Source organism: Callithrix jacchus, chromosome 22 (assembly GCF_049354715.1).
Source record: "Callithrix jacchus isolate 240 chromosome 22, calJac240_pri, whole genome shotgun sequence".
NCBI lineage: Eukaryota > Metazoa > Chordata > Mammalia > Primates > Cebidae > Callithrix > Callithrix jacchus.
In genome coordinates, this window is record NC_133523.1 from 14,919,573 (window position 1) to 15,202,226 (window position 282,654).

General features: G+C 51.1%; 7 protein-coding genes, 1 long non-coding RNA gene and 1 pseudogene across 41 annotated transcripts in view; 4 read left to right on the top strand and 5 right to left on the bottom strand.

The window, feature by feature from the left end:
- Positions 1–9,816: 9,816 nt before the first annotated feature.
- Positions 9,817–12,458, top strand: LOC144580932 (keratin, type II cytoskeletal 8 pseudogene; annotated as a pseudogene). Its single transcript, XR_013531272.1, has one exon. The product of XR_013531272.1 is annotated as a keratin, type II cytoskeletal 8 pseudogene (transcript).
- Positions 12,459–20,975: 8,517 nt separating this feature from the next.
- Positions 20,976–23,683, top strand: KLF2 (KLF transcription factor 2). Its single transcript, XM_035284923.3, has 3 exons — positions 20,976–21,149; positions 21,366–22,176; positions 23,009–23,683. The coding sequence occupies exons 1-3, from the start codon at positions 21,075–21,077 to the stop codon at positions 23,182–23,184; spliced, it is 1,062 nt and encodes a 353-aa protein (XP_035140814.1). The 5' UTR covers positions 20,976–21,074; the 3' UTR covers positions 23,185–23,683.
- A 27,198-nt stretch (positions 23,684–50,881) lies between these two features.
- On the bottom strand, positions 50,882–171,853 carry EPS15L1 (epidermal growth factor receptor pathway substrate 15 like 1). 19 transcript variants are annotated; one of them, XM_035286438.3, is made up of 25 exons: positions 171,793–171,853; positions 138,597–138,638; positions 138,311–138,400; positions 137,766–137,790; positions 134,386–134,481; positions 133,590–133,652; positions 129,807–129,932; positions 126,687–126,746; positions 123,507–123,740; positions 118,081–118,238; positions 114,765–114,921; positions 114,368–114,453; positions 110,109–110,181; positions 102,251–102,412; positions 98,969–99,166; positions 97,553–97,717; positions 90,386–90,509; positions 89,032–89,082; positions 87,436–87,572; positions 81,686–81,746; positions 80,644–80,726; positions 73,329–73,461; positions 70,184–70,231; positions 58,057–58,262; positions 50,882–51,539 (listed from the first exon to the last, which is right to left on the bottom strand). In XM_035286438.3, the coding sequence occupies exons 5-25, from the start codon at positions 134,401–134,403 to the stop codon at positions 51,393–51,395; spliced, it is 2,490 nt and encodes an 829-aa protein (XP_035142329.1). In that variant the 5' UTR covers positions 134,404–134,481; positions 137,766–137,790; positions 138,311–138,400; positions 138,597–138,638; positions 171,793–171,853; the 3' UTR covers positions 50,882–51,392. The 19 variants fall into 19 exon arrangements, 17 of the variants coding, with proteins under 17 accessions (XP_035142329.1, XP_035142327.1, XP_035142325.1 ...); XM_035286436.3 differs by having other exon boundaries at positions 97,646–97,717; positions 137,743–137,790; XM_035286434.3 differs by having other exon boundaries at positions 137,743–137,790.
- A 6,170-nt stretch (positions 171,854–178,023) lies between these two features.
- On the bottom strand, positions 178,024–199,303 carry CALR3 (calreticulin 3). Its single transcript, XM_035287135.3, has 9 exons — positions 199,158–199,303; positions 198,870–198,971; positions 193,971–194,174; positions 186,407–186,501; positions 184,581–184,766; positions 183,536–183,643; positions 183,321–183,452; positions 180,179–180,271; positions 178,024–179,336 (listed from the first exon to the last, which is right to left on the bottom strand). The coding sequence occupies exons 1-9, from the start codon at positions 199,246–199,248 to the stop codon at positions 179,193–179,195; spliced, it is 1,155 nt and encodes a 384-aa protein (XP_035143026.1). The 5' UTR covers positions 199,249–199,303; the 3' UTR covers positions 178,024–179,192.
- A 203-nt stretch (positions 199,304–199,506) lies between these two features.
- On the top strand, positions 199,507–223,602 carry C22H19orf44 (chromosome 22 C19orf44 homolog). 9 transcript variants are annotated; one of them, XR_013531275.1, is made up of 11 exons: positions 199,507–199,662; positions 204,456–204,574; positions 204,745–205,504; positions 208,338–208,653; positions 211,000–211,073; positions 211,848–212,337; positions 212,779–212,935; positions 215,418–215,513; positions 218,260–218,426; positions 219,694–219,804; positions 222,358–223,602. XR_013531275.1 is itself a non-coding variant. In XM_054250233.2 (10 exons), the coding sequence occupies exons 2-9, from the start codon at positions 204,483–204,485 to the stop codon at positions 219,763–219,765; spliced, it is 2,067 nt and encodes a 688-aa protein (XP_054106208.2). In that variant the 5' UTR covers positions 199,507–199,662; positions 204,456–204,482; the 3' UTR covers positions 219,766–219,804; positions 222,358–223,602. The 9 variants fall into 9 exon arrangements, 7 of the variants coding, with proteins under 7 accessions (XP_054106208.2, XP_054106209.2, XP_054106210.2 ...); XR_013531276.1 differs by lacking the exon at positions 204,456–204,574; XM_054250233.2 differs by lacking the exon at positions 212,779–212,935.
- On the bottom strand, positions 220,274–242,987 carry CHERP (calcium homeostasis endoplasmic reticulum protein). 2 transcript variants are annotated; one of them, XM_035287123.3, is made up of 17 exons: positions 242,897–242,987; positions 242,412–242,585; positions 237,024–237,208; positions 234,739–234,876; positions 234,330–234,481; positions 232,507–232,618; positions 232,321–232,410; positions 231,406–231,661; positions 230,042–230,217; positions 227,052–227,487; positions 224,858–225,096; positions 223,772–223,905; positions 223,089–223,175; positions 222,629–222,772; positions 222,411–222,527; positions 221,903–221,997; positions 220,274–221,658 (listed from the first exon to the last, which is right to left on the bottom strand). In XM_035287123.3, exons 1-17 carry the CDS (start codon positions 242,919–242,921, stop codon positions 221,465–221,467), a joined length of 2,754 nt encoding a protein of 917 aa, XP_035143014.2. In that variant the 5' UTR covers positions 242,922–242,987; the 3' UTR covers positions 220,274–221,464. The 2 variants fall into 2 exon arrangements, with proteins under 2 accessions (XP_035143014.2, XP_035143013.2); XM_035287122.3 differs by having other exon boundaries at positions 232,507–232,651.
- Positions 242,988–243,171: 184 nt separating this feature from the next.
- LOC118150302 (uncharacterized) lies at positions 243,172–253,021 on the top strand. Its single transcript, XR_004738394.3, has 2 exons — positions 243,172–243,328; positions 249,844–253,021. It is a non-coding gene; the product is annotated as an uncharacterized LOC118150302 (long non-coding RNA).
- SLC35E1 (solute carrier family 35 member E1) lies at positions 248,451–269,813 on the bottom strand. The gene is made up of 6 exons (XM_002761864.6): positions 269,336–269,813; positions 268,942–269,012; positions 264,681–264,818; positions 263,561–263,686; positions 253,613–253,858; positions 248,451–252,380 (listed from the first exon to the last, which is right to left on the bottom strand). The coding sequence occupies exons 1-6, from the start codon at positions 269,754–269,756 to the stop codon at positions 252,150–252,152; spliced, it is 1,233 nt and encodes a 410-aa protein (XP_002761910.1). The 5' UTR covers positions 269,757–269,813; the 3' UTR covers positions 248,451–252,149.
- Positions 269,814–272,230: 2,417 nt separating this feature from the next.
- MED26 (mediator complex subunit 26) overlaps positions 272,231–282,654 on the bottom strand; it is a 56,145-nt gene continuing 45,721 nt past the window's right edge. For all 6 annotated transcript variants that reach the window (XM_002761865.7, XM_035287134.3, XM_035287132.3 and 3 more), the window contains 2 exons: positions 275,605–275,679; positions 272,231–274,985 (listed from right to left, as the gene is read on the bottom strand). In XM_002761865.7, the coding sequence (XP_002761911.1) occupies positions 273,330–274,985; positions 275,605–275,679 (1,731 nt within the window). In that variant the 3' untranslated portion in view covers positions 272,231–273,329. The remainder of the gene's footprint in view (positions 274,986–275,604; positions 275,680–282,654) is intronic.

A 282,654-nucleotide genomic window follows, 5' to 3' on the forward strand; every position in this document is an offset into this window, starting at 1 on the left:
GAGACAAGAGAATTGCTTGAACCCGGGAGGTGGAGGTTGCAGTGAGCCAAGATCGCACCACTGTACTCTAGCCTGGGTGACAGAGCAAGATTCCATCTCAAAAAAAAAAAAAAAAAAAAAGGAAGCCTCAGAAACTCCCCTTCTCCAGGGGTCTCTCGAGGCCTCCATACTCCTCGCTGAGTCGGCCTTCCTCCAGCAAACAGCCCGAGGCTCACCGAGTGTACAAAGCTGTCATGGTGTCATGGGCCCCCCACCCCACCACCCCAAAAGCACAGGGTCGCCCCAGCCTGACTGCCAGGGGTTTAGCCTTCTCACTGCGGTGCCCTTCCCGGGACGCAGGCACAGGTGTCACATCGTGGGCTATGAGTCAGGCCTTGGCCCGCTCCTTGTACGGCTGGCCAGCATGAGTCAGGCTGGGCTTGCCCACTGCTCCTGTGTTTTCTCTTGTTCTGAACACCACGGCTTGTGACGGGGCCTCCTGTGGCTCATCAGTCACTGTTTTGGGTAAACACTGCAGATCACTCAGTGACAGACTACCCGAGTCAGGGGAGCTGGGACTTTACTTACCAAATTGCAAATGTCCGACATATCCCAAGCGGAACCAGTGACGAAGAGGTTTTCATCCCAGGGCTGGGGGTGGGGGGACTGTCGAACACCCAGTAGAGCCCCCAGCGTTTCCTGGAAATGCAAATCTCAGCTCTGAAGTGCAGACTGGCCGCTTACGGTTAGACAGAGGTTCACACCTGAGGAAGCCTGGCAATGTCTAGAGACTGTTTTGGTGCTCAGGACTCAGGAAGTGGGTGTGCTACTAATGGGGGGAGGCTGCTAATTGCAGGTTTTGCCATTAAAAGTAATGGCAAGGGCCGGGCACGGTTCACACCTGTAATCCCAACACTGGGAGGCCGAGGCAGGCGGATCACTTGAGGTCAGGAATTAGAGACCAGCCTGGCCAACATGGAGAAACCCCGTCCATGCTAAAAATACAAAAATCAGCCAAGCCTGATGGGGTGTGCCTGTAGTCCCAGCCACTGGCGAGGCTGAGGCAGGAGAATCACTTGACCCCGTGAGGCAGGGGTTGCAGTGAGCCGAGACTGTACCACTGCACTCCAGCCTGGGCGACAGAGTGAGGCTCCATCTCAAAATAAATAAATAAATAGGGCCGGGCCCAGGGGCTCACACCTGTAATCCCAGCACTTTGGGAGGCCGAGGCAGGCAGATCACCTGAGGTCAGGAGTTCGAGACCAGCCTGACCAACATGGAGAAACCCCATCTCTACTAAAATTACAAAATTAGGCATGATGGCCCATGTCTATAATCCCAGCTACTCAGATGGCTGAGGCAGGAGGATCGCTTGAACCCAGGAGGCAGAGGTTTTGGTGAGCCGAGTTCATACCACTGCACTCCAGCCTGGGCAACTAGAGTGAAACTCCATCTCAAAAGAACAAAAGTAATGGCAAGAACGGCAATGACTTTTGCACCAACCTAACAGCACCTGGTGGGCGCAGGCCAGGATGCTACAATGCACAGGGCAGCCCCTGCCACAGAGATGATCCAGCCTCCAGTGCTGCAGCTGACAAATCCCGCTAACCCACCCTTGATAGTTCTCATGCTAGCTTGCCTCTGCTATTATTTTTATTTTTTTGAGAGGGAGTCTCACTCTGTCACCCAGGCTGGAGTGCGGTAGCATGATCGACAGCTCTCGGCTCACTGCATCCTCCGCCTCCTGGGTTCAAGCAATTCGCCTGCCTCAACCTCCCGAGTAGCTGGGATTACAGGTGCGCGCCACCACACCTAGCTAATTTTTTTGTATTTTTAGTAGAGACAGGGTTTCACCATGTTGGCCAGGTTGGTCTCAAACTCCTGACCTCGTGATCAGCCCACCACGGCCTCCCAAAGTACCCGGATTACAGGTGTGAGCCACCATGCCCAGCTACATAATTTTAAATTAAAATAGGTCAGCTGACATTCTTTAGGCGGCAAGTTAGAGAAACACACACAGGCATATGCCTGTTTTTTGTTTTTGAGATGAAGTTTCGTTCGTTGCCCAGGTTGGCGTGCAATTACGAAATCTCAGCTCACTGCAACCTCGGCCTCCCGTGCTCAAGCGATTCTCCTGCCTCAGCCTCTCGAGTAGGCTGGGATTACAGGCATGCACCACCTCGCCTAGCTAATTTTTGTAATTTTAGTAGAGATGGAGTTTCCCCATGATGGTCTCAATCTCTTGACCTCGTGATCCACCCACCTCGGCCTCCCGAAGTGTTGGGATTACAGGCGTGAGCCATGCACCCGGCCAACTCCTTCCAGTTCTTAAAGATACTTGGGACGAGTTTGTTTGGCACCCCAGCCATAATGCACAGGATTGGCATGACTGGGACATGAATGTGAACACTGGGCAACCTGATACAATGTGATGAAAAGGGCATGCCTCCGTCTCCTTCCCCAAACCCCACAACCCCCATCTAACCACAAGAAAATGTCAAACACAGAGTGGGGGACACTTGATCCGGTGAGGGACACTGGCTAGCACTCAAGACTACCCAAGTCCGCCAGGCACAGTGGCTCATGCCTGTAATCCCAGCACTTCGGGATGCTAAGGTGGGTCGATCACCTGAGGTCAGGAGTTCAAGACCAGCCTGACCAATGTGATGAAATCTGTCTCTATTAAAAACACATAAAAAATTAGCTGGGTATGGTGGTAGGCACCTATAATCCCAGCTACTTGGGAGGCTGAGGCAGGAGAATCACTTGAACCTGGGAGGCAGAGGTTGCAGTGAGCAAAGATGGTGACATTACACTCCAGCCTGGGCAACAAGAGTGAAACTCTATCTCGAGAAAAAAAAAAACCTGCCAAAATCGCTCACCTATAAATCCCAGCACTTCAGGAGGCTGAGGCAGGAGGATCACTTGAATCCACAAATTCAAGACCAACCCGACAACACAGCAAGGTCCCATCTCCACACAGTTTAAAAAAAATACCCAAGCATAGTGGCACACACCTACGGTCCCTGCTACTCAGGAGGCTGAGGTGGGAGAATCACTTGAGCCCAGGATTTTGAGGCTGTAGTCCGTCACCGCCCTCCAGCCTGAGCAACAAAGTGAGACTATGTCAAAAAAAAAAAAAAAAAAAAACCAGGCTGGGAGCGATGGCTCATGCCTGTAATCCCAGCACTTTGGGAGGCTGAGGCAGGCAGATCACTGGAGGTCAAGCGTTCTAGACCAGCCTGACCAACATGGTGAAACCCTGTTTCTACTAAATATACAAAAATTAGCTGGACTACAGGTGGCAGGCACCTGTAATCACAGCTACTCAGGAGGCTGAGGCAGGAGAATCACTTGAACCCGGGAGGCGGAGGTTGCAGTGAGCCGAGATCATGTCATTGCACACCACCCTGGGCAATGAGAGCAAAACTTCGTTCTGAAAAAAAAAAAAGAAAAGAAAAAAGAAAATCAGGAAAGACTGAGAAACCATCACAGACCAGAGGAGACCAATGAGACATGAGGGCTAAATAAGGTGTACGATCCTGGAAGAGAAAGGACATTTGTGGGGACACTGGCGACATCCACACAGAACGTCTGGAGTTCAGCTGATGGCATCATTGCCCCAATGTTAATTTCTTAGTTTCACCAAGTGTACAGAGGTCAGGAAACACGTTAATATCAGGGAAGTGGTGGACGGGGATACAGGAGGAGTGCTACATAACCTCACTGCAACTTTCCTGCCATTAAATTTATTCCAAAATAAACATTTATAAGACGTTTATTTTACAACTCAGGCTGGGTGCAGTGGCTCACGCAAGTAAATCCCAACGCTTTGGGAGGCCGAGGCAGGATTCATTGAGCCCAGGAGTTTGAGACCAGCCTGGGCAACACAGCAAAAATTAGCCAACATTGATGGCATGCGCCTGCAGTCCCAGGCATGAGCCACTGCACCTGGCCTCTATCTGAAATTTACCTTTAAGTGGGGAAGTCCTGTGTTTCAGTCCGAAACTCTAGTCTAGGAGGTTAGGAACCCAGTGGGTGGAAGGTGGGGTTCAGGATCAGCACCCAGTTCTAGATCTGGCATCTGGGTGGCAGGGGCTCCATTAACTGGGTGAGAAACAGAGGCTGGAGTGGAGGGGGGATAGTGATCTCATTTTACGGAAACCGCTAATGGGTCTTAATGATAATGGTGATGATGATAATTGTACCTCCCACACAGCATAAATCTTGCTCCACCCAGGCTGGTTTTAGGCGAGCCTGGTTCCCTGCCGGGACTGGCTGATGGGCATCAGGCCAGGCTCATGCCTGAGCCCCCCACCACACCCAGCCCTGGTGTGGAACTGCACAGATGCCCCCACTGTCTTCCCCCCACCCCTGCCAACCAGCAAGCTCCTTTGGGAGGCAAAGGCAGGAGGATCTCTTGAGCCCAGGAATTTGAGACCAGCCTGGGCAACATGGTGAGACCCATCTCTACAAAACGTTAAAAATTAGCCAGGCATGGTGGCACACACCTGTAGTCCCAGCCACTTAGAAGGCGGAGGTGGGAGGATCGCTTGAGCCCGGGAGGTCAAGGCTGCAGTGAGCTATGATCACAACACTGCGCATTCCAGTCTGGGCAAGAAGCAAGATCCCCTATCTCTAAAAAAATAAAATAAAATAGGCTGGTGCACTGGCTAACTCCTGTAATCCCAACACTGGGAGTCCGAGGCAACCAGATTGCCTGAGGTCAGGAGTTCAAGACCGTCCTGGCCAACATGGTGAAGCCCCATCTCTATTAAAAATGCAAAAATTAGCTGGGCATGGTGGCAGGCGCCTATAATCCCAGTTACTCCAGAGGCTGAGGCAGGAGAATTGCTTGAACCTGGGAGGTGGAGGTTGCAGTGAGCTGAGATTGTGCCACTGTACTGCAGCCTGGAGACGGAGTGAGACTCTGTCTCCAAAAATAAATAACATTTTTAAATGGCTAACTTTATGCTATGTGAATTCCACTTCAATTTAAAAAAAAAAATGAAAGTGACAATCAAATGGAAAGCCAAGATATTCACACTCGCTTTTCCAGGGAAATTGTCCCAGGCACCCAGAAACACCCAGTCACCTGTCCTCAAAGATGTGGAATTTTACAAATAAACTTCAAGCATGTTAAATGGAGTCCTTCTGTAATGCTCCCCTTCCCTGTAAGATTCACCTCTTACATGAAGGGTTCCTCTTCATGACAGCCGTCATTATCAATCATATGTAAGTAATGACATAATTGCTTAATAATGTCATTATGTGTAATCCCAGCACTTTGGGAGGCCGAGGTGGGTGGATCACGAGGTCAAGAGCTCGAGACCATCCTGGTCAACATGGTGAAACCCCGTCTCTACTAAAAATACAAAAAATTAGCTGGGCATGGTGGCGCATGCCTGTAATCCCAGCTACTCAGGAGGCTGAGACAGGAGAATTGCCTGAACCCAGGAGGCGGAGGTTGTGGTGAGCTGAGATCACGCCATTGCACTCTAGCCTGGGTAACAAGAGCAAAACTCCGTCTCAATAATAATAATAATAATAATAATAATAATGTCATTATGATTTTCTACCCTGATTGTGAGGCTGCAGGTCATCAGGTTGAAGCACTAAAATCAGAAGGCAAGTCAGAGAACGGCACCCACGAAAAGGGCTCCCCAGGACCCCAGAATGTGGGGCTCAAACTCAGCCACTATTCCCCTGGCCCTGGGCCTCCCTACTCTCCCCATCAAACTGGACCCATTCCTTCTCCAGGCACCAATTCTGCTGAACACAGAAGGTACTGGTTATGGGGAGGAGAGGGTGCTGGCCTCTGGTGGGCAGAGCATGTCAGGAGGTCCAACAGGGCTGATCCAAGAGATGGCTTTGCCTGACACAGCGGCTCATGCCTATAGCCCAAGCACTGTGGAGTCTGGGGCGAGAGAACTGCTTGAGGCCAGGAGGTCAAGGCTACAATAAGCTGTGACTGTGCCACTGTATTCCAGCCGGGGTGACAGAGCAAGACGCTGTCTCTAAACAAACAAGTAAATAATAAATTACACTTGGTGGCTCACGCCTGTATTCCCAGCAGTTTGGGAGGCTGAGGTGGGCAGATCACTTGAGGTCAGGAGTTCGAGACCAGCCTGGTCAACATGGTGAAACCCCTTCTCTACTAAAAATACAAAAAAAAATTAGCCAGGCGGGGTGGTGGGCACCTGTAATCCCAGCTACTCGGGAGGCTGAGGCAGGAGAATCGCTTGAACCCGGGAGACAGAGGGTGCAGTGAACTGAGATTGCACTATTGCATTCTGCCCTAGGCAGCAGAGAGAGACTCCACCTGAAAGAAAAATTAATAATAATAAATACAGTTTATGATGTGTAAATGATATCTCAGTAAGTCTGTAAGAACAAAATGAAACACAGTAGAAAAAGGAGTCCCTAGCCCAGATATGTAAGCAACAGATAGCAGAGAAAATAAAAAGGCCAGGTACAGTGGCTCTTGCCTGTAATCTCAGCACTTTGGAAGGTGGAGGCGGGTAAACCACTTGAGCCCAGGAGTTCCAGACCAGCCTGGGCAACATGGAAAAGCCCTGTCTCTACTAACAAGACGAAAAAATAGGCAGGCATGGTGGCCCCACCTGCAGTCCCAGCCACTTGGGAGACTGAAGTGGGAGGATTGGGCCTGGAAAATCGAGGCCACAGTGAGCTGAGATCAAACCATAGCACTCCAGTCTGGGCAGCAGAGCGAGATCCTGTCTCAAAAGAAAAAAAAAAATCACTCTGAGGTCAGCACTCGTAATTGGGAAATTTACAACCAGGGTCTTAAAACGTCCCGGATGCTGGTGATGTTCAGACTGCTGAGATTCGCCGCTCTCCCAAACGTGACCCCTCGGCCTTCAAGTTTCTGCTTAAAAGGTTTTTTCCGCCTGCCTTCCTTCCAGTCCAAGCCAGAGCCCTGTTATCCTGCCCTGTTTCCTCAGCCTTCCCATCAGTCTGTGACTCTGCGTTGCGTTAATAGATCCCCACTTAATCCTTAGTCTCCTCCCTGCCTGGGAGCTCCCCAGGGGCAGAGACTGGCCCACTCTGGTAGATAGCTCACACTCCAGCACCTGCCCAGTAAGAAGTATTCCATGGCCAGGCACGGTGGCTCACACCTGTAACCCAAGCACTTTGAAAGGCCAAGGCAGGAGGATCATTTTGAGACCAGGAGTTGGAGACAAGGCTGGGCCGCATAGGGAGACCCTGTCTCTACAAACAAAATTAAAAATCAGCAGGGTTTGCTGGCATGCACCTGTAGTCCCAGCTACTCAGGAGGCTGAAGCGGGAGGATCAGGCACTTTGGGAGGCCAAGGTGAGTGGATCACCTGAGGTCAGGAGTTTGAGACCAGCCTGACCAACACAGTGAAACCTATCTCTATTAAAAATACAAAAAGCCTGGGCAATAGAACAATACCCTGTCTCCAAAAAAAAAAAGTATTCATCAGTATCTATTAAATGTATACTGAGGCTGGGCACAGTGGTTCACACCTGTAATCCCAGCACTTTGGGAGGCTGAGGTGGGCAGATCCCCTGAGGTCAGGAGTTCGAGACCAGCCTGACCAACATGGAGAAACCCCATGTCTACTAAAAATACAAAATTAGCCGGGTGTGATGGTGCATGCCTGTAATCCCAGCTACTCGGGAGGTTGAGGCAAGAGAATCACTTGAACCCGGGAAGTAGAGGCTGCAGTGAGCCGAAATCATGCCATTGCACTCCAGGCAGGGAGACAGAGTGAGACTCCATCTCAAAAACAAAACAAAACAGTCTAGAACAGGCAAATCCATAGAGACAGGAAGATTGGTGGTTGCCAGGAGCTGGGGAAGGGGAGTGGGGCTAACTGCTGCTGGGGACAGGGTTTTCTTTGAGGGTGGCAGAAATGTTTTGCAACTAGACAGAGGGGCAGCTACAGAGCACCGACTGTACGAAATGCCACTGAACTGTGCACTTTAAAATGGTTCATTTCAGCCAGTCGCAGTGGCTCACGCCTGTAGTCTCATCACTTTGGGAGGCCTGAGGTGGGTGGATCACCTGAGGTACAGAGTTCGAGACCAGCCTGGCCAACACAGGGGTTTTGTGAAACCCCGTCTCTACAAAAAATACAAAAGTTTGCTGGGTGGGGTGGCATGCCCCTGTAATGTCACCTACGTGGGAGGCTAAGGCAGAAGAATCACTTGGGCCTGGGAGATAACACTGCAGTGAGCCGAGATCACACCACTGCACTCCAGCCTGGCAGACGGAGCGTCTCAAAATAAATAAATAAAATAAAATGATCAATTTCAGGTTATGTGAGCTTCACCTTGATAAAAATTTATAGACATATATAATTTATATAGAAATATGCATAGAATATAAAGAATTACGCTATTAATATTTAAATTTTTTTTTAAACTGCAAGCCACCTTTTGCTGATCTCCAATTAAAATAAATAAAAATAGCTTCCAGGGATGAAAAGCTTCTTCTAGGAAAAAAACTTTTTTTTTTTTTTTTGAGACAAAGTTTCGCTCTTATTGCCCAGGCTGGAGTGCAATGGCGCGATCTCGGCTCACCGCAACCTCTGCCTCCTCGGTTCAAGCGATTCTCCTGCCTCAGCCTCCAGAGTAGCTGGGATTACAGGTGCCCACCACCATGCCTGGGTAATTTTGTATTTTTAGTAGAGATGCGGTTTCTCCATGTTGATCAGGTTGGTCTCGAACTCCCGACCTCAGGTGATTCCTCCCCTGCCCCCCGCCTCAGCATCCCAAAGTGCTGGGATTACAGGCATTGAGCCACCATGCCCAGCCTAAAAAATCTTTTACATGTGGTATTTGCTATCTTCATAAACATATGATGAGGTAGGCATTCTCATGCCCCTTTGATGAACGAGGGACTGACATTCAAAAAGAGGACATCAGGCTGGGCACAGTGGCCCACACCTGTAAATCCCAACACGTTGGGAGGCTGAGGTGGGCAGATCACTTGAGGTCAGGAGTTTTGAGACCAGCCAGGTCAACATGGTGAAATCCTGGCTCTACTAAAAATACAAAAATTAGCCAGGCTTGGTAGCATATGTCTGTAATCCCAGCTATTTGGGAGGCCAAGGCAAGAGAATCACTTGAACCTGGGAGGTGGAGGTTGCAGTGAGCTGAGATAGCACCAATGCACTCCAGCCTGGGCAACAGAGTGAGACTCCATCTCAAAAAAAGTGGCCCGGTGCAGTGGCTCACGCCTGTAATCCCAGCCCTTTGGGAGGCCAAGGAGGGTGAATCACCAAGTCAGGAGTTCGAGACCAGCCTGGCCAAGATGGTGAAACCCTGTCTTTACTAAAAATACAAAAATTAGCCGGGTGTAATGGCAGGTGCCTATAATCCCAGCTGGTAGGGAGGCTGAGGCAGGAGAATCACTTGAACCCAGGAGGGGGAGGCTGTAGTGAACTGAGATCTCACCATTGCACTCCAGCCTGGGCAGCAACAGTCGTCTCAAAAAAAAAAACATCATTCACTCAAGGTCATTGGGCTACAAGTCCAGGAGCCAGAATCTAAATTCCGGGTTCCAGCTGTTCATCACTCACCTCACTGAACAGACCAACTGGGAGGATTAAATGAGAAAATACATCCAGATCAGCCTCGCCAACAGAGTGAGATCCCTGTCTCTACTTAAAATACAAAAAGTTGGCTGGGCGTGGTGGTGGGTGCCTGTAATCCCAGCTACTCGGGACGCTGACGCAGAATCACTTAAACCTGGGAGTCGGAGGTTGCAGTGAGCCGAGATCACGATACTTCACCCCAGCCTGGGTGACAGAGTGAGACCCTAACTTAAAAAAAAAACAAAAAACGAAGAAGCAGCTTCTCAGCTCCTTCTGGAATCTCTCCCTAGTTCAGCCCGCCTGCCTCCACTCCTGCCTCCACCATGTCCATCAGGGTGACCGAGAAGTCCTACAAGGTGTCCACCTCTGGCCCCAGGGCCTTCAGTAGCCGCTCCTTGACGAGTGGGCCCAGTGCCCGCTTGAGCTTCTCCCGAGTGAGCAGTAGTGGCTTCCGGGGTGGCCTGGGTGCAGGCTATTTTGGGGCCAGCGGCATAGACATGGGAGGCATCACTGCCGTCACCATCAACTAGAGCCTGCTGAACCCCATTAAGGTGGATGTGGACCCCAACATCCAGGCCGTGCGTACCCAGGAGAAGGAGCAGATCAAGACCCTCAACAACAAGTTTGCTTCCTTCATCGACAAGGTGCGGTTCCTGGAGCAGCAGAACAAGATGCTGTAGACCAAGTGGAGCCTCCTGCAGCAGCAGAAAACGGCTCGGAGCAACATGGACAACATGTTTGAGAACTACATCAACAACCTGAGGCGGCAGCTGGAGACTCTGGGCCAGGAGAAGCTGAAGCTGGAGGCGGAGCTTGGCAACATGCAGGGGCTGGTGGAGGACTTCACGAACAAGTATGAGGAAGAGATCAATAAGCGTACAGAGATGAAGAATGAATTTGTCCTCATCAAGAAGGATGTGGATGAAGCTTACATGAACAAGGTAGAGCTGGAGTCTCGCCTGGAAGGACTGACTGACGAGATCAAATTCCTCAGGCAGCTGTATGAAGAGGAGATCCGGGAGCTGCAGTCCCAGATCTCCGACACGACTGTGGTGCTGTCCATGGACAACAGCCGCTCTCTGGACATGGATGGCATCATTGCCGAGGTCAAGGCGCAGTACAAGGAGATCGCCAACCGCAGCCGGGCTGAGGAGGAGAGCATATACCAGATCAAGTATGAGGAACTGCAGAGGCTGGCTGGATGACCTGCGGCCTACGAAGACTGAGATCTCCGAGATGAACCGGAACATCAGCCGGCTCCAGGCTGAGATCGAGGGCCTCAAAGGCCAGAGGGCTTCCCTGGAGGCCGCCATTAGAGATGCTGAGGATCGCAGGGAGCGGGCACTCAAGGAAGCTCATACCAAGCAGCAGGAGCTGGAATCCGCCATGCAGCGGGCAAAGCAGGACATGGCAAAGCAGCTGCGTGAGTACCAGGAGTTGATGAATGTCAAACTGGCCCTGGACGTCGAGATCGCCACCTACCGCAAGCCACTGGAGATCGAGGAGAGCCGGCTGGAGTCCGGGATGTAGAACATGAGTATCCACACGAAGACGACCAGCGGCTATGCAGGTGGTCTGAGCTCTGCCTATGGGGGCCTCACAAACCCCGGCCTCAGCTACGGCCTGGGCTCCAGCTTTGGCTCTGTCGCGGGCTCCAGCTCCGGCTCTGTCGTGGGCTCCAGCTCCATCAGCCGCACCAGCTCCACCAAGGCTGTGGTTGTGAAGAAGACTGAGACCCGCGATGGGAGGCTGGTGTCCGAGTCCTCTGACATCCTGACCAAGTGAACAGCTGCAACAGCCCCTCCCAGCCTGCCCCTCCTGAGGCTGCCCCAGAGCCCAGGAGGGAGGTTGCTGTGCAGGGGAGCGCAGGGAACAGGAGACCCACCTGACGCTCAGCCCTAGCCCTCAGCCCACCGGCGGGGAGTTTACTGCCTGGGGAACCCCTTGCCCATGCCTCCAGTTGCAAAACAATTCAATTGCTTTTTTTTTTTTGGTCCAAAATAAAATCTCAGCTAGCTCAGAAAAAAAAAAAAATAAAGAAAATACATCCAGATTCTCGGCATGGGACCAGGTATACAGTAGATGCTCAATAAGTATTGCTCTCTCCCCGTCTTCTGTCCTGTGTGTCAATAAGACTGAGGCAATCATGGACTGTCTGGCAAGTAGATGATGAGGATGAGAGGTTCTGATGGGAACCTGGAAGTCATCAGCCCAGTGCAATCCCGCATCTTCCCCACATGCTCGTGACCTGATTATTTATAGAGTAATAAGAAAACTCTAGAGGCAGGGCCAGGCACGGTGGCTCAGGCCTGTAATCCCAGTGCTTTGAGAGGTGGAGGTGTAAGGATCTCCTGAGCCTAGGGATTTGAGGCTGCAGTGAGCTACTATCACCCCACGGCACTCCAGCCTGGAAGACAGAGCGAGACCATTTCTCAACACACACACCCCCACTCCAGAGACAACCAGGCAAATCAGAAAGTGACCTTTCTTATCACACCTCAGCTCCAAGCATGGCAGCGACAAGGTGGTGACGCGAGATAAGCAGCTCACTTGCAGGGGGGTGCCTCTGCCCGTATCTCTCCACATCCTCAATAAACACAGAACTATCAAACATTTTTGCAACAAGAGGAGCCAAGTTTTGCAACATACTGAAAAAGGGTTGTGCAAACCTCAGCAGAAACACCCCAATCGCCCCAGCTGGGAGTCATCATCCAGTTGCTGCTGTAATGTGACTGTAATTCCTCCACTGTTCGTCATTTGTCTTGGAAGCTCAGCTGTGTTTTACATGACGTGTTTTCTGTAGAATTTCCGAGTACTTGCTCTTGGGATCCGAGCCAAGTGTACACAATAGCTATTTGGGGCAAAACAGCTGGTAAAGAGAAAGGCAGCTTAGACTCTAGAAGAAAAGTGGAAAGAATTCAAGGTTACTACAAATGTCCAGGGCCCAGTAAAAGATTGTAATCTCTCTATGGGCAGAAACGGGCCATATACTTCATCAGTTTCCTCTCTATGCCCAGCTCAGCAGGGAGCGGAAGCTCAATATTTATTTGTGGCCCAGACGAAAAACTTCTCATTTCCAAGTTTCCTGAGCCCTTGAGGACAGCCTGGCAGGAGATGACAAATGCCAAGGTGCACAGGTACCACTTACCCAATCCCCTGTTGGTGACAGACATCACCAGTCAATCACAGACAGACATAACCAATCCATCATAGCACTGGGCCTGGCTACAACCTCAGAATCTCTGCCAGCACAGTGACTATTACCAACAGATTTGAGGAAAATATTCTGCCTCCTTGGTCTACACTTATAATACTGAGTTGTTAGGGGAGGATAAGGGCCCTCAAGAAAGAGATGACAATAAGATAATCACCATCAAGGCAGGGTGTGGTGGCTCATGCCTATAACCCCAGGACTTTGGGAGGTTCAGACAGGAAGATCGCTTGAGCCCAGGAGTTTGAGACCAGCCTGGGCAACAGAGCAAGACCCTGTCTCTACAAACAAACAAACAAACAAATTAGGCAGTCGATGTAGTGCACACCCATAATTGCCGCTACTCAGGAGGCTGAGGCAGGAGTATTGCTTGAGCGTGGAAGTTGGAGGCTGCAGTGAGCTATGATTGCACCTCTGCACTCAAGCCTGGGCAACCCTGTCTGCAAAAAACAAATCATGATCGGGAGACATAAAGTTCCCAACAGGGGCCGGGCGCCATGGCTCATGCCTGTAATGCCAACACTCTGGGAGGCCGAGGTGGGTGGATCACCTGAAGTGAGGAATTCTAGACCAGCCTGGCCAACATGACAAAACCCATCACTACTAATAATAAAAACAAATTAGCTGGGCATGGTGGCAGGCACCTGTAATCCCAGCTACTTGGGAGGCTGAGGCAGGAGAATCACTTGGACCCGGGAGGCAGAGGGTGCAGTGAGCCGAGATCGTGCCACTGCCCTCCAGCCTGGCAAGACAGCAAGACTCCATCTCAAAAAAATAAAAAAAAATTAAGTTCCCAGCTGGGAAGGAGGACAAGAGCCCACAGACACAGGGACTTCCCAGGGACACTTGCCACCTACTTTGCACTTCGGTCACACCATTTCACTGGTCACTGCAGAACCTTCAGAGATACGCCTCCTACTCCCCAAAGAGCAGCTGGCGGCACAGGCTGCTGACAGCCTGCAGAGCTTTTATTTTGTTTATTTATTTTTTGAGATGGAGGAGTCTCCCTCTATCGCCCAGGCTGGAGCGCAGTGGCGTGACCTCAGCTCCCTGCAACCTCCACCTCCCAGATTCAAGTGATTCTCCTGCCTCAGCCTCCCAAGTAGCTGGGACTACAGATATGTGCCATTATGCCTGGCCAATTTTGGTTCATTTTTGAGAAAGTCTCGCTCTATCACCCAGGCTGGAGTGCAATAGCACAACCTCAGCTCACTGCAACCTCTACCTTGCGGGCTCAAGCGACTCTCCTGCCTCAGCCTCCCAAGTTCCCAAGTATTTGGAATTACAATGTCTGGCTAATTTTTGTATTTTTGGCAGAGATAAAGTTTCACCCTGTTGGTCAGGCTGGTCTCAAACTCCTGACCTCAGGTGATCCACCCACCTCGGCTTCCCAAAGTGCTAGGATTACAGGCATGAGTCACTGTGCCCAGTTAATTTTCGTATTTTTAGTAGAGACAGGGTTTCACCATATGGGCTAGGCTGGTCTCAAACTCCTGACCTCAAATGATCCGCTTGCCTTGGCCTCCCAAAGTGCTGGGATTACAGGCGTGAGCCACCCACCTGGCCAGGGCTTGCAGGGCTTTGAGGGTAAAGTCACCTAATGTTCCAGGGAGGGCTGAGAATGTGACTGCATGCCCAGCACCCTTTCTCCAACATCATCATTAGCTGAGATGTCAGGAGGGCAGATACCTACACAGGCGGGTGTGATCCAGATAGCAGGTTCACAGGACAACAGCGGGACAGGGTCTATGCTCCCAACCCCCTCTCAGAGCCAAGCCTCTCAAGCACAGAGATTCCACAGTGCCTGAGATCCCCTAACAGGTCCATTCACTCAGCCCCACAATCAGCCAGCAAGTACCGCTGAACAATGACATATGCCGTCTCAGATTCTCATAAGGAAACTGAGGCTCAAGAAGTTAAGTGTGACCTTGCTTGCCTAAGGTCACATAACTATCACGGCAATTAAAGTTCATCTAGGTCAGGCGCAGTGGCTTATGCCTGTAATACCAGCACTTTGGGAGGCCAAGGCAGGAGGGTTGCTTGAGGCCAGGAGTTCAAGGCCAGACTGAGCAACAGAGCAAGATCTTTTTTTTTTTTTTTTGAGACAGGGTCTCACTCTGTCACCCAGGCTGGAGTGCAGTGGTGCAATCTAAGCTCACTGCAACCTCTGCCTCCCGGGTTCAAGTGTTTCTCATGCCTCAGACTCCTGAGTAGCTGGGGTCATAAGTACATGCTACCACGCCCGGGTAGTCTTTGTATTTTTAGTAGAGAGTTTGACCACGTTGGCCAGGCTGGTCTCGAACTCCCAACCTCAGGTGACCGGCCCATCTCAGCCTCCCAAAGTGTTAGGGTTACAGGGGTGAGCCACTGCACCCAGCCCAGAAGACCAGCCCAAGAGACCTCATTTCTATAAAATAAAATAAAAAGTTCACGTTCGTCCCATGCACTGGCAAGCCACTCCACTGAAATGCTTCACACTACCTCGGGAGGTCCTCAGGGGGCGGCCACTGACTTTACATCACATTTGTTTCAACAAAGCGGGGACACAGCTGGGCCCAGGGGGACACAGAGATGAGTCAAGGGAAGCCCCTGTCTTGAGGGGTTTGCCGTCTGGAGAGGAAGCCAGGCGGGAAAACAGCTGGTTACCGTGATGTATGAGTTTCCTGTGGTGGCTGCAGCAAAAGACAGACTGTGGCTTCCAACAATAGGAATGTGTTCCCTACAGTTCGGGGGCCAAAAGTCCACAATCAGGGTGTCAGGAGGGTTGGTTCCCTCTGGAAGCTCCAAGGGAGACAGGGTCTGGCTCTGTCACCCAGGCTGGAGTACAGCAGCGTGATCTTGGCTCACTGCAGCCTCCGCCTCAAAGGCTCCAGCAATTCTCCCATCTCAACCTCCCAAGTAACTGGGACCACAGGCATGCACCACCATGCCCAGCTATTATATTTGTATTTTTTGTAGAGACAGGGTCTCACAATGTTGCCCAGGTTGGTCTCAAACTCCTGGGCTCCAGCAATCCTCCTGCCTCGGCCTCCCAAAATGCTGGGATTGCAGACGTGAACCACTGCACCGTCATCTCAGAAAGAATCTGTTCCCTTGGCTGGGTGAGGTGGCTCACGCCTGTAATCCCAGCACTTTGGGAGGCCGAGGCAGGCAGATCCCTCAAGGTCAAGAGTTCAAACCCAGCCTGGCCAACAGGGTAAAACCCTGTCTCTACTAAAAATACAAAAACTGGCCCAGGTGTGGTGGTGCACACTGTAATCTCAGCTACTTGGGAGGCTAAGGCACAAGAATTGTTTGAACCCAAAGGGTGGAGGCTGCAGTGAGCCAAGATTGTGCCACTGAACTCCAGCCTGGGCGACAGAGCAAGACCCCATCTAAAAAAAAAAAAAAAAGCTCTTCTCAGTTTTGCTTCTGGTGGCTCTGGAGACATCCCGGGCCTGTGACTGCTCCACTCCAATCTCTGGCCATCTTCGCATGGCCTTCTTCTCTGTGTATGTATCCCTGTGTCCTTTCTCTCCTAAGGACTCTTGTCACCGGATCAGGATCCACCTTAACCCAGGACAATCTCACCTCAAGACACTTCATGATGTCTGCAAAGGAATTCTCTTTTTTGAGACGGATTCTTGCTCTGTCACCCAGGCTGGAGTGCAGGGGCTCCAGCTCGGCTCACTGCAACCTCCACTTCTGGGTTCAAGCGATTCTCCTGCCTCAGCCTCCTGAGTAGCTGGGACTACAGGCGCCCACCACCACATCTGGCTAATTTTATATTTTTAGTAGAGACGGGGTTTCACCATGTTGGCCAGGCTGGTCTTGAACTCCCGATCTCAGGTGATCCCCTGCTTCGGCCTCCCAAAGTGCTGAAATTACTGGCATGAGCCACCGCACCTGGCCAAAGAAACTCTTTCTAAATAAGGTCATAGTCACAGGTGCCAGAGACTGACACTCAGACATTTCTTTGTGGGGCCACCATTTACGCCATTACTCGAGGACTGACTGACTCATGGCAGGACCCTATCTCTACAAACAAAAATTAGCCAGGCACGGTGCTGCGTATCTGTAGTCTGAGCCACTTGGAAGGCTGAGCTAGGAGGATGGCTGGAGCCTGGGAGTTCGAGGCTACAGTGAGCCATGATCATGTCACTATACTTCCGCCTGGGCGACAGAACGAGATCCTGTCTCAAAATAAATAAATGAACTATGGATTATCATTATTGCTAGTTAACAACAACGTATTCCTCTCTACTCGGTAACTGTCACAAATGCACCATACTAATGACAAATGACAAACTTTTTGTTTGTTTGCTTTTTCTTTTTTTGAAAGAAGTCACCAGGCTATTTTTTTTTTTTTTTTTTTTTTTGAGATGGAGTTTCACTCTGTCGCTCAGGCTGGAGTACAGTAGCGTGATCTTGGCTCACTACAACCTCTGCCTCCCTGGCTCAAGCGATTCTTCTGTTTCAGCCTCCTGAGAAGCTGAGACTGCAGGCGCAGGTGACCACGCCCAGCTAATATTTGTATTTCGGTCAGGCTGGTCTCGAACTCCTGACCTCGTGATCCACCCGCTTCAGCCTCCCAAAGTGCTGGGATTACAGGCGTGAGCCACTGTGCCCAGCCCTCCTTATACTTTCCACTCAATTTTTCTGTAAACCTAAAACTGCGCTAAAAAATAAAGTCCAGGCTGGGTGCAGTGACTCTCGCCTGTAATCCCAGCACTCTGGGAGGCTGAGGCAGATGGATTACCTGAGGTCAGGAGTTTGAGACCAGCCTGATCAACATGGTGAAACCCCATCTCCACTAAAAAAAAAAAAAAAAAAAAACTGGCTAGGCGCGGTGCCTCAAACCTGTAATCCCAGCACTTTGGGAGGCCGAGGCGGATGGATCACGAGGTCAAGAGATCGAGACCATCCTGGTCAACATGGTGAAACCCCGTCTCTACTAAATATACAAAAAATTAGCTGGGCATGGTGGCGCGTGCCTGTAATCCCAGCTACTCAGGAGACTGAGGCAGGAGAATTGCCTGAACCCAGGAGGCGGAGGTTGCGGTGAGCCGAGATTGCGCCATTGCACTCCGGCCTGGGTAACAAGGACAAAACTCCGTCTCAAAAAAAAAAAAAAAAACTACAAAAATTAGCGGGGCATCGTGTTGGGTGCCCATCATCCTAGCTTACCTAGGAGGCTGATGCTGGAGAATCGCTGGAACCAACAGGCAGAGGCTACAGTGAGCAGAGATCTCACCGCTGCTCTCTAGCCTGGGCAACAGAGTGAGACCCTGTCTCAAAAATAAAGAAAGAAATAAAGTCCATTAGTTAAGGGAGGTAAAAAAGGAGCTTTACAAGTGGAAATGGAGAGAAAGGAACGCTGGTGTGGGGGAGGGAGGTGCTGTGAGTAGAGAGGCCTCGGGAATGTGTTTGGTGCGTTTCAGGACCCAAACAGAGACAGCCAGAGAGGCGGAAGGCAGAGAGGTGCCAGACAAGCTGCAGGTCCCAGTGGGCAAGGCTCAGAGGCCCAGGGGACCAAGGTGCTCTCTAAGAAACCAGAGGGAGGTCTTTTTTTTTTTTTTCTTTTTAAGACAGAGTCTTACTCTGTTGCCCAGGCTGGAGTGCAGTGGCACAATCTTGGCTCGCTACCACCTCCACCTCCTGAGTTCAGGTGATTCTAGCCTCCTGAGTAGCTGGGATTACAGGCATGCGCCAGCAAGCCTGACTAATTATTGTATTTCTAGTAGAGACAGGGTTTCACCGTGTTGGCCAGGCTGGTCTCGAACTTCTGACCTCAAGTGATCTGCCCGACTTGGCCTCCCAAAGTGCTGGGATTACAGGTGTGAGCCACCGCACCCGGCCGGAGGTCTTGGCCAAAACAAAGGAATGAACAAACGAAAACCCTCCCTGGCAGTTGCCCAGGCATCCTATATCCTAGGGGAGAAACTTCTGATTCCCTTAATCTTTCCATAATTATCATACAGGGAAACTGAGGCCCAGAGAAAGGCAATTCAATTCGCAAAGCACACAGCAGGCCCATCTCTCAAGCACTGGTAGAAAGTTCAGTGACACACAGGATGTCACCTACTTCCACAACAAAGAAAAGAGCCTGTGTGACCTCACAATAGCCATTTGGGGTCAGGTACAATTCTTATCTGCATTTCACAGATTGAGGAGGCAAGCCCAGAGAGGCAAAGCCACTTGCTCAAGGTCACACAGCACGTGCTCAGTGGCCGAGGCTGACTTGAAACCATTTTGGTGGCAACTGCAGAAAGCAAGTTTGTATGCCACTTGAAGTCTCTGGTGGCTGGGTTTGGTGGGCGCTGCAGAGGGGACCCTGCAGCGTGCATTTCTGCAGGGGCTGAGAGTCCAAGCTTCCAGGGCAAGAACTGCCTGAATCCCTCACCACCTGGCTCCAGGTTCCACCTTGGGATGCCCTTCCTCTGATACCCACATGGCCCCCAATGACTTTCCCATGTTAATCACATTTCATCTCCTGAGTGAGGTTCAAAGTCTCCCCATTTCCTCCCTTCCCCTCCCTCATCACACATTCACTTTCTAGTTCCTTCTACTGCTGCATTTTTCTTTTAACCCCTATGAGTAATGCCAGGCACAATGGCTCACGCCTGTAATCCCAGCACTTAGGGAGGTCAAGGCGGGCACGATTGCCTGAGCCCAGGACTTCAAGACTAGCCTAGGCAACATGGTAAGACCCCATCTCTACAAAAAAGACAAAAAACAAAAAATAGCCAGGCATAGTGGCATGCACCTATAGTCCCAGCTACTTGGGAGGCTGAGGCGGGAGGACCGCTTGAGCCCAGGAGTTCAAGGCTGCAGTGAACTGTGACTGCACCATTACACTCCAGCCTGGGCAACAGCGGGAGACCCTGTGTCAAAAAAACCTCAAATGAATAAACCTCTATCCTTCCCTCCTCCACTAAAGTGGAGGTCCCTAGGACAGGGGTCTTGTCTATCTCTTGGTTACCGGTCCCCAGTGCCCACACAGGGCTGGCACACAGTTATAACAGGAGTGACAGTCCCTGGCCAGCAGGAATATGGTGTTGGGGACAGAGGGAGAGTGCTGCAGGGACCCACTGGGCAGCACCATCCTCTGTCGGCCCCTGATGCTGGAGCTGTGTTGGGGGAATGACTGTCATCATTGTCCTCTGAGTTACTTCATTCACTTATACAAGTCAGTAAAGGAACCCAGCCTGCCTGTGCCTACCCAACCACCAACTTCTCCCAGCCCCCTCTGCCTCAGTTTCCCTGCACTTGACAGGCTTGAGGTTGGGGGTGTGGGGGTGGGTGTCTCAAATGTCAAAGATTTAACATGTCTTGATGTTACCACACGAGAGTTTTGTTTTATTTTTTTGAGACAGAGTCTCCTCTGTCACCCAGGCTGGAGTGCAGTGATGCGATCATATCTCACTGCAGCCTCGACCTCCTGGGCTCAAGCGGTCCTCCAGCCTCAGCCTCCCACTGCACCCAGCTAATTTCTTTTTTATGTTTTAAGATACGGAGGCCACTGTGTTGCACAGGCTGGTCTTGAACTCCTGGCCTTGAGTGACCCTCCTGTCTCGGCCTCCCAAAGCAGTGGGATTACAGGTGTGAGCCACTGCACCTGGTCTGCACAAGTTTTCTTTTTTAATAGGGTGATGTGCACACGGTGGGTCCCTCTGGGTAGTCCCACACAAATGGGGGGCCCAGCCTCCCCCATTCATGAATCCTGGGGACCCCAGGCTTCCCATCCATCTAGGGCTCTGTGGACCCCTCTGAGGCTAGAACCAATCTCCCCTTCCGTCAAGGGATCCGGGCAGGCCGCCAAACCCGCTGCTCCCCTGAGAGACTCCGAGAGGCCCCGACACCGCCCCCGCTCCAGGTCCCCGGGATGCTTCGCAGGCGGGAGCCCGGGGCGCCCGGGATATCCCTGGGCGTCACGCCGCTGTTGTGGAGCGCGTGTTGACAACGTCGCCGGGGAGACCGGCGGGGGCGGGGACGGGCGGGGGGCGCGGCCTGAAGGCGCGCGAGGGGCCGGACCGCCGCGCAGGGCCCGGGCCGCCGCAGTGGCCACGGCCGCCGCCGCCAGCCGGCTTATATACCGCGGCTAAATTTAGGCTGAGCCCGGAGCTCGTCCCCATCCGGGACGCGTTTCCGCCGCCGCTGCTTTGGCCCGGCCCCCGCGCGCCGAGCCTATAAGGCTTGGGCGGTCCTGGCCGCGGCCCGCAGAGCCGTCCCCGCCCGCCCGCGCCCCGACCAGCCCGGCCCCGGGCAGCCACTCACCGGCGTCCCCAGTCCGCGTCCTTCCTCCCCGGGTCCCGGCCATGGCGCTGAGCGAACCCATCCTGCCGTCCTTCTCCACTTTCGCCAGCCCGTGCCGCGAGCGCGGCCTGCAGGAGGTGAGGGCGGCGGGGGCAGCTGGGCTCTGGGTAGTAGAACGTGGGCTGCGGGGTGACAGCGCGCGGAGGCGGGAACCGCAGGCTCAGGAGAGAAGGAGGCGGGCAACGGGGATCGCGGACTCCGGGTGGCAGAAGGCGGGCAGCGGGGGCGGCAGGCAGCAACCCCCGATCCCCGCCGCCCCCTCACACCCGCGCGCATCGCCCTGTCGCCCGCAGCGCTGGCCGCGAGCAGAGCCCGAGACTGGAGGCACGGACGAGGACCTCAACAGCGTGCTGGACTTCATCCTGTCCATGGGGCTGGACGGCCTGGGCGCCGAAGCTGCCCCGGAGCCGCCGCCGCCCCCGCCGCCTGCGTTCTATTACCCCGAACCTGGCGCGCCGCCGCCCTACGGCGCCCCCGCGGGGGGCCTGGTGTCAGAGTTGCTGCGACCCGAGCTGGACGCGCCGCCGGGGCCCGCGCTGCACGGCCGCTTTCTGCTGGCGCCGCCCGGCCGCCTCGTCAAGGCCGAGCCCCCCGAAGCGGACGGCGGCGGCTACGGCTGCGCCCCGGGGCTGACCCGTGGACCGCGCGGTCTCAAGCGGGAGGGCGCCCCGGGCCCAGCGGCTTCGTGCATGCGAGGTCCCGGGGGCCGCCCCCCGCCTCCGCCGGACACCCCGCCGCTCAGCCCCGACGGCCCTGCGCGCCTGCCTGCGCCCGGCCCGCGCGCCTCCTTCCCGCCGCCCTTCGGTGGCCCCGGCTTCGGCGCGCCCGGGCCGGGCCTGCATTACGCGCCCCCTGCGCCCCCCGCCTTCGGTCTCTTCGACGACCCGGCCGCCGCCGCCGCAGCCCTGGGCCTGGCGCCCCCCGCCGCGCGCGGTCTCCTTACGCCGCCCGCATCCCCTCTGGAGCTGCTGGAGACCAAGCCCAAGCGCGGCCGCCGCTCGTGGCCCCGCAAACGCACCGCCACTCACACCTGCAGCTACGCCGGCTGCGGCAAGACTTATACCAAGAGTTCGCACCTGAAGGCGCATCTGCGCACGCATACAGGTGGGCGGCGCGCACGAGCCCGGAGCGCTGGCTGGGGGGCGCGGCAGGAGGGGTGGGATTCCCAGCGCGCGCCAGAAAATGAATTTAGGACCTCCCTTGGGGCGTGGCTCGGGAGGAACGGGCAAGGGGCGCACGCGTAGGATTCCCCGGGAGGCGTGGCTGGGGGTTGGGTTGGGGGCAAACAGGAACCCTTCCTAAGGATGTGTGATCCGAGAAGTTGGGGTGGGGGTGCGCAAGCTGAGGACGAGAGGGGCCTCAGGAGGTTGGGAAGGGCACTTAGAAAATCTCCTGGGGTCGTGGCGAGGGAGACGGTGTCAAAAAGTTGGGGAGGATGAGCAGGCTTAGGGGCCGCTGGGGACGTGGCTTTGAATCCCTCAGGTTGAGGCTCAGGAAGTTGGGAAGTAGGCGTGCGCTTAGGGACCCGGGAGAGATGCCGCGTCTCAGGAAGTTGGGGAGGGGCGCAGGCTTGGGACTCCTCGGGGGACAAGGCTCAGGACCTTGGGGAGGGAAGGTGAGCTTGGGAAACCTAGAGAGATTCCATGTCTTAGAATGCTGGAGAGAGGGTGCACGCTTAGGACCTGTGGGGGGCGTGGCTCCAAACAGTGGAGAGTGGACCGTGAGCTCCTTTGACCTCCTGGGGGTGAGGATCCGGATTGTGGGGAGTTGGGGGTGTAGGGCGATCCCTCAGGGGTGCAACACTTTATCTGGGAGCGCTTCAAGGCACTGGTTTAGGGATAGGTTTCGAAGCGCAGGGGTAGCCAGTACCCATATGTGCCCTGTCCTAGGAGGGAAACTGAGGCTCACTCTTGCCCCCTCCACCCAACCCCTGCAGGTGAGAAGCCCTACCACTGCAACTGGGACGGCTGCGGCTGGAAGTTTGCGCGCTCAGACGAGCTCACGCGCCACTACCGCAAGCATACGGGCCACCGGCCATTCCAGTGCCATCTGTGCGATCGTGCCTTCTCGCGCTCCGACCACCTGGCGCTGCACATGAAGCGGCACATGTAGCCGGGACGTCCCCGCCCGCCTGCGCGCGGCCGTGGCGGGTCCCACGCGCCGGACGCGGCCCCTTCCCAAACTGTGACTGGTATTTATTGGACCCGGAGAACCGGGCCGGGCACAGCGTGGCTACAGAGGGCCTCCCTCGGTGACGACGACGACGCCACCGCCCCAGCCCCCATCTGTGACTGAAGACCCGGTGGGAAAAGACCACCATCCTCCTTGACGAGTTTTGTTTTTCAAAATGGTGCAATAATTAAGTGGCATCTTCCTCCCCCCGGGTCTACACTAGAGGATCGAGGCTTGATGCCTTGTGAGAAATAACGGCCTTAATTTGTACTGTCTGCGGCATTCTTTTTTATAATATTGTACATAGTGACTGTGACGAATAATTGTATTACTGTACATAGAGAGACAGTGGGCATTTTTGGGCTACCTGGTTCGTTTTTATAAGATTTTGCTGTTTTTTTTTTTTAATTAAAACAGTTTTGCATCTTTTAGAAAAAAATCACAGCACTGGTCTGGCTGCTTGCAACTGGGGGCTTGGGGCATGTGGGAGGAGGGGGCAGCAGCTGGTTTGATGGAGGGCAGCCCCGCTAATCGTGTATAGTGGGTCCTGCCTCTGCCAACACCGGGACTGCCAGCTGCTGTGCCCGCCTGCCAGGAACCTGTGGGTTTTTCTGTAAATTTAAACACTGCATTTTAGGACTGAGGGAGGGTTATTTTAAGGTTGTTCTTTGGGCCATAAATTGCCTCTTTGCCCCAGAGCTGGGGAAAGTGCTGGTCCCACTGACGTGGCCGCCTCTATGTTGGAGAAAAAAAAGAAAACCTTACCTCTTCCTGGAAGCCTCTGAGGTTTTAGTCAAATTTTTGGAGTTCAGCTTTTTCTTTTTTTAAACAGGGTTAACATGCTGAGTTTTGGGTATGTTCTACCCCTTACTCCTCCCCACATTTAGCAAGTCTTTTCCTAAGGGGTGAGTTTGCCATCTGCTAGGAGAAAACAGTAAAGCCTGCATTTGAGGGCCATTCACGAAGGTCTTTTCCAGATGAGGAAATGGAGGCCCAGAGAGGTAGCTGCAGGGCAGTGGAGTTAAAATGTGTTAGCCTGCTCTGTCTGCCTCCAGGGGTCCCTGAACCCCACTGGAAGGGAGCGGTGGCTTTCTGCAATGACCCACCGGTTGTGTATATTAGGCTGGAGGACCCTCCCCTGTAAGTCTCTCCTGGTGCAAAAAATTCACAACACAGCAGAGTCCCTGCCTCGATGGTTGGAGGTGACCAGTCGGGAAACCCACCTAGAGAGCAGAGGACACTCCTGAATCCCACAGCCCTGACAGACTCGGTCAGGCAAGGAGATACTTCTCCCCCCAGATTTCCCCTGCCACCCCTCATCTTCCCCATTCTTGGGGGCCCCGGGTAACCATGACCAGCAGCCATTGCACAAGTTTCCAGAAAGTGAAAATAGCTTGTAAGCAGCGCCTGCTTTAAAACACTCTCACCCCGTTGCGACAGAGGCTGGGATTTCCTCCCTCCCTCCATCCTTCCTCCTGAGCAGCCCTGAAAACAGCTGAGAGGTGTTTGGTAATCCATGAAAAGCAGAAATGCGAGATGACAATCTGATTCATTTTTTGAGAGTAAATAGCCTGGCCTCACTTCCGCTGGTGATGAAGGGTGTGAATGTCTAAAGCCTACGCTACCCTCCATGTGTAGCTTCTGCAAAAACCATCTCAAGACAGAATGTTGGCCCCTCAACCTGGGGAGATGATCCTCCTTCTTAAAAGCTGGCCTTTGCAGCGTGGGGGGGCGGGGGGCAAAAGAAAGACTCGAGAGTGGTTTGAAACAGTATTTTTTTAAGGGTCTCCAGGCTTCCCTGTTCAGCTTAAACTTGGCGATCAAGCTACTTTTCTTGCATATTTGAAAACGTCTTCCAGGTTTCTCCTGGGACCTTCTGAGTCCAGTGAGAGGCAGGTCGTCAACAGGGCTGAAGCTGTTGAGTTTCTGTTTCTTGCCTGCCTCCAACAGAGAATAGAAAGTGTGATCCTTGAACACATAGTTGTATGTTTCAGTAAGAGACACCAACTCAGGCAGCGCTAGGGCATACCGACTAATCCAGAAATATCCCCTCAGGGCCGGGCGTGGTGGTCACGCCTGTAATCCCAGCACTTTGGGAAGCCAAGGTGGGCAGATCATGAGGTCAGGAGATTGAGAACATCCTGAATAACACAGAGAAACTCCATCTCTACTAAAAATACAAAAAAATTAGCTAAGCGTGGTAGCTAATGTTATCCCAGCTACTCAGGAGGCTGAGGCAGGAGAATCACTTGAACCCGGGAGGCAGAGGTTGCAGTGAGCCGAGATTGTGCCACTGCACTCCAGCCTGACACAGCAAGACTCTGTCTCAAAAAAAAAAAAAAAAAAAAAAAAGAAGAAATGTTCCCTCATTGGTTTTTTTTGCTCCTTTCTAACACCCAAATGCCAATTTTCATCAAATATCTTCTGGATCTGCAATTCTCAATGAATGGAGACCGATCCAGTCTGGGCACATTTTTTGGTTGTCACAACTTGAGGGTGCTGCTGGCATCTGGTGGACAGAGATCGGGATGTTGCTAGGCATTCTGCGGTGCACAGACAGCCTCCGCCGCAGAGAACGGCCCAGCCTCGAAAGTCAGCAGTGCTGAGGTTGACACATCTCCCCCGCTTCCTAAAAGATCATTGCTCTTGTCAGTAGGAAGGTGATTCTCTGCAAAGAAGCAAGCCTTGGTGGCAAATGCCACCTAGGAAAAGCTACCAGGAAACCTTACCACGGGGCCATCTTCACTGGGTACTCTACAACCCAGTGCCAGTGCAAGTTTTTTCTTTCTCTTTTTTTTTTTTTTGAGATGGAGTTTCACTCTGTCACCCAGGCTCGAGTACAGTGGCACAATCTCAGCTCACTGCAACCTCCACCTCCTGGATTCAAGCAATTCTCCTGCCTCAGCACCCCCAGTGGCTGGGATTACAGGCGTGCACCATCACATCTGGCTAATTTTTGTATTTTTAGCAGAGACAGGGTTTCGCCATGTTAGCCAAGCTGGTCTCAAACTCCTGACCTCAGGTGATCCACCCACCTCGGCCTCCCAAAGCGCCGGAATTAAAGGTGTGAGCCACCGCATCCAGTCTCTCTCTCTCCCCTTTCTTTCTCTCTTTCTTTCCTTTCTTCCTTCTTTCCTTCTCACTCTGATGTCTTTTTCTCTCTTTCTTTCTTCTTAGAGTAGGGGATTTGTGGTCACTGGCTGAGTTACTTTTTCATGGCTGTGATTTTCGATATGCTCTTTCTCTTCCCCAGCCAAAGTTATAATCATTTGTCCATGATGTTTTTCCCCAGTGATACATTTGTATTGTTGCTTTTCGTGGCTGCATAATATTCCTTTTAGATATGGCAGGAGTTGTTTATGCAAACAAGCACTGTGGGTAAAAGGGTTGGAAGGGGTGAGGGTTTTGTTTTGTGTGGTTTGAGGCAGGGTCTCATCTGTACACAGGCTGGAGTGCAGTGGCACGATCACTACAATCATGCCCTCCTGGGCTCCAGTGATCCTCCTGCCTCAGCCTCTTGAGTAGCTGGGATCACAGGCATGCATCACCAGGCCCAGCTAATTTTTAAATTTTTTGTGCAGATGGGGTCTCACTATGTTGCCCAGGCTGGGCTCAAACTCCTGAGCTCAAGCAGTCCTCCCACCTCAGCCTCCCAAAATACTGTGATTGTAAGTGCCTACCACCAAGCCCAGCTACACCGGGGGTCGAGGGAGAGGTGATGGTTTTGAGGGGCTTATTGGCATGGTGCTGGGAGGAGATGTAGGAGCTATTTTTCTGCTAGGTATTTCCTGTCATTCTGGGGGCCCCCGGCACCCAGGCAGGCTGCAGAATGATGTGGTGTGAAGTGGGAGGAGGAAGGGGGACTTGTCAGAGGGTAAGATGTTTAGAGCCTCACCCCTGACTCAGCGCCCAGACCTGTCAACACGGCTGAGTCAGCACTGATGCCTCCCAGCACAGGTGGAGTCCCAGGACGACCAAGCTGGCTTGTCAGGCGCCAGGGCTGAGTGGCTCCGCTTCTCTGGCCTGAGCTGTGTCAGCTGTGCTAGACCAGCAAGCATCAGCCTCGAAGCCGGGCACAGTGGTGGCTCATGCCTATAATCCCAGCACTGGGAGGCTGAGGGGATCTAATTCCAGCACTTTGTGGGGGAGGCGGGGGCAAGGCAGGCAGATCGCTTGAGGTCAGGAGTTCAAGACCAGCTTGGCCAACATGGTGAAAACCCATCTTTACCAAAAAATACACACACAGACACACACACACACACACACACACTAGCCAGGTGCGGTGCAGCCATCTTTAATCCCAGCTACTTGGGAGGCTGAGGCAGGAGAATTGCTTGAACCCAAGAGGTAAAGGTTGCAGTGAGCAGATGTGGCTCCACTGCACTCTATCCTGGGCGACAGAGGGAGAGTCCATCTCAAAAAAACAGAAACCCTCAGACTGGCCGCCCCGCTTTGACAGCCTGCACATCAGTTTCCTTGTGTGGAAAATGGGTTTGCTGCTGTGAAGATGAAATGAGAGACTAAAGCTCAGAGCCCAGCCCTGGGCTGCATAGTGAATGTCCCCTGATGACGTCGATGTGCTTGAATTTTCAGGCCCCTTCCTCCCTTTCTCTCCCCACAACCCTTTTTCACTCATCCAGCCATCGATCCATTCATTCATTCATTTATTCAGTCACTCATTCAGCAGATGCTCTAGATGCCTCAGCCTCTCGCCAAGTCCTGGCAAGCAGAGGTGACTCGGAATTTCAGAAGTGACTCTGGCCAGGCTCACTGGTTCATGCCTGTAATCCCAGCACTTTGGGATGCTGAGGCAGGAGGATCACCTGAGGTCGGGAGTTCGAGACCAGCCTGGCCTGCCTGGCAAAACCCTATCTCTCCTAAAAATACAAAAATTAGCTGGGCATGGTGGTGGGCACCTATAATCCCAGCTACTCAGGAGGCTGAGGCAGGAGAATTGCTTGAACCTGGGAGGCGGAGGTTTCAGTGAGCTGAGATCACGCCACTGCACTCAAGCCTGAGAGACAGAGCAAGACTCTGTCTCAAAAAGAGGAAAAAAAAAAGAAAGAAGTGACTCAGCCTCCAGGCCTTGGAGTCAATGCCAAAACATTTGTCGCATGACCTAACTTCGTGCTAACCCTGGCCCCTGTGACTTCAGCTTGGGGGCTTTCTTTTGGGCACCTGCAACAAATTAGCTCTTTCAACCCTCCCCACAAGCCAGAGGGTAGCCTAAGCACCCCCACTTTCTAGAGGTGGAAAGTAGGTTTCAGAGATGGGAAACTTAGCTGGGGGGGCTCAATGCAGGGGGCCAAGCTGCGGCTTCAACCCAGATCTGCCTGGCCTAGCCCCCGCAATTCCTTCTGTGCCTAGAAACATCAGAATACACCAATGCATCAGGTTCGCCCTGTTTCTCTCCACACACAGGATCTGGGGTTCCTGAAAGCACTACTGAGTTCCTTCTAGGCCTCTATCTACAGGGAACTGGGAAGCCTGTTTTCCAGAAATATCCCAGAAAGGGAGGGATAAGGAGCCAGGGAGAGGCTGGGTGAATAGGGTTCCCTGAGGTGTCCCCTGAGGTTAAGAGGAGGGCGGATGCAGTGGCTCACGCCTGTAATCCCAGCACTTAGGGAGGCCGAGGCAAGTGGATCATTTGAGGTCAGGAGTTCAAGACTAGTCTGGCCAATGTGGTGAAACTCGTTGGTTAATGTTGCATAATTTTTAAAAATGCAAAAATTAGCCAGGTGTTGTGGAGGGCACTTAAAAAAAATACACACACACACACACAAATTGTATGAAAATATACAAAACGTATGAAAAAAATATACAAAGTGGTATGAGCCCAGCTACCTGGGAAGCTGAGAGGCAGAAGAATCTCATGAACCCGGGAGACGGAGGTTTCAGTGAGCCGAGATTGTGCCACTGCACTCCAGTCTGGGCAACGGAGGAAGACTCCATCTCAAAAAAGTTAAGAGGAGTGTGGGGGTCGGGTGCAGTGGCTCACGCCTGTAATCCCAGCACTTTGGGAGGCTAAGGCGAGTGGATCACCTGAGGTCAGGAGTTCAAAACCAGCCTGGCCACCATGGTGAAACCCTGTCTCTACCAAGAAAAAAATTTAAAAATTTATCCAGGCATGGTGGTGTGTGCCTGTAATCCCAGCTACTCGGGAGGCTGAGGGAGGAGAATCACTTGAACCTGGAGGCGGAGGTTGCAGTGAGCTAAGATTGTACCATCACACTGCAGCCTGGGCAAAAACAGTGAAACTCCGTCTCAAAAAAAAAAAAGAGCCTGGGGGACAATTCCTTAAAAAGCTAAACATCGGGCCAGGCATGGTGGCTCATGCCTGTAATCCTAGCACTTTGGGAGACCAAGGTGGGTAGATTACATGAGGCCAAGAGTTTGAGACCAGCCTGGCCAACATGGCAAAACCCTGTCTCTACTAAAAATACAGAAATTAGCCAGGCCCGGTGGCAGGTCCGTAATCCCAGCTGTAGTCCCAGCTATTCAGGAGAACCAGCCCAAGAGGATGAGGCAGAATCGCTTGAATCCGGGAGGCGGTTGCAGTGAGTTGAGATTGCGACACTACACTCCAGCCTGGGCGACAGAGTGAGACTCTGTCTCAAAAAAAAAAAAAGCTAAACATGGAATTGCCACAGAATCCAAATTCCATTCCTAGGTACGGTCTCAAGAGAAATAAATACAGGGACACAAACAGATATTTGCACATATGGTTCAAGGCAGCACCATTTACAGGCTCCAAACGGTGGAAATAGCCCAAATGCCCATCGACTCATGAATGAATAAACGTGTGGTATATCCATATGACTGAATGGTTTTTGTGTTTGTTTTTTGGGATGGGTCTCACTCTGTTGCCCAGGCTGGGGTGCAGTGGTGCGATCACAGCTCACTGCAACCTCGAACCCCTGGGTTCAAGCGATCCTCCTGCCTCATCCTCTTGGGCTGGTTCTCACTGGAGTCTCCCTGGGTTCAGAGGCCAGGCCCAAGCTGGTGCCAGTTAGGGGAGCCATCCCCACAGTTCTAGAAGGGATACTGAACTGAGGTTGGAGACAAGGGCCTCACCAACTCTCTGAGGTTGAGCTCTTTAGCCTGAGCTCCTTCTCCAGCGTGATTTGATCAGCTGTGATCTCTCATCCTATGTTTTCTTTTCTTTCTCATCCCGTTTTCTTTCATTCTTTCTTTATTGTGGTTAAATATGCATAATATAAACTGACTGTTTTTGTTTTCTTTTGTTTGAGACAGGGTCTCACTCGGTCGCCCAGGCTTGGGTGCAGTGGTACAATTACGGCTGATCACAGCTCACTCAGCCTCGACCTCCTCAGGCTCACATGATCCTCCTGCCTCAGCCTCCTGAGCAGCTGGGACTACAGGAGTATGCTACTATGCCTGGCTAATTTTTCTATTTTTTTCTTTTTTTTTTTGGAGACTGAGTCTTGCTCTGTCACCCCGGCTGGAGTGCAGTCGCACGATCTCGGCTCACTGCAACCTCCACCTCCTGGGTTCAAACAATTCTCCTGCTTTAGCCTCTTAGGTAGCTGGGATTACAGGTGCACACCACCATGCCTGGCTAATTTTGGTAATTTTAGTAGAGACGGGGTTTCACCATATTGATCAGATTGGTCTTGAACTCCGCCTCTGCCTCCCAAAGTGCTGGGATTACAGGCGTGAGCCACCGTGCCAAGTCAATTTTTCTATATTTTGTAGAGACTGAGTCTCACTGTGTTACCCAGGCTGGCCACAACCTCTGGGCTCAAGCAATCTGTCCACCTTGGCCTCCCTAAATGCTGGGATTACAAGAGTGAGACATTGTGCCTGGCCAAAATTAACTTTTTTTTTTTTTTTGACAGAATCTCGCTCTGTCACCCAGGCTGGAGTACAATGGCACCATCTAGGCTCACCGCAGTCTCCGCCTCCCGGTTTCAAGCGATTCTCCTGCCTCAGCCTCCTGAGTAGCTGGGAATACAAGCACCCACCACTATGCCCAGCTAATTTTTTGTATTTTTTAGTAGACACAGGGTTTCACCACGTTGGCCAGGCTGGTCTCGACTGCCTGACCTCAGGATCTGCCCACCTCAGCCTCCCAAAGTGCTGGGATTACAGGCAGGAGCCGCTGCGCCCAGCCCCAGATTGCTTCTTTTGAAGTGTTCAGTCGAATAGCTGTAAGTACATTCACTGTGTTATGCAGCCGTCGGCACGACCCATCTCCAGAACTTTTCCCTTCATTCCAAACTGAAACTGTGTCCTCATTAAACACCCACTTCCCATCCTGCCTCCCCAGCCCCTGGCACCCACCCGTTTTCCTCCCACCGCTATGAGTTCGAGCACTCTGAGGACCTCCCAGGAGTGGAATCATACAGTATCTCTCCTTTCGAGTCTAGTTTATTTCACTCAGCATAATGTCTTCACCACTCATCCACGTGGTAGCACGTGTCAGAATTTCCTTCCTTTTTATGACCCAGTAATACTCCATTGTGTGGAAGGACCACATTTTGTTCTTTCATTCATTCTTTGATGAACGCTTCGACGTTTCCATTCTTTGGCTGCTATGAATATGGGTGTGCAAATACTCATTCCATATCATGAGGTCAGGAGTTCGAGATCAGCCTGGCCAACATGTTGATACCCCCGTCTCTACTAAAAATACAAAAATTAGCCAGGTGTGGTGACACATGCCTGTAGTCCCAGCTACTCAGGAAGCGGAGGCAGGAGAATTGCTGGAACCCAGGAGGTGACAAGCTCAGAAGAGTTTTCCTTTCCTGAGCAGCCTGCATAAGAGCCACCGACCCAGGCCGAGAATCTCATACAAGCATCCCTGAGGGCTCAGATTCAAACCAGCCGGCACCTGTCGTTTCGGCCTGCCACATGCTGGGCCTTGGTTTCCTCTTTGAAATGGGGTGACAGCACAGAGTAGTGGGAGCATGGCCTGTGCTCTGGCCTTGGGGGCCACCCGGAAATCGGGGTTTTGCAGTAGCCTGGGTTGTGCAGAGAAGCAGAGGCTGTCGGGGAGATGGACGGGCCTGCGGTGGAGGTGCCGCTCACACCCGGCACACCCTCGCACCGCGTGCTCAGCCCATAGCCTGCTTTGCACAGCCTGCTCCCCTCCCCACCCAGGCCCCGGCCATCCCAAGACAGCCTCCTCTAGAGGGGACACAGACCCCTGGATACCAGACCCAGACACCCTTAGACAGGCCAGAGCCTGAGCTGAAAAGCCCTCACTCTGCAGGGTGGGGAAACTGAGGCCCAGGTACTAAAAGCCTCCAGCAGGTAGACGCCAGGCAACCCTCTTGGGTCTTGGGGTCTTCCTGAGCCACAAATGCAAATCCCACGGGAAGAGTTGGTCCCGCAGGCAGGGTTCCTGCCAGGGATGTGGCTTGCCAGGATTTGACCCTGTTTTAACCCAGAGCAGCCTGGTGTGGTGGCTCAGACCTGTAATCCCAGCATTTTGGGAGGCTGAGGTGGGAGGATCGCTTGAGGCTGGGAGTTTGAGACCTGCAGGGAACATAGCAAAATCCCATCTCTTTTTTTTTTTTTTTTTCTTTTTTTTGAGACCGAGTTTCGCTCTTGTTACCCAGGCTGGAGTGCAATGGTGCGATCTCGGCTCACCGCAACCTCGGTCTCCTGGGTTCAAGCAATTCTCCTGCCTCGCCCTCCCGAGTAGCTGGGATTACAGGCATGCGCCACCATGCCCAGCTAATTTTTGTATTTTTAGTAGAGACGGGGTTTCACCATTTTGACCAGGATGGTCTTGATCTCTTGATCTTGTGATCCACCCACCCGGCCAGCAAAATCCCATCTCTTAAAAAAAAAAAAAGGCCAGCGAGGTGGCTCACGCCTGTAATCCCAGCACTTTGGGAGTCTGAGGCGGGTGGATCACCTGAGGTCAGCAGTTCGAGACGAGCCTGGCCAACATGGTGAAACCCTGTCTCTGCTAAAAATACAAAAATTAGCTGGATGTAGTGGTGCGTGCCTGTAATCCCAGCTACTCAGGAGGTTGAGGCAGGAGAATCGTTTGAACCCAGGAGTCAGAGGTTGCAGTGAGCCGAGATCATGCCACTGCACTCTAGCCTGGGCAACAGAGTGAGACTCCATCTCAAAAAGAAAAGAAAAAGGCCAGGCGTGGTGGCATGCATCTCTAGTCCCAGCTACCCAGGAGGCTGAGGTTGGAAGATCACTTGGGCCCAGGAGTTTGAGGCTACAGTGAGATATGATTGCACCACTGCACTCTGGCCTGGGTGACAGAGAAAGGTCCTATTTCTAATAAATAAATAATTTTTATAATTTAAATTATAAATTTCATTAAAATTTTATAAAAATTTAATTTGGCTGGGTGCAGTGGCTCACAGCTATAGTCCCAGCACTTTGGGAGGCTGAGGTGGGCAGATCATGAGGTCAGGAGTCCAAGACCAGCCTGACCAACATGTTGAAACCCCATCTCTACTAAAAATACAAAAATTAGCTGGGTGTGGTGGCGCATGCCTGTAATCCCAGCTACTCAGGAGGCTGAGGCAGGAGAATCACTTGAACCCGAGAGGCAGAGGTTGCAGTGAGCCAAGATCTCACCACTGCATGCCAGCCTGGGCGACAGAGAGACTCTGTCTCCAAAATAATAATAATATTAATAATAATAATGTAATTTAATAAAAATAGGCTGGACAAGTTTGCTCATGCCTGTAATTCTAGCACTTTGGGAGGCCAAGATGGGCAGATCACTTGAGGCCAGGAGTTCAAGACCAGCCTGGCCAATATAGTGAAGCCCTGTCTCTACTAAAAATGCAAAAGAAAAAAAAAATAGCCAGTGTGGTGGTGTGCGCCTATAGTCTCAGCTACTCAGCTGAGGGATGGGAATCACTTGAACCCAGAAGGTGGAGGTTGCAGTGAGTCAAGATTACACCACTGCACCCCCGCCCGGGCGACAGAGTGAGACCCTGTCTCTAAATAAATAATATCTAATCTAGAACTATGTAAACGGAACATTTCATTGGCAAGCTATTTTGTTTTTCCCTCCCTTCCCACTACTACCTCCCCACTTTCTTTTTTAAACACAAGGAGTCTATAAACCCGTGAGACCTATCAGGCAGCTGCAGGACACTCCACCCAGCAGCAGACACACTTTCTTCTCGAGAGTGCAAGGAACATTCCCTGGGAGAGGCCACAAAAGAAATCCAGTTCATTGAAAAGGATCACAATTCTACAAAGTATGTTCTCCGACCACAATGGAATGAAATGAGAAATCAGAAACAGAGAGAAATTTGGCAAACTCAAGAATCATTTCACCATGTGGAAATTCAAGAATGCACTTGTAAAGACAAGGAGAACCTATCCAAGATTCATCAGAAAATCGTAGTGTTCGAAACCAGCCTGGGCCACATGGTGAAACCCCATCTGCAGAAAAAATACAAAAAATCAGCCGGGCGTGGTGTCGTGTGCCTATAATCCCAGGTACTTGGGAGGCTGAAGTGGGAGGATTGCTTAAGCCAAGATGGAGGCTGCAGTGAACCGAGATCACATCACCGCACTCCAGTCTGGGCGACAAAGTGAGACCCTATCTCCAAAAAAAGGGGGGGGTCACTTGTGGTGGCTCACACCTGTAATCCCAGCACTTGGGAGGCTAAGGCAGGTGGATTGCCTGAGGTCAGGAGTTCGAGAGAAGCCTGGCTAACATGGTGAAACCGTGTTTCTACTAAAAACACAAAAATTAGCCGGGCGTGGTGGCGGACACCTGTAATCCCAGCTACTCGGGAGGCTGAGGCAGGAGAATCGCCTGAACCCGGGAGGTGGAGGTTGCAGTGAGATGAGATCGTGCCATCGCACTCCAGCCTGGGTGACAAGCGAAACTCCACTTTGAAAACAAAAAAAAGACAAAAAGAAAATCCTGGCAGGGGATTGAGCTCCTGAGTGGGACGGTTCCGGCTCTGTGCAAGGGTTCCGTGCCCCTGAGACTCCCTCTGCAGATAGGGGGTGTGCATGAGCTCTTCTGGATGTGGCCCTAGTGAGTTCTGAGGGATCCCGTGGGCTCGTGGTTTCTAGAGAGGATGATTCCCCCAAGCCCGCTGTGGGGAACATGAGCCCACTGTGCTCCCCACAGCTTTAAGACTGCCAACAAGGACTCCACTGGAGGTCTGCTTCTAGGGGGCGGCCATGTGTCCCCAGCTTTACTCAGGCCCCTCCCACAACAGCCTCCCCTGTTCCCTTCCAATTCTCCAGATCCTCCAACTCCTGTGGCCCTTCCCCAATCCCACATCTTTGCACAGGCTTTTCCTTATGGCAAAAAGCCCTTCCTATGTGTCTGTAGGGCAAATGCTAGTCTGCCCTCCAAGACCTGGCTCTGGCATTGCCTCCACCAGGAAGCCTGCTCTGATTCCCATAGAGGAACCCCAGCCTACCCTGTGCCAACTCAGACCTCACAGGGTGGGAGCGCCAGATCTGTGGCTGACTCCTCTGTCCCACTAGGCCGGGCAGCAGCAGGGAGGGTGCTGAATGATGGGGGGATCTAGCTGACAAGGGGCCAGGACCGTGAAGGGGGCAGTGGTTTTCCTCCCCTGTCATAGTCACACAGCATCCAAGGCTTCCTGGGATGACAGAATTTCTGGCCCCAAGGCCAGGATGATGCTGGGCAGAGTGTACAGTGTGTGGTATAGACGGGACTTGGATCCTCTGGCCCTGACTCTCTGGAGATGCCAGGTAGTGTGTGTCATGTGTGGTGTAGACGGGACTTGGATCCGTTATCCCTGGCTGCCTGGAGATGCGGGTAGACACACAGTGTGCAGTGTAGACAGGATTCAGAGTCCCTTGGCCCTGGCTGCCCCTACCTCTGCCACCTGCCTCCTGGCCATGGCCCTGGGTGCATGCCTGGCCCTCTCTGAGCCAGAGCTCCCTCCCCGGGGCTGGTGAGGACAGTAAACCAGAAAGCATTGTTTCCTCCCACCCTGCTGGGCCCCATCCTCTGAGTGGCTAGAATCCCATCTGGGGGCCATCTGGCAGGGGCCAGGAGCTGGCATGAGAGCCGGCACGCTGGCTCAGCCGTCCATCCATCCACGGGCCACTCTCTGAGACATGCGGCTCTAAATGGTCACAGTCATTCAAGAAAGAGCACCTCACCCACCGAATGCCAGGCGCCACTCCGTAGGCTGCCGCCGGAAGCCCTGCTTTCTACATCCCAAATTGCCCTCCACGTTCAACCTTGACCCCAGGTTGGCCTTTCTGGGGACTGTCCCAAGATCGAGAGACACACTTCACAGCCAAGCCCTCGTCTGCAGCCTCGGAGCTGTGAGATGTTCCAGCTCGAGGGAAAAAACTCAGGAATCAGGAGCCTGGACAGCCCCACCCGCTCCTCTTGGCTTTAATGTAACTCAGGGCACCGATCCTGGCCCTTGGGACAGAATTCTCCACATTCCCAGTGTGTTTCCGTTGAACCCCAAACCGCAAACACGTCCTGACATCTCATTTCCTCAACGTGCCCCCGGGCTGACTCGGGCCGCCTTGCCGGGGGCTCGTTTTGAGTCACACAGAGGTTTATCGAAGGAAGGGTTTCTCATCTCAGAAGCTGGAGGCCGTTCCCACCAACCTCTCTTGCTGCATCTGTGCAATTGCTGGTGGGGTTCGCTCTTCCCTGATGCTGGGATATGAGCTCTCCATGGCTCGGGAGGCACAGGCTGGGAGCCCTGGGCAAATCCAAGCTCAGTTCCTCATGTCACCACTGTCAATCTCAGGCACGGGAAGGCGGCTGTCACCCTCTTTCCTCCTCTGTAGAGCTGGGCTTTTAGCAGCGATCCTGGCCAGGCTCTGTCGGTGGATGGAACCTGTGCTGTGGTGCTCAGTGAAGGCACGGCGGCCTTTAGCAGGAGAGAGGGCTGCACATGGTGGTGTGGGTCTGTCCTCCCAGCTACTTAGGAGGCTGAGGCAGAAAGATCCCTAGAGGCCAGGAGGTTGCAACTGCAATGAGCTGTGATTGCACCCCTGCACTCCAGCCTGGGCAACAGAGTAAGAGCCTGTCTCTAAAATAATCCTTTATTGAACCCTTGACCTCAGGTGATCTACCCGCCTCAGCATCCCAAAGTGCTGAGATTATAGGCATGAGCCACTGTGCCCGGCCTCATAATAATTTCTAAAAAATTATCCTAAACATAATTTCTAAACTGGGTGTGGTGGCTCGTGCCTATAATTCCAGCATTTTGGGAGGCCAAGGCAGGCAGGTCACTTGAGGTCAGGAGTTCAAAACCAGCCTGGCCAACATGGTGAAACCCCATCTCTACTAAAAATACAAAAATTAGTCAGGCCTGGTGGTACATGCCTGTAGTCCCAGCTACATGGGAGGCTGAGGCAGGAGAATTTCTTGAATCCAGGTGGTGGGCATTGCAGCGAGCTGAGATCGTTCCCCTGCACTTCAGCCTGGGCAACACAACAAGACCCTATCTCTAAATAATTACATAAATAAAAAGGCAAGACATGGTGGCTCACATCTGTAATCCCAGCACTTTGGGAGGCTGAGGCAGGTGGTTCACGAGGTCAGGAGTTCGAGACCATCCTGGCTAACATGGCAAAACCCCGTCTCTACTAAAAATACCAAAAATTAGCCAGGCATAGTGGCACTCGCCTGTAGTCCCAGCTACTCAGAGGGCTGAGGCAGGAGAATCGCTTGAACCCAGGAGGTGGAGGTTGCAGTGAGCCGAGATCATGCCACTGCACTCCAGCCTGGGCGACAGAGCGAAACGCCGTCACACACACAAAAAAAATAAATAAATAGTAAGTAAGAGAGAGTGAGAGTGAGAGAAACAGAGAGACAGTGAAAATCCCAGGAAACAAGTCCACTCATTCTACTTAATTCCGCTTGCCTCTGGGAGGCAGGTTGGGGTGGAGAAATTCCATGTTTTGGGAGAATCCTGATGTGACCAGCAGCTGCCCCACCGGGAGCTAACTTGCGCACAGGCAGATGGAAGCACATAGGGATGGTGTCCGCACACAGCCTGACCTTGAACCTGGCCTTTCTCAAATGTCAATGTGCATCCCTTTGGGTGCTTTTTTTAAGGGGGAGAGGTCCCTGAAATATTGTTGCCTAGAGAAAGCTTTGGCAACCAACTTTTATTGTCATTTGCCTGCTTAAGAAACAACTGGGTCCCAGAGCAGTGGCTCACGCCTGTGTTCCCAGCACTTTGGGAGGCCGAGGCGAGTGGATCACTTGAGCCCAGGACTTCCAGACCAGCCTGGCCAACATGGAGAAACACCATCTCTACAAAAAAATATAAAAATTAGCCAGGCATGGTGGAGTGCGCCTGTAATCCCAGTTACTCAGGAGGCTGAGGTGGGAGGATCACTTGAACCCAGGAGGCAGAGTCTATAGTGAGCCAAGATTGCTCCACTGTACTCCAGCCTGCTGAGCAACAGAGTGAGACTGTCTCAAAAAAAAAAAAAAAAAAAAAGGGGCTGGGCACAGTATCAGGGCGAGGTGGCTCACACCTGTAATCCTAGCACTTTGGGAGGCTGAGGTGGGGAGATCACCTGAGGTCCAGAGTTCAAGACCAGCCTGACCAACATGGAGAAACCCCTTCTCTACTAAAAGTACAAAAAAAGTCACCAGGCATGGTGGCTCATGCCTGTAATCCCAGCTACTTGGGAGGCTGAGGCAGGAGAATCGCTTGAACCCAGAAGGCGGAGGTTGCAATGAGTCGAGATCGCACCATTGCAATCCAGCCTGGGCAACAAGAGTGAAACTCCATCTCAAAAAAAAAAAAAAAAAAAGGAAAAAGGAAAAAAAGAGTCTGACACATGCTCCAGTAGGAATTATGGTAAGTGAAATATGCCAGAAAGATAAATACTGTGAGTCCACTCACAGGCGGTCCCTAGAGTCATCAGGTTCATAGGGACACAAAGTAGAATGGTGGGTGCAAGGGGCTGGGGGAGGAGGGAAAGAGGAGCAAGTGTTTAGTAGGGGTAGAGTTTCAGTTTTACAAGATGAAAAGCGCTCTGGTGCGTAACATGAATGGACCGGGGTGAGCCAGGAGGGCTGAGGGCCCTGAGACAAGAGAAAGGATGACCGTTCCAAGGCTTTGCACAGATGCTCTGACAGAACCAGGCCTCCAAAAGGCTGAGAATCCCTGGAAGTTTTCCAGGGCTGGAAGGGATCAGCTCTAAGGAACAGTCTTGGCCAAGGGCCTGGAGAACCGCCCGTCTCCCCAGGCTCAAGCACTCCGACTCCCAAATTTAAATGCAGGCGCTTTGTACACATGAGCGCCAAATCATTTCCAGTAAGTCTCATTGTCAGCTATAAAAAGAACCACTGTCGAAGCAGAGGCAAGCTCGTGATGCACCCAGGCAGTGCCACAGAGCGGCAATGGCATCTGTCCCCGTCAAATGGAAAGTCCTCTGGCCAAGCCTCTGAATTCAAGTGAGCATCTTGGTCTTGCATGTGACCACCTATCCCTTCATACCATCGCATGGAATGGGGACACAAGGCTGGGACCTCCCCTCCACCACACTGATTTCCTTTACAACGAGATTCCATACTTATAATAAGGAAGAATGTAGCAGCTTAGTTAATAGAGACAGAGCACCTATTGGTAGGTTCTTGGATAGGAGAGATAGAATATATGGGCCCTGCTCTAAAACCCCAAAGTAATTCCTGGATACAAAATTAGCCAGGCATGGTGGCACGCACCTGTAGTCCCAGCTACTCGGGAGGCTGAGGCAGGAGAATAACTTGAACCCAGGAGGTGGAGGTTACCGTGAACCAAGACTGCAGGAGGCCGAGGCGGGTGGATCACCTGAGGTTGGGAGTTCTAGACCAGCCTGACCAACGTGGAGAAACCCCATCTCTACTAAAAATACAAAATTAGCTGGGTGTGGTGCACGCCTGTAATCCCAGCTACTCGAGAGGCTGAGACAGGAGAATCACTTGAACCCAGGAGGTGGAGGTTACAGTGAACCAAGATTGCATCACTGCACTCCAGCCTAGCAACAGAGTAAGACTCCGTCTCAAAAAAAAAATACCGAGTGCAAGTGGCTCATGCCTGTAATCCCAGCACTTTGGGAGGTCGAGGTGGGCGGATCACCTGAGGTCGGGAGTTCAACCCCAGCCCGACCAACACGGTGAAACCCTGTCTCTACTAAAAATACAAAATTAGCTGGGCACGGTGCAAGCCTGTAATCCCAGGTACTCAGCAGGCTGGGCAGGACACTCACTTGAACCTGGCAAGCAGAGGTTGCAGTGAGCTGAGATCGTGCCATTGCACTCCAGCCTGGGCAACAATTGCGAAACTCCATCTAAAAAAAAATAAAGTGGTTTATAAAAATAATGTTGTTAAAATGGAGTTGGACATGATGGCACATACCTGTAGTCCCAGTTACTCGGGAGGCCAAGGTGGGAGGGAGCTTCACTTGAGCTGAGGAGTTTGAATCCAGCCCGGGCAACATAGCAAGACCCTGCCTCTAAAAAAATTAAAATGAATAAAAATTTTATAGAAAAAAAATAAATTTAGGCCAGTGGCTAAACAGGCTCACATCTGTAACCCTAACACTTTGGGAGGCTCCCTTGAGCTCAGGAGTTTGCAACCAGCCTGGGCAAGGTAGTGAAACCCTATCTGTAGAAAACATCCAAAACTAGCCAGGTGTGGTGTTGCATGCCTGTAGCCCCAGCTATTCAGAAGGCTGAAATGGGAGGATCACTCAAGCCCGGGAGGTGAAGGCTGCAGTGAGCCAAGAGTGGGTTACTGCACTCCAGCCTGGGCGACAGAGTGAGACCCTGTATCAACAAATAAATACATAAAATAAAATAAATGGATACATTTTAAAATGGCTAAAATGGTAGGTTTCATGTTTTTTTGTTGTTTTTTTTGAGATGGGAGTTTCGCTCTTGTTACCCAGGCTGGAGTGCAATGGCGCGATCTCGGCGCACCACAACCTCCGCCTCCTGGGTTCAGGCAATTCTCCTGCCTCAGCCTCCTGAGTAGCTGGGATTACAGGCACGCGCCACCATGCCCAGCTAATTTTTTGTATTTTTAGTAGAGACGGGGTTTCACCATGTTGACCAGGATGGTCTCGATCTCTTGACCTCGTGATCCACCCGCCTCGGCCTCCCAAAGTGCTGGGATTACAGGCGTGAGCCACCGCGCCCGGCCAAAGTTTCATGTGTTTTATCATAATGAAAATGTTATTTTTGAGACGGAGTCTCGCTCTGTCACCCAGGCTGGAGTGCAGTGGCGCAATCTTTGCTCATTGCAACTTCTACTTTCCAGCTTCAAACAATTTTTGTGCCTCAGCCTCCCAAGCAGCTGGGATTACAGATGCGCATCCCCACATCCCACTAACTCTTGTATTTTCAGTAGAGACAGGTTTTTCCCTCTTGGCAGGCTGGTCTCGAACTCCTGGCCTCAAGTGATCCTCCTGCCTAGGCCTCCCAAAGTGCTGGGATTACAGGTGTGAGTCACCGACCTTGGCCATGATTTAAAAAAAAAAAAAAAGCCAGGCACAGTGGTCCTAACCTTAACCCTAACCCTAAAAAAAAAATACAAAAGTTAGCCAGGTGTGGTGGCACACACCTGTAGTCCCAGATACTCAGGAGGCTGAGGCAGAAGAATCGCTTGAACCCGGGAGGCAGAGGTTGCAGTGAGCTGAGATCATGTCACTGCACTGGGCAACAGAGCTAGAATTAATTAAAAAAATATATATTCACTACCACTCTTCCTACTACGTTAGTTGAGCATCTAGAATATGGCCTGAGGGATAGCTGTTATGACCTCTCTGGTTTTTTGTTGTTTTTTTTTTCTGAGGTAGAGTCTCTGTCTTCCCCAGGCTGGAGTGCAGTGGCACGATCTTGGCTCACTGCAGCCTCCGCCTCCCAGGTTCAAGCGATTCTCCCGCCTCAGCCTCCCAAGTAGCTGGGATTACAGGCATGCGCCCCCATGCCCAGCTAATTTTGTATTTTTAGTAGACACAGGGTTTCACCATGTTGGTCAGGCTGGTCTCGAATTCCTGACCTTGTGATCTGCCCCCCTCGGCCTCCCAAAGTGCTGGGATTACAGGTGTGAGCCACCGCGCCTGGCCAATGACCTCTATTTTATAGATGAAGAAAAATGGGGACTCCAAGTAGTGATTTGAGGTCCCCAAGGTCATGCTCCCCAGAGGTGAAGCTATCTTCACACCAACTCTGACTCCAGGCTGTGCTTTTTCCAAGATGCCTGTCGCCTCTCCATGGCTTCAGCATCTTCTCTGGTCCACCTCAGGGGAAGAGAAACCACAGGTATCTTGCTCCAGGATCTAGAACCGGAAAAGAAACCAGGGTCCTGGGCCACCATATTGTTCTCTTAGAACAAGGATCCTCATTTCCTTCACAAAGTGTGTTTATAGTTGAACAATTGCTACATCTTGTCTTGGGTCTTTTTTTGGCTCTTGGAGTGGAAATTCTGCCCTTTGTCCTTAGTACAAAGAAATAATGTTCATTGCAGACAAGTCCTTATGTTTCTGGCCTCAGAAAGGGCTCTCGCTCTCCCAGGTGAAGGTTAATATGGGAAAACCAATGCAAAGTCACAGAACTGCTCATTTATTAGACTAGTATTTTTTGCAATGGTGTTTTAAAAGCTTATGAGATATATTATTGATATATAACATATTGATCTAATTACACATTGTTGATATACTATTGAGACATATAGCAGTTTTTTGTTGTTTTATTTTTAGAGCTGGGGTCTTGCTCTGTCGGCCAGGCTGGAGAGCAGTGGTGCCAGCATAGCTCACCCCAGCCTCTAACTCCTGGCCTCAACTGATCCTTCTGCCTCAGCCTCCCAAAGCGCTGGGATTACAGGCATGAGCCACCATGCCCAGCCTGTATATTAGTGTTATTTGAACTAGCATTTTCCCCCTATGAAATTAAGGTTATCAAGAGTGAGCAAAATATTTTAAATAAAGATGAGGTTACAAAATAATGTTCATTCAATTTTTCTTTTTTTTATTATGTGAGATCCTAAAATATGTGTCTTTTTAGAGACTTGAATGGTCATCTTAAGGAATTTTACAGTTAGAAAGGTCTTCACTGGGCCAGGTGTGGCGGCTCACACCTGTAATCCCAGCACTTTGGGAAGTCAAGGTGGGCGGATCACTTGAGGTCAGGAGTTCAAGACCAACCTGGCCAACATGGTGAAACCCCGTCTCTACTAAAAATACAAAAATGAGCCGGGTGTGGTGGTGCCCGCCTGTATTCCCAGCTACTTGGGAGACTGAGGCAGGAGAATCACTTGAACCCAGGAGGCAGAGGTTGCAGTGAGCCAAGACTGTGCCACTGCACTCCAGCCTGGGTGACAGAGTGAGATTGTCTCAAAAAAAAAAAAAGGAAAAAAGAAAGGTCTTCACTGGTTGTCTGGTCCAACCTCCTTGGCCAAATGAGAAAACACAGACATTAAGTCCAAGATCATAAATAGAGAGCACCCCTGCACGTCAGTCAGAAAGCAAATCAGTCTGGGTGTGGTGGCTCATGCCTATAACCTCAGCACCTTGAGAGGCTGAGGCAGGAGGGCTGCTTGAGGCCAGGAGTTCCGGACCAGCCTGGGCAACCTAGAAAGACCACATCTCCATGAATAATTTCTTTTTTTTTTTTTTGAGACAGAGTCTTACCCTGTTCCTCCAGGTGGGAGGGCAGTGGCACGATATCGGGTCACTGTAACCTCCACCTCCTGGGTTCAAGCGATTCTTCTGCCTCAGCCTCCCGAGTAGCTGGGATTACAGCTGCCTGCCACCATGCCTGGCTAATTTTTTGTAATTTTAGTACAGACAGGGTTTTACCATGTTGGCCATGCTGGTCTCGAACTCCTGACCTCAGGTGATCCACCCATCTCAGCCTCCCAAAGTACTGGGATTACAGGCATGAGACACCACTCCTGGCCAATTTTTAAAAAGTAGCTGGGCCTGGTGGCACATGCCTGTGGTTCCAGCAACTCAGGAGGCTGAGGTGGGAGGATGGCCTGAGCCCAGGACGTGGAGGCTGCAGTGAGCTATGTTCGCACCACTGCACTCCAGCCTGGGCAACAGAGCAAGACCCTGTCCCCAAAACAAAACAAAAAACCAGAAAGCAAATCAAGGAATGATATTTAAAGAGCCTGACAGCTGGGCACGGTGGCTAACGCCTGCAATCCCGGCACTTTGGGAGGTGGAGGCGGGTGGATCACCCGAGGTCAGGAGTTTGAGACCAACCTGGCCAACACAACGAAATCCCATCTCTACTAAAAAGACAAAAATTAGCCGGGCATGGTGGCGGGCACTTATAATTCCAGGTACTCAGGAGGCTGAGGCAGGAGAATGGCTTGAACCCGGGAGGTGGAAGTTGCAGTGAGCCAAGATTATGCTACTGCACTCCAGCCTGGGCACCAAGAGCAAAACTCCATCTCAAAAATAATAATAATAATAATAATACAATAAAAATAAATACCCACTCAGCGTAAACATGACTCTACCCAGGCAAGCCCACGTCACGTCATCTCTTTGGAATAAGCTCGCGATAACCATCGGATTTCCATTTCCCTTTAGGTTTTTCCAAAAACAGCTCATGATACAATTTGTACAGGTCCTAGTAACTTTGACTGGGGAAAATTTTGGAGAAAAAAAACAAAACAAAGTAGCACGTTTCAAAGGAACCCTATCTGATAAGGGGGAGAAATATTTAGTCCATATTTCAAGAGGCGGTTTGTTTCCCAGACGCTTCCTGGACAGGTTTAAAAATAGCCTTCCACAGCTGTTCCAGAACAAGAATGTACTTTTACATAAAACTGGCTTTGAAGATGTGATTTCATTTACTCAGAGGAGGCTGGCGATCACCCGTCATCCTTTTTCCGAAACACAGCTTGGACCGGACAATGTGGGCCCTTGAATTCCAGGCGAACAGGAGTCCAAACTGGGCTGCTGGATGGGGAGAAGGTGGAGGGTTCCCATGAGCTCTCTACAGTCTGGAGGCGAAACGCGGCGGGGTTGCAGTGAAAAGTTGCTTCTTTTGGCCGGGCGCATACACCTGTAATCCTAGCGTATTTGGGAGGCCGAGGCGGGTGGATCACCTAAGGTCAGGAGTTCGAGACCAGCCTTGGCAACACGGCAAAACTCCATCTCTACTAAAAAATGCAAAACATTAGCCGGGCGTGGTGGCAACACCTATAGTTCCAGCTCGGGAGGCTGAGGCAGGAGAATCGCTTGTACCCGGGAGGCAAAGGCTACAGTGAGCTGAGATTGAGCCACTGCACTCCAGACTGGGTGACAGAGCAAGAGTCTGTCTCAAAAAAAAAAAAAAAAAAAAGGCCAGGCACAGTGGCTCAGGCTTGGAATCCCAGCACTTTGGGAGGCTGAAGTGGGTGGATCACAGGGTCAGGAGTTCAAGACCAGCCTGACCAACATGTCTCTACTAATAACAAAAATTAGCCAGGCATAGTGGCGAATGCCTGTAATCCCAGCTACTCAGAAAGCTGAGGCAGGAGAATCACTTGAACCCAGGAGGCGGAGGTTGCAGTGAGCCGAGATCACGCTACTGCACTCCAGCCTGGGCAACAGAGGGAGACTCTGTCTCTAAAAAAAAAAAAGTTCCCTCTTGCAGCCTGGTGCAGCAGCACATGCCTGTAATCCCAGCACTTTGGGAGGCCAAGGTGGGAGGATTCCTTGAGGCCAGGAATTTGAGACCAGCCTGGGCAACACAGCGAGACCCCGTCTGTAAAAGTAAAAAAAAATTTTTTAATTAGCCAGGCGTGGTTGTGCACACCTCTAGTCCCAGCCACTTGGGAGGCTGATGTGGGAGGATCACTTGAGCCCAGGAAGTCGAAGCTGCAGTGAGCTAGGATCGCACCACTGCACTCCAGCCTGAGCGACAGAGTGAGCCCTTTCTCTAAAGATAAATAAATAAAAATAAAATAAAAGTTGCCTCTTGCTTGCTGTATTGGAAGTTTCTGTATTTGCTGATTCAACCAACCCTAGATCAAAACTATTTGAAAAAGGACTGGGCGCGATGGGTCATGCCTATAATCCTAGTACTATGGAAGGCCAAGCTGGGGGATCACCTGAGGCTGAGAGTTCGAGATCAGCCAACATAGTGAAACCCTGTCTCTACTAAAAATACAAAAATTAGCTGGGTATGGTGGCTTGTGCCTGTAATTCCAGCTACTCTGGAGAATCGCTTGAACCTAGGAGGTGGAGGTTGCAGTGATCCAAGGTTACGCCACTGCAGTCCAGCCTGGATGACAAGAGGGAGACTCTGTCTCAAAAAAAAAAAAAAAACTATTTGAAAAAAAAGTTGCCTCTTAAATGAAAGATCTGATGGACAGAAGGAGGGGTCATTGTTCATTTTCTCAGGCGTGACCTTGGCATGGAGTATATGTAGCGTGTCAGTCACCACACAGAGTGGCGCGTGCTTCGGTGCATGTGGGTGAAACGGCATCCCGACTCCAGCTGGCCCTCAAGCACTTCTCCAGAGCAAAGGAAGGCAGCCGTGAGGCAAATGTGGAAAATCTGGATGAGGTGACGCTGGGCAGAAGGGTGACGGGGCGGGGGTGTTTACTATCCTGGTCAACTATTATGTTTGGAAATTTTCATTCTACATTTGTTCCAACTGGATACTCTGTTCTTCAGGAAAGGGCATGAGTGTCCTCTGCCACGGAAGAGACAGAGCCAATGGGAAAGGAATGGATTCATGGATTTGATGTTGATTATTTACACAGTAGGGGAGTGTGTGTGCGTGCATGTGTGTGTGTGTGTGTGTGTAGCAGGGAAGGAAAAAAACAGGATTTAAAACTGGCTTCTAACATTTTAGGGGGTCTGAGGACCTCTTTAAAAATCAGATGGGGGCTGGTCGTGGTGGCTCACGCCTATAATCCCAGAATTTTGGGAGGCTCAGGTGGTTGGATCACCCGAGGTCGAGAGTTTGAGACCAGCCTGACCAACATGGAGAAACCCCGTCTCTACTAAAAATACAAAATTAGCCAGGCATGGTGGTGGGTGCCCCTGTAATCCCAGCTACTTGGAAGACTGAGGCAGAAGAACTGCTTGAACCTGGGAGGCAGAGATTGCGGTGAGCCAAGATCACGCCATTGCACTCCAGTCTGGGCAACAAGAGCAAAACTCTGTCTCAAAAAATAATAATAAAATAAAAATCAGATGGGCGCCGGGTGCAGTGGTTCACACCCATAATGCCAACAGCACTTTGGGAGGCCGAGGCGGGAGGGTCACTTGGGGTCAGGAGTTGGAGATAAGCCTGGCCAACATAGTGAGACCCTGTTTCTATTTAAAAAAAAAAAAAATTAGCTGGATGTGGTGGCACACACACCCGTAGTCCTGGCTGCTCAGGAGGCTAAGGCAGGAGGATCGCTTGAGCGCAGGAGTTCAAGGCTGCAGAGGGCTATGACTGCACCACTGCACTCCAGCCTGGGTGACAGAGCGAGACCCCCATCTCTAAAAAAGGGGGGTGGGGGGAGAAAAAATGATAAAAAGTTATAACACTCTGCAAACCCACCTACAAGAAAAAACCCACAAATGTACATTAAGGGATTCACTGATTTCCCTAAAAAGCCCCATCCCCTGGGTAAGAGCTCCTAATTCAGTACCTGGTTTTCCATTTCTAAGATATCAAGAGCCATTGCCTGCCTCTTCTGGGTACGGTGAATATGCAAATAAGCAGAAGACAACAAGAAACTAGAAACCCTCGAGTTTTCTAAGAAACCCTCAATTATTTTCTCAAATAAGCAAAATGGGCCTCCGCCCCTGGCTGGCTTTGGAGTTCTGGGCAAATGACTGCAGGAAATGAGTCTCAGTTTTCCCATCAGGAAAATGGGTTCACATCCACCCTCTTCATCTACAAGGTTGCTCTGAGTTTCCAACAAGATGATGGAAGTTGAATTGCTGTGAAAACTGTGGCGTCCAAAACCTAATACAGAGTGTGGGCCTCACATTCCTTCAAATGCCAGGGCTGTGACCACCCTGGGGAGAGGTGACTCGGCACCTTCCCCAAAGGGATCTGTCACGGCAGAAGCACGTGGTGTGGGGCCTTTAGATGCACTCTGGGGTTTTCCTCCAGGAGGAAGGAAGTCTTGGGGATGGCCTCCAGCCACAACCACTTTCAGGAAGCTGTTCACTTTTGTAGGGACGGCTAGGGACCCCTCAGAGGTTGCAAAGCCCATGAGGCCCCACCAGGCCCCAGATCCACAAAACAAGGCTATTCCATGGGTGCCAGGGAAACGTCCCCTCCCAGCACCCTCGTCTCCAGGACCGCAGGGATCCTCCAGGGTCTATAACCTGGAAGACGGGCTTGGAATCTCTACATTCCCCAAAATCTGCCATGAACTTCAGCTGATGGTTTACAGATGACCCTTGAACAACACAGGTTTGAACTGAGTGGGTTCAGTCTTATACGTGGATTTTCTTTCTTTTTTTTTTTTGAGCCTGAGTCTCACTCTGTCGCCCAGGCTGGAGTGCAATGGTGTAATCTCAGCTCACTGCAAACTCCACTTGCCAGGTTCAAGCAATTCTCCTGACTCAGCCTCCTGAGTAGCTGGGATTACAGGTGCCTGCTATGATGCCCAGCTAATTTTTGTATGTTTAGTAGAGACAGGGTTTCACTATGTTGGCCAGGCTGGTCTCAAGCTCCTGACCTCAGGTGATCCCTCCACCTCAGCCTCCCAAAGTGCTGGGATTAGAGGCATGAGCCACCACACTTAGCTGATTTTGTAATTTTAGTAAAGACAGAGTTTCTCCATGTTGGTCAGTCTGGTCTCAAACTCCTGACCTTAGGTGATCCACCCACCTTAGCCTCCCAAAGTGTTGGGATTACAGGCATGAGCCACTGAGCCAGGCCTGTATTTTCAATCTCACGAATTATTGCCCTGAGATGAGTCTATGTAACAGAATATCTGAGCTTGAAAAGCTGCTTTTTGAAACTGAATCTACCTTAGGCCAGGAGTTCCAAACCAGCCTGGTCAACATGGTGAAACCCTATCTCTACTAAAAATACGAAGAATTACCCAGACGTGGCGGCAGGTGCCTGTAATATACCAGCTACTCAGGAGGCTGAGGCAGAACTGCTTGAACTTGGGAGGTGGAGGCTGCGGCAAGCCGAGATTGTGCCATGGCACTCCAGCCTGGGTGACAAAGGTGAAACTCCATCTCAAAATAAAATAAAATAATAAACAAAAACAATTCTATGTCCAGTGGGTCAGTGTCAGCACCAGCACTGTAAGTCATGTTGATGACATTGATCTTTGACGTCATTAAATAATGTCAAGGCACTTCATCTCTGTGGTCCTCCTCCCCCAAGCCCACCTCCCCATCTAGTCATGGGAAAAACATCAGACAAATCCCAGTGGAGGGACATTCTACAGAGCACCTGACCAGTTCTTCTTGTAACTATCAAGAGCATCAAAAACACAGAATTTTTGAGAAACTCACACAGCCCAGAGCAGCCTAAAGAGATGTGATGGCTGAATGCCAGGGGGTATCCTGGGACAGAAAAAGGATGTTAGGGGAGAAACAGAACCTTTTTTTTTTTTAGACAGGGCCTTACTCTGTCGCTCAGACTGGAGGGCAGAGGTGTGATCTTGGCTCACCACAACCTCCACCTCCCAGGCTTAAGTGATTCTCCTGCCTTAGTCTCCTGAGTAGCTGGGATTACAGGCACAAGCCACCACGCCTGGCTAATTTTTTAGTATTTTTAGTAGACATGGGGTTTCACCGTGTTGGCCAGACTGGTCTTGAACTCATGACCTCAAATGATCCATCTGCCTCAGCCTCCCAAAGTGCTGGGATTACAGGCATGAGCCACACTGCACCTGGCCTGCAATTCTATTTTTTGAGACAGTGTCTTTCTTGTTGCTGGAGTGCGACGGTGAGATCTCGGCTCACTGCAACCTCCACCTTCCGGGTTCAAGCAATTCTCCTGCCTCAGCCTCCTGAGTAGCTGGGACTACAGGCATGTACCACCATGCCCAGCCAATTTTTGTATTTTTAGTAGAGATGAGGTTTCACCATGTTGGCCAGGATGGTCTTGATCTCTTGACCTTGTGATCCGCCTGCCTTGGCTTCCCAAAGTGCCAAACTACAGGCTTGAGCCACTGTGCCCAGCCACCCTTTGTTTTTTATTTATTTTTATTTTTGCAATCTTTCTGCAACTTTAAAACTGGCCAGGCACGGTGGCACACGTCTGTAATCCCAGCCCTTTCAGAGGCTGAGGTGGGAGGATGGCTTGAGCCCAGGGGACGGAGGTTGCAGTGAGCTGAGATCATGCCACTGCACTTCACCCTGGGTGACAGAGCTCAGACCCTGTCCCAAAAAATTTTTTAAAGGGTAAATTGTCTGAGGGGCTTATGCTCTATCCTCTTGCAATTTTTCTGCAAATTTAAAACTGTCCTAAAAGCCAAAGGTGGTGAAAACACAAAGATGGGCGGGGCTTGGTGGCTCACGCCTGTAATACCAACACTTTGGGAGGCTGAGACAGGAGGACTGTTTTGAGTCTAGGCAGCCTGGGCAACATGAGAAGATCCTGTCTCTTAAAGAAAATACCAAAGAAACAAAAAGGTAAAAATTTAAGATTTAAAGAGCAACATTCCACCTATTTTTGCAAGGTTGATCTTCCTGATATGAACGCAGGAGAAAGTGTTTACAGAGATTAAAGAAGCTTCTCTTCTTTTGTATTAAAATATTTATATTAATCATTCAAACTTCATTTTATACAACGAATGCATACACCGCTGGGGGAGTGTCTGACTGATACGCGGACGGGCGGGCGGGGATGTCTGCAGCTATGAGTGGGGAGGCGGCAGGGAGGCCGTGGGTGCTTCCTCACCTGGGCTGACCACCATGTGTTCATTCCCAGAGAAGAGCTGGACACAGTCAGACCTGGGGGGATGGCACATTGGAGAGAGGGACCTGCAGACATGGCGCACGGCCCCTGTAAGGGCCTCCCCAGGAGATGAGGCCTCTCTAGGCCTTACAGCCGAGTTTGCTCACCCTGAACGAGCCTTCCAGTCCTGGCTGTTGGTGTACAGTGGCTACAGTGTATATGGTGTGTGCGTGTGTGTGTATGCGCACACGTGTGTAGACATGGTGTGTGTGTGTGCGTGTGTGTGTGTTGACATCCGCACTGTCCCCTCTCTGGAACCCGCCCATGCCCTGTCCCACCCGCGCACAGCCCGCGCCTAGGCAGCGGGCATGTCAGCCTTGCTAAGCGCGATGGCCAGTTCCAGGTCCTCCTGCTCCTGCCGCCGCAGCCGAGCCAGCCTCTCCTGTTCCGCCTTCTCGCTCTCCCGCTTGGCCCACGCCAGCTGCTGCTCCTCATTGCCAAACTGCAAAGGAAAAACGGAGAGTGGGTGATGTGGTCCTGGGGCTAGGACCTGTAGGCTGGAGGGAGGCAGGGAATGTGTGGGAAGGGACAAGGAATGTGTGGGAGGGGGCAGGGGCCTGCCCACCGCCCCACGGAGGATCCGATGTGCAAGGGGAAAGTGTCTTGGCTGGGTCCAGTGGGTGTGAGAGCCTGGCTCAGGCCCCCATCTGGAAGGCAGAGCGGACAGGGTGCATGTGATTAAGTGTGACCTTAACCGTGACCTCTGGGCCTCAGAGAAATCAGCCACCCAGCCCCACGCAGAGAAGTGAGGGTGAACCCTTGATGTTGGTGGCCAAGTGGTGCAAAGATGGGGAAGTTCGAACACGCACAGCTCTAAAGCCCCGCAGTGCAGACTAATTCTGCAGTCTGGGAACGCAGCTCTTCGGAGCACTCCGAGACCCTCTGAGGGTCATTTTCTACCAGAACATTGAGAAAAGCCATGGCAGTCACACTGCCAGTTAGTCAAATCTTTATTCTTGGGGTATTTTTCTAAAATGTTCAGTTAAAATAAAAACTTAACAAAGGGAGAAAAGCATCTTGATGCTAAGACAGGTGATTCCAGACGATCCAAAATACGTTAGCTATGAAAAGAAAAGCCACATCCCACAGGCTCCTCCCCTAGGGTGGGTCCCTGCGTCCTGGACTTCCTTGGGAGGTCGCTGGCATCATTGGGCCCCCGCGTCCTGGACTTCCTTGGGAGGTTGCTGGCATCATTGGGTCCCCCCCAGGAAAGCTGCTGCCACTTAGAGACTAAAAGGATTCCCTTATGAACATCTCACTGCGACGCACTGCCTCTCACCAGCTCTCTGCTCAACGCTGGAGTAACACCAATGATAACACGTGTGGTGGCTCTTCCCAAGGCGCCCTTGGGAGCAGAAATATACAAACAATCCCAGTACAGTCTGGAACCCAGGCTCTCGAGGAGGCCCCTGCTGGCTCCCCGGAGTGCAGGGAAGGAGGCACACAGAAACACTCACGGCTGTCCGCCACACATAGCACTAGGTTTGCGTGACAACTGGGAGGTGGGCCTGCTGTCATCTCATCCCTCTGACAGCCAGGGACACTCAGGCCAGGGAAGGGGTGGCTCACACTCTACAGACTTTTCCCCCCAGGCTGTGGCAGGTCCAGGGGCATGGCTAGCAGCTGAAGCTGACAGGGAGGATATGTCCTTGTGGGGTCAGGCACTGTCGCCAGGATGAAGCATGGAGTGGGAGAAGCCAGACTGAGGGTCTTGTGGGCCTCAAAGGAGCTGGAATTTTCCCATGGAGGCTCCATGGGCAAGTGAGTTGGGTGATTGGGTTGGCAGTGTCTGGATGTTTCACGGCTTGATGGTGGCATGAGCAAGGGGCAGGAGAGACGAGGGCCAGATGGCAGGGCGGGAGGGACTGGGCTGGGTGCAGGAGTGGGGATGCAAGGAACCTGGTTGGGAGGAGGATGCAGAGCCCTGGAGGCCTCCCTCTAGGCGGCCTCAGGACCCCGATGGGGTAGGCAGAGTGTCGGTATCAAGAAAAGATGTCTCTGGGAGGAAGGGCTGAGTCTTGACTTCTTAGAGGCGCTGCCCAGCTAAACTTAGGGGTCTGACGAGTCTCCAGGTCGATCTCCCTCCTGCCATTGTGTCACTGCCATGGGCACAGATAATCATTTCCCCCACCTCCCGCCCCACTTTGGGGAATTTTCCAACACCTCATGGGGAGAAAAACAAGGAAAAAACAACAAGTGCAGGCGGAGATTATTCCATGGTGCTGCTGACAACAGTGGGAGGGAGATGGCGCCGCTGACTCGGACCTCACCCTCCACCAGTCTTGAGGGCGGGGTGGGCGGGAGCTCACGGTAATGTTCGCCCCGATCCAAATCAAAGCCGGGAGCGTCCACGTAACCGGCCTGCTGGATCTGAACCATAGCCTCCACCCCCGCTGCCTTCTCTGGCCCCGCTGAGCCCCCATGTCGCAGAGTGTCACTGAAGCGCCTTCTGCTTTCGGGGTCTGTGTTTCCAAATGAAAGATATCGGTAGGAAAGTTTCCAATGTCTTCAGAGTCCACTGGTTCAAGGCCAGCTCACAAACCGACGCTGGAAACTTGCATTGGAGAGGTCTGCGGGCACTTAGGAGGCAGGATGGGCTGTGAGGTCAGAGAGAGCTCTCCAGAAAGGGAGCTCCGAAGCAGATCCCTCTGTGTCTGCTGTCTTAGCCCTGGGTGGGGCTACCTTCCAGTTCTTGGATCTGGGTAGGTCATGTGGGCCACAGTCTGGATGCCTGTGCGTGTGGCCACTGCAAAACCAATAGCAGCTGGGATTCAAACCAGCTCTGATTTTTGATTCCCTCTGGCACTATTATGGAACTGAGACACCGCAGGGGCGGGACACTGCCCTTTCGAGATACGGCCCTCATGAGGCCTGACTGCTCAGGGTGCATGGTAAGTGGTTCATCTCAGCAGCCTCTTGGAAATCCACAGTTCAGACAGCTTGGCACGCTGGGTGACAGGACAGCCCGGGAGGCACCTGGCACCTGTCCTCACTAGGAACAGACACCTGCACTCCAAGGCGTCTGATGGCACTTCCACCGCACCATGCACAGGACACTTCTAGCCACCTCCCATTCATTCACTTGTTCTGACATTGAAATTGCATCCAACTCCTTCAATAATTCAAAGCACGGCTTAGCTGATCTGATATCTGCACTGCTCTTAATGCGAACTTCCAAAAGAACCATTCTGCTCACCTAGAAATGCCACTTCCTAATGAACACATTTGCCTGCGACAGGCCTGCTTTTAAAGAAATACGAGAGAGGGAAGAAGTTTCCCAGGAACCGCCACAAGCACAAATAATCCACTGATGGAAATTCGGGGCTTGTAAATAAGAGGGTTCTGGAGAGGCACAGCCAGGGCACCACCTCCCCAAGTGAGGTTCGGGTGATCTGGGCCCCCCTGACTGCCATCGTGGATGGGGCTGCCCCTGCACAGGTGAAAACGCAGCCTGGACATCAGTCTCAGAACGTCCACGCTGAAAGTCATACTGCCAGTCTGCCGGGCAGTCAGAGCCCTCTCGGCATGTGCTCAGGGAAGTGGAAGTATTTGAACCAGAGGAAGCAGCTGTACCCTCTACTAAGTTAGCACAAATATTCCGGACCCAGTGAACCCAGAAACCACCGGCCGATCGGCGGAGCCCCCTGAATGCCCAGAAACATGGAGAGACATCTCGAGTACCCAGAGGAGGGCTGGTCATGGATGATTTTAAACAATGATTCGACCCAGAGACAAACAAAAACAATGAAGGGTCCTGTCCTCACCCCATTCCTTCAGAGTGGCTGAAGTGCACTATCTAACAATTTCCTCTGGAAAAAAACAGGTATTTGCAGTGGGAAAAGTGATTTTAAACAGAAAACAGGCTGGGCACAGGGGCTCATGCCTGTAATCCTAACACTTTGGGAGGCCAAGGCAGGAGGATTGTTTGAGCCCATAGTTCAAAGCCCACCCTGGGTAATAAAGTGAGATCTTGTCTCTACAAGAACATTTTAAAATTAGCCAGATGCAGCTGGGCACAGTGGTGGGCGCCTGTAGTCCCAGCTACTCGGGAGGCTGAGGTGGGAGGATCGCTTGAGCCCAGGAGTTCTGGGCTGTAGTGTGCTATGCCGATCGGGTGTCCGCACTAAGTTCGGCATCAATAATATGGTGACCTCCTGGGAGCAGGGGACCATCAGGTTGCCTAAGGAGGGGTGAACTGGCCTAGGTCAAAACTCCCGTGCTGATCAGTCGTAGCCACTGTACTCCAGCCTGGGCAAGAACCCATCTCTTAAAAAAATAAAATGAATAAAGTAAAATAAAATTAGCCAGATGCAGTGGTGTGCACCTGAGGCCCCAGCTACATGGGAGGCTGAGGTGGGATGATTGCTTGAGCCTGGGAGGTCAAGGCTGCAGTGAAGCCGTGATGGCACCACTGCACTCCAGCCTGGGTGACAGAGCGAGACCCACCTCTGAAAATGTAAAAACCAGGCCGGGCACAGTGGCTCATGCCTGAAATCCCAGCACTTTGGGAGGCCGAGGCGTACGGATCATGAGGTCAGGAGTTCGAGGCCAGCCTGGCCAACATGGTGAAGCCCCATCTCTACTAAAAATACAAAAATTAGCTGGGTGTGGTGGCGGGCACATGTAGTCCCAGCTACTCGGGAGGCTGAGGCAGGAGAATCGCTTGAACCCAGAAAGTGGAGGTTGCAGTGAGCCGCCATCGTGCCACTGCACTCCAGCCTGGACGACAAGAACAAGACTCTGTCTCAAAAAAGAAAAAGAAAATGTAAAAACCAAAAAAAAATAGGGGGGAAAGAAGAAAACCAGAAAACAGCAGGGCTGCACCCAGGCCTGGGTGGAATTTGATTCCCTACCTGGAGATGAGGGTGAGAAAATGGCTGGCACTGCTTCAAAACTGAAGTTAACAATTGTTCTGGAACACCAGAAAGGTTAAGCCAAATGACACCTTGAAACCCTGCGTGGTTTTCTTTTTATGTTTCAGAAAAAACGAGCCCTTTGGGGGTTAGGATCACAGGAAACAGAACTATGAATTTCAGAAAGAGAACAGTCATTTCTTCAAGCTGCCGTTCACCCCTCTTACCTAACAATTCTCTACCCAAGACAGAGTACCTGAGTCATGTGTGAAGAGTTCTGTTTTTTTCTTTTTTTAATCAGCATTTAATATTTTTCCACCAGAAAATAAATGAAGGGCTATTCAAGAAACTCTAGATAAAGCAGGTTTTGTTTCTGGCTTTTATTAACAACGTCACCATTTTCATACATCCCCAATGCGCATCTAGGGTCAATAAAAATCAAACTTGCTGCAGCTGTAAAATATTTATGGGTCACCCAGAGCCAGAAACAGGTCAGGGTTGGCCGGGCCTAGTGGCTGTAATCCCAGTATTATGGGAGGCCGAGATCAGCAGATCATCTGAGGTCAAGACATTGAGACCATCCCGGCCAACATGATGAAACCCCATCTCTACTAAAATTTAAAAAATTAGCTGGGCGTGGTGGCACATGCCTATAGTCCCAGCTACTCGGGAGGCTGAGGCAAGAGGATCGCTTGAACCCGGGAGGCGGAGGTTACAGTGAGCTGAGATCGTGCCGCTGCACTCCAGCCTGGGTGACAGAGCGAGACTCCGTTTCGAAAAAAAAACAAAACAAGTCAGGGTCTTGGTAGACTGAAATAAGATACACGAGCCAGTCATGTGTAATACCAGCACTTTGGGAGGCCAAGGTGGGGGGATCACTTGAGGCCAGAGGTTCCAGACCAGCCCAGGCAACAAAGCAAGACCCCATCTCTACAAAAAAAAAATTAAAAATTACTCTGGCATGGCATTGCCCACGTGTAGCCCCAGCTACTCAGGAGGCTGAGACGGGAGGATCGCTTGAGGTTACAAGTGAGCTATGATCGTGCCATTGCAGTCCAGCCTGGGCAAAACAGAGAGACCCTGTGACTGAAATAAATAAATTGATAAGCCACAGGATAGCTGTACACGGTAGAGGTCATCTAGATGGCTCAGAAACAAATCGGGTGCTTTCTGTGCATTGATATGGCAGGGCTTGTGTTCAAAGAGACATCCCAGGAGTTAGGGCATCTATAAATAACATGTCTCACACCTAATGGTGAAGGAACTCACAAGCTGGAAGGAAGAAAGTGGGTGCGTAACACACAGTAAAACCAATCTGGGAAGATGACACCTGAAGCTCATAGAGAACGAGATTTTGTATATTAAGGAAGCTACAGAAAACTCCTCGAAGCCGCTTACAATCTGGAATATTTTTCACCGGGAGAAAAACAAAGCTAGGCTTTCAAAATCCCGGGATTTGCTTCTCAAAAGGCACTTAACTTTGCTAAATGGCTTTTCGGAGCTCTTTTTGCCTTAGCTTTCAGAGTGGTTGTTCTAGACTGCATTGCTTTTTTCACTGGAGCTGAACTGAAATTAACAAGCTTAAAAAAAAATCAAATTGCTCTTCCCTGCTGCGATCTGCCTGAAGTCCTTCAATTTATATTTGTGGCACAAAACGCATTGAGCGGGACTGTGACAACTTGTGCACAAAGGACTTTTTTGGGGGACGGCAGAACCCTAATGTAACTTTTGCAATCTTCTTTTCGTACTTCGGAAGTGTTTGACATCTTGGCTTCCAAAAATCAGTGAACACAACAGCCTCGGTGCGACAGAAATAATACAAAGAATCTACCATGAAGGACAGACACGTTCCGCCTCCCTGCTGGAAGAATACCGTGCCTCTATGATCGAGCATCCAAACTGCGGCTGTTTTTCCTTTTTTTTTATTGAGAAACTGTTCTTCTTACAGAAGCGGCAGTGTGGAATAAATAACGAGGGACAGAGAGTATGAGGTACCAAGAGGCTAGAGAAGCTGGGAGGTCTGCCTTTAAAAGAAGACAAAAACCCCAGGAAAGCTGCAAGCGGAGGGTTGGAGGGTTGGCCCGGTGGGGAGAGAACTCAACTTACAGAGGTGAAGTCTGCAAAGCCCGAGGCAGAGGCCTTAGAAGGTTTAGCTGCAGAGGAGGGGACAAATGGGTCTTTTCCACTAAACGGGTCCCCAAACCCCTTTTTACTTTGGAACGGGTCGCCGCTGTCAGCCCCAAGTGGCTGGAATGGATCAGGGGCCTCGGGAAAGTCTGCGGAACCAAGCTGGCTTACAGGTGTACTTTTACCTGGAAAGTTCAGGAGAAAAAAAGGAGAAAGAAAGAAATATGAGTTACTCACCCGGACAGAGCAGAATGCTGGTAGGCGCAGCCTCTCTGGGAAGAGCTTGGAACGCAGCTAACAGATGGGATGGGGGTACCCTGGGGAATCCCAGTTTTAATCAGCTTTATCCCAGGGGCTTAACAGCTTGTGAACGACACAGGAAAAACAATTCAGATGACTCCCAAGCACAACACACACAGAGCAGCTCAAACTTGAGTTGTCCCAAACAGTTTGCATGCAGGTACATTTCGAACAGATTCATTGTAGCATGGAGACACATTTATTAACATACTGTTTTTCAAAATCATGGCTGAGCAGAAAAATACACTGCAAACTTCTAACAGTTAAAAAAAAGGGAGGGGGGAGTTACGTGCAAATGAAAAGGAGAGATTAGTTTCATAACATGGTATGGTTACGAGGTGCATTAGTTATGAAGGTCTGCATACAGCTCTGCCACACTGGGGTTTAAGTTCCTTTTTTTGAGACAGAGTCTCTCTCTGTCGCCTAGGCTGGAGTGCAATGGTGCAATCATGGTTCACTGTGGCCTTGGCCCCCAGGGCTCAAGCAGTCCTCCCACCTCGGCCTCCTACAGGCATGAGCCACCATGCCTAATTGTTATATATTTTTTTTGTAGAGACGGGGTTTTGCCATGTTGCCCAGGCTAGCCTCGAACTCCTGGCCTCAAGCAATCTGCCTGCCTCAGTCTCCCAAAGTGCTTGAGCCACTGCACCTAGCCTTAAGTTCTTTTTTAGCCCCCACTTCTGCCCCTCTGGTGACGGTGGCTCCAAGGGGCAGGGTTTGTCTGGGCCTTTCTGGGCTTCTGCCAAGCAGGGAACTCCAGGATGCCCGGTCCCAGCAAGGCATATCTTGATAGGGAGGTGAGAGAGAAGTGTTCAGAAGTGGAGGAAAAGGAAAAGGCATGAGGGATGTGGCCTGAGGACGCATGGCTTTTCCCGATGCATCCTGCCAATGTACCAGAACATTCCACCAAGCAGCAGAGGCCTATCGAGATCTGCTTGGCAATGGGAGGTCCCACCTGAGGGGCCTTCCAGCATCTGCAGTTTTGCAGGCCAGCCGGGCTGACTCCATGCTCCTGTCTGATACCCCTCTATTGTCCCAACGGGGGCCCTGGGTGGTCATGGCAGACATTCACTGTGGTCCATGCAGCACCCCAGACTGGAGGCTCAATAATACATAACACGATTCCAATGTATTAACTCAGGAAGTTTCAAAGCTAATGTTCAGAAAGAAACCAAGAACCATCTGCCCCTCCAGGGTTGACCCTGGACCTCTGGCTGCACCTCCAGAGAGCACTCTGGCCCCCAGCGGAACCTGCCCCACGCACCACCTGAGCCCAGGACAACTGCCTTCCTCCTCCGGCAGGATGAGTTCACACAAGCCAGCCTCAGTCCGTCTCCACGCCCAGATCTAAAGCCGTTCCCTCTGCTCCCCCAGCAGATCAACCACCCCAGGCCTCATTTTTGAGGCTCCAGGTGTCCCTGTGGGCTCCGGGGCCATAGCCCGCATCTGCCACCTTTAGCTCTGGGCCTTGGCAAGGGTAACTGCCTCCTCCCAGCTGGCCTTGGTGTCCTTATCTGTGAAGCGGAAGTGAGGAGAAGGGCGCCAAACAAGGGACATTCCTGAGACCCCAGGGGTCTGCTCCCACCCAGTGTCCTGCACATACCCAGTGTGGCCCGGCGAGAACCTGGCCTGTCGCCCTGCTGGCCTGTAGCCCTGCTTCTGGAAACAGAAGCTCACTTGTCTCTCAACTGGCAGTTCTGCGTCAGCTGAAGCTGGTGGGCCAGCATAAGGACTGCTGCTTTCTCTTTGCGTATTCAAGGAAAAACAGCCTTCCTTCCCAAGGTTTGCACACACAAGCCCCTGCAGCCTGCCTGCCTGCCTGCCTGCCTCCGCCTGTCCCCACGAGGTTCCACCAGGGTCGCTGTGGCATCCTTGGCTGACCTCCGGCCACCAGCTGTGGGAGACTTTTCCAGACTCTCTGTCTGTGCGTGTCCATCTAAGAGGCTCCTCCTCGGGGTGGGAGGGTGAGCTGTCCTGGGCTCTATTAGGACTCTCATTCTCACTTTCTATGAGAAAGGTGGGAGGGGGACGCCTGGCATCAGTCTCCCCCTGTGGCCTCAAATCAATTCACAGTCAGCCCCAAGGTCCAGTTAGCAAAAGGGGCCCTGGGGTCTGGAAGAGGCGCACACAGACCACTTTTGCCAAAAGCTGTGGATAAGCCATGCTCGAGACCCTTCCCCAGAGGGCCAGTGCCTGCCCTCTCAGGGCAGTCCCCACGCCCGAGCTTTCTAGGTGTCTCGATTCTCTATCGCCAGGTGCCCCTCCCACCCTCAGCTCTACTGCAGCCTTCTCATCCCTGACCCCCACCTCCCTGAGGCTGTAGAGAGCAGGGTGATCTGGCCCAGGCCGCAGCCTCTGGGCTGGTTCCGCTGGCCTTGAAGAACTACCTCCCACCCTAACCTCGAGGCCACCTCCCCCACAGGGCCATTCCTGAGGCATGAGCCAAGGGGAAGCCAAGGCCTCACTGCAGGGTCTCCTGGAGGTGCCCGACCCGTTTCCTCTCTAAAGGGAGGGGCGGGCAGCTGTGGTGGGAGGGGTCAAGTGAGGCCTGCCTGTGAATCCCAGGCTGTCTACCAGGGAGCAGAAGGGGCTCCCTGGGACTCCTGAGCAGGATGGAGGGTGGGCGAGGGCCCCTCACCTCCACCCTCCTGCCCCTCAAAGCCTCATATTCCTACTGGCTACCCACCAGCTCGGCTCCCTTCCCTGTGAGCCAAACCCACTCAGCGAAGTGGCCTCTTAGCACAGACGGGTCCCAGCACCCTGCCCAGACTTCCTGAAAGCTTCCCCTGCTTGGGGATGACACCCCAGCCTGGTCTAGGTGGAATCTCCTTCCCCAGGAACCCCCAAACCCAGAGCTTCTTTCCTGGCTATGGCTGGTCCATCTGCCAGGAAGGCACTCCCAGCTGGAAGGCCGTCACAGGCAGTGGCCTCCTCAGGGAAGAAACTGCAGCCTCTTCCCCAGCATGCCTGCGTTCAGCTCTGCAGCCCAGACCTGGCGCTGGGAGTGGCCCTGGAAGACTGTGGGAGGCATGGCAGCCACCGCCCCAGCCTTGCACTAGCTGTTCGCAGCCTCAGTTTCCTAATCTAAGCAAAGGGCTGTGTCCCAACGATAGCCCATATATATGTTCAAGTCTTAATCCCTGTGCCTTAGAATATGACTGTACTTGAAGATAGAATATTTAAGTGGGTAATGGAGTTAAAATGAAGTCAAAGGGTCAATGACTGTCCTCACCAAAAGAGCTCAGGACACAGACCTACACACACAGAAACAGACATGTGAAGACGCGCCAAGCCAAGGAGAGGCCTCAGAAGAAACCAACCCCCCCACCGACGCCTTGATCTTAGCCTTTGAGCCTCTAGAACTGCGAGATAATCCGTGTCTGCTGTTAGGCTGAGACAGAGCAGGTGTGAGCAGGGAGCCACCAAGGCCACAGGCAGGGGCGCCCTGGGGAACAGTGAGACAGTGTCGGGTGGGTTTGCAGGGGGTAGCGACAGTGACCTCTGCCAGTCTCTCGAGCCCCTGCCTGCCTCTGCCCAGCCTCTCCCTCCATGGGGAAGTCCTCCCTCCCTCAGGGTCCCCCACCACTCTGTCTGCTTCACGTGGCAATGGCCTCTGCCACGGCTGAAGCTCAGCTCTGTGAATGCTGGGCCCAGCACACCACAAACACCAGCCAATACGTCCCATGTCCCTGGTGCTCTCCAGCCCAGAGCTCGGCGGCACACAGTGGGCTTCAGGAGGTCCTGGTGAACCAGGTGTCGCCCATTACAGATTCCACGGGTCTCCAGGGACCTGGGGCCCTTTGGAGAAACACCTTGGGGAGCAGAAAGGAAATAAAGGCATCTGCCTTCCTGGTTTGCAAGAAAGAGCAATGTTACTGTACGTGCCTGGGTATTTCAGTTTTTCCTCGGATACCTACATGATACATGATATGAACAAATGGCCAGAGTCTAGCAGAGGACGCAGGAAGTGTTTCCAGGGCAGCTCAAAGTCCCGGGACCCAGTGTAGCCCCCAGGACCCGCAGCAAGTCCAGGGTGGGCTCTGCTTGCTTTCTCGAAGCAGTTCCTACAGGAATGATCACCTGAGGCAGACCTGCAAGTATCTGGGGGGGACGTGGGAGTGTAAGGGAAGGACGCCCCAGCCAGGCCCCCAAGAGCGACCGCCACAGTACAGAAGGTTCAAATAAATCAGTCACTTTTGAGCGGCTTTTCTTCTTCGGCTCAATAAAGATCTTCCTCCTTTGGTTTGGGGGGTTTAAAAAAATGGTTTTTGGGAGGAGTGGTTAAGAATCCCGCCTGCTACCATTTCAAGCTGAGGTTTCTGACGCGCAAAGAGATGATCGGAGAGATGAAAAGCTTCGTTCACACCAAGAAATGCCTGTGCCTGGTTTTGCTCTGTTGCCGAAACCGGTGTTATTTAGAAGTCATGACTATGGTAATATGAAACCAGGGCACATCAACTGCTGGCTTCTTGTTTTCAGAGGGAAAAAAAAAACGACAACGGTTTTTTTCTTGGTTGTCAGTGTTTGTGCTTTGGGTTGAGGCGATTTTGGACCTGACACGTTCGGGGCCAGCCAGTGCCCCGTCCGGCTTTTGACCTCGCTGGTGACTGGAGGCTTTGGGCAAAGAAAGGCACGGGCATCACTGCGGGGCCACGGCCCTCGGCCCAAACTTCCCACTTTTGCACAGCGATTTATTTTTAGTGGCTATTTTTCAAACTTTGTAGGTCTAGTTCCTGCTTTTATGTAACCACTTCTGCTAACTCCTTAATCGTTTTTTCCGATTTTCTGAGGTGTAGCTTATCGCAAACGTGACAAAGTAACTTTAATCTGCCTTCAGGCCCTGAAGCAAACCCTGCTGCAACGCACCCACGCCAGGGTTTTACACTTTTTCGTGGCTCCAGAAAACATGAGTAAGGAGAGAGCTTTACTGATGCGTGTTTCAGAAAAGGAGTAGGCAATCATGAAAACAAAACCCAAAAAAGTTGGTATAGAAATGTCTGAAAATGATGCCATCATTCCTAGATATCTGTGATGGGAACTGGGGCCACAGCAGATGAGAGTGAATAAAAGACCCTCTTGGGGATGCTGACTGCCTACCGCAGGGAGACTTTATTAACAGGGGGCAAGGGATACAAGATTGAAGAAAAGGCAAAATAGAACTTATTTTCAAACCACAGCAGTTTCAACAGTTACCCAAGCGGTATACCGAAACCACACACAGGACTGACTTTAGCAAAAACAATATGAACCAAATGGTTTACCACAGTGTGTGCTGTTAAAAAAAAAAAAACACTTGGTGGCCGGCTCCACCCTGATAGAAATTTCTTTAATTCTCTTATTTCTCAAGCTTCTTCTCGAAGCGGCGCACGTCCCTAGCAACCGGGATCGGGGCTGTGACGGGGCCGGCTCTGCTGCACTATCGTTCTTGGTCAGCAAAGTTTTGAAGATTCTGACTTTTCTATCTCGCTTTGCAGGAAGCCCTCCGCTTAAAGCATCCTCAAGAGCTGGGTAATGGGATAGAAATATACACCCTTGCAAACCCTAAAATGGTGAATGCTAATAAAAACCTTGGGAGGGAAACTCTCTTGGTTTAAATTTTTTGCTTAGGAAGAGAATAAGAAGTTCAGATAATATAGGGTTTCAATCAGTCTGATTAGGAAAAATATTAGAAATAAACATGAGAGAGAGTGTGAGTGTGTGTGTCATCCTGACTAGGTTCTATTTATACAGTTCAGTAGTTCAGTGCTGTACTTGGAAAACGCAGTTCTGTAGATGAGAGGTAAACAAAAACAAAAAATACAAAACAAGAGTTTGTGGTCAGGGCAGCTGCCCACCTTTGCTATTATCCTATGCAACACCAAACGCTCACACAACTGTCACTCATCCTACACAACAGTGGACACAATCACACAACCATCATTGATCCTACACAACAGGACACACACACACACACCACGGATCCTACACAACAGTGGACACACAACCACACAACCATCATTGATCCTACACAACAGGACACACACACACACACCACGGATCCTACACAACAGTGGACACACATACACACAACCATCATTGATCCTACACAACAGGGGACACACACACACACACACACAACTATCATGGATCCTACACAACAGGGGACACACATACACAAGCATCATTGATTCTACACAACGGGAGATGCCCACACAACTGTCATTCATCCTGCACAACATGGACACCCACACAACTCTCATCATCCTATACGAGAGGCCCACACAACTGTCATTCATCCTATACGAGAGGCCCACACAACTGTCATTCATCCTGCATAGCATGAACACTCACACAACTCTCATCAATCTACTCAACAGGAGAGGCCCACACAACTCTTTCACCCTATACAACAGAGGATGCCCACACAACTGTCATTTATCCTGCAGAACACAGACACCCACACAACTGTCATTCACCCTACACAACAGGTGATCCCACACATTTCCTGTTCATCCTGCAAAACATGCACACCCACATAACTGTCATTCACCCTACACAACAGGTGATCCCACACAACCATCATTCACCCTACATAACACTGATGCCCACACAACCGTCATTCACCCTATACAACAGAGACCCACACAACTTCATTCACCCTACACAACAGGTGATCCCACACAACTGCCATTCATCCTACACAACACAGATGCCCATAAAACTGTCAGGCTTCTGAGAGTCACATTGCATAGGAGAGCAGTAGCCTGGGAGGACACCACTCCAGCCGAGCTCATCCAAGGCCACTGACATACGTTTGTTCCTCCTTCCCCATCCTGCCAGCAAGAAAGCTTAGCTGCGGGGAGAGGGGAGAAAGAGAGAAAACAGCATAGGTTCTAAAATTCATCATCGCTCGGGGACTCGTCTTGAAAAAGAGTGCTTTTCGCCACCACACATCAGCGTCTTTCTCTGGCTCCCATCTAAGTCGTGTGAAGGAGGTTCGTTTTTCTACAATGTGATACATGGCACCACATAAGGGACCTGCAGCTGGGAATCCTGCAGGCGCCAGCCCCACGCATGCTCTGCCTCAGATCAAAGGTGTGTCGAGCAGCACAGCCCCGGGGAGATAAGAATCTGAGGTCCCCGCGATCGCAGCGTTGAGATTTTCCACTAAAAATATTTACCGAATTTTAAGAAAATCTGCTTCATGTATTGAAGGGAACAGGATGAGGTTTGGTTCTGCATTGTTGAGAAAAGCTGAACAAATATTTACTAAGAGCCACTGCTGGCCGATGTGTTTTCCTGCCCTGTGAGGTGTGTGAGGTGGGCAGGGGGCTGCCGAGCCTGATGGCTGTGGCCTCATCTTGCCATTAAATGAAAAAGAAGAAAGGGGGGTAAAGGTGCTGTGCTTTGGGGGTCCTCAAAAAGCAAATATCATTTGAAGTGAGAAATAACCATTTTCTAGACGTTACCACAAAATGCGCCCATGACATTTACATAAAACCTGCCAGGCTTGGGCTGTACCAGCCCTGGAAGAAAATAAAAGGTGTGTGCGTAGGGTGGGGTACATGATTTGACAATGAATTTACAAATCACAAGCCAGTCTTCATGACAAAAATAATACAGACTGGTAGGTGTCACAATTCTGGTTTTTTTGAAAAACTGAATTTGTTTTCTGGCAGACAGACACCTTTGACATACTCTGCATGAACACCCTGGGTGTCAGCCCCGTCCTCTGGGAGGATTTCTAGGGGAGATGCTATCGATACCTGAGCCAGGCATGCATGAGCCTGACAGGGCAAGGGGGCCCAGCATTGTTCCTCCCTACAGAGTGCCAACGTCGCAGATGCCACCTCTGCAAAGGGCAGGGTGGCGCCTTGCCCACATTTAACAAAATCCCTGAGAATGCCGTACAGGAGTCTGAGAGCTGGTTAGGGGTCATATGTGCACCAGAGCAGAAGGACCCAAAAGAGCCCCTGGGAGGGGAGGAAGTGAGGCGCAGAGCCCACCAGGAGCCCCTGTGGTGGGGTACACTTCGGAAGGTGTCAGGTTTGGGGAGGGGCTGCCACTCTTGCTCTCTTTATGGCCAGATCCCCCATCATCTGCCTCCGTGTGCTGTTTTGCAGTTAGCAGTGGCAGGTTCGGGGAGCTGACTCAGGGCTTTGAATGGGGGAGATGAAAGACAGGGGCCATATCCACCCCACCAGCAAAGCAGGGAGGAGGTACTTGGAACTGCAGCCGGAGCCCCCTTCTGAGGCATCTGCACTGGCCCTCACCTCCCTTAGGTGGAGCCTCCGCTAAGCGAGGGGTTGGGGCACTCTGGAGGCAGGTATACCCGACATCCCCAGGGCAGCAGCTCCTGTCCGTTCATACCTATACTCAGATATTGGGGTGGGAGCCCAGCCCCTCTGCCCCTTCACCCCACCCTGCAGCCCCCCCAGGCCCCCTACTGGGACCCCAGGCTCCAGCATTTGTACCCCACTGAACGCCAGTGATAACCGAGTCACACGACACCCACTCTATCCGCCTCTTCGGGTATAGAAGGGTGGGTGTATGCCCAGGTAGGCAAATGCTTCTATTTTCAAACTCAGTGGTCTTTACAGAACAGAAAGTGCTCCAAACGGCAATCTGCCTGCGTCAGTTTAAACATACGAGGCTGACATTCCTCCCTCTCAGAGTGGGACCCTTCCTTGGCACTGTCAGCAGGTCCCACCCAGCCTTATGACAGGCCATCCAGAGGGCTCAGACGGAAGCCCTGAAGCTTCCTTGACCACAACAGTGCTGGGGGCTGGAGGCTGGAGGCGTGGGCAGGAAAGAGGGACTCCACCAGGTTGGGCGTTTCAACTGGTCCTAAGGTTGGGCTCCTTAGGACCCCCCCCAATCCTGGCTGGCAGGCAAGTGCCGGAATTTTCCAGGCCCCTTGAGATGGTGGAACCACTTGTCCCATTCTAGAACCTCACATGTACCCAGCGGATTATCTCTCTGAGATCATCGTGGGAACGGAATTAAAGTAAAGTTCAAGGCTGAGGTGCTAACCGCATGGTTCAAATGGAGATGCCATTTTTAAAGTGGATCTTGTGCAATCAACAAAAAGTTTTGGGAGCCACATGGGCACATGACAGGGCGAGGTCACTGACCACCCTGGTTTCGATATTGGCCTGGCATTTCAGAGGAACGGGGGAGCTGGCGGCACTTAGGACCTCAGAGCTTCCTCAGAGGCTGCATCCTGTGTGGCATCCTCTGCAGGGCAATCAAGAACCCATGGCCACCCTGGGTGGACGCCACACACGGGTGCGGGAGGGGCTTGTTTGCAAGGGGAAGAATGACTTTTGTCTTCTTTTGATGACAGAGCTGTTTGAATCAAACAGGACAGCCACTGGTTAAACTGGATCTCACGTCATTTAGGGAAAAGCCGCTGTCAGTGTGACTGTGGGGAGTGGGCGAAAAGACATCATGCTCAGCCCCATCACCCAGGTGGCTTTGTTTAGGAGGTGAAAAGGTCATTAGCAGTAATAAAATGATCATTAAATTGGGGAGAGGTTAAAGGTGACTGGCTGGTTAGCGGTGGAGGTGTGCTGGCTGGTGTCACCGGGTGCTGCAGGCAGGAACCGCAACGCAGGGGTGCACTGGCAGGAAGTGGCAAGGGTGGGGCCGGTCGCAGGATCCCACTATCACAGCGGGGCTGAGGCCCAATCACTGACACCCACACAGCTATTTCCTGCACTTAAAAAAAAAATCTGTTTCTCTCTTTGCAAATCAACAACTTTTACCTAGAAACTCTTCAGCGGTGAGCTCTGACTGATCTTGATCTCCGGTCCGTTGCAGAAAATACACCATTGTTTACCTGGGGGAGGTGTGTGCGGCGGCTAACTTTAACCTAACTCTAACTGACAGGTTTCGGCGGCCTGCCGGGTCTGTGCTGCATCTGCCTGAAAGAAACCAGTTTCTTCTGCCCCAAACAGACACCTGCTGGTTATTTAACACGTTGATGGTACACCTCTCTAGACCTCCAGGCAAGGAGAAGTCAGTGCCCACACCAAAGCTCCATGCGTGTCCCAGGGAATGACCCTTGGTGGTCCCCCAGAGTACGCTTTCTGGCTTAGATGGGGAGAGAACTGAATATGTGGCCTTGAGAGACGGCCATCTGTGGGCTGCTCGGGTGTATGCCATGACCGGAACTCTCCCTCGAGGAACCGCTGCAGGTTCCCAGGCAGAGGAGTCCACCTGTGACTGCCGGGTCAACATCTGTCTGCCCGTGCACCAAATGTCAATTTCACCTCACTCGAGCTTTAAACAAAGCAAAACAAGCAGCTCCCATGGAATTTGAAAACTGCAGCCTCTAGGAGACAAGAGAGCACCGAAACCCACACATGACTCAGATCCAAACTCGCATTTGGTCCCACACAAGCGACGACCCACAGAGGACCCTGGAGCCCTCTTTGAAGTTCAACTCCCTGCACAGTGACTTTTTTTAACGGAAAAGATTTCCATTAAACTGTGACCTCACTGGGAGAAAAGGACATCATGAATGACTCCCTGAATGTGTGCAGCCACCTCAGGCCCAGCCTCTGTCTTTCCTGGAAAAGGTGCCCTTGGCAGAATCCTATGTCCTGGTCCCTGTGTCCCAGGGTGGGGAAGGGGGCTACAGACCACACACAGCACATTGCTGTGCAAGGCGCTTCACCCACACGCCCACCTGCCAGGCCCGGCTGGGTCCATGGTCAGGCAGGGAAACAGGCTCAGGGAGGTTAAGTGACCCACCCAGGGCCTCCCTTTCCTCCAACGTCCAGAAACCAGCCTAATCGAGCGGTCCCCTGGATTCTAGCCGCACTAGTTGCCCAGAGGACAGAAGGAAGTGGCCTCAGGTTCTCCTGTCCTGGCCTCACATGTCACAGCCACTTCTTGGCACAGAGGCCTAGCAGGGTCCTAGAAACCTCTGGGAGCCCTGGGACAGACAAGTCCTGGATGGGAGTATGGGGTATCAGAATGTACCATGTGCCAGGTGGAGAGATGACAGAAAAGCTTGTTCCTTCATCGTGATTTCCACGAGTGCAGGCGTCACGCTGTGTGCACGGTTTGTAAGAAAACCCTGATCGCTGGACAGTCTATTGGTCCTTCAGTCTGTTAGTCAGTCTATCTCTACCAGCCCACTCAACCGCCAGGCCCACAGGGGAACCCACCCACCTCATCTTCCTTCTCACTCAGCCACCCTGGGACCCACGTCTCGAGCAAAGCCCCAGCATCAGGAAGGCCCTGGAGTGACCAGGGTAAGGCAGCCATCAGTGTGGGCCGGCCACATGGTCTCCCTGTGTGGAAAAAGGCTGGGGTGGCAAGAAAGGCAGAAAGATTTTGTTTTGTTTTAAGAAAACAAAGTCCAGCAGTTTGAAAATGTTGGACTTTAAGCTTTCTTTAAAAAATAATTCAGATTAGCTTCACTATTTCCTGTCTTAAAGAAGCCAAGAAAACATGGGATCTGCCCTGTGTCTTCCTAGCCAACTTTCTGAGCAGATCCGACACTCATCTGCTGACCACTCTTGCTGATAACCAGAGGCCTCCTGGGCTGCAGGTGGGTCTGTGCTGTGTGGCCAGGAACTGGGAAGGGAATTGCGTAGAGCTGGGCTCTGATTCCCTTGACTAGAGAACCAGGGTAGGGCGGGCAGCTTCCTTTGTAATCCCCCAAAGAGCCAAACGCTTCTCCCCAACATGTGACTCGTCAAAAGGTCAACTGCTGGGTCAACTGCGATGTGCGGATTGTTAGAGGTTAGTACGAAATCACAGCACAAATGCTGCTACAAGCTCAAACAGCAATCACCACACAGTCTGTACCTACCACCCAGCAGTGTGTACAATGCAGAATTTTTCTGTTCAGCCATTGCTTCTGGGTAAAAGAATCAAACGAGAAATATTTAGACCTCCACACAGATGTGCAGCTGCTCTGGATTTAAGATGTTGTGCATGCAATGGCTGTTTTAGAGAATGCTCTGGAACTCATGGCTTGGTTCTCCTTACTCCTGTCTTGGGGCAGGAGGCAGGTCACTGGGTATAGACCTGGCCCTGCTGCCACCTTGCTGCGTGACCTTGGGGAGCCCCCATGACCTCCCCCCTCCCTTTCCTCTTCCAGGAAATAGGCATGGCCTGGCCTGTCTCTTTCATGGGTCTTGCTGGGAGCTGGTGAGATAAGAACTGTGTAAGCGCTTCCTAAGTGCCCATCGATGTTAATACAGTTCTGCAGAGCACCAAGGGCCACAGCAACCATCGACCACAGCAGAACAAAGATGCGGTGGCCTATGCTATGAGCAAAGGAGCCCAGGACCCCCTGAGTCTCCAACTGTGCAACAGCTCCCTAAAAAGCCTCAACCCTGAAGCCAGGCCCAAAGAAGCCACTCAAACCCCTGTTATCAAACGTTCCACTTTTAGCAAGCATCCTTCTCTGCTTTTGAAGCCCACAGTACACTAAGACCAGAAGCCAGGTGGGGTGGGTAGGCTTGCAGAGGGAGACACAACGGGAGGTGACGGCTGAGGGAAAGTTCAAAAGCAAACCCAGCATCAGGTTTAGGTACGTGGGGAGGCGGCGGTGACAGTTTCCATGAAACACTGAAAATGAAGCTTTGCACCTGTGAGCTGTGAGTGGGATGGCTCCCCCTCAGGACCCAGCAAATACGGCACTGCTCGGGAATCATGTGCACCCATATGCGAATATGTGCACGTGTGTATGAATGCGTGTACACATGCACGTAAGCACAGCGTGCATGCCTGGGTGTGTATAAGCGCACATGCACACGTGTGTGTGCACATTTGCATGCATGTCTGATGCAATATCCGTTTACTGCTCACCTGTATGCATGTATGTGCATACAAGAATATGTGCATGTGTCCATGAATGAATGCACACAGGTAAGCATGGAGAGCATGCCCAGCTGTATCTGAGTGTGTCTGTGCAGACATGCACAATGCAGCATGTGAATGCAGCCTGCTCATCTCTGTGCATGTGTGTTCACATGTGAATATGCACACATGTATATAGATGCATGCATGCATATAAGCATGGAGAGTGTGCCTGGAGGGGTACATGGTAGAGTGAGTGCATGCATACCTGCATACATACATGAGAACACACAAGTGATGTAGTATGTATGTGAATGTGTGCTCACCTGTATGCATGTGTGTTCACATGCAAACAGGTGCACGGCATGCTTGTGTAAGTGTGGAGGATGTGTGAGTACATGGGGTACATGTGCATGGAAGAGTGTACATGTGTGCATGCATGTTATATGCATAAAAACAGCCGCAGGTGTGAATGTGCACGTGTGTGTGCCAGCTGTGTGCATGCACCGTTATTATGCATATATGTTTGCATATGTGCTTCTGCTCCCATCTTTTAAGCAGAGTGAAGAGGCCCGCTGCTGGTCCATCAGGAGGGCATTGGGGGTCCCTGAAGAGCCACTGCCTCTGAGTAAGGCACAGGCGCCCTCCTGCAGATGGCCTGAAGGGAGCCCCTTTGTTGTTCTGTTTTTCCTCCTCTTGATGGTAAGTGTCTTTGATGTCTGGCTTACAGAGATGATCTCTTTACCCATCGGCATCTGCTCAAGAGTTCACAGAAAATCTGCTCTAAATCCACACGGCCCTGCTCACACTTCTTCTCACGACTCACCCACAAGGAAGCCAACCCGGGCCCTGGAGGCTGGGTCCCCATCCTCCTGAGAGAAGGGCCTGGCCAGCAGAGGGGACATGAGGACAGATGTGCTGTTTTAAAAACAACTTCCCCTATGTTCACCTCTACTGACTAGTGGTCCATGTGCAGGACCAAGGGTCACTTGTAACTAGTGAGCTAGGGGCAGGTGGAGCCTGCTAGGTCTATTCCAGAACCTGCAATGACACCGGGGCTGCAAAGTGAGGCCAGTGGTGGATTCCAGGGGAGAAGCAAGTGCAAGCAGGAGGGTGAGTACCGCTTCCCTCGCTGCAGCTGGTGGAAAGGGCTGCGGGGCATGCCCTGTCTAGGGAAGGCAGGTAACAGAAGGTGTGACCATGGAAGTGTGTGAGTCTCTTGTGGCTGCCCACAGTCCAGGGACAGTGTGGGGAACACTCTGCCTGGAGGCTAGAGAATAGGAGACATCCCCGACCAGGGCATGGATGGAACAGGCAATAACGGATCAGGGAGCTGCAGCGACTCCTTCTGCCGCTTGAAGCCACAGCTTTCTGTTTGAGAATCTGGTCAACTGGCTGCCGGCCTATCTCTGTCATACGAGAGAAATTCCACAAATGAGTTAAAAGGCTCCAGAATCCTCAGGGGACCCTCAAGGGCCAAGGCTAGGAGACATGAGCAGCACCAGCCATAGGGAAGAGGGGCAGAGCCTGCAGGAAAGCCCTGCTCAGAGTCGTGCGCTAAGATGCCTAGGCAAGCTGGGGCGGAGGGGAGCCCCAAGCCATCCTGCTTCCTCACATCAGACACCGCCAAGGAGAATCTCTCGCTCCCTCCACTCTCAGTCCTGAAGCACCTAGGGAAGGACTGGACCGAGCAGTAACGCCTGCTGCCCTCACCCCCCACAGGCCCTCCCTAAGCATGGAAGGGGAGAAGGACGGAGGAGAAGAGACCAGAGTGGCCACAGGGCTGCTGGCCACAAGTGGCTCCTGAAGCATAGCTAGGATGTCGGGGTGGCAATGACAAGCTCGGGCGGAGGCCACACAAGGTGCCCCTGGCCACAAGGGGAGCTCTAAGGCCCAGGCTTTGTGCACCCCAATGCAGAGCCAGAAGCCCAGGGGACCACAGGACGAGGCAAGGGCCGGCAGGCGGGAGGCACACACCACGCACACACGGCGCTCGCATGAACCCGGGTGGCTGAACCAGGGCGCCATCTTGCTCCCCACGCAGGGTCCCGCGGCATCTGCTGCTACTCTGGGCTGGTGAGCAGGGTGATCCTGGCCCCCACCATCCTGCACCGGCAGGCGGCAGCTGCGAGAGAAGAAAGCGTACTGACCGCTGGGCGGTTTAGGCCGTGGAGGAGCGGGTTTCTTCGGAGGCAGAGCAGGAGTGTCCTGTTTACTTTTAAAGGGGTCATCTGAGAATCCTGCCCCTCCCAAGGAGGAGGTGAAAGGGCCAGAAGGTGGGGGCTGTAAGAGAGGACACGAAAGAGAGGCAAAAATAGGTGTTAAAACAAAGGTGATGGATGTCCACTGAGCAGATGCTCGCGCTCCAAGGGCCCTGGCGAGGCCTCCTACACATGACTGCACAAGATGGCCCTGCTCGGACCTGGGGTCTCTCTCAAGCCCTCTGCTTTCCTCCACCCTCAAGATCAGGGGCTCTCTGGCCTGTGGGTAATGAGCTGCCTGACACAGGGTGGGAGAGAGCAGTCCCGTCCCTCCATGGGCTCCCAGCACAGAGGGCATTTCCAGCCCCACGCCACATGGGGCATGACTGAGTCCTTCCTGACTCCAGGACTTCGCACACAGGGTCCCTTGGGCCTCCTGCTTAGACTTCAGAGACGCACCCACCTTCACCCCACGCTTGGCGCATGCCCCGGTGTCTCACCTCCCCACTGAGCTGGCTGGTGTGGTCACTACCTTCAGTTAGTGACAGGCAGCTCCAGGCACTGGGTCAGCTGGCACCAGACCTTCCCCCTCCACACCCCTGGGCTGCGCATGCAGCACCTCAGGCGGGAGCGCACCCTTACACGCCCAGCCCACCCCTGCTGGTCAGCATGGCCACGCCGCATCCATCGGGCTCTGACCACCTCTGGCCTGGACCCTCGGCCAGCCTCCACCACACCCATCCACATCCTCCAGCCCACACCTGCTATCTCAAACCCAAATCGGACCACATCCTCCAGCCTGAAGAGTAAGACAGTCAGACAGTTATAAACTGGATAGATGAATGGATGGTGGGTAGGCAGATGGATGGAATGGTGGCTGAGTGGATGAATGGACAGACATATATGTGGATTAATAGATGAATGAATGGCAGGTGGATGGATGGATGGATGCATGGGCAGGTAGAGACAGGAAGGCGGATGGGCGGTAGACAGGGAGGCAGACACGGGGTGACGTCTCACAGGTACGTAGCTAGGTGCTTCCTACAGGGATGCTCCAAGCTCTCATCAAGGAATGCAGGGACTTCATCACTGCCCCAGCTGCCCAATTTTTCAGGCTCACCCGTGAAGTCAGCCCTCCCCTCACGATGCCTCCTTCGTCCCCAGAATCCACTGCACCCCAGCTACTGACTCAGCCTCTTGTTTCCACGCCCTGCACACTCAAGTCTCCTGCTGGGGAGCCCGGCCCACCTCGTCCACTGGGAGCTTCTTTCCTTCCTCAGAGCGTGGCTGGACCCCACTGCCGTCCCCAGAGTTCTCCCAGGGTCTCCCTGGAGCCCTTTCCTGCCACCCAAGCCTGCACTGCTCACTGAGCCACAGAAATGCGCTTCCAGCCTCTCCCACCTGGAGGGCAAGCACAGCCCCCTTCCTGGCACCTGCTGCCACCAGGCCTGTGATGAGTGAGTACTAAGCACTGCTGCCTGGGGGACACTTGTGTCTCACTCGGAGCGCCGGTGCGGCACAGGGGAGCCAGGGCCTCCACCAGCTGCAGAAGGGCTGGTGCATCTCAGGCATCTGAGGGAACGGGCTGGGGTCTCTCAGAAGGAGAAAATCACTTTCCACAGGAAGAAGAGGAATGAGGAACCACTCTTACTAAACACAAAATAACCAAGTGTATAATACAATAGAAAATAACGGCATTTTTACTAATGGAGGAAACACACTGCTACAAAAATGCAAAATAACGAGGAAATTATAGGACAAAGAGATCACTGTGATAGGAAACAGAAGGAATGGGCAGAAACTGGGGTAGAAATGATCCTGCGTTCCTCCAAGAGCACAGAAAGGAAAGATCAGAACGGGGTAGAGACGGAAAGAGGGGCCGGGGTCTCCAACTTTCTCCCCAGCAGGGCAGGCCTAGAGACAGAGAACAGCTCAAGAGCACAAAGGCACACTCCTGGGGTTTCCCTTGAGAGTCTGGACCCAACAGGTTGCAGATGCAGGGGAAAGGGTCTAATGCCACCTCCAGCAGACAGTTTTGAAGGTATGCCCACCTCCACCTCCAGCATCTAGTCACACCAACACAGCCTCTAAGGTGCCAGCGTCCAGTCACACAGAAGCGGCTGTCTAAGCCTCCAGCATCTCGTCACACAGATGCGAATGTCTAAAACTCTAGTGTCTACTCACGCGGACCATCTAGGCTTCCAGAGTCTTGTCACACCAACGCAGCCATCTAAGGCTCTAGTGTCTAGTCACACAGACACAGCCACCTAAAACTCGAGCATCTAGTCTCACAGACTTGGGCATCTAAGGCCACATATACACGGCCGTCTAAGGCCACAGAGACATGGCCGTCTAAGGCTCTAGTGTCTATTCACATAGGCATGGGCATCTAAGGCCACACAGCCACGGCCACCCAGGGCTCTAGCTTCTAGTCACACAGATGTGGCCATCTGAGGCTCTAGCATCCAGTCACACAAACGTGGCCCTCTGAAGCTCCAGGGTCTAGTCACACAGGCGCAGCTATCTAAGGCTCTTGTGTCCAGTCACACCAATGCAGCTGTCTGAGGCTCTAGCTTCCAGAGCTGGTCACACAGGCGCAGCTATCTAAGGCTCTTGTGTCCAGTCACACCAATGCAGCAGTCTGAAGCTCCAGCGTCTAGTCACACAGATGTGGCTGTCGAGGTCCCTGGCATTTAGTCACAGAGACATGGCCGTTTAGGCCTCTGGAGTCTAGTCAGAGACTTGGCCAGCTCTGTCTCTGGCAGCCAGTTTAGAGATGCAGGTCATCAGGCCTCCAGCATCTAGTTACAGAGACGCAGCCATGTGGGCCGCTTGCATCCCAACACAGAGACACAGCTGCCTTGGCCTCTACCGTGTGTAGTCCTAGAGTCGAGGCTGCTCAGCCTAGTCAGAGCCATATCAGAGACAGAACAGGGAGGTGGCCCCTCTGAGAGGCAGCCTGCCCATTCCAGGTCCTCCCAACAAGGACAATGGTGAGCATCCCCAGGGAGGGGAAAGGGCCCCAAAGGCTCCCACTTAGATGAGCCCATCAGATCCCTTCCCTGGGCTTCACGCAGCTCCCAGAGCTGCCCAGGCAGGAGACCTCACTCTGTGCTCATCTTCTCACCTAATACGCCCGGTGACCTGGCAGGGGGTCCCACGGTCAGCACCTCTGCCTTACACACAAGGAAACTGAAGCACACAAAGGCGGCACAGCCTGCCAAAATCACACAGCACGTCCAAGGCGGATCTGAAGCTGGACTTTGCATCATCAGCTCCCAGGCTGGGGCCTCCAGATGCTGCCCTTGGCTGCTGAGGGCCACCCCAGTGGTGGGTCCAGGGCCTCGTCCTGGGCAGACCGTCCCGTCCAGGCTGGAACCCCCACCCTGCCACCTACTGAAAGCCCTGTGCCTCAGTTTCTTCATCTGTAAAATGGCGAGAGTGACAGAGCTTGGAGGGCTCTGGCAAGAAAGAAAAGAGCCGACACATGATAGGCATCCGGCCACTCACTGGCACCCGGACCACATGACAATGACCATACCAAGTATGAAGCTGCGATTGCAATCTGGGATCGCCCTGTCTGCTGCCCTAGTCTTTCCCAAGCCTATCTGAGAGATGAGAGGCAGCATCAGCTTGCAGCTTAGCTTTAAAATGAACCGTTTAGGGTTGGCTGTTTGGAAGAGAATGAGGGGAAAGAACGCTGGCCTCTCCACAGGAGCTTCTGCTGTTCATGGAACATATCCCCAGGCCTAGGGCCCATGTGAGTCCCCCACAGCCTGGGATGGGCAGGCAACGCAGGTCAAGCAGGGAAGTGGTGTGACCGGCCAGGCCTCATCTTCCCTGGGCGTGCGCTGCCTCCTGGGCCGCATCTCCAGACACAGAGTGGGGTCCTGGTCCCAGTGGCTGTGTGAGCCTTTCCACCCTCTGCATAGCGCGATAGGACCCGGGCACATAAAACCACACTCAGCCTGGATGTGCAAAGTTGTGAGACCTGGTGACATGCTCAAATCAGAGCCGCCTGAACCCCCAGGCTGATGGTGCAAAGCCGGTTCAGCACCTCCCATGTGTGTTTAAATCCACAAGGCCAATTGGCTCCTTGTGAGGTGACAGGCTTCCAATAAACGCCTCACACCGCCTCTGCAGTGAATCAGATCACTCCTGGCACCAGAATGCCCACGTCATTTCCAAATCCCAACTTTCATGACTTCAAGTTTCCCAAGAAGCCTCCTTGGGGACTCAGCTCTTTCCTACTCCGGTAGCGGCTTCAAGGAAAGTTGCTATTTTTAGAAAGGTTTCAGTAAAGCTGTCAGGGCTCTCTGGGCTCTCGGCAAGACTGAAGTGTGCTTAAAATAAAAGGAAGACGGAAAAGGCTACTATGAAAACCAGCTCTAAGAGAAACAGGTTTGAGCTCACCAGTGGAAGAACTGGCTCAAAACAAAAGACTGAATTTTTAAACAGCAGCCCTAAGTATCAATGCACAGCTTTAAACGATTGAGAAGTTGGGGTGACAACTAACCCAGTATTCCACAGAGGGCTTTTTTTGGGGGGCAGGCAGGGGAGAGGGAAGTAAGTTGGACTCTTGTTCTTATTCTCAAATGCTCCCTGGAAACATACTTCGGGGAATCTTTTTGTTTGTTTTTGAGACAGAGTCACTCTCTTGCACAGGCTGGAGTGCAGTGGCATAACCCCGGCTCACTGCAACCTCTGCCTCCCTGGTTCAAGCAGTTCTCCTGCCTCTGCCTCCCAAGTAGCTGGAATTACAGGTGCGCACCACGCCCAGCTAATTTTTTGTATTTTTGGTAGGGGTGGGGTTTCACTGTGTTAGCCGGTATGGTCTTGATCTCCTGACCTCATGATCCACCTGCCTTGGCCTTCCAAAGTGCTGGGATTACAGGCATGAACCACAAACTTGGCCAAGAATCTGTTTTTAAAGTGAGCTGATGCCATGTAGGTTCGATACTGTCTAGAAAAGAATCTCTTCAGGTGCGGGTGAGGACCTCAACTAAGAGTGCAGGCCCGAAGAGCCTCCCAGAAGAAACTTCCAGAAGCAGACTGCAGGCTGTGACTCTCCTCAGCAAAGCCACGCAGAGGGAAGGTGCTTCAACTTAGGGACTTACAAAAAGGGCCTCCCCACCCGGCTCAGATGGGGAAAAGTTGACTTTTTTTTTTAAAAAACACCTTCTTGCCACTTTCATTTCCCTTAGCATTTTATTTATATCCACAGTGTTGTTCTTGAAAAACAGAAGGTAACCAAAAAGGAAAAACAGAGCTGCAAGGTCAGGGTTGAGCTCAGCATGGGGCTGTACAAATGTCACGAAGGCAGGAGCTGATGGAACGCTGGAATCAAAACAATATAGTACTGGAGACCAATTTTCCACGGCTCCGTCCAACTCTGTCCTGGCCCGGCGCCGCCAGTAGGAAGTGAGACCAGCTCTGAAATCACAGCTGCATGTGTGTGAAGAGCCCCTGGTTTCAGGGCCTAAGGACAGGCAGAGGACGTCATTAGATACCGGCCCTGCACAGGCTCTGCTAGCTCTCACTCCCTGTGCACAGTGAGAGGAGGAAGACGGATCCAGCCTTCCAAAGGAAGAGTCCACATGCGAAAACCAGAAATGACCAGGACCCCTGCCTTAGGGACTGCTGCCACCGTGTGGCCAACGTTTTCTGCTTTCGGGAGATGGTTTCCCGCCTGCCCATGAGCCTGTGCCAGTCCCAAACCGTGTCACAGTGTGGCATACGAGGGATGGAGGCCTTCTCCATGTGCTGGAAGGAGAGGGCACCATGCCAGGGCCTCTGGGCTCCCTCTACCCAGGCTCATCTGTGTTAACACATACCCTGCCTCAGCCAGAAGTGGGATTCGCTTCTCCACCAGGGCATGCACACACCCTTCTTTGAAAACTTGAACAGAATCTCAAGTGCTTCTCGGAATCTGTGTTCTGTGATCACAAATTGTGACGGCTGCCAAGCACAAGATGCCCAGAGACTTGTCTGCGCCACCGGCTGAGTGAATGCAGGGCAGGCGAGGGAGGCACCTGGGCATAGCGCCGGTGGGGTGAGGAGGCCAAGGGGACTCCATGCCTGGGGCATGCGTCTTCCGGGTACTCCCAGGGTTCCCTCACCTCAACACCTTCAGGCCAATGGCAGCGCCCACAGAAACTGAGCCCAGCTGCTCCAGGGGACCCCCCCCACAGGCCACCCCTCACTCCCTGGGCCATGGGCTCCAGGAGAGAGCTGCATTCTGCTTGTGGCCACTGTCTTTCCCTGCCTGGGTCTCTGCAGGTGGAACACATGAGGAAAGCAGGCCCCTTGGCTCCTGGAGGACAGAGCCCACCTGCCCCTGCCTGGGGGCTGCCGAGAAGGGACAGAGTGGATGCGGGTGCAGAGACAGGGCACACCTCACCTGCTTTCCTTCATTCCTGCCAAAGAAACGTGCTCCTCGCTCAAACAGGGAGACACACAACTCACAGGAAGCACAGCAGTGCCTCGGCCCGGCTTCCTTCCCATGCACCATGGCCCCCATTTCCAAGATTCCAGCACTTTCTTCCAGGAGAAACCCCACTGGTAAGGGGCTCCTGCTGTTATTTCTTGACTGTCCATTCTGAACGTTCCCTGTTGACTTCTCTATGCTACCTTAAGGACTGAGCTCCAGCCACACTGCCAGCCTCTGGAGAAGCCCAACGGCCATCTGGGCCCAGAGCCACAGTCTGTTCAGGTCACTGTCTGGTAAGGGCCGGACACAGATGTGTCCAGTCCAGTAACCAGCCTCACTGCTGTCCTTCAACTGTTCACTCCTCACCTGCAGGTCTGTCTATGTTTATTCATGGAGCCTGGCCCTCACTTTTCAACATCCCTCGAGAGTTTTGTCGCACAGGCAGCTCTGGACACTCACTGGCCTACTCTCCTCGGATGCCTCGCACCTGCAGGCCTGCTGCCCGTGGCCCTTTTGAGACGCCTGTGCCCAAAGCCTTCTTGGTTTCTACTCGGCCATGGCAATGACTTCCCCGCCTGAGACCTGATGGTCGTCAGACACCAGTGGGAGCTGGGGAAGCCCGGGGCAGCTATGCCCCTGGGAGGGGTCAGGGCCATCCAGAGGGAGTGAAGTGCATCAGATCACAGCCATAGGTGCTTTCCAGACCCAACCCTGTGTTTGAAAGGTGCCGGGAGATACATACACCACATGAACAATTACGTCTGGCAGCCCATACCACGACAAGAGGCACAAAGACACTAGCAGAGGCGCAGGGGCTGCATGGAGGGGCTTTACCTTGGACATCTGGCTGAAGTCGGCAAAGCCCTCAGAACTATTGAAGGACCCACTTCCGAAGGGATCTAAGGTTCCAAAGGGATCTGTAATTGGCACCAACAAAGTCAGAGTTACAGGTCTTTAAGAGAACACGCCTTCTTGTGGGGAGGGAAAATGCTAGATGGCCCCTGAACCAGGACACTCAGGAAGGCTGCATTTATTCACTAAACACGTGCATCTGCATGAAGGCCCCTTGGCAAGGCCTCCCTGCCCGCTCTGGCGTGGCAAGATGGTTTCTCACTGTGACGACCACTCTGGGAGGGCTGGCATCTTTCACGGTCATCAGAGGAGTGACAAGTTGCTGCAAGGGCATGGCCTGCTGTCCCATTGGGCTAGGAGGGGAAATGAGAGGGAGGGGAGGAGCAACTCCAGGATGACCTGCCACACACACAATGTATGCAGGGCAGTGTCTGTGGCTGGAGGTTTTTGCTGTGTTTTCTCCTCTGACCTGGAAGGGATTTGCCTAGAGTAGTAGATGCCCCTGTCCATGATACCAAACCCTGCTACCTGCTATGCACAAGCTGCAGGACCAAGCGGGGCCTGTTCCCAAAAAAAGGGAGTGTCCACAGATGCTCCCATGGCATAAACTCGAGCGTGCCTCTGTGAGTTCTACACTGCGAGATGAGCTTCCTTCAAAGACAGAACCCACAGCACAGGCCAGTTCTTGGGGTCCAATTTTGGATTTCTTTTAGGGAGAAAACCCAAAGATACAAACCACAGATTTTGAAGGAGGAGTGAGTAAACAGCAGTTACTGTCACTGGGGCTGTTACGGAATTCCTACTGCCAAAATTCCTTTCCGGAAAGATGCCAGCGTGTGCCCGGGAAGAGGAGCAGCAAGAGGTGCTCATTTTGGCCTGACAGGCTCAGGCCAGGGGTGCCACTGACTAATGACACAAACACAGAGGCCATGCTGGCTTTGGGAGTGAAGGCGTTAACTGGGGGGGGGGGGGGTGCTCTGCTACTGCCCGACTAATAGAAAGGAAAATAAGCCATGGGTCTCACCTGATCCTTTTGAGGAGACACTGGAGGATGAAAAGGGATCACTGGATTCAAAGGGGTCGAGCTGAGTGAAAGGAGAGAGGAAAGAGTAAAAAGCAGTTCGTTTGTTCCACCACCCATTCATTCAACCAGACTTTCCAACATGGATGTACAACATCCAGGGCCAGGCCGGAGGGAGAGTGTAATGACTGAAACTCAACCCAGGCAGAGTAAAACCCCAGCACATCAACCCTGCTGCAGACAGCACCTATTAACCTGGGCAAAATACCCCCCAAAATTACAAATACAAAAAGCAGTGGCCTGAAGGCTGGGAAGTGAAGCAACCAGGCAGGGACTCTGGAGAATTTGAATGCGGCAGAACACAGCAGGAGGTTGAGTTTCCATCCCACCAGCTACAGCAGGAGGGCACAGTGCGCTAAGATTCTGGTAGAATCTGAACACATGAGGATGGAGCCCAGAGACAACCGCTCCTAGGGGAAACAGATGGGAATTGGGACGCAGGGGCAGAGCCGCAAGCCCTGAACTGCGTGGTCCGCTCTGCCTCAGTCTCAAGCTGCGCCCTGCTCACTCATGCCTATGGGAGACTCAGGGCAGCCCGGAGCTGAAGCCACAAGAACTAAGCCAGGATTGGAGCTTCCGCCATCTGCTGGCGAGCGTCTACAGTGTGAGTGGCACCAAGTTAACTGCCTGCTGAAACAAATCCATCCCTGCTCTTTGGAGAAAACAGTCTACAGTCTCTACACACAACGCTCACGATGTATCACAATGCATCAGATACATTTCTAAACATACAAAGAACTGGAAAAATGTGACCAACTCTCACTGGAAAAGACAATCAATATAGCCAATCTCAAAATAACCCAGATGGTGGAACTCTGAGACAGAGACAAGGAAAAACAGTGATTATAAGTCTGCTGAATGAGGAAAAGGTAAATACACTTAAAATGAATGAAAAGACAGGCAACCTAAGCAGAGAAATTGAAAGTATACAAAAGAAACAAATCAAAGTTCCGGAAATGAAAAAGTGTATCTACAATAAATATTTCATCCCAGGCACAGTGGATCACCTAAGTCAGAAGTTTAAGACCAGCATGAACAACATGGTAAAACCCCATCTTTACTAAAAATACAAAAATTAGCCAGGTGGGCCAGGTGAGGTGGCTCACACCTGTAATCCCAGCACTTTGGGAGGCCGAGGCAGATGGATCACCTGAGGTCAGGAGTTCGAGACCATCCTGGCCAATATGGTAAAACAAAAATACAAAAATACAAAAAATTAGCCAGGCATAGTTGTGGACACCTGTAGTCCCAGCTACTTGGAAGGCTGAGGCAGGAGAATTGCTTGAACCCAGGAGGCGGAGGATGAAGTGAGTTGAGATCACACCATTGCACTCCAGCCTGGGCAACAAGAGTGAAACTCCATCTCAGAAATAAACAAGCCAGGCTTGGTGGCGCATGCCTGTAATCCCAACTACTCAGGAGGCTCAGGCAGAAAAGCGGCTTGAACCCGGGAGGCAGAGGTTGCAGTGAGCTGAGATTGCGCCACTGCACTTCAGCCTGGGCAACAGAGCAAGACTGTTTCAAAAAAACAAACAAAAAAACCCCACTTCATTAAGTTAGCTAAACAACCAAAAACAAAAGAAAGAGTAAGTGAAGTCAAAGAAAGATGGGTAAAAATTACTCAATCTGAAGAAAAAGAAAAAAAACAGAATGAAAAGAAACAGAACCTCAGGAATCTGTGGTACAATAACAAAAGGTCTCACATTCATGTAACTGGAATGCCAGAAAGAGAGGAGAGAGAAAATGGGGCAGGAAAAACAAATGGGGAGAACTGATGGCTGAAAAGACACCAAATCTGTTTTGTTGTTGTTATTTTGAGATGGAATCTCGCCGTCACCCAGGCTGGAGGGCAGTGGCACAATCTCAGCTCAATGTAACCTCCACCTCCTGGGTTCAAGCGATTCTCCTGCCTCAGTCTCCTGAGTAGCTGGGATTACAGGTGTGCAGCACCACACCTGGCTAATTTTTGTATTTTTAGTAGAGATAGGATTTCACCATGTTGGCCAGGCTGGTCTTGAACTCCTGGCCTCAAGTGATCCCCCCACCTCAGCCTCCCAAGGTGCTGGGATTACAGGCATGAGCCACCAAACCAGGCCATGAAAACTTACCAAATTTGTTGAAAAGCATCATTTATAAATTCAAGAACCTAAGCAAAGCTTAAACAGTATAAACACCAAGAAAACCACATCCAGAAACTTCAAAAACTACCAAAAACCAAAGATAAAGAGAGAATCTTGAAAAGTATCCAAAGAAAAACAATCCTTACATATAGGGCAACAATGACCTGAAAGAATACTCCTCTCATTCAATGGAAGCTGGAAGGCAGTGGAAAAACACCCTAAAAGTGCTGAAAACCAAACCAACCCCCAACAACCTAGATCAAACACAAATGTCCTTCAAGAATGCCAAGGGCCTGTAACTGTAGCACCTTGGGAGGATGAGGCTGGCAGATCACTTGAGTTCAGGTCGAGATCAGCCTGACCAATGTGGTGAAACTCCATCTCTACTAAAATTACAAACATTAGCCAGAAATCGCTTGAACCTGGGAGGCAGAGGTTGGGGGGGGGAGATTGACAACAGCTGGGTGCAGTGACTCAAGCCTGTGATCCCAGCACTTTGGAGAAGCTGAGGCAGGTGGCTTGCTTGAGCCTGGGAGTTTGAGACCAGCCTGGGCAACATATGGAGATCCCATCTCTACAAAAAAACAAAAAAATCAGCTTGGTGTGGAGGTACACACCTGTGGTCCCAGCAACCTGGGAGGTTCAAGTGAGAAAATTACTTGAGCCTGGGAGGCTGAGGCTGCAGTGAGCCCAAGATCGCACCACTGCTCTTCAGCCTGGGCAACAGAGTGAGACTCTATTTCAGAAATAAAAAATAAACACATGACAACACAGTTGAGCTGCACTATAAGAAGTGCTAAAGAAAGTTCTTTAGGCTGAGGAAAATGATAACAGAGGGAAAACTAATCTTGAGAAAGAAATGAAGAGTATCAGAAATGGTAAATATCTGGGTAAAACTAAATGATTATTTTTTTCCTCTTTCGTCCTAAAAAAATACCTACAATGGATGAGTGCAAAAATTATAGCAGTCATAGGGAGTTTATAATATATTTAGATAAATGATATTCATATGATGGCTGTAACGTAAGAAGACATGCTGGCTGCAAGGGTAGGTGGACAAATGGACCTACATAGTTGCAAATTTTCTACATTTTACATGAGGTAATACAATATTAACCTCAAGTAGGCTATGAAAAATTAAAACCGTAAAAGGTAATTCCTAAAGCAACCTCTAAAAATATCATTAAAAGAAGTATGATTAAAATAATAAAAGGCCAATAGACAGAATTCCAGAAAACATTCAAACAATCCAAAAAAAGGCAGGGAAAAAAAATGGGATAAACAGCAAGCAAATAATAAAACAGTAGATGTAAACCATATCAATAATTACATTAAATGTTAATGGACTAAACATTCCACTTACAAGGCTGGGACTTCCGATTAGATAAAAAAAGCAAGCCCCAACACTATGCTAGTTACAAAAGACAACTATCAGTTTTAAAGACTCAGGTAAGTTGAAAGTAAATGGTTGAAAAATGATATTTCATGTAGTAAATACCATGAGGGGAATGAAGCAGTAAAATAGACTTCAAGACAAAGAACATCACCAGAGATCAAATGGAACCTTTTATAATGACAGAAAGGTTGCTGTGTCAGGAAGACACAACAATCATAAACAACTATGCACCTGACAAAGCTTCAAAGTACACAAAGCAAAACTTGATCAAAGTAAAGCGCAGTATGAACAATTCCACAATCACAGGAGGATGTTTAACTCCTCTCTTTCAGCCATTGGTAGAACTAAAAAACAAACAAAGAAACAAACAATGAAGACACAGATGAATACTATCAGGAAGCTCAACCTCACCGGCATTTATAGAACAGTGCACCCAACAACTGCAGACGCACATTCTTCTCAAGCCTACGTGGTTTGTTCATCAACACAGGCCGTAAACAACAACCCTTGATAAATGTGAAGGTACCGAAAACATACAGAATAAATTCTCTAAGAGATTTAATTAAAAATCAATATTCAATATTATTATAAGATACATAGGAGAAGACGGCAAGTGTCTGGAAATGAAACAACACACTTTTAAGTAATCCGTGGGTAAACAGAATTCATAAGGGAAACTGGAAAATATCTCAAAACTGAATGGCAATGAAGAGACAAGGTATTAAAATATATGACATACAGGTAAAGCACTGCTTAAGGGAAATACATTGCTTTAAACTTATACAGATGCTCCTTGACTTACCATGGGGTTACGTCTTGATAAACCCATTGTAAGTTGAAAATATCGTTAAGTCGAAAATGCACTTAATATTCCAATAAACCCATCATAAAGCAAAAAATCGTAAGTTGAACCAATGTAAATCCAGACACTCCTTGACTTACGATGAGTCTGTATCTTGATAAAACTATTGTAAAGTCAAAAAAACTGTAGGTTGAGCCATCGTACGTCAGGGTCCGCCTGTACTAGAAAATGAAGTCTAAAATCAATGAACGAAGGTAGGACCTTAAGACATGAGAAGAACAAAGTAAACCCAACATAAATAGGTGTAAGGAAACAGAGAAACACAGAAATAGAAAAGAGAAGAAATCAATGAAAACAGAAAACAAGCAGTAGAGAAAATGAAGCCAAAAGCTGGTTATGGAAAAGGTCAATGAAATTGGTGAACAGATCACCAGCACCAGGAATGCCAGGGAAATTTCACTACAGGTCTTCAGGACACTAAAAGGGGGCCATTAAGAAAACATGGCAAGTGAATCTTTGCCTTCACGGAGCTCCAAGCACTAAAGACCACGGGGAGTGAGCGAGGTGGGCACCGGGGCAGCAGGAGCCCTGAGGAGGAGGGATGAGTGCCCGCCTAAGCAGGCCCTGGGCCTGGGTTGCAGCCTAGAAAATGGAAGGAGGCTATGAAGCAGGCTTACTCCATCATGAAAATCCTCTCCTCCATCACCAGAGCTGGCTTTTTTTTGGTTTTGAAATCCAAGTTGACACCAATTTAACCCAATCTCTTGGGCATAATGTGTAAAACACCCATTGTCTGCCACTCCTGGGGATGGGGCACAGGTGTGCTGGGGCTGGAGACTGGAAGGTCAGAGTCGGCTGATGCTCGCAGGAGATGACACCAGGCAAGGAGGCTGGCTGAGATGCCTGCACTCACTCCTGCTGCCGTGATGGGGGCATCCACTGAGGCAATGTGACTCTAAGGTCCCCACCAGTGCTGTGTTACAAGGACTGTGCAGGGTGGCTGGGTCCATGCGAGAACATGGTACTCATTTGATTTCATCTTTTTTGGGAGATGAAGTGGCAGTGGGGACTGACTCGAGTAGGGAGTGGGGATAGGGACACAGGAATAAGAACTGTGGGCAACGGCCTCCTTACCCTGACTTGGGGTCACTGGACCGCTGGCTGCACCCTTGGGGCTCACAGGATGAGCCACCACATTGACTAGGCCAGACAACCCCTCACTCAGCAGGAATGAGACCAGACTGGGATACTAGCTCCTGGAGAACAGGCACCATGGCTCACACTCCACAAAGGGGAGGAGGGCTTTGGGAAGCACCGCCCTCACACGCACGGAGCAGACACCCGGGTCTCCCAGGCAACGTCCCACCCCACTCACCTTTGAAGGTAAGGAAGGGTTTTTTGTGAATGGGTCTGAGGTAAATGGGTCATTCTTTGTCTGTTTCTTGAAGAAGTCCTCAGTGGCAGAGCCGCGGAATGGGTCACTTTCTTTGAAAGGGTCCCCTCCAAATGGATCTGAAAGAGAAAATGCCCCGTGAGTAAAGCACATTATAGCAAGCGAAAGAACCCAGGCAGCAAAGAACACACCACAGAATGATGCTGTCCACGTGAAATTCGAGAGCGGTAAGAACACCAGGCAGGGCAGCGGTGGCCAGGGGACCCTGGGGAGAGGGCGGGGGGTGACAGCAAAGGGGCCCCAGGAATGATGGAAGTGTTCTCAAATCTCACACAACTGTGCATATTTGTTGAAACTCATCTTATTACACAGTAAAACCGGTGAATTTTGTTCTATGTAAATTATATCTCTCAATAAAACTGACTTTAAAAATAATATCCAGGCCAGGCATGGAGGCTCGTGTCTGCAATCATGACATGAGCACTTTGGGAGGCTGAGATAGGAGGATCTTTTGAGGCCAAGAGTTCAAGACCAGCATGGGCAACATAGAGAGACCCTGCTTGTACAAAAAATAAAAAATTAGCCAAGTGTGGTGGTGCACACCTGTAGTCCCAGCTATTCAGGAGGCAGAGGCAGAAAGACAGCTTGAGCCCAGGAGGTCAAGGCTGCAGTGAGTTATAATTGCGCCACTGCACTCCAGTCTGGGCAACAGAGTAAAACCCCATGTCTAAATAAATAAATAAAAATGACATATCCTGCAGGAGCTGTATATAATATGAATAATAATAATAGTAAACAACACAGAGACAGAAAATAGATTGGTGGGTGCCAGGGGTTGCGGGAGGAAACGGGGAGCGACTGCTGATGGGGATGGGGTTTCTTTTTGGGAGAATGAGCATGTTGTGGAACTAGGTGAAGGTGACCACTGCACAGCACTGAGCGTGCGCAATACCACTGAATTCGACTCTGTAAAACGGTAACTTTTATGTTATATAAATTTCACCTTAAAAAAAAACAAAGTAAATCAGTTGGGCTCAGGGGCTCACACTAGTCATCCCAGCACTTTGGGAGACCAAGCCCAAGGCAGGCAGACCACCTGAGGTCAAGAGTTCGGGACCAGCATGGCCAACATGGTGAAACCCTGTCTCTACTAAAAATACAAAAATTAGCTGGGAGGGTGGCTCATGCCTGTGGTCCTAGCTACTCAGGAGGCTGATGCAAGACAATCACTTGAACTCAGGAGGCAGAGGTTGCAGTGAGCTGAGATCACACCACTGTACTCCAGCCTGGGTGGCAGAGCAAGACTCTGTCTCAAAAACTAAACTAAACTAAATAAATAAATTAGCAGGCAATGTGATCCCACCACACTCCAGGGTGGGGTGCACGCAGTGAATGGACCAGGGGAGGGGAAGCCATCTCTAGAAGGGAACAGGAGTGATGGTGTGCGCAACATGGATGGCTGTCCTTCCCAACATGGCTGCCATCCCCAGGTGTGTAGACAGAAGTCCCACCATGTGAGACTTCTCAACTAGGACCGGAAACAGTCTAGACAGTGGCCCAGGAAACACTGAACTTTACCTGTTGAAGCTGTCTGCTGTTCTGCAAAGGGGTCATTCTGGAACGGGTCACCTGCGTAGGAGAGGAGAGAAACACTTATTAGCTCTAGGGCACAGGATGTAGGCTGAGCCCCTGGACACAGCCATCCACCTGCCCGGACTTCCATTGTCTTCTAACCCTAATTTAGGGACAGAACGTTATTTCCTTCTCTACTATCCAACTGCCCTCGAAACCTTGGCAAATCAAAGAGGGGGACCTGGAGGAGGCAGCTATTTCTGGCTCGAACATTTAAGATGAGAAGGAAGGTACTCCTGGCTGCCCAACGAAGACTGGAGTTGCGGAAGACAGAGTGGGCCAGAATCCACTCCTCTCTTCCCTGGAAGAGGACACGGGACCCTGGGCTGTCCCATACTTCACTGCCAGCCTGGCAGCCATGATGAGGCAGCACCCTGGGTGCTCAGATTCTTCCCTCAGACCCGGCAGACTTCAACCCCAAACTGAAGCTCAAACTCCCACTGACCTCTCCCTACCTCAGCATTTTTCTCAGAAATGTACAGAGAGCCTTCCTCCTGGAAATACCGTTTTGCTCTGAAACATGGAGAGAAATTAGGAAATCTTGTTTCTGGAATTCTTAGTTATTCTTGACTCACACGTGGCTCTGGCTGGACTCCTAAAATTACCTAGATCTTACGTTTAGGTAGAAATCCATGGTTGGCCAGACACTTGCATAATCATTACCAGATCTGATTATTTTATCAGCACTGTGAGGTGAGCAAGGAGGAATTTATTAACCTCCTGAGGGATTAGGAAACTGAAAAGTTGAAGGGGGCTGGCCAAGCTGCCCTCAAATGTGGGAGCCTTGGGGTGAGCTTGGAATACTTCTCACTGTATTGTGATGCATTAGTTTTCTAGTTAACAGGGTGAGATTAGAAGCTTCAAAGGCATTCCTGCCAGGCACGGTGGCTCACACCTGTAATCCCAGCACGTTGGGAGGCAGAGGTGGGTGCATCACCTGAGGTCAGGATTCAAGACCAGCCTGGCCAACGTGGTGAAACCCCGTCTCTACTCTAATTTTGTAAAAATACAAAATTAGCCAGGTGCAGTGGTGGGTACCTGTAATCCCAGCTGTTCAAGAGGCTAAGGCAGGAGAATTGCCTGAACCCAGGAGGAGGAAGTTGCAGTGAGTAGAGATCGTGCCATGGCACTCCAGCCTGGGTGACAGGGCAAGACTCTGTCTCAAAAAAAAAAAAAAAGGTATTCCTTTGCCTCTCTGTTTCAGACTGTGGCCTGTCCTTACTCTTCTAGACCTTCAACAACTCTAAATGAAATAAAATACACAGTCTCTCAATGAGAAAGTGGGTAGCAAGTGAGATACCTTTGAAGGGGTCAGCTCCTTTAAATGGGTCAGATTTGAAGGGGTCTTCTGTCTGGAAAGGATCCGGATGCAACTCTTGCGTGTTGTTGCTAAATAACAAGGCTTTATTTTTGAAAGGATCATCCTATAATTTTGTGAAGAAACGGGACAGGGATTTTATTATTTCTGAGTTAAAGCAAAGTACAGAATTCCATACTTAACTCATATTTCCACTTTAAGTAACATGACCCTAAAAGTAATGGTTTAGCCAGGAGTTCGAGACCGGCCTGGGGAACATAGAAAAGTCCCATCTCTATAAAAATAAAAATTAAAAAGTGAGGCCAGGCACGGTGGCTCATGTCTGTAATCCCAGCACTCTGGAAGGCCAAAGTGGGCAGATCACCTGAGGCCAGGAGTTCAAGAACAGCCTGGCCAACATGATGAAACCCCATCTCTCCTAAAAATACAAAAAATTAGCTGGGCATGGTGGCAGGTACCTGTAAACCCAGCTACTCAGGAGGCTAAGGCAGGAGAATTGCTTGAACCCAGGAGGCAGAGGTTGCAGTGAGCTGAGATTACACCATTACACTCCAGCCTGGGCAACAGAATGAGTGAGACTCTGTCACAAAGGCAAAAAAAAGGCCAGGCATGGTGGCTCATATCTGCACTGTGGGAGGCAGAGATGGGCGGATTGCCTAAGGTCAGGAGTTGGAGACCAGCCTGGCCAGCATAGAGAAACCCCGCCTCTACTAAAAATACAGAAATTAGCTGGACATGGTGACAGGCATCTGTAATCCCAGCTACTCCGAAAGCTGAGACAGAAGAATTGCTTCAACCCAGGAGGTAGACATTGCAGTGAGCTGAGATCGTGCCATTGCACTCCAGTCTGGGTAAGAGCAAGACTCTGTCTCAAAAAATAATAAATAAATAAATAAATAAATAAATAAATAAAAATTTTTAAAAGCCACGTGTGGTGGCATGTACCGATAATCCCAGCTACTTGGGAGGCTGACTCAGGAGACTGCCTGAACCCAGGAGGTGGAGGTTACAGTGAGCTATGACTGTGCCACTGCGCTCCAGCCACAACAGAGCAAGACCCTGCATCTTTAAAAAATCAATTAAAGATCACTGAAGAAGTATGAACTTGAGTGAATAATAATGTTCAGTACTGGTTCATTAGTTGTGGCAAATGTGCTGTAGAAGATGTGAATAACAGGGGTGGCTGGGTGTGGGAAACAGAGGAACTATGCACTATCTGCAATTTTTCTTTTTCTGAGATGGTCTCACTCTGTTGCCCAGGTGAGAGTACAGTTGCGCGCTCATGGCTCACTCCAGCCTCGACCATCTGGGCTTGAGTGATCCTCCCACCTCAGTCTCCTAAGCAGCTGGGACTACAGGCGTGCATCACCAAGCCTGGCTAATTTTTATGACTTTTGTAGAAGTCAGGTCTCTCACTATGTTGCCAGGGCTGGTCTTGAACTCCAGAGCTCAAGTGATCCTCCCACCTCAGCCTCCCAACGTACTGGGATTACAGGCGTGAGCCACTGCACCTGGCCTATCCTTGCAACTTCTTCATAAATCTAAAAACTATTCTAAAATAAAAGTTCATGAAAAAATATCGTTGAGTGGAAGCAATTCAAATGTCCATCAATGAACGAATGGATAAGCAAAATGTGGTCCATCCATACAACAGAATCAGATTCAGCCTTAAAAAGGAACAAAATCCTGAAACATGCTCTGACATGGAAGAATCCTGAGGATAGGAGGCTAAGTGAAATCAGCCAGTCACAAAAGGATGCACTCGGGATGCTTTCACTTCTTGGAGGCCTCTAGAGTCATCACATTCTCAGTGACAAAGTAGAACGGTGGCTGCCAGGGGGTGTGGGTGGGAAATGGGGTATGAGTATTTCATGGAGATGGAAATGTTCTAGAGCTTGGTTGCACAACAACATGAATATACCTAACGCTACTGAACTGTACACGTAAAGGCAGTGAAGATGGTAACATATACATATTTTTTGAGACGGAGTTTCGCTCTTGTCGCCCAGGCTGGAGTGCAGTGGTGCAATCTTGGCTTGCTGCAACCTCCACCTCCTGGGTTCAAGGGATTCTCCTGCCTCAGCCTCCCATATAGCCAGGATTACAGGTGCCCACTACCACGCCCAGCTAATTTTTGTATTTGTAGTAGAGATGGGGTTTCACCCTGTTTATTGGCCAGGCCAGTCTTGAACTCCTGACCTCAAGTGATCCATCTGCCTTGCAAAGTGTGGGTTTACAGGCATGAGCCACCATGCCCAGCCATTTATGTCTGTTTTACCTGAAATTTAAACCAAATTTTTTTAAATCACTGAGTCAGAAAAAAGTAATGAATTTGGAAACATCGTCAAGCAAATTGTAAAAAGCCACTCCACAACAGCGGTACAGGCCTCATCTCACAGGGGCGACCCTTCCCAATCAGCTCTTTCTCGGTGAGTGTACACCTACGTGGGCATTTTCATACCAAGAAACATCCTGCTTGTTTACGTCCCAGGAGGAAATGAGCACGAACGCAGTTAGAATTACTAGAGCATACACAACGCTTTGCATTTTTTAAAAAAAGGTGTGTATTTCTAGAAACAAACAGGTTCATTTAAACCAGAAGAAAAAAATATTTACTTTTGAAGAACACATTTTTGCAGTGGGACGTAGACTGAAAAGGGTGGGTTTGTCATATCCATGGGAACAAGGCAGTTGGTTTAGAAATAAGGACTATGTTTTGGTTAATAAAGACACACCCTCCGTGAAAACATGTATGTTTCACTGTGATATTAAAAAAAATAGCACAACACCCACACTGATTTGGCAGACACACTGGCACCCCTGCGTGGGGCTCACAAACCAGTCCAGTATTCCAACCGACCAAAACGAAATCATTAAAAAGCTGGGGCTTCCACGAAAATAGGGACCATGGTTTGGGGCAATGACATCAAAGGTCAAAAAGAAAGTTCCCTAGCGAGGGTGCCACCGCCCTGGGGCAGCCAACTTAGGGGTGCGGGACAGTTCTGAGAGGTACGAAGTTATGACGTGCCTCCGGTCTGGGCTGTGAATAGTGTGAATCAGCTGAGTGCCTCTTCCACAGCCCCAGCTTCGGGAGAATGCACCCACACCCCTGCCATCTGATAAACATGTAACAGTTTTTCTTACCTGGGAAAGATTAGCTGGAGCCTCCGACTCAGGGCTTCCCAAGGTGGGGAAACCAAACCAGGTTCTTAGACAAGTTAATACAGATGTCCGCAAGCACCACAGCTGGAGACAGTGCTGAGTGGACGTCAGGTGCTGACGACCACAAGACACACACAGGCCCAGCGAGTGTCTGATGGGGTTCTCGGACGCAGTTAAAGATGGAGAAGTCCTACTCTAAGGAAACCAGGAGGCCCACGTGGAAAATCCACATCTCACGCTGCCTCAGGGGAGAAGGAATATATTTGTTCCAGAAGAAAGAGAGGCATCATGACCTGGGTAAAGCAGGGAGTTAAGAATGCCAGCTTGACCTCCGAATGAAAGCTTCTATTTAATTTGTTGGCTTGTTTTTAAAGTAGGATCTCACTATGCTGCTCAGGCTGGAGGGCAACAGCTATTCAGGGGTACAATCTCACGACTGATCAGCATGGGAGTTTTGACTTGCTCTGTTTCTGACCACCGCAGCTTTTCCTCTCCTGAGGCAACTGGTGGTCCCCTGATCCCAGAAGGTACCATACTGATGACTAACTTAGTATAGATACCCAATCAGCATAGCACACTAAAGCCCAGAACTCCTGGGCTCAAGCGGTCCTCCTGCCTCAGCCTCCTGAGTAGCTGGGACTACAGGAACCCGCCACCACACCTGGTTCCATTTAGTTTTTAATTGGCATTTATTTACAAGATTTTTTTTTTTAAAAAATTCAGTGTTTTCACTTGTCACTTGGAAGACTGCCAAATAACAGTAAACAATGGCAGAGAAGAGACCGAGGTTCTGGGAATGCCGGCTGCAGGCCCCCTGCACTGACAGTAGGCCTGCAAACACTTTCTCAGGAGTTACTGACCTGAAGCCACAATTACTCCTTCCCCTTCCAAGGGGAAGCCTAAGACCCCAGCAGGATTCAGGAGGTCAGGGTCACTAACGGTGGTTTTAATTCCATTGCACTAATGGTGGTTTTAATTCCATTCCCTGTTACAAAGACACCATCAACTCTAGCCCCTGCAGACCACCTACCAAGGAGAAGAGACCCATCTGCCAACTTGGGGGACACGAGTACAGCAGACAAGGGCCAGGATGAATGAATGACACAGCCCTTCGCAGAGGTGAAATATCTTGAGCAAGTACAGCAATCAGTGTGAAGTTGTGCCCTTCTTAGGAAATACGTGTGGCAACTCTGAAAGGGGGCTGAAGAAGCTTCTGTGACATTCCTGCCCTTTAGAGGAGTGCTGGGCAGCCGGGGAGGGCTGGAGAATCAGTTCTCTCAGAAAAAGTTCTGGTTTAGAGCTTCTGCCAATTCCTGTGGTGTAAACAGTTTCACCATGGTTGATAACCAGCTCACAAGTTCCTGTTTTTTGTTTTTGGGGTTTTTTTAAGAGATGGACTCTCACTGTGTGGATCATCCAGGCTGGAGTGTAGTGGCACACACCTGGCCTCAAGCAATCCTCCCACCTCAGCCTCCCAAAGCACTGGATTACAGGTGTGAAGCACTGTGCCTGGCCAGTTTCTGTTTAATAATTCGTTCTGGAAAGTCAATAAGAAGTGGCTCCAGCATGCTACTGGGGCTGGATGTAACAGATGATCCAACCTTTCTGAATCTGTCCTCAGTGAGGCTTATGTCTGGGATGGGTTATTAGCTTCTCTCTACAAGCTGACTGGATGGTGAGCAAGAGGCCAATATTCTCATCATCAGATGAGAGACAAAAAATAAATATGGCTTTAAGAACCCTGACTTTGGGTGGGTGCAGTAGCTCACACCTGTAATCCCTGCACTTTGGGAGGCAGAGGGGAATGGATCGCCTGAGGTCCAGAATTCAAAACCAGCCTGGGCAACACTGCAAAACCTCATCTGTACTAAAAATACAAAAATCAGCTGGGTGTGGTGGCACATGCCTGTGATCCCAGCTACTCAGGAGGCTGAGGCAGGAGAATCACTTGGACTGGGAGGTGGAGGTTGCAGTGAGCTGAGGTCGTGCCACTACACTCCAGCCCAGGAGACAGAGCGAGACTGTTTCAAAAAAAAAAAAAAGAACCCTGACTTTTGAGATAAAGTCACACTGTGTGAGCTTCACATGGAATTTAGTAACTTGAGTAGAACTGTCCGGATATGGGAAGTTCCAGATGCATCACTGTGGATTCCCTTTTCTCAGGAACCTAAACCCCCCAACTTCACCCCACAAGGAGAACCAAGACAGCTCTCTCTTGGCTCTGAAGCAGTCTTGAAGTGTTCAGAAGTAAACCAAAATCTCTCTTCAAAGTATTTATTAAGAAATGGAAAACAGCCAGAAAAATGCTTTGAAAACTGTATTTGTACAACAAGATAAAGATGGTTTTCTTTCAGACACCGGTTGCAAGTTTCCATGTAACATGTCTGATATCTACGTTCTCAGAGTAATCGACTCTCATGTAACCTTTGTCCTGCCCAAAAGATGAACAAAAATAACAAGGTAAAAATCTGTCTTTGGAGTTGGGGGGGATCACTGGCCACTTGCAAACTGCCCCTTCACTACCAACTCTTATCCAAGAAAACTGATTTCTAAAAACTTGCAAAAGGGACATTTAAGAGGAAGCTGTTCTCTGAACAAAGACTGAACAGGACAAGCAAAAGCGGTGCCAGGGAGACAATGCCAGATGGGGAAAGTAGGAGCCGGGTTGTGAGGTGGAAACACACACGCCAAGAACAGTCAGGGAGAAAAGCGAGGAGTTCTGGCTTCTCGTAATTCATGAAGAATGAATGCTCGTTGTTTAAATTTAGACGATCAAGCTGATGATGAAGGGCCCGGGGGTGGATATGGAAGCCACCTCATTACGAGACCAAAGAAAAGAGTCTGGGAGGAAAGAGGGAGGCAGTGTACCCAGCGGGGGCCAGACACAAGAGGCAGATGAGCTCGCCAGCAGTACCTTCCTAGCAGCCCAGGGGAGTCATGAGCTTCCCCATAAATCCTTGGGACTGAGGACTTGGCTGCCGAGAAAAGAAACACGTCAAGCACTGAACATAAAGAGGCAAGTCTGGTGTCTGGAGAGCATGAGTGCTTACTCGTATTCCAGGGAGGAAGAGGAATCCATGATGTACACAGGCCCAGGAGCAGAAAGACTCCAGGGAGGAACCCTGGGAGAGAGGGTCGCAGCATGGAGAGGGCTGCTGAAGGCAGCAGAGCACCAAGGAAACATCCAGACCCGCGAGGCCCAGCCTGTCCGCTCCCACAACAGCACGAAGACGAAATGGGAAACCGTGTGACCCGGGTTCAAGGCTGCAGGGGCAGGCTCTGGCGGGAACAAGGAGGATGTGACCATCTAAGAAAAAGGTCACACCTGTCTGGGCATCAGGGGCTCCAGAGCCCTCAAAAATGTAAGGGGCCGACGGTCCGCTGCCCCGGGCCTGATCACAACTCCAGCATCATGCGGTCAGAGTAAAGTGCAGAGGTTTTTACACATAACCAAGATTGCAGGAGAGGCCAATCCTTAGTTGAAACAGCAATGCCCTGGGGGGGCTGCTTGCCATTATTTCCTGATCTTTAGGGACACATTTGCTTTTCGAGGTGCTCCTTGTGGAAACACACATGCACATATACACACATCCCTCAGATACCCCCCTGCTCCCCGATTAGTAGAATGTGGGGTTTCCACAATGAGCAGCAACGGATCCAATTTTGGTTAAGTTTCAGAAGCCCTGCGAATTTGGGCGGTTGGCCCAATGTAAACGCTTCCGCAGAGATGGACGACTTTCAAAACAGGTTTTGAAAGGATCCAGGCCTATCTTGGGCTTTGTTCTGGAGGCCAGGATTCAGCATGGCCACCTGTGCCAGGCTGTGGGGCCTGCTGTGAATGTGCAAAGTGGCAGCAAAAACAAGAGACAGCTGCCTGAGCTTGGATGGAACCAGCGCTGGCCATGAACAAGTCTGGCAGGTGGGACGTTCTGCTGTCACACCAGGGGACCAGAGCCCCACACTGTAATATGTTTATTCAACCTTTACCATGGCTCCAAAACCGCCCCTCTCTGCCAGGGAGACGCCCTCGCTCAGGTCAGACAGGTCAGTCAGGCTAGTGGCGTGGGCTCCGTCCAGCACCTGGTCACACTGCTCCAGGCTCCTGTGGGCCTCCTGGCGGCTTTCATGCAGCTGGGAAAGTTTGCTCCTTGCCTGTGCGACAAACACATCATCAACATCAAGCAGGGTCAGAAAAACATGTCAGGAAAGATATTTTGTTTTTTAAGACACAGGGTCTCACTCCATCACCCAGGATGGAGTGCAGTGGAGTGATCATAGCTCACTGTAGCCTCGAGCTCCTGGGCTCAGGAGCTCCTCCTGCCTCAGCCTCCTGAGTAGCTGGGACTATAGGCACAAGCCGCCACCTGTATTTTTGGGCAACATAGCGAGACCCCATCGCTACAGAAAATAAAAAAAAATTCTGTATTTTTGTGTAGAGATGGGGTCTCGCTATGTTGCCCAGTCTGGTCTTGAACTCCTGGCTTCAAGTGATCCTCCTGCCTCAGCCTCCCAAAGTGCTGGGAGGGCAGGTGTAAGGCACTGCACTGAGCCAAGGGAGATATCTCTGCTCCTGACACCCATCTACAAACTCTAAGGACTGGAAGAGAAAACACTGAAGGTAATTCTATAGATATTAACCAAAAAGCACAAGAACGGGTGGTAAATCTCTGAGTGGTCCATGTTTGCAATCAACTGTGGCCGGTAAACTGGCTAACACAGTACAGACAGAGACCAGTTCAGTTGGGAAAGGAAGTGTGCCTGGCCAGTCCGACACAGGCCGAGGAGGGGCCAGTGCCACAGCCCCTCTGCGCCACAGCCCCTCTGCAGACTGGATGCCCAGGGCCAGGACAGAGGCCTTCGACCACTGCCCACAGGAGAGCAGGGAAGGGCAGTGGCTGCAGGCCACGAGAGTCAGCACCACCCTGGATTGGGAAGAGGGTGGGGGCGCCCCAGGCAGCTTAGCAGCAGGGTCTTGCATGGTGCGACGCTCTAGGGTGGTGCCTCCTACATACACCAGTGGCCACAGAGGACAAATCTGTTCTCTTGCCCAGAGACAAGGAAGTCATCCTCTGACTTTGTCCCTCCTGTCTGTGTGAGGGCCAGGCTGGAAGGAACCCAAGCTCTCTCCGAATGAGCCATTAATGGAACCTGCCCTGAGTACCCCCTGAAGACGCTGTGTGCGCAGCAGAGGAAAGTGCACCCCTCCAGGCCAACACCAACACCCTCTGGAATGTGCCCTGGAGAGTCCTCCGCCCTGCGCCTCCAGGCCAGCACCACAGCCTCCCAAAAGAGACCCTCATGTAAGTAACAAGGGTGAGAGCAAAGGAGTCCAGCTGTGGCAGTCCACGCCCTGGGGCTTGCTGGTCCCTGGCACGTGGCAGGGACCCAACTCCAGGGAAGTACCTGGTTGATTTCGTCTTGAGTTGACTTCAGGGACTTGATGATGGTCTCCAGCTGGACTCGGCCGGCCTGAATGCTCTGCTCTAGCTGGGTTTCTTCCTGCTGCAATCGATTCAGCTCTGACTTGGCTCGGTTCAGATCATCTTCCTGGGACTTTAAGTCAGATTCCTGAGACTGGATTTGCGTTTTCAGTGATGAAATCTGAAAGGAGATGTTAAAAGATTTTATTTTATTTTTTTTATTTATTTTTATTTTTTATTTTTTATTTTTTGGGGGGGAGGAAGGCAGGAAGGCAGGGAAGAAGGACGGTAGGGAGGAAGGAGGGGATGAAGGAAGGAAGGAAGGGAGGAAATGGGGAGGGAGGGAGGGAGGGAAGAGAAGGAAGGAAATCAAGTAATGAGAGAGACATTGCCAACCTGGATCTAGAGGTTTACAAGTTGATTTCTTTTTTTTGAGAGAAGGAAAGAAAAAAAAAAATAAGTAAAGGAGAGGAAGAAAGAGGAAGAAAAAGAGGGAGAGTAAATGGAAATATTGCTTTATTTTGAAAAAAATTGGGTATTAATAATGGCCAATCAATGTTTCATTGAAACTTATGGGTAGGTGTGATGTGGTATTGACAAGAATGTATATTTTGTGTATTTGAAGTGGAGAGCTCTATAAATATTTATTAAGTTTACTTGTTCCGGATCTGAGTTCGAGTCCTTGATATCCTTATTAATTTTCTGTCTCATTGAATCTAAGTCTCGTATCTGGGTGTTAGGATCGTTAGCTCTTATTGTTGCATTGATCCTTTTATCACTATATATTTGTTGCTTTAAAATCTATTTTATCTGATACGAGAATTGCAACTCCTGCTTTTTATTTATTTATTATTTATTTTTGCTCTCCATTTGGTTGGTAAATCTTTCTCCATCCCTTTGTTTTGAGTCTTTGTGTATCCTTGCATGTGAAACAGGTCTGGATGTAACATGCCATTGGGTTTTGGCTGTGTCTTTTGATTGGGGGATTTAGTCAATTTAAATTTAGGGTTACTGCCATTTGATGTTGACTGGCTGTTTTATCCATTCGTTGGTGTAAATTCTTCTTTATGTTGGTGCTCTTTATTTTTTGGTATATTTTTAGAAAGGCTAATACTGGTTGTTTCTTTCTGTGTGTAATGCTTCTTTCAGAAGCTCTTGTAAAGCAGGCCTGGTGGTAATAAAATCTCTGAGTTCTTGCTTGTTCATAAAAGATTTTATTTTTCCTTCAGTTGTGAAGCTTAGTTTGGCTGGATATGAAATTCTGGGCTGAAGGTTCTGTTCTTTGAGGATGTTGAATATTGGTCCCCACTCTCTTCTGGCTTGCAGAGTTTCTGCTGAGAGATCTGCTGTAAGTCTGATAGGCTTGCCTTTGTGGGTAACCTGACCTTTCTCTCTCGCTGCCCTTAGTATTTTCTCCTTCGTTTCAACCCTGGTGAATCTAGCGATTATGTGCCTTGGGGTTGCTCTTCTTGAGGAATATCTTTGCGGTGTTCTCTTTATTACCTGGGGTTGAATGTTGACCTGCTTTGCTAGTTTAGGAAAATTTTCCCGAATAATATCCTGAAGGGTATTTTCCAGCTTGGATTCATTCTCTCCGTCGCATTCAGGTACACCTATCAAACGTAAATTTGGTCTTTTCACATAGTCCCACATTTCTTGGAGACTTTGCTCATTCCTTTTTATCCTTTTTTCTCTAATCTTTTCTTCACGTTTTATTTCATTAAGTTGGACTTTGACCTCTGATATCCCTTCTTCTGCTTGAACAATTCGAGTGTTTAAACCTGTGCATACTTCTCCGAGTTCCTGTATTGTATTCTTCAGTTCCATTAATTCACTCATACTCCTCTCTAAGTTGTCTATTCTCAATAGGATTTCATCAAACCTTTTTTCAAAGTTCCTAGTTTCTTTACGTTGGTCTACAACATGTTCTTTTAACTCACCGAAGTTTGTTATTATCCATTCCTTGAAGAGTGATTCTGTCATCAGGAGGCGCTCGTTCTCCATCAAGCCTTGTTCCATTGTTGATGTGGAACTGTGATCATCTTTAGAGGGAGAGGCGTTCTGACTTTGAGTATTCTCAGCTTTTTTACGCTGGTTTCTTCCCGTCATTGTAAATTTATCCTCCTGTCGTCTTTGAAATTACCAACTTTCAGATTAGGTCTCTTGAGTGGACGTCCAGGTTGTTAGTTCCCAGGGCCAGAGCAGCGGCGCTAAAACTGATGGTGCTTTTCTGCCCAGGATTCTCCTGTCTGGCTTCCTTCTTGTGTCCGTAGTAGGTGACTCTGCCTTCCCAGGACTCCAAACCTCGGTCAGAAGGGGAACCGGTCCCGTTTACTCTATGCCGAGCGCTGCCACGCCGAGGTGCCGTCACAGCCACTGCGCCAGGCTCTGGTGTCATGCTGGGGGCCCGTGCAGGTCCTCTGAACCTGTTTACTCTGCTCCGAGAGCTGCCGCGCTGAGATGCCGGCGGAACCGCTGCACCGGCCACGAGAGTCGCGCTGGCCACCCATGCGTTTCCTCCACTAGGGGATCTTCTGCTCCGTGAGCGACCAGAATTTGTCTGAAAGTGTGGCGTCCTCTAGTTCTCCGCACCTTCCCTGAGAGCTGCAATCTCGGGATGTTAGCGATCGGCCATCTTGGATCGTCCCCAAAAGATTTTAAAGGGATTCGCAGTGTGGGTATTCCGAGGAAGAATTCTTAGCCCCATCCCTGAAACAAACAACCCAGGGAGGCAGGCACCTAACCCAACCCCGGACACCTGGCTTCCGTACAGGCCTCTTTCTACACCCAAAACAGAGACACAAACAAAAAGGCAGATGGGCTCATCCCGCTGTGGCTAACAGAAGAGGGGTGTGACCAAGCATGAGTAATCTGTGTCCGTCCCCCCAAGGCTGAGTGTACCCATAGAATTTTCTGAGGTTGCAACCTCCAGGATCTGTGTGGAGCCTCAGAGACACCTGAGGTGGGGAGACAGGGACCCTGGAACTCCCTGTGTTGTGGGGCACAGCCAGGGAGGGGTGTGTTCAGGGCACAGGTTCACAGGAACCAAGGCCATTCACTTACACAACCTGACCTCTAGGAGCACAGCGGGTGGCCAGGAAGCCAAGCCACAGGTGCTCAGACACTTATCCACATAGTGCTTGGGCAACTCTATGGGCACGGAGGAATGTCTGAGTGCTGCGTTCCCAGGCAACATGAGCTCAGGGCAGCCCTGAGGAGGCCCCGCCCGTGTGCAGGACACCACCCAGAGGTGGCCAGGACCCACCATCTGCGTCTCGTCCTGGCACTTCTGCCGCACGTCGCTCAGCATGTCTCGGAGCTTGGCCTTCTGCTGGTCCATCTCGTCCAGGCGGTCTTGAGCATCTTGTTTCTGAGCCTCAAGCTCCTGCAAACTGCTTGTTTCCCGGTCCAGGTCATTTTGTAATTCCTGGGGAGGAGTTGCAGAGAATTACGTGAGGATAGTAAAAATGAAGTGTGTCCAAGATAACACAGGGGCAGCCTGGGCCAGATGCCCGAGGGAAGCCTCCAAAGCCACCCACCAGGACTGTGCTCAGAGCCAGCATTCTGTGCACACCCACGGCCAATGTGTGCCTCTTGGGCTGGAGGCCCAGGTCCAGTCTCTCACCAGCTCCCTCAGCAGGTATCCTGATGGCCCAACAGAGGCCAGGTACCACAGAAGGGGCTGGATCCCTGTGAGAAAAAGGCCCCAGCTCCCAGATGACGAGCAGATGTGGCTGCGGAGGGGAACATCACCAAAATGCAAATAAATGGGGACAAGTGGCATCAAGGGGTCAAAGAGAAATTGCAGTCACACCTCGTGGGTAGGGAAGATGCCCACAAAAGCAGCATTTAGGGTGGTGGCAACAGGTGAGCAGGTGCCAGGCAGGTGAAGAGCCAGGGGCAGAGCCTGGTGGAGGAAACCATAGAGGCCCCAGGATCGGGGGCTGTTGCACTCCAGCTAGAGCAAAAGGGAGTGGGCGGAGGCATTGAGGCTGTACCCTGCAGGCCACGCCAAGGAGACTGTGCTGGGGAGCCCAGTAGGATGTGCGTGCATGGGAGGCGGGACACCATGATTCTATTTCTGAAGCTCCCTCCAACCCTGTGGAATGGATCCAGATGGTCAGCCCAAGGCTCCAGCGCCCCATGATTCCACCTCTAGGAAAAGCATCCTGGAGACATATGACGTGTGCAGAGGCACACAATGCCTATGACAGCAAAATCCGTAAATAATGCAGATGTCTAAGGTGCTGGCTGGAAGGTCCCAGCACAGCCCACACTGTGGGATGCTCCTTGGCTATGGAATGGGATGGCGCCATGCACTCTGCCTTACAGTGGGACATGAGCACATCGCATCTGTGCAGTCAGGAAGGGGAGGGGATGTGTGGTGTGCACACCGATCTTTCTGGAAGGCCCCTGCCAGGAGCTCATGAACAGAACCTCTGGGGAAGGAGGAACACCCAAGGAGAGGACAGAGACTTCTCACCTCCTGATTTTCAACCATGCAAATGCATCATCTGTCTTTAAGATAAATAATTAAAGCTGAAATAGCTCAACAGGCATTGTGAGAAGCCCCCTCCCTCCAGCTGCCATGTGGAGCGTGGTGCAAGGGGCCATCAGGACACAAGGACTACAGGGGCCTCGGGTGGGGTCCAGGGAGCAACAGTGGCAGCCGGAGCCTGAGAGAGGTGGTGGTCATGAGAATGGAGAGGAGGGGTGGGTATGCGGGGAGCCATGGCTGGGGCGGTAGGGCTGAGTCCCAAGGCCAGCCTGGGCTGCTGGGGTGGCTGGTGCCATAAGATGAGAAAACCAGAGGTGGCCAAGGGTCTCCCCTGTCCTCACTATGGGGACAAAACGTCATGGCACGTCCCCACCTTGACAGCCAAACCATGCCTTGGGAAGCTGGGGTCTCTGCTCCCCTGTCTCCCTGCCCCTGGCCTTGCACGTGCGGGCTAGATCTGGAGGGGACAATCAGAGTCACTTCTAAACGTGTTCAATGGGAAACTCAGGAGAAAGACTCCAGCAAGTATACCAAGAAGAGAAGACACTGGAAACATAGAGTCAGGCGCGTCAGCACTGAGATGGTGTTTCAACATGTGAGAATGGCTGAGGTGTTCCAGTGGGGGGCACGGGGAGAGCCTGAGGTAGCCCAATGCTCCAAGCGAAGCTCCACCAGGGACGGAAGCCTCTAGAGTCTCCTAAGTCTAACCCTGACCCCCACCACTGAGTAACCGGGGGCTTCAATGCCTTTGGCCTCCCCAGAGAAGGTCCCTCCTTTACATCCCCCCCAATACAAACCAAAGATGACAAAATGTGTACACTGCATACTTCATGCAGAGAGCACAGAGAATATTTGCCCAGAAGAGGCATGACAGGATGAGAGGGAGCTCACTGGCCACATGCCGGGTACTGAACATCAGCTGTTGAAATTCTCACCCTCAAGATGACGGTATGAGGTATGGGGCCTCTAGGAGGTGATTAGGTCGTAAGGGTACAGCCCTTGTGAGTGGGATCCATGGCCTTATAAAAGAGTCCCCAGGCTGGGCTCGGTGGCTCATGCCTGTAATCCCAGCACTTTGGGAGGCCGAGGTAGGGGATCACCTGTGGTCAGGAGTTCAAGACCAGCCTGGCCAACATGGTGAAACCCCATCTCTACTAAAAATACAAAAAATTACCTGGGTGCAGTCATGCATGCCTGTAGTCTCAGCTACTCAGGACAATGAGGCAGGAGAATCGCTTGAACCTGGGAAGCAGAGGTAGCAGTGAGCCAAGATTGAGCCACTGCACTCCAGCCTGGGTGACAGAGTGAGACTCTACCTCAAAAAAAAAGAGGTCTCAGAGAGCTGCCTCGATCTTTCCATTGAGTGAGGACACAACAAGAAAGCGCTGTCTATGAAGCAGGACACTGAAGCTGCAGGCACCTTGATCTTAGACTTCCTAGCCTCCTGAACTGTGAGCAGTAAACCTGTGTTGTTTAGAAGCCACCCAGTGCATGGTACGCTGTGACAGCAAGCTGAATGGACTAAGATGCACAGACCGGGTCAGTGTCTGCAGTGACAAAGGTGCTCAGGGTACCTTGCCACTTCTGTAAGAGGGTTCTCACAGTCTAAGCCCCCTCCTCAGAAGCTCCTGCCCTACTCACTCTTAACTTTCCCTTCCCTCTCTTTTCCCATTCCCCAGCAATTTTTTTTCTGGAGACGGAATCTCACTCTATCACCCAGGCTGGAGTATAGTCTCAGCTCACTGCAACTTCCACCTCCTGGGTTCAAGGGATTCTCAGGCCTCAGTCTCCCGAGTAGCTGGGAATACAGGTGCACACCATAGCACACAGTTGGGGTTGTTTTTTTGTTCTTTGTATTTTTAGTATAGACTGGGTTTCACCATGTTGGCCAAGCTGGTTTCGAACTCTGGGCCTCAAGTGATCCGCCCACTGCAGCCTCCCAAAGTGCAAGAATTACAGGCATGAGCCACCACACTCAGCCTCTTTTTTCCTTCTTGATTCTTGCTTTCTCTCTCCCTAATATAGAAATCCATAAAACTGAAATACACAATTGTTTAACCCTTGCTGGGTAATTTTTGGCACGTAGTTTCTCAGCCATTTAGGGAACTGAGCTGCAATTCCCCTCACGGCAGTCTCCGTCTTCCCCTTCACAGAAAAAGGTCATTGCTCAGACAGGCCACAGCACAGTCAACCCCCCAGCCATCAATATGACCACTCCCGGATTCCCTTAGACACTAGTGGAGACCCTGGGCCAGAAGGGGTGGCTGCTGATGGGAAGGGAACTGTGTCTCTGAACCCCTGAATCCCTGAACCAAGGCATAAGTCTAACAAGTTTTGGGGGTGATAACAGAATAACTGAAACAGAGTTAGCTGTGGGAGTCAGGGATGTGGGGTGGCCGCATCTAAGAAAAGTGATGGATAAGGCAGGGAAAGGCGGGAAGAGGGTTAGGTCCAGTGGGGTAGCTCTGGACACCAAGTGACAACAGTGTGGAACTGAAGGAATCTGGACCTCATGCCACAATGGAGAAGAAGCCATCAGAAAGTCCCAAAGAGACAAAGACCCACCAACTTGAGGTTAGGAAAGGGAGCTCCAAGCAAAGAGAAGACAAAAATAACCCTGACAGTCCCCGGAATCCACGCAATCCCTATCAGAATCCCAGCTGACTTCTTTGCAGAAACAGACAAGCCAATTCCAAAATTGACACGGGGCTGGGCACAGTGGCTCACGCCTATAATCCTAGCACTTTGGTAGACCAAGGCAGGTGTATCACCTGAGGTCAGGAGTTTGAGACCAGCCTGGCCAACATGGTGAAACCCCATCTCTATTAAAAATACAAAAAAATCGGCCAGGTGGGATGGCAGGTGCCTGTAGTCCCAGCTACTGAGGAGGCTGAGGCAGGAGAATTGCTTGAACCCAGGAAGCAGAGGTTGCAGTGAGTCGAGATTGCACCACTGCACTCCATCTAGCCTGGGCAACAGGGCAAGACTCTGTCTCAAAAAAAAAAAAAAAAAAATCATTTGGAAATGCATGGGACTCGGAATAGCCACAACAACCTTGACAGAGAAAAAAACAGTTGGAGGATGCGTACTTCCTGATTTCAAAACTTCTACAGAGCTGCAGTAATGAAGCCAGTGATGGACTGGCATGAGGAGAGGCAGATAGGTCAATGGGATAGAGCTGAGGGTCCAGATATAAATGCACACAGCTACAGTCAACCCATCCTTGACAAGGATGCCAGGGCCATTCAATGGGCAAAAGAAGAGTCTCTTCAACAAATGGCACTGCCCCAGCATGGTGGCTTACACCTATAATCCCAACACTTTGAGAGGCCGAAGTGAGAAGATCATTTGAGGCCAGCCAGGTGTTTGAGATGAGCCTGAGCAACAGAGCAAGACCCTGTTTCTTAAAAAAAATGTTTTTTAATTAGCGAGGTGTGGTGGTGTACACCCTGTAGTCCGAGCTGCTCAGGAAGCTGATGCAGGAAGATCCCTTGAGCCAGGAGTTTGAGGCTGCAGTGAACTCGAATCGCATCACTGCACTCCAGTCTGGGCAACAGAGCAAGACCCTGTCTCTAAAAACAATATTTTCTAAGTAACATAATCAAAACAATGCTGCCAGGACAACTGGATGTCCACATGCAAAAGAATGACATTGCATCCCTGCCTTATACCATATACAAAAATTAACTAGAAACGGGTCAAAGACCTGCATGCAAAAGTGAAAACTATAAAAGTCTTAGAAGAAAACACAGGGGTACATCATGTGACCTGAGATTTCGCAATGGGTCCTCAGCTATGACACCAAATCCAACAGCAGCAAAAAAAGAACAAACTGAACTTTACCAACATTAAAAACTTGTGCTTCCAAAGACACCATCAAGAATGTGTAAAGACAGCTGGGCGCGGTGGCTCACACCTGTAATCCCAGCACTTTGGAAGGCTGAGGCAGGCATTATCACCTGAGGTCAGGAGTTCGAGACCAGCCTGACCAACATGGAGAAACTCCATCTCTACTAAAAGTACAAAATTAGCCATGGTAGCATATGTCTGTAATTCCAGCTACGCGGGAGGCTGAGGCAGGAAAATTGCTTGAACCTGGGAGGCAGAGGTTGCTGTGAGCCAAGATTGTGCCATTGCACTCCAGCCTGGGCAGCAAGAGCGAAACTCCATCTCAAAAAAAAAAAAAAAAAGAATGTAGAAAGACAATCCACAGAGTGGACTCTCAGTGGATACTGAGAAGGTATTTGCAAGTCATGTATCTGAAAAAGACGTCTACCTAGAAATGATAAAGAACTCTTCAAAATCGGCTATAGGCCTGGCAAGGTGGCTCCTGGCAAGGTGGCATCCCAGCACTTTGGGAGGCCAAGGTGGGAGGATCACCCGAGGTCAGGAGTTTGAGACCATCCTGGCCAACATGGTGAAACCCTGTCTCTGCTAAAAACACAAAAATTAGCTGGGTATGGTGGTGCACATCTGTAATCCCAGCTACTTGGGAGGCTAAGGCAGGAGAATCAGTTGAATCAGTTGTCCAGAATGGGCGACAGAGTGAGACTCCATCTCAAAAAAAAAAAAGAAAAGAAAATTCCACTATAGAAAGAACCCAATTAGCCAGGTGTGGTGGCACATGCCTGTAAGCCTAGCTACTCTGGAGGCCGAGGCCCAAAAATCATTTGAACCTGGGAGGCGGAGGCTGCAATGAGCTAAGATCACACACTTGTGCTCCAGCCTAGGCAACAGAGTAAGACTCTGTCTCAAAAAGAAAAAAAAAAAGCAATTTAAAGATGGGCAAAAAAAAATTTTTTTCAATATATAGAGGGCAAGGAATCAGAATTGATTTTTCTCCAAAGACTACATACAGATGGCCAATAAGCACACAGAAAGATATTCGACGTCACTAAGGAAGCATGAGGGACATGGCAATGAAACCTACAATGAGGCAGTGCTCCACACCCACCAGGACGGCCAAAAGGAAAAATGGAAAATCGGTAAGTGTTGCTGAGATGTGCAGAAGCTGGCACCCTCATATGCTGCTTATGGGAAAGTCAAATGGTGCAGCCACTTTCAAAAACAGTCTGGCAGCCCCTCATCAGATTGAACTGTATACGGTTACGATGTGGCCTCATGAATTCACTCTCAGGTATACACTTGAGATACAGGCAAACAGGTGTTCACACAAAAACTTGCAGACAAATGTTCCTAGCAACATTCTTCACAACAGCCAAACAGTGGGAAAACCCAAACATTCACCAATGGGAGGACTGGATGAATAAAATGTGGCATGTGGTGTCTGGGTGCAAACCCATACAGACAGAAAAAAGATGAGTGGCTGATGAGTGGCTGCCAGAGGCTACTGCAAGAGGAGAATGGGAAGTGACTGCTTAATGGGGAGGAGATTTCCTTTAGGGTTAACGGAAAGTTAGTGTCAAACTCTTCCATTGACCGGAAAAGAACAGTTAATCATCTATCTTTCAGAAAGTAACCTTCAGGGTTGGATTTTTTGTTTGGTTTTTTTGAGACGGAGTCTCGCTCTGTCACCCAGGCTGGAGTGCAGTGGTGCGATCTCAGCTCACTGCAACCTCTGTCTCCATGTTCAAGAAATTCTCCTGCCTCCGCCTCCCAAGTAGCTGGGACTACAGGCGCCCGCCACCATGCCCAGCTAATTTTTGTATTTTTAGTAGAGACAGAGTTTCACCATGTTGGCCAGGCTAGTCAGAGTTTCACCATGTTGGCCAGGCTAGTCTCGAACTCCTGACCTTGTGATCTACCCACCTCAGCCTCCCAAAGTGCTGGGATTACAGGCGTGAGCCACCATGGCCAGCCCCGTATACTTTAAATTGTCTTTAGGTTATTTATAACACCTAATATAATGTAAATGCTATGTAAATAGTTATCATGTTGTATTATCAATTGGATTATTTTTTATTTTTATTTTTTCAATCTGTGGTTGGTTGGATCCAAGGATGCAGAACCCTTGGATACAGAGGGCCAACCTGTCTGAATTTTTATGAAAGAGAAGCCACTGTCTATGTTTATAAGCAACTTAAAAAACTTCTCTCTCACCGGGCACAGTGGCTCACACCTGTACTCCTAACACTTTGGGAGGCCAAGGCAGGAGAATCGCTTGAGCTCAAGAGTTTGAGACTCTGTCTCTATTTGAAAAAAAAAAAAAAGGCCGGGCACAGTGGCTCAAGCCTGTAATCCCAGGACTTTGGGAGGCCAACGCAGGTGGATCACGAGGTCAAGAGATCGAGACCATTCTGGTCAACATGGTGAAACCCCGTCTCTACTAAAAATACAAAAAATTAGCTGGGCACGGTGGTGTGTGCCTGTAACCCCAGCTACTCAGGAGGCTGAGGCAGGAGAATTGCCTGAACCCAGGAGGTGGAGGTTGCAGTGAGCCGAGATCGTGCCATTGCACTCCAGCCTGGGTGAAAAGAGTGAAACTCCATCTCAAAAAAAAAAAAATTATTTAAAAAAAAAAAACTTCATTCTGCAGTCCCCAAGAGCTCATGTTTCTATTCAGTGCAGACCCTCCCACCCCTCCCCACCACCAGCCAGGGAGGGAAGTTTTCCTGAACTACATTTAGCACGAGGTATATGTAACCCAAATGAGCAAGACCCTTACCTGTACCTCGCTGGTCTTCTGTCTTATTGCCTCTTCCTTTTCTCTAATGTCTTGTTCCAGTGAATATTTCTCCCTGAATGTTAAAAATACTTCATGTAAACAAGAGTGAATAGTAAGTCTCCACCCCTTCTCAAGACCTGATTCCATTCATCCCCACAAAAGCCCCTGTGTGCTGGCAGAAGTCTAAGAATGAGACCCAGTGACTGATCGCCCTGTACAGTCTACTGTGGGTAGACTGCGGGTAGGATCTGTGACCACGGGAGGCATCCATCGCTTCCAATGTAACCACAGCGCATTTTCTCCCCCTGGTGGCCCAAGAGAAAGTCAGAAACGTCCCAGGTGTGATAAGGACCCGGCAGGCCCTTGCTGACTTTGAAGGTGGAGGGGCCACGTGAGGAGGGACAGCATCCAGGAGCACAGAGCGGCCCTGGCAGACACTCAGCAAGGAAAAAGAGACCTTGAACCCCCAGCCGCAGGGAACTGGATTCTGCCAACACCTGAAAGAACCTGGAAACAGATTCTTCTCCTAGGGCCTCCAACAAGAGCCCAGCCCAGCCGACATCCTGACCTCAGCCTATGACAGTCCAGGAGAGCCTTTCTGGACTACCACTTTTTTTTTTTTTAAGACAGAGTTTCACTCTTGTTGCCCAGGCTGGAGTGCAGTGGCATGATCTTGGCTCACTTCATCCTCCGCCTCATGGGTTTAAGCAATTCTCCTGCCTCGGCCTCCCGAGTAGCAGGGACTACAGGTGCGTGCCACCATGCCTGGATAATTTTTCGTATGTTTAGTAGAGACAGAGTTTCACCGTGTTAGTCAGGATGGTTTTGATCCTGACCTTGTGATCCATCTGCCTTGGCCTCCTAAAAGTGGTAGAATTACAGGTGTGAGCCACCGAGCCCGGCCTTTTTCTTTTAAGACAGGCTCTTGCTCTGGCTGGACTGCGGTGGTGCGATCATAGCTCACCGCAGTCTTGACCTCCTAGGCTCAAGCAATCCTCCCACCTCAGCCTCCTGAGTAGCTGGGACCACAGTTGTGTGCCACTAGGCCTGGCTAATTTTTATTTTTAGTAGCCTAGGTCTCATTATATGGACCAGGCTGGTCTGGACCTCCTAAGCTCAATCAATCCTTTTGCCTTGGCCTCCCAAAGCACTGGGATTACAGGCATGAGCCAAGGCACCCGGCCGTCCTTTATTTTTAAACTGAGATAGAATTTGTGCATGTATTCCTAGCCCTGCTGTAACAAATCACCAACTGGGTGGCTTGGAACAGGAAAAATTGATTACAGGTGTGAGCCACAAGGCCCGGGGTTTAGTGCCCTTATAAGATGGACCCCAGAGAGCTCCCTTTGCCCCTTTTGCCCCAGGAGGCCATGGCAAGAAAGTGATGGTCCAGGAATCAGCAAATGGGCCCTCAGCAGACCACATCTGCTGGCACCTTGAGCTTGAGCTTTCTAGCCTCCAGAACTGTGAGGAATATCTGATGTTTAAGCCACCCATTCAGAGCGGTTTGTCACAGCAGTCTGAATGGACTCAGACGCTCCTCTTGTGCCCAAAGAGGCTCTCTCAGGGACAGGAACATCATGTGTCTAACAGACCTTGCTTTCTGCCCAGGGACTCAGGACTTGTGCAACAATAAGGCCACCTCATGGACATTTCGCCAGATACGCAACAACTATGATCATTGGAATATCCACTTCCACAAGCCCAGAAACTGACAATACAAAGTGCTCTTTAAACGGAAGGACCTGACACATACTTGGCTGAGGCTGATTCAAGTGGAAGATGTCATTCTTCCAGCCCCTTGAGCAACCATAAGAGCAACGCTCAGCCCACACTCCCCATCTGAAGGATACTCTCAGAGCGGCTGCAGGCCCCAGCCTCCTATGGACAGGTGCTCTGCACACATCAGCCTGTCACCTCCACAGTGGGGAAACAAGGCTCCTGGCTACCTGAGGCCACCCTGGTGTGATTCACGGACCAGCGTCCCTTCCGAGACCCTGACCCTTCCATGACTGGGGCTCCCTCCATCCTTGGCCTGCTGGTCCTGATTCTCAGGCCTGCCCAGGCTCGAGGACACTGGCCCAGCATCCTCAAGACGCCCTCAGCCTTGTCAGGCTGCACATGCTTGCTGATCACCAGTTTGGATAACATGGCCCCCAGGAGCCGGGACAGATAGGAGCTGTCTGCTGCATTGAGCATAAAGTGGGGTGTCTGGCTCAGGCCGCGGCTGAGGTTTTGTAACCAGCCACCCACCTTGGTCCCTTCCAAGACCTAACCTGCCTTTGCTCATCAGGGCTCTGCTAACAGCACAAAACCAAGCTCAGCAGGGCTGGCAGAACGACCTCTGGGGATCCCCCAGCTAGGACCAGGATCCAGCCCTCTCTGGGAAAGTCAAAGCTCTTTCTATTTTCAGGCAAGTAAACAATCTCTTTCCCACTGAGGGCAAAGAGCCTTTGGGCCCTTCTGCTTGGTGTTCCAACATCACAAGAGTCCACCCTGCTAGAATCAACTGGAAAGAGCATGTTGGCTGGCACAATGGCTCACGCCTGTAATCCCAGTGCTTGGGAGGCCAAGGCGGGAGGATCACTTGAGCGCAGGAATTCAAGACCAGCCTGGGCAACATGGCAAAAACCCAGCTCTACAAAAAATACAAAAAAAGTAGCCAGGCATGGTGGCATGTACCTGTACTATCAGCTACCTGGGAGACTAAGTGGGAGGATCACTTGAGCCCAGGAGGCAGAGGGTGCAGTGAGCTGAGATCATACCAGTGCACTCCAGCCTGGGTGACAGAGTGAGACCCTGTTTCCAAAAAAAAAAAAATCTGGCCAGGCATGGTGGTCCTAGCTACTCAGGAAGCTGAGGTGGGAGGATTGCTTAAGGAGCCTCCCAGGAGACAGAGGCTTACAGTGAGCCATGATCACACCACCACTACACTCCAGCCTGGGTGACACAGTGAGACCCTGTCTGAAAAACACATAACGAAAAAGGATGTCATCCTTGAAGAGGATCCAGAGGGGAAGACAGGCAGTGACTGCATATCTTTCTACCAGACTCTAAAAGCGCAGACAGCCACCTAAAGCCCTCATTTATACACGAGGAAACTAAGGCACTAGGCAAGGAAGGAAGCCAGACCTGGAGGCCCCTTCACACCTTCAGCTACAGGGTCCTACAGCTACAGCTCCTAGTCATCTGAGACCCAACTGCTCCAGCTATCAAGGATAACAAGGGCTTCCTGGCACTGGGGAGGGGCTGGTGCCTGGGGCTACTGAGCTGCCATCTGCCTGGAACCACACAGCTGCCACAGGCTCTGCCCATAACCTGCCTGGGACCACACAGCTGCCACAGGCTCTGGCTGAGGCTGTTAGCAGAGCCCTGATGAGCAAAGGCAGGTTAGGTCTTGGAAGGGACCAAGGTGGGTGGCTGGTTACAAAACCTCAGCCGCGGCCTGAGCCAGACACCCCACTTTATGCTCAATGCAGCAGACAGCTCCTATCTGTCCCGGCTCCTGGGGGCCATGTTATCCAAACTGGTGATCAGCAAGCATGTGCAGCCTGACAAGGTTGAGGGCGTCTTGAGGATGCTGGGCCAGTGTCCTCGAGCCTGGGCAGGCCTGAGAATCAGGACCAGCAGGCCAAGGATGGAGGGAGCCCCAGTCATGGAAGGGTCAGGGTCTCGGAAGGGACGCTGGTCCGTGAATCACACCAGGGTGGCCTCAGGTAGCCAGGAGCCTTGTTTCTCCACTGTGGAGGTGACAGGCTGATGTGTGCAGAGCACCTGTCCATAGGAGGCTGGGGCCTGCAGCGGCTCTGAGAGTATCCTTCAGATGGGGAGTGTGGGCTGAGCGTTGCTCTTATGGTTGCTCAAGGGGCTGGAAGGATGACATCTTCCACTTGAATCAGCCTCAGCCAAGTATGTGTCAGGTCCTTCCGTTTAAAGAGCACTTTGTATTGTCAGTTTCTGGGCTTGTGGAAGTGGATATTCCAATGATCATAGTTGTTGCGTATCTGGCGAAATGTCCATGAGGTGGCCTTATTGTTGCACAAGTCCTGAGTCCCTGGGCAGAAAGCAAGGTCTGTTAGACACATGATGTTCCTGTCCCTGAGAGAGCCTCTTTGGGCCAGTTTATGACCTCAGAAGCTGTATCTTTTCCTTTCTTCTGAATAAACCTGTGATGAGCAAACATCCACACAAGTCTCTGATATTTCTGATAACAACCTGGGAGTGTTTGGATGTGGAGGCAAGGCCCATTTCCAACATACCTTTGTAACTGGGCGATCTCTTGACTGATGTCATCGAGCTCCTTCACGCCAGTAAACTCCCCGGAGCCGAGAGAGCCCGAACTGTCCTAGAATCAAATTCAGAGGCAAGATCACGAATTAGCAACCTGCATCACCCGACAGGAGGCACCAGCAGGTCTCAGGCCCAGGGATACAATCATCTCTTTAGTACAGAGGGTGAGGTAGCAAAAGTGACAGCGCCCTGCCTGGGGAAATACCTGGGCAGCCACACCACCCTTCCGGGGCCCCTGTTGGGGAAGGCAGGGACCATAGGGGGCACCCAGCACCAACTGTGGGCTCATGTGTGCCACCAGCGCCACCTGGTGGCAGGCTGTGGGAAGGGACGTGAATTCCCCAGGGTGTGACTAGCACCACTCACCGGGCCGGGTGTGCCTCTCTCCGAGGGCGGGACCATGTCCGGCGAGAGGACTTGAGGGGGGTCGATGCCTTTACTGACCTTCTGCTGAATGAAATACATAGCTAACGCGAATTGGTCTTTGCTTAACTTCCCCGTTTGCCTCGTATCGGCCAGGGCCCTGGGAGAAACGTGGGGATGCTAATTACACATCACAGGCGCTGACTCAGCCTGAACACAAGTCACCGATCCCACGCTTTTCAAAAACGACAGCGACAAAAATGGCAGGGAGCAGTGGCCAGCCCCAGCTCCTTTCCTACTTCACATCTCCTTCCCAGGAAGTGGCCCAGGGTTCCCCACTTCCAGCGTCCTCCACCCTAGGAGGTCTGTCGGGGCTGGAGAACCTGAGCCCCTCCCCGTGGGCTGAGGAGCCCACACCTTGGGAAAACCTCACTAGGGCTGAGAGTTGCATCTGCCTCTTACTTTGGTTTATCTTGTACGTGGGGCAGGCTGTGATGCCGCAGGCATGGAGTAGACCAGCCCTTCTGTGGAAATGGGTGCTGAGGCCAAGCATCCACATGCGTGTTATTACTCAGCCTGTCCCTGCAGCTCTGGGTCATGTGAATGGCCCTGGCCACTGGCCTTCAGTGGGGATGACAGCAGCACTTTGGGGTTTCATCATGAAGGAAGCATCAGCAATCACTCTTTCCTATTTGTGAACACAGTGTTTATGTCCCCCCAGATTTCTGTATCCAAATCCTACCCCTCAATGGGATGGAGTTGGGAGGTGAGGCCTCTGGGAGGCGATGAGGTCATGAGGTAGAGCCTCATGAGTGGGATTAGTGCTCTTATAAAACAGTCTCCAGAATGCTCTCTCTGCTCCTTTAGCCATGTGAGGACACAGGGAGTAGGTGGCTATCTGCAAACTACGCAGTGAGCCCTCACGAAACACGGGATCTGCAGGTGCCTGGATCACAGACTTCCACCCCACAGAGCTGTGAGAAACGTCTGTTTCTAAGCCACTTTCTCTACGGCAGTTTGTCACTGCAGCCCAGTGGAGTAAGACACTCCTCTTGTGCCTATAAGGGGCTGCCACAGGTGCATGGCCACAATGCACAGGACGGTCCCCCACAACTAAGTGTCCCCTACCCACATGGCTTTCAGATGTTCTGAAAGATGGGCCAAGGCAGCACTTAAACAGCGGCACACAGTGCTCCCGTGGAGCTCAGGTAAGAGGCTCTCTGACACTCATAATCAAGGACCAGCCAGGGCCAGGCGTGGTGGCTCTACGCCTGTAATCCCAGCACTTTGGGAGGTCGAGGCGGGTGGATCACCTGAGGTCAGGAGTTCAAGCCCACCGTGGCCAACATGGCAAAATCCTGTCTCTACTAAAAATACAAAAATTAGCCAGGCGTGGTGGCAGGTGCCTATAATCCCAGCTGCTCAGGAGGCTGAGGCAGGAGAATCTCTTGAACTTAGGAGGCAGAGGTTAAAGTGAGCCGAGATTGCACCACTGCACTCCAGCCTGGGCAACAGAGTGAGTCTCTGTCTTTAGGCGGGGGGGAAAAAAAAAAAAGAGCCAGCCAGGAAGGAAAGGTACCCTTGTGGAGTAAGGACTAGGCCTTGGCATCTGTGAAAAATGTCTTTCACCCAGGTCACCCTCTCAACGTGGGACTCATTTCCCACCTCCCATGTCGCCACGGCAGAAGCCATGACAGATTCCCCCTCTGGCAAAAGAGAGCTGGGGCTTGATGCCCAAATGCAGTCTGTTAACACAACTGCGGAGATTGAGCAGACCTCAAGGAACATTGTGGATAAAGGCTGCTTTAAAATGCCTAGTGGCCCCCACAGTTCCAGGCCGTGACGATTTCACACTGCCACTGTCTCTCCCCAGTCTGCCCCCACGGGCCCAAGCCTGCTCAGGAGCAGCGGCTGCCTCTCCACTCCCGCCCCTTCTCTGCTCCTGCCATCTCCTGTGGAGGGTTCCAAGAGAAAGACGAAGAAGCAGGCTTGGGGGTGGCTCAGTCATCAGCCATCCAGCTCTGACACCACATGCTGCTCTGCTGACCCGTACGCTGCCGGCCACTGCAGAGACAAAGCCTCCGTCCTCACGCTCCCGCTCCTTCCAGTCCCCCTGGTATGTCGTGTACAGTGGGCCATGCCCCCGCCCCAGCCACCCGCAGACACATCTAGACTTCTTTCCTCATGGTTGTTTATTCTAGAGCTCGATCATCCTTTCCTTCCCCTTTGCTGGCCGCATGGAATGAGGTCTGAGTTCCTCCTTTTGATCCAGGTGGATTCGTCACTTCCTGTGTCATTTCCATGTCGCTATATCATGCACCAGTTGCAGCATGCATTACAAATTACTTTCCCTGTACTCCCCCCTTGACATCACAGTTGGGGTGTCAGGGCACTAATGGGAATCGTGTGTGTGTTGGATGCAGAGTCATAAAGGGAACACTGTGTTTTGTTGGTTTCTAAAAGGGACAGTGGGTCCAAGGGAGGCGGCTTGGCCATTTGGGTGACACCTCTGGGATGGCAGGTTCTCAGGCTCTCACCTCACAGTGTGGTCATCTGTGAACCACCACTAAGGACAGTCATTTCTCCCAAACCACTAAGCAACACCCTGAATTTTACTGCTCTGCTTGGGAGGATTTGCCTCTTGAGAATTATCTGGCAATTCTCCCAAGTGAAGCCTTCTCTAAGGCCACAAGGCTCTGAGCAACAAGCTCAAAATTGACTTCAGCCCTGGCCAACGGCAAGAGGAGTGCCCTAGCCCTAGGATGCCGGCTGTGTCCAGCCCTGGGGAAGGCAGGGGTGAGGTCGGCTCCTCAACTGGGCCCTGAGGTGCAGACAGGGTCTCCCTATGCTCATCCTCCTGCCGGGAGCCAAGGCACTGACCTTTCCAGAGCAGGGCCTCCCATGGGAGGCAGCAGCAGCCCTGGCTGCCTAGGTCACCCTGCTAGAGGCCCCACGGCCCTGCTGCCCACACTTCCCAAAGGCAGCTGTGGCCAAGACCAGGCCTCCTGCTAGAACCAGCATCATGGCCAGTAAGAAGAAGGCCCAGCTATGTAAGTAGATGGCCTAGGAGCTCTTGAGAGGGGTCAGAGGCCCCTCCTAGCGGAAGACCGTGAACTGACCAGCACGGAGTGCAGGCTTTGAGCTTTGGCACATGCACTTTGCTCAGCCTCTGTCAGGCCAGGGAGAATAAAGGACGCCAGACACAGCAGAAGCCTGCAACAGCTGAAGGGGGGCCCCCTGATCACCACCCCCCACAGGTCTCCACCCACAGGCCCCCTGGAGCCACCCACAGCCACAATGGCCACCTGTCCGGCCTTACCATATGTGTGCTAGAAGGTTCTGGGTGAGGCCCGAGTGCATGAAGATCTCCTTCACCTCCTGGCCACTCACATAGCCGTCCAGGTCCAAGTCGGTCTTCAGGAATATCTCATCAAATCGCATCTTGTCAGCCACGGGCACCACCCAGTTAACTGTTGGCTAAAACAGTTTTTGGCGATTAATCCGGAAGCTTCTGATGACCCACACACACATGATTTTTGATGACAGGTGATTAAAGCATTTCCATGCACATTTGGCATCAAAGTCTCCTCAGTTCCATGAGCTAAGAGGGCAGACAGTATCTTTGTTCTGTAAGTAGTGAAACTGATGCGGAGATAGGCTGAAGCTGGCTCTGAGAAGCTCACCCAGACACCAGTCTGTGCCTCTCTGCACCCCATTACCCACTGTCCTTATCCATCACCCTGCCACCCAGGGCGTGAGGGAGGCTGTGATCTTCATGTGATGGATTCCAGCATGCCAGGAAAGACCCTCTCGAGCACTCTCATTTGGAAGGACCATCCCCTTAGAGCCAGGATGGCCACAGGCCAGCCTCCCTGGACTTCCTGCTCCTCCACCCGCAGAGGCTTCCCTGCAGGCAGCCAAGCAACCCATCCCAGGACTCTCTAGAACACCCTTCTACATCCCTGACCTCAATCCTGAGACAACAAACCCCCCCCCCCAAGATGTCAGGGCACACACATCACTGACAGGTAACAAATAAGATCCCACCATCCAAAAGGGCCACCACCCACAAGGCCCCACCACCATTCACGCAGCCTCAACCCTGCCAGGGCAGACGGAGCCACGAGCCCAGTGCAGCTTGAGGTTCACAGCCCCAGGGCTGGGCCACCTGCTGCACCTGCAGCCCCTCACCACCAGCTCACAGTTAGCCTGAGAGATGCAAACGCCATTGTGGGTCAACCAGGGCCTGGTCACCTCCTGGTTCAGAGGCATCAAGGCCCCTCAGCACTCAGGGTCAGGCCCCTTTTGTGGCCCACTCTGCCTGCATCGCCGCGGGGCCTCCAACATACCCATCACACCACAGTCCACGGAATCTGTGTTCTGAACTCTAGACATGCTTTTCCTCTTCCCGTTTTTTGTTTTTTTTTTTGTCGTATTTATACAAATCACTCCTTTTAAACAATCTCATAATAGCAATGAGAATAAACACCTGAGATGATGAAGGAAAGAAAGGAAGGGCATATACGGCTGGAGGATTCCATCGTTCCTCCTCCAGCGACTGTACAGAAAAGCGCCACCCACACTTCACCTTCAGTGAATGCCATGATGCCTGAAACTGCCACTCAAAGTCATTCCTCTTAGTTATGAAAGGATTTCCTAAGCCAGGTGCAGTAGCTCACACCTATAATCCCAGCACTTTGGGAGGCCAAGGTGGTTGAGGTTGAGGCTGGTTCCGTTCCTGAGGCTAGCTGAGAGCACCTGAGTCCAGGAGTTCAAGACCAGCTTGGACAAAATGGCAAAACTCTGCCTCTCCTAAAAATACAAAAATTAGCCAGGTACGGTGGCGCATGCCTATAGTCCCAGCTACTCGGGAGGCACAGGTTGCAGTGAGCCAAGATCATGCCATTGTACTCCAGCCTGGGCGACAGAGGAAGACTCCATCTCTTAAAGAGTTCTCACAGTGTTGCCAACCCGAAGATGTCCACAGGATTAGGAGGAGAAAGGACTCATGGTCAAGGCTGGGAAACAATGGATAAACTCATTTACTCTTCATGAACAAGTCTCCTGTGATGTCCAGATCTAACAGGCTTCTGATACAAACTCAGGGAATTCAGAAAGCAAACTTGAGAAAGAAGGGATACCATGTGAACCAGACCGGCTTACTTCGGGGGTTTCAGGCAGCAGGCATGTGTGATGAAGCACAGCGAGGACCTGATCAAACAATTTATCAGAATCGATGGAGCTAGGCCAGGCACAGTGCTCATGCCTACAATCCCAGCACTTTGGGAGACCAAGGCAGGAGGATTCCTTGAGCCCAGTTCAAGACCAGCCTGCATAACACAGTAAGACCCCATCTCTACAAATAGATAGATAAATAAATAAATAAATAAAAATTTAAAAAATTAGCTAGGTGTGGTGGCATCCGCCTGTCCCAGCTACCAGGGAGACTGAAGTGGAAAGATCACCTGAGCCCAGGAGGTGGAGACAGCAGTGAGCCATGATTGCACTACTACACTCCAGCCTGTCCAACAGAGCAAGATCCTGCCTCTTACATATTAAAAAAAAAAAAACAAACTATGGCTCTAATTCAAATGATGAGGGTTCAGATGGCAAGAGCAACCTGACTTTTACTTATGACATCGTACTGCGTAAATTTTGTGAGCTGCCTCAAGTCTGGTGGACATAAAGATGCCAATAAAAGAATTCTAATGGGAAATGGGCTTGCTGCCTTTAAGTCAACGGGCTAGAGCAAGCTAACCTCAGAAGCCAGGTATCACAAAAAGGTAACGGGTATCAGACAAGCTGAACTGGGGCGGGACACAGAAACAAGTGGCTTTCCGTGTGTCTTGGGTCCCAAGAAGAAATTACGCATGAAATTACGGCGCTGGGATGACAAGAGTCCTAATAATATTTGCTGGGCAAACAAAAGGAACTCACTGCCTGATTTCTGGGGCCTCAGAGTATGTCAGAAGCAAGATTCTGATGCCAACTTGGCTATAAACCCAACACAGGGCAGCCCTGCTCGTGGAGCTGACCAGCCTGGGCAACATGGGGAGACCTCATCTCTATTGAAAAAATAAGATAAAGGCCAGTTGCGGTGGCTCAAGCCTGTAATCCCAGCACTTTGGGAGACCAAGGCAGGTGGATCACGAGGTCAAGAGATCGAGACCATCCTGGTCAACATGGTGAAACCCCGTCTCTACTAAAAAAATACAAAAAATTAGCTGGGCATGGTGGCGTGTGCCTGTAATCCCAGCTACTCAGGAGGCTGAGGCAAGAGAATTGCCTGAACCCAGGAGGTGGAGGTTGTGGTGAGCCGGGATCACGCCATTGCACTCCAGCCTGGGTAACAAGAGCAAATCTCTGTCTCAAAAAAAAAAAAAAAAAAAAAAAGAAAGAAAAAATAAGATAAATGAATTTTTTCTTTTTTTTGAGACGGAGTTTCACTCTTGTTGCCCAGGCTGGATGGAGTACAGTGGTGCAATCTCAGCTCACTGCAACCTCCATCTCCCCGGTTCAAGTGATTCTCTGGCCTCAGCCTCCTGAGTAGCTGGGATTACAGGTGCCTGCCACCACGACCAGCTAATTTTTTTGTATTTTTAGTAGAGACGGAGTTCCACTGCATTGGCCAGGCTGGTCTCAAACTCCTGACTTCAGGTGATCCGCCCACCTCGGCCTCCCAAAGTGTTGGGATTACAGGTGAGAGCCACCGCACCCGGCCAGATTTTTTAAAAAGCACTCTGCAGAATCAAGGTACTACGCTATCTGGGAAAACAACAGCCCAGCAGGTGCTAAGTGCCCAACCTGGGCCCCCTTTTCCGACCCCACCCCACTGGCCCCCTGGCTCGAGCTGCCCTGGCCTTCTTCTTGTTTCTAGAACACACCACAGGCTCCTGTGCCAGAGGGCAAGGTTACTCCCTTGATAGCTTGTCATTCAGGTTTCAGCCGGGCTGTCACTTCACTGGTTGCCTTCCAGCTGCAGGAGCACACCCCATAACACCCTATATACACTTCCAGACCCAGCTCTATTCTGCTTGCTCAGGCTGTCCAACCTTCCTTAGTTCACTGATTTGCTAATCACCTGTCACCCTGATGGAGGGCAGGAGCTTGTCACATGGTCACTGGGGACCCTCCCAGTGCCCCCAGCATGTGCCAAGGTATGATGAGTGGGTTGGTGAAAATGCCTAGACTGGAGTTCCTGGAAGCCGGGCTTGCTAACAGCCAGCCACGTGAAACTCCCCGAGTGGAGGCTAACACCTGTGGGCCCTGCCTCTCCTCCGGGCTGCAGCAGTGGTAGAAGCTGTGTCAGACCCCATGATGGAGCCTTCCCGGACCCCTCAGATTGCCTCTTTGAAACTCTGTGGCGCAGTGCCATGTTCTAAAGCTCCTTGGAAACGAGCCTCCCAAGTGGAATACTTCACTTTACATTTTCATCCTTCCTGTCCACAGTCTGAAGCTGTGTGGTGATGCTGGCTGGCTCTTGTCACGACCACTCACTCACTGCTGTGCCTCTGAAACCACAAATGAGGCAGGGAATGATGCGTGATTCCAGATATAACTCTGTGTCACTTTTTCGGGTTTTAGACGATCTTAAATGCCTGCATTTGCCAAACCAAGAAGCAATCTTTTTGGATACATAAGATGTGGCCGTGGGGAGGAAGGGAGCCCCCACCTGTCTTCCTCACATGAGAAATGCCTCCCTCGCTCACCAGATCACTCCACACACTTACCACTTACTGAGCATTTTCATTTTCTTTCTTTCTTTTTTTTTGAGATGGAGTTTCACTCTTGCCCAGGCTAGAGTGCAATGGTGCAAACTCAGCTCACTGCAACCTCTGTCTCCCAGGTTCAAGCAACTCTCTTGCCTCAGCCTCCCGTGTAGCTGGGATTACAGGTATGCATCATCACACCCAGCTAATTTTTGTATTTTTAGTACAGATGGGGTTTTACCATGTTGGTCAGGCTGGCCTCGAACTCCTGACCTCAGGTCATCACCCACCTCAGCCTCCCAAAGTGCTGGGATTGCAGGCATAAGCCACCGCACCCGGCCCTTACTAGGCATTTTCTAAGTCCCAGAGAGTGTCCTAGAAGCTGACATTATCACTAAAAATTATTGCTGTTCTCATAAAGCTAACAAGAGCGAGGAGCATGGAGACAGATGACACACAGTTGGCCCTGGAAGAGGCCAGGCCGGGACCACCCAGAGGCCTGCAGCTGCAGCAGAGCAGTGAGGAGGAGATGGGAGGCAGGAGCATGCGGGTGTGTACAGGGTGGTATTTACATGCAAGTGAATAAGAAAGTTCATTGTGAATCCCTGTAGCAAATTTTTTTTTCTTTTCTTTTTGTTTTCAGGCAGAGTCTTGCTCTATCGCCAGGCTAGAGTGCAGTGACGCGATCTCGGCTCACTGCAACCTCCGCCTACCAGGCTGAAATGATTTTCCGGCCTCAGCCTCCCAAGTAGCTGGAATTACAGGCATGTGCCACCACACCCAACTAATTTTTTTGTCTTTTTAGTAGAGACAGGTTTCGCCATGTTGGCCAGAATGGTCTCGATCTCCTGACCTCATGATCTGCCTGCCTCGGCCTCCCAAAGTGCTGGGATTACAAGCAGGAGCCACTGCACCCGGCCGCAAATGATTTTTAAAAACATTTCATCACGAGCTTGACTGTTTTGGGATTATGTTAAGAAATCCCAGGAAACATCCTAATGTGGTCTGAGGGCCGTGTCTGCTGAGGGCTCCATACCTGTGTTTGCTTGAGGCTGTGCTTGGGGGACAGGCTCCCTGTGCTGTTGAGGCTGCTGACGCTGCCATGGGATGGCGTGGAGCGGAGGCTGTCTTTTGGAGGGGGGCTGGCGGGCAGGACAGGGACGGCGCCAGGGAACACAGTCTTCTTTCTCTTGGAGGGTGGGATGAGGGACGGAGGCAGGGCGGAGGGCACGGGCTCCTTCTCGAGGGCTCGGTACACCAAGTGCATGGCCTGTGGGTGCAAATGACAATGGCGCTGAAGGAGTGAGTCTGGGACTGGGGACCACCAGGAGAAGGCAGAGGGCAGCCGTTTCAGGGGCTGTAGTGACAGGACAGACACTCTGTGAGGACGATCCCAAGCTAACCAGAATGAAAATAAATCAATCCTGATGAGTCACCTTTTACGTGTAACTTTCCAAGACGTGTTCGATGATGACACGAGACTGTAGTGCACATGGAAAGAATTCAATCAAGCCAGACTAGAGTACATGTCCCTTCACTACTTAGGGAGGCCACCGGCCAGGCCTGGCAACTTCCCAGCACTGGATTTGGAAGTGTAAAGACACCAGAAGAGAGGCGTGTATGTACTTCAGGAGCAGCCCCTCTACTTGGGAGGCTGAGGTGGGAGGATCACCTTGGCCTAGGAGATGGAGGCTTCAGTGAGCTGTGATCTGTGATCATGCCACTGCACTCCAGCCTGGTTGACAGAGTGAGACCCTGTCTCTATAAAACAAAACAAAACAAAAAACAGTGGAACTGAGGATGCATCCATGAGGCAGGCCACAGCCACAGAAATAAATTCCTTGTGGAAGGCTAATAAAAGTGCAAGGAATGATGGTTTGATAGCCGCCATCATCATAATTAATCTTGCTGGATTAAGGCAAACTCGTCAGCCGTGGCGGAACTCTCAGGGAAGAGTCTGAGGGTCATGGGTGTTGACAGTCTCAAGGCGACCCCCACAAGAGACGAACTGAGCACAGAGGGAAAAAGAGCAACTGCCCGGAGGAACCCAACCTCCACCTTGACCCAGTGATGAACAGCGACATGGCAGTAAGAACACATGTTAACACCATGTTCCCCCAGGTGGGAGGCCCACGTAGGGAGGGTGTGGCCTCCATGGGATTCCTGTCCCATAAGAGTGCACCACCTGGGTCATCAAGAGGATCTGGCAGCCAGGCCCACGCCCAGGGAGACGCCATAACTGCTGGCCTGTGCTCTTCAAAATGTTCACATTGAAGCCAGGCACAGTGGCTCACACCTGTAATCCCAGCACTTTGGGAGACCGAGGTGGGTGGATCACCTGAAGTTAGGAGTTCAAGATCAGCCTGGCCAACATGGCGAAATCTTATCTCTACTAAAAATACAAAAAGAAAAATTAGCCGGGCATGGCAGTAGGGCACCTTTAATCCAAGCTACTCAGGAGACTGAGGCAGGAGAATTGCTTGAATCCAGGACGTAGAGGCTACAGTGAGCTGAAATCGCACCACTGCACTCCAGCCTGGGTGACAGACGAGATCCCCTCTCAAAAACAAAACAATATGAACAAAAAACCAAAAGTCCACGTCGAGAAACACAAAGAGCGATGGAGGAACTGTTCTAGATTCCAGGAAACGAGAGACAAAGGACAACCGGATGTAACACACGGGGCTGGGTTCTCTGTAGACATAAGGGACATTTGTGGGACAACTGATAAAATCTGAGTAATAGCCTTGGCTTAGATAATAACAGATACAGTCATAGAGAATATAAGGTATACATACCGGGTATAATATAGGGTATAATAAAAGTAGCATAAATGTGATGCTATCATGTGAATTTCCTGATTTTGAAGTGGAAAATGGTTATGTGGAAGAAGTCCTTGTTTATAGAAAATACACACTAAAGTATTTGTGGATGAAGAGGCGTCATGTCTGCAACTTAACTCTAAGATGGTTCAAAGGCAAACTTGGTGCAGCGGTAGGGAGGGATAGATAGTTATGGAGGAAGGGAGGAAGAAGAGAGGGAAAGAGAAAACAAATGTAGTAAATCAACAACACTGGGAAATTCAAGTGAAAGGTTTTCAAAAGAATCCTCTGTGGGAGGCCAAAAAAGGAGGTCGCTTGAGTTTGAGGCTGCAGCAAGGGTGTTCACGACACTGCACTCCAGCTGGAGACACAAGACTCTGTCTCAAAAAGAAAAAAATAATTCTCTGTATTACAGGTCGAGTATCCCTTATCCAAACATGCTGGGGACCACAGTGTTTCAGATTCTGCAGTTTTCTGAATTTTTGAATGTGTCTGTTACACTTCTGGTTCAGCTTACTAATTCAAAATTCTAAATCTAAAATCCTCCAGTGAGCACTTCCTTTGAGCCTCATATTGGTGCTCAGAAAGTGGCAGATCTTGAAGCATTCTGGTTTCAGACTTTCAGATTAAGGATACTCAACCTGTACTGAAACTTGTCCACATAGGAAGAACTATGTCAAGATAGACAGTTAAAAAAACGAAAGAAGGAAGGCTGAGCGTGGTGTCTCACGCCTGTAATCCCAGCACTTTGGAAGGCAGAGGTGGGCGGATCACTTGAGGCCAGGAGTTGAGGCCGGCCTGGCCAACATGGCGAAATCCCATTTCTACCAAAAATACAAAAAAAATTTAACTGGCTGTGGTGGAGTGCACCTGTAATTCCAGCTACTTGGGAGACTGAGGCATGGGAATTGCTTGAACCCAGGAGGAAGAGGCTGCAGTGAACAGAATTCACCACTGCACTCCAAGCTGGGCAACAGAGCAACACTCCGTCTCAAATAAAAAGAAAGAAGAGGCTGAGTGCCACAGCTCACGCCTGTAATCCCAGCACTAGGGGAGGTTGCAGTGGGCGCATCACCTGAGATCAGGAGTTCCAGATCAGCCTGACCAACATGGCAAAACGCTGTCTCGACTAAAAATGCAAAAACTAGCCAGGTATGGTGGCAGGTGCCTGTAATCCCAGCTACTGAGGCGGCTGAGAGGGGAGAATAGCTTGAACCCAAGAGGTGGAGGTTGCAGGGAGCCAAGATCACACTACTCTCTACTCCAGCATGGTTGGCAAGAGCGAGACTCTATCGCAAAAAAAAGAAAGAAGAAAAACAAAAAAAAATCCAGCAACCCCCAAGCACTGCAAGTTTCCATCCTCAGCTGGGTAGGAAGGAAGCAGCAGGACCTACCACAGCGAACTCATCTCGGTCCAAGTGCCCATCCTTGTCGATGTCACTGAGGTCCCAGACCTGCAAGGGAGAGACCAACATGGGTTACTGTGGGAGGAAAGGACTGGGTGAGAGTGAGACCACCTGCCAGACCTCAAGACTCTCAGCCATGTGCTCACTGGATTCAAGAGATGGCAGTCAATGGGCAATTCAGAACCAGTCCATGGGTTCTTGGAAAAGCCATCACCTGTGAAATACTGTCAACCAACAGATTCACGTTCTGACAATCGTCATGATTATAATCATGGCCAAAGCTATACTTTAAACTTAGCCCGAGTGTCTTCATTGTCTTGCAGAGACATCTTAGAAAAGACAGCTTTGATTGAGTACAGGTGTTGCCCTAAACATCCACGTGTCCTATGCTCACTCCTGCAAACCCCACCCCTCCCTTGCATTCTCAGCTGGGCAGGGCTGTGGGCTCATGTCTGAGCAGGTCTGTGGGTCTCGCCTCCTCTCCCCAGCAGTGGCTGGTGAGACAGGTGTCAGGCCCACTCAGTGCACTGAAGAGGAGGCAGGAGGGCGTGGGCTCTGGACCGTGCCTAGAACACGTGCAGATCTCAAGCACCACTGCACTGCCAGCTTTCTGGCCCATGCCAGCCTTCCTGGATGGGCACACCTGCCTGCCAGGCCAACACTGGGCAGGCCACCAGTGCCTGGAACTAAGCAGATGCCCGCGGCTCCATCCATGACGCTTCACGTGTCAGCATCACCCCTCCCCAGCCAATCACCAGGGCTTCAGTCTAGGCAAGTTTCTCACACCTGGGTCCTCCTCTCCACCTACACTGCTGCGTCCAAGCTCAGGCCTCACCATCCCAGTCTTGTCCCTCTGGCTACCACAGGGACTGCTCCAGAACACATACCTCACCGTGATCCTCAGCCTGGCAGATGGGGCCCTGTCACCTGGCTGCTGCTGAGCCCCTGAGAGCAGCAGGCCCTGCACCCCAGCCCATCCTCTTCAGATCCCATGGTGACCTGCACATGCTTTGCCAGGGAGTCAGGACTCAACAGGCCTTTCGGGTTCCACAGTCCTCCCTCGGCCACCTTGGCACTGCTGCTGTTAAGGCCAGATCACTTCGGGGCATGGGCCGTGCCATGCACTGTAGGGTGTTGAGCAGCATTCCTGGCCTTAACCCACCAGACGCCAGAAGCACCTGACCCTGGTGTGACAACCAAAAACATCCCCAGACATTGCCCAATGTCCCCGGAGGACCAAAGTGCCCAGAGGGAGCCCTGGCCCTAACTGGCATGCCAGGCTATCTGTGGCCTCTGTGCCTTCGCTCAAGCTATCCACATGCCCAGACTTCCGCCAGAGTTGCCCTCACCCTGGAGGATATGACCAGGGGTACCTCTCCTAGGAAGTCTTCCCTGCCTGCCCTGCTCCTCCTGCTCGGAAGGGTCAGGGACCCTCCCCTCCACCACTGCCCTCACTGGGCCGAGCTATGATTATCAGGGATGCAGTGGGGGGCGTGTCCAATGGACAGGCGAGGCTCTGGGGACAGCTGCTCCAGAATGCACATGGGACTCTGCCCACCCCTGCCTACAACAGGACCTCATCCCTTCTCCTTCCACCCTTCCACGACTGTGCGACCAGAGTGACTTCCCATCCACCCTGAAGATCCGCTTCCCTGTGTGAAAAATGGGGGATGGAGGGGTGTGAGACATGGTCCGTAACAGGTTGGCTCCAAGTACTGGATGTGTGTCTTCATGCAGAGCACTAGGGCCCGGCCTGCACATACTGAGCCCTCGGTAATTAAGTCTTAGCATCTCAGCCATTACTTATTTGACTTCCTTGACGGTACCTAATCATCCCCACCTTCCCACTGCCCAGCACAAGGCATGGTCCACTGCAGGCTCAGAAAAATGCCTACTGAATGACTGACCAGATGCATGACGTGTGGGTGCCTGGATGCACAGATAGATGATGGCACGGAAGCACGTGTGCACGGATGAATGCATAAATATGAGCGCACAGGGCACAGCAGCATAGATGTACAAGTACACAGACACACGCACAGATGCGTGGACAAATACACTGCAGGGGTGTGTGCACACACAAATGAATGGGTCATAGACAGGGATGCAGAGGAACACTGGTGCATAGATGCATGGATACAAAGATGACCGGGCACAGTGGCTCAGCCTGTCATCCATCCCAGCGCTTTGGGAGGCCGAGGCGGGTAGATCACCTGAGGCCAGGAGTTTGAGACCAGCCTGCCAACATGGTGAAACCCCGTCTCTCCTAAAAATGCAAAAATTAGCTGGGTGTGGTGGTGTGCTCCTGTGGTCCCAGCTACTCAGGAGGCTGAGGCAGAAGAATAATTTGAACCCGAGAGGTGAAGGTTGCAGTGAGCTGAGATGGCACCACTGTACTCCAGCCTGGGCAAGAGCCAGACTCCGTCTCAAAAAAAATAACAATGGGCCAGGCGCAGTGGCTCACGCCTGTAAGCCCAGCACTTTGGGAGGCTGAGGCAGGCAGATCACAAGGTCAGGAGTTTAAGACCAGCCTGGCCAACATAGTAAAACCCCATCTCTACTAAAAATACAAAAATTAGCCAGGCATGGTGGCATGCACCTGTAATCCCAGCTATTCAGGAAGCTGAGGCAAGAAAATCACTTGAACCCAGGAGGCAGAGGTTGCAACGAGCCGAGATCGTGACATTGCACTCCAGTCTGGGCAACAGAGCAAGGCTCCATCTCATAACAAATAAAAAGAAATAAAAAGATAAAGACACATGACACACATTCCAACATTCAGCATAATGGAACAGGGAAAAGCCCAGGTTGGGGAGCTTAGGGCTGAGCTCTACTGGTCCCAAAGCCCTAGGTAGCAATTTCAATTTTGAATCCACCTCCTCATCTGTGAAATGGCACCTTCCCCAAGGCTAGGTGAACACTGTGATGTGCACCCTGGAAAGCCCTGAGCCAGCTGGGATGGACCCACAGGAGCCCTGATGAAGCCCCTGAGGGCACAGGGAGAAAACAGAGCAAGAGCCTCATAAGCACCATGGGGAAAGAGAACGGTGGTTCCCATGCATAGCAGGGACACCAAGTGCGGAAGAACCAAGCCCATGGCCCACTCACCCGGCCCAGGACATCAAGAGGCAGTTTTGAGTTCATGAGGACCGGCTTGACCTTGTCTCCGGAGAGCAAACCATTGATGGGTAAGAGGCTTTCAAAAATTCCATCAAATTTGGCCTTTTCCTCCACCTAGTTGAAAAGAAATAGCTCGAGTGAGTAGGAGAGCGCGCCTTGCCTGTGTGAGTGTCCAGACCGAGCTCTGACCCAAAGCCAAGTGAAAATGGTCATGGATCCATCATTGCCCTTGGCTAAAAGCACCAAATGATCTCAGAACAGTCTCAACCCCTTGGTTTCCAAAGTGAACGTACGCCCTGAAGGAAATAGTGTTATAGCAACCTTGGATCTGGGAGCCAAGGTCCTCGTGAGGGAGGTCCTGGCCCTGGGTCTCACCCTTCGTCCTAGCTGATGCCTGAACGGGGCAGGAGTCCCCAACAGTGGGGCAGTGTCTTTGCAGGGAAACAAAGATCACTCACTTGCCTCCGAGGAGCCCACTTGTACCAGAAAGACAGAAGTGTGAGCAGATGTTAGTGCTTGCACAAATAATTATCAAAACCAACTTTAAATAAATACAGGAAGCCATCTGTTTCTTTTGAGACAAGAGTCTTGCTGTGTTTCCCAGGCTAGAGTGTAGTGGCGCAATCTCAGCTCACTGCAACCTCCAACTCCCAGGTTCAAGCAATTGTCATGCCTTAGCCTCCCGAGTAGCTGGGATCACAGGTATGTGCCATCATGCCTGGCTAATTTTTGTATTTTTTGTAGTCAGGGTTTTTCCATGATGGCCAGGTTGGTCTCAAACTCCTGGCCTCAAGTGATCTGCCTGCCTCGGCCGCCCAAGGCGCTGGTATTACAGGTGTGAGCCACCAAGCCTGGCCATATACAGGAAGCCCTCCGTTTCTAATGGTAAATAAATTAGTACATAAATAGGAATAGCTCTTCATGAACAGATGGAAGGTACAGCATTAGGATGCGGAGTCGCAGCTCCTGCTGTTCTGAAAGATACAGTGCAGGTAGCCCGTGAAAGGGGCCATGAGTGAGGCAGTAGCTTCCAGTCTGTTCCACCCTCCAAAGGAAACAAGGCCCATGGTGAATGGGACCCAGAGAGAGCACACGTCTTGCAACCTGCGTGGTCACACACTGGAACTACTGGGAGCACTAAGAAAACACCCTCAACCAGTGTTCATCGACAGATGAATGCATAACAAAACAAGGTAGATCCAGGAAGCAGAACATCCCTAAACCACAAAAAGGAAGTGAGTTCTGACACATAATACAGTGTGGACAAACTCCGAGGACAGCATGCTAAGTAAAATAAGCCAGGCACACACAAAATACAAATGCTGTATGAGCCTGGCACAGTGGCTCGTGCCTGTAGTCCCAGCACTTTAGGAGGCCAAGGCAGGGGGATTGCTTGAGCACAAGAGTTTGAGACCAACCTGGGCAACATGGTGAGACCCCATCTCTAAAAATGAAAAACAAAAGCAAAAACAAACTAGGCCAGGCACAGTGGTTCACGCCTGTAATCCCAGCATTTTGGGAGGCCAAAGTGGGCAGATCACTTGAGGTCAGAAGTTCAAGACCAGCCTGGGCAACATGGTGAACAGCCCTGGTCTCTACTAAAAATACAAAAATTAGCTGGGCGTGGTTTCATGTGCCTGTAGTACCAGCTACTCAGGAGGCTGAGGCAGGAGAATCACCTGAACCCGGGAGGCGGAGGTTACAGTGAGCCGATATAGCGCCACTGCACTCCAGCCTGGGCAACAGAGTAAGACTCCATGTCAAAAACAAAAAAACAAACCCTGCATGATACCATTTATAGGCAAATCCACGGAGATAGAAAGCAGAATGATGGGTGCCAGGGGCTGAGGGAGTGGGAGGTTCAGGTATAGAGTTTCAGTTTGGGAGGACAGAAAGTTCTGGAGCTGGATGGCGGTGATGGCTGCACATTGTGATGTACTTAACATTCCTGAACTGCACTGTTAAAAGTCGTTAAGATGGTAAATTTTATGTGATATGTCTTTCAGCCACAACAAAAACTTTTCATTTCTCTTTCTCTCTTTTTTTTTTTAACCAATCCACTCCAGATGCTGGAAAAAACTTTTAATTTTTAAAAAGAAAAACCGAGACAGCACCCTCAGTCACAGAAGTGAGGTTACCAGCAGCCAGTGCACAGCTGTCGGTGCTGAGAAGCTGAGCGCTGCAGGTCTGTCTCGGGTGCCTGGGATCCTCTCCCAGCCATGGGACTTGCTGACTCAGTGCCTTCAGAAGCCCAGGAATGTTCACAATAGAAACAAACATTTGGTACTTCGGGCTTGTTCTTTCTGACTGTGGCTGTGAACGGAATACAGAATCTCTCTTGACCACAGTCCAGCCCAATTACAGCGCCTGGTCCCGCGCTCCCTGACTCCTCTCTGCAAGGTCCCCAGGCCCCTCAGTCCCAGCTCTTCCAGTGAGGCCCGGACACAACCGCTGCTGGAAAAGAGCCATCACATATTAAGGAGTAAGATCTCTTGGCACTATTTCCCGTGACAAAGTAGCTCTTTTTCTTTTTTTGTGAGAATGAGTCGCTCTTTCACCCAGGCTGGAGTGCAGTGGCGTGATCTTGGCTCACTGCAATCCCCACCTCCCTGGTTCAAGCAATTCCCCTGCCTCAGCAACCCGAGTAGCTGGGATTATAGGTGCATGTTACCACATCCAGCTAATTTTTTTGTATTTTCAGTAGAGATGAGGTTTCACCATACTGGCAAGATTGGTCTCGAACTCCTGACCTCAGGCAATCTGCCTGCCTCGGCCTCCCAAAGTGCTGGGATTACAGGCATGAGCCACCCATGCCTGGCCAAAGGAGCTCTTTTTCAAAGTCTGCACAATGTGTTGGGTGACAGGGAGAAACCCTTCACCACCGTGATCACCACTGGCAAAGTGCTCGATGACAGAGGTGGCTGCATGACTCTCGGCCACATGACACGTCTTCATGTCCTCTCCCTGCACAGATGTCCCCACCCAGCCCAGAACCTCTTCAAGAAGGAAACCAACCAACCGTGTAAACACGGGATGAAAGTGCTTGGGGCAGGGGGAAGGTTTGCCTTTATTTGATAGCAAGAGTGTTGCTGATGTCAGGACCGGAGCCACAAGCACGTGAGGAAATGCAGCAGTCTGAAAGCGAAGGGGAGGTGGGAGGCCTCGCGTTACCTGCAGAACAACCCTCCCTCCTTTAGAAGGAGTTCTGTACTTAGAAGCCAGCCCTCACTTTCTTTTCTTCTTTCTGGAAGCAGTAGCACATCTTTCCAGCCACAACATCCTCTGTTTTAAAAATAACACTTCCAGTGCTGAGGGAAGCTTTTCAGAAAGCAATCAGAACGTCAGGGAGGAAAGAACAGTAGCATGCGGAGTGGCTGGAAAAAAGCGAGAAAGCAAGGAACACATTTGGGGGGTCCACGTGCTTGCAGGCTCTCACCGTTTCCTCTTCTATTCTGAATAAGCAACACAAGCAGCAAAAACCACAGAATGTGACCTAAAGATGCAAGATTTAAACTGCAGCCTTTTAAGAATCCAACTCGACACTTAGCTAGTTGTCCTGGTAGGCGACTCCCAGTTACCGTGAAGGGCCGCAGGCTTTGTAAAACAGGTTCATCTGAAGAGGTGTTGCATCCAAGCGCTGCGGCCACTCAGACGGAGACAGACGAGCTGACGCAATCAGTTCTGCACCACATCAAGCTAGAGCAATTCCAGAACAACTGCTGGGAGAGTTCTATCTGAAGGACAGCCAAGGAGCTGTCCCTGCTCACTTACCCTCACAGCCCAGTGGGCCTCTGCAGAGGGCGGCGTGACCATCAGAGGGCTGCTGGTGTCGTGCTGAGAAGAGACAGAAACATTCCTTTGTGGCTGGCACAGAATTAAATCATAGGAGGGTGGGTTTGCTGAAAAGGATACACGTTTCAAAGTGCTTTCAAAAAAGTAAAGACTTCAAAAAGTTAAACACAGAATCACATGACCCAGCAATTCCACTCCCAGGTATTCACTCGGAAGAATTAAAAGCGAGTGTTCAAACAAATCCTTGAACACGCATGCTTGTAGCAGTCAACAGGGTGGCAATAACCCACATGTCCATAGAGATGAATGGATAAAGTGTGGTCCATCCACACAATGAAGTACAGAAGCACTGATCCATGCCAAGACACAGATGAACCCTGAAGACATGATGCTGAGAGAGAGGCCCCACATGAAGGACCACGTTACGGAACTCCACTGACATGCCATGTCCACAACAGGGAAATCCGTTGACAGAAATCAGATTAATGGCTGCCAGCGACAGGGAGGGAGGAGACAAGGAGTGATTACTGAATGTGGGTGGGGTCCCCTTGAGGGACCAGACGGAGGTAATGACTACACCACACTGTAAATGTACTAAATGCCTCTGAATAGTTCACTTTAAAATGACTGATTTTCTATTACGTGGATTTCACCACAATAAAAAAGGAAGGCTAGAGAAAACATGGAGATACACGTGCACATACACACATGCACATACACACGCACACGCACGTGGTATTAGAAGAACGTGAACTCGAAGGGCTTGGACACTCACAAATTTAGGCGGCGGCATATTCAAATTCAGATTGCTCAAGGTCACCTCATGGCCACTCTGTGCACAGGCCACCAGTCTCAGTGCAACATAGAAACCCTGCAAGACCAAAGAAAGGGAAGAGTGAAGAGCATATCACCAGTGAGGGTAGGGGGAGCTGTCTCTAACGGCAGGCTTCAGGAAAGAAGGCGTCCACTTTAACAATGAAGACTGTCCATGCCACCGGGCATGCTGGCTCACGTCTATAATCCCAGCACTTTGGCAGGCCGAGCCAGGTGGATTGCCTGAGATCAGGAGACCAGCCTGGCCAACATGGTGAAAGCCTGTGTCTACTAAAAATACAAAAACTAGCCGGGCGTGGTGCTGCATGCTTGTAATCCCAGCTACTAGGAAGCTGAGGTGAGAGAATCACTTGAACCCAGGAGGCACAGGTCGTAATAAGCCGAGATTGCACCATTGCACTCCAGCCTGGGGGGCAAGAGTGAGACAAAAAAAAAAAAGACTGTCTATGCAAAAACTCCCTGGAACATTAGGCTAAACTGTACTCACCTTGGGGACATCGCTTAAATTGAATACACTAAAATGGACTTATCCGGCTGGACAAGGCTGCTCATGTCTGTAGGCATAGCACTTTGGGAGGCCGAGGCAGGTAGATCACCTGAGGTCAGGAACTCGAGACCAGCCTGGCCAACATGGCGAAACCCCGTCTCTACTAAAAATACAAAAATCAGCCAGGTGTGGTGGCAGGTGCCTGAAATCCCAGCTATTTGGGAGGCTGAGGCAGGAGAATCGCTTGAACTCAGGGGGCAGAGGTTGCAGTGAGCCAAGCATGCCACCTCACTCCAGCCTGGGTGAAAGAGCAAAACTCCATCTCAAAATAAATTAATTAATTAACTAAAATGGACTTATTCCACTGCATCTGGAACTCTGTAAAATTTCAGATGCATGTATTTTCCAAAAATGATGAGCTCCCAACATTTAGGAAAGGTTAGATTGCATAAAGCAGCAAAGTTAACATGGACAAATGATGGACCAAATATGTGCCACATTTTTGTTTGTTTCAGAGACAGGGTCTCACGCTGTCACCCAGAGTGCAGTGACACAATCACAGTTCACTGCAGCCTCAAACTCCTGGGCTTAAGCGATCCACCTGCCCCAGCCTCCTGAGTAGCTGGGACCACAGGTGTGCACCACTGTGTCTAGCTAAGTTTTTATTTATTTATTTAGAAGTGGGATCTCACTATGTTGCCCCGGCTGATCTCAAATTCCCGTCCTCCTGCCTTAGCTTCCTAAGTAGCTAGGATTACAGGTATGAGCCACTGCACCTGACTATGTGTTGAATTTTTCAAAAAGCAGTCTGAAATACACACGGTTGGTGAGAAATCTGTCTCTGTGGTTCCCCACGATTCCCTCGCCTTGCCGAACAAAGCATCCTCCGCCCACCCCCTGCAGCCTGACATGGACTCCTCCCCCGACACCAGAAGGAAGAAGCTAAAGCAGGCTGTCAGGGGCTTCCCCTCCTAACCCAGGACCCACCACACACAGCTCAGTGGACTTGTAAGGCATCACCTAGTGGTTGCTGTTTTTTTAACTGATTAACGGGCCTAAGAACATGGATATGTTTAAAGGTATCAATACTGTTAGCAGTTTTAAATGGGTCTTCAAATAGATAAGCACTAGGATCGGCCTTTCTCAGCCTGCTGTCCTCAGAAGCCCTTGCAGAGTGCAGAGGATGATACAGGGATGTTAAGAAAAGGGGAGCTTTCATCCCTGCAGGGTCTGAGAATAGAGAAAATTTAATAAATAAATAGTAAAGAAAAAAAATTATCTCCAAAGATCTCTCAACTTCTATTTGAAAAAAAAGAAGAAAATGGGATTAAGTAAGTTTAGGGGAACTGTATTAAATAAAGTCAAATTTCTTTTCCATAGGAATTCTCAGAATCTTTAACCCATGAGGCCGGGCTCACACCTGTAATCCCAGCACTTAGGGAGGCCAAGATGCGAGGACTGCTTGAGCACAGGAGTTCAGACCAACCTGGCCAACACAGTGAGACCTTGTGTCTACCTAAAATAATAGATTAGCCAGGTATGGCAGTGCATGCCTGTAGTCCCAGGTACATGGGAGGCTGAGGCAGAGGATCACTTGAGCCCAAAAGGTTGGGGCTGCAGTAAGCTGTGATTGTACCAATGCACTCCAGCCTGGGAAACAAAGCAAGTCTCAAAAAATAAAAAAACAAAACAAAAAACAACGCAGACGGGCACCATGAACTTCAAAGAAGGGAGGTACAAGTGAAGGGGCCTTACTGATGGACTGGATCACAAGCCATGGCACAGCACAAACAAGATCCCTTCTAACAAAACGGCCATCTATGACTACTTAGAATCACTTATAAGTACAGGCTGCTTATAATGTTTATAATCCCAAATGCTTGGGATCAGAAGAGTTTCCGATTTCAGATTTTTTTTTTTTTTCAGATGGAGTTTTCACTCTGAAGGCTGAGACATGAGAATCTTGTAAATCCAGGGGGCAGAGGTTGCAGTGAGCTGAGATCATGGCACTGCACTCCAGCTGGGGCAAGAGTGAAACTCTGTCTAAAAAAACAAAAGCAAAAACAAAAAACCCTCTTATTAAGGCCTTTAGTTAAAGTTACACCAGTCAGCTTTGTTACATTAATAACACCAGTTATTAATGCATGTGGCTCATGCCCATAATCCCAGCACTTTAGGAGGCTGAGGCAGGCACATCACCCGAGGTCAGGAGTTCAAGACCAGCCTGGCCAATACGATGAAAACTCATCTCTATTAAAAATGCAAAAATTAGCCAGGCATGATGCTGCTTGCCTGTAATCCCAGCTACTCCAGAGACTGAGGCAGGAGAAACACTTGATCCTAGGAGGTGGAGGTTGCAGTGAGCTGAGATTGTGCCACTGCACTGCAGCCTGGGTGAGAGTGAGACTTCATCTCAAAAAAAAAAACCCACCAATGTTACTTTCTGGCTCTGATCACTATGCTGTGGTTATGTAAGATGCCATCACTGGGGAGAGCTGGCAAAAGATACACAGGAACCCTTTAAGCTATTTGTGCAACTTCCACAAGAGATTAAGAACATTTCAAATAAAAAGTCTGGACAACACTTTAATGACATGTAAGGCTACAAAACATTAAAAGATACGCTAGCCATGAAAGATGGCTCCGAGTGTTTTAAAGACCTTTATTTCAAAATGAAAACTTCCCGTCTGACAACTGTGCTCATGCCTAGTAATACTTGACAGTGGAGGAATGTGGAAGGAGGCGAGGAGGTCGCCCAGCTCAGGGGCTCTACTGAGCCCCTCCACTTGCTTTGTGTACATGTGTATATACCTGTTTGTCCAAGAACCCTTTACCTTCTGGGTCGGCCAAGTCCCATATCTGTGGAAACAAAAAACCTCTCATAAGCCTGACTGCTGATCACTGTCCATGCGTTAACAAAAACCAGAGCCGCCACCACCGCACCACCAGCCCCGCACCCATCGGTCTTGTGGGGCAGGAGTGACTGTCCCCAGGTTGCCCTGCAGATGAAAAGGCCAATTCAGAGCAGGTGAATGATCTACCTGCCCAGGGGCGCGCAGCCGCTTGGTGGCGGGGCCTGGAGAACGTCCAGGTGCACCCAGCTCCCAAGCCAAAGTGACAACCTTCTTCCGCCAACAAAAGTCCACAACCTATCAAGACCCCAAAAGTCCTCAGGTCTCTTGTATGCTACTGTAGTAGTGAGGACTGCCACCTGGACATCTGGATCCACCAGCTGCAGCCTGAGAGGTCTGCAGTGACTAAGTCAACTCCCCAGGAGGCACGGCCCCAAGGAAGGGGGCCTGCACAGGCTGGCCCAGACCTGACAGGGGGAGCTGTGAGAGCGGCCACAGAAGAGAAATCAATATTCATCTTCACATACCTTCCCAAGGGTAATGTCCGAGAGGCCAGACTTCTTTAGAAAAAGCGCAGCTTCACTCGCCCCCACCCTCCCTGTGTATGCCGGATCAACCTGAGATGGGAGAGCAAGAGGCGAGATAACTTTTCAGCAAATGCAGCAGCAGGTGAAGCAGCACCCGCCACACTGACTGTCCGCTGACAGTGAACAGAAGAGGACAAAAGGCCGCTCAGCTGGGCTTCTATTCTGTACTGTGCTTTGAGGTCAGGCACGCTCTAGTTCCATCTGAAACGATAGCGGCTAAACTCACCTGCTTGTAATAAGATTCATACAAGGAATTTCCAGTGGGAATCTGTAAACGAAACCATAGATACTGGTCAAAGATGAACACACCCCCTTGGGGGAAAAAAAAAGGGTTGCCCCGTCAATTTTGTCATGACCAAAATATATGATGATAGTAAGAGTCAAAAGGCATGCACTTCAAACATCCTCTGAACACAGAATTCTGTTTATCTTCAGACACAGATGTTATTATGCTTACTGGATTTAGAAAAAGTAAACTTAATGTTCTTTAATAAATCCTAATTCTAGGCAAACAATACAGTCCCTCAGGAAACAGCAGCAGCAGCCCAGTGTCAATTTCCATTCAATGAGCAAAGGGATTTCAGCTCCTGGAGAGCTCAGAGGGAAAAGATACTATATCCTCTGAGACTGTTCTCTGGCTCCAGAACCAGAAGAGGCGTTTCTAAGGTGACATCATGAATCACCAGCCACACAGCTTTTGACTGGTTTCCCTGCCCTGGGTCTGGTTCTCACCCACCCCATCCGTCCTCCTCCAGCTACCTGAGTGCTCATAGATGCGCACTGACCAGCCCCCACCCAGAGAGCACTGGCTAGCGACAGCTCCCACCATGGCAGGAAGGAAGTGCAGTGTCCTCAGCTTGGCGCTGAAGATATTCCACTTCCTGACCCCTCAGAGCCCCAAGACATTGCTGTTCAGAGGTCACTTCCTCATCTAGGGTCACACAGCTAATCCAGGCCACCAGAGGCCACACCTGCATCCAGCCTGGCAGGCGGCCCAGTCCAGACACTTCCTATCGTGTCCTGACCTCAGCCAGACATCTCCCAGGGGACAGGAGGGGCAACCAGGGGAGTGTGCCAACCCAGCAGAGAATTAGGCAGCCCTTGAAATGCTGGTTGTAAAAGTTTACGCCTGTTGATGTTTTATGCCTGTTGACGTTTTACTGAGGTAGAAAAGCAGCACACAAGCCTGCCGCTGATATAATAAGCGATAAAAGTGAAGAATGCACACTGATGCCTAATTATACAGAACTGTTGTAGAAAACAGCTGAAGAAAATATAACTGGGCAGGGAAAAGAGGACTGTCTGGGGGGCAGGATTACAGTGTCTATCCAACAAATTCTCAGACTGCTGCTGTATGGTTTCTCACAATGAATAAAACCAGGGGTCGCAGGTTCCTTCCAGTTATGGTCTTTGGATTTGAACCAATATGCATCCACCAATTCCATACTGTTGGAATACAAAGGGTCATTTCAAGTTAAAAATAATGCCCTGGCCGGGCCGGTGGCTCACGCCTGTAATCCCAGCACTTTGGAAGGCCGAGGCAGGCGGATCATCTGAGGTCAGGAGTTTGACACCAGCCTGGCTAACATGACAGAGTGAGATCCTAGCTCTACAACAAATTCAAAAATAAGCCGGGCATGGTGGTGAGTGCCTGTAAGCCCAGCTACTCAGGAGGCTGAGGCAGGAGAATTGATTGAACCCAGGAGGCAAAGGTTGCAGTGAGCTGAGATTGTGCCATTGCACTCCAGCCTGGGTGACAAAAGCGAGACTCCATCTCAAAAACAAAAAGAAAAAAAATAAAACAATAATGCCCGGGTTACAATCAGCTTCTCTGGGGGACACCAACACCTATGAATGTATAAAGAAGTGAAAGTTTTAATCCTAGCACTTCGGGAAGCTTAGGTGGGCGAATCACGAGGTCAGGAGTTCGAGACCAGTGTAGCCAACATAATGAAACCCCTTCTCTACTAAAAATACTAAAAGTTAGCCAGGTGTGGTGGTGGGCGCCTGTAATCCCAGCTATTCGGGAGAAGAACTGTGTGAATCCAGGAGCGCGGAGGTTGCAGTGAGCTGAGATTGCGCCACTGCACTCCTGCCCGGGCAACAGTGCAAGGCTCCATCTCAAAAAAAAAAAAAAAAAAAAAGAAGTGAAAGTACAGAGAAAAATACCACGACACAATGAAAATAGGAGGAAGATAGCATAAAGATCTGCAAGGGGATAGGAGAAAGTCAAAACGAAAAGAGGAAAAGAAAGGGGGAAACGCTGAAAAGGCAGAAAAAAAACTAGAATAACCTGAAAAAGCAAGAAGACCCAGAGATTTAGGAGCCATTATTTTAAAACAAAGACGCCACAGAAAAGATAGCAACAGCAGCCTCCGACTGACTGCCCTCCTCATGCCTGGAGGCCTTGACACCATCCCCAGGGGAGTGGTACCAGAAGGACCTGGAGTGGCCGTCACGCTTAGCTTCTTACAACCTTGTTAGATGACAGTGTCCAGAGATCACACCTGTGTCGCCTCCTGGGTTCAAACTCCAGCTTGTTTCTAAAATATGTGTCCCCAGAGGAAGAAGACCCACAGAAAGGAGGCCAAGGCAGGCAGGCTGTTTGTCACCTGTCAGTAAAGGTGACAGTGGTCGGGTCCAGGCAGCAAACAGCGCATCACCTGCCATGGGTTCACAGACTCCAGAGGGCCTCACTTCAGATGACAAAGGTGCCCTTCCTGCCAAAGATCAGAGAGGTTCAGATCTGAATGATGTACATTTCCAGTTGAATTTTTGTTTTTTTTTAAGACAAGGTCTTGCTCTGTCACCCAGGTTGGAGTATAGTGGCACAATCTCAGCTCGTTGCAACTTCTGCCTCCTGGATTCAAGCGATTCTCCAGCCTCCCCAGTAGCTGGGACTATCAGCACGCGTCACCATGCCCAGCTAATTTTTGTATTTTTAGTAGAGGTGGGGTTTCATCATGTTGGCCATGCTGGTCTCCCAACTCCTGACCTCAGGTGATACACCTGCTTTGGCCTCTCAAAGTGCTTGGATTATGGGCATGAGGCATCTTATGAGAAGCAAGGGAAAAAAGGTTTCCAAGCTACTGTGATTCCAGTGGGAAAAAAAGAGTTCAGTCTTTGAGGCATGCAGGGTTATTAAATATCTGCTCCAACTTCCCAGGGGCTACTGAGCAACAAGATCCACAACCAAGAGAAACAACGCCTGAACTAATCCAGAAGAGTCGCTGAAGACAGCCTGGATTGGAGCTCCAATCTCTGCCCATCCCTGCTAAGGGCCCATCCGTAAAGACGGCTGGAACACCTGATGACCACCGGATGTCACTCTGAAAAGACCTAAAGCTGAGGGAGTACTACAGTTCAACCACTGCTCATCACTACAGGAGTCCATTTGGGTAACCTAAAGCAAAGACAGTGGCCAGAGGTTTCCATCTAATGCCACATGTCAGGTACTGCAAAAGCAGAGAAGAAAGAAGGAAACACACCAGGCTCCAACTGCCACTTCCTTTTATGCCAGGCTTCTTCCTGGGAATGGTGAAGTCACACCTGCATGCTGCCCTGATATGTCATTGAGACAGAGCTGAAGATGCATGTTGCTAATGACACGAATCCCCAGCCCTGGGCAGTCTGTCACTAGCTCCTGTGCAGATACCTCTTGGCCCCCAAAAGGAAGACTCACAGCTCCTGGGAAAGAGCCCTCTGTGTGCTGATAGCAGCTGCTGGAGCTGCCCCCCCATGTCTGCCCCCAAAGTGAGCGGGGGGCCACGCCCAAGGCTAAGCAGAAAGGGGAACCAGGCCTGCAGCCTAAGAGGCTGCAGGTGGCACCAGGATGGCTGCAGGATTGAAAGGAAATGCGATGGAGCCGACCCAATGGTGTTCTTCCCCAGCCCACTGTGCTAAGACGCCATCTTAGCCTCTGCAGTGTCTGAATTATTGATGATGTTCAATGTAGCTTTCAGCTCGGTCTTTCAGTTGCTCTTGCTGTCTTAAAATGCTAAGAGACATCAGGCAAAGTTCCTGTGGCCTCCTGACTTATCCTTCAGCCCAGAAACAATTTACAAGTGGGATGACAGGGAGAGGGGCAAGTGGAAAAGGACAAGTTCACATCCTCCTGCTGTGAAGGCTTTAAACACCACAATTCACACAGTGCCTGTGATTGTAACCCGGGACAACAGCAGCTGCGATGGAGAAACCCAGCAGAACCACCCGGAGGAGAAACTGTCTCAGGACTGTGTTCTAAGGACTCCTGAGCAGAGTCCAACCAACTCTGACCCCTGCACATGGCCAAGGCCAGGACGCCTCCTACGTCTTCATGCCTGGCTGCCTCCTGCGTCAACTCTCACTCTGCCAGCAAAGTGTGCACTCTTACGCACAACAAAGCAATGGTCATCAGCCTTGTTTCAAAATGACTTTTGGAAAGCAAATCATTTTCACAATCCATTAAAATGTTCAGAGAAGCACCTACAATCCCTTGTTTCATATCCAGTTCCTCTCACCCTCCCAGCAACGCCGAAGGGCAGGTAGTTACTAGTCCCAGTTGCCAGGTGGGGAAACAGTTTGCCCTGCCCGGGACCACAACAGCCAATGAGCAATAGTCCACAAAGCAGCCAAGATGGATGGTCCTGGAGTCAGACCCTCACCTATTGTGCACCCTGCAAGGACAGCCCAGGTGTCACAGAGTTGGGCACCGGGCCACAGGACAGCTTCACGCATGTGCTGGCCTGGGGAAATGCACATCCATGGTGGCGTGATGGTGCATTTCATTAAACAGGAGTGGTCAAAAGGCAACACTCAATTTGAGTATATAAATGGACTTGAAAGCCAGTGTTTTTGACGGACTGCCATTTCCCCGGGAAAGCTGAGACCCCATAATGGCTGTGTTTTTCAACGTCACTGCCAAGTTTTGCAGGAAGTTAGGCATGCAACACTGAAACACATCTCAGTCTGAGTTCCTACTTAGAAAAACACATGGCTGCAAAAACGTAGCCCAGAGTAGAGCTTGCTTAATAATCCTTGCATTTCTGCCTCCACCTGAGAGGCCCCCACAGGCCTTGCACAACCAGCACCCTCCGTGTGACCAGCCCTCCCGGCAGCCCAGCCCACATTCTGTGGGAGAGGTAACCTGGCTCAGTCATGTGGCAAGCACGTGGCAGAACGGGGCTTGACTCAATAGCATTCAAAAGGCATCAGGGAAACACTGGGACATGTCTAACCTTCCTGGACTGGACGCATAGTTCTCTCCAACTGCCCCATCAGAGGTTTCTACACCAGAGCTAAGGTAAATGTTACCAAGAGAAGGAGAATACTTGGCAAGTGAGAAAGAGGGCTTTTCCAAATCAAAAGGGAAAAGACATCTCAATTAAAAATGAGTGAAGAAAAGGCAATTCAGAAAGAAGAGATGTAGCAAAGTCAGAAGAAACATTCCACCTCCCTAGTAATTTAAGTATTACAGAGACAGGCGCAGTGGCTCACACCTGTAATCCCAGCACTTAGTGAGGCCAAGGCCGGCGGATCACCTGAGGTCGGGAGTTCAAAACCAGCCTGGCCAACATGGTAAAATCCTGTCTCTACTAAAAATACAAAAATTAACTGGGCATGGTGGTGCACACCTGTACTCCCACTATTCGGGAGGCTAAGGCAGGAGAATCACTTGAACCTGGAAGGCAGAGGTTGCAGTGAGCCGAGATCATGCCACTGCACTCCAGCCTGGGTGACAGAGCGAGACTCTGTCTTTAAAATAAAAAGGCAGAGAAGCTAAAACAATTATGAAAAAGAAGAATAAAGTGGAAGGAGTCTGTCTACCTGATTTCAAGACTTACTCTATAGCTAGAATAGTTAAGACAGTGGAGAAAAAAAAAAGACAGTGGAGTATTGGCAGAGGGTGGGCACAGACAGCAATGTGCACAGAACAGAATGGAGAATCTGAGAAACAGGCCCACACAGATAGGCCCAGTGCATTTTTTGACAAAGGTGTAAAAGTATTTCAGGAAGAAGGACAGCCTTTCCACAAAGGGTGCTGGAGCAATCGCATCCATAGGCCTCAACATAAAAGTCTTATGCCTCATACAAAATGTAACTTAAAATGGATCACCGGTGGCTCAAGCCTCTAATCCCAGAACTTTGGGAGGCTGAGGCGGGTGGATCACGAGGTCAGGAGATCGAGACCATCCTGGTCAACATGGTGAAACCCCGTCTCTACTAAAAATACAAAAATTAGCTGGGCATGGTGGCGGGTGCCTGTAATCCCAGCTACTCAGGAGGCTGAGGCAGGAGAATTGCCTGAACCCAGGAGGCGGAGGTTGCGGTGAGCCGAGATCACACCATTGCACTCCAGCCTGGGTAACAAGAGCGAAACTCCGTCTGAAAAAAAAAAAGGATCATTAATTCAAATGTAAAACGTAATCCTCAGGTCTAGGGCAAGGCAGAGAGTTCTTAGACTTGATACCAAAAGTTTGATTCATAAAAGCAAAGACTGGCAGACAAACTTTAAGTTGGCACTGTGAAAGAGCCAGATACAAAGATGAAAAGATGGCTGGGGGTGGTGGCTCACGCCTGTAATCCCAACACCCTGGGAGGCAAAGGTGGGCGGATTACCTGAGGTCAGGAGTTCCAGACCAGCCTGGCCAACATGGTGAAACCTGGTCTTTACCAAAAACACAAAAATTAGCTGGGCATGGTGGCAGGCGCCTGTAATCCCAGCTACTCCGGAGGGTGAGGCAGGAGAATCACTTGAACCCAGGAGACAGAGGCTGCAGTAAGCCAAAATCACGCCATTGCACTCCAGTCTGGGTGACAAGAGCAAGACTCCATCTTAAAAAAAAAAGATGAAAAGACAAGCTACAGACTAGAAAGAAAGGTTTGCAAAGCACATATCCAACAAAGGACTATTATCTAAAATATATACTAGCGAGCTCTCTAATTCAACAGCACAAAAAAGGGAACAATCAGATTAGAACATGGGCAAGCCAAGCATGTACATGCCTGTAGTCCCAGCACTTCCAGAGGCCAACGCAGGAGGACTGCTTGAGCCCAGGAGTTCCAGACCAGCCTGGGCAACATAGTGAGACCCCATCTCTATGTAAAATTTTTAAATTAGCCAGGCATGGTCACACACACCTGTAGTCTCAGCTACTTAGGAGGCTGAAGCAAGACAACTGCTTGAGCCCAGGAGTTTGAGACTAGCCTGGGCAACAAAACAAGATCTGATTTCTTAAAAAAAAAAAAAAAAAAAAAGGAAAAGAACATGGGCAAAAGATCTGAAGCCAAAAAGACATTTTAACAAAGAGGAAATATAGATGACATATAAACATATGAAAATATGTTCAACATCATTAGCCAATGGGAAAATGCAAATTAAAACCACAGTGAGATGCGATGACACACCTATCAGAGTGGCTAAAATAACAAATAGTGACGACATCAAATGCTGGTGAGGATGCAGGGAAACTAGGCCACTCACACACTGCTGGTGGGAAGGTAAAAAGGTGCAATGACTCTGGAAACAGATTGGCAGTTTACAAACAAAAACAAACCACTAAACTAAACACAAAACTACCGTATGACCGAGCAGCAACTGTCCTGGGCGTTTACCCGAGAGAAATGACGAGTGATGTTCACACTACATCCTGAATGCAGTGTTGGCTGCAGCTTTATCTGTCACTGCTCCAAACTGCGAACACCCCAGATGTCCTCCAATAACTGAGCGGCTCAACAACTCGTGGGCCAAGCATACCATGGACTACTACTCAGTAATGAAAAGGAACGAACTGCTGATACACGTATGCAATAACCCGGATGGATCTCCAGAGAACGATGCTGAGTGAAGAAGGCCAAACCTCAAAGGTTACATACTGAATAATTCCATTAGATAACATCATTAAAATGATAACATCGTAGAAATGAACAGAGTGGCCAGGCGCAGTGGCTCACGCCTGTAATCCCAGCACTTTGGGAGGACGAGGCAGGTGGATCACCTGAGGTTGGGAGTTTCAGACCAGCCTGACCAACATGGTGAAACCCCATCTTTACTAAAAATGCAAAAAATTAGCCAGCACTGAGGCACATGCCTCTAATCCCAGCTACTTGGCAGGCTGAGGCAGGAGAATCACTTGAACCCAGGAGGAAGAGGTTGCAGTGAGCCAAGATCACACCATTGCACTCCAGCCTGGGCAACAAGAGTGAAACTCTGCCTCAAAAAAAAATAAAAAATAAAAAGAAATAAACAGAGTGGGGCTTGCCAGGAATAAGGAAGAGATGGGCTGGGAAGCAAGTGGGTGTGGCTATAAAAGGGCAACAGGAGAGACATGTTCTGTATCTGGCTATCAATGACATCCTATCTCTACAAAAAAAAATGGAAAAAAAAAAAAAAACAGAACTCAGGAGGCTGAGGCAGGAGGATCACCGGAGCCCAGGAGTCCAAGACTGCAGTGAGCTATGATTGTGCTACTGCACTCCAGCCTGGGCAACAGAGCTGTCTCTTGGGAAAAAAAAAAAAAAGCTTTCAAACCTTGATTCTGTGCTCTCATACCCTCCCTGGTCCATGGCATTCACCTTGCTGCTTCACTTCATGTCCGAACTCTCAGGGGTTGTTCTATTGCTTCTTGGTTCCTCTCCAGGGCAGGGACTGCAGGCCTTATTGCTGTGCAGGGCCCCACTGTAGGCCCTGAGTTCTGTCTGGGCTGGACAGAGGCCCTGAGCCCCAGGCATGTCCATCTTCTTTTTTTTGAGTCAGAGTCTCACTGTGTTGCCCAGGCTAGAGTGCAGTGGCACGATCTCAGCTCACTGCAACCTCCGCCTCCTGGGCTCAAGTGACTCTTCTGCTTAAGCTTCTCAAAAAGCTGAGATTACAGGTACGCACCAACACACCTGGCTAATTTTTGTATTTTTAGTAGAGACAAGGTTTCACCATGTTGGCCAGGCTGGTCTCGCACTCCTGACCTCAGGTGATCCACCCACCTTGGCCTCCCACAGTGCTGGGATTACAGGTGTGAGCCACCATACCCAGCCAGGGCATGTCCAACTTCTACTGGTCTGGCGAGGTGGTCATTTGGGTCCCCAGAGAGAACCCATCATCCTTCCTTCAGATCCTGAACGCAGTCACCACCATCATCAATATCCTGGATACAATACTGTACCACCATTATGCAAATGTGACTTTGGAGGAAATTGGATAAATGGTACAAAGACTCTCTTTTTTTTTTTTTTTTTTTTCTGAGACAGTCTTGCTCGGTCACCCAGGCTGGGATTACAGGTGTGAACCACCGCACCCAGCCAGATTCTCTTACGACTGCATTTGAGTCTACAATAATATCAAAATGAGAAGCTTTGTTTTTTTCTTTAGAGACTTAGGAGACCTAACAACCAAATGCAAGATGACATCTGCAGATGATCAGGGAATGTGAATATGGTACTGGTATCAGGTGACACCAAAGGCGTCATTATTAGTTGTGTGAGGTGTGATAAGGCATTTGTGGTTATGTAAAGAAAAACTGTCTTAACTGTTAGAGGTACATGTTGAAATATAATTTTTTTTTTTTTTTTGAGACAGAGTCTCACTTTATCACCCAGACTGGAGTGCAGTGGCTCAATCTCAGCTCACTGCAGCTTCCACTCTCTGGTTCAAGCAACTTTCCTGCCTCAGCCCCTTGAGTAGCTAGGATTTACAGGTGCCTGCCACTGTGCCTGGCCAATTTTTGTATTTTTAGTAGAGACGGGGTTTCACCATGTTGGTCATGCTGGTCTTGAACTCCTGACCTGTGATCCATCCGCCTCAGCCTCCCAAAGTGCTGGGATTACAGGCGTGAGCCACTGGGCCGGGCTGAAATACAATTTCTAAGATTTATTAGCCAGGTTTGGTGGTGCACACCTGCAATCCCAGCTACTCCGGAGGCTGAGGCAGTGGAATCGCTTGAACCTGAGAAGCAGAGGTTGCAGCGAGCTGAGATCATGCCACTGCACTCCAGTGGAAACAGATCGAGATTCCGATTCAAAAACAAAACAAGGCCAGGCATGGTGGCTCACGTCTGTAATCCCAGTACTCTGGGAGGCTGAGGGTGGCGGATCACAAGGTCAGGAGTTTGAGACCAGCCTGACCAAAATGGTGAAACCCTATCTCTACTAAAAATACAAAAATTAGTTGGGTGTGATGGTGCGTGTCTATAATCCCTGCTACTCAGGAGGCTGAGGCTGGAGAACTGCCTGAACCCGGGAGGCGGAGGTTGCAGTGAGCCAAGATCATACCATTACACTCCAGCCTGGGCAAAAAGAGTGAAACTCCATCCCAAAACAAAATCAAAAACAGGAGCCAGACGTAGTGGCAAACGCCTGTAGTCCTAGCTACTTGAGAAGCAGGAATTCCAGGCTGCAGTGAGCTACGCTCACTGAGCCTGTGAATGGCTACTGCACTCCAGCCTGTAGAACATAGCAAAATGTCACCTTAAAAAAAAAAAAAAAATCTAGGAACTAAAACTATACATGTAGTTGGGGAAAAGATCAAAGGGTGGTGCAAAGAAATCTGCAAAATGTTGGTAACTTGCAAATGGGCAGTGGGTACACGGGAATTCGTTAAACCCTTCCCTCTACATTTATTTTATTATTTTATTTTTTTCATAGAGACAGAGACTTGCTCTGTCACCCAGGCTAGAGTACAGTGGTCCTATCATAGCTCACTGTAGCCTCGACCTCCTGGTCTCAAAGGATCCTCCTCCCTCAGCCTTCCAGGTAGCTGGGACTATAAGTGCATGCCACCACATCCAGCTAATTATTTTGTTATTATTATTATTTTCTGCAGAGACAGGACCTCGCTTTGTTGCCCAGGCCAGTCTCTAAGTCCTGGGCTCAAAAGATCCTCCCACCTTGGCCTCCATGGTGCTGGGATTACAGGCGTGAGCACGCCCAGCCATCGATTTTAATGTGTTTAAAGACCACCATTCGGTGGGCTTCTGCCTTGGCGAGCACCCTAATGGCACAAACTGGGTAAGGTTTAAGTGTGACAAATTAACAGAGCTTGGTCACAGACCGGATCTTGCTTTTGTCAAACAATAAAAACGGACATTCCTTTAAAACACACACAAGTGTGCCCTACCATGGCTACAAGGTCTGCCCCTGGGAGACTGGTAAGTTATGCAGGAGGGCAGGAAGGGCAAGAGGGTTCGCTGTTTTCCCTTCTTGAGGGCACACACGCAGACTCAGAGCACTAGAAACAGGAGAGGACTGGGGAAGCTGCAATCAACTGCTGAGCAGGTCAAACAGAATGTTTACACCTGGGGTACAATCTTCATCAGCCTGCTAAGTGAGAAGGGTGCGATCTAGCCAGTACGGTGTGACCGAGCTTGTAAGCACACGGCGTCTCATCACCCCGACATCAGAACCTGGTGGGACAGGGCCACGCTCAGCAGGATTTCTACGGGTCGTAGTTCGCTTCCTCGCGGCTTCCCAAAACAAAATCAAAAACAGGAGCCAGACGTAATGGCAAACGCCTGTAGTCCCAGCTACTTGAGAAGCTGTGTTCTCTGGTGTTCCTTGTCAGCACAAGCTGCTTTTGTAAATTGGACAGAAATAGAAAGATGAGCAAGGAAAAGCGGGATCCAAAGGAATTTTCATAGATTCTCCCCGGGGACCCAAATGACTGCCTGTGAGACCAGCAGAAGACAGACGTGCCTGGGGCTAAAGGCCTCCATCCACACCAGACAGAACTCGGGGCCTGCAGAGGACCATGGCACAGGGGTAAGGTCTGCAGTCCCTGCCATGGACAGGAACCAGGAACCAAGAGAACCGCCCTGGAGAGCTTAGACACACAGCAAAGCAGCAAGGTGAATGACGTGGACCGGGAAGGCATCAGAGCACAGAATCAAGGACTGAAAGTTTTTTCTTTTTTTTTTTAAGAGACATCTCTGGGCCAGGCATGGTGGCTCACACCTGTAATCCCAGCACATTTGAGAGGCCCAGGTGGGTGGATCACCTGAGGTCAGGAGTTTGAGACCAGTGTGGCCAACATGGAGAAACCTTGTCTCTATTAAAAACACAAAATTAGCCAGGTGTGATGGCACACACCTGTAATCCCAGCTACTACAGGAGAATCGCTTGAACCAGGGAGACACAGATTGCAGTGAGCTGGGATCGCACCATTGCACTCCAACCTGGGCAACAAGAGCAACACAGTATCTCAAGAAAAAGAGAGACAGCTTTGTTGTCCAGGCTGGAGAGCAGCGGCATGATTATAGCTCACTGTAGCCTCAAGCTCCTACGCTTAAGTGATTCTCCTGCCTCAGCCTCCTGAGTAGCTGGGACCACAGGCATGTGCCACCATGTGTGGCTAAGTGTTTTTTCATTTTTTGTAGATATGGGGGGGGGGTCTCATTATTTTGCCCACGCTGACCTTGAGCTCCTAGCCTCAAGCAATCCTCCTGCTTTGGCCTCCCAAAGTGCTCGGTGAGGTACCAAGCACCATTCCAGAAACGGAATTGAGGGAGAAAAAAGGTTGCCTGCAGCAGGCTTCCTGCCCCAGTGCCCTGTGGAGGATGCAGGACTCCGCTGCGCCCCAAAGATCTCCAGGAGACACTGCCTGGCTCCATCTACACCTATGAGCTGTTTCCTCCCATCTTGCTTCTCTAAGAGAAACTGTCCCATGTGAGGTCAACAGCACTGCCAGACAAATGTGGATTTGAGTCCCGTCCCGCTACTGGAATGCTGTGCAACCCTGGGGCAGAGTAAACAGCCTCTCTGTGCCTCAGCATATGCATCTGGAGATGAAGGTGAGCACTCCCACCCCCAGGGACTTGTCAATTGCCAGCTGTTGTGATTCCTGGTATCCTCCTCATCGTCCTCCTTCTACTGGCTCCAGGTAAAAATGTATCCCCTCCCCAGAAATGTCCCCCATCTCCCTTCCACCTCCAGCTACTGACCTCCCTCTTCCATTCACAGAAAACCTCCTGAAAAAGAGTCCAGCCTTGGATTCCCCAGCTTTCTTCTTTGGACCTGGGGATTCATCCGTTCGCTCACTCAATTAATACATGCTGAATTCATGCCAAGAGGCAGCACTGAGGACACGAAAGTGTGTAGGACAGAGTCCTGGGCTTCAGGTTGGGTGTGGTGGCTCACGCCTATAATCCCAGCCCTTTAGGAGGCCAAGGAGGGTGGATCACCTGAGGTCAGGAGTCTCAGATCAGCCTGGCTGACATGGCGAAACCCCATCTCTACTAATAATACAAAAATTAGCCAGGCATGGTGGCAGGCACCTGCAATCCCAACTACTCAGGAAGCTGAGGCAAGGAGAATCACTCAAACCTGGGAAGCAGAGGTTGCAGTGAGCCGAGATGGTGCCATTGCACTCCAGCCTGGGTGACAGAGGGAGACTCTGTCTCAAAAAAAAAAAAAAAATGGGCCGGGCACGGTGGCTCAAGCCTGTAATCCCAGCACTTTGGGAGGCCGAGGCGGGTGGATCACAAGGTTAAGAGATCGAGACCATCCTGGTCAACATGGTGAAACCCTGTCTCTACTAAAAAAAAATACAAAAAATTAGCTGGGTACGATGGCACGTGCCTGTAATCCCAGCTACGCAGGAGGCTGAGGCAGGAGAATTGCCTGAACCCAGGAGGCGGAGGTTGCGGTGAGCTGAGATTGCGCCATTGCACTCCAGCCTGGGTAACAAGAGCTAAACTCCGCCTCAAAAAAAAAATTAGCTGAGTGTGGCGATGGGCACCTGGAATCACAGCTACTTGGGAGGCTGAGGAAGGAGAACTGCTTGAATCCAGGAGGCAGAAGTTGCAGTGAGCCAAGATTGCACCACTGCACTCCAGCCTGGGTGACAAGAGCAAAACTCCATCTCAAAAAATATATATATGAATAAATAAAAAAGAGAGTCCTGGGCTTCAGGAAGGGCAGGCGGGTCAAAGTCAGTCGAGGACTATGGCACAGGGGACCGCACAATATGATAGCAGTGGTAGACACAGTGAGGGGAACTCAGGGCCTGGGGCCAGGAGTCCGGGCTGGGCCAGGTGGGCCCCAGGACAGAGAAGACAGGCAGGCTGTGGGTGATTCAGCACAGTCCCCGCCAGGTGGAAGGGCACACGTGTGGGATGCCAGGGTCTGTGCATGCTGTGCTGAGAAGACGATGTTATCACCAGGGCAAGCAGAGCCCAGGAGGGGGTGCTTGCAGGCCAGTAACCTGGGCGTATATGCACATGAGACGTGAACGGTAGGAATCCACAGCAAGAAGGCGGGGACATGAACAGGGCTGGAAGGAAGTAATCAGACAGACTGCCATGCTCCTCCAGCAGCAGAGGCCTGGGGACTGCAGCCACTCACAGTGCAGACACCCCAGAGAAGGGGGGCATGCCAGTTCCCTAAAAAGGAATGTGTTTCCTTGGGATGTCCCCAGGAGCACTAATTTCCAATTAGAGGTGGAAATCTAATTGCCGTTCCAGCCGCATCTACGGAGCCTTCCACTGGGCGCTGGCCTTGGTGCAGGTGTGGAGGTGAACAACGAGACCCTCCCACCCCCAGCCTCATGGAGCTGTGACAAAGTATACAAGCAGCTGCCAAGAGCTATAGGGAAGAGAGAGGATGGAGGGTCAGTCCACAGCCCGCAGCAGACACACACCCAGGGCATCAGGAGACCTGGGAGGCGCCCCTTCCACAGCTGAGCCTGTCCAAGAAGACTCGGTCAAGCAAGGCTGTGGAGCACCCTCGCCAAAGCAGTGCCAGGAGACAGGCCTGCCATGGGGAGGGAAGGAGGAGACTCCACAAGAGGAAACACCAGGGGAGCTGGGTCCTAGAGTGATGGAAGGGCAGGTGTGTAGGAAAGGGCTCAAGGGTCCTGTGCAGCCACACAGAGGGCATGAGGGATGGAACCGGACAGGGGCCCAGGAAGGAGGGGAGCAGATTTCAGCCCTTCCTCCTGAAAAATGCTGCTTAAGAGCAAAAGCAGATGGAGCTTCTGAGCAGCCCTCCCAGCTGCTGACCTGTGTCCCCTGAACATCGCCCCTCCTGGGCATCTCAAAACAGACCATTCTGTTCCATCTGTTTCCTTCCTCTGACCCATGAGTGATCTCCCTGGAGAGACATGGAAGAGCAGTCACCTGAGACTGGCGGGGGGTGGGGGCGGCCACCAAGAGCAGATAATGACTCAGCAGTGTGGGCGCACCCACTGCCCCCTGAGAGGCCCCACTTCCCAGAGTCTCCCAACTTTCCAAAGTGTACCCCAGGCCTTCCCAACATTCCTTTCCTACATCAGCCACTCCTGGGCTCCAATGTCCCTGCCATCTTCTGTGGCCTGACCTACCATCCCCGAAGTGAGCACACTGCCTGGGCCCCAGTCAGGATGGGTCTGGCCTCCTGCCAGCGTGTTCCTGATGGTGCCGGGTGGCTCCCTGCCGAGGACGCCAAGATACCGGGCACCGTCCAAGTCAGCGCCACGCCACCTTCCTCCTCATCACTGCACATGGCAGCATCAGCCTCCCGGCACACTGTTCTTCTTCTGGCCCCTCGAAACATCAGGCATCCAGGCACCCCTCAAGGCTCCTGGACCCCACAGTGGCAGAAAGATGGCCACTACCACCATGGAGCATCACAGTCTGGTCAGGCATCAAAGCCAGTGAGCTGGCACAGGTGTCAACACAGAAGAACAAATGCACGGCAGGGGTCACAAGGACAAGGACAGGATCTCTGTCCTGATGGGAAGGCTGGCTTCTGCTCAAGGCTCCTGGAACCCCCCACCCCCACCCTGCCAGCCCCGAACATGCCTCTGCAGAGCCTAGCCCAGCCTCCGCACCGAAGACCCTGCCTTCAACCGCTTCCCCATGGCACCAGGCACACAGCCACTCCTCTGCTCAGAAAAGGCTCTTTGGGGTATGCAATGGAGGCTAAGGTCCAAGCCCTCAGCCCAGACCTGAAAGTGCTCCCTGGCCATCTCCTACCTGGCCAGGCTGATTTCACTCCACACACACACACACGCACGCACACACACACACACACGCACGCACACACACACTCAGTGCAGACACATACACACTTACAACCACACATGTTCACTCAGGCTCACCCACATACACTTGCTCAAGCCTCGACTCCTTCCCCTGACTCGCAGAGTTCCGCTGAACATCCGGGCACCTTTCACTCCTTGTCCTGGCACAAGACGCAGTCATGCATCGTTTAACCACCGGGATGCGTCCTGAGAGTTGCATCGTCAGGTAATTTCATCATCGTCAGGGCATCCTGGAGTGAACTTACACAGCACCCACTCCACACCTGGGCTATGTGGTCTAGCCTGTTACTCCCAGGCTACAAACCTGGACAGCATGGCGTGGTACTGAAAACTGCAGGCAACTGTACCACAGTGCTAAGTAGCTGTGTATATAAACATATCTAAACACAGAAAAGGCACAGGAAAAATATAGCCGGAGACTCTCACAGTACTGCTATCATATATGCAGCCCATGGTAGTCATACAGTACATGACTGCATTCCCTGTGCCTGGGGCCTCTGCCTGCTGCAGGCCAGCCACCTGCTCTAAGACGATCCTAGGTTCCCCCAACTAAAACAAGTCCCTCCTGCCTCCACGCTCCCAGAGCTTCGACAAGGGACACTTCCTGAAGTCGATTTGATGGAAAAGCTGCTGTCATGACTGGCCTGTGTCACTACATTCTCAATGCCTGGAGGGTGGAGGGGTCACACTGTGCCCTCCTGGAAGCAGGCCTTCAGTAAATAAGGGCATGGGTGAGATTCAAGTGTTAAGGGAAACAGGTGGTGGGCTGAGCGCAGGGAGGTGCAGTCGGCACGGGGGAGCAGGCAGACACAGCTCCGCAGCTCAGCAGCAGTAAGAACAAGCCACCAAGCCTCCCTGGGCCTCAGTGTCCCCATCTGCAAAGTGGGAATAAAACAGCACCTGGCCTGAGGATGCTGGCAAGTCCTAAATGAGAATATGCAGATGAAATATGCTCTGCAACGGGAAGTCTTTTTTTTTTTTGAGACAGAGTTTCGCTCTTTTTCCCAGGCTGGGGTGCAGTGGCGGGATCTAGGCTCACCGCAACCTCCGCCCACTGGGTTTAAGCCATTCTCCCACCTCAGCCTTCAAAGTAGCTGGGATTACAGGCATATGCCATCACATCTGGCTAATTTTGTATTTAGTAGACCGGGGTTTCTCCATGTTGGTCAAACTGGTCTTGAACTCCCGCCCTCAGGTGATCCACCTGCCTTGGCCTCCCAAAGTGCTGGGATTACAGGCAAGAGCCTACTGGGAAGCCATTATTACATCCCTTATCATGGTTACTATTGCATTATTCCTGAGACGGGGGAGCCAGCTGTATTTACAAAGAATGGCGGTGGGTGGGGAGGGAAGTCAGGCAAGGCTGTGAATCAGTATGTGAATTGCAGGTGTAAAATCACAGTCCTTAGAGCCTGCCCTGCCAACTGATATTTGCCAAGCAATAAAATATTTCAACCAATGTCGGCTACACTATGGTACATATGGTAGCCATTTCTCTCTCAACTCATCAGCTAAGCAGCTCCCACCATCTAGGATAGAACAATATTTCAGTTCAGGAACGGTGGCTCATGCCTGTAATCCCAACACTCTGGAGATTAAGGCAGGAGGATCCCTTAAGGTCAGGAATTTAAGAGCAGCCTGGGCAACACAGTGAGACCCTATCTCCACAGAGATTAAAAATTAGAAAATGACTGGGCGTGGTGATGTGCTGAGTAACACCTGCAGTCCCAGCTACTAAGGAGGCTGAGGCAGGAAGATGGCTTGAACCCAAGAGTTTGAGGCTGCAGTGAGTCATGGTGGCACCACTGCACTCCAGCCTGGGTGACAGAGTCAGACCCTGTCTCTAAAATAAAAAAAAAAAAAACAGGATTTCACCAATTCTTTTAGTCTCAGTTGCCATTTTCTTAAAAAACATACAATTTTGCCAGATATGATGGCTCATACATGTAATTCCAGCACTTTAGGAGGCCAAGACAGGTAGATCATCTGAGGTCAGGAGTTCAAGACCAGCCTGACTTACACGGAGAAACCCCATCTCTACTAAAAATACAAAATTAGCCAGGTAAGGTGGCGCATGCCTATAATCCCAGCTCGCTGGGAGGCTGAGACAGGAGAATTGCTTGAATCCAGCAGGCAGCGGTTGCAATAGGCCGAGATTGTACCATTGCACTCCAGCCTGAGCAACAAGAGCAAAACTCCGTCTCAAAAGAAAAAACAAAACAGACAATTTTACACACAGCAGGTAAGTATACACCTGTAAAAAAACCCACTTAGGTGGCTGTGAATTACAGGACATTTTCTAGTGGCTAAGAGTCAACAATAACAAATTAAATTAATAAAGTCAATAGACTGTGAATGCCAACTCAGAGGCTGGCCTAAAAGAAAATGCCCACTCAGCCAGGCACAGTGGCTCATGCCTGTAATCCCAGCACTTTGGGAGGCTGAGGTGGACGGATCATGAGGGTCAAGACCATGCTGGCTAACACAGTGAAACCCCGTCTCTACTAAAAATACAAAAAAAATTAGCCAGGCACGGTGGCGGGTGCCTCTAGTCCCAGCTACTCGGGAGGCTGAGACAGGAGAATCGCTTGAACCCGGGAGGCGGAGGTTGCAATGAGCAGAGATCGTGCCACTGTACTCCAGCCTGGGTGAAAGAGCAAGACTCTGTCTCAAAAAAAAAAAGGCAAAGAAAATGCCAACTCCATGGCCTGGTGTGAGCGAGCAAAGTAACAGCAACAATCTGCACCCTGGTGATCGACAACCTCGCCCAGCCATTGGCAATTGTGGAGCCTGCTCTTCCACTCCAGAACCCTTGGCTCCACGGAGAAAGTCTCCAAGGCCAGCACAGGGGTGTGCCACAGGCACAGAGCGTTCTAGTTCTTGGCAAAGAAAAGACTCAAAGGAAAGAACTTTTGCAAGAACATGCTCCTGGGTCAATCGTGTCTGGGACCCCCCCTCGACCACAAACAGTGCCATTTGTAGGCCGCGGGGGGAGCTAAAGGGGACAGTCCATTCCTGTAACTACACAGTCCTGGTTAAACACTCTCAGTGTGAGAGCCTCATCATTAAGCTTTTTCCTGTTTCATCTTTCCCCTTTGAAGAGTCTGAAATGAGAAAGGTTTCTCTTCCACTGGAAAATATAAAATTGAAAAGCATATCCACTTCAGATTAAGAAAAGCCAGCTGGGCATGGTAGCTGATACCTGCAATCCCAGCGCTTTGGGAGGCCGAGCAGGTGTTTGGCCAATCCCAGCGCTTTGGGAGGCCGAGCAGGTGTTTGGCCAATCCCAGCGCTTTGGGAGGCCGAGCAGGTGTTTGGCCAATCCCAGCGCTTTGGGAGGCCGAGCAGGTGTTTGGTCAATCCCAGCGCTTTGGGAGGCCGAGCAGGTGTTTGGCCAATCCCAGCGCTTTGGGAGGCCGAGCAGGTGTTTGGCCAATCCCAGCGCTTTGGGAGGCCGAGCAGGTGTTTGGCCAATCCCAGCGCTTTGGGAGGCCGAGCAGGTGTTTGGCCAATCCCAGCGCTTTGGGAGGCCGAGCAGGTGTTTGGCCAATCCCAGCGCTTTGGGAGGCCGAGCAGGTGTTTGGCCAATCCCAGCGCTTTGGGAGGCCGAGCAGGTGTTTGGCCAATCCCAGCGCTTTGGGAGGCCGAGCAGGTGTTTGGCCAATCCCAGCGCTTTGGGAGGCCGAGCAGGTGTTTGGCCAATCCCAGCGCTTTGGGAGGCCGAGCAGGTGTTTGGTCAATCCCAGCGCTTTGGGAGGCCGAGCAGGTGTTTGGCCAATCCCAGCGCTTTGGGAGGCCGAGCAGGTGTTTGGCCAATCCCAGCGCTTTGGGAGGCCGAGCAGGTGTTTGGCCAATCCCAGCGCTTTGGGAGGCTGAACAGGCCGACAGGGCTTCTCCATGTTGCCCAGAACAGTTTCAAACTTTGATTTCAGGAGTTTGAAACTGGCCTGGGCAACATGGAGAAACCCTATCTCTACAAAAAATACAAAAATTAGCAGGGCGTGGTGGCACACTTCTGTGATCCCAGCTACTTGGAAGACTTAGGCTAGAAAATCACTTGAACCCAAGAGGCAGAGGTTGCAGTGAGCCAAGATCACACCACTGTACTCCAGCCTGGATCACAGAGTGAGACCTTGTCAAGAAAAAAAGAAAAGAGAAGAGAAAAGAAAGAGGAAAGAGGAAAGAAAGAAAAGCCAGTTTGCTATGGATCGGCATAATGACAGAGGCATGCTTGTTTATGTCACTCGCACAGGAGGGAGGCCTTTTCCTCCCCCTCTGATGAGCGGAGATGAGGAGGTAGTGGGGGCCCAGCCCTGGTGGGGCCCTGATTGCTGTCACTGGCCAGTGGGGCCTGAGCAGGCGTCTCTGGGCCCTGTGCCTGTTTCTTCACCCAAGAGACAAAATGTTCCCATCTGTCGACCACCCCCAAAGGCAGCTGGAGAGACAGGCTGCGCTCCTGGCTGCTGTTCCAAGTGCCCAGCCTCCAATCGACAGACAGTTATCACCGGCCTACTATGTGCCAGGAGCCTGGATTTCAGGGGTTGGGGACCCAGCAGGAAGCAGGACAGACAGAGCTCCTCAACCCTCCCAGAGCCCACGGTGTGGCATCCATAGGACAAAACTGTGGCTTTGGAGCCTGTGGTTTGACCCAGATGCCTGTTCTCCATGGTGGCCTCACCAGTTGTTTTACCTCTCTGCTTCTCAGTTCCCTTGTCTAGAAACAAGCATAGGGACAATGACACCATTAGTGTTCGGACAACACTCCCTTACTCCTGCATCACACCTGCACCCCAAATCTTGCCCCAGGGCCCCAAGCCACCTGCCTGGGCCCGCTCACTGGTGACAGCAGTCAGGGTACCACCAGGGCTGGGGTCCCGTTGCCACCTGTTCTGGGAGACTAGGTTACCAGAATCAGGGAAGTGGGGGTCAGGGTGCAGTGGCTCACGCCTGTAATCCCAGCACTTTGGGAGGCCAAGGTGGGCAGACCACTCAAGGCCAGTTCAAAACCAGTCTGGCCAACATGGTGAAACACCGCCTCTACTAAAAATACAAAAACTTAGTCAGGCGTGGTGGTGCGCACCTGTAATCCCAGCTACTTGAGAGGCTGCGGCAGGAAAATCGCTTGAGCCCAGGAGGCGGAGGTTGCAGTGAGCCAAGATCACACCACTGCACTCCAGCCTGGGTGACAGAACGAGACTCTGACTCAAATAAAATAAAATAAAGAATCAGGGAAGTGGGGCTCTGAGTGAGCAGAGAGGGGGCCAGGAAGCTGTGAAGATGGTGCTGGGAAAGAGGGCCTGTGCAGAGGGTGGGGGCAGGATGCTGGTCCAAGCAGTGTGCGGCCAGTCTAAGAGGCTGCACCCAGCTGCTTCCTCCAGTCCTGCTGGAACAGAGGAGGGAAAAGACAAAAGGAGGTGCAGGCACCCTCTTCCTTCTGTCCTTTATTCCCAGCCCAGTGGAGGCGATTCATCCCACTGCTGTGGGTGCCACCTGACTTCCACGAGTGTGTCACACTGTGTCCTAATTTTCTGGGTGCCTGGGTGCCCAGCTGCAGCTGAGCTGACCTGGAGGGTGGGGCTCAGTTTTATTTATCTCAGTCCCAAGACAGCATACCATAGCTCAGCAGAGTCTAATGGTGCCCCAGCCCCAGAGCTGGTCTTTTCAACTGTACCTAAATGTGGGGCCTCACACAGCTTGGAGGGTTTCCTGCAAAGTGATGGTTTTTTTTTTTTAATTTGAGATGGAGTTTCACTCTTGTTGCCCAGGCTGGAGTGCAATGGCACAATCTCAGCTCACCGCAACCTCCACCTGACAGATTCAAGCGATTCTCCTGCCTCAGCCTCCCGAGTAGCTGGGACTATAGGCATGGGTCACCACGCCTGGCGAATTTTTTGTATTTTTAGTAAACATGGGGTTTCTCCATATTAGTCAGGCTGGTCTTGAACTCCCAACCCTCAGGTGATCCACCCACCTCAGCCTCCCAAAGTGCTGGGATTACAGACATGAGCTACCGCACCCAGCCCAGTGATAGGTTTTGACTCAACTGACACAGCCACAGCCCACCAGCTCTGCCCACTGGGCACTCCTGCCTCTGCTGTCCTGGCTCCTTGAAGATGGCCTCATCCTGCCGGCTGCAGACACTATGCCTGCTTCTTCCCCCTGCTTCCTCTCCCTACCTAGACCCTCACCTGTCCAAAGAGCTACCCAACATACTCCTTCCACGGCCAGCCCTTTCTACTCTTCCTGAAACAACCTCAGGCCGGGTTCCTCTTGATCACTTCATCCCCATATCACAGAGACCATCTCTGAGCTAGAACCCAGCTCCAAGCACTCCCTGTGCAAGCAGCCAGACCATCTAAAGGTGTCACTCCTCAAGAACCTGCCATAGCTCCCTACCGTCTCTCATAACGTAGACCCAGCCTACTCTTTCTTCAACAGGAGTTACTGAGCACCTAAGTGCCAGCTGCAGCCTAGGGAACAAGGATGAATAAAACAGGCACAGTCTCTGCCCCTGTGGAGCTCGTCTAGGTGGTTGGACAGGTGATCCATCAAATAACCCCATGAAGAGAAAATTACAGACGGCTAAATGAAAAAGGTGTCCATCTCTGCCAGTGGTAACAGAGAAGCTGAACCAGTTTGTCAGGAAAGGCTTCCCTAAGGAAGTGATGCCCCAGCTGAGATATGAAGAGGTGCAGGGATTCACCAGATGAGGGGGTCTGGAAAGAGCATTCTATAGAAAGGGAACAGCAGATGCAAAGGCCCCGAGGCAAGATGAAGGATCGCCTGTGGAGATGACAGAAAGAGGGGCCAAGGGGCCACAGGGCAGAGGGAATGGGAAGTGTAGGCCTGGGAGACTCAGAGGCAGGTGTGCTGTCAGCTGCCAGGAGCAGCGCCTGATCCAGCCCGGCTTCTACTGGTGTGCACAAGAGAAGTGACTTTATGTTAGCCTGACCTACAGCAGTCAGTAAACAGATTCTGCTAACAGGTCTACGTTCCATACTGCAGGCAGTGCAGATGGAAATCTGAGACAAATGTCTGATCATCTGTAACTTCTACTTCCACCTGACAGCTTGTAGTATCAAGAGCTAGGACTCCTCTAAGGGGAAAAGCCCCAAGAAGCTTTAAGAGCTAGGCCGGGTGTAGTGACTCACGCCTGTAATCCCAGCACTTTGGGAGGCCAAGGCAGGCAGATCACAAGGTCAGGAGTTCGAGACCATCCTGACCAACATAGTGAAACCCCATCTCTAACAAAATACAAAAATTAGCTGGGGATGGTGGCACGTACCTGTAGTCTCAGCTACTCAGGAGGCTGAGGCAAGAGAATTGCTTGAAGCCAAGAGGCAGAGGTTGCAGTGAGCCAAGACTGTACCACTGCACTCCAGCCTGGTGCCTGGCAAAAGGCAAGACTGTCACAAAAATATATATATATAAATTAGCAAGACATGGTGGCTGGTGCCTGTAGTCCCAGCTACTCGGAAGACTGAGGCAGAAGAATCACTTGAACCTGGGAGGCGGAGGTTGTGGTGAGCTGAGATCACACCATTGCACTCCAGCCTGGGCAACTGAGTGTGACTCCGTCTCAGAAAAAGAAAAACAGAGCTAATGGTCTGCACTTCAAGCAGCACACTTCAGGGCCACCGCTCTGAGCAGCAGTCATGCCCAGTCCAGTGCAGAGGACCGTGGGCAGGTCTTACCTCCCTGGCCCCTATCAGCCACTGGCCACTCTCTGAACAAGCAAAGGCCAGTCGTCCCTCCATTCCCCATGGTCCCATGGCCTAGATCGGGGTGTCCAATCTTTTGGCTTCCCTGGGTGGTACTAGAATTGTCTTGGGCCACACATAAAATACACTAACATTAACACTAACACTAACAATAGCTGTCAAGCTTAAAAAACAAAATTACCAGGCTTGGCACGGTGGCTCATGCCTGTAATCCCAGCACTTTGGGAGGCCGAGGTGGGCAGATTGCCTGAGGTCAGGAATTTGAGACAAGCCTGGCCAACATGGTGAAACCCCATCTCTACTAAAAATACAAAAAAAAAAAAAAATTAGCCAGTGCATGCCTATAATCTCAGCTACTTGGGAGGCTGAGGCAGGTGAATTGCTTGAACCAGGGAGGTTGAGTTTGCTTCGAGCTGAGATCACGCCACTGCACTCCAGCCTGGGTGACAGAGTAAGACTCCGTCTCAAAAAAAAAAAAAATTCACAAAAAAACCTCATAATGTCTTAAGAAAGTTTATGAATTTGTGTTGGACTGCATTCAAAGCCATGCTGGGCCACAGGCAGGCGTGGGTTGGACAAGCCTGGCCTGCACCAAACACGCCCTCTCCTTCGTACAACCGTGTCCAACAACCAAATGGAAGCGAGTCACCGGCCCCTCCTGTAGCTTGGACCACCCATGACCTGAGCCTCTGCTGTGGGCCAGGCCTAAACACTCTATTCTGGATGGGCCCAGGGGCACTGATCACCACTCTGGATCACTCTGACCACCTCTGGATCCTCCTATAAAGACCATCGGCTGGGAGTGGTGGCTCACACTTGTAATGGCTGCACTTCGGAGGCCAACGCAGAAGGATCACATGAGGTCAGGAGTTCGAGACCAGCCTGGACAATATAGCAAGACACTATCTCTACAAAAAAATTAAAAATTAGCGAGGCCTGGTGTTGCATGCCTGTAATCGGAGGCTGAGGCAGGAGGATCACTTGAGGCCAAGGGTCAAAGCTACAATGAGCTATCATTGCGCCACTGCACTCCAGCACAGGCAACAGAGCAAGATTCTGTCTCTAAAGGAAAAAGAAAGACAATAAGCAGACCTTTCCATGTCCCTCTCTACCTTTCAAAGAAATGAGATTAATGCAATAAAAACTTGCGTAAGTGATATTCTCTCCATTCAGACTACATAATATCCAATAACCAGGTAGCATAATCAATGCTGAATGTATAAAAACAAATGAGGAGATGTCATGCTATCGTAATGCTTGGGACTTACACACACACACACACACACACAGAGGCTGAGTGCAGTGGCTCCTGCCTGTAATCCCAGTACTTTGGGAGGCTGAGGCAGGTGGATCATGAGGTCAAGAGATCAAGACCATCCTGGCCAATGTGGTGAAACCCTGTCTCTACTGAAAATACAAAAATTAGCTGGGTGTGGTAGCGCACACCTATAGTTCCAGCTACTTGGGAGGCTGAGGCAGGAGAATCGCTTGAACCCGGTAGGTAGAAGTTGCAGTGAGACAAAATCGCACCACTTCACTCCAGCCTGGCGACAGAGCGAGACTCTGTCTCAAAAAAATACACACACACACACAAACAAACAAACAAAAAAACTTTCCAAGACAAGAAACTATGGTGCAGTGAAGAGGCTTGGACCTGTGTCAGAAAAGCCACGTCAGCCTGAGCTCAGCGGGTACAAACTTGGGCAAGGGACATGACAATCTCTGGCCTCACTTTACCTATTTTTTTTTTTTTTTTTGAGACAGGATCTTGATCTGTCACCCAGGCTGGAGTGCAATGCTGTGATCTCTGCCCATTGCAACCTCTGCCTCCCAGGTTCAAGCAATTCTCCTGCCTCAGCCTCCCAACTAGCTGGGATTACAGACACGTACCACCACGTCTGGCTAATTTTTGTTTTTTAGTAGAGAAGGGGTTTCACCATGTTGGCCAGGCTGGAACTCCTGACCTTGTGATCTGCCTGCCTTGGCCTCTCAAAGTGCTGGGATTCAAGGCATGAGCCACCGTGCCCAGCCCACTTTACCTCTTTACAGACTGAAGATAATACTGGCCAGAATGACCAGGAGGATGAACTAGGCAATCTAAGATGTGTTCTTTACTCAGTCCTTCCAGCCTGCTGGTGAGCCCCTTCCTGACCTCCACACAGATCAGAACCTACCCTGCTCACAGCATTAGCCCCCTCCAGATACACTACCCATTTTTTTTTTTTGAGACAGAGTTTCACTCTTGTTACCCAGGCTGGAGTGCAATGGCGCGATCTCGGCTCACCGCAACCTCCGCCTCCTGGGTTCAGGCAATTCTCCTGCCTCAGCCTCCTGAGTAGCTGGGATTACAGGCACGCGCCACCACGCCCAGCTAATTTTTTGTATTTTTAGTAGAGACGGAGTCTCACCATGTTGACCAGGATGGTCTCGATCTCTTGACCTCGTGATCCACCCGCCTCGGCCTCCCAAAGTGCTGGGATTACAACGCGCCTGGCCCATTTTTTTTTTTTTTCACCCTGTATTCCTCTATTCAATCTCAGCTGTCACAATTAGACAGACGGAAAGCGCAACGACATGCTTTTCTTGCATCTGTAGTGGTTGATTTCTTTACATCCATGCCCTCTCCCCAGGATGTCAGCCCCGTGAGGCGGTGCTGTCTTCAGATTCACTGTTCCATCCTCTGCCAGAAAGTGTCCGGCAAAGAGAAGATGCCGAATAAATACTCACTGAATGAATAGCGTGATCTACAAAAGGAAGGCACAAGGGCCAGGTGTGGTGGCTCACGCCTGTAAGCTCGGCATTTTGGGAGGCTGAGGTGGGCAGTTCACTTGAGGTCAGGGGTTTGAGACCAGCCTGGCCAACATGGCAAAACCCTGTCTCTACTAAAAATACAAATTTAGGGCCAGGCATGGTGGCTCATGCCTGTAATCCCAGCACTTTGAGAGGCTGAGGCAGGCAGATCATGAGGTCAGGAGATTGAGACCATCCTGGCTAACACAGTGAAACCCCGTCTCTACTAAAAATGCAAATACTTAGCCAGGCGTGATGATGCACGCCTGTAGTCCCAGGTACTCGGGAGGCTGTGGCAGGAGAATTGCTTGAACATGGGAGGTGAAGGTTGTGGTGAGCTAAGATCATGCCACTGCACTCTAGCCTGGGCAACAAGAGCAAAACTCCATCTCAAAAAAAAAAAAAGAAATACAACTTGAGCTCAGCATGGTGGCAGGAGCCTGTAATCCCAGCATTTTGGGAGGCCGAGGTGGGTGGATCACGAGGTCAGGAGTTTGAGAACACCCTGGCCAACATGGTGAAAGCCCATCTCTACTAAAGATACAAAAAATTAGCCAGGCATGATGGCGGGTGCCTGTAATCCCAGCTACTCAGGAGGCTGAGGCAGGAGAATTGCCTGAACCCAGGAGGCAGAGGTTTCAGTGAGCTGAGATCACACCACTGTACTTCAGCCTGGCAACAGGGTTAAGACCCTGTCTCAACAACAACAAAGTAGGTAACCTGAAGGAGCCTCAAATGATACCAAGATCAGAGAGTTGCTGTTGAGAAACAGCACTGAGTAGCTTTCCACATGGATGTACTCTTAGGAGGTGCCTCTCACTGGGGGGTGATCACGCTCGTCTGTCCATCACAGTAATGTGGCACAGCCTGAGGTATCAGAATTGGAAAGTGGACACTCAGCTCTCCAGTACCAGCTGGCCCTAGGACAGGGTCTTGCTCTGTCACACAGGCTGGAGTGCACCCTAGGACAGTCACTCTGCTTCTTGGATCAGCTGACCAGGGTTAAGCCCCAGGCACGGGAAAGTTTAGTTTATTTATTTATTTTTGAAACAGAGTCTCGCTGTATTGTTCAGGCTAGAGTGCTGTGATGCAATCTTGGCTCACTGCAGCCTCGACCTCCTGGGCTCAAGGGGTCCTCCCACCTCAGCCTCCCAATTAGCTGGGACTACAGGTGTGTACCACCATACCCAGCTAATTTTTGTAAATATTTTTTCGAGACGGAGTCTACTCTGTTGCCCAGGCTGGAGTGCAGCAGCACGATCTCAGCTCACCGCAACCTCTGCCTCCTGGGTTCAGGTGATTCTCCTGCCTCAGCCTCCCAAGTAGCTGGGATTACAGGCGTGTGCTGCCTTACCCAGCTAATTTTTCTATTTTTAGTAGAGACAGGGTTTCACCATGTTGGTCAGGCTGATCTCAAGCTCTTGAACTTGTGATCCACCTCCCTCAGCCTCCCAAACTGCTGGATTACAGGCATGAGCCACCATGCCCAGCTAATTTTTGTATTTTTAGTGGAGGTGGGGTTTCACCATGTTGTCCAGCTGGTCTCTAATTCCGGTTTAAGTGATCTAGCCACCTCAGCCTCCAAGGGCTGGGATTATAGGTGTGAGCCACTGCATCTGCTTGGGAAAGTTGTCTTAAAGTTCAGAATTGGTGGAGGGGTCTTGCCCAGTGAGAAGCTATTTAGTCAAAAAAAAAAAAAAATCAACAACAACAAAAGAAAAAACCAGGCCAGTGCAAGTCAATAAGAGACAGTCACGGAATTGTGCATCTTTCAGGAGTGGATTTTACTCTAAAACTTCGCTCTACTCATCAATTTAGACTGCATCACCATTAGCATTCTAGTAAGACAGAGAGACTAGCAATTATTTCAAAGGAAGGAAAAAAACAGGGGACGAGAGGACAAGTAAGTGTCCCGAGCCACTCAGCATTCACTCCAGACATGCTGGCCGGGTGCTGCTCTGGGAGGGGTGCCCAGCAGGCTCTCTGGAACAGCGGGGCTCTGCGGCAGGAGGATGTGGGTGCAACCTCAGCTCCATGCCCACCACTTCAGCAAGTTAATTTATCTCTGGGGTCTTGGTTTCCTCACTTGTGACAGGGGGATAAAAACCTCCTAGAATGCAGACATCGGGGAGCGGGGAGGTTGGGGAGGGATAACACTGAGAGAAATGGCTGATGTAGGTGACGAGGAGATGGAGACAGCAAACCACAATGGCATGTGTGTACGTATGCAACAATCCAGCAAGATCTGCACACGTACCCCAGAACTTAAAGTACAATTAAAAAGAAAGAAAGAGGCCAGGCGCGGTGGCTCACACCTGTAATCCCAGCACTTTGGGAGGCCGAGGCGGGTGGATCACGAGGTCAAGAGATCAAGACCATCTTGGTCAACATGGTGAGACCCCGTCTCTACTAAAGATACAAAAAATTAGCTGGGCATGGTGGCGCATGCCTGTAATCCCAGCTACTCGGGAGGCTGAGGCAGGAGAATTGCCTGAACCCAGGAGGCGGAGGTTGCGGTGAGCCAAGATTGCGCCATTGCACTCCAGCCTGGGTAACAAGAGCGAAACTCCGTTCAAAAAAAAAAGAAAGAAAGAAAGAGAGAGATGAGCACCTGTCAAGGATGAAGACTGGAGACTGAAGCCTGGGTCCAGCCGACACTGTGAGGTGCCATATGTAAGAGCTTCTGCAAATCACTGAGCCCCAGGATCTGTTCCTGGGAAAGAGGAAAGGAATTCCTGCCAAATTCATAGGCGTCCTTTCTTCTTGTTGTAGCGGGGTGTGAAATCAAATAAAATGATGGATTTAAAAAAACAAAAAAAACCTCCTAGAATGGTAGCACCTACCCAAATATAACAACAGCCACTGGATGAAGCACGCGTGATGAGGGGGAGGGGAGGAAGATGTAACTCTCTGCGCCCAAGACAGTGTCTCATCACTGAGCACTTCACTCTCATCACTGAGCACAGTTACTGTCACTTCCTGCACGGGGGCCACAAAAGGGACCCACAGAAGGTACAAGCGAGAGAATTCTCATTCAAGTGGGGCTAAGGGAGGACAACACGGGAGAAGCCCCACAGAGCATCCTTGGGGCAGGCAGCATGCAGTGGGAAGTCACGGTGCTGTTCTAACAAAAAGAGCAACAGGGCTAAGGCTGCTGAGGCTACAGAGCGCTGCGACGAGCCAGGCGTGCAGGAGAGGGACCTAACAAGGGTAGGGGCGTCAGTTCAGGGCTTGCTAGGCTCATCAAAGCTCACTTTTTTTTTTTTTTAATTGGGATGGAGTCTCACTCTTGTTGCCCAGGCTGGAGTGCAGTGGTGCCATCTCAGCTCACCGCAACCTCCGCCTCCCAAATTCAAGCAATTCTCCTGCTTCAGCCTCCCGAGTAGTAGCTGGGATTACAGGCACCCATCACCACACCTGGCTAATTTTTGTACTTTTAGTAGAGACGGGGTTTCGCCATGTCGGCCAGGCTGGTCTGAAACTCCTGACCTCAGGTGACCCACCCACCTCGGCCTCCAAAAGTGCTGGGATTACAGGTGTGAGCCACTGTGGCCGGCCTTTTTTTTCTTTTTGACAGTCTCGCTCTCTTGCCCAGGCTGGGATGCAGTGACACAATCTCAACTCACTGCAACCTCTGCCTCCTGGTTTCAAGCGATTCTAATGCCTCAGCCTCCTGAGTAGCTGGGACTATAGGTGTGTGCCACTATGCCTGGCTAATTTTTGTATTTTTAGTATAGACAGGGTACTAAAAATACAAACACTATGTCGGCCAGGCTGGTCTCGAACTCCTGGCCTCAAGCAATCTGTTCGCCTTGGCCTCCCTAAGTGCTGGGATTATAGGAGTGAGCCACAGTGCCCAGCCATAAACTGACTTCTTTTGGAGGAAGGGAAACGGAAGCTATGAAAGTTTTTTGAAACAAGGAAGTATGTTTTAGCAGATGAATCTCATCCAGATGCAATGGCTCATGCCTGTAATTCTAATACTTTGGGAGGCCAAGATAGAAGGATTGCTTGAGGGTAGGGTTTTAAGACCTGCCTAGCTGGGCACGGTGGCTCGTGCCTGTAATCCCAGCACTTTGGGAGGCCAAGGCAGGTGAATGTTCTGAGGTCAGGAGTTTGATACCAGCCTAGCCAACTTGGTGAAACCCTGTCTCTACTAAAAATACAAAAATTAGCTGGGCATGGTGGCATGTGCCTATAATCCCAGCTACTAGAGAGGCTGAGGCAGAAGAATCACTCGAACCCGGGAGGTGGAGGTTCCATCGAGCTGAAATCACGCCACTGCACTCCAGCCTGGGTGACAGAGTGAGACTCTGTCTCAAAAAAATAAATAAATAAAAGGAGGCAGGAGTGCAGATCTTTCAAATTGACATTGATATTCAGGGTCAGAAAGAGTATATAAGGAAGGAGATTCTGAGATGATGTCGCGAGTACAGGGCAGACTGAAAAGGATGCTGATGGGAAAATCGCAGACGGGAGTTGGGGTAGAAAAGACACATCCCTCCTCCCCGAGGCTAGCCCACTGGTTATCCACTTGGCTCCCTTCACCTGGCTGTCTGCTTGCTAAGTGTGCTCTGTCACCTAAATCCAACCAGATCACAGCCTCCTGCTACAGGAGGCTCCTGCTTCCCTGCTACCCCCAACCAGAAATTCTGGACTCATACCCTTGCTTCCCCCAGAATTATCTGTGAACCCAAGTGATCTCCTGAGCTAGACAGTAAGAGCCTGGGAGGGCCACGCCTCACATCTGGGCCAACAGTAACCCATGGTGCAATTCTTCACTGGAAAGCGAGTGTAGAGAAGTGCTGACATTTCCAAACAAAGAAAACCAGGCCAGCCAGACATGGCGGCTCGCGCCTACAATCCCAGCACTTTGGGAGGCTGAGGCAAGTGGATCACCCGAGGTTGGGAGTTTGAGACCAGCCTGACAAACATGGAGAAACCCCATCTCTACTAAAAATACAAAATTAGCTGGGCATGATGGCACATGCCTGTAATCCCTCCAGCCTGGGCAACAAGAGCGAAACTCCATCTCAAAAAAAACAAAAACAAAAAACAGGCCAAGCCTTCATTCAATAAATGTACAGGGAAAGGAACAGGAAGAGGTTTAGAAGTCAGTGACCTGGCCAGGTGCAGTGGCTCACACCTGTAACCCCAACACTTTGGGAGGCCAAGGTGGGTGGACCACTTGAGGTCAGGAGTTCAAGACCACCCTGGTCAACATGGTGAAACCCCGACTCTACTACAAAAATTAGCTGGGTGTGGTGGCAGGTGTCTGTAATCCCAGCTAATCCCAGGAGGCCAAGGCAGGAGAATCACTTGAACTTGGGAGGCAGAGGTTGCAATGAGCTAAAGTCACACCACTGCACTCTACCCTGGGTAGCAGAGCAAGACTCCATCTCAAAAAAGAAAAAAAAAAAAAAATTAGGAAATTTTAGAAAGATCCACATTTCCCAAACTGCAGAGTGCTTAGTGCTTTCTCATCAAATGATCTTAGGTAAATTTCCCCCCTCCCTACATACTCTTAAACGGTAGCAGTTACCATTAATAATAATACTATCTGTAGGACAATTAACAGTTTACAGAGCACTTTCATGTCTGTAACAAGAACTTGCTAATGAATAATCACCGGGTTTTAGCACTGTTAATTTAGTGACAGTGTTGCAAATAGGCTAGCTGTGCACTCCCCTCTCCTTGGATCAGCTAACCAGTCTCATGCAACCATGCAACCGGCCTATCAACTCTCTCCTTGGGTTTGGAATTCTTACTTGCTGTGGTCTCTACTCCCGAATGTCCAAATCTGGCAGAGATTAAATGACAGTAATTAGAGGATCGCTGAGTGCCTCTCATATACTAGGCACTGTTCTAAGCGCTGTTTCACATGTTTAATTTTCACATAATCCCAACACATTTTTATATCTCCATTTTCCAAAGGAAGCAACCGATGGAGAAGGGCTAAGAGCTTCTACCAAAGACACAGAGAAATCGGGGCTGAAGCCAAGATGTGAACACATGACCTGACCCTGTGTCCTCACTATTAATCACTATGCTGTGCTAGATCATTCTAGCGAAGTGCTTACATGGTGCTTTGCACAACACAGGTATTCAGCAAATAAAGGCAGCTGTGATGAGCAGGACACAGGTAGTTTCTAGTTCTCAGGAGTGTCACCTCCAGGAGAGCAGCGACCTTGTCTGTCTGGATGAATGCAGCACTCCCAGCACCTGACCCAACGCACGTTTCAGGGATGGATAGAAAATGAATGAATGAAAGTCCCTCCCAAATAGCAGAGCTGCCTGAGCATGGCTCTTTTTCGCACGTCCGTGTCGCGCTACCGATACTGTCCCTTCGTAAGCGCATCAGGCGAATTTGAGGACACAGAAAGGCGCCCAAATACGTGCGATCTGCGCCCGGTGCAGGGGTGGCGGAAGCAGCTCCCCAGGGAGGCAGGGATGAGTCTGGGATCGCGCTGCTGCTGACGGGTCCGGGCTCCGGCGAGGCTCTACCCTGCACCCCGCAGGGACCCTGCCCGCCCGGGCGCCGGGACCGGTGGGAGACAAAGACTCGCCGGGCCGCCGTGCCTACAGAAACGCTCGCTCCCCTCGCCCACCTCTCTGGGATGCAGCCCAGCAACCCCGCGGGTCCCCGGCCTGGGAGCTTCGGCAGCCGCAAGGTCCGGACCCTGGGCGGAGAAGACACGCGCCAAGCCCCTCCTCGCGTCGCCGCTGCCCGGGAGGGTCGCTCGGGCACTGGAGGCCCCGGGCCCCGGCCTGTCACCTTCAGGGCCTGCCCGCCCGCCCGTTCGAGCCCTACAGCACGAGTCGCCCCCGCCGCCGCCCGGCTGAGTCTCCTCCCGCCTCAGCCTCGCCGCGGCGCCCGCCTCGCGCCCCGAACCCCGGCACCGCCCCCGGGCCCGCCCGACCAGTACCTGCTGGGAGAGGGGGATAAGCGGCGCCGCCATCTTCCCGCGGACTCGGGCTCCGAGCGCCGGGGGAACGGGGGCGGGGCCGCGGCCACGCGTGCGCACTGGCAAGACAGAGGGGCAGTGCGCACGCAGCCCGTCCCGAGAGAGGGCGGGGCCGTAGGCAGGGCCACACACGCGCAGTCGGGCCGGGTGGGGCAGGGGGCCGGGGCAGGGGCGGGGCTGCAGGCACGCAGCCAGGAGGGGCGGGGCCGGGGAGGGGCAGGACCCGGGGCGTCTGCCTTGCTTTCTCGTCCCCTTCACCTGTCCCTGCTTCTAACGTTGCTCGGGCTCTCGGACCGCTGGCCGCTGGCCGAGTCTGCCATGCTGTCATCCCTCCAGGCCATGCTGAGGCGAGGCCTAGTTCTCCTTTTGGGATGCCATCCCCCTGCCAGTGTGCCTGGGGAGGCGATCGCCCACCCGCGGAGGGTAGGGACCCTCACCCTGCCCCGCCAGGCGCCCTGTCCCTAGGATCGCAGAGAGTATGTGTGTGCGGGGGTGAGGACCCTTACCGTATGTGTGTGTTTGTTTGCGTGTATGTGTCAGGACCCTCACCTTGCCTCGCAAGGCGCCCTGTCTCTAGGATCGCAGAAAGTATGTGTGTGCAGGGTGGGGAGGAACCCTTACCGTGTGTGTGTGTGTGTGTGTGTGTGTGTGTGTGTGTGTGTGTGTGTGTTGGGCCCCTCACCTTGCCCTGATCCTAGGATCAGAGAGAGAGAGAGAGAGAGAGTTTTAGAGAGTCAGAGTTTTATAATCTGGGTCTGCTCCTTAGAGTTTCAGCTAAGCTCAGGCGCAGGCCTTTACCTCTCTGAGCCGTTGCAGCACCCGCAGTGCCTGGCATGGTTCTTCAGCTGCTCTGTCTGCCCTGGCAAGTAGTTGGATTCACCTCTCTGGGCCCCAACAACAGCTGTTGCTGTTGTTATACCTCTATGCCTCTCACTGCCCGGTACCGAGCAGCATTGCTGGAGTATGGTTATTAGAGGAAAAGCCCTACTTTAGAGGACCTTTTTTAAATTTTTTATTTCATTTTTATTTATTTTGTCTCACTCTGTCGTTCAGGCTGGAGTGCAGTGGCGCAATCTTGGCTCACTCCAACCTCCAACTCCCAGGTTCAAGCGATTCTCATACCTCGGCCTCCTGAGTAGCTGGTATTACAGGCATGCGCCACCATGCCTGGCTAATTTTTGTATTTGTATTTTATTTTTGAGGTGGACTCTTGCTCTGTCACCCAGGCTGGAGTGCAGTGGTGTGACCTCCACACATTGCAACCTCTGCCTCCCCGGTTCAAGTGATTCTCCTCTCTCAGCCTACCTAGCAGCTGGGATTACAGGCACCCACCCACATGCCCGGCTAATTTTTGTATTTTTAGTATAGACAAGGTTTCACCATGTTGGCCAGGCTGGTCTCAAGCTCCTGACCTCAGATGATCCACCCAACTCAGCCTCCCAAAGTGCTGGGTTTACAGGTGTGCGCCACTGCACCTGGCAAAATTTTTGTATTTTTAATAGAGATGGGATTTTACCATGTTGGCCAGGCTGGTCTTGAACTCCTGACCTCAAGCAATCCACCTGCCTTGGCCCCCCAAAGTGCTGGGATTACAGGTCATTTATTTATTCAAATGCTCCAGCCTGGGCAACAGAGCGAGACTCTGTCTCAAAAATAAAATAAATAGGGCCAGGCATGGTGGCTCACGCCTGTAATGCCAGCACTTTGGGAGACTGAGGCGAACGGATCACAAGATCAGGAGTTCGAGACCAGCCTGGCCAACGTGGTGAAACCCCGCCTCTACTAAAAATACAAAAATTAGCCCGGCATGGTGGCAGGCCCCTGTAATTCAAGCTACTCAGGAGGCTTTGGCAGAAGAATCGATTGAACCTGGGAGGTGGAGTTTGCAGTGAGCTGAGATCTGCCACTGCACTGTTGCCTGTGCATCAGAGGGAGACTCCATCTCAAAAACATGGTAATAGGCCAGGTGCAGTGGCTCACGCCTGTGATCCTAGCACTTTGGGAGGCCGAGGTGGTTGGATCACCTGAGGTCGGGAGTTCAAGACCAGTCTGATCAACATGGAGAAACCCTGTCTCTACCAAAAACACAAAAAATTGCCAGGCGCGGTGGCTCGCGCCTGTAATCCCAGCACTTTCGGAGGCCAAGGCGGGTGGGTCACGAGGTCAGGAGATCGAGACCAGCCTGACCAACGTGGTGAAACCCCATATCTACTAAAAACATAAAAATTAGCCAGGCATGGTGGCACGTGCCTGTAATCCCAGTTACTCAGGAGGCTGAGGAAGGAGAATTGCTTGAACCCACAAGGCGGAGGTTGCAGTGAACTGAGATCATGCCACTGCACTCCAGCCTGGGCAACAGAGTGAGACTCCACCTAAAAAAAAAAATACAAAAAAATAGCTGGGCATGGTGGTCCATGCCTGTAATCCCAGCTACTTGGGAGGCTGAAGCAGGAGAAATACTTGAACCTGGGAGGCAGAGGTTACGGTGAGTCGAGATCATGCCATTGCACTCTAGCCTGGGCAACAAGAGTGAAACTCTGTCTCAAAATAATAATAATAACAAATAGGCCTCACTCACACCTGTAATCCCAGCACTTTGGGAGGACGAGGCGGGTGGATTATCTGAGGTCAGAAGTTCAAGACCAGCCTGGCCAACATGGTGAAAACCATCTCTACTAAATATACAAAAAGTTAGCCGGGCATGGTGGCGGGCACCTGTAGTCTCCACTACTCGGGAGGCTGAAGCAGGAAAATTGCTTAACCCAGGAGGCGGAGGTTGCAGTAAGCCAAAGTCATGCCACTACACCCCAGCCTCAACGACAAGAACAAAACTCCATCTTAAAAAAAATTAAAAATAAATAAAGTGGGGGAGGACCCATAACCCGTAATCACTGTGCCTCCAGCAGGAACCCAGATGTGTCCACCCTTGCTAGCCACGGCTGCTTCCACCATTACTGCTGAAGTGGCAGCTCTTATCACCAACACCTAAGCCACTGGCAGGAGCCTGAAAAAAATGGCTTCTCCCCTCTTTCTGCCTTCCAACTTTGTTCTGATAAAGCATGACAGGAACATTACCAATTGGCAGCAGCATCCAGGAAATGTAGCCTGCAGGCTTTAAGTCCAGCAGCACAGAGTCTAGAAGGGTGGTAGCCATAGAAACTCTCCAGCATCATCTTGTAAAAATAATCCAACCTTAATCATACATTTTTTTTGAGACAGAGTTTTTGCTCTTGTTACCTAGGCTGGAGTGCAGTGGCATGATCTTGGCACACTGCAACCTCCACTTCCCAGGTTCAAGTGATTCTCCTGCCTCAGCCTCCCAAGTAGCTGGTACTACAGGCACACACCACCACACCTGGCTAATTTTTGCATTTTTAGTACAGACAGGGTTTCGCCATTTTAGTCAGGCTGGTCTCGAACTCCTGACCTCCTGATCGACCCGCCTTGGCCTCCCAAAGTTCTGGGATTACAGGCGTGAGCCACCACATCTGGCCAATCATAAATTTTTGAACCCTAAGAATTATGTTGAGCCTTGAAGGAAACGGGACTGTGTGGAGCCATGCGGCATGTAACTGCAACTTCAGCTTCTCAGATTCTAGATTAACTCTCTTATTAATAAAAATAAACTCGGCCGGGCATGGTGGCTCATGCTTGTAATCCAAGCACTTTGGAGGCCAAGGCGGGTAGATCACCTGAGGTCGGGAGTTCAAGACCAGCCTGACCAACATGGTGAAACTCCGTCTTTGTAAAAAATAAATAAAATAAAAATAAACTCTCCTATTCTTGCTCTGTAACTTGATTTAAAAGGACTAAATGGCACCAGTGTTAAGATCTCCCTTCTTGATCGCTGAACTTTCCTCTATTATTTTGCACCTAAATAAGACCAGATAGTGCAAAAGACCCAATGACTGTCATAGCCTCTCTGTGTATGTTAAATATACCCTTCCCCACCAGGCGCAGTGGCTCACGCCTGTAATTCCAGAACTTCGGGAGGCCAAGGTGGGCGGATCACAAGGTTAAGAGATCAAGACCATCCTAGCCCACATGGTGAAACTCCATCTCTACTAAAAGTAAAAAAAAAAAAAAAGCTGGGTGTGGTGGTGCACACCTGCAGTTCCAGCTACTGGGGAGGCTGAGGCAAAAGAATTGTTTGAACCTGGGAGGTGGAGGTTGTAGTGAGCTGAGATGATGCCACTGTACTCCAACCTAGCAACATAGCGAGACTCTGTCTCAAAAAAAAATAGATAGATAGATAGATATAGATATATGCCCTTCCCAAAAAGACCACTGTCTTGACTAATCATATTACTGTTAAGTATGTGCTTGCCTTGTATGAAATATGTTGAAACTCTATTAAGCTTCCCAAACCTTAACTATATAAATGACCCCCAAACTTTCTCACTTCAGAGCACTGATATCCATTCTTTGGAATCTGTGGCTGTCTTCAAACTTCGTGCTAAAATAAACTCTACTTTTTTTTTTTGAGATAGAGTTTTGCTCTTGTTGCCCAGGCTGGAGTGCAATGGCACAATCTCAGCTCACGACAAGCTTCACCTTCCGGGTTCAAGCGATTCTCCTGCCTCAGCCTCCTGAATAGCTGGGATTACAGGCATAAGCAAGTTTATTAGGAAAGAAAAGGAATAAATGAATGGTTACTCCATAGACAGAGCAGCCCTGAGGGCTGCTGGTTGCTCCCCCTCTTTTATTTTTTCTGAAAAGGAATTTTGCTCCTGTTGCCCAGGCTGGATGGGGTATGATGATCTCTGCTTACCACGACCTCCGTCTCCTGGGTTCAAGAGAGACTCCTGCCTCAGCCTCTGGAGTAGCTGGAATTACAGGCATTCGCCACCACGCCCAGCTAATTTGGTATTTTTAGTAGAAATGGGGTTTCTCCATTGTTGGTCAGGCTGGTCTCGAACTACTGACCTCAAGTGATCTGCCCATCTTGGCCCCCCACAGTGCTGGGATTACAGGCATGACTCAGTGTGTCCGGCCAGGTTGCCCATTTTTTAAGTTATTTCTTGATATGCTAAACAAGAGGTGGATTATTCATGCCTCCCCTTTTTAGACCAAGTAGGGTAACTTCCTTACGTTGTGATGGTCTTTGTAAACTGTCATGGCGCTGATGTGAGTGTAGCAGTGAAGATGACCAGAGGTCACTCTCGTTGCCATCTTGGTTTTGGTGGGTTTTAGCTTCTTTCCTGCAGCCTGTCTTATCAGCACCTCATCCTGTGACTAAGAATACCCTAAGCTCCTGGGAATGCAGCCCAGCAGGTCTCAGCATTGTTTTACCCATCCACTAGCATCTACCTGATGCATGAATCATTCTTTACTCAGTTATACTCCATACATTTTTTTTAATTGCAAAAAATTAAATTAAATAAAATGAAGAAGCCTGCCGCACATCACATGTCTTTTTTAAAAAACAAATTATTATTATTATTTTGAGACGGCGATTCGCTCTTGTTGCCCAGGCTGGAGTGCAATGGCACAATATCGACTCACCTCAACTTCTGCCTCCTGGGTTCAAGCAATTCTCCTGCCTCAGCCTCTTAAGTAGCTGGGATTATAGGCATGCACCACCATGCCTGGCTAATTTTTGTATTTTTATTAGAGACGGGGTTTCTCCATGTTGGTCAGGTTGGTCTCAAACTCCTGACCTCAAGTGATCTGCCTGCCTCTGGCTCCCAAAGTGCTGGGATTACAGGATGAGCCACAGCGCCCGGCCTTATTATTATTTTTTGAGATGGAGTCTCGCTCTGTTGCCCAGTCTGGAGTGCAGTGGTGTGATCTTGGCTCACTGCAACCTCTGCCTCCTGGGTTCAAGTCATTCTCCTGCCTCAGCCTCCCAAGATGTTTGCACTACAGGTACAAACCAGATTTAGGCCAGGAGCGGTGGCTTATGCCTCCTGGGTTCAAGTGATTCTCCTGCCTCAGAGTTCTGAGTAGCTGGGATTACAGGCATGCACCACCACACCTGGCTAATTTTTGTATTTTTAGTAGATGCGATTTTACCATGTTGGTCAGGCTGGTCTCCAATTCCTGACCTCAGTTGATCTGCCTGCCTCGGCCTCCCAAAGTGCTGGGATTAAAGGTGTGAGCCACCGTGTAAAGATTTCATGTTAGAAGAGTTTCTTATTTGTTGTTAACGACTCACCGCCAGAGGAAAGCAAGCATCATTCTTTTTCAAAGTAAGTTTTACCTATATATTTATTTATCTGTTTTTGAGATGGTGTCTCACTCTGTCATCCAGGCTGGAGTGTAGTGGCGCGATCTTGGCTCACTGCAACCTCTTGCCTCCCGTGCTCAAGCAATCCTTCAAGCAATCCTCAGCCTGAAGTACCAGGGACTATAGGTTCACACCACCATACCCAGGTAATTTTTGTATTTTTAGTAGAGACAGTTGTTCACCATGTTAGCTAGGGGAGTCTCGAACTCCTGGGCTCAAGTGATCTGCCCACCTCATCCTCCCAAAGTGATGGGATTATAAGTGTGAGACACACTGCCCAGCCAACTTATACTCTATAAACACTTCGGGAGTTAAGAAAAGGGGATCAGCCTGGCGAGGTGGCTCATGCCTGTAATCCCAGCATTTTCGGAGGGCGATGCAGGTGGATCACGAGGTCAGGAGTTCGAGACCAGGTTGGCCAACATGGTGAAACCCTGTCTCTACTAAAAAATATATACAAAAAATTAGCCATGAGTGGTGGCAGGCTCCTGCAATCCCAGCTACTCAGGAGGCTGAGGCAGGAGAATCTCTTGAACCTCAGAGGCGGAGAACGCAGTGACAGAGTGAGACTCCATCTCAAAAAAAAAAAAAAAAAAAAAGGCCAGGTGCAGTGGCTCATGCCTATAATCCCAGCACTTTGGGAGGCCAAGGCAAGCGGATCACCTGAGGTCAGGAGTTTGAGACCAGCCTGACCAACATGGAGAAACTCTATCTCTCCAAAAAATACAAAATTAGCCAGTGTGGTGGTACACGCCTGTAATCCCAGCTATTCGGGAGACTGAGGCAGGAGAATCACTACCCAGGAGGCAGAGGTTGCTGTGAGTTAAGATCCTGCCATTGCACTCCAGCCTAGGCAACAAGAGCAAAACTCTGTCTCAAAAAAAAACAGAAAAAGAAGAGGGGATTGTGGTTTTAGTCAGACCCTTGCTGGCCTCTGACTTCTAGCACATGGAGTCGGGAAGAGAAAACTCATTGTGAGGGGTCACCAGGGGAGAGGCAACCAGCACCGCTGAAAAGCATAAAACATTCCTCAAAGAAAATTGGACAAAGTACCATGTAGACATTTGAGTTTTAAACACAGATAAAGTGACAATGACGTTTTCCCACACATCCTTATCTCCAATGGGGATGACTAAAGTTCATTCCTTTTGTGAAATCGATTGAAGTAATTTTCGTGACCGTTAATCTCTCCGGACCGCAGCTCTTCCTCCTCTTCCTCGCGGGCCTTCTTCATTTCTTCCTTGGCCTGTATGGCATCCATCTCCCTTTCTGGACCCTGGAGAAAGAAACAGAAAACAAAAGCCACAGAGGCCAGGGGTTATGCTTCCATGTAGCCAAATGCATGTCAGTACTCAGGGGATCCCTGCCTTCCAGAAGCCTCCGCACCACCTGGGATAGGCTGAATAAGAAGAGTCTAAAGATTTCATGTCTTGGATGGGCTCAGTGGTTCACACCTGTAATCCCAGCACTTTAGGAGGCTGAGATGGGCAGATCATGAGGTCAGGAGTTCGAGACCAGCCTGGTCAACAAGGAGAAACCTTGTCTTCACTAAAAATACGAAAATCAGCTGGGCGTGGTGCCGTGCACCTGTAATCCCAGCTACTCAGGAGACTGAGGCAGGAGAATTGCTTGAACCTGGGAGGCAGAGGTCTCGGTGAGCCGAGATCATACTATTGCACTCCAGCCTGGGTGACAGAATGAGAATCCGTCTCAAAAAAAAAAAAAAAAGATTTCATGTCCTAATCCCTGGAATCTTTTAATACTAACCTTACCTGGGGCTGGGTGCAGTGGCTCACGCCTGTAATCCCAACACTTCGGGAGGCTGAGGCAGGTGAATTACCTGAGGTCAGGACTTCAAGACCAGCTTGACCAATATGGTAAAACCCCATCTCTACTAAAAAGACAAAAACTAGCTGGGCATGGTGGCATGTGCCTGTAGTCCCAGCTACTTAGGAGGTTGAGGCAGGAGAATGACTTGAACCCAGGAGGCGGAGGTTGCAGTGAGCAGAGATTGTGCCACTGCACTCCAGCCTGAGTGACAGAGCCAGACTCCATTTGAAAAAAAAAATTACACAACTAAATTAATGACATAGGAAGAATTAATCATGTGCTTCATACCTTGGTTTCGCCCCAGGTGGCCTTGCCAAAATTATCTGCATACTCTTCATCATCTGTGATCAGAAAGTTATCAAAAATGGTTCCAGATCTCACCTGTAGATAAAAAAATAAGGTCTTCATTATTATTTTTTTATTCCCTTTTTTTTTTTGAGACAGAGTTTCACTCTTTTTGCCCAGGCTGGAGTGCAATGGCATAATCTCAGTTCACTGCAACCTCCACCTTCCAGGTTCAAGTGATTCTCCTGCCTCAGCCTCCTGAGTAGCTGGGATTATAGGTGCCCGCCACCACACCCAGCTGATTTTTGTATTTTTAGTAGAGACAGGGTTTCACCATGTTCACCAGGCTGGTCTCAAACTCCCAACCTTAGGTGATCTGCCCACCTTGGCCTCCCAAAGTGCTGGGATTACAGGCGTGAGCCACTGCATCCGGTGCTTTTACTCTTTATTCTTTGTTTTTGTTTTTGAGACGGAGTTTCGCTTTTGTTACCCAGACTGGAGTGCAATGGCACGATCTCGGCTCACCGCAACCTCCGCCTCCTGGGTTCAGGCAGTTCTCCTGCCTCATCCTCCTGAGTAGCTGGGATTAAAGGCACGCGCCACCATGCCCAGCTGATTTTTTGTATTTTTAGTAGAGACGGGGTTTCACCATGTTGACCGGGATGGTCTCGATCTCTTGACCTCATGATCCACCCGCCTCGGCCTCCCAAAGCGCTGGGATTACAGGCTTGAGCCACCTTGCCTGGCTATTGGTCTCGATCTCTTGACCTCGTGATCCACCCGCCTTAGCCTCCCAAAGTGCTGGGATTATAGGCGTGAGCCACTGTGCCCAGCTATTATTTGTTTATTTTTCATTTCTTTTTTCCTTTGGAAGTATATGAAACTTAGGTGAATTTTTTTTTTATTTTTTAAGAGATGGGGTCTTGCTATTTGCCTAGGTTAGATTTGAACTTCTGGACTTGGCTGGGCATGGTGGCTCACACCTGTAATCCCAGCATTTTGGGAGGCTGAGGCGGGTGAATCACTTGAGGTCGGGAGTTCAAAACCAACCTGGCCAACATGGTGAACCCTGTCTCTAAAAATACAAAAAGTATCAGAGGTGGTGGTGCATGCCTATAAGTGCCAGCTACTTGGGAGGCTGAGGTGGGAGGATTGCTTAAGTCTGGGAGGTAGAGGCTGCAGTGATCTGAGACTGTGCCACTGCACTTCCACCTGGGTCACAGAGTGTGACTCTGTCTCAAAAAAAAAAATGAACTTCTGGGCTCACATGAGCCTCCCACCTCAGCCTCTCCAGTAGCTGGGACTACTACAGGCATGAGCCATACTGTCCCTGGGTACTAGGCCTTCATTATTGATGTGACATATATAACAACTTTTCAAATATAAACAGTTGTATTTTGCTCCGTACTGTGCACTGTAACAGCAATTAGAATAGTAGGTGGTGCAAGGCATGGTGGCTCATGCCTGTAATCCCAGCACTTTGGGAGGCCAAAGCCAGCGGATCACCTGAGGTCAGAAGTTCAAGACCAGCCTGACCAACATGGAGAAACCCCATCTCTACTAAAACTACAAAATTAGCCAGGCGTGGTGGCACTTGCCTGTAATCCCAGCTACTTGGGAGGCTGAGGTAGGAGAATCACTTGAACCCAGGAGGAGAAGGTTGCGGTGAGCCGAGATTGTGCCATTGCACTCCAGCCTGGGTGACAAGAGCAAAACTCTGTCTCAAAAAAAGAATAGTAGGTGGTGCTTAAACCAATATCTAGAATATCCTTTCCTCTAGGGCATTGGTTCCTCAAACTTGGCTACACACTGGGTTCACCAAAATCTTTTTTTTTTTTTTTTGAGACAAAGTCTCACTCTGTTTTTTTTTTTTTTCAGACGGAGTTTCGCTGTTGTTACCCAGACTGGAGTGCAATGGCACAATCTCAGCTCACTGCAACCTCCGCCTTCTGGGTTCAAGCAATTCTCCTGCCTCAGCCTCCTGCGTACATGCCACCAAGCCCAGCTAATTTTTGTATTTTTAGTAGAGACGGGGTTTCACCTCGTTGACCAGGATGGTCTCGATCTCTTGACCTCGTGATCCACCCGCCTCAGCCTCCCAAAGTGCTGGGATTATAGGCGTGAGCCACCGCACTGGCCATGTTTTTTTTTTGTTATTGTTTGTTTGTTTTGAGACGGAGTCTTGCATTGTCACCCACGTTGGAGTGCAGCGGCGCAATCTTGGCTCACTGCATTCTCCACTTCTCAGGTTCAACTGATTCCTCCCAGGTTTAAAAGATTTTCCTGCCTCAGCCTCCTGAGTAGCTGGGACTACAAGCATGCACCACCACACCTGGCTGATTTTTGTATTTTTAGTAGAGATGGGGTTTTCCTGTTAATGTTAGCCAGCATGGTCTCCATCTCCTGACTTCATGATCTGCCCCTGTTGGCCTCCCAAAGTGCTGGGATTACAGGCATGAGCCACCTAGCCCACTGGGATCACCAAAACATTAACAAAAAAAAAAAAAAAACTCCCAGCACTTTGGGAGGTTGAGGTGGAAGGATTGCTTGAGCCTGGGAGATCCAAATTCTCCTAGACAACATAGTGAGATCCTCATTTCTCAAAAACAAAATCTGGGTGTGGTGGCTTGTGCCTGTAGTTCTAGCTACTTGGGAGGCTGAGGGGGAAGGATCTTTGGGTCCAGTCTGAGGCTGCAGTGCTAGGATCATGCCACTGCTCTCCAGCCTCGGTGACAGAATGAGATGCAGTCTCAAAACATAAACAGAACATAGCCAGGTGCAGTGGCTCGCACCAGTAATCCCAGCACTTTGGGAGGCTGAGGCGGGTGGATCACGAGGTCAAGAAATCGAGACCATCCTGGTCAACATCGTGAAACCCCATCTCTACTAAAAATACAAAAATTAGCTGGGTATGGTGGTGTGTGCCTGTAATCCCAGCTACTCGGGAGGCTGAGGCAGGAGAATTGCCTCAACCCAGGAGGCAGAGGTTGCGGTGAGCCGAGATCACGCCATTGCACTCTAGCCTGGGTTACAAGAGCGAAACTCCACCTCAAAAAAAAAAAAAAAAAAAGACAACAACAAAAAAATAAACAGAACAAAACACACACACACCAAAAAAACTGAAGCAAATTTAAAACCAAATGACCTGCCAAAGCTCCAGGCCGATGGCACCGATGTTCTCAAATTCCGAGAGGTCGTACTGTGTCAAATAGTTGGTATTCTTCATTTTATGGTGGAGCCAAATGTCTCTATCAATACCTTCTGGTTTCAGGCCATCCTGTATCAAAAAAAAAAAAGGGTGGTCTCAATGACCTGGACAGGGGAGGGGCAGCCCTGGAATCATGAGAAGAGGCCACACACCTGGCACGGGGGCTTCCGGAGCATTGCGGCCTGCCAGTCCCCATCCAGTCCACCATTCCAGTCACTCTGCCTGCTGGCGCTGGCGTCCAGAAAGTGCTTCTCCCAGTCCTTCACAGACATGTAAGGAAAAAGGAAACATCAGTCAGATGCTCATGTAGTTGTTGTTGCTTCTGTTTTTGTTTTCTTTCTTTCTTTATTTTTTTTTGAGACGGAGTCTTGCTCTGTCGCCCAGGCTGGAGTGCTGTGGCACAATCTCGGCTCACTGCAACCTCCTCCTGAGTTCAAGCGATTCTTTTGCCTCAGCCTCCCGAGTAGCTGGGACCACAGGTGTGTGCCACCACACCCGGCTAATTTTTGTATTTTTAGTAGAGACAGGGTTTCACCATGTTGGCACCCATGGAGGCCAAGGCGGGCAGATCACCTGAGTTCAGGAGTTTGAGACCAGCCTGACCAACATGAAGAAACCCTGGGAGATGGAGGTTGCAGTGAGCTGAGATCACACCACTGCACTCCAGCATGGGCGACAGAGCTAAACTCTGTCTCAAAAAAACCCAACTCTTTTATGATACCCAGATGTGTAGAGATGTGGCTGGTCTCCATTGTGTGCTCTGGGGAGGGCATTTGGTGGTACAATATTGCCATCGTGGCTACCAGCCATGCAGCAATTGTCCAGTAACTGGGTACTTACAAACCATATTTGTGCACTTTCTTTTTTTTTTTTTTGAGACCGAGTCTCACTCTGTCACCCAGGCTGGAGTGCAGTGGCACAATCTCAGCTCACTACAACTTCTGCCTCCTGGGTTCCAGTGATTCTCCTGCCTCAGCCTCCCGAGTAGTTGGGCTTACAGGTGTGTGCCACCACACCCGGCTAATTTTTGTATATTTTAGTAGAGACGGGGTTTCACTATATTGGCTATGCTGGTCTCGAACTCCTGACCTCATGATTCGCCCGCCTCAGTCTCCCAAAGTGCTGGGATTACAGGCGTGAGCCACCACGCCGGGCCTATTTGTGCACTTTCTAGAGCTGAGCAGGAAAAATTCACACCTGGGCTTTGTTGTCTTCAGTTAGCTCCGGGTCTTTCAATTCTGCCAGGGACTTTTCCTTCTTGAGTGATGTTAAGTTCCAATCATACTCGATGCTGCCAGATTCAATAGACTGGCCGTCAATCTTCACGTCGTAAGAAAGATCTGGTCTTAAAATTAGAGTGTAGAGGTGTGTAAAGCCATCAACCTGCATATTTTAGGGGGAAAAGTGTTAACAAACCCTCAATTTTTTTTTTTTTTTGAGATGGAGTCTTGCTCTGTTGCCCAGGCTGGAGTGCAGTGGTGCAATCTCAGCTCCTGCAACCTCTGCCTCCTGAGTTCAAGCGATTCTCTTTCCCTCAGCCTCCTGAGAAGCTGGGATTACAGGCACCTGCTACCATGCCTGGCTAAGTTTTTGTATTTAGTAGAGTTTCATCAGGAACTGGTCTGGAACTCCTGAACTCAGGTGATCCACCTGCCTTGGCCTCCCAAAGTCCTGGGATTATAGGCGTGAGCCACCGTGCCTGGCCAACCATTGATTTTTTTTTTTTTTTTTTTTGAGACAGAGTTTTGCTCTTGTTGCCCAGACTAGAGGGAAATAAGGTGATCTTGGCTCACTGCAACCTCCACCTCCCAGGCTCAAGCGATTCTCCTACCTCACCCTCCCAAGTAGCTGACATTACAGGCATTCACCATGACACCTGGCTAATTTTTTTGTATTTTTAGTAGAAACGAGGTTTCTCCATGTTGTTCAAGGTGGTCTCAAACTCCTGACCTAAGGTAATCCACTTGCCTTGGCCTCCCAAAGTGCTGGGACTACAGGCATGAGCCACCACACCCCGCCCCTCAATGTTTTAATGCAGGTCTAACTATGCAGTATGTATGTATGTATTTTAGAGACAAGGTCTCACTCTGTTGCCCAGGCTGGAGTGCAGTGGTGCAATCATAGCTCACTGTAGCCTTGACCTCCCGGGCTCAAGTGATCCTCGCCTCTCAGCCTCCTGAGTAGCTGGGACCACAGGTTCCTAGCATTACACCTGGCTAATTTTTGTATTTTTTGTAGTGACAGGGTTTCTTTTTTTTGGAGACAGAGTTTCACTCTTGTTACCCAGGCTGGAGTGCAATGGCGTGATCTCGGCTCACCGAAACCTCCGCCTCCTGGGTTCAGGCAATTCTCCTGCCTCAGCCTCCTGAGTAGCTGGGATTACAGGCACGCGCCACCCTGCCTAGCTAATTTTTTGTATTTTTAGTAGAGAGGGGCTTTCACCATGTTGACCAGGATGGTCTTGATCTCGTCAAGAGATCTGGCGGTCTGGATCACGTCCACTCGCCTCGGCCTCCCAAAGTACTGGGATTACAGGCTTGAGCCACCACGCCCGGCCGTGACAGGGTTTCATCATGTTGCCCAGGCTGGTCTGGAACTCCTTGGCTCAAGTGATCCTCCTGTCTCAGCCACCCAAAGGGCAGGGATTAGAGGTGTGAGCCACTGCGCCAGGCCATTTCTCCAGAATGTTTTTTCATCCTGAATATTTCATCCATGAATGAGGATGGATGTGGCTGAAATGTGACTGTCCTATTGTAATCCTCCTGGTGCAAATGATATGTCAGAGCTCACAGTAAAAAATGAGAGTGCCCTCCTCTCATTTTGGGGTAAAGACTTCAGGAAACCAGTCAAGAAGACAAGTATCTCTGATGGGCCCCTAAACTGGAAACCGGGAATGGGAGACATGTTTACAAAGACCCATCCCTGGCTCAGTTAAGTACTTTACGATCAAAACTATTTTCTCTAAACTAAGTTATCATCAGGTAAGAGTTAACACTCATTTATTTGTATACAGGAGCACTTACCTTACACCTGATTAATTTTTTGTTTTCATGATACTGATTCTTGAAATGTAAAATAACATGAACTTTCTTGATATCAAATCCACAAATATCGGGTCCTACAAAAAAAATTAGCTGTTCTCATTTTTTTCCCACAATGCATCACCATAGAATAGCCACCCCATAACCATTCTTCTTCTTTTTTTTGAAACAGAGTTTTGCTCTTGTTGCCCAGGCTGGAGTGCAGTGGTGCGATCTCAGCTGACCGCAACCTCCTCCTCCCAGGTTCAAGCAATTCTCCTGCCTCAGCCTCCCAATAGCTGGGATTACAGGCATGGGCCACCGGGCCTGGCTAATTTTGTGTATTTAGTAGAGACGGGTTTCTCCATGTTGGTCAGGCTGGTCTCCAACTCCCTGCCACAGGTGATGCGCCTGCCTTGGCCTCCCAAAGTGTTGGGATTACAGGCGTGAGCCACTGAGCCCAGCCCATTTTTCTTAAATATAATCAGGTATAATCCAATAATCAGATATTCACACTAATTTATTTATTTATTTGTTTATTTTCAAATTTTTTTTATTTTTGAGACAGAGTTTCGCTGTTGTTACCCAGACTGGAGTGCAATGGCACGATCTTGGCTCACCGCAACCTCCACCTTCTGGGTTCAAGCAATTCTCCTGCCTCAGCCTCCCGCGTAGCTGGGACTACAGGCATGCACCACCACGCCCAGCTAATTTTTGTATTTTTAGTAGAAACGGGGTTTCACCTTGTTGACCAGGATGGTCTCAATCTCTTGACCTCATGATCTGCCCACCTCGGCCTCCCAAAGTGCTGGGATTACAGGCGTGAGCCACCCCACCGCGCCTGGCCTATTTATTTGTTTATTTTTGAGACAGAGTCTCTCTGTTGCCCAGGCTGGAGTGAGGTGGTGCAATCTTGGCTCACTGCAATCTCCACCTCCCAGGTTTAAGTGATTCTCCTGTGTCAACCTCCCAAGTAGTTAGCTGTGATTACAAGCATGCACCACCACGCCCAGCTAATTTTTGTATTTTTAGTAGAGATAGGGTTTTGCATTGTAGGCTAGGCTGGTCTCAAACTACTGACCTCAGGTGATTCGCCTGCCTTGGCCTCCCAAAGTTCTGGGATTACAGGTGTGAGCCACTGTACCTGGTCACATGCAAATATCTTATTGCTGTTAAAGGACAATGTCCTGGCTTTCCACTCACTTCTTAGTGTGTTCTGAAGCTCATTTAAATATTCAAAGTGGCCTGTAATCCCAGCACTTTAGGAGGCCAAGGTGGGGGGGATCACTTGAGACCAGGAGTTCAAGACCAGCCTCACCAACATGGTGAAACCCCGTCTCTACTAAAAATACAAAAATTAATGAGAATGGTGGTGTGTACCTGTAGTCCCAGATACACAGGAGGCTGAGGTGAGAGGATCAGTTGAACCCAGGAGGTGGAGGTTGCAGTGAGCTGAGAGCTGGGCCACTGCACTCCAGCCTAGGTAGCAGAGCAAGACTCCATCTCAATTAAAAAAAAATGCTGACTGGGCGCGGTGGCTCACACTGTAATCCCAGCACTTGGGGAGGCCAAGGCAGGTGGATTGCTTGAGGTCAGGAGTTAGAGACCAGCCTGGTCAACATGGAGAAACCCCATCTCTATTAAAAATACAAAAAAATTAGCTGGGCATGGTGGCGCATGCCTGTAGTCCCAGCTACTCAGGAGGCTGAGGCAGGAGAATTGCTTGAACCCAGGAGGTGGAGGTTGCGGTAAGCTGAGATCATGCCATTGCACTCCAGCCTGGATAACAACAACGAAATTCCATCTCAAAAAAAAAACTCTGCTCCTCGAAAGCCCAGGCAGACTGATTTGAGTAATAAAAAAACTCTGGGGCCAGGTGCCATGGCTCCCTCCTGTAATCCCAGTACTTTGGGAGGCTCAGGCAGGCAGATCATGAGGTCAGGAGTTTGAGACCAGCCTGGCCAACATGGTGAAACCCTGTCTCTGCTAAAAATACAGGCTAGGCACGGTGGCTCACGCTTGTAATCCCAGAACATTGAGAGGCTGAGGTGGGCAGATCACGAGGTCAAGAGATTGAGACCATCCTGGCCAACAAGGGGAAAACCCATCTCTACTAAAAAGTACAAAAATGCAGCACTTTGGGAGGCCGAGGCGGGTGGATCATGAGGTCAAGAGATCGAGACCATCCTGGTCAACATGGTGAAACCCCGTCTCTACTAAAAATACAAAAATTAGCTGGGCATGGTGGCATGCACCTGTAGTCCCAGCTACTCAGGAGGCTGAGGCAGGAGAATTGCTTGAACCCAGGAGGCAGAGGTTGTGGTGAGCCAAGATCACACCACTGCACTCCAGCCTGGGTAACAAGAGCAAAACTCCGTCTAAAAAAAAAAAAATGTACAAAAATTAGCTGGACTTGGTGGCTCAAGCCTGTAGTCCCAGCTACTTGGGAGCCTGAGGCAGGACAATTGCTTGAACCTGGGAGACGGAGGTTGTAGTAAGCCGAGATCATGCCATTGTACTCCAGCCTGGGCGACAGAGTGAGACTCCATCTCAAAAAAAAAAAATCATCATCATAATAAAACTCTGGTCTGTTGCACAGCAATCTCTATGTGAATTCTCTCTCTGTTGGAATTCCCATGTCTTGATGAATCTGCTCTGCCTAGGCTATGGGCAAGCTGAACCCCTTGGGTGGTTACACGCAAGCTAATATTAGTTTTATTAAAGTTTTGGGGGTTTTTTTGTTTTTGTTTAAGGTGAAGTTTCACTCTATCTCCCAGGCTAGAGAACAGTGGCACAATCTCAGCTCACTGAAACCTCCACCTCCTGGGTTCAAGTGATTCTCCTGCCTCACCCTCCCAAGTAGTTGGGACCACAGGCATGTACCACCATACCCAGGTACTGTTTTTTTAAGAGATGGGTTTCTCCATGTTGGTCAGGCTGGTCTTGAACTCCCGACCTCAGGTGATCCGCCCACCTTGGCCTCCCAAAGTGCTGGGATTACAGGTGTGAGCCACCACGCCCGGTCGTCATTTTTGTATTTTTAGTAGAGATGGGGTTTCATCATGTTTGCCAGTCTGGTCTCGAACTCCTGATCTCGTGATCCACCTGCCTTGGCCTCCCGAAGTACTGGGATTACGGATGGGAACCACCATGCCCCACCTGTGCATAAGTATTTATGCAAATGTTAAGGCTCTGACAATGACTGTGCTTCTCTTCTCTTCCTCCTTAACACCTCACCCTCAGCAAGCTCCCCTCACACTAATGGCTGGCGCTGACTCATTACAACAAAGTGTTCCAATAGTGACAGAGCGGGTTTGAGTAAAATGGAACTGTTGAGTTAAAAACTGAAATACTAAGAAAAGTTTATTTCAATCTTTTTTTAACCCCAAATTAGGCTACTTGGCCATTCAGATGTAGTAGACATATGCTATATAGAGTATTTTTTTTTCTTCTTTTTAAATACAGAATAAGGTGGGGTCTTATTCTGTCATCCAGGCTGGAGTGCAGTTGTGTGATCATACCTCACTGCGTCCTCAAATTCCTTGGCTCAGCAGATCCTCCTGCTTCAGCCGCCTGAGTAGCTAGAACCACAGGTGCACATCACCACACTGGGTTAATTTTTTTTTTTTTTTGAGTCTTGCTCTGTTGCCCAGGCTGGAGTGCAGTGGCGTGATCTTGACTCACTGCAACCTCCACCTCCTGGGTTCAAGGGATTCTCCTGCCTCAGCCTCCTGAGTAGCTGGATTACAGCCACACACCACCACAACTGTAATTTTAAAAATTTTTTGAGAGATGGGGTCTTGCTGTGTTGCCCAGGCTGGTCTCAAACTCCTGGGCTTATCATCCTCCCTGGGCAGATTTTTCTGGATATCCATTTTTTTCTTCTGTTTTTTTTTTTTTTTGAGATGGAGTTTCGCTCTTATTACCCAGGCTGGAGTGCAATGGCACGATCTCGGCTCACTGCAACCTCCGCCTCCTGGGTTCAGGCAATTCTCCTGCCTTAGCCTCCTGAGTAGCTGGGATTACAGGCACGCGCCACCATGCCCAGCTAATTTTTTGTATTTTTAGTAGAGATGGGGTTTCACCATGTTGACCAGATGGTCTCGATCTCTTGACCTCGTGATCCACCCACCTCGGCCTCCCAAAGTGCTGGGATTACAGGCTTGAGCCACTGCGCCCGGCTATTTTTAAAAAATATTTTGTAGAGACAGGGTCTCACTATGTTGGTCAAGCTAGTCTCAAACTCCTGGACTCAAATAATCCTCCTGCCTTGGCCTCCCAAAGTGCTGAGATTACAGGCATGAGCCACTGTGCCTGGCTAAGGATGATTTTTTTTTTTTTTTAAAGACAGGGTTTCACCATGTTGGCCTGGCTGGTCTTGAACTCCTAACCTCAGGTGATCCACCTGCTTCGGACTCCCAAAGTGCTGAGATTACAGGCATGAGCCACCACGCCTGGCCGATTTTTTTTTTTTTTTTTTTGAGACAGAGTCTTACTCTGTTGCCCTGGCTGGAGTGCAATGGTACTATTTTGGCTCACTGAAACCTCCACTTCCCGGGTTCAAGTGATACTCCCACCTCAGCCTCCTGAGTGGCTGGGATTACAGGCATGTGGCACCATGCCTGGCTAATTTTTGTACTTTTAGTAGAGAAGGGGTTTCACCATGTTCGCCAGGCTGGTCTCAAACTCCTGACCTCAAGTAATCTGCCCACCTCAGCCTCCCAAAGTGCTGAGACTACAGGCATGAGCCACCACATCCAGCCTGAGGTACATTAACTCTTAAAGTTGCAAGTTACACTATATTTATGTCTATTTCCTGTGGCCCAGTGTGACTCCTTCCCAGTTCCAGCATAAATTTTAATCAAGTACCCCTGGTTTTAGGAGACATTTAATATTTTCCAGAGGTTTGCAGGCTTTTTCTATAAATGCCAGAGGGTAGAATGTTTCTGGCTTTGTAAGCCTAATGATTTGTGTCATGACAACTTAACTTTGCCACAGCTACTGGCAAGCAGCCACAGACAACATATAAATGAACAACGTGAGGCTGCATTCCAGTAAGACTTCATTTAGGGACACTGAAATCTAAATTTCATCTAATTGCCTTTTTTTTTTTTTTTTAACGGAGATGGGGTCTCATTGTATTCCCCTAGGCTGGAGTGCAGTGGTGAAATCTCAGCTCCCTGCAACCTCCACCTCCTGGGTTCAAGTGATTCTCCTGTCTCAGCCTCCTGAGTAGCTAGAATTATGCGCATTTGCCACCACACCTGGCTAATTTTTGTATTTTTAGTAGAGATAGGGTTTCACCATCTTGGCCAGGCTGGTCTCGAACTCCAGACTTTGTGATCTGCCTGCCTCAGCCTCCCAAAGTGCTGGGATTACAGGTGTGAGCCACCATGCCTGGCCTTCTTTTTTTTTTTGAGATGAAGTGTTGCTGTTGCCCAGGCTGGAATGTGTACTGTAGTGGTGCAATCTCAGCTCACTGCAACCTCTGTCTCCCAAGCTGAAGCAATTCTCTGCCCAGCCTCCCGAGTAGCTGGGATTATAGGTGCCTGCCACCACCCCCAGCTAATTTTTTTTTTGAGACGGCGTTTCGCTCTTGTTACCCAGGCTGCAGTGCAATGGCGCGATCTCGGCTCACTGCAACCTCCGCCTCCTGGGTTCAGGCAATTCTCCTGCCTCAGCCTCCTGAGTAGCTGGGACTACAGGCACACGCCACCACGCCCAGCTAATTTTTTTGTATTTTTAGTAGAGACGGGGTTTCACCATGTTGACCAGGATGGTCTCAATCTCTTGACCTCGTGATCCACCCACCTCGGCCTCCCAAAGTGCTGGGATTACAGGCTTGAGCCACCATGCCTGGCTAATTTTTGTATATTTAGTAGAGACGGGGTTTCACCATCTTGGCCAGGCTGGGCTTCAATTTCTGACCTCGTTATCCACCCACCTCGGCTTCCCAAAGTGCTGGGATTACAGGTGTGAGACACTGCGCCCAGCCAAATTTCATACAATTTTCATGCATCGCAAAATGTCATCCTTGTATTGATTTTTTTCCAACCAGTTAAAAATGTAACAAAATTTGTAGTTCATGGGTCATAGAAACGCAGATGGTGGGCCGGGCATGGTGGCTCACGCCTGTAATCCCAGCACTTTGGGAGGCCAAGGCGGGTGGATCACGAGGTCAAGAGATCGAGACCATCCTGGTCAACATGGTGAAACCCCGTCTCTACTAAAAATACAAAAAATTAGCTGGGCATGGTGGCGCGTGCCTATAATCCCAGCTACTCAGGAGGCTGAGGCAGGAGAATTGCCTGAACCCAGGTGGAGGGTGCGGTGAGCCGAGATCGCACCATTGCACTCCAGCCTGGGTAACAAGAGCAAAACTCCATCTCAAAAAAAAAAAAAAAAAAAAACGCAGATGGTGGGCCAATTTGGTCCGTGACCAAGGTTTACTGAGTCCTGAAGGATTGAAAACACAGGTTGAGGCCATGTGTGGTGGCTCGGGCTTGTAATCACAGCAGTTTGGAAGGCCAAGGCGGGTGGGTCACCTGAAGCCAGGAGTTCGAGATATGCCAGGAGTTCAAGACCAGCCTGGCCAACATAGTGAAATCCCATCTCTACTAAATACAAAAAAGTTAGCCAGGTATGGTGGTGCATGCCTATAATCCCAGCTACTCAGGAAGCTGAGGCAGGAGAATTGCTTGAACCCTGGAGGTGGAGGTTGTAGTGAGCCAAGACTGTGCCACTGCCATTGCACTCCAGACTAGGCAACAAGAGTGAAAACTCCATCTCAAAAATAAAAAGAGGGCCGGGCGCAGTGGCTCACGCCTATAATCCCAGCACTTTGGGAGGCCAAGGTGGGCAGATCATGAGGTCAAGAGATCAAGACCATCCTGGGCAACATGGTGAAACCCCGTCTCTACTAAAAACACAAAAATTAGCTGGGCATGGTGGCACGTGCCTGTAATCCCAGCTACTCGGGAGGCTGAGGCAGGAGAATTGCTTGAACTCAGGAGGCGGAGGTTACGGTGAGCCGAGATTGCGCCATTGCACTCCAGCCTGGGTAACAAGAGCCAAACTCTGTCTTGAAAAACAAAACAAAACAAAAAAAAAACACCACACAAGTTGAGCATCCCAAATCAAAAAATTCCAAATCTGAAGTGTTCCAAAATCCAAAGCTCTTAGACTCAACGTGATGCTCGAAGGAAATGCTCACTGGAGCACTGTGGATTTCTGTTTTTTCAGATTAACAATGCTCAGCCAGTAAGGATAATGCAAATACTCCAAAATTCCAAAATCCAAAACACTGGTCCCAAACATTTCAGGTAAGGAATCCTTAGCCTGCATGAGGGCTGCACTAATGGTGAATAAATAACTTTTTCAGGAATACAACAGACTGGTACAGTTGCTTTCTATATTAATTCAGTTTAACAGTGCTATAAACCTTGGATCCGATATACTCAATACTACTAACCTTCACTATGTTAGCAAAGTCTAGTCTAAAGATCCTGTGAAGTGGGAGGGTTTTCAAAGTCACTAGAAGTGGTGGTGTTGTACCACCTAAACTCACCAAACATAATATAGTACTGTGATTTTTCATTCAGGTTCTTCTGGTCAACGTCTGCAGGAAAGACTTTAATGTAGCCTCCTCCACAGTCCATCTTCTGCTCATGTTTTACTGTGTACTGAATGACCAGAGTCTTCCCTTTATTGCTGAACGGTTTGAAGCGTGCAGAGATGGCATAGAATCGGCCATTTTGAGTGGTTTGCAGACCTTTGAACAAAAATACTCATGAATGATTAGGAACGATGTTGTGCTCAGTAATGCAGGAAGTTAAATGGATGTCTTTCCCTTACTCCCAACCATAAATGTCCTAGCCATTAACAGTGATCTGGTGCCAACAGAGCACTACACAATCCTGCATAATGGGCACACTACTAGCAGGCACGCTGCTTCCATACAACTTGTATTTTACACACCTGAAAGTATTTGTTTTTAACATACTGCTGTTATTTGTTTATTTATTAGACAGAGTCTCATTCTGTTGCCCAGGCTGGAGTGCAGTGGTGCAATCTCAGCTCACTGCAACCTTTGCCTCTTGACTTCAAGTGATTCTCCTGCCTCAGCCTCCCGTGTAGCTGCTGGGATTATAGGTGTGTGCCACCATGCTCAGCTAATTTTTGTATTTTTAGTAGAGACAGAGTTTCACCACATTGGCCAGGCTGGTCTCGAATTCCTGACCCCATGATCTGCCCGCCTCAGCCTCCCAAAGTGCTGGGATTACAGGCGCGAGACACTGCACCCGGCCAGGTCACCTGTATTTTAAATTTTGTGGGTCATTTGGTCTCTTTCCTAACCACTCTATTCTGCCTTTTCAGCATAAAGCAGCCATAGACAATATAAATGAATGAATGTGGCTGTTTTCTAATAAAACTTTATTTATGAACACTAAACCTCCTTTTTTTTTTTTTTTTTTTTTTTTTTTTGAGACAGAGTCTTGCTCTGTTGCCCACGCTGAATCTTTGCTCACTGCAACTGATGCCTCCCAGGTTCAAGTGATTCTCCTGCCTCAGCCTCCTGAGTAGGTGGGACTACAGGCATTCAACACCACACCTGGCTAATTTTTGCATTTTTAGTAGAGAATGGGTTTCGCCACATTGTCCAGGCTGGTCTTGAACTCCTGGCCTCAGGTGATCCACCCATCTCCCACCTCCCAGAGTGCTAAGATTACAGGCATGAGCCACCACGCCCAGCCTAAACTTTCACATATATAAAAGCAAATACAATTTAAAAGGCTTAAGAGGCCAGTCATGGTGGCTCACATCTGTAATCTCAGTACTTTGGGAGGCTGAGCCGGGTAGATCACTTGAGGTCAGGAGTTTGAGAGCAGCCTGGCTAATGGTGCCAAAACCCCATTTCCACTTAAAATACAAAATTAGTTGGGCATAGTGGCAGGTGCCTGTGGTCCCATCTACTTGGGAAGCTGAGGCAGCCGAATCACTTGAACCTGGGAGGTGGAGGAGCCGAGACTGCCCCACTGCACTCCAGCCTGAGTGGCAGAGTGACACTGTTTTAAAAAAACAAATAAAATAGCTGCTGGGCACGGAGGCTCACGCCTGAAATCTCAGCACTTTGGGAGGCTGAGGCAGGCAGACCATGAGGTCAGGAGATCGAGGCCATCCTGGCTAACACAGTGAAACCCCATCTCTACTAAAAATACAAAAATTAGCCGAGCATGGTGGCACGCACTTGTAGTCCCAGCTACTTGGGAAGCTGAGGCAGGAGAATCGCTTGAAACTGGAAGGTGGAGGTTGCAGTGACCCGAGATCACACCACTGCACTCCAGTCTGGGCAACAGAATCAACAAAATAAATAAAATAAAATAAAATAAAATAAAATAAAAGCCTTGGGTGAGATGTGTGCCCTGAGTCATGCAGCTTGCAGGTGTAACCTCTGCTTCTTAGATCATAGGTTAACCTTCTTCCTCATTGCTCTTGTTCTGTAAATGGCTAGGACAGACCAGAGACTACGCCTCCTCCACTTGTAACCGCTGACCTTTGATTACAGGTTAACTGCCTCCAGGATTGTCCTGTACCTAACTCAGACCAGATGGCACACGAGATGCCAAGACTGTTAACATCTTCAGGATGAAATGTTAAATACGCCTTCTCAGAAGAAAAAGACCACCTTGTCTAATCAGATCATGGCAATTATGTATCAAGCCTTGCATAGAAAGATGTCAAAATTCTGTTAAGCTTCCCTCAACTTTGTCTGTACCAATGATCCCAAACTTCTACACTTCAAAACACTGACTTCTGTTTTTTGGGATCTGCTTTCCGAACAGTTGTCCTCAAACTTTCAGCTTGAATTAGCTCTTCCCCCACTACTCCCAGAGATGGAGTCTCGTGCCCAGGCTGGAGTGCAGTGAAGCAATCTCTGTTCACTGCAACCTCTGCCTCCTGGGTTCAGGCGATTCTCTTGCCTCAGCCTCTCCATTAGCTGGAATTACAGACATGTGCCACCACGCCTGGCTAAGTTTTGTGTTCCTAGTAGAGATGGGGTTTCACTGTGTTGGCCAGGCTGGTCTCAACCTCTTTTTTTTTTTTTTTTTTGAGACGGAGTTTTGCTGTTGTTACCCAGACTGGAGTGCAATGGCGCGATCTCAGCTTACCGCAACCTCCGCCTTCTGGGTTCAAGCAATTCTCCTGCCTCAGCCTCCTGCGTAGCTGGGACTACAGGTGTGCACCACCACGCCCAGCTAATTTTTGTATTTTTAGTAGAGAAGGGGTTTCACCTCATTGATCAGGATGGTCTCAATCTCTTGACCTCATGATCCACCCGCCTCGGCCTCCCAAACTGCTGAGATTATAGGTGTGAGCCACCACACCCGGCCCCATATTTTTCTTTTTCTTTTTTTTTTTTTGTGAGACGGAGTTTCGCTCTTGTTACCCAGGCTGCAGTGCAATGGCACAATCTCAGCTCATCGCAACCTCTGCCTCCTGGGTTCAAGCAATTCTCCTGCCTCAGCCTCCTGAGTAGCTGGGATTACAGGCGCGCACCACCATGCCCAGCTAATTTTTGTATTTTTAGTAGAGACGGGGTTTCACCATGTTGACCAGGATGGTCTCGATCTCTTGACCTCGTGATCCACCCGCCTTGGCCTCCCAAAGTGCTGGGATTACAGGCGTGAGCCACCGCACCCGGCCCCATATTTTTCTTTTTAATGCAAACATTAAAATGAGAGGAGGAGCCCACTTTTCCCTCTGAGGGGAACAGCCCTTGATCCCCATGTGCACTTGACTAGCATCTTTTAAGAGGGGCAATTTTGGTAATGGATACTCATAACACATTTTTTTTTTTTAAGATGGAGTCTTGGCCTGTCACCAGGCTGGAGTGCAGTGGTGCAATCTGGGCTCACTGCAACCTCCACCTCCTGGGTTCAAGCAATTCTCCTGCCTCAGCCTCCCGAGTAGCTGGGACTATAGGTGTGTGCCACCATGCCTTGCTAATTTTTTCTATTTTAGTAGAGACAGGGTTTCACCACATTGGCCAGAATGTTCTCCATTTCCTGACCTTGTGATCCACTCACCTCAGCCTCCCAAAGTGCTGGAATTACAGGCGTGAGCCACCATGTCTGGCCAACACATTTATATAAATATAATCCAAAGGTTAAACACCATTGAATATGTGACAGTGCTTCTTGTATGATTTTATTTATTTATTTTTTTGAGACGGAGTTTCTTTCGTTACCCAGTCTGGAGTGCAATGGCACGATCTTGGCTCACCGCAACCTCCGCCTTCTGGGTTCAAGCAATTCTCCTGCCTCAGCCTCCCGAGTAGCTGGGACTACAGGTGTGCACCACCATGCCCAGCTAATTTTTGTATTTTTAGTAGAGACGGGGTTTCACCTTGTTGACCAGGATGGTCTTGATCTGTTGACCTCATGATCCACCTGCCTCGGCCTCCCAAAGTGCTGGGATTACAGGCGTGAGCCACCGTGCCCGGCCTCTTGTATGATTTTATTATGCCAAATAAGCTGAATATGTCTCCTTGGACTTCAGGGGACCTAATACCAATAAAATAATAGTAATAGTAATAATAATAATAGGCCAAGCACCTTGGCTCACGTTTATAATCCCAGCACTTTGGGAGGCTAAGGGGAGGATCACTTGAGGCCAGGAGTTTGAGAGCAGCCTGGGTAACATGATGAAACCCTGTCTCTAAAAAAATTAGCCTGAAACAGGCATGGTGGTGCATGCCTGTAATCCCAGCTCCTAGGGAGCCTGAAACAGGAGAATTGCTTGAATCCTGCCGGTGGTTTGAGTGAGCCAAAATCGTACCACTGCACTCCAGCCTGGGAAACAGAGACGGACTCCTGCTTTAAAAAAAAAAAAAAAAGGAGCAATCTTCGGCAATAAAGAGAGAGGAGGCCAGGTGTGGTGACTCACACCTGTAATCCCAGCTCTTTGAGAGGCTAAGGCAGGTGGATCACAAGATCAGGAGTTCGAGATTAGCCTGGCCAACATGGTGAAACCCCTTCTGTACTAAAAATACAAAAATTAGCTGGGTGTGCTGGCGTTCGCCTGTAGGCCCAGCTACTCAGGAGGCTGAGACAGGAGAATTGCTCAAACCTGGGAGGCGCAGGTTGCAGTGAGCCAAGATCATGCCACTGCACTCCAGCCTGGGCAACAGAACAAGACTCTGTCTCAAAAAAAAAAAAAAGAAAAAGAAAGAGAAAGAAAGAAAGGAAAAGAAATGAAAAGAAAGAAAGAAAGAAGGAAAAGAAAAGAAAAGAAAGGAGAGAGAAAACAACAACAAAAGATAAGGAAGCCTTGCCTTAAAGTCTATGCCTTAAGGTCTTCATGTGTAAAATGGGAATAAAAGCTTTTGGCTGTGCCGTAACTACCTTGAAAGGTTGCTATGGAAAATGTAACATTAGGCTCGATTTGGTCCTGATTCTACACTAACCTTTATCTTTCTCTTTATGACCATAAAAGTTCCCCGACGAGACTCTAAAATGCCCAAAACGGGAGTCATTGGTGGACTGCACCCATCGGTTTCTCCAGTGCTCTGTGGGGAGGGGAAATAACACCGGTTAGAGCTGATAACAGTTAATTTGCGTCGAGGGAAAGGTGAGGGGGACCCTCGAATAATTGAGGGTTCGCTGCCATCGACCCCGCGGCGACTCTGGCCAGCCCTAGAGGGGAGGAGATAGGGGAGCTTACACCCTTGCCACCACGGGCGTCACCCCTTCACCTCCGTCTAGAAATTCCTCTTGGAAATAAACGGTAGCCAGCGCCACCCGCAGCAAGCAGATGGCCCAGAGTGGGACCGGAGCCCCGGCCATGGGGGCGTGCACTACGCTTCCTGGCGCCACCGCCCCTTCGCTTCCGGCGGTCTCTGCGGCTCTTCAGGCGCGCCCCGAAACTACCACTCCTGTCACGTCTCGTGATTATGACCTGAGGTCTCATAGGTCGCTGCGGCGCGGGGCACGTCGGGCCCGTCCCGGAACTACCACTCCCATGATGCCCCGCGATTGTGATTCGGGGTGCCATTGGTCCCCGGGACGCTGTGCTTCCCGGGAGTTGTAGTCCCTTCTGGCTCTGTTGCTCAGGGCAACTGCTCTCTCAGGCCTGAATGTGGTGGCAGTCTCTGCGAATGGACACACTGGGAGGAGGTCGGCAGGGCTGGTGGGGAGGTGACGCGGCTGAGCGCATGGGCTCGCGAGAGGAGATACGGGGAAGTCGGGCTTGCTCTGGAGGTGAGCTGGTCGGGAGGCTGCAGGGTGGTCCCGCGCCTCAGTTTCCCTGTCTGAGGTCTGTTGAGTTCAGTGCGGGTCGCTTCATAGCAGGGGAGAAGAGCAGGATGGTCTGAGGGGCGCCAGGGTTTTCAAATTTTGGTTTGTTGATTTTTAACAACTTTATTGAGCTACAGTTTGCATACCATAGTGTTTACCACTTTTAAGCTGACGACTCGGTTATTTTTAGTAAGTCTTCAAAGTTGTGAAGCCGTCGCCACCATTCAGCTCATCCAGCTTTAGAACTCTGCAGCAGGCTGGGCGCGGTGGCTCCTGCCTGGAATCCCAGCACTTTGAGAGGCAGAGGCGGAACAGTCACTTGAGGCCAGGAGATTCAGAGTAGCCTAGGCAACATGGCGAGACCCCATCTCTAAAAAAGATAAAAATAAATAATTAGCCAGGTGCAGTGGTACATGCCTGTAGTCCCAGCTACTCGGCATGTGGAGTCGGGAGGGAAGATTGCCTGTGTCTAGGAGGTCGAGGCTGCTGTGAGCTGTGATCAGGCCACTGCCCTCCAGCCTGGGTGGCAGAGCAAGACCCCTACTCAAAACAAAACAAAACAAAAAACAAAACTAAACTTTCTATTACCCAAGGAGATTGCTTCGTTCCTTTGCAATCTGTCCTCACTCACACCCACAGTTCCAGGGAACCGCTCATCTGCCTTCCTTTTTTTTGTTTGTTTGAGGTCTCACTCTGTCGCCCAGGCTAGAGTGCAATGGCACGATCTCAGCTCACTGCAACCTTCGTCTCCCAGTTTCAAGGATTCTCCTGCCTCAGCCTCCCGAATAGCTGGGATTACAGGCGCACACCACCATGCTCAACTAATCTTTGTATTTTTAGTAGAGATGGTGTTTCACCATGTTTGCCAGGCTGGTCTTGAACTCCTGACCCCAGGTGATCTGTCAGCCTCAGCCTCCCAAAGTGATGGGATTACAGCCACCACGCCGGCCCAATCTGCTTTCTGAGTTTATTGGTTTGCCTTTTCTGGACAGTTCTTAAAAATAAAATCATAGGGTGTGCGGAGTTAGTGTCTGGCTGCTTTCCCTTAGTATGACATATTTGAGGTTCGTGCATGCTGTTATATTCGTATTTGTCTTTTTAAAATTGCTGAACAGTATTCCACTGTATGGATGGACCATAGTTTGTAATCCATTTCACTAATTAATGGACATTTACACTGGTTCCCCTTTTAGTCTGCTAGGAGTAGTAGGTATTATGGGGCCAGGTGTGGTGATGTGGGACTGTAATCCCAGCACTTTGGGAGGCTGAGGCTGGCGGATCGCTAGAACTGGGGAACTGGAGAACAGCCTGGGCAACACAGTGAGACGTTGTGTCTGCAAAAAGTTAGCCAGGCATGGCGATGTGTGTTTGTAGTCACAGCTACCCAGGAGGCTGAGGTGGGAGGATCGCGTGACCCTGGGAAGTCAAGGCTGTAGTGAGCCATGATTGCACCACTGCACTGTAGCCTGGGCAACAGAGTGAGAGACTGTCTCAAAAAAACAAAATAAAACTATTATGAACATTTGCATTCATGTTCATTTCTCTTGGGTCATGTAGGAGTGTAATTCCTGGGTCGTATGGTAACTCTGTGTCTAACCTTTTGAGGAACTAACTATTCTCCACATTAGGGACTGTATCATTTTACAATTTCCCAGCAACATCTCTCTCTCTCTCTCTCTCTCTTTTTTTTAGGAACAGGGTTGGCCAGGCATGGTGGCTCATCCCTGTAATGCCAGTACTTTGGGAAGCTGAGGCGGGTAATTCACAAGGTCAAGAGTTCAACCCCAGCCTGGCCAAGATGGTGAAACCCCGTCTTTACTAAAACTACAAAAATTTCCCAGGCACAGTGGCGAGTGACTGTAATCCCAGCTACTCGGGAGGCTGAGGCAGGAGAATCACTTGGGCCCAGGCAGCAGAGGTTGCAGTGAGCCGAGATTTCTATACTCCAGCCTGGGCATCAGAGTGAGATTTGGTCTTAAAAAAAAAAAAAAGAAAAGAAACAGGGTCTTGCCCTGTCATCCAGGCTGGGTGCAGTGGCACAATCAGGGCTCACTGCAGCCTCAAACTCCTGGGCTCAAGCAATCCTCCCACCTCAGCCTCCTGAGTAACTGGGACTAGACGTGTATGACACCAAACCCAGCTAATTTTTAAATTTTTTGTAGAGATGGGGTCCACCTATGTTGCCCAGGCTGATCTTGAACTCTTGGGCACAAGTGATCCTCCCGTCTTGGCCTCCCAAAGTACTGGGATTATGGGCATGAGCCACTGTGGGCTTCAATCTCTTCACTTTCTCACCGACACTTGTTATGTGTATTTTTGATTATAGTCATCCTCGGGAATGTGAAGTAGTAGCTCCTCGTGGTTTTTTCCTTTTTTTTTTTGAGACGGAGTTCCACTCTGTCATCAGGCTAGAGTGCAGTGGTATTGATCCTGGTTCATTGCAACCTCCGCCTCCTGGGTTCAAGCAGTTCTTTTACCTCGCCTCGAGAGTAGCTGGGATTACAGGCATGCGCTCCCCCATGCCCAACTAATTTTTGTATTTTTTTTAGTTGGAGTTTCGCTCTTGTTACCCAGGCAATGGTAACTCTTGTTACCGAGAGTGCAATGACGCGATCTCGGCTCACCGCAACCTCCGCCTCTTGGGTTCAAGCAATTCTCCTGCTTCAGCCTCCCCAGTAACTGGGACTATAGGCGCACGCCACCATGTCCAGCTAATTTTTGTATATTTAGTAGAGATGGGGTTTCACCTTGTTGACCAGGATGGTCTCAATCTCTTGACCTCATGATCCACCCGCCTCGGCCTCCCAAAGTGCTGGGATTATAGGCATGAGTCACCGCGCCTGGCCCAATTTTTGTATTTTTAGTGGAGACAGGGTTTCACCATGTTGGCCAGGCTGGTCTCGAACTCCTGACCTCAGGATGTGCCCACCTCGGCTTCCCAAAGTGCTGGGATTAAGGCGTGAGCCACCATGCCCAGCCAGTCCTTGTGGTTTTGATTTGCATCTCTGTAATGACTAGTGACATTGAACAGCTTTTCATATGCTTATTAGTTTTTTTTTTTAATGAGGTTTCAGGCCCTGTCTTTTTTTTTTTTTTTTTTAAGACGGGGTTTCACCATATTGGTCAGGCTGGTCTTGAACTCCCGACCTCAGGTGATCTGCCTACCTTGGCCTCCAAAGCGCTTGGATTACAGGCATGAGCTACTACTCCCGGCCGCTTATTAGTTATTTATATGTAGTTTTTACGTATTCAGAGTATCTGTTTACATCTTTTGCCCCTTGGTTTATTTTATTTTATTTTGAGACAGAGTTTTGCTGTTGTTGCTCGGGTTGGAGTTCAATGGCGCGATCCTGGTTCACCGCAACTTCTGCCTCTTGGGTTCAAGCAATTCTCCTGCCTCAGCCTCCTGAGTAGCTAGGATTACAGGCATGTGCCACCACATCTGGCTAATTTTATATTTTTAGTAGAGATGGGGTTTCTCCACATTAGCCAGGCTGGTCTTGAACTCCTGACTTTGGGTGATCTGCCCGCCTCGACCTCCTAAAATGCTGGGATTATAGGCATGAGCCACAGTGCCTGACTGCCCACTGGTTTATTATAACTGTTGTGTTTTAAATATACGTATATAATTTTAGTTGTAGTAAAATATATATGGTGTCAAATTTGCCTTTTGAACCATTTTTTCATTGGTTTAATTTGGAACCCAAGGAAACTTCTAGAAGAACTAAATCCAGAAAATTTGGCCTAATAGTCAGGTCTTCCTTCTGACTCATATAGAATGACCCAGGCTGAGCCATCTCCTGAGCTTTGGCTACAGATACTACCAGAGAGTTGTTGACGTTCTCCCGGCACTGTGTGTGTGTGTGAAGCAACGTGCTAGGGACCTTAGTTATCTTGTCCTCTCATCTGAAAGGTAACCCATTATGCAAGTGGTCCAGATACTTCCATTACTGCCTTTTTTTTGAGACAGAGTCTCCCTCTGTTGCCCAGGTAGGCTGGCAGTGGCTCACTGCAGCCTCCACCTCCTGGGTCAAGCAATTCTCCTGCTTCAGCCTCCTAAGTAGCTGGGACTATAGGTGCCTGTCACCATGCCCAGCTAATTGTTTTATTATTGTTATTTTTTAGTAGAGACAGGGTTTTGCTATGTTGGCTAGGCTGGTCTCGAACTCCTGACCTCAAGTGCTCCACCTGCCTTGGCCTCCCAAAATGCTGGGATTATAAGCGTGAGCCGCTGCACCTAGCCCTTACTGCCATTTAAATGTTACTGAGCACTTTTGCACGTCCCACTCGGAATATATAGGAATCCTATGAGAGTAATAGTTACTATTTATTTATTTATTTTGAGATGGCGTCTCACTCTGTCACCAGGCTGGAGTGCAGTGGTGCGATATTGGCTCACTGCAACCTACACCTCCTGGGTTCAAGCGATTCCCCTGCCTCAGCCTCCTGAGTAGCTGGGACTACAGGTGCATGCCACCACGCCTAGCTAATTTTTGTATTTTTATTAGAGATGGGGTTTCTCCATGTTGACCAGGATGGTCTCCATCTCTTGGCTTCTCGATTCGCCCTCTTTGGCCTCCCAAAGTGCTGGGATTACAGACATGAGCCACCGCGCCTGGCCTGGTCATTTTTATTGTCATCCTTGGGCTTGAAGGGAAGGCTGTGGCTGGGTTGCAAAAGACAGTGTGACCTTTAGCCAAGTGGGGGCCATTGAATGCACAATACAAACAGCAGGTAATCTTTTTTTTTTGAGACAGAGTTTCGCTCTTGTTGCCCAGGCTGGAATGCAGTGGCGTCATCTCTGCTCACCGCAACCTCTGCCTCCTGTGTTCAAACCATTCTCCTGCCTCAGCCTTCCAAGCAGCTGGGATTACAGGCATGTATCACCACGCCCGGCTGATTTTGTATTTTTAGTAGAGACAGGGTTTCTCCATGTTGATCAGGCTTGTCTCGAACTCCTGACCTCAGGTGATCCGCCTGCCTTGGCCTCCAAAAGAGCTTTGATTACAAGCCTCTTACTCGAAATTCTCTCCCCTTCTCCTGCAGAATGGATTCTGCAAGAAAAGCCAGCTGTCCCATGCGTGATGTTTCTGGTGACTTCAGCGATAGTTTCCTAGAAGATGCAACAATGGAAGAAATCAGAAACCACCAGATCAGTAGAAATCTTACCAAAATAGCACCTGGGCATAGCAGATTTCTGAAAAGAAACCAAACTCTAGGTGAAAAACACTTACACCTGAAAGAGAACGCTGCGCTGGGGAGTGGACCCAGGCTTGCCTCAAGTAGACTGCCCACTGCGTCCGGGATCCGAGCCAATGCCGCACTCATGAAGCTGGCCCAGCTAGAAACCCGGATCATGAATCGGAAGCTGCAGAGGAATCTGTCTGGTGCAGAGCCTGACTCAGTGAACACTGAAGCCAGTCTTCCAAAGAGAGCTGACAAAATTCCCACCGGGGGCCCAGTTGAACTTTCGTCCCAGAACACAGAAAAAACTTCCCAGAAACAAGCCCATGAACTTCCTGTCACCGAAAATAATGCACAGAACGCGAAGGTCAGTAGGTTTCTAAAGAAGAAACTACCACCTGCTGAAAACGTATCCCCTGAAGCACCAGTTGGGAAAGAGAGGACTTTGCAAACCTCCAAACAGAAGAAAGAAACTGCTAGAACATTTGATTCTCCAGACAGTGACGAAGAGGAAATTAAAGCATTGCTAGGAAGCTTGATGGACTCTTCCAGAGAAAAAGAAACAAAGCAAGGCTCCAGCAGCGCTGAAGTTAGTGAGGAAGAAGAGAGAAAACTGTTTTCGGTAAGGTGTTTTTTCAAAAAATTTATTTTTATTATTTTTTTCAGACAGAGTTTCACTCTTGTCATCCAGGCTGGAGTGCAGTGGTATGATCTTGGCTCACTGCAACCTCCACCTCCCAGGTTCAAGCAATTCTCCTGCCTTGGCCGGGAGTGGTGGCTCGTGCCTGTAATCCAAGCACTTTGGAGGCCAAGGTGGGCGGATCACCTGAGGTCGGGAGTTCAAGACCAGCCTGACCAACATGGTGCAATTCCATCTTTTTAAAAAAAAAAAAAAATTCTCCTGCCTTAGCTTCCCGAGTAGCTGGGACTACAGGTGTGTACCACCTTGCCTGGCTAATTTTTTTTTTTTTGTATTTTTAGTAGAGACGGGGTTTCACCATGTTAGACAGGATGGTCTCGATCTCCTGATCTTGTAATCTGCCTGCTTTGGCCTCCCAAAATGCTGGGATTATAGGCATGAGTCACGGCACCCTGACTGTTTTTTATTTTTTACTTTATTTATTTTTTTTGAGATGGAGTCTTGCTCTGCCTTTCAGGCTAGAGTGCATTGACATGATCTTGGCTCAGTGCAACCTCCATCTTCCAGATTCCAAAGATTCTCATGCCTCAGTCTCCCAAGTAGCTGGGGTTATAGGCACCTGCCACCACATCCCCCTAATTAATTATTTGTTTATTTTATTTTATTTTGAGATGGAGTTTCGCTTTTGTTGCCCAGTCTGGAGTGCAATGGTGTGATCTCAGCACACTGCAACCTCCACCTCCCAGGTTCAAGCAATTCTCCTGCCTCAGCCTCCTGAGTAGCTGGGATTACAGGCACCTGCCACCATGCCTGGCTAATTTTTTGTATTTTGAGTAGAGACGGGGTTTCACCATGTTGGTCAGGCTGGTCTTGAACTGTGACCTCAGGTGATCCATACACCTCGGCCTCCCAAAGTGCTGGGATTACAGGCATGAACCACCCGGCCCAGCTATCTATCTATCTATCTATCTATCTATCTATCTATCTATCTATTTATTGTTTTTGAGGCAGAGTCTCTGTTGCCCAGGCTGGAATGCAGTGGCATGATCTCGGCTTATCCCAAACTCTGCCTCCCGGGTTCAAGCGATTCTCCTGCCTCAGCCTCCCGAGTAGCTGGGACTATAGGCATGTGCCACCATGCTGGGCTAATTTTTTTTTTTTTTTAGTAGAGTTGAGGTTTCACTGTCTTGAGCAGGCTTGTCTCGAACTCCTGACCTTGTGATCCACCTGCCTTGGCCTCCCAAAGTGCTGGGACTACAGGCATGAACTACTGCGCCTGGCCTATTTGTTTATTTTCAACAAACATTTAGTATTTGCTTCTCTTCTTTCCTAAATAGCAGCTGGCACCCATAAACATCTTGAGGGAAGGATTTTGTTGTTGTTGTGTTTTTTTATTTTATTTTTTATTTGTTTTTAGAGATGGGATTTCATCATGTTGGTCAGGCTGGTTTCGAACTCCTGACCTCGTGATCCTGCCACCTTAGCCTCCCAAAGTGCTGGGATTACAGGCATGAGCCACAGTGCCTGGCCTGCTTTTTTTTTTTTTTTTGACACATGGTGTCACTCTGTCACCCAGGCTGGAGTGCAGTGGGTGTAATCATAGCTCACTGCAGCTTCGACCTCCTAGGTACAAGTGAACCTCCTGCCTCAGCCTCCCAAGTAGCTGGTACTACAGGTGTGCACCACCATGCCCAGCTTATGTTTACAATTTTTTTAGAGACAAAGTCTTGCTATGTTGTCCAGGCTGGTTTCGAACTCCTGAGCTCAAGTGATCCTCCCAACTGGGCCTCCTAAAGTGCGGGATTACCACGTGAGCTACAGTGCCCAGCCAGAAGGCTACATTTTATGGGGGAGGATCTCCGTATTCATTTTGATTCTGTTGAAGGTCTAGGCGATCATAGCTTAGTCCTCATAGGGCTAGAAGGGCCTTGATTTAGAAAATGTGTAATTATGCCAGGTGAGGAGGCTCATGCCTTTAATCTCAGCACTTTGGGAGGCCAAGGCAGGAAGATCACTTCAGGTCAGGAGTTCGAGACCAGCCCGGCCAACATGTTGAAATCCTGTCTCTACTAAAAACACAAAAATTAGGCGGAGTGGTGCACACCTGTAGTCCCAGCTACTTTGGGAGGCTTAAGCAGGAGAATCACTTGAGCTTGGGAGGCCGAGGTTGCGGTGAGCCAAGATAGTGCCACCGCATTCCAGCCTCAGGTTGCAGTGAGCCGAGATCACGCCACTGCACTCCAGCTTGGCGACAGAACAAGACTCTGTCTCAAAAAAAAAAAAAAAAAAAAAAAAGAACATAGGTGATGGCCAAGTATGGTGGCTCACACCTATAATCCCAGCCTTTTGGGAGGCTGAGTTGGGTAGATGGCTTCAGCCCAGGAGTTCAAGGCCAGCCTGGGCAACATGGCAAAACCTATTTCTACCAAAATAATAAAATTAGCCAGGTGTGGTGGCATGTGCTTGTAGTCCCAGCTGTTTGGGAGGCTGAGATGGGAGGATTGCTTGAGTCCAGGATGTCGAGGCTGCAGTGAACTGTGACTCTATGACTGTACCACTGCCCTCCAGGATGGGGAACAGAGTGAGACACTGTCTCAGAAAAAAAAAAGAATTTAGTCGTTATAAGTTTGTTAATTTTGCTGGGTGCGGTGGCTCACACCTTTAATCCTAGCACTTTGGGAGGCCGAGGTGGGTGGATCACCTGAGATCAAGAGTTCAAGACCAGCCTGGCCATCATGGTGAAACCCCATCTTTAAAAAAATAATAATAATTAAAAAAATAAATAAATTTGTTAATTTCAAGTATTTTATATCAGGTCGCATCTGAACCGAGAGCATTTACTGTACCCAGCGTGGAACTCTCCAGTGCAAAGCCTTCTCAGACATCATGCCTGCCAACCTCCCTAGCAGCAGACAGGACCTTTCACAGCGCTCGCTCAAGAGCACAGTCCCTGCAGAGTCTCGTTTCTGATGACACCGCCTCCCACATGCCGTCAGTTTCCATCACAGGCGCCTCTTCGAAATCAGTCTCTTTAAAGATGGGGCATGTCAAGCTTGCGTCCTCCCCTGAAGGGAGTGAGGCTGAGTCTGTAGATGAGTCAGTTTCAGAAGGTGCTGATGACAGCCTCGACGGTAATCCCAATCTCAGTGCAAAACCAGTACCTTGGGCAGGAAGGGCGAGGCCACCTTTAGCATCCCCGATGTGGTGGTCACAGCGCATTTCCACAGGCAGGAAATTTTGAGCGACATCACACTCAGCTTTCTTTTTTTTGTTTGTTTTTTAATTCTGAGACGGAGTCTGACTCTATCATGAAGGCTGGAGTGCTGTGGCACGATCTCGGCTCACTGCAACCTCTGCCTCCTGGGTTCAAGCGATTCTTCTGCCTCAGCCTCTCGAGTAGCTGGGACTATAGGCATGCACCACCATGACTGGCTAATTTTTGTATTTTTTTTTTGAGATGGCGTTTCGCTCTTGTTACCCAGGCTGGAGTGCAATGGCGCGATCTTGGCTCACTGCAACCTCCGCCTCCTGGGTTCAGGCAATTCCCCTGCCTCAGCCTCCTGAGTAGCTGAGATTACATGCACGTGCCACCATGCCCAGCTAATTTTTTGCATTTTTAATAGAGACGGGGTTTCACCATGTTGACCAGGATGGTCTTGATCTCTTGACCTCGTGATCCACCTGCCTTGGCCTCCCGAAGTGCTGGGATTACAGGCTTGAGCCACCACGTCCAGCCTAATTTTTGTATTTTTTTAGTAGAAATGGGGTTTTACCATATTAGGCTGGTCTGAAACTCCTGACCTCGTGATCCGATGCCTGCCTCGGCCTCCCAGGAGGTCAAGATATCAAGACCATCCTGGCTAACGTGGTGAAACCCCATCTCTACTAAAAATACAAAAATTAGCTGGGCATGGTAGTGAGGGGGCTGAGGCAGGAGAAATTGCTTGAACCTGGGAGGCGGAGGCTGCAGTGAGCCGAGATCACACCACTGCACACCAGCCTGGGTAACAAGAGCGAAACTCCGTCTCAAAAAAAAAAAAAATTTAAGACCCCAAAACCTGCTAGAGCACTAGAATCTCCAACCCCACACTCCTGGGTCCCGGCACACACTTCGTTCAGGCACCAGCCTCCACCCTAAGGTTCTGCAGTGCCTTTCACTTGCTGCACTGTGTGTTTTGTTTTATTTTATTTTCCAGAACTCACAGTCTATTAACTTGCTGTAAATGACAACATAGGATGCTTTGGGGCCATGTCTCAGGTCTGCCCCTGCCCCGCAGTCTGTCCCCTGCTTCCTCCCCAGCTGGCTGGTGTCCCGCTGCCTCCCACCCCTTACACCACACTTGCACTTCTCACACCTTCCTGCAGTGTGCTTTGATCAGCTGCTAGTCTGTCTAGACCCGGGGCCAGCGGGGCCTGTCTTCTGTCTTTAAAGCTTTCTCGGAAGGCAGCCATGCTTCTTCCTTCACATCTTGTCTATGGCTGCCTTCACACTATGACTGTGGAGCTGAGTAGTCACAACTGACACACTGTCCCCAAAAGCTGGACAGGTGCACACCACCATGCCAGGCTAATGTTTTAATTTTTTTGTAGAGATGGGGTCTCACTATGTTGCCCAGGCTGGTCTCAAACACCTGGGGTCAAGCGATCATCCTGCCTCAACCTCCCAAAGTGCTGGGATTGCAGGTGTGAACCACTATGCCCTGCCTCTCCTAGTCCTGTAGAGAAAAGGTGTGCTAACTCCTGGGCTGGTGTTTTGAGAACTGCATGTCTTCATATCTTTCTAAACGTTTATGGAAGATTAGTCTGGGCGCTGTGGCTCATGCCTGTAATCCCAGTGCTTTGACAGACTGAAGCAGGCAATTCACTTGAGTGTAGGAGTTTGAGACCAGCCTGGCCAAATGGTGAAATTCTGTCTCTGCTAAAAATACAAAACTTAGCAGGGCAAGGTGGCAGGCACCTGTAATCCCAGCTACCCGGGAGGTTGAGGTGGGAGAATCACTTAAACTTGGGAGGCGGAGGTTGTGGTGAGCAAAGATCGTGCCATTGCATTCCAGCCTGGGTGACAGAGTGAAACTCTATCTCAAAAAAAAAAGGGCCGGGCGCGGTGGCTCACGCCTGTAATCACAACACTTTGGGAGGCCGAGACGGGCAGATCACGAGGTCAAGAGATCAAGACCATCCTGGGCAACATAGTGAAACCCTGTCTCTATTACAACGTAAAAATTAGCTGGGCGTGGTGGTGCGCGTCTGTAGTCCCAGCTGCTTGGGAGGCTGAGGCAGGAGAATTGCTTGAACCCGGGAGGCGGAGGTTGCAGTGAGCAGAGATCGCGCCACTGCACTCCAGCCTGGCGCCTGGTGACAGAACGAGACTCTGTCTCAAAAAAAAAAAAAAAAAAAAGAAATATGGAAGATTTTAAAAACATTGTGGAGTAAATAAAGGAGTAAATGTAAATGCTGTACTATTTTTTGAATTACAGCGTTCAGAATAAATGTTTTATCGCTTGACGATCTGGCTCCCATAGTCAGTGAGAACTCAGATCTGGAACGGGAGGTAAGTACAACAAAGTCAGTTTTCATTGTCGATTGTTTTTTGCTTTAAAAAATTTAAGTATAGGCGGGGTCTCACTCTGTTGCCCAGGCTAGCCTCAAACTGGGCCCAAGCAATCCTCCCCACTCGGCCTCCCAAAATGCTGGGATTACAGGTGCGAGCCGCCATTCCCTGCCCAATGTCGATTCTTTTGGATCTGTCTACCTCAGCCTCCCAAAGCACTGGGATGAGCCACTGTGCCTGGCCTAAGTTTTTTTCTTATAGAGATAGGGTCTTGCTGTGTTGCCCAGGCAGGTCTTGAACTCCTGAGCTCCAAGGATTCTACCACTCAGTCTCCTGAAGTCCTTAAGTCCATGATGAAATTTTTTTTTTTGAGATGGAGTTTGGCTCTTGTTGCCCAGGCTGGAGTGCAGTGGTGCAATCTTGGCTCACCACAACCTCCACCTCCTGGGTTCAAGCAATTCTCCTGCCTTAGCCTCCCAACGAGCTGGGATGACAGGCGTGAGCCACCATGCCCGGCCAATGAAATGTTAAATGCCATCCATGCCACCTAAGCATGCATCACACCCTCTGGGTTCCCTGCAGCCCCGTGGACATCCCATGCTGAAGACTCAGGAGTTCTGTTGAGAATACTTCATGCCCACACCTAATGAGGACCCAGTGTGTCCCCTTGCCTGCTGGAGTGCCGGAGGTCCCCAGCTCCTAGGAATGCGGTGATCCTAGCATGTTGATCTTTTCGAAACACTTCTCAGCCACCTCTACCATTCCTCATTTTAGGAGGAAAGTGCTCGCAGGGAAAAAACAGCTGGCACAATCTTCAGAGCCAAGGCATCTGCTGGGCAGGATGCCCCAAGGCCTGCCCAGGCGAGGAGCTGGGCATTGCAGGGAAAGTCTGCCTCTGCAGAGGGGGGTGAGAGCGAGGTCTCAGAGCATCTCAGTGCCAGCTTGGCTCCTGGTGTCCGGCCGGACAGCGCTTCCAGCATGCAGCCGCCATCTGAAGCCCCCATGGTGAACTCAGTCAGCTCAGCCTATTCTGAGGATTTTGAAAACTCTCCAAGTCTGACGGCATCTGAGCCAGCTGCCCATTCCAGGGAGTCTCTTGACAGAACACTGGACATTCTGTCTGAATCTTCTTCCAGTGTGAAGACAGACCTTCCACAAACAGCCGAGTCTAGGAAAATGCCGGGCAGGCACGTGACAAGAGTCCTTGTGAAGGACACAGCTGTGCAGACACCCGATCCCGCCTTCACCTACGAGTGGACCAAGGGTGAGCATGGTGGCCTGCAGGGGCTGGGGTAGCCAGGACAGGAGCTCAGTGTGTGGTTTACAGCATCCCAGGAGACGTGGGAGAGCTCAGGTTCCAGAGATTTGGGCTCTTAATAAAATCACCTGGGAGTGGGGGTAGGCCGGGCGCGGTGGCTCATGCCTGTAATCCCAGCACTTTGGGAGGCCGAGGTGGGCAGATCATTTGAGGTCAGGAGTTCGAGACCAGCCTGGCCAACATGGCGAACCCCCTGTCTCTACTAAAAATACAAAAATTAGCCAGATGTGGTAGTGCATGCCTGTAATCCCAGCTACTCGGGAGGTTGAGGCACGAGAATCGCGTGATCCTGGATGGCAGAGGTTGCAGTGAGCTGAGGTTGTGTCACTGTACTCCAACTTGGGTGACAGAACGGGACTCTGTTTCAAAAAAAAAAAAATCACCCAGGTACTTTGGCCCACCGTTTCCCATTCCATGGACGAGAGGCACCTGCCCTGGTGTGTCCCGATGTCTCCTACCCTGAAGTGTTCAGAAGGATGAGAACCAAGGACTGGGTTAGCAGCTCCCACCCCGGGTGATTCTGTCACGGAGGGACTCCAGCAAGGTGTGGAGACATTATTGTCACGACTGGGGTGGGGATGCTCTCAGCATCTGCTGGGTGGAGGCCGGGCTGCTATTCCATGCCCACGGTGCACCGGACGCCTTTGTCCTACAGCGTGAACGCCCTTCGCTGACTTCCCCACATCTCTCTGTCTCTCTCACTCTGTTTTCAGAGACGAGGTCTTGCTCTGATATCCAAGCTGGAGTGCAGTGACCCAGTCACGGCTCATTGCAGCCCCAGCCTCCCCAGGCTTAGGTGATCTTCCCACCTCAGCCTCCTGAGTACTTAGAATTACAAACATGGGCTCCCATGCCTGGCTGATTGTTATGTATTTTGTAGAGAAGGGGTCTTGCCCGGTGGCTCAAGCCTGTAATCCCAGCACTTTGGGAGGCTGAGGCGGGTGGATCATGAGGTCAACAGATCGAGACCATCCTGGTCAACATGGTGAAACCCCGTCTCAACTAAAAATACAAAAAATTAGCTGGGCATGGTGGCGTGTGCCTGTAATCCCAGCTACTCAGGAGGCTGAGGCAGGAGAATTGTCTGAGCCCAGGAGGCGGAGGTTGCAGTGAGCCGAGATCGCGCCATTGCACTCCAGCCTGGGTAACAAGAGCGAAACTCCATGTCAAAAAAAAAAAAAGGAGCGAAGGGGTCTTGCCATATTGCCCAGGCTGGTCTCGAACTCCTGGGCTCAAGCAATCTGCTGGCCGCAGCCTCCCAAAGTGTTGAGATTACATGCATGAGCCACTGCACCCAGCCCTGGATCATATTTTAATTTTTTTTTTTGTAGAGACAGAGTCTCCCTATGTTGTCTAGCCTGGTCTTAAATTCCAGGGCTCAAGCGATCCTTCCACCTGACCACTTTGGACTCCCAAGGTGCTGGGACTGCAGGACTGAGCCACTATGCCTGGCCTGCGGACACCCCTCTCAGCCCCCGCTTCACTCTCAGCTCTTGCTGGTGGCAAGGCCCCTTTCAACAGTCCGTATTATTATTTTATTTTGTTGTTTATTTTATTTATTATTTTTTTTCGAGACAAGAGTTTTGCTCTTGTTGCCTAGGCAGAGCAGTGGCGCGATCTCGGCTCACTGCAACCTCCACCTCCCAGATTCAAGTGATTCTCCTGCCTCAGCCTCCTGCGTAGCTGGGATTGCAGGCATGTGCTACCATGCCTGGCTAATTTTGTATTTTTAATAGAGATGGGGTTTCTCCATGTTGGTCAGGCTGTTCTCAAATGCCTAGCCTCAGGTGATCCTCCCGCCTCGGCCTCCCAAAGTGCTGGGATTACAGGTATGAGCCACTGAGCCCAGTTTTTTTTTTTTTTTTTTTGAGACAGAGTCTTGCTCTGTCGCCTAGGCTGGAGTGCAGTGGTGCAATCTTGGCTCACTGCAGCCTCCACCTCCCAGGTTCAAGTGATTCTCCTGCCTCAGCCTCCTGAGTAGCTGGGATTACAGGTGCTCACTACTACGCCTGGCTAATTTTTATATTTTTAGTAGAGACGGGGTTTCACCATGTTGGTCAGGTTGGTCACGAACTCCTGACCTTGTGATCTACCCATCTCAGCCTCCCAAAGTGCTGGAATTACAGGCATGAGCCACCACACCCGGCTAAATGGTATTTTCAACCTGGGGTCCAGGCTCAGAATTGTTTGTGTTTGTCTGCATTTCTGTCCATAGTTTTGCCAATTTAGAAATGCTTTGTGAAACACTGGTGAGGCTGTTTTCCTAGACCAGGCCTGACAGGAAAAGGGGCAAGAAAAAATAGCAGCCAATAAACACACTGGCTTCAGAGCCCAGGGAACACACAACACCCCGAGGTCAACAGTGACCCTTCGAAGAAAGGCTGGGAGACACAGGTATGCAGTATAAGAGCAACTACAAAAAAATAAATAAATAAAAAGAAAGGGTGGGAGACCACATTCTCCACGGCTTTCGGTGCAGCCACCATGTCCAGAGCCTCCACTTCACCCAGCTAGGATGCCTGTGCCTTGAGCCAAGAAAACCTAGCAGGAAAATGGAGGCAGCTTTGGGGAATATTTGAAAGGGAAAGAGGTTAAAAAAAGCAAAGAAAGGGCAGGCACAGTGGCTCATACTTGTGATTCCCAGCACTTTTGGAGGCTGAGGCAGGAGGATCACTTGAGCCCAGGAGTTCAAGACCACCCTGGGCAACATAGGGAGGCCATATCTCTACAAAAAAAACTTTAAAAATTACCCGGGTCTGGTGTTGTGCCTGTAGTCCCAGCTACCTGGGGGACAGATGGGAGGATTGCGTGAGCCCAGGAGGCTGCAGTGAGCGGTGATCATGCTGCTTCACTCCAGACTGGGCAGTAAAGCAAGACCTTGTCTCAAAAAAAATGCAAGAGTGGCGATCACCTTCAGAAAGAGGAAGGAACAGGCTCACGTAGTTTATTCTAGGGTCATATCTGTGGACCTGAAAGCCATTTCTCCGTGTCCTGCCTGCTCACTCCTCCTTTCATCCCCGAGACAGTGGCCGGCATGGCAGCCATGGGGCCTGCCCTAGGAGGCGCCTACGTGGACCCGACGCCCATCGCCAATCATGTTATCAGCGCGGACACAATAGAAGGTAACAGCCGGCTTGAGAGATTCCTCCTGTTAAAATTTACAGGACTCATTTCACCTGCAAATTCACACCCACTCTGGAGGTTCGGTGCCCCCTTGATTGCTGGCTGCAAGGGGTCCATTGTGTGGGGATTATTGCAGCCATGGGCACCTGCCACTGCAAGAGGGTGAGGTGTGGATGCCCTAGAACCTTCTGTCTCTTGCAAAGGGACTCCAATGTCACACAAAACAAGAGGGTGAAGAGCAATGCCCATGTGCCCTGCACCCCAACAAGATCACTTTTTTTGTTTGTTTTGAGATGGAGTCTCGCTCTGTTGCCCAGGCTGGAGTGCAGTGGTGTGATCTTCACTCACTGCGACCTCCGCCTCCAGGGTTCAAGTGATTCTCCTGCCTCAGCCTCCCGAGTAGCTGGGATTACAGGCGCCTGCCACCACACCTGGCTAATTTTGTATTTTTAGTAGAGTTGGGGTTTCACCATGTTGGCCAGGGTGGTCTCAAACTCTTGGCCGCAGGTGATCTGCCCACCTCTGCCTCCCAAAGTGCTGGGATCACAGGCCTGAGCCACCACGCCCAGCACAATGAGCCACCACGCCCAGCACAAGGTCACTTTTGTTTGTTCCCTTGGTGGCATTGCATCATTTATTTCCCCTCAGGACACTTATTTCACCCATACTGAGGTGCACGGCCTGGGTGGACATGCCCCTTGCCTCCTGGGCTGAGTCCATGTGGCCTTCAGAAAGGCTCCAGTCCAGCCTGAGGCATGAGGAAGGAGCTGAATGATGAAGCGGTCCCCACAGCCATCTTAGAGAGTTTAGTCTTTGCCAAGTCCAGTGGAGCCACTAAAGGCTTGTGGTACACATAGGAGTCCATCTGATATCAACTATTTATTCCCTTTTGAATTTTTTTTTTTTTGAGATGGAGTCTCACATTTGTCCCCCAGGCTGGAGTGCAGTGGCGTGATCTTGGCTTACCGAAACCTCCACCTCCTAGGTTCAAGTGATTCTCATTTCTCAGCCTCCTGAGCAACTGGGATTACAGGCATGTACCAGCACGCCCAGCTAATTTTTGTATGTTTAGTAGGGATGGGGTTTCACCATGTTGGCCAGGGTGGTCTCAAACTCCTGACCTCAGGTGATCTGCCTACCTCAGCCTCCTAAAGTGCTGGGATTATAGGCATGAGCCACTGCGCCCGGCCAGTTTTTTTTTGAGATGGAGTTTCATTCTTGTTGCCCAGGCCTGGAGTGCAATGGCTCAATATTGGCTCACTGCAACCTCCACCTCCCAGATTCAAGTGATTCTCCTGCCTCAGCCTCCTGAGTAGCTGGGATTACAGGCATGCACCACCACAGCTGGCTAATTTTGTATTTTTAGTAGAGACAGGGTTTCAGCATGTTGGTTAGGCTGGTCTCAAAATCCCAACCTCAGGTGATCCACCTGCCTCGGCCTCCAAAAGTGTTGGGATTATAGGCGTGAGCCACAGCACCTGGTCCCAGCCAATTTTTTAATTAATTAATTTTTTTTTTTGAGACAGAGTCTCTGTCATCCAGGCTGGAGTGCAGTGGCACGATCTCAGCTCATTGCAACTTCCACCACCTGGGTTTAAGTGATTCTCCTGCCTCAGTCTCTGAGTAGCTGGCATTACAGGCATTTGCCACCATGCCTGGCTAAGTTTTGTAATTTTAGTAGACATGGGGTTTTGCCATGTTGACCAGGCTGGTCTTGAAATCCTGACCTCAGATGATCCACTTGCCTTGGCCTCCCAAAGTGCTGGGATTATAGGCATTAACCACTGCGCCTGGCTATTTTTTTTTAATTAAAATTTTTTTTTGTAAAGATAAGTCTCATTATGTTTCCCAGGCTGGTCTTGAACTCCAGGCCTCAAGTGATCCTTTAATCTTGGCCTCCCGAAGCGTTGGGATTTTAGGCATGAACCACCACATCTGGCCTTCAATTTTCTTAATAGGATTTAAAAAAACGTTGTGATGATATTAAAATGTACTGGTTATAACAAGAAAACTTGTTTTTTTTGAAAAACGTAAGTTTTAGTTGGGCATGGTGGCTCACACCTGTAATCTCAGCACTTTGGGAGGCTGAGGCAGGAGAATAGCTCAAAGCCAGTATTTTGAGACCAGCTTGGGCAACATAATAAGATCCCATCTCTAAAAAAAAAAAAAAAAATTAAAAAATGAGCCAGGTGGCCAGGCCTGGTGGCTCATGTCTGTAATCCCAGCGCTTTGGGAGGTCAAGGTGGGCGGATCACCTGAGATCGGGAGTTGGAGACCAGCCTGACCAACAAGGAGAAATCCCGTCTCTACTAAAAATATAAAATCAGCTGGACGTGGTGGCACATGCCTGTAATTTCAGCTACTCGGGAGACTGAGGCAGGAGAATTGCTTGAACCCTGGAGACAGAGGTTGCGGTGAGCTGAGATCACGCCATTGCAGTCCAGCCTGGGCAACAGAGCAAAACTCTGTCTCAGAAAAAAAGAGCCGGGCATAGGGACATGCACTTTTAGAACTAGTTACTCAGGAGACTACGGGCTGGAGTATTGCTTAAAGCCAGGAGTTCGAGACTGCAGTGGGCTGTGATTGTACCACTGCACCCCAGCCTGGGCGACTGAGCAAGACCCTGTCTCCAAAAAAAAATAAGATTTCAGAAGGCAGCCTGGCACCTGAGCGGTGGGGGAAGGGCAGGGTGGTAGAATTTGTGGGGCCCTGGTGAAGCCACTGAGTGACATGGAGCTGGGGCAGCCCTGACCGCCTACAGCCCGGCCGTGCTGGTGCTACACGACATGCTGAAGCAGCAGCTGAGCCTGACGCAGCAGTTCATCCAGGCCAGCCGGCACCTGCATGCCTCCCTCCTGCACTCCCTGGACGCAGACTCCTTCCACTACCACACCCTGGAGGAAGCCAAAGAGGTGAGCACGGCTCCCCACGGGGCAGGGCAGTAGGGGCACAGCAGCTTCCAGATGCCAGCTGAAGGGATGGTGGCCAGGGCTGCAGGGATGCGATGGGGCCATCACTCTCTGTCCTTGTGGAGGGAGCCTGCTTTCTTACCACCCTGTGGCAAGAGCCAGTATGGTGGGGTGCTGAGCTCCTGCACCTTGCAGCCAGTCTGGGCTGTGTGACCTCAGACTAGAGGGACCTACTGTCCATGGCAGTGTCTTCTCCCGTGGGAGGGGTCCTGTCCCTTTCACTGAGCCTCCTGAGAGATGCCTGAGATGGGACTAGGGAAGGCCCAGCTGTTCTCCTTAGTGATCACCCTCACCTCTTTTGTACCCTCTAAGAATTTCTGCCTGATTACCAGCTGGGCACAGTGGCTCACACCTGTATTCCCAGCACTTTGGGAGGCTGTGATGGGCGGATCACTTGAGGTCAGGTGTTTGAGACTAGCCCGGCCAACATGGTGAAACCCCATCTCTACTAAAAATGCAAAAATTTTGCCGGCTATGGTGGAGCGCACCTGTAGGCTCAGCTACTTGGGAAGCTGAGGCAGGAGAATCACTTGAACCCGGGAGGTGGAGGTTGCAGTGTGCTGAGATCATGGCACTGCACTCCAGCCCAGGCGACAGAGCGAGACTCCATCTCAAAAGTGGGAAGGCTCATGAAAGTGATGTTGGGCCCACAAGCAGGCGGGGTGTGCCCAGGGATGCTGGTTTGGAACTACTGCCCTCGGGGCCCCCTGCACCCCAGGCCTCTGGTTTCCTGTGGTTTATCTGCTGAAGAGGGCAGGTTGAGTTCTATGGGTCTCTACATTCTGAAATTTGCTCATCGCACCCCTCTGGGGGCTTTGAACTTGTGCCTCTGTTGGGCGTCCATCAGCCCATGCCGTGCAGGCAGAAGTCACCTGTCCATGGCACCTGCCTGCAGCCCACCATAGCTCCCAGCTGCCTGCTCCAGGCACTTCTCACAGATCCTACCTGCTCCGGGGACACCAGCAGGTGCCCCTCCCTTCCTCCGTTAGGGCTCACCCATTACAGCGCTCACCTGGGTGTCCCTCTACCCTGTGTTCCCACAGCCCCCCGGGCACTCCTGGGTGCTAGCCTGTCACACAGCCTGCTTTATGCTTTAGTCAGCCTGACAGGAGCCTGCTGGGGGGGACAGGTGCTGGCTCCACTCCCTCCTCCAGCACCCTGAATGTGCTGAGGTGGCAGTGGTGACAGTGCGGTCTCTTTTGCCTGACAGTACATTAGACGCCACAGGCCTGCCCCACTGACCATGGAGGACGCCCTGGAGGAGGTGAACAAAGAGCTGTGAGCACCAGCAGGTGGAACTTGATGTGATGTCTAAGGAAAGGTACCTCATCCTCTGTACTCAGTGTGTGCGTGCGTAGTCACACCCTCCCTCCCTCCCTCAGCATCCAGTTCTGTGGTGGGGGCAGGTAGTGCTGGAGTGAGGGTCCCGCCCATATTCCTCTGAGCCAAATCCCAGCTCAGTGACAGTTCTCCCAACAGCATGCCCAGCTCTGACACCACAGGCTAGAGGAAAGGGAGTTTCAGTGGAGCTGTCCTCACTCACAGGAGAGGGGCCACCAGCCTCTGCAGAGCAGTTCCACCCAGGCAGGTCCTGGCTTCCCAGCAAGCCAGAGGGAGGCACGGTGGATGGGAAAAGCCCTGCTCGAGGATAAGGACATGGGACAGGCGAGCATGCTGGGGACGCCATGTGAGCCACCGGGCACAGCCTGACCCCAAGCAGCACAGCTCAAACCAGGACACACGTCTCCTCACTCAGCCTGAGCACACTTCTGACTTACACAAGCGGGGAGGAAGGTCTTTAAAAAAAGGCTTTATTTGAAGGCAAAACAATGAAATCCACAAGAAATTGCTAACAGCACGTATTTACGTTTTATCCTGAATCATAACGTTTTAAGGATTCACAGCTACAGGAAATTTAGAACAGAATCAAATATTGTATCACATTGGGTTGAAAACCTGGAGGATTTTGCATCTTATTGAAAAGAATTCTTCAAAAATGTTTTTGTACAAATGAATGGCATCGCACTAGGCTGCCCACAGACATGAGGTGTGGCTGATTCCCAGTAGCCATTCACCAGCTCCAGCAGGTGCAACTCCCCTCCCTGTGGGGTGTGAAATGGCATAGTGGGAGGCCCTGGCTGGGTGGGGGGGGGGCAGGCTCCACACTCTGGATGGGACTGGGCCGTTGTGTGCACGCCAACCAGTGCAGGGTTCTTCCAAGTGCGAAACTGAAGCAGGGAACGCAACCGGCATGGACTCTGAGGGCAGCACTCGACCTGAAGTGCCTTAAGCTGGTTTCCTGTTAGAATCTTCTGTTTCCCAGACAATAGCACATGGCTAACATTCCAGAAAAAAAGTATCAACTTACACAACTAAAATAACTAAGGGCCAGTATGCCTTCAAGGAATCGGGTTTGAGAATCTCACTGGGCCTCCTCTCAGGTCAATATTCTTCTAAAACTAAACCAAGGGGAATAAAAATGAAAACCCTGCTTGACTTTCCAAGTCAAAGTTTTGTGTTTGTGTTTTTCAGTCTGTGGGCAGTCATGGCACTGGGCCTCGGCATTCTCCCTACGCAGCTGAGGGGAAGGTGGGTCAGGGAAGCTGGGGAGCTGGGGCACCGGCTCTGGCCCAGGCTGACCTCTCCTGCACACACTTCTCCTGGAGCCCGAGAGGAGGCTTTGCTGACTTAGGGCAGATGTGCATCCAACCCTTCGTGGGTGAAGAAGTCTTACTCGGGGAGCGGAGGGTCTTGTGTTTCTTGTTTCACTGTAAAGGAAAACGAGCCTGGGGCCCTGGTGGCTGCCGTGAGCATGGCGCTCCCACTGGGCATGTGCTGGTCTTCCTTCTCTTCCTGTGGGGCTCTCCCCTTCTGGAGACGGTGGGAGAACTGAGCTGTCACTGTGATCTTCCACTGCCACTCCACCAGGAAGGTCCCACAGCCGGCAGTGCTGGCCACCAGCGCGGCAAGTGCAAGTTTATTCACTTGCACTCGTCCCTGGCCTTCATGCGGGCGATGAAGGAGTAGCTCTTGTTCCTGCGGTAGTTCTCGTAGGGGTCGTCCAGGGCCACGCCCACGCCTTTATACTGGTCCCACTTATCCCGGACGTCCCCGCCCTTGATAGGGTCCTGGATCCCTTGCTCCTTTGCACCAAGGCCGCCAGAGCCACTCCAGCCTGGAAAGAGAGATGCACGATCACGACCGCAACAGGATGGCGCAGATGTGGGTGCACATGGGGGGCCGAATATACAGACAGGCAGTGCAGACATGGGAGATGGGTAGAGTGAGAGAATCCCGCAGGCCAGCCCTGTCTAGAGGCTCTGGGCAGAGTCAGAACCGGCCTGACTCCATCCATCCCCACATGCCAGGTCCAGCACATGTGAAGACCCTTCCCAGCCGTCCCCATTCCCCTGCCTTACCCATTTTCACCAGCATCTGATGGCCTTTGTTCTCTTCTCCGAGCCTTGAGTCAGGGATGGGAGGTGCTGAATTAGAACCCAGACCAGCAGAGGAACTAAAATCGAGACAGGTTATTCTTTTAAGGAATAACTGAGACATTTATTGGCGTGACAGTGATGGGGCCTCAGAGCTGTGGCTCGTGTGTGCTCACCATCGCCAGGCGACACCGTACAGAGATTTTGTGCCTACACCCATTTATCCTGCATCAGCCGGATAAGGGGGCTTCAGCCGCTGGTGCCTACCCACCACACACACAGCATCAAGGGTGGGACACAGTGAACCCTGATGGTGGTTAGCAGACCCCAGCTACCGCCTCGGGCATGGCCAAGTGACTGCTGTGGGGGTGGTGAGGGGTGCCCCTGTCCCTAGGCTAACGCTGGCGGGCTCCTAACCACCAATGCTTCCATATTCACAGCAAAGCACCGCAGAGTCCCAGTGTTACCAGCATGGCAGTTAAGACAATCTTACGGCGGGGTAGGGCTCCTGGACCGTGACCGACGTCTCCTTCCCGGGGAGTACGACTTGGACCGGGACCGCGACTGGGACCTGGAACGGCTTCTGGAGGAGCGCGACCTGCTCCGGCTTCTGCAGGGAAGAGTGTCCATGTGTCAGCAGCAGCCAGGCACTGTGGGGAGGCCTCAGGAAGAGGCCTCGGGCACTACCCTCCCAAGGCGGCCTCTGTCTACCTGGATCTGGAGCGGGAGTAGGAGCGGGAGCAGGAGCGCGACCTTGACCTTGAGTATGAGCCTGATGACTTGGAGGATCTTGAGTTGGAGCGGGAGGAAGAACGCCCTCGGCTCTTGGATCTGCTCCGAGACCTTGAGGGTCCGCTGTGGGGAGAGGCCTGATGATTGGGTGCCCAGGTGGCCTGTCTCCCTGTGGGCTGGACCTGGCCCACCCTGGCTCTCAGGTTCCTGGAAGACCCCAGATGCAGGGGGTCTGGCATGGAAATGACGCCACAGCCACAGCAATGGTAAATAGTATGGCTGAACTTGCTGCTGTATTCATTCAGGCCTTGTGGAAAACAGCGCCCCACAGGCACAGGCTGCGTGAGGACAGACGTGGTCAGTGTCTGGGGCCTGCCTACCCATCATCAGAGGCTATGGGCCCTGGCTGCCCGGCCACAGCAGGTGCCTGCACATTTACCTGTTCCTCTTCTCCTGGCCTTTCCTCCGCCGGGCCCGCATTTTTGCTCGGAAGAACTCATAGAGACCGTTCTGCTCCCAGCCTTCACTGCAAGACATGGTATCCCGTGTGACCACACAATGCCTACGCATAGGGCACTTGTGAAAAAGTCATCAGGAGTTAAGCCACAGAACCCTTGAGAGTACATGGCCCTGTGGCCGTGGGCCAGGCCCTCTCCCTCTTGCCTGCAGGACATGCTCACACTGGGGACAGGGCTCTGACCACGGGCGCAGAGGACCTTGGCTCAGCGTTCCCACGGGCCCATCCTCCTGCAGCCCAGTGGCTCCTCTGGTGCCCACGCCCTTGCCACCCAGGTGTTCTGCTGAGGTGGTGGGGACCCATGGTCCGTGGCACTGGGGAACAGGAGCACTGATTCACAGGCGGACATGCCTACTGCTTCTGAGACGTGCCCCGTGCCACACCTGCCATACTTTCTCCTGCTCATGTGTCTCCATTAAAATGACCTTCACTGAGGGCCAGGTGGGTGCTGTACCTGTGACACAAACTTGTCACTCAGGGTTGGGGGTGGTTCTGTCCTGTGGGACAGCCACATTTTTCTAGCCTGGGCAGGAGGTGGCTGGGAGCGGGAGAGGGACAGAGGCCTCCTTCCTCCTCCTCCCTCCCTACCAACCCAGGACCCATACCTGTTCCTGGGTCTGTCATGGGATGGGGGGCTGTAGAAGGCTTCTACCGCGGCCAGCAGCCTCTCGCTGGGCGGCATTGGGGGAGGGAGGCGGATGTCTTTTGGATCCAAAGGCTTGTATTCATGGTCTTCCAGCTGCAGCAGAGAACCCAGCTGTCACCGTGCCTGGGTGGAGCCCCCTCAGGCCCACCCAGGGGTGCGCAAGGAGTGGGTCAGTGTTGGGGTGGCCTGGGCACCAGAGGTTCTTATCCTTCCCTCTTGGGGAACCCCTCTCTCTCTCAGGACTTCAGCCACACCAACCGTGGAAGGTCACAGCTGCTCTGAGGCTGATGACAATCACAGGGTTCTCTTCAGAAAACCACCCACAGGAGACATGGTCTCCAAACTCAGGTGACATGAATAACCCTGGTTTATTCACAGACATGAGGTGGGCCCCTCACGCTGCCCTCTGCTCTCGATGCCTACCCTGTGTTCCTCCATTGGAACACTCTTGGCCCAGCCCTGGAAGCCTGCCAGGACTTCCAGGTGGACGTCTGAGAGGGGGTAGGAAGTGGCAGTGACCAGCATCCCGTTGGAGCCCCACAGCCCCAGCCCCAACCCCGGCCCCTTCTCACCTCACCTCTTTTTGCCCTATGCTCTGGCCACCCCACAGTGGTGCCAGCTGCTGCAAGCCCTGCCCGGCTACTCGAGGGCCACCCCCCCTCCCTGTGTGCCTGACAGCCACAGCTCACAGGTGGCTCCTCCTGAGACATCGCCTCCAGCAGCCCTGGGACAAGGTGGCTTCTGAGGGCCTAGACCAAGTGGGACAAAGGGAGGACTCGTGCCTCCCAGCCCAGCCGACCCCGAGTGGCTGCAGCTCCCTGAGGCAGGAGGAATAGGAGAGGCAGGGCGGACACAGCATCACTCACAGCCACACTGTGCAACTCAGGTTTAGACCCCTCCCACTGACCGATCAGCATCCCCAGTGCGTGGGAGATGAGGAAGAGGTGCCCCAGAAGGCACCTGGTCCCATGTGTTCACTTTTCACGGGGAGAAATGGGACAGCAAGGTGAACGTGCTCGGCTTGGAGCCCACCGAGGGGCATTACCTTCACGAGGGGGGCCATCAGCCCGGCAGGGAGATCGAAGTAGGGCACGTTGGGGACTAGGCTGGGGTCGTCGTGGTTGATGTGGGGCGGGCCCTGTCGCCGCATGTGGGGGGGCTGCCCGTTGAAGCCGTGGGGAGGAGGGCCGAAGTCGGGGTGCTGGGGCCCAGCCCAGGGCGGGTGCTCATTGATGCCAGGATGAGGCATGCGGTGGCCAGGGTGGTGGTGAGGAGGCCCCATTTCTGCAAAACAGAGACTGTCTCAGGAACGCAGGCCAGTTGGATCTCCCAGGTGACACGTGCTAGAGGGGCGGGGCTCAGTGAGGGGCTAGGAGGTCAACCCCTCCTGGGAGCCTGCCCAGCACCTTCTCTCACTGTTCAAGGCCAGGCATCGAGGCAGAGAGGGACCGGGCTGCAACAGGCACAGCCAAGGGAGCTTGAGGTTGAGAGAAGAGAACCACAAAACCTGAAAACTGCAACGTGACGGCTAAGTTGTGACCCTCTGAATTCATACGCCAAAGTCCTAGCCCCCAGTAGCTCAGGATGTGACTGTAGTTGGAGAATGGGACTTTCAAGACACATGAGTTAAAATGAAGTCATGGTGGTGGGGCCTCATCCAATGTGACTAGTGTCCTTATAAGAAGTGATTCAGACACAGACACGTAGAGAAGCCAGTCACGTATAAGCCAAGGAGACAGGCCTCCAAGACACCAACCCGAACCTGCCAAACCACAACTTCGAACCTCCAGCCCCCAGATCCTTAAGGCCATACATTCTAACTGTTTAAGCCACCCAGGCTCCAGGACTTTATGATGTCAGCCCAAGCCAAAAATAACAGCAATAAATGTGCCAAGCAGTCTCCAAACTGCATTTATAATCAGAAATGTATTTAAAGACAGAAGGGCAGGCGCAGTGGCTCACGCCTGTAATCCCAACACTTTGGGAGGCCAAGGTGAGTGGATCACTTGAGGCCGGAGTTTGAGATCAGCCTGACATGAGGAAACCCTGTCTCTACTAAAAACACAAAAATTAGCTGGGCGTGATGGCGGACGCCTGTAATCCCGGCTACTCAGGAGGCTGAGGTGGAAGAATCACTTGAACCCAGGAGGAGGAGGCTGTAGTGAACAGAGATGGCATCATGCACTCCAGCTGGGGTGACAGAGTGAGACTCAATATCAATCGAACAACAAAAAAATGACAAAACAAAGAAGCCCTAAAAGACTACAAATAAAATAAAATTTAAAAAAGATACTGGGCTTGGTGGCTCACACCTGTGGATCCAGCTACTCCAGAGACTGAGACGGGATGACTGCTTGAGCTAGAGCTTGAGATTAGCCTGGCCAACATAGCAAGACCCCATCTCTATTTAAAATAAAATTAAGAAAAAAATAAAAATGTTTTAAAAAGAAACTCAACAAAACTAGTTTTGTTTTTGTTTTTGAGTCAAGGTCTGTCGTCCAGGGTGAAGTACAGTGGCGTGATCATGGCTCACCGCAACCTCAGCCTTCTGAGCAGCTGGGACCATAAGCACCAGACACCACATGACATTTTTTTTTTTTTTGAGACAGAGTCTTGCTCTGTTGCAGGCTGGAGTGCAGTGGTGCGATCTTAGCTCACTGCACCTCTGCCTCCCGGGTTCAAGCAATTCTCCTGCCTCAGCCTCCTGAGTAGCTGGGATTACAGGGGCAGGCTAATTTTTGTATTTTTAGTAGAGACAAGGTTTCGCCACGTTGGTTAGGCTGGTCTCAAACTCCTGACCTCGTGATCCGCCCTCCTTGGCCTCCCAAAGTGCTGGGATTATAGGCGTGAGTCACCGCACCCAGCGGAAAACTGATGCAAAAAGCAAGCAGTAGCAGAAAAAAGAAGCCCTGTCCAGCCCTCGCCACGCCCACCCAGGGCCAGAACCTTTTTCCTGTCAGATCTATCTCATACGCAGAGGGACAGACAGTGCCTGCAGCTCCTGGCGCGGCTGGGAAGAGGGAATGGGAGTTGCACCTCTGCAGCCAGCCCGGCCTAATCAGTGCAGCAAGGCTGAGTCTGTCCCACTTCCTGAGAACCCGGCAGGGCTCCTCCGATGTCCCACGACACTTTGCCTGTCCCCGCGCACTCACACTTGGGAGCATGCCTGGGCCACAAACAGCGCCACCAGCCTGCCTGTGGGCCTCTCCGCCAGGCCCTCCCCGCACCCGTGCACTCACCGGCAGGGAAGTCCCCCTGGGGGTAGTCGAAGCGGTGGGGATAGGGTGGCCGCTCGAAGGGGTGCCGCGGGGGGAAGTCGTCCTGCATGAAGCGGGGCGGGAAGCGGTTGAAGTTGTGGGGGTGTGGAGGCTGGTTGAACTGCGGGTGCTGCTGGTGGGGTGGGAAGGGCCCCCGGAAGTGCGGAGGGCGCTGCATGCGGAAGGGCGGCTCGCGCTGGCCCCCGCCCCAGGGCGGCTGCTCGTGCTGGCTATTCCAGGGGCCCTCGAACTGGCTGTTCCAGGCTGGGTCGGGCTGGTTGTTCCAGGGTGCGTCGCGCTGGCCGTTCCAGCCGGGGTCGCCACGCTGCTCGCCCCACATGCCCTCGTGGCTGTTGTTCCAGGGCGGGCAGTGGGGCGGGCCGCCCTGGTGGTGCGGGTAGGGCGGCTGCTCTGGCGGCTGCAAGGAAAAGCAGGTGCGTGAGCTCTGCACGGTCTAGGCCCCAGCACCGGTGCTTGGCAGCGTCACAGCACTGTCCCAGACATGGAGGCACTGCCCCGGGCAGTTGGGGCACTGCTGAGGCCTGCAGGGATGCCAGGCACCTGTCCTGGGCCAGAGCCACATGCTGCTGCACAATGACCAGACCCCCAACCCCAACCGCTGCACCCCATCTCAGTCCCGGGGCTGCTTCTGGCCACTGGGGCACACTGCACCCGCACACAGGCCGCGCATGCCACGAGGCCCTCCCCGCTCCCACTACCTAATGCCAGCTCCCTCGCCCACTGGGGATGGTACAGAGGCAGAGCTGGTACTGCTTCTCAGAGCACCGAAGGCACTCACAGGGGGACTCACTCTAACACCCTCTGCCCTGCCTCACTCCCCCCTCCCCAAAAGCCATCTCCTAGGGTCACCTCCCAGATACACTGCTGCCCACACGTCCTTGACTTGGGGTCTGCTTCTGAGAAACTTCAAACCAAGCCAGCCTCTTCCTATAGATTTCAGACGAGGCTCTAACCTTACCAGCTCCTGCTCTGCAGATGTAAAGCTGGGAGGGCAAACTCCAGCTGGGGCTGGGGCAGGGAGGAGCGCACAGGCCAAGGAGAAGGCCCTTGTGTATGCTCACAGTGGGGTGGCTGTGCTGACCCCACTAAGGGGAGGCTGCCTAGGCTGCCACTCTCTCCAGGCTTCCAAGAGAAGCCACAGTGCCAGATATCAAACATCAGGGACTAATTGCTTTTCTTTTTCTTAAATTTGAGACAGAGTCTGGCTCTGTTGCCCAGGCTGGAGCTCAGTGGCGCCATCTCAGCTCACTGCAACCTCCACTCCTGGGTTCAAGCAATTCTCCTGCCTCAGCCCCTCCAGTAGCTAGGATTACAGGCACCCACCACCATGCCTGGCTAATTTTTGTATTTTTAGTAGAGGCGTGGTTTTGCCATGTTGGCCAGGATGGTCTCAAACTTCTGACCTCTAATGATCCACCACCTCAGCCTCCCAGAATGCTGGGACTGCATGAGCCACTGTGCCCAGCCTTGTTTTTTCTTTTCTTCGTTTTTTGAGATGGAGTCTCACTCTATTGCCCAGGCTGGAGTGCAGCGGTGCCATCTGGACTCACTGCAACCTTTGCCTCCCAGGTTCGAGCGATTCTTCTGCATCAGCCTCCTGAGTGGCTGGGATTACAAGCATGCACCACCACACCCACCTAATTTTTGTATTTTCAGTAGAGACAGGGTTTCACCATGTTGGTCAAAATGGTCTTTAACTCTCAACTTCAGGTTATCTGCCCGTCTCGGCCTCCCTTTTTTTTAGAGACAGGGTCTCACTCTGTCACCCAGGCTGCAGTGCGGTGGCATGACTACAGCTCAGTGAAGCCTGGAACTCCTGGCTGAATTGATCCTCCTGCCTCAGACGGCACCACCCTGACAGCTTATTTATTTTTATTCTTTGTAGAGATAGAGTCTTGCTTTGTTGCCCAGGATGGTCCCAAACTCCTAGCCTCAAGCAGTCTTCCCACCTCGAGAAATAACTTATAAACATGTAAGATGCCGCAGGGCCAAGTCGAGCACAGCGGGCTGCTCTACAGGACGCACTGGCCCAGTGGGGACCCTCAGTGAGGGGCACGCCCACTGTCCTGAGCCCAACCATCTGGTCTGTGAAAAGAAGAGTGAGCCTGGGGACACTAAGGGCCTCTGTTTCCACATCCACAAACAGGGACAGGAACTGCTCCCCCAGCAGAGGGTACCTGAAAAACGGCTACCACCATCTGGCTCTCAGCCAGCACTCGGAGGTAGAAGCTGTGTTTATGGGGGTGTCCAGTCTTTTGTGAAGTTCAATTTCATGTCCTGAAGCTGGGGGTGGGAAGGCTCAAAGCCACAACCACCAAGTCTCAGTCCAGAGCCAGTCTCCTTGCCGTCCTTACCCCTGTCCCTGTGGACAGGGAGTCCTCCCTCACCGGGAAGGCCACACTGCAAAGCCAACCAGGCCCTACGGTCAAGGGGGAAAGTGGCACTGGGAAGGCCTGGGGCTGTGCCTCAGTGTTCTAAGTGGACTCAGCACGCTCCAGAGCATTTCCCAGCCATGCTGTGCCTCGGCCAAGGGGTATCTGACCCCAAGCAATGCTACATCTGAGGCCTCCCAGGAGCAAGGTACCTGACACTTCTGACCTCCCCTTTCCTTACAAAAGCACCTTGTTCTTTCCAGGATGACAAAACGCTGACACTCAGCTGAACCTGTTCAAGGACAGGAAAGCTAACATCTGCCGTACCTCACTCCCCTGCACTTGCAGGAAAAGAGGGAACCCAAACCCCCAAAGCTCAGGGAAGAGACGTGAAGACCTGCTGCTCCCCCCGTCCCAGAGCTACAGAAGGCAGGGCTATCTGTCACCAACCCAGCATAAGCTCCACCACAGAATGTCCCTTGGGTTCCCCAGAGAGCCACTTAATGGCCACCGATGAGGAGGCCACCCCGTTAGGCCAAGTATGCCCTATCTGCTCCCACCCCAGGTTCCAATCAATACCTGCTGCTGGCCCCAAGGAGCCACAGGATGAGGCTGGTCAAACCAAGGGGGCTTGTTTGGCGGGATCTGGTCGTGTGGCCCAGGGCCCCGGGGGCCGGCGGCTGCAGGATCCTGGACCCCTCCTGCGGCTTCATACTCTGAAGAGCCAGGCATCTGGATGGGAGGCTTGCTGTCATCTAAATCAGGTGATGGGCAGTTAGAGCAGGCCTGGCAGCAGCAGGAGATGCTGTCTTCTCTCCACACTGCCCCAGAGCCAACCAGGCTACGGCCTTCAGTATGCAGTGAATTATCGCTTCAGAACCCCACTAAAACTGTGACCATCACTGGCCTCCAGGAAGGTAATGGGGAGAGGGGAGGTTCTGACCTTAAACATGACACCCATGTGCCTCTTTCACAGCTTTACCATAAACATGCCTCACGTTTGCCTGCTTGTGCGCTAAGAAATTTCTATCCACACTGAATTTGATTAGACATCTTTTCTGTATCTAATGAAAAGGTCATTTCCCCACAATCTGTTACTAGGTTTTCTATCCTATACCATTCTCATATTCCTGGAACAAATCTTCCTTGGTCAGAATTTAATTTGAAAATCAATAGCCAGGTGCAGTGGCTCACACCTGTAATCCCAGCACTTTGGGAGGCCAAAGCAGGCGCATCACAAAGTGGGAAGTTCAAGACCAGCCTGGCCAACATGGTGAACACGACTCTACTAAAAATATAAAAAATTAGCCAGGAGTGCCGGTAGGTGCCTGTAATCCCACCTACTCAGAGGAGGCTGAGGCAGAAGAATCGCTTGAACCTGGGAGGCAGAGGTTGCAGTGAGCTGAGATCGTGTCCAGACTGGATGACAGAGCAAGACTCTATCTCAAAAAAAAAAAAAAAATCCTTTTCTAGATTTGCCAAGATTTTCTTCAGGTGAGCACTATCTTTGTATTTTTAGTAGAGACGGGGGTTTCACCATGTTACCCAGGCTGGTATCAAACTCCTGGCTCAAACAATCTGCCTGCCTCGGCCTCCCAAAGTGCTGGGATTACAAGTGTGAGCCACTGCACCCGGCCGATTATATTTTCAGTCCGTGCACTGTCCCTGCTGTCTGACACAACAGTTACCCTGGTCTTGTGAATGATCTGGGTACCTTTTCTCTATTCTGTGCTCTAGGAACAGGAAACAGATCTTCTGCTGTTCAGGAATGGGGCAGTTGGAGTTTTACTCTAAAGTTTTACTGGCTAGTGCCTGTAAATGGATGAAAGCATCCACCTAGGAACAGGCGGGAATGATGGAGGGTGGCAGGGTGCTTTCTGACTACACTCAGAGCCCAGCCTCTGGGGGCTGCCTCCTGGGGGTGGGGATTGAGAATCCCTTACCAGGCTGGGTGGTAGGCGGGATGGCAGGGGCAGGTGCTGGGGCCGGGGGCGGGGCAGGCGGCGGGGGCGTGGCCTTGACTTCAGCCTCCATCTGCGGCATCTGGAGTTGCTGCTGCTGTTGCTGCTGCTGCTGCTGCTGCTGCTGCGCCAGGCTGGTGACGAACTCCTCGTGCTGCGTCTTCAGGGTCTGGATCTGCTGCTGGAATGCCAGCTGTACCGGCTGGACCACTGACGAATATTCGTTGATGAGGGTGGCCTGGGAGAGAGAAGAGCACCCATTGCTCAGGACGCAGCTTTGGGGCTCGCTGCCTGGCGCCAGAGAAGAAACACCTGGAAGGCAGCAGAGCCTGGGGGACCTGGGGCAGGCAGACAGTGAAATGCTGCATGAAACAACCAACACAGTTGGGACAATCAGAGTGTGCGTTGGGATCTGGCCAGAGATCTGGGGACGAGGATATTCACTGCAGCATGGTTTACGACTCCCTGATAACTGGAACGAGCAACGACAGCTGTGTCCTGGTCACCGCATGGCCGCTCAGCACATGCTACCCACCAACATTCTGGGACACCCTCCTAGGCTCTGCCTCCCACTCGCATTCGGCACTCAGCAAGAGGGGCTTCCTCACGCTTCCATCATTTAGGAACATGCTTATCACCAGAGCAAATAGGCCACGTGCTGTGACTCCGAAAAGTGTGCCAGCAAGTCAGGGAGACACACCTAAGGCATGGGGCTGGGAAATGTCACCTGGGACTCTGGTTACCACCCACTGGCTATCCCCAGCACAGGCAGGGGACACAGGCTTTCTGGCTTCTGGGACCTGCTGGGGTGGCAGCTGCTGTCCCCACACTTCCAAGCCCTCCTGGGGCACCTTCCCCAGCTCTAGGGTAAGGCATGGGTGGGCAGCTGACACTTACCTGGTACTGGCCAAGCCCCAGGGCTGGGCTCTGTAGTTGCTGAATGATGGAGTCGTCGAAGTAGCCATTTTTCTCCCAGAGCTGTAGGAGCTGAGGGTGGGAGGGGGAGAGGTTGGGTCAGTGGGGAAGAGGGAGGCCTGCGTGTGCTGGTCCCATCCATCCACCCCTGGCCCAGGGCCCACGCACCCGGGCTATCTTTTGCTGCTTGTCTTCCTCCACGGCCAGGAAGCTGGTGCAGTAGATGGGTACTACGACCTTCTGCAGGGCGGCCAGCAGCTCCCGGGCCTGCTTGCGCTGGCTGTGAGGGAGAGACTTTCCGCGCGTCAGGGCCCTGGGGCGGGACCCGGCCACGCGCCCGTTACCATCACGGCTCCAGCCTCAGTGCCCTCTGCCTTCTCGGGATATCGGGCCCCCAACCCGGTGGGGGCGATGGCTGGGCTCCCACAAGAGCTGTGCTGGTGCCTGGGCTCAAGGAAGGGACAGACAGAGAAACAGCAAGCAGGGGAGGGGGAAAATGTGGCCTGGGGCCATTGCGAGCAAAGCCTCTCAGTCCTGTCCCCTTGTTAGGAAATAACCTTCCCTCCTTCCCTCATAGGTGGTGTTGTGGATGAAGGGACTTGGGCCCGGAGAGAGCCCCTGCCTGTGTGCAATGGGTGGGACGGGGCTGCTGCAGAGTTGAGATCTTCTCCTTGTATTTGCTAGGAACAAGGAAACCTTGGTCCAGGCCAGGCCTCTGAGGAGGAGGAGGGAGGATGCCCAGTCCCTCCGGTACCTAGAACGCTTTAGAAGAGTGGCTAGATGCCCTACAGGCAAGACACCAGGCCCATGTCCTCTCAGAGCCCCTGTGCAGCGCTGCACAAGACACTATGCATACCCGCCTGTGAGGCCCCTGCAGCTGTGCATGGAGATGGCTGCCCCCGAGGAGGGATGCGGGACAGGAGGGGAGCAGCTGGAAGCCCCACAACCCCCGGCTGGCTGCAGGGAGCTCGTGGAGCAAAGGCATGGGCCGGGCAGCTGGGAGGACGGGTGAGCAGCACTTGGCTTCAGACAGAGTGGAGCTAGAGAAGCACTTGGCTGGAGAATGCAGGAAACTGCGCATCTGTGCAAGGCGCCCGACTCAGAAGCAGGGAGAAGCGGAGGCATGAGAATGGGCGGAAGGAGAGAAATAGGGACCGAGGTGGGGAGTGAAGAGGCACCCAAGCAGTGCTGCATGTGGTAGATGGGGCAAGACGGGTGCTCAGGGAAGACGAAGCTGGGAACCGTGTCGCTAATCAAGCCACCTGGCAGCCTTGCCTAATGCAGAGGCACATGAGGTGCCCAGCCAAGACTGCTCCCCGTTACGCTCACTAGCAATTCTTGTTTCCTCTTGCATGGGCCTTTGGCCTGGGTTTCCTTTTTTTTTTTTTCTTTTTGCTAACCTTTGTGAGAAGGTCCCAGTGGCCCTGCAGAAGGAATCAGCTGCCCAGCCTGGGAGAGAATGGAGACAGCAACAGTAGGAAGGGGTGGGGGCTGGGTGGGGACAGAGGGCCAGTAGAGGTGGCTCCATTGAGGCCTGAGTCAGAGCTGAAGATGGGGACCCCATAGGAGGGTCCCGATGGCTGAGCAAACTCAGGTGACCGTGTGTGTGTGCGTGCAAATCAGTGACGGGGGCCAGAGACAGGCTAAGAAGGCCGTGGCTGAGAAGGCAACAAGCAGATGCCAATAAGCTGCTCCAGGAGAGCAAGGAGCACAGGAACAGTGGCCTTGAGGAGACAGTAATGTGACAAGTGAGGCTGGGGCCTAGGGGAGAGGACAGGGCACGTGGCTAAAGTGCATGGCCTGCCTAGACCAACTGAGTCCTGCAGACAGAAGCCTAGTGGCTCAGAGACCACACCCGGCCTCTCTGGACAAGTGCCTCCAGTCTCGAGACAGGCCAAGCCAAACTACTGATTGGAGCAAGCGGCCACCCAGGCGGGGGCAAGGAGGAGCATGAGGAGGTGGCGCCCTGGGCACGGGGCAGCGGTGCTCACCAGTGGTGCAGCACGTCGTTGATCAGGTAGATGAGGTGCAGCCGCAGCTCGAAGTGTGCCCCGTCAGCTGTGATGCGGTTCCGGAGGTGGCCGGCCATCAGCTCGCAGTGCGGCGGGGACTTGGCATTGCTGAACATCCAGTTCTTCCCAGCCTGCAACAACCGAGCCGACGAGTGAGCAGGGCTACGGCTCCCCCAGGCACCCACTGCACCCAAGTGCATCACCATCAGCCCAGGGAAGGGCATACCATGAAGGTGAGGGGCACAGGGTCCCAAAGCCTCAGGAGGTGCTCAAGGCGGGAGGGAAAGGCACCCATTGGAGCAGCCCTTAGCCAGGACTGGCTTCAGGGTGCCCTGCCTCAGGGCGGGACCATTGGGATGCAGGGCTCTGGAACACCCTGGCCCCTCACCGAGATGGCATCCTTGGTGCATGTGTCGATGATGGGCTGCAGCAGGTTGTCAAACTCGTTCATGTCCAGCTGGGTCTCCTCCAGGAGCTTCTGCATCTGCTGCTCCACCGCGTGGGCCACGGCTGCTGTCACTTGCTCCTGGGGTGGGGGTCAGTAGGGCCAAGAGTGCAAGAGGATGGACCCACAGCCTGAGCCTCCTTGCCTGGCCCAGCAGGGGTGGGACAGGGACATGGTGGGGATGCCTGTACTCTGGGCTGCGCTGGCTAAGGGCTCCCTTGCTTGTCCCCAGCACGAGGAGATTCTCTCTCTCATGCCTGCATGAATCTGTGACAGTCCTTCCTGGAATAGGCAGGGTACTGCCAGGACACACCAGGAGACAATACTTGCTCTCCAGACAACCGAGGAAAACACCGCAGCCCAGAGGAGCAAACCACCTCTGCAAACAAACTCAACAAAAAGCAGAAGGCAGGCGCGTGGCTCATGCCTGGAATCCCAGCATGTTGGGAGGCTGAGTCGGGAGGATCACTTCAGCCCAGGAGTTCCAGACCAGCTGGGCAATGTAGCGAGACCTCAGCTCTATAAAAAATAATAATACAAATTAGTCCAGCATGGTAGTATGCGCCTGTGTTCCCAACTACGTGGGAGGCTGAGGTGGGATCACCGGAGCCCAGGAGTTCAAGGTTACAGTGAGCTGTGATTGTGCTTCTGCACTCCAGCCTGAGTGAGAGCAAGACCTTGTCTCTAACAAAACAAAAACAAAAACAAAAAACAAGAAAAACAAGGGATGGCGTGAACAGGCAGTAGAGAGGACACACTCATGGCCTCTAGTGAAGCAAGAAGGGGCAATCTCATACCTCATCAGGAAATGCAGGTTAAAGTCTAACTGGTAAAAATGGAGTGGCTGTTGAGTACCAGTGGTTAAGTTCAGGGCTGGTCAAGACCAACCTCTCAGTCCATGATGAGCTCTGGGCAGAAGCTGAGAATGAGCATTCCGGAACTTTCTTTTTTTTCTGCTTCTGAGATGCAGTGTCACTCAGGCTGGAGTGCAGGGGCACAATCTTGGCTCTCTGTAACCTCCACCTCCTGGGTTCAAGCAATTCTCCTGACTCAGCCTCCAAAGTAGCTGGGGCTACAGGCATCCACCACTGCACCCGGCTTATTTTTGTACTTTTAGTAGAGATGGGGTTTCACCATATTGGCCAGGCTGGTGTTGAACTCCTGAACTTGTGATTTGCCCCTCAGCCTCCCAAAGTACTGGGATTACAGGTGTGAGCCACTTCGCCCAGCTGGAACTTACTGAGAGCAATATGTCAGTGTGATTTTACGCCCTGAACCTAGTACTAAGTGCGGGGCTGGCACTTTGGAGGTTTGGTATGCTTTTTCCCCCAAGACCGAGTCTTGCTTTGTCACCCAGGCTGGAGTGCAGTGGTGCGATCTCAGCTCACTGCAACCTCTGCCTCTGAGTTCAAGCAATTCTCCAGCCTCAGTGTCCTGAGTAGCTGGGATCACAGGCATGTGTCATCACGCCCAGCTAATTTTTGTATTTTTAGTAGAGATGGGGTTTCGCCATGTTGGCCAAGCTGGTCTCGAACTCCTGACCTCAGGTGATCTGCCTGCCTTGGCCTCTGAAAGTGCTGGGATTAAAGATGTGAGCCACTGTGCCCAGCCAATGCACCTGTATTCTATTTGGCAAAAATTACTGAACTGTTGAACCAGGAGAAAAGGGTCTTTCCGGCTGGGTGGATCACCTGAGGAGTTTGAGACCAGCCTGGCCAACATGGTGAAAACCCACCTCTACTAAAAATAGAAAAATCAGCCAAGTGTGGTGGTGCACACCTGTAATCCCAGCTACTTGGGAGGCTGAGGCAGGAGAACTGCTTGAACCCAGGAGATGGAGGCTGCAGTGAGCTGAGACGGCACCAGTGCATTCCAGCCTGGGCGACAGAACAAGACTCCATCTTAAAAAAAAAAAAAGGGTCCTTCCCCAACCAACAACTCCAGCTGACGATCTGGCTACTGCGTGGTGGGGCCAATGACAGGCACTGGAGGCCATCTGGCCCCAGGGTGATGGGTGCACGCAGGTCCAGTGGCTTCACTGAGATGAGAAATAGCCTCCATGTCTGGTGTCAGGGCTGGGGGTGACAGTGGCTGGCATGCATCTAGCCCTGTGTGGCCAAGTGGGTGCCATCCTCAGTGGTACCTGTTATTCATTCCCATGGGCACACGCAAAAAGAGAGGCACGGGGGAGCGGCAGGTGCCTGGCTGAGTGGGGGGCAGGCCCGTACCTGTCTCAGCGCCAGCAGGTGCTGCTCCTGCTGCTGGAGGTTCCACTGGCTCTGCTGGATGAGCTCGTCCATGGACGGTGCACCCTGGGTGGGCGGGATGGGCGCAGCAGGGGCCAGCGGGGGCTGTGGCAGGGGCGGCATGGTGGCAGCTGGCTCCAGCTCAGGGGTCTGCTGCTTGCAGATGACTGGAGGGAGAGGAGGAGGGGGCCCCCATGAGGACATGGATGGGGGTCCAGGTGTCCCCTTGGCCACTTCTTAGCCACAGGGGCCTCCCCTCCCCAGGGACTCACCATCCATGAGGGCTTGTGCACAGCCAGGTGCCCACGCAGGCCCAGCTCCTCTCTCTTGGGCCCTGCCCCCTCCTCACAGGACCCCAGCCCTGGCTTTCCACCTTTGGGTTGTCCCCTCCTCAGGGAATCTAGGAAGTCCCTTTGCCCCTCTTTTGCCAGCACCGTCCAGTCCGTCCCCAGTGTCCTTCCAGTGCACAAGGCCCCACCTGATGCTGAGCCCCAGCCTCAGCACCTCTCATCCCCGATCACCTTGGCCACTTGCTGACCTCTGCCACTGTCCCCCAGTCCATCCACTGACTGTCACGACATCGCAGCCACCAGGCCTCTGCACATCTGGCCAGAAAGCCACGAAGCTGCACCCCGAGTGCACGTTGGTCCCCACCCCCCACACCTGCCCCGCCCTGCTTCTACTGACCCACACTGGAGTGCAGTAGCTAATCACAGGTGTGATCTTACTACTGTTCAGCACAGACTTTTGACCTGCTCTGGTTCACCCCTCCTTAGGCAACTTGGTGGCCCCCACTCCCGGGAGGTCACCATATTGATGCCGAACTTAGCGCAGACACCCGATCAGCATAGCGCACCACAGCCCCAAACTCCTGGGCTCAAGCGATCCTCCAGCCTCAGCCTCCCAAGTAGCTGCGACTACAGACACGCGCCACCGCGTCCGGCCCTTCTACTGACTCTTTGCTTCTCCAGCCTTTGGGGACAGAGACCCCCAGCATTCAAGGGTGCATCCAGTTGGAGGCAGCAGTGAGAGACACCCATTCTGCCAGCAGGAGCCTGGGTGCAGATCCCAACTCCGGCCAGATGGGGCGGGTGGTGAGGTCTCTAAGGAAAGGACCCTCCTCATAAGGAAGCCCTGGACAAGATGCCCCGCCTCCCTCTCTGTCCTGGGGCTGCCTGGTCTGAACGTGACTATGTACCCCTGGAGCCCTCCTGAGCCTCTTGGACAAAGCCAAAGATAAGGGAGGTGGGGCAAAGGGTGGAAGGTGTCGCCCACAGCCCCTCACTGGACGCTCAAGTCAAGTCCTAGGGCTGTGCCATCCAGTTTGTGCATCCATGGGCACCCTACATGATGACTTGTGACTTCTTCTTTTGTTTTTTTTGAGACAGAGTCTTGCTCTGTCGTGCAGACTGGAGTGCAGTGGCTCAATCTCAGCTCACTGCCACCTCTGCCTAATGTGCTGCCACGCCTGGCTAATTTTTGTATTTTTAGTAGAGATGGGGTTTCCCTATGTTGGCCAGGCTGGTCTCAAACTCCTCCTAACCTCGTAATCCACCCACCTTGGCCTCACAAAGTGCTGGGATTACAGGCGTGACCTATCACACTCGCTGGACCCCTGACTTCTGCACTGAATCCCACCCCACCCATCGCCCAGGGGACACTACTTCCGGACATTTCTTCGCTCTCTCATTTCTGCGACTCCTCGCTCTTTACAGGCCTTTTGCCAGGTATGATGGCTCACGCCTGTAATCCCAGCACTTTGGGAGGCTGAGGCGGGTGGATCACCTGAGATCAGGAGTTCAAGACTAGCTTAGCCAACATGGCGAAACCCTGTCTCTATACTAATAATGCAAAAAATTAGGCAGGCGTGGTGGTGGGTGCCAGTAATCCCAGCTATTTGAGAGGCTGAGGCAAGAGAATCACTTGAGCCCAGGAAGTGGAGGTTGCAGTGAGCTGAGATGGTGCCACTGTACTTCAGCCTGGGTGACTCCCTCTCAAACACACACGTCAGAATATTCTGGGTTGAAACCTCTCCCTTCACCCCACGACCCTCTCTAAACAACTTCTCAGCCAAGACTTACTCTAGATCTTCACTTCCCCTTTATCTCAGCCTGGCAGCTGCCTGCCACTCCCCGCCCCAGGCAGCTGAGGACACCCTCACTCAGCCCCACGGGCCTGTCACCGGGCCTTGTCTCCATTGGCATCCATGTGGCCGCCCCCTCAGTCCCTTCTTCCACCTTTTCCTCCTTTACCAACCTCTCTCCTTTTGGATCCTTAGATGCCAGGGTATACAGCCTGTGTTCCGAGCCCGTCCTCCGCTCTATGCAACCCCGAGGGGAATATGAGCTATTCACTCGCGCGGCTGCAATTGCCACCTGCATGGCATGATTTCTAAATCCATCATCTCCATTCCAGATTCTGCAAACTTTGGCCCACTGGGTTTCCACAGGGCCTGTGCTTCCTCTTGCCCCATGTACCGATGTCCCCTTCTGTGCTCCCCACACCATGGCTGGCACCACCATCCACCCAGAAATCCAGGCCAGAAGGCTCATGTGCTTCCCACTGATGAGCCGAAAGGTATGAAGGCGACCTCCTAGACCATGCTCCAATCAGTCTGTGTCACTGCTGCCACCACCACGGCTCCACTGTCACCCGCGTCACCCCAGAACCAGTCTTCCTGTGTCATATCCCACCCCTCTACCTCTTTTCAACAAGGCATTCACGGTACTGCCACTTAAGGAGTGGTCTCTGGGCTACCCAGAGGTGACAGACGGTTATGGAACCAGTAAGTGAGCGTTTCCAAATCTTTCTAGCAATGTGACGGTTCACGGTCCACATTGTTACTATGCTTTGCAAAAGTTTTGGTCCAGGACAGGTTAGAAACTTAAAAAAAAAAACAAAACCCCCAAACTGGTCCTTCACCGCAGTTCGAAAAGCTCCATTCTAGAAGAGCTGAAGCCCAGTCTTTAAGGAGCGGGGTGCAGGGCTGACTGTGCTGTGGCTAACCCAGCCTCAGAACACGGACTAAAACCCTCCACGCGTCTCCCCCACGCTTCCAGGATATACTCCTAACTCCCTCACAAGCAAGGCCCCCAACTCCTCCCCAAGCCAAGCCCTCTGCACCCTCACCTCTAGCCACTTCAAGAACCCCTCCTACTCTGGGCTTTAGCCACCTTGAGCTCTGGGTCCCTCATTCCCTCCAAGGGCTCCTTCCTCAGCCCAAAACACTTTTCTCCCTTCGCTTTCACCTGGCCAACCCCGACACACCCTTCAGAAGTAGCCAAGATATCATCACCCCCAGAAAGCACTTCCTGGCCTCAATCTTCCTGGGCTATAAGCACCCTCTCCTTCCCTATAATGGCACCAACTTTCAAGTGGCCCTGATTTTTGACCCCCAGTGCGGGAAGGGTGGAAGTGCCCCCCCCCCCCATAAAGGGAAAGCAGCCCTCCACTCATAGTCATCCAAGCCAAAGCATTATCTGATCTGAGGTGTCTTCCTCCACTGTTCATCATGCCATCAGGTCGTCAATATCCACCTGGCGCCCAAGTTCAGGGATTCTACCCCTTCACCTGACCTGTCCGGCACGCTCACTCCCTCAGATTCAACCCTCTGACTTAATTCAGACCCTACCATCTCTCACCTGAGCAACTGCCCTGTTCCTTCCCCTGCAGGCCTCACTGGTCCCCAGGCCCGCCCCTTTAGTCTTTCCTCTACCACCGGCCACACAAACCCAACCCACTCCCTCCCTTGTTTAAAACTCTCTTGTGGCTTCCTGATGCCTTTAGAAATGGTTTTAAACTTGCTGTGCTGGGGCTAAGGAAAGACTGCACTAGGAACACACAGCACAAACAATATTTTGCTTAAGATTTCAGGCAGCTGACGCCATCCAAATCTCAAACCTAAACACGCATCAGAAAAACCCCTGGATTGAGTGAGAAAACCCAAACTTTCCCCTGGCATTTAACACTCCAGATCAAACTCTTCCCCCATACAGTCACATTCTTTTCTGTTTTTTTTTTTTTTTTCCCCTGAGATAGAGTCTCACTCTGTCGCCCAGGCTGGAGCACAGTGGTGCAACCTCAGCTCACTGGAACCTCCGCCTCCCAGCTTCAAGCGATTCTCCTATCTCAGCCTCCCGAGTAGCTAAGACTACAGGCTACACCACCATGCCCAGCTAATTTCTGTATTTTTAGTAGAGACGAGGTTTCACCGTGTTTGTTGAGGACACTGCACCTGTGCAATGTCTTACTTTGTCAGCCTTTCAAGCTTTTTTTTTTGAGACGGAGCCTCCCTCTGTCTCCCAGGCTGGAGTGCTAAGGCACGATGTTGGCTCACTGCAACCTCCGCCTCCCAGGTTCAATCGATTCTCCAGCCTCCCAAGTAGCTGGGACTACAGGTGCCCACAACCACGCCCAACTAATTTTTTTTTTTTTTTTTTTGTATTTTTACTAAAGACAGGGTTTCAGCATGTTGGCCAAGCTGGTATTGAACTCCTGATCTCAAGTAATCTGCCCGCCTCAGCCTCCCAAAGTGCTGAGATTACAGGCATGAGCCACGCACCCGGCCTCCTTTCAAGCTTTTTAATCGAACACCGACTATGTGTTATGTACTAAAGCACAATGACCTAAACAAGGTCTGTTTGGCCTTGGGGAGCATGTAGTTCAGGGGACAACCACCTCTCAATGTTCTTCTACCTGGCAAACTCCTACTATTCATTTAAACAATGTATCTAGAGACTGGTAGTTGGGTACTGAACATAACAGATGTGATGTCTGTCCTGAGCAGCCACAACACCTGGTGACTATCCATTATTCCAAGGCCAGCTCTGCTTCCTAACCTCACCTTAACCTTTTTGAAAGGACTGGAATCCTGTAGCCCAACTGAACGAACATTAATAAACTCTTGCCAAAAACTAAATTATCAGCGGGATAATTCTTTTGGATTTGTGCTGCAGGCATCTGAAATGCACAAAAGCCTTGCTGGACCCACAGAGAGCCCACAAAGGTGGCTGGACAGTGCCTGTCCCATGGGTTCCCATCGGTCTCTATCCTTTCCTCCCTAGAAAAGACTCCAATAGTCACGCTACTCCTGCTGATCGCAGTCCTCAGTCTGCAAAGCGATAGTAACATCCCTGATCCGGAGCCCAGGAGAAGGATCGATAACCTCGTTGTTCTCCATTACAGTCGGACCCGGCAGCCGCTCTATGCAAGGCCATAGAAACAGCGGAACAGGAATCGTGGGGACCGAGCTGCTCCACTTTAGAGACAGTAAGCGACCCGAATGAAAGAAGAGGTTTGTGGCAGAGCCGGGACTGGAATCCGAGAAAGGAAGCGCTCGATGAGGCTGCCTGAATGCCAGAAGAGACTTACGCTGCTGCTGCTCCAGCGCCAGCTTGCACTTGTAGTAACTGTAGAACTCGCCTCCGAACAGAAACGAGAATTTGGGATTGTCCTTCTGCTTCTCCATCGTCATCTTCTCAAACTCGGGCCCATTGCGAGCCACGAACTGGGCGAGCTTGTCGATGACATTTCGAAGCTCCTGGTCTGGAGAACGGAGAAAAGGCCACGCGGGGCGGCGTGAGCGAGAACTGCACAAAGCTAGGGGCCCCAGCGCCCCAGCCCCGGTCCGCCGTGCCTAGGACCCTAAGGGTGGGCCCCGAAAAAGCCGCCCTTGGACGGGTCCCGATAGGGGCCACAAGCTCGCCGGGAATGCGGGGACTCACAGGTGAGGCCGCAGGCGTAGCCGCGAGGCCGAGCCCCGCCCCCTCCCAGACCCGGGGACCCCGGGAGGCGGAACCGGCTAACAGGAGGTTCCGGGGAGAGAGAAACGGTCTCTCGGCCGGTCTGGGTCTCACCATCGGGAGGCAGCGGCATCTCCATGGCTCCGGCCGCGGGGAACGTCCTCCGGCGTCTCACGATCGACCACCAGCGCCGTCTGCGGAAGCCGGCCGGAAGTGGCGCGAGAGAGCCGTTTACAGCGGGCTTCTAGGGCTGCTTCCGCTCTCCACTTACGGCCGTTGCTGGGAAACTCCGGAAGTAAGAGCTGAAGACAGGCGGGAAGATGCCGCGGGAGGCCTGGCGCGCGGGCGGGGCTAGCGAGGCTCATGCGCAGAGGTTTTCTGGCGCATGCGCAGAATAGGCCCCGTCGCGCAAAGCCGCGGCAGGGCTGAAGCGGTTTTAGCCGATACATGGCGGTGAGGGGCCGTTCCCTTATGTACACGTCGCAGTCCGACAGGCTGGCCGGTCGCTACCTCCGGGGAACGCGGGCACAGTGAGGAGCCTACGAGGTGAGGTGCCTCCGGTGAATCCCGGGCTGCGGCGACTGTCACATCCCTACGGCCCCGGAGGTGGAGCAGAACTGGGAGGCGACGAACTGGCAGGCGACGAGCTTGATAAGGATTGCAAGTGGACTTATTTAGGTTCAAAACATTCTCGCTTTCTTGCGCTCCACTCTTTGGTCAGGAAGATTTTGGGGCGGGGTACCCCCAACCCATACCCACAAATTGCTGGCCTAGAGGCCACAGCGCCTTTCTAAAAGATGCAGTTGCGTTGTTTCTAAAATGATGAAGCCAACTCTTGCTAACTCTTTGCTGCTTCTGGAAAAGTAGCCAGAAGCAGCAAACTTCTGCTGTGGGCGTCCGTTATAACTGATCCTTTTGAGATGGTTAATGCTTGGTTGGCTATACCTCCCTTTTTTTTTTCCTCTTTTTTCTTGAGACAAGTTCTCCTCTGGCTCCGGCTGGAGTGCAGTGGCATGATCATAGCTCACTAGCTCTGAACTCTTGTGCTTAAGTAATCCTCCCGCCTCGGCCTCCCAAAGTGCCGGGATTATAGACGTGAGCCACTGTAACAGTGTACCCAGCCTATTTTTTCTGTGCAAATACATAGACGTGTATTTTAGATTCCTTTCATTTTTATTGTTACAGCATTTTTCCACCAGACTCTTAACGGATTGCCTGCTCTACATCAGGTGTTGCTGTAGGTCAAGAATCAACAAACTTTATGTATAAAAAGGATAGAAAGCAAATATTTTAGGCTCTGCAGGCCAGGAGGCAAGATCAAGGATTTTTTTCTTTTTTAAAAAAAAAAGTCCTCTGGTTCATATTTTCTCATGAAGATGGAGGATCTTATTTATTTAGTGTTTTTGAGACAGAGTCTTGCTCTCTTGCCCAAATTGGGAGTGCAGTGGTGTGATCAAGGCTCACTGCAACCTCCACCTCCCATGCTCAAGCAATTCTCCTGCCTCAGCCTCCAGGGAAGACGGGACTACAGGTGCGCACCACCACAGCCGGCTTATTTTTGTATTTTCAGTAGAGACGGAATTTGATGGTGTTGGCCATGCTGGTCTTGAACTCCTGACCTCAGGTGATTTGCCCACCTCAGATCCCAACGTGCTGGGATTACAGGTGTGAGCCACCTGTGTCCAGCTACATCAAAAAGTCTTAATTTTAATTTGGGATCTCTAATAGACAGATTTCAGAGAACCATGAACTAATGAAATTGATAGCTAAATAAATGCCTTTTTTAGGGTTGAAGATACACAGCATTTACAGGATTCTTAATAGGCTCTTCAGCCAGAACAGGTTAATGAATCAGTACTGTCATTCTTTTTCTTTTCTTTTCTTTTTTTTTGAGATGGAGCCTCACTCTGTTGCCAGGCTGGAATGCAGTGGCACGATCCCGGCTCACAGCAACTCCCGCCTTCTGGGTTCAACCGATTCTCCTGCCTCAGCTTCCCAAGTAGCTGGGACTACAGGTATGTGCCACCATGCCCAGCTAATTTTTGTATTTTTTAGTAGAGTGGGGTTTCACTGTGCTGGCCAGGATGGTATTGATCTCTTGACCTTGTGATCTGCCCGCCTCAGCCTCCCAAAGTGCTGGGATTACAGGCGTAAGCCACCTTGCCTAGCCTTTTTTTTTTTTTTTTTTTTTTGAGACAAAGTCTCCTTCTGTTGCCCAGGCTGGAGTGCACTGGCATGATCTTGGCTTACTGCAACCTCTGCTTCCCGGGTTCAAGCAATTCACCTGCCTCAACCTCTCCATTAGCTGGGATTACAGGCGTGTGCCACCATGCTCGGCTCATTTTTGTATTTTTAGTAGAGATGGGGTTTCACCATGTTGGCCAGGCAGGTCTTGAACTCCTGATCTCAAGTGATCAGCCTCCTAAAGTGCTGTGATTACAGGCCTGAGCCACCATGCCCGGCTGTTCCTGTCATTTTTTAGGGTGCATAGGATACTGCATTGTGGATTTACCACAATTTATTGAAGCGAGACTCTTTAGTCTCCTGGCTTGGTTCCATTTTTAGGACGCTATTAAAAGTGTTTTAGTGTATATAGGGTTGGGTGCAGGGGCTCAGACCTGTCATCCCAGCACTTTCGGAGGCCAAGGCGGGCGTATCACTTCAGTCTGGGAGTGCGAGACCAGCCTGGGTAACATGGAGAAACCCTGTCTCTGCTAAAAAAAATACAAAAATTAGCTGGGCATGGTCACTCATGCCTGTAATCCTGGCTACTCGGGCTGAGACACGAAAATTGCTCGAGCCTGGAGGTGGAGGTTGCAGTGAGCCGAGATCTTGCCACTGCACTCCAGTCTGGGCAACAGAACGAGACTTCGTCTCAAAAATAAAAAGCGTCTTAGTAGACATAAATCTAGTGCTGAGTCAAAGGGTGTGCAAATTCAATATTGGTATTGCTCAGCTGCCCTCTATAAAGGTAGTTATACCCAAAGGTCACTACTTTCATACATTCGTTTCAGATTGTTTAAAATGCAGGTTGGCACTGTGGCTCATGCCTGTAATCACAGCATTTTGGGAGGCTCAGCCGGGCGGATCACTTAAGTCAGGAGTTCAAGACCAGCCTGGCCAACGTGGTGAAAATCCTGTCTCTACTAAAAATACAAAAATTAGGCGTGGTGGCAGGCGCCTTTAATTCCAGCTACTCAGGAGGCTGAGGCAGGAGAATCGCTTGAACCTGGAGGGGGAGGTTGCAGCGCCAATGTACTCCAGCCTGGGTGACAGAGCAAGACTTCATCTCAAAAAAAAAGCCATTTATCTGAGACTGAAAATAAAAACATCAGGCATAAGCCACCTTGCCTAGCCATTCTTTTTTTGGGGGCCTCTCCCAAGCTCATTTCAGAGGGCCAAACCAGAATCCATTGGTCAGAAGAAAGCAGTAGAAAGAGCTGGTAGACAGAGGCTGCTGCAGATACTCTCCAGCAAGTAAAGCGGACACCCCGAGTGGGAAGAGTCTGTGAAGGAACTCAACTGAGCAGCAGAGTTGGGGCCCAGGTGCACTGAGGGGGTTCCACGACCCACATGTTTGCTAGTTGTGATTTCTTTTTTTTGTTTTGTTTTTTGAGACGGAGTTTCACTCTTGTTGCCCAGGCTGGAGTGCAATGGCGTGATCTCGGCTCACCGCAGCCTCCGCCTCCTGGGTTCAGGCAATTCTCCTGCCTCAGCCTCCTGAGTAGCTGGGATTACAGGCACGCACCACTATGCCTGGCTAATTTTTTGTATTTTTAGTAGAGACGGGGTTTCACGATGTTAACCAGGATGGTCTCGATCTCTTGACCTCGTGATCCACCCGCCTCGGCCTCCCAAAGTCCTGGGATTATAGGCGTGAGCCACCACTAGTTGTGATTTCTTGACTTCCAGACACCTTAATAAAAATGGCTGCATTCTGGTCAGTGTCAGATGGTAACTAAAGTTTTGTAGGTTTGAGACAGGGTCTTGCTCTGCCGCCCAGGCTGGCATGTAGGGGTGCTGTCTCAGCTCACCGCCTCCCAGGTTCAAGCAATTCTCCTGCCTCAGCTTCCCAAGTAGGCTCATGCCACCATGCCCGGGTAATTTTTGTATTTTTATTGAAGTCGGGGTATTTTGTATTTTTATTTTGCCATGTTGGCCAGCCTGGTCTCGCACTCCTGATCTCAGGAGATCAGCTTGCCTTGGCTTCCCAAACTGCTGGGATTACAGGCGTGAGCCCTGCCGCCTCCCCCAGTCCCCTGGTCCCCCAGTCCTCCGGGTCTTAGTGTTTCTAAGTAGCTCCCATGTGGTACTTCGTTAAACACCTTTCATTTAGGCTGAGTGCTTTGAGGGTAGGAGGCTTACATATCTGTTTCTTGCTGCTTGACACAAGTAAGTGCTTAGTAAATCACTAAGCAAAAGGATTATGAATGGAAAGGACATAGGCAATAGTTTTAGCAGAAACTCAAACCCTTCACTATTTGAATTCTCTGCTGGGAATCATTTGATGGGGAAAAATGGGTTCTGGAGCAGATTTAATCGCTGGAACCTGAAGATCCCTCGTCGCTACTAAAAAATACAAAAATTAGCGTGGTGGCTCACACCTGTAATCACAGCTATTCAGGCTGAGGCAGGAGAATTGCTTGAGCCTGGAAGTGGAGGCTGCAGTGAGCCAAGTCACTGAGCTGTGTCATCCGACGAGTGACTTGACCCCGTTGGGCCTCATTTTCCCCTGAAAAACAAGGCTAAGAAGACTCACAAAGGTATTGTGTGTGAAAAGCTCACCACTGGGCTGTGCTTCTAGCAGGTACTCAGGCTTGGCTGTCAATACTCAAAAAACGCCTTCAGGCTGGGCACGTTGGCTCACACCTGTAATCCCAGCACTTTGGGAGGCCAAGGCAGACAGATCACTTGAGCCCAGGAGTTCCAGAGCAGCCTGGGCAATAGAGACGCCCATCACTGAAATTGTGTTTTTAATTAGCTGGGTGTGGTCGTGCGTACCCGTCTCAGGGCTTGGGAGGCTTTAGTTTAGGAGCTTCATGATGTGGTAAGCTGTGGTTGTGTCCCTGCAGTGCAGCTCGGGTAGTAAAGTGAGACCGTGCTTCTTAAGCCAAAAACAAGACAGGCCAGGAGGGTAGAACGCTTGAGGCTAAAAGTTTAAGACCAGCCTGGGCAACATAGTGAAACTCCATCTTTACAAAAAATACAAACATTAGCCAGGTGTGGTGGCAAGTGCCTGTAGTCCCAGCTATTTGGGAGGCTGAGGCAGGAGGATCCATTGAGCCTCAAAGGCTGTGGCTGCTGAGAGCCTGGATTGCACCTCTGTGCTCAGGCCTGGGTGATAGAATGAGACCCTGTCTCAAAAAACATGAAACAAACATACAAAAAATTTTTCTTCCTGAGCACAGCTGCCACAGCATTCCTGGACTTCCCACGTTACTCTGTTCTGTGAAGTCCTGTCATCAATTTAGCTGTGACCCTCTTTTCACTGTAGGAAATTCACAAATCATACATCCTTATTTTTGGTTCAGAAGAGAAAACAAAGGCTGCAATAAATCCAGATGTGAGAGCCAAGTTGGCTTGCTGTTTCTCCGTCCATGTTTTGTTGCTGGGCACACTCAAGACAAGGTCACTCCAAGAAAGATCCTTGCTGATAAATTGGGACCAATTTTGATTCCCTCGAGACCATCATTTATTTTTGGTAAACGCCATTAATGAATATACACATCATGCCTGCAGAACTGTCTATAGCAGTTAAGTCTTGAAAACAGGTGACAATTGAAAAAAAAATTATAATATTTTCAGGTCCTTTAATAATGTTCTATGTCCTTTAGGCTGTTAGACCTTAAGGTGTTGGGGTCTGGCAATGTTGCAGCTATAGCAAAGGGCCTGTTGGGTGATGGACAGATACACAGCAAAATTCAGAAACTGCCTCACTTGAACGGAGGTGGCTTGTCCCCTTTGTGATGGGGGCTGGATTGTTCCTAGAATGAATGCCTTAAAGTAAGGTGCTTAAAAATTCTGTAGTGTGTCTCACCATAGTGAACAAACATGATTCGGAAATGCCGTGGGAGGCACCAACACCTCCTTTTTTAAAATGAAGGAGTTGGGTTAGAGTCAGTGTTGCCGGCCAGAACATACCCTGGATGGGTAAAGGAAATTCTCTACCACAGAGCCCAGCAGTGAGGGTGAGGGAGGGCTGATGAAAGTGTGGGAGTGGGGCGTCAGGCAAGGGCACTGTCTGGCTGTGAAAAAAAACAGCCTTCAAGAGGCCAATGTTGGGCCGGGCGCGGTGGCTCACGCCTGTAATCCCAGCACTTTGGGAGGCCGAGGCGGGTGGATTGCAAGGTCAAGAGATCGAGACCATCCTGGTCAACATGGTGAAACTCCATCTTTACTAAACATACAAAAAATTAGCTGGGCATGGTGGCGTGTGCCTGTAATCCCAGCTACTCGGGAGGCTGAGGCAGGAGAAGTGCCTGAACCCAGGAGGCGGAGGTTGTGGTGAGCCGAGAACGCGTCATTGCGCTCCAGTCTGGGTGACAAGAGCAAAACTCCGGCTCAAAAAAAAAAGCCCAATATCAGGCCAAGGTGGGCAAATCATTTGAGGCCAGGAGTTTGAGACCAGCCTGGCCAACATGGTGAAACCCTGTCTCTACTAAAAATACAAAAATTAGCCAGGCGTGGTTATGCATGCCTATAGTGCAGGTACTCAGGAGGTTGAGTCATGAGAATAATTTGAACCTGGGGGATGGAGGTTGTAGTGAGCTGACATTGCGCCACTGAACTCAAGCCTGGGGAAGAGAGTAAGACTCCATTTGGGGCGGTGGGGGGGAGGGGGGGAGGGGCAGGAGGAAAGGAAAAAAAAAGAGGCCAATGCCAGCTGTTGACCTCCAGGTCTCAGAACTATGCCTTGTCTTTTGATCTGCTGATTTGGTGTAATGTGATTGTCTCATTCATTCCAGTGTATGTACTTGCTGTAAATGTATATACAGAATTAAATAGCCCATTTATTAATTTATAAACCAGAATAAAACCAGACAGTCATTTCCTCTCACCAGCAGGTCTTGCATTGGAAAAGGAAAATAATACACAACATCAGAGATTTCATTAAGCCTGAATGGAGGTTGAATTCATTTTGGAGTTCAAGGATACGTTCACAGAATCAGGTGCTGTAATCGTATAGACAACTCCATCACCGCAGTGCAAAATCATCCCTGTTTCTTGTCACTCACCAGTGAGAAAAATCCAACTGCAGACTTGACTGCCTTCGGTGAAGGCACACAGCAAGTTCTTCTGAGAACACCCTTCAGGACGCAACGGTCTCAGCCTGGGACCAAAGTATTTACAAAGCAAGCGAACAACAGATGGAGGAACAGGGACACTTCTGAGCCCAGTGGTGCGGAAACCCACCGCCCAGCAGGGTCCATGTCCCATGTGTCAGCTGACACAACATCTTAAATACAGAATTCCAATCGAAAGAAAAACCAACAACAAAAAAATGGAGTCATGTGTAAGCGATGTTACTTCCTGTTTGAACAGGGCAACATCTTCCTCACGGGGAGATAAAGGGTGAATGAACCTCTCCTTTGCTGCTCTCTCCCTGCAAGTGCCAGCAAAAAGCTGGGTGTGGTGATGAAGGAAAAAGGCAGCCATCACCTAGGACCCCATAAGCCAAGCCGTGGTCCCCTCCGTGAGGGTACAGTCCTTTCATGAAGCCATAAAAGACTGAGACCACAGCTCGGACCTGACTGCTCAGGGTTACCTACTGGGATCTTAGAATATTTCTGCTGAAACCTAAACTGATTTTTTTTTTTTTTTTTGAGACAGAATTAGCTGGGCAGGTGGTGCTTGGCTATTGCCAAGGCTGGAGAGCAGTGCCATGATCTCGGCTCACTAAAACCTCTACCTCCTGGGCTCAATTGATTGTCCTGCCTCAGCCTCCCAAGTAGGTGGGATTACAGGCGTGCACCACCACACCTGGCTAATTTTTGCATCTTTTTAGTAGAGATAGGACTTCACCACGTTGGCCAGGTTGGTCTCAAACTCTAGTGATCGCCTGTCTCAGCCTCCCAAAGTGCTGAGATGATAGGCGTGAGCCACCGCGCCTGGCCCCAGACTGACTCTTGACCAAAGAATCTGATTTGGCAAACCAAATCTTAGCGCGGTGTTTGCTCCTTCTCCCCTTAGCCAGAACATGATTGAGATCCTAACATAAACACAAAAACAGGTCAGAATGCTGTGGTCTTGCCTATTATGCAAAGTATTGAGATAATGTTCATGATTTACTCTGTTTTCAGCAATTGTGTCAATCTTAACACTTATTTCCTACTAAGTCCCAAAATGTGTCGCCCAGGCATCACCAGTGGGAACTTTGTTTTGAAACCTTTAGAAACCGGTTTTCAATCCATAAGCCAGTCCTAATGATCCCGTAATGGGGACCACGGCAAAAAAAAAAACCACACACAACTACAAAATCTTCCCTAAAAAAATGCAAGATCCTCAGAAAACCAAGATCTCCCTCCTAAACAACCTATCAAGTCATCAGAGAAGAGGTGAGGACTCCTCTGAAAAGACAAGTGCCACAGAAATAGAGCTTGAAACACTGAACATAATTTCCTGAAGAGCCTTCTTGATACCCTAAGAGAAGTGCCCTGCTCTGGCGAGGGAGGAAGAAGCAGAGAGAGCAGTTTCCTTTCCCTCTGGATCTGGGTGGACGCCAACTGTGATGGGCCGGGCAGAGCACCAGGCTGCAGGAATTAGATGCTAATTGCAATCGCTTTTTTCTTTGGAACATTGCCAGGAACTTTTGAACCGTTAAGAGGATGACCAGGAAACCGGATCCATCCCTGTGGCTGCGGATGTTCTGAATGATTCTCGTGGGCTCCTTGTCTGTTCAGTGACCCTGTTGGTCCTGGGCATATCTGAGCCAGGGAATTAAAGTGGACAGTCTGACATTCTCAAGCACCGTCCTGGATACTCCCACTGCCAGCTCATGGTCTGCAGCCACAGTGATCCTAGCTTTCTAGAGAGACTCCTGGGTGTTATCTGGAATAATTCCACATGGTAAGGTACAACGTGGCCAAGATCTCCGCAGGGGTGTGGCCCTCAGACGACAGACTCCAGGAAGAAAGAGCACAGATACCAGTCTCTGTTTACGTTTGCCCGGAGCCCACGGCTGCCTGCGCTGCAGGCAACGCCTCCTCCTGTGGCTCATGGCAGGGCCGGGAACCCGAGAGCTTCTGATGCAGAGTTATGCACCGTCCCCTCGGCTGGCTTGTACATTCACTGATTGTCAGAAGTTTCTGATACTGCTGTGGGGGCAGGGGAAGGAGTCACAGAACAGTCTGGTCCTGCCCTCTGGACTCTACACATCATAGCGGTTCAAACTGTATGAGTTTGGGTAGCTCTGCCGGCTGTACTGGAAGTGGTCTGTGAGGATGCTGCTGCGGCCGTACTGATAGTCCCCGTGCTGGGGGAAGAGGAGGCCGTTGTGAGGCTTCTCCACTGGGCTCCGGTGGCGCTCCTTGCTGCTCAGGTCGGATGTGGTGATGGGGAGGAGGTGCTTCCTGGCTTGCTGGTTTGCATCGTACTTGGTCTGTGCCAGAAAGAGAGAAATGAGACAGGACATGCCTGGGGCGTAAGGAAGAGCTCAATTCAGAGTCAGTCAACCGGTGGCTGCAGTGGCTCACACCTGTAATCCCAGCAATTCGGGAGGCCGAGGTGGTAGGATCACCTGAGCTCAGGAGTTTGAGACCACCAGCCTGGGCAACATGGTGAAACCCTGTCTACTAAAAATGCAAAAAAACTAACTGGGTGTAGCCGCAGACGCCTGTAATCCCAGCTACTCAAGAAGCTGAGGCAGGAGGATCGCTTGAACCCAGGAGGGGAGGTTGCAGTGTGCTTGGATTACGCCACTGCACTGCAGCCTTGGAGACAGAGCAAGACACTGTCTCTCAAAACAGAATTTAAAAAAGTCAATTAAGCTTTGGGGCTGGTGTAAGTCACAGAACTTGAGCAAGGAAAGCAGATGTAAATGGATCAGACCACAGAGCATGGACAGACTCGAAGGCAAGTCCTTGGCTGGATGCAGTGGCTCATGCCTGTAATCCCAGTGCTTTGGGAGGCCCAAGTGGGAGGATCACTTGAGGCCAGCAGTTTGAGATGAGACTGGGCAAAACAGAGAGACCTCCATCTCTACATGTGTTGAGAACAAATAAAGAGGCTGGGTGTGATGGCTCATGGCTCTGTACTTTGGGAGGCTGAGGCGGGCAGATCACCTGAGGTCAGGAGTTCGAGACCAGCCTGACCAACATGGTGAAACCCTGTCTCTTCCTAAAAATACTAAAATTAGCGGGGTGTGGTGGCACATGCCTGTAATCCCAGCTACTCGGGAGGCTAAGGCAGGAGAATCACTTGAACCCGGGAGGCGGAGGTTGCAGTGAGCTGAGATGGAGAGCCATTGTACTCCAGCCTGTGTCACAAGAGTGAGAGTCCATCTCAAAAAAAGAAAAAAAAGAGAAAGAAAAGGAAGGCAAGCCCTCCCTATGGGCCATCCCATGTACTTAACCCTGAACCAAACAGAGCCTTTGGGAGGAGGGAGGGAAATCCCCAGCTGAGACACAGCCACAGTGATATGAGGACCTGAGATTGTATACGCAGGAAAAAGGAAGCCAGGGTGGGAAGGGGTTGCACCAAGATCATAAACCAGTTGGTGGAACGTGTCGACCTATAGCCCCAGCCTCCAGCTCTGGGGAGGCTCTTCTTCTCCTGACTCCTTGGGTGCTGAGGGCTGACTTTGTTCCCCACCCAGCCTCCCCCAACTCTCACCTTGTTGTAGAGGAAGACCCCCAGGATGGCAGTCATCATGCCCAGGACGTTGGTGCTGGTGACTGGGTTGCGCAGCATGATGAGGGACACCGTGATGACCATGATTCTCTTGGTGGCATTGGCGACCGAGTAGCTCAGGGGGCTGATGAGGTTGAGGATGCTGAAGGCAATGACATTCTGGGCAAAGTTACAGAATCCACTGACAGCGAGGAGCAGGAGTGTCCAGGGCCACTGGGAGACGTAGGTCTACAGAGACCAGGAGGCAAAGACAGCACTTCAGTGGGCGGCAGTGACCTGGCTTCCCTCTATCCACCTGGCAGGGGTAGGGAAGGGATGTGGAGGGCTCGTCTGGAGCCTCATGGTTCACAGGCAGCCAGCCCAGGTATGTCACCAAGAGACACTGGGTGCTAGGTGTGTGACCTCAGAACCTCATGACACCACACGGCACAGGAATCACCCACCATCTCCTGTCAAGGAAAGAGAGGTGAAGCCAGGTCCCCCCCGGGCACCATGAAGACATAAACCAAAGCCTTCCCTTGTCTATGGCAGAGAACAGTCAGGAACTCTGCGTTTAGCAAAGCAAGCGTCTGCTTGTTGGACACAATGCATTCTACAAGATCGGAGGTCCTGGGAAAGTGGCCCCGAGCCTGCAAAGTACCAGGTAATATGAAAGCCACAGGTCTGCACCTATTGCTGTGAGGATGAAACAGAATCATTGCTTTGAAAGTGCTTTACAACAATCGCAAGCCAAACAAACACAAGAGGTGATGTTATCAACAGTTTAGGCCTGGCACGGTGGCTCATGCCTGTAATCCCAGCACTTTGGGAGGCTGAGGCGGGTAGATCACCTGAGGTCATCAGGAGTTCGAGACCAATCTGACCAACATGGTGAAACCCTGTCTCTACTAAAAATACAAAATTAGTTGGGCGTGGTGGTGCATGCCTATAATCCCAGCTACTTGGGAGGCTGAGGGAGGAGAATTGCTTGAATCCGGGAGGTGGAGGCTGCAGTGAGCCAAGATCACACCATTGCACTCCAGCTTGGGCAACAAGAGTGAAGCTCCATCTCAAAAACAAACAAAAAAAGTTTAGGCTGGATGTGCTGGCTCATGCCTGTAATCCCAACACTCTGGGAGGCTAAGGAGGAAAGATCATTCAATGCCAGCCTGGGCAACAGAGTGAGACCCTGTCTCTACAAAAAAAATAAAACATTAGCCAGGCATGGTGGTGCACACCTGTAGTCCAAGCTACCTGGAAGGCTGAGGTGGGAGGATCGCTTGAGCCCAGGAGTTTAAGGCTCCAGTGAGCTGTGATGGCACCACAGGACTCCAGCCTGGGCGACAGAGTATGACATTGTCTCGAAAAACCCCCACAAAACTTTAGTTACCATCTGGTCGGAATGAGGCCATTCTGATTAAGGGGTCCAAAAATCAAAAAAATAGCAACTAGCAAGAGAGCCGGACCACGGAATCCCCAAAGAGCCTAGGCTGGTCCAAGGACAGGCAGACAGGTGAGAACCAGGTACAGCCCTGCAGGCCAACTCCCAGGGGCGCTGACCTTGGCCCTGAGAGGACAGAGCTGGCTCCGCCCAGGGTGACGGTGATTGGCGGCTCTGCCGGAGCTGCAGGATGACTGCCTGACTCCCATCTCCACTGCACTCCAAGAGAGAAGGATTACAGGGTCCTCTCAAAGGCTTAGGCGACCAGCTCAACGCCAACCAAGTCAAGACTCGAACTCCCAAATGCAAGTCTATTTACCTGTGCCATATACCCTGCAGCTTCTGCGGGCAACCTCATTGGAGGAACAGCCCCTGTAATATACACGAGCCCACCAGGATGCTTCATGTTGGGCCAGCCTGTTCTCCCAGGGGTCCCTCCCTAAGGTGATCGGTTAGGACTTCCAAGCTATTGTCTTCCTGCTTGCACAGACATCTATCTTCCAGGAAAGGAACCCATTCAATCTGGCTTAAAACAAAAAAAGATACATAATAAAATGGACTGATTTTTCCACACAAAGCCAGGCATTTTAACAAATACATCAATTCATGGAGCCACCCCGACCATCAGGGCCAGAACACTCCTGGGGGCTTCTCTTTTGTCATAACCCCCTCCTCCTCCAACTGGCAACCATGTGTGTTTTCTTTCATGACCCATGTGTCCTTGGGAGACTGTCATGTGACCGGAATCACTTGGCTCGGAACCTTTGGAGACAGGCTGCTTTCACTCAGTGTAGTGCCTCTGCCACTCATCCAGGTTGTGAGGGACAAGAGCTGGTACCTTTTCATTGCTGAGTAATGCTCCACTGTATGTGTACTGAAGTTTCTTTTTCTTTTTTTGAGATGTAGTTTTGCTCTTGTTATCTAGGCTGGAGTGTAATGGTGTAATCTCAGCTTACTACAACCTCTGCCTCACAGGTGCAAGCGATTCTCCTGTCTCAGCCTCCCGAGTAGCTGGGATTATATAGGTGCCCATCATCACACTTGGCTAATTTTTGTATTTTTAGTAGAAACGAAGTTTCACCATGTTGGCCAGGCTGGTCTTGAACTCCTGACCTCAGGTGATCTGCCCACTTTGGCCTCCCAAAGTGCTGGGATTATAGGTGCGAGCCACTGTGTCCAGGCTTTTTTTTTTTTTTTGGGATGGAGTCTCACTCCATCACGCAGGCTGGAGTGCAGTTGTGCGGACCTGCGCCTCTTGGGTTCCAGTAATTCTCTGGCCTCAGGCTCCCGAGTAGCTGGGACCACATGCCTGGCTAATTTTTGTTTTAGTAGAGGTGAAGTTTCATTATATTGGTGAGGCTGGTCTCAAACTCCTGACCTCAAATGATCCCAAAGTGCTGGGATTCCAGCATGAGCCACTGCGCCCAGCCCTAAAGTTTCTTTATCCACGCAACTACTGAAGGACATCTGGACTGTTTCTAGTTTTTGGTGATCGTGAATACAGTTGCTGTAAACATTTCACATAAAAAGGCTTTTGTGTGAACATCAGTTTCATTTCTGTAAACAACCAGGAGTGGGGTTGCTACATTAGTGTGTATTTAACTTCCTAAGAACCTCCTCAGTGCTTTCCAGAGTGGCTGCATCATTCTGTATTTGCACCAGCAAAATATGAGAGTTCCACATGTGCCCCATCCTCAACGAACTTGGTATCGTATGTTTTGGCTTTTTTCGAGAAGGGGTCTTGGCTCTGTTGACCAGGCTGAAGTGCAGTGATGCAATCTCAGCTCATTGCAACCTCTGCCTACTGGGCTCAAGTGATTCTCCCACCTCGGCCTCTTGAGTAGCTGGAACTACAGGTGTGCGCCACCATACACAACTAACATGGTGAAACCCCGTCTGTACTAAAAATACAAAAATTAGCTGGGAGTGGTGGCGCATGCCTATAATTCCAGCCACTCAGGAAGCTGAGGTGGGAGAATAGCTTGAACCTGGGAGGTGGAGGTTGCAGTGAGCTAAGATAGTGCTACTACTTCAGTCTGGGTGACAAGAGCGAGACTGCATTTCAAAAAAAAAAAAAAAAGTCTAGCAGGCATCCAGGTATGGCTCACACCTGTAATTCTAGCTCTTGGAGAGGTCAAGGTGGGCAGATCACCTTAGGTCAGGAGTTCAAGACCAGTCTGGCCAACAGGATGAAACCCCATCTCTGTTAAAAAGAAAAATACAGAAATTAGCTGGGTGTGGTGGCACGTGCCTGTAATCCCAGCTACATGGGAGGCTGAGGCAGGAGAATCTCTTGAACTTGGGAAGCGGAGGTTGCAGTGAGCCAAGATCACGCCACTGCACTCTAGCCTGGGTGACAGTTCAAGACTCTTGTCTCAAAAAGAAAGAAAAAGAAAAAGCCTAATAGGGGATTTCCTCCATTCTCCCTGAGCATTAGAAATCTCCTTTCCCACTCTCCAAGCTCCAAGCAGAGAACATCTGTGTCTCATTCAGTGCCTTTGTCTACCTACTGAGCTGCCTCATGTCCAGGCTGAAGATACAGGAAGAATGACGAACTCACTGCTGCATCCAGGGCACTTTGAATTCTGCCCTCTCCCCGCAGCCATCTGCCTGCTACCGTTAATTTCTGGTTCTCCAGTAGCTGTTTTGTGCATTCTGTCCAAGTTCTGATGAAGAGGGAGACCCAGGCTTCTCAGATCACCTTTCCCTTTGACTGCCAGGCTGCATTTCAGTAGAAGAAAAGGCTGACCAACTGGTACCTCTGGTTTCACCTTCCTGTAGGTGGCAGGCTGGGTCTTGGGGAAACTCTCCAGAAGGCACTATTTTTACTTAAGATCAAACCAGAAACCTTTTCACATGTGAGTCCTAAAACTATGAACCTAAGAGTCTTCCATGTGTAACATCTGAAGTATAAGCCTATATAAAGGCAGAACCTTCCTTTGTTAGATGAGCTGGGTTTTTGACAAATTACCGCCTGGTCTCCCAGCCGAATAAACTCCTCCCTCCTTTATTTGGTGTTCAAGATCTGTTTCCCGAGGCCGCTCCTGCTACACTGAAACCAGGTCACCTGCTCCAGAGTCTAGGAATCCCCGCCTGTCTTTTGCTAAGCCATTTGGCAACTGGTCCAGGCAGCACTGGGAACTGCCCACTCCGGCCTTTGAATCTTGGTAGAGTGGAGAGCAGCAGACACCAGCTGATGTCCTCCCATCTCATCCTCCTCCGTCCTGTTCTGGAGCCTGGGACTGTGCTAACTAACCTGCCGTCTGGTTAGTCTATGCGGGAGACACAAGACAAAGAGGGGGAACCCCATCTTCAGAGGGCAACATTATTGAATATGGTGTATACCTAGGGCTGCTATTAAAATAGACAAAGGCATGGGCTGGGTGCAGTGACTCATGTCTGTAATCCCAGCACTTTGGGAGGCCGAGGCAGGGAGATCACCTGAGGTTGGGAGTTCAAGACCAACATGGAGAAACCCCATCTCTACTAAAAATACAAAATGAGCCAGGCAGGGTGGCACATGCCTGTAAACCCAGCTACTGAGGAGGCTGAGGCAGGAGAATCGCTTGAACCTGGGAGGTGGACATTGTGGTGAGCCAAAATCGCGCCATTGCAGTCCAGCCTGGGCAAGAAGAAGGAAACTCAGTCTAAAAAACAAATAACAAACAAAAAAACATGGCCACGTGTGGTGGCTCGCAGCTGTAATCTCGGCAAGGCAGGAGGATCGCTTGAGGCCAGGCATTCAAGACCAACCTGGGCAACAATGTGAGACCGTCTCTATGAAAAACAAAAAAAAACCAAAAAACACATGAAACATACACACATAGCCTCAACTAAAAAAAAAGGAGGTTACGTAAGGTATGACAACAACAGATAACCACTAGAACAACAACAACACGAAGTGTCCTAAATGCAAGAAACGCAAAGACAAAAGACCACAGCAAAAGCCTATATATTCCTGTCCATGTGTGGACACATACGTACCCTAATGAGCTGTAACACAGGACAGCAGAGGAACTGACGGGAAACCCACCAACAGTATTACCCAGCCCTAAGACATGAGAAAGGCCTCCTATGCCGCTATGAAGAGCTTGCCAGGGCAATTAGATGAAATGAATGGTGCAGAATAGTTCAGCTCCCCTTCAGTATCCACAGCAGACTGGTTCTAAGGACCCCTGTGGATCCCAAATTCTATGGATGTTCAAGTCTCTTTTAAAAAATGGTATAGTATTTGCATGTAATCCATGCACATCCTCCTGTATACCTGAAATCATCACTAGATTACTTATAATGTAAATGCTATACAAAGAGTTGTTATACTGTATTGTTTAAAAGTATGGATTATTCTTTATTATTGTGCTTCACTTAACTGCTTTTCCACCAGGCATTTTCAATTTACAGTTGGTTGAATCCACTAGTGTAGAACCCACATATATGGAAGGATGAGTGTATTTTTATTTTTGAGACAGTGTCTTGCTCTGTCATGCTCGCTGGAGTGAAGTGGCTCAATCAAGGCTCACTGCAGCCTTGACCTTCCTGGGTTCAAGTGATCTTCCCACCTCAGGCTCCCAAGCAGCTGGGTCTACAGGCATGTAGCACCATGCCGGGTTAATTTTTGGTTTTGTTTTATGTAGAGACATAGCTTCATCAGTTTGCCCAGGCTGGTCTCAAACTCCTGAGGCTCAAGCGACCTGCCTGCCTCTGCCTATCAATGTACTGGGATTACAGGTGTCAGGCACTGTGTGTGACCAAACTGTGTATTTAAAAAGCTACCTTTGGCCAGGCACAGTGGCTTATGCCTGTAATCCCAGCACTTTGGGAGGCCGAGGTGGGTGGATCACGAGGTCAAGGGATTGAGACCATCCTGGTCAACAAGGTGAAACCCTGTCTCTACTAAAAATACAAAAATTAGCTGGGCGTGGTGGTGCGTGCCTGTAATACCACCTAGTCGGGATGCTGAGGCAGGAGAATTGCTTGAACCCAGGAGGCGGAGGTTGCGGTGAACCGAGATCGTGCAATTGCACTCCAGTCTGGGTAACAAGAGTGAAACTCTGTCCAAAAAAAATAAATAAATAAATAAAAAGTTACCTTTTGGGCTGGGTGTGGTGGCTTATGCCTGTAATCCCAGCACTTTGGGAGGCTGAGGTGGGTGGATCACCTAAGGTTGGGAGTTTGAGACCAGCCTGGCCAACATTGTGAAACCCTGTCTCTAATAAAAATACAAAAAGAAAAAAAAAAATTAGCGGGTCGAGGTAGTGGGCTCCTGTAACCTCAGTTACTTGGGAGGCGGAGGCAGGAGAATTGCCTGAATCTGGGAGGTAGAGGTTGCAGTGAGCCGAGATCGCACCATTGCAACTCTAGCCTGGGAAACAGAGCAAAACTCTGTCTCAAAATAAATGAATAAAATAAAATAAAAAGTTACTTTTTGTGTAAGGAGGACAGAGTATGATTATAGATGCAAGTTTGCTTATATTTGTAAAGATAGGAAAAGGTGAATTAGGAGCATAAGAAATGTTATTCATGGGTGGGGAGGGGACAGGATGGAGGTGACAGGAATCATGGCCAGACTTGTACTTTTTAAAAATTTTTATGAGACACAGTCTTGCTGTGTCACCCAGGCTGGAGTGCAGTATTGTGATCTTGGCTCACTGCAACCTCCACCTCCCTAGTAGCTAGGATTATAGGCATATGCCACCACGCCCTGCTAGTTTTTAAATTTTTCTAGAGATGGAGCTTCCCCATGTTGGCCAGGCTGGTTTCAAACTCCTGGCCTCAAGTGATCTACCTATCTCAGTCTCCTAAAGTGCTGGGATTCCAGGTGTGAGCCGTCCCACCCAGCCTGCAAAGATACACTAACCTGCTCTCAGCACCCTGGCTGCAGCTGTGCTGTGAGGACGCTGGCTCTGAAGCGATCGTATGAGTGAGTGTACAGTAGAATAACGTCAGTGAATAACTGGGGTATAATAAGCAACTAGGAAAACAGAAGAACCTACCATACCAGCAATGAGATCTAAATTCGAAAATCAGAGCAGTAAAGATCTGGACTGTCCAATCCAAAGTGAAACGAATAGCTAGGAACTTTTTGCTGCTGTACCAAGTATGTACTTCCTAATTTTTCATAGCAGAGGCCTAACAGCAATGACAACCCAGCAGCAAAAAACACCCATGGCACCTGGATCGTGTCCCTAAATACCGCTCCCCACTAACGGCGCCTGGAGTCCTGAAGGAAGGGCTGACTGCAGCTCTGGGATGGGAAGTACAGAAGACGTGGGCGGGCATCCCGCTGGGTGAAACGCTGACCCACAGCGCTATAAGAGTAGGGAGCCAATCAGAAGGGCTCCAATGGCTAAGACAGGTCATTTTTTTTTTTTTTTTAAAGATGGAGCCTTGCTCTGTTGCCCAGGCTGGAGTGCAGTGGTATGATCTTGGCTCACTACAACCTCCACCTCTCAGGTTCAAGTGATTCTCCTGCCTTAGCCTCCTGAGTAGCTGAGATTACACATGTGCCATCACACCAGGCTAATTTTTGTGTTTTCTGTAGAGATGGGGTTTCACCATGTTGACCAGGCTGGTCTCGAACTCCTGACCTCAAGTGATCTGCACACCTCAACCTCCCAAAGTGCTGGGATTACAGGCATGAGCCACCGTGCCTGGCCGAGACAGGACAATTTGACTAGGAAATAGAATAATTCATGCAACTGACAAACACTAAAGTTCACAATGATGCTGGAGAAAGAAAGAGAACGCCTTCCCCAACCCCAAACAAACCCTCAACTATGGCCAACATGTGGAGGAAGCTCCAACTCTGTCTCCTGAAGATTAGTCATTAAAAGGGACAGTTAGGCATTAAATTGCTTTTTTGTACCATACTTTAAAGTAAGGAACCAGTCCAGGAAGATGGAAGGTTCTTCACAGAGGAATTATAGCTCATCAATGTGGAAAGAAAGTAACAAAGGTTACAAAAGGTTTATTAATCAGGGAAATAGCGGTAATATCCACTACTTCAACAGGTGGAGCGAAAGATTAAAGATGAGAAATGTCACAAATCCAGCTAGACCACATTAAGACTTCAATAAATATTTACTCTTCCTTTCTGTCTGGAAGAATCACACTGGCCTCTCCCTTACCGCAGGCACCTGCGTTTGTCTAGAACACATTTTCTGAAGGCAGACCCTGCAGGTGGCAGAAAGATTCGACATGGAGTACATGGAAATAGAGACCAAGGAGGAAACTGAGCTGTGCAATTTTCTTTTCTCTTTTATGAGACAGAGTTTTGCTCTTGTTGCCCAGGCTGGAGTGCAGTGGTGCCATCTCAGCTCACTGCAGCCTCTGTGTCCCTGGTTCAAGTGATTCTCCCACTCCAGCCTCCCAAGTAGCTGGGATTACAGGCATGCACCACTACACTGGCTAATTTTGTATTTTTAGTAGAGACTGGTTTCACCATATTGGACGAGCTGGTCTTGACCTCCTGACCTGAGGTGATCCACATGCCTCGGCCTCCCAAAGTGCTGGGATTACAGGCTTGAGCCACTGTATCCAGCAAGTGCGGTTTTCAAAAGTTTCAGGGCTGGCCAGACACAGTGGCTCACATCTGTAATCCCAGTACTTTGGGAGGCCACAGCAGATCTTTTAAGGCCAGGAGTTCAGAACTAGCCTGGGCAACACAGTGAGACTCTGTCTCTCCAAAAACAGTTTAAAAAAAAAAAAAAGGCCAAGCGCAGTGGCTCACACCTGTAATCCCAGCACTTTGGGAGGCCGAGGCGGGTGGATTATGAAGTCAAGAGATCAAGACCATCCTGGTCAACATGGTAAAACCCCGCCTCTACTAAAAATACAAAAATTAGTTGGGCATGGTGGTGCAAGCCTGTATTCCCAGCTACTTGGGAGGCTGAGGCAGAAGAATTGCTTGAACCCAGGAAGCGGAGGTTGTGGTGAGCTGAGAGAGTGCCATTGCACTCCAGCCTGGGTAACAAGAGCAAAACTCTGTCTCAAAAAAAAACACCAAAACCCAAATTCGCTAGGTGTTGTGGTGCACGCCTGTAGTCTCAATTACTCAGGAGGCTGAGGCGGGAGGATTGCTTGAGCCCAGGATTGAGGTCCAGGCTGCAGTGAGCCATGATTATGCTATTGCACTCCATCCCTGGCAACAGAGCGAGGTCTAAAAAAACTAAACATTTAAATCAAAAAATGAGTAAAAATAAAAAGTCGAAGTGCCATGTGGACCATGTTGCCAAGACGTGAACGAGTCACCTTCTCTTCCTCGATGCTACTGGCGCACACACAGGGCTATCAGCACCTGGGATCAAGCACAGCAGAGAAGGAAACGCACAGGAAACCCACTTCCTCGATGGGGTGCACGGAGTCATCACAGAGGGCAGACTGCTGAAAGGGCTGGCTGCCAGGAGCCCGAAAAACACCCCAGTGTCAACACGCAGCTGCAGCTCCTCAGCAAAGCACCTATTCTGGAGCTAGCCAAGGAAACGGCCTGTTTTCGGTGCTGTCCAACTCACCAAGTCGCTGCTGACCAGGAAAGCTGAGAGGTCCACCAGAACCCAGGTGGGGATCATAAAGAAGACAGCGTGGCAGCCCAGGATGTTGAGTAGCCGGAGATGGTGGATCCGTGAATCTCTCAAGACCTGGAAAGGGAAAGCCTCTTTAGAGGGCGATTAAAATGATATGTGGCAAAAAGGGCTCCAGTTACTCAGGCCCCAAACACAGTGAGTGGACATTAACCCCGACATCTGAGCTTGAACACCAAACCTGTACGTGCCTCTATGAGAACATACACAGCCCACGTCTGAAACAAGCATCATGTTCCATGCATAAAGGACCGAGAAAAAAACCCCACAAATAAAACAGTAACACTCAGTGCTGGTGATGGTGAAGTAGCCACTCTGAAATTCCACTGGTTTGAGGCTAAATTGGTATAGCCTTTTTAGAATACGACCAGACCAACTATATTAAGAGTCATAAACGTTTCATATCCTGTAAACTGAGAACCTGAGAACTGTAAGCCTATCATCATGAAATAACTGAGACAGGAAAACAGTACACACAGTGACTGTTTCTACCTTATAATGAAAAGTTGGAAATAACTAGTATTTCCCAAGGGAAACTGCATTAACCGCGGAACCTGAAAAGTGTGTGATTATCACAGGAGTAAAGAGCAGTAACTGTTTTGAGATGGGATCTCACTCTGTTGCCCAGGTTGGAGTGCAGTGGTATGATCACAGCTCACTGCAACCTGTGCTTCCTGGGTTCAGGCAATTCTTGTGCCTCAGTGTCTGGAGTAGCTGGGATTACAGGTGCATGCCACAACGCCCGGCTAATTTTGGTATTTTTAGTAGAGATGGGGTTTTGCCATGTTGGCCAGGCTGGTGTTGAACTCCTGACCTCAAGTGAACTGCCTGCCCTGGCCTCCCAAAGTGCTGGGATTATAGGCACCTGGCCAAAAAACATAAACTATTTAAAAAGCAAAATGACCGAAAGAATATCAGCAGAATGTCAATGAAGATTTTTCTGCTCCAATGCCAAAGAAATTTCTACTCAGCCTGTTTTTCCAATGCCACCAGCTTGCCGCCCCGCACACCCCTGACACCCCATACGTGTCCACTGATGGTGCCCAAGTACCTTTTTGGAGAAAATGTTCTGAAGCGAGAAGCACAGCGTGGCGGCGAGGGCGCTGACAAGCCCCCACATGTCGAAAGACAACTCAGTGACGGTGGCCAGCAGGACCCCGCTGATGATGGGGATGAGTGACAGGTACACCTGCAGGAAGAGGTCATCAGGAGGGGCCCATAGGCCAGACTAGAGCTGGGCCGCCTGCCACAGATGCCCAGGGAAAGGCCTCTCTCCTCCCTCAGCAAAGGGAGACCACCTGACCCTTTGCAAATGGTGTTTGCTGTGCCGGTGATGCTCCAGGGGGTGGCTGGGGAGAGTTGGTTATCAGAGCGCCAGGGGCAGGGCTTCTTTGTGGGTGGTCCCATCCCCACACTGCCACCCCCATTAAGAGCCTCTGCTCAGGGCCACAGTTCAGGGTTGTTCCGAATTCCAGAGCTATCCAGTTGCCATGGTCGCACCGGGGTTTGAAGCCCTGATCCTCTACAAGACTTCCTGTTCCATTTTTCAAAAATTAATTATTTTTAAAATTCACCTGGGTGCAGGTGGGCTAAGGTCAAAAAGGGTGTTAGCCCCCTTTTTTTTTTTTAAGTTGTTTGAGATGGAGTCTTGCTCTGTTGCCCAGTGGAGGGCAGTGGCTTAATCTTGGCTCACTGCAACCTCCACCTCCTGAATTCAAGCAATTCTCCTGCCTCAGCCTCCCCAGGAGCTGGGATTACAGGCATGTGCTACCACGCCCGGCTGATTTTTTTGTTTATTTTTAGTAGAGACAGTTTTTGCCATGTTGGCCAGGCTGGTCTCAAACTCTTGACCTCAGGTGATCCATTCACCTTGGCCTCCCAAAGTGCTGGGATTACAGGCGTGAGCCACCGCACACGGCCCTGTTTCCTCTTACTTCAGGCTCTTCTAGCACGGTTACTCCTGGCTGGGACACTCCACTGATGCTTTTTCCTCCTGGTGACCTCCTTTGTCCTTAGACCTCCTGCCTCCACAAGGAGAGCTTTCTACAACCCACCTCCACCTTGGGAGGCTCCTGTGCTGCATTCCCAGGGCCACTGCCTGGGCTTCCCCAGCAGAGAACTCTCCATCCACTCAAACTGCCTGTTATATCACCCAGTCCCGGTAAACTGTACAACCTTAGGGCAGGTCCTTCTTCGCTGCTTTATTCTGGTGCTTGGCACGTAGCAGGCACTCAATGGCTGCTAGCTGAATGAATGAGGAGCAAACATAGTGACAGGAAGCCTTCCTGAAGGTGTGGCATGTGAGGCTAAACAACTCCCAACTTCTAGAATCCACTGGGATCCATTCCCCCATGTCCAGCTCTTCTGACTCTTGGCTCAACCCTGTCCTACAAAGAACAGTCTTCACTTTGGGAGGCCAAGGAGGGCAGATCACTTGAGGTCAGGAGTTCGAGACCAGCCTGGCCAACATGGTGAAACTTTGCATCTATTGAAAATACAAAAATTAAAATAATAATAACAATAAACCTGTCAACAAACTAGGAATAGAAGGGAACTTCTTCAAGATAAGAGAACTTCTTCAAGCTAAATTCACATTCCACAGTGAAGGACTGAAATCTTTCCCCTAAGTATAAGAAGAGGACAAGAGTGCCCCCTCACTATTTCCATTCAGTATTGTACTGCAGTAGGTTCTAGACAGGGCAATAGAGCAAGAAAATAAATAAATAAAAGTTATCCATATTAGAAAGGAAAATGTAAAACTATATTTGCCGATGATACCATTTTCTATAGCGATGATCTTAAAGACTTAATAAATACTGAAACGATTAAAAGGACTCAGTCAAATTTCAGGCTATGCTATGGATTGAATGTTTATGCCCCTGTCCCCCAAATGTACATGTTAAAGCCTTATCTCCAGTGTGATAATATTTGAAGGTGGAGCCTTTGGGAGATAATTAGGTCCTGAGGTTGAGCCCCTATAGATGGGATTAGTGCTCTTAGAAGAGGTGGCCAGAGAGCTAGCTCTCTCTGCTCTCCACCATGTGAGGTTACAATGAGAAGACAGCCATTTGGAACCAGAAAGAGGGCCTATCCCAGGGAACTAAATTGGCCTATACTTTTTATTGTGAACTTTCTAGCCTCCAGAACTGTGAGAAATAAATATTTATTGTTTCAGCCACTCAAAAAAAAGAAAAAGAAAAGACAAAATTAGCTGGGTGTGATGGTGTGCACCTGTAATGCCACCTACTCGGGAGGCTGAGGCAAGAGTCGCTTAAACCCAGTTGGCAGGGGCTGCACTGAGCTAAGATCACACCACTGCACTCCAGCCTGGGCAACAGAGTGAGACTGTGTCTTAGAAAAAGAAAAAACAAAAACAACGGAACTCTCTCTCTTTTTTTTTTTGAGACGGAGTTTCGCTCTTGTTACCCAGGCTGGAGTGCAATGGCTCGATCTTGGCTCACCGCAACCTCCGCCTCCACGGTTCAAGCAATTCTCCCACCTCAGCCCCCCCGAGCAGCTGGGATTACAGCCACGAGCCACTATGCCCAGCTAATTTTTGTATTTTTAGTAGAGACGGGGTTTCACCATGTTGACCAGGATGGTCTCGATCTCTTGACCTTGTGATCCACCCCTCAGAGTGCAGGGATTACAGGTGTCAGCCACCGCACCCGGCCCAGAACACTCTTAAGAAGAGGTAGGAGAGGTGGAGATTTTAGGAGGGAGTGATCACACCTCAGGGAGGGCAGAGCGAAGGCTGTGGACCTGAATTCCAGCTTCCCCACTATCAGGCTGTGGTCCTCAGGCATGTGACTCTCCCCTTTCAGTCCATCTCAGGAAAACCTGAGATCAGGAACGATGACTACCTGCCTTATCTGCCTTTCGGGGTGGCTTCCTAGAAGTTATGATGTCATTATCATTAGTCTGGCTGCCTAACCCGGCCAATTCCCAGTCTTTCCTCACTGTGTAAAGTTTCTGGCTCCTTGCCCAAGCTGGGTACAATGTCCCGTACAACGGGGAAGCCTGATAAACACGATGTGATATCCCGGGATGCAGCTACACACCTCCAGGACAACTCTGATCTCCCAGCAGCCAAGTCCCAGCCTGACATCGCCCTGGGGGAGCGGGGCTGCAGAGCGCACACAGGTCTTGCTAGGGCAAAGACAGGCTGGAATGAAAAAAAAAAAATCAGCCGTAGGTGGCCCAATATCTATAAGCTGATCCAGGGCAATGCCTCTCTGAGTTACATAAAACACAAGATGCCAGAAACCAACCACTTGGAAAAGACGCATGGTGTCCAGCATGAAATGGATTCCAGCTGGGACAACAGGAGCCCGACTTCCACTTAAGGATACGCGGCAAAGCTGTCTCCGGCTACAGCCATGGCTATTCTTGCCCCAAGTCAGGAAATACCCTGGCTTGGCATCTTGAACAGAACTTGGACTGTGCCAAAAGCATCCTCCTTATGCAGCCCTAAGTCCTGTGTGCCGCTTTCACTTCTGTTCCCAGACCGTCACAACTTCTGGCTGTTTTAATTTCTAAGACTTTGCCGAATTTTGCCAAGATCGAACTCCTTTGATTGTGTCTGCCTTCTGACCCCAGAGGTCCCCTGACAGATCTCTCGTAAAGAGCTGAAAACCTAGCCAAGCACAGTGGCTCACACCTGTAATTGAGGCTGAGGCGGGTGGATTACTTGAGGTCAGGAGTTCGAGACCAGTCTGGCAACATGATGAAACCCTGTCTCCACTAAAAATACAAAAAAACTAGCCAGGCGTGGTGGTGCACACCTGTAGTCCCAGCTACTTGGGAGGCTGAGGCAAGAGAATCGCTTAAATCCGGGAGCAGCGGTTGCAGTGAGCCGAGATTGTGCCACTGCACTCCAACCTGGGTGATACAGCGAGACTCCATTTCAAAAAAAAAAAAGGAAGTGAAAACCTATCAGATAGCGTTCCAATCTGCTCCTAGTCCCACTGGAAAGGCCACACATGGGGTGTCTGGCCAAGATGTGACCAAGCCGTTACCTACCAACAAACACAGGTAGGGAATCAAAACGGGGAGGAAAATTGGATCCGAAAGGGACAACAGTTCCTAAGAGAACACAGCAGAGATCGCAGAGGGACACATACTCCACACACCATTGCCCACAGGGTGATTGTAGAACATGAGGAGTAAAAGGCCACTGGAGGCCTCTACACTTCCCTATTTGACAGGAAGCCAAGCAGCCTGCAGACCAGGATTCTGACCACGTCACCAGCTGGCTACAGGGAGGAACCCCCTGGAGCTCCCATCTGCCCAGAGTCCCTGCCCGGGGTTACCTTGGTGCTCTGCTTCTCCTTCATAATGATCCGGGACAGGAGGACCACCCAGATGGGCATGGTGGCCTTGACTGCAAAGAAAGGGAAGGGCACTCAGGGGGCTGTCTGAGTTCCAGGGCCCAGCCTGTTCCACCTCCACGGTGGGATGGGAGGGCTTGGCAGCCCCTGACCTCTTCACCCCTTATCTTTCGGTAGGTAGAGAAAGCTCTATTCTCAGCCCCTTTTCTCCCTGAGAACCCTGTGCGTGTCCCTCCCCTAGCAAAAGCCTTGGCAGCACCTGTGCTGATTACTCAGTCCGGCAGGACGCCCCCGGGCCGGCGCACTCCTGTCCGTGCGCCCAAACCCCAAGCGGTGCGCCCTGGCCGCCGCCCCTCAGGCCGGGCGCGGAACCTACCGGTGTGTGCATAAGACACGGGCACCTTCCAGATGCTGACGTGCGCTGATACAGATGCGAAGTACTTGCCGAAGGCAAGTGGCAGCACGTAGCGCGGGTAGAAGCGCGGCGGCAGGAGCGGGCCGGGAGACGGATGCGGGCTGGGCCCGGGGCCCGAGACGGGTGGTGCGGGGGGCACGCGCCAGGCGCGCAGGAGCGGCGGGAGCCCCGCGCACAGCGCCAGGATGTGGCACAGCGACACGGTCACCGGGAACGGGAAGGCGCTCAGAATCACCTTGTTGACCACGTTGCCGCCCGCGCTCAGCGCGTACCACAGCAGGCACAGCGCCGCCACCCGCGCGCCTTCGCGCGCTCCGCCACCGCTGCTCGCTGCAGCCGGGCCCCCCGCGTCGGGGCCCGCGCCCATCGCAGCAGCCGCCATCCTGTCTGAGCGGCCGCCTCTTCCCGCCCGTCTGACTGCCCGACGCCGGGCGGGGGCGGGGCTGGGCAGGGGCGGGCACTCTGGTCGACGCCGCTTTCCAATGGTCGCTGACTCTTTGCGTCATTCCCCCGCGCCGGCCGACGCACCAGCCATCACGTCTCTAGTGCAGGCCCCGCCCACTGTAGATGCGCTTCCGGTAAGGGCGGAGCCGAGGCCGGAAGCGAAAGAAGGGGACGCAGACCTGGGTCCAAGCTGTGCTACCCGAGACGTGGGCGGTCCCGGTGACCCGGAGCCAGAGCTCGAGCGGATCTGGCGAGCAGGAGTGAGGAGGGCTTCGCATCGTTGGCGTCTGTGCGTGGGCCAAACATCAGGGCCTCGACGAGGGGTACATGGGCACCCCCTAACTAGATTCCTGATTCCTAGTGGCTGGCGGCGGCGGACATCTAAGGTAAAAGACCTTTTGGGGAAAGAAACCAGTTGTGAAAAGCTCTTGGGCTAAACTCGCTCTGCAAAGTGGGGGTGCACGCCCGTGGCCAACTCTGGCAGTGGGACTATCCCGGAGCGCCTGGTCCCTGAAATTGTGTTCTGGAAACCACCGCGACGTGCGCAGTTCTCGGGTCTGGCCCTGGTATCATTCCACTGAATACTAGGAAGGCCGTGCGGTAGGTATCACTATCCCCATTTCACAGACCGAAGACCAGAATGGGGAAGCTACTTGTCTTAGGCTCCCCTGCCACTCGGGACCGTGGCCATGGCAGCGTCCTTGGACACCTGTCTCCAAGGCTCTGCAGAAAGAGGAGGTGCCAAGCCCTGACCCCTGATGCCCAAGGACCAAGAGGGATGGACCAGCCCCTGGCCCCAGTGGAGGAAAACAGTCGAGGTTTTCAGGAAGATGAACTTATACTAATTCAAGGACGATAATTTTGTTCCCCAAATCGTGTGACTCCAACTTTTTCGGGGAGAGTGTGTTAAAATTTCGTTACAGTGTTTTTACTTGTCCAATTAGAAGCAGTAACCTTGGGCAGGGTGATTCAAGCTTGTAATCCCAGCACTTTGGGAGGCCAAGGCGGGCGGATTGCTTGAGCTCAGATGTTGGAGATCAGCCTTGGCAACATGGCAAAACCTCGTCTTTGCAAAAAATACCAAAATTAGCCACGTGTGGTGGTGCATGCCTGTGGTCCCCACTCCTAGGGAGGCTGAGGCTGGCTTGATCCCAGGTCAAGGCTGCAGTGAGCTATAATGGCATCACTGCACTCCAGCCTGGGTGGCAGAGCGAGACCTGGTCTCAAAGAAGAAAGCAGCAACCCAACTTGGTCCCCCAAATGTAGGGTATCTTAGCTTACCCTTGCCTTCTCAAAGGTAGCAACATTAGTACCCCCCTAGGCCCTCCTGGATACATGGAGACAGGTGTGGTAGTCCCTGCAGGCAGGGGCAGGGGGAGCTGCAGCCCATCCCAAAGCTCTAGAGATGCCGGTAGGAAGCCAAGCTCTGCACCCTAATATCCTCCAGCTGTGCCCTGTGTATCAGAGCAATGTCACGTCCTTGGGACACCACATATCAGCAGAGCTGTTAAACACGGGCACAGTGGTATAACTACAGGCACCCTACAGCACAGCTGAGTGTCAGACACTTCCACTGACATACTTTTAGTTCTCTTAACTCTGGGGTATTTTCACCCCCCAAATGGGGACATGTGCATAGGAGTGAAGAGATGGTTCGGACACACAGCTAGTGGGTGGCAGCCTGGGTTCAACCTCATCCTGCCTTCAAAGCCACTCCGCCCATGGCCTTTTCTTGGGGAAGGGGTGTGTCCTGGCACCAAGCTTTTGCCAGAAATCCCTGCTAGCTCTGAAACTGGCTTTGGGCTGAATGGAGTTTTACAGGCTGAAAGGAACCTTTGGTTTGCTCTGTAGTGCTGCATGTCTTAAGATGTAGCTGTTTTTTCATTTGTGAAATTAAGCAGATATAGGTAAGATGACCTATTCCAAAGTGAGAAACTAGAAAACCAGTCTTAGCTTACAGTTTTGGGGATGAGGGACAACTAAAATATTACCACTCCATAGCCAAGAGAGAAACATTTTTTTGGTGTCAGCACCAACCAGCTAGTAAGGCAGCTGAGGGCCAGGGCCAAGGGCTGGGCTGCCGGACACACACACAGCTCTGAGCCTCTGGGCCATCCCTTGTAAGAACTTTGTTGAGGTGGGAGTAGTCAGAGACCTGTGCTATGGAGCCTGCTCTCTACGCCAGTCAGGTCTGGGTGAGACAAGATAAACGTTCCTTAATGTGCCCCTGAATGAATAAAAGGTTCCTCCCAAATGCAGCAGCAGGCTAACAGGTGGATTTCAAGGCTATGCCCTACCCTGTCTCCCTATATCCCAGCTGTTGGAGGGTCTAGGTCTTCCTGGCTAATCCACAATCCAGGAAAGGGCTGATTTGGCAGTGAAGGGCCAAATAAGAAAAGATTCTCATACTGGTTTGTGCAAATGGGTTTTTTTATTTCCACATTTATATCACAAGGTGTCCACTTACTGGACCAAATAGCAAAGTTGCTCCCTTCTGCGTCCTGAGAACACAGAAGTCTATGTACTGTACATTCACTAAGGCTCCTTGTTTTTGCAAATCGCGTTTATGACAAATAACCATAAGGCAAACGAATCTAAAGGAATGGTTATGAGTGTTTCCAGCGTACAGACAGGTCTGCCCTCTCGCCCCACAGTACAGCATAAAACCAGTAGCACCCACAGTAACTTTTGTGTTGTTTAGGGGGGACTCTAGAAAGGTGAAGTTTTCTAGATGTGTACAGGAAGGGAAAAAAGGAAAGGGGGGAAGAAAGGAAAAGTTTGTTTGGTGGTCTGATGGAAGAGGAGTTAAACCCAAAAAAACTTAAATTTCTGCAGCATTTCTGTAAATACTGGGTTATAACTGAAACCAGATATAAACAGGTGGCTGCCCATGGAGTTGGGGTCATATTGGTTAGCCAGCTGGCCTCTCTGCCCAATGCCAGTGGCTCGCCACAGCTGAGGAGCTTCTGGCACACGATGGACAACACTGGCCTGACAGTGGCTGGGTAGGGGCAAACAGAGGCTGTGGCATGGCCCACTGTCTCTCAGACACTCGGGGCCAAATTAAAGAACAGGAAATGCAAGAGAGATGAGATGCGTGCTTCTGTTGCTGTGTTAAAGGTAACCTCTCCCACAGGTTTTCTGTGCCTGCCTGCAACTGAGGTCCCAGCATTCAGGTGCTGGAAAGTGTCCGCACCTCTTCAGGGGTGAGGGACTAACGCTTTTTATAGCTGGTTTGCTATAGAGTTCTGAACTCACTTTGCCGTCCTTCCTTCCGCACGGTCCTTCCTTCGCAATTTTGTTAGTAAACTGGTAGCAGCATTTCACAAAAGGAGAGTTTTGAGGGAAGGGTGCACAGAGAGACCACATGACTCCCGCCCCCTCCCTCCTGCCCAGGCCGGGCTCCCCGAGTTCCCAGCCGCAGGAGGCAGCTGGGCCCTGGCCACCCGCCCACCTGCCTGCCCGCCTGGCTTCTGCAAGATGGGAATGCACTTTGTGGCTGACGGGCCGGTCAGTCTAAGCAGACATAAGGCAGAATGTTCAAGCGCCCATCGTCACCGTGAGGATCGAGCGATATGCACTGCGTCCAGTCATACCAGTTACCCTGTGTGTCCTGACACCCGTTCACCCCCGGCCACTGGCTGGCCTGGATTCTGTTTAGATCGTCCTGTGTGACCTCCCGGGTCAGCCCAGGGAGGTCCGTGGGCGGGCTTTGAGGCACCAGCACGTGCAGCTGCCTGGCCCCTCGCCGGGTGCTCTCCTCCTGCTTCAGGTACTCAGACATGAAGTGGTGAGCCCCCGGGGTCTGTGCGCCCGAAGATGAGAGCAGGCTGCTCTGCCGGCTCAGGTAGGACTGGATGATCTCATTGCGTGACAGCTCCTTCCAGTTCGTCTGTTCGAAGGGGCTCTGGAGGCTGGCCTTGGCCTCCTGCTTGTCCAGCTCTGTCCTGGACGGCTGCTCCATGTGCACAGGGCTGTCTGCCCGCACTGGCTCTTTCTGGGTCAGAGGTTTGATCTGTCTTGTCATGGGGTCAAAGGTGAGCTTCCGCTCTTTTAACCGGACAGGCTTGACGCCCGCCTCGGCCACCTGCCCGTCCAAGTTAACCGTGTAGTCTCGAGGCCGGTACCTCTTCTTCTTTTTACTGTCCGAACCCCCAGAGGAGGCAGCATCACTGTCCGCCTTGGAGGAGTCTGGGGAGAAGCCTGCCCGGGACAGGAGGGGCTCGGCCGGGGATAGCCCAGCCTTGCAGCCTGGCCCTGCCAGCCGTTGGTGGCTCTCAGGCTGCTCAAGCCAGCGTACTGGGCTTTCCGAGCTGGACAGCAGCTCAGGCCGCCGCACAGGGGGTGTGGACGGCTGTGCCAGTGGAAGCGGTGACGGCACCTGTGTGGCATCAAGTGTCTGGGGCCGTGGTGAGGGGCTGGGCATGGAGCCCTTAGGTACATACAAGTTCTGCTGCCGGGCAAAGGAGCCCTCATGCCGTGAGTTCCGAGGACTGAAAGAGCAGCGAGGGGGCCCCTTGGGGTGGGGAGGCCCTGGAGTCTCGTCCACCCTGTCCAACTGCTGCAGCACTGAAGCCTTTGCCTGCAAGCAGGGCCCAGGGGGTTTACTCAGGCCTGGGGAGCTGGTGTGTGGCCGCACGGCATTGATGGGGATCTTGCCACCGTGCTTGTCGTTCTCACCACGTTCCAGGCGGCTGCCCTCCGGGCCTGCATGCCCGCTGCCATCCAGGGAGCCGGGGAAACTCTCTGGGCTCCCACTGATCCCATTGGTGGGGAGGGGGGATGAGTTGGGGACCAGGGGGTCATGGGTAGCTTTGGAGACCTTGGGTGGCGGCCCCGGGTGGCCAAGGTCACGCTGGTCACCCCGGCGCTTGCGGCTGCCCAGTCTGTCCAGCCGCTGCCCAGGCAGCCTCTGGAGGTCATTGCGGCTTTTCAGGTCGTGGATGCTCCTGGGCGGGCCGGCCGCCCCGACCTCTGGCCGGCAGTTGTGTGCGCCCCCGTTAGCAGAGCCGGTGGCCCCTGCCAGCCCCCGCAGTGCCACCTCATGCTGGTGTGCTGGCTCGATGAGCTTCTGCCAGCTCCGAAGTAGTTTCTTGGCCCGCTTGGCGAGCTCCTCGTTCTTGGTTTTCTTGCGGACGTCGTTGATGAGCTTCCCAAGCCGTGTTTCCTACAACCAGAAAGAGATGATGACATACTTTCAAGACAGGGGCTTCCCCACAAGCTGAGCCAGAAATGGTGGGAAGTGGCCCTGACTCTGAAATGACCCCATTCGCACTGAGCCCTAAACTGCCAGCTCCCCGACACAACCTCTGGGGATTTCTGGCCCTTTGTGACAATATTTTCTGAACCCAGTCCCCAGACCTTAAGGGTCACAGGTGGCTTCTTGGCAGTGCTTCCGGTGCCAGGGGGCTGTGGCCCGTCAGGTCACTGCAAGGACACTGCCAGAGAGGCTTTCTGGGTGAGAGGGTGCCGTTGCCAAGGTGACAGCACAGAGGGCCTGCTTCAAGTGGAGGGCTGGGGATGGTGCCACTCACTGGAGCCTTCCCCAAGCACACCTCTCCCGATGTCCCCCACGTGCCCACAAAGTGGGCATGCAGGATGGGATTAACATCACTCCGTCCCTGCAGTGCCCATGGGAGACCATGATCGTGGGGCACATGCTGTGACGGCACACTGCCTCTCTTGGTCCTCTGAAGCAAAGAGACTGATGTTCCCAAGGACCTGGTTTGGAGCCGCCCCCTGCCCCCCGTTCTGCCCTCCCCCATGCTGGGGTGTGGGATACTCACCTCAAGTGCCTCTTTGGTAATGGGGTATTTCTCCAGGCTGGAGATGACTTCCAGCACCGCCACCATGTTCCGGATCTGTGGAAATAAAAAGCCATTTGTTAGGTGCCTGTCCTCTCCCCCTGGGAGGCTGAGACACCCAGCCCCAGGCTGCTTGGGTCTCTCCCCAACCCCAGAGCAAGAGGAGCTGGAAGCACTGAAGCCCACACTCCAGGTAGTCTCCTACCTGCTCCCTGGGCCAACCTGGCACCCAGTGCTCATCCCCACCTGCCGTTCGACCTCCTCTAGTGCATGGTGTGTGGTCTGCCCCAAGCCCTTACACAGTGCATACCCACCCACCTACCTGCTGAAACCCAGGACTCTTAAATCAGAGCTGCTCCTGATAGTTAAGACGACCTCTACTCTGCCATATGATGGGAGTGGGAGAGGGGACACTGAAGAATTCATTGAATAAAATGCACAAAGCTTAGAAGATCAATATATAGGCCAGGAGTGGAAGCTCATACCTGTAATCCCAGCAGTTTGGGAGGCTGAGGCAGGCAGATCATGAGGTCAGGAGCTCGACACCAGCCTGGCCAACATAGTAAAACCCCGTTTCTACTAAAAATACAAAAATTAGCCAAGTGTGGTGGCACGTGCCTGTAGTCTCAGCTACTTGGGAGGCTGAGACAGAAGAATCGCTTGAACTCGGGAGGTGGAGGTTGCAGTGAGCCAAGATCGTGCCATTACACTCCAGCCTGGTGACAGAGTGAGACTCCATCTCAAAAACAAAAGCAAAAACAAAAACCCAAACCAAAAAAGATAAATACATAATAAACTGGTCAATTTGAATGCATTAACAAGACCTCTTCATTCAAAGACACCACAAAGAGAGCAGAAAGTCACAAAGTGGGAAAAGACATAGGCCACAGGCCCCAAGGAGCTGTATCTAGAACACGCAGAATACCTGTGCAGCAATGCAGCTGACCAGGAGCCCGGCGTACAGCGGCCACCAGACAGGAACAGGGACAGCGCAGTGAAATGTCAGGGCTAATGCTCCACTTCTCAGCTTTATCAATAGCCAGGAAAACACATGCTGAACCCACAAATGGATACATGACATGCACCCCATTGGCAAGGAATGGTATTTAACAATACTAGGTACTTCGGGGGGGCACAGCCGATGTTGGGGACTGCTGGGCTTTGGCAGAGTGAAGCACGCACACATCCCATGACCAGGGAATCCTTCCCTTTTAGGATCTTGCTAGGAGCTCCACCTTGTTCTAAGCACTCGCCACACATTACTGCTTTAATTGTTACAGCAAGAATTCCTACAGCTCAACCACCACCTCCGGCAGCTACAGGTTTGTGGTGGGCTGGCTGGTGGGTGAGGGCCCAGGGGCCCTAGGGAAAGAAACCACAGTGAGATTACACAACTACCCCCCAGAACATGATGGAGTAAAGTGGGCACAAGATACAAATTAAAACAGCATAAAAAAGCACACAAGGAAATGGGCATCTCTGACCCAGCCACTATAGTGTTTCCTTGCATTTTTTCCAAAAATATCCCTTTTGTATACAGGTGTATATATCTACACTTACCACACATTTCAAAACCAAACTGACCGTGGTTCTGAGCTTTGCCCTTTCTGACTTCACATCAGAAATGTTCGGCTCCAAACAGAGCCCCTCATTTGGCTCACCACGCCTTCCAGAGGGGGGAAAAGGCCTGACTTGAATGTTGGACACTTAGGCACTTTCCATTTGCCATTACAAAACAAGGCTGCAACTGACAACAATGACAGACTTGACTCTGGGCTGAGAAGCTTGGGTTCCACATCCGTGCAGGGTGGTCACCTCGTACCCAGGGAGGCTGCTCTATTCCATTCCCACCAGGCCATATCACTGCCAAGACTGCGTGGCATGAGTTTCTGTAACACATGATTATAAACTTGGCATCTTAGCCACATTTATCATCTCAGGCTCTAGGGCTCAGAAGTCAGGTCTAGGTCTCACTGGGCTGGGATCCTCATTTCCTGCTCCTTCAGGTGTTAGCAGAGTTCAGCTTTTTACACTGTAGCAATGAGGCACCTGCTTTCTTGCTGGTTGTCATCCAGCGGCCATTCCCAGCTTCTGGAGGGCACTGCATCCCTCAGCTCACAGGCCCTCCCCCTCTATGCTCAAAGCCAGCTGCAGGCCGAGTCCTCACCCGGCATCTCTCTGGCTCAGCCAGGATAGGTGCCATCTCTAAGAACTCCCTGACTAGGCAGGGCTGGTCCAGATCTTGGGTCATCTCCCCATCTCCAGGCTCTTCCCTTAGTTTCATCTGTCATGTACGGTATGACATGCCCAGGCTCCAGGACTAGAACATGCATGTCCTTGAGGGCTGTTAATTCTGCTGGCCTCATGGATTCTGGCTTTTCTGCCCCACTTCCAGCACAAGGCAGCCACTACCCTCCCTGTGTTGTTTCCTCTGGGTGTAAAGTTGCAGAGTGGCCACAGAGCTGCCACAAAGCTGCCCCTCTGCCAATGGTCCCATTTATTCCTTGGCAACAACATCCTTGCCTTGCAATGTTCTCGTTCAGGGCTCCAAATGACCCTGAAAACCCTACTCCCAGCTGCGTCAAGGTGAGGGTGGGGGTGGGTGGTGGTCTGAGGAGATGCAGTCCTGTCCTCACTCCTTGTGCGATGGGCAGGGATTCAGTGAAAGGGAGGACTGCACAGTGAGGAGGCCGGTCCCAGACAGACAGCAAGGCCAGCTGCTCCTGGGCCAAGGACTCCAGCACCGACTCAGTCCCTGGACTTGCCACATGGCTTCACTTCCACACTGGTGACCTCACCCTGGTATATTTGGAGCTCTGGTTCCCCACATACTCCTGAACCAGCAGTCCTGCAGAACAGAACACTGCCCAGGCCCAGCTAGCCTGGTGGCACAAAGTGTCCTTGTCCTTGGGCAGATACCATCCTGCTGCCAGACAGGAGGGAGGAGGCAGAACACCTGGGCAACCCCAGGGTCGGGCAACCCCAGGGTCTGGCACCCCAGAAATCACTGCTGAACCAACAGCCAGCCCCAAGAGCCTCCTGGAAGCTGCATGGGAGCTGGGGACACCAGGTGAAGCTCTGAGGGCCCTGGCACTTGGAGCTGCCTTATGAGCCATACTTAAGCGTGTGCACAGAGGCCTTCAGCCTCCAGGAGGCCCTTGGGCTTTCAGCCCCAAGGGAAATGCGACCTCCTTGGCAGTCCTCTTTCTGCCCCTAGCGTGTGAGCTGCTTGCCTGAGGAGTAGAGGAGCCCATCTGCTGTACCTGTAAGGTGCAAGAAACCCACAGTCCTACACCGTCAACAGGTGAACTCTGCCAACACCTGAAGGGGCAGGAACGGATCCCCCAGAGAGGAGCACAGCCCGCTGCTGCCTGGATCCCAGCCCGATGAGCCTGGACCTAACTTCTGAGCCCTAGAGCCTGAGACGATAAATGTGTGTTGTGTAAGACAGAGAGAGGGTGAGTGTCCAATGTGGCCGCTCCCTGGAGCCAGCTCAAGGTGGTCAGTGATGTTAGCAGAGCAAGGATGGGGGTGACGTGAGGCTGCCCTGCCCTGCAACCTCTTGGGCCTTGATGTCAAGCAGTCTGAGCACTGGGTGGAGAGTGCCACCTGGGCATTCTAGACACAGGCCTCCCAAGCCCAGGAGGTAGATGCTGAGCAACGCAGCGAGGATTCCCTGCAAAGGGCCTGGCCCCCACTCCTTGCCCCAAGCCCAGGCACACTGAGACGGAAGGCTCCACAAAGCCTCTTTACAGATGGCCACAGTCTGTCCCAAAGAACACTTAGCAACCAACTGGAGCAAAATGTGAGCTGGCTCCTGGCCCTGGGGACCCTGCCTTAACAACCAACTCTCTTCCCCCCAGGAGTGGCAGGCCTCCCACCCTTGCTAGGGGTCCCCTGTGGGTGGCAGACACACTAGGACTCGGATGTGGCTGAGGAGAGCCTCCTGCTCAGGCTCCAGGCCTGCTAAGTCCAGCATGAACCCTTGGGGCAGGCCACAGGGGTGGGCAGCATCCAAGGTGGCCTCCCAGGGAGGTCAAAAAAGGAGGAGGCAGAGCGAGCTGTGTCCATCAGGGCTGGAGGTTGACCTCCAGGCTGGAGAGCAGAAAAGCGCTGGAGAAGGATGGGCAGGGAGCTAGCCAGACAGCACCAAAGGCCTGCAGCAGCAGGGAGGGGCCAGGGTGAGGACACTGGGAAGAAAAACAGACCCAAAAGACCCAAGGTAGCTCCTTCACAACCTGTCTTCCATCCACCTTAGCCACTGCCCCCACAGGCCACCTGCCTTTGCCCTGTTTGTGGGATGCCCTTGGCACCTGTCCATCTGTCTTGGGAGGTACACTAGATCCTAATCCCAGCGTAGACACAGTTTGACTCCACATGGGGAGCCACTCCAGGCGATGCCCTCAAAGGATGGCTTTAGGGCAGCTCTTCAGGCTCGCCAGGGCCACATCTCTGGCCCATAGGCCAATTGCAGTGTCTTGCAGTCAGGAATAACCTGGCACACTGGAGGCCCCCTCCTCCTTAGTATTCTCCCTTGGGATTTGTTCCCAGTCCAAAAAAAACCTCTCAAAACACCTGCCAAGTGGCTTTCCCAAAGGGGCAGGAATCCCACCAGGAACTGCAGCCTCTCACTTCTCCACTAGGGACTCCTCAATAGATGCAGATGAGTCTGCACTTGCTTAACCATCGTGAAGACAGGTGCTGCTTCCCCTTTCTACCAACGCTGACTGCCCTGCCCACTCAATCTTCCTCAGTTTGGACTCCTCATTGCTGCGGGAAGTGCCTGTGAAGGGCAAAGGTGTCAGGGGTAGGGGGGTGCACCTCCAGGCAGCTACTAGAAGGGCAGGGGTAAATGCAGCAGAGAGCACTTGGGAAGCAGGTGGGACCTCCCTGAGGTGCCTGTTCCAAAGGCAGGCAGGCCAAGAAGTTAGCAGGTGGGACCAGGTGTGGCACAGGCATACATGCAGGTCCAGCCTAGCCGCCTAGGCTGGAATGTTGATGGAATTGACTTCACTGTCACACTGAACATGTTCAGATCTTAGAATAGAGATCCATGAGGCATGATCAGGTACACATGGGCCAACAGGAATGTGACTGTCAATCTCGGCTTTCTGAAATCTCAGAGAAACCAAGTGGGGAGGCCTGGTCTGAGGCCATGGGCATCACAGCTAGCACAGATACCGAGACAGAATGGTTTGCATCCAGGCAGAGGGTGAACCAGGGGCCACCAGCACAGCCTTCAGCACCCAGGCACCCATACCTCGGGGATGTCCCAGGAACACATGCATGGGGGGCCTGGAGGGGACAACTTCTCACCCAAGACCACAGGAGGTCTGCATGTCCCAGGGCTCTTCTGTGGCCATCCTTCCACATAAGAACTAAGAAAGGCTTCCAAAAAGGCTGGCATCTTTTTCTCCGAGTGCCCCATAGCCTGTGCTAAGCCACAATTCCAGCCATCCTAACTGGTGACATGTGCTGTTCTGCTCATAGGAAATGTGAAGAAGGGAGGCGGGGCTGGACACGCACAGAAACAGCCTGAGGGAGGGGCTGAAACCCCTCAGAAGCAGGCTGGGTCAGGTGCCTGGAGCTGCGTGAGCATGCGACACCTCATTCTCCCACACCCCAGGAGCAGTGGGGAACCCTGTGTACGACTTCACAGCACGCCATGCTCCGTGGGAGTCATTAAAGATCCACCACAAATCCTCCTCGTTCCTGAAAAATAATACAGTCTGAAATTTGCTACAGAATCATCCCCTAGAGCGAGTGACGGGAGGGAGAAAGGTGAAACAGTCACATGGCTGTAAGCAGCTATCTACTGAAGCAGGATAAGGTTACCTTTCTCTACTTTTATGCTTGAAAACTGTCACAAATAAAGATGAGAAAATACATCTATTTCCTAGCATTTGTTTGGGAGAGTTCACTGATCTAGAAGGACTGGCAGCCATCTAAAGGGGAAGTGAGCAAATACCTGTTTCCAGCTCCTCATATTGGCTTCATGGTCCCCCGTCTGGCCCCCGAGTAAGGCAGCAAGGGCCAAGGGCTGGGTATGATGCCACCTCCCTCCATGTGAGCCTGTCTCAAGCTTCCTGAGTCCAACTGCACAACACCATCTATCTGGTGAGACCCCAGTAGCCCCTCACCAAACTCCCCCTACCCTGGTACTGGGCTGCTGCTTAACAGACCCTGTGCAGAAACAGCAGGCAGCCCTGGGGCTGGAGAGGGGAACTCTGAGTGCCCATGCCAGCTGTGCACATCAGTCCAACTCTCAGGTGCCTCACACCTCTCTTCTAAAGGAAGCCAAAGAGAGGCTGAACCAGGGGCATGCACTAGGTCGACAGTTCCTTTCTGCAGGGAGAGGCCTGACCTGCACCAGGAGGGAGCCCAGGACAACCATCACCACAGAAAGGAGAGGCCCTTAAGTGGCCCAGACCAGGAGGGAGGAGTTGGCAAGGAGGGGCAGGGGCTAGGTCACTCTGTCCTGGAAGGGAAGAAACATAACAATGAGCCAACAGTAACCCAGGGAAGGGACAGCCATCACTCCACGCCCTGCCCAGCCCCAGTCAGCACCGCCTCCCGCCCAATCTGTGATCTACATCGTACAGTCTGTATAGCTCTGGGCACAGCTGAGCCATAAACATGGCCGCTCAGAACTAACTTTCCAGGTTTCCCCCAAAGGCCAGCTGGCAGCACTCCTCTGTGGCCCCTGTGAAACCGTCACACCTCTGATCTCTAGACTGTCTTTCGAAAACCTACCTATAACAGGGCATGTGGAGTCATCTTTCCAACCAAACCTGTCAGCAAATATTTTAATTGGGCCTTGGCATGTGTCGAGTTTTTATTCTGTGAAGATCACTGGGTCTGAGTGCAAAGCTGGGGCCTGCTCAGTGGAGTGGACCCACTACCAACCAGCCTCTTCCTCGCTTTATTACAGGGGTGCGTTGGTAAAACCCCCAGGCCCTGAGTAATTACTGCAGGGGATTTCCAGCCCTGGTCTGAAACAAGGAACTGAGACTCAGTTTGGAGTCCAAGCGG

Excerpts from the sequence above, each read along its gene's own strand:
- KLF2 (XM_035284923.3), top strand. The coding sequence starts at position 21,075 with ATGGCGCTGAGCGAACCCATCCTGCCGTCCTTCTCCACTTTCGCCAGC. Across the intron at positions 21,150-21,365 it reads GCGAGCGCGGCCTGCAGGAG|CGCTGGCCGCGAGCAGAGCC; the intron begins GTGAGGGCGGCG and ends TGTCGCCCGCAG. Across the intron at positions 22,177-23,008 it reads GCATCTGCGCACGCATACAG|GTGAGAAGCCCTACCACTGC; the intron begins GTGGGCGGCGCG and ends CAACCCCTGCAG.
- EPS15L1 (XM_035286434.3), bottom strand. The coding sequence starts at position 171,825 with ATGGCGGCGCCGCTTATCCCCCTCTCCCAGCAG. Across the intron at positions 126,747-129,806 it reads CTCTTGATGTCCTGGGCCGG|GTCTGGGACCTCAGTGACAT; the intron begins GTGAGTGGGCCA and ends TCTCCCTTGCAG. Across the intron at positions 97,718-98,968 it reads CTCAAGACGAAATCAACCAG|GCAAGGAGCAAACTTTCCCA; the intron begins GTACTTCCCTGG and ends TTTGTCGCACAG.
- CALR3 (XM_035287135.3), bottom strand. The coding sequence starts at position 199,248 with ATGGCCGGGGCTCCGGTCCCACTCTGGGCCATCTGCTTGCTGCGGGTG. Across the intron at positions 184,767-186,406 it reads AAAAATTAATCAGGTGTAAG|GTTGATGGCTTTACACACCT; the intron begins GTAAGTGCTCCT and ends TAAAATATGCAG. Across the intron at positions 179,337-180,178 it reads CCACCTGGGGCGAAACCAAG|GGTCCAGAAAGGGAGATGGA; the intron begins GTATGAAGCACA and ends TTCTTTCTCCAG.
- C22H19orf44 (XM_054250233.2), top strand. The coding sequence starts at position 204,483 with ATGCAGTGGCGTCATCTCTGCTCACCGCAACCTCTGCCTCCTGTGTTC. Across the intron at positions 205,505-208,337 it reads AAGAGAGAAAACTGTTTTCG|GTCGCATCTGAACCGAGAGC; the intron begins GTAAGGTGTTTT and ends ATTTTATATCAG. Across the intron at positions 215,514-218,259 it reads CAGCGCGGACACAATAGAAG|CCCTGACCGCCTACAGCCCG; the intron begins GTAACAGCCGGC and ends GAGCTGGGGCAG.
- CHERP (XM_035287122.3), bottom strand. The coding sequence starts at position 242,921 with ATGGAGATGCCGCTGCCTCCCGATG. Across the intron at positions 234,482-234,738 it reads GCACCAAGGATGCCATCTCG|GCTGGGAAGAACTGGATGTT; the intron begins GTGAGGGGCCAG and ends CGGTTGTTGCAG. Across the intron at positions 231,662-232,320 it reads TGGGGCTTGGCCAGTACCAG|GCCACCCTCATCAACGAATA; the intron begins GTAAGTGTCAGC and ends TCTCTCTCCCAG.
- SLC35E1 (XM_002761864.6), bottom strand. The coding sequence starts at position 269,756 with ATGGCGGCTGCTGCGATGGGCGCGGGCCCCGACGCGGGGGGCCCGGCT. Across the intron at positions 269,013-269,335 it reads CGTGTCTTATGCACACACCG|TCAAGGCCACCATGCCCATC; the intron begins GTAGGTTCCGCG and ends CTTTCTTTGCAG. Across the intron at positions 264,819-268,941 it reads AGGAGAAGCAGAGCACCAAG|GTGTACCTGTCACTCATCCC; the intron begins GTAACCCCGGGC and ends CTCTTCCTGCAG.